Consider the following 287,991-nt stretch of genomic DNA (forward strand, 5'->3'; position numbering starts at 1 on the left):
CTGTGTTAATTTCTTAAATTGAAACAAAATCAGGAAAATAATTTGTTTAAATATCTTTGGATTTTAGTGATTTTGCAAGAGTTAATAGTTTCGTCTGTACATAAATTCTTAGATTTAGGAGGGTGTTCTATCGTTTACACCGATTAGTGCTCGAAAGGTCTTTGAATTTGTGCCTAGTCTTAGCCACAAAATATGAGAACATTGGTAGCTCACAAAAAATAGTAAATGCGCAAATATTAAAATGTTTTAGATGACAATATGTGAAAAGAACTTTGCGAAACGAATGGTAAGATCATGTTATTGCTATTGCCTTCATCACGATAAGAATTTGCTTCGTAAAATGCGTCTCTAAAGGTTCTAGCTCAATTTGTGTAAAACGTATCTCAAAGTAATCGCTTAGAAATTAAACACATTTCATGTTCAAAGTAAAGATTATCGAAATTAAAGGAGAAATACACAAGTGATGGCTCATTGTTTACCAGTCATTGATAAGAAATTGATTTGTCACATTTTTGGCTAAACTTTCTAGCTCTGTCTATCCAGAGAAACGTCTCAAACTAATCTTATAGAAATAAGGCGACACATAAAAAACCTTTCCAGATCAAGTGTATGAAAATACAAAGAAAAAGATAGAATGGACCGCTCAGTGTGTACCAGTCCTCTCATTTTGGGATCACGTTGTGAAGAAGAAAGCAAACAAGGTCAAATGGGAATTGGAGTTCCAAGTGAGTAAAATCGTTGATTGAATGTAAACCAGGGATTAATTAACTAAGGTTATTGGCAAATGTATTTAATTAAGTTAATTTAATTTGTTTTTGTTTCACTTGTACAAATTCAGTGTAAGAACGACAAATTATGCAAAGACATTATGTCGAAGAGGCATCCAAATTTACTTCAGAGTCACACATTCACGTAATTTCTATTACGTTATTTTACATGTGATAAATAGATCTTACAGTTATGCTCGATACACGACCAGGACCTCCATCGATAGTACACAATCAACAAAACAAACAAAACCTTTTGTTTTCTCCATAACCAATGAAAATAATGAATTTCATAAAGTGTAATAATTTCTCGACTACGTCAGGCTAAGACGTATTCCTTGCGATATTAATCATGTTCATTATCTCTGATTTCAAACACATACACGGTTTTGTGTTGTTTATGTTGAAATATTCCACTAAATGATACAGCGGAAAAGAGATAGTAACATAATGACACTTATAAAAGTTGAAATTTGTCCATCCAAAAGTAACCAAGAACTGAAAACTGCAACGGAATTGAAAACTTCTGCCACAACTTCATCTTATATTAAACACAATCTGATAATATAATTTTAACAGACAAATATTGAAAAGGAAGTTCTTCCAAAGCACAAAAATTATTATTAAATATCTTAATCCTATTGACATAATCTTTGACTTAGACAAATTGTATTTAGATAAATCTAGATTATGTGATACATAGTTTTGTTGTGCAATTTGGAACGGGAGTTTGAAGATATGAATCGTACGCCATATCACAGATGACGAAATAATTGAATATTTAATAAAGATTTGAGTTCAACTTGCTAAAAGTGTTTATTTATGACAGGAACTCGCCAAAGGCTTGACCAAGACACAGAACACAGCCCTGGCCAATCCTTCAAATGACCGATTCAAATCAATGTATCCATGTAAGAAACTTAATTCACAGTCAGCAGTATATTTGTATACTCTATATAATTCAAAGGTACTTTAAAATAGTGTTTTTTTTAAGAAAATTTTTCTTGTTAACAAACATTTCTTACAGATGTCATAGTTTACAAGACTTTTATAATTCTCCAAAAAAATATATTTGTCATCGTGGTAGTAAAATGATGCACAGACGATCAAAATATACAGAATATTTTGTGTGAGGAGAATTATCTGTGTGTTTATAACTTTATCTTTGTAATAATATTCTGCCAGCTTGTCCTCTTTTAACTTCAATTCTGTGCAAATATAAAGCAAACTGAAATCGTTTTAAAAAAGATAATATTTTCCAGATGGCTTCAACCGGATAGTGCTGAAAAGACATTCAAACCAGGACTCGGAGACGGATAACGATTTTGGCTATATAAACGCCAGTCATCTAGTGGTAAACGAAACGCTTTTAGGTCTTTTCTGCTACTACTACTACTACTACTACTACTAATGCTAATAATAATAATAATAATAATAATAATAATCACAATCAGCAGCAGTAGGAGAAGATGATAATTATTATGATAACAGTTATCATGATATTATGTCAAAGAACTTATTTCAGTGTGCAATTTTAATCACTGGCGCTATTTTCATGTGAAAGATAAGGCCTAATTAAAATATAATTGAAATCATTCATCAAGATTATCACTGGTTTAGAAATGAAAAGAAGCTTTCAGCAGTCAAGAGCTAACATTTTAATCAAAGGCAAATCCCTTTCAAGGTTTCTTGAAAATAGATTTTCTTTTCAAATTGTGTTAAAAGCACCTGTTAGGAAAGTTAATTTCGTCACTGCGTTGGATGCGGTAGACTTGTTGAACGTCATATTCTAGAAGGTTATCTAAGTAGGTCATTACTTTCTTCTGGGATGTAACATGTGGACACGTTAGAATGATGTAAATTCAGCACTTGTTTATACGTCGAAATGAAGGCAAGAAAAGGATTTTAAATTAAAAATGCCGCAAATATTAAATCCAGACATAAAAGATCACGACAATGGTTTATATTTGATAAATACGTTACTTTTCTCCCAGGGTTTTGAGGGCCGGAAGTACTACATTGCTGCACAAGGTATGTACACTCTCGAGTGAGATATGTGGAATCAATGTTAAACAATTGCAACCATTAATAGCGTATGGTAAGAGACACTAGAAATAATTAATGGAGAGTAGTTTGGAATATGCTCGTGTTGTGATGAATATTATTTAGAGATTTGTTATGGAAACGTCGTATTAGCACGACTGAAGCCACACTATTATATTGTTTCCGTTAAGGTTGAATAGATAACTCTTCCAATGAGATAGCTTAGCGTTTTAATTTTTGAATGAATTACTGGAATTAGAAACAAGGTTATGTTTTAGTCCTGCCAGTATATAGTCTGCTTCCAATGCATGTTTAATTAGTGTGTATGATTTACTAGACGGAGTGATATCCTTTAAAAGGGCCGAAATACGTAATAATTTATCATCGCATCACATCTGTCATTTACGTCAATTAAATATTATATTTGAATGGTAAACACGTATAATAAAGCCAGATGATGTCGCAAAGGACATCGTGACGTCATGTAATGCTAGCGGTGTATGCTGTGAATACGTGCATAATATCCCAAAACATATTAAAACGTTAGCATCTTATGGCATTTCAATTAGTTCCATTAATTACATAATATCAGATTTTCATATTAAACATAGACAATAACCCCTCATGATCTCAGAAACAACAATATGATGTAAAATAAGGTAAACAAAACATGCGTACCAGTGATTAAAATACTGTGCGGTGTTTTGAATGAAATTAGTAATATAGTCAAGTTAAGAACATAGGCGTGTATTTGTTTACTTTTTGAATGCTAGTTTTGGTCATTGGAATCTGTTCTCCATGTTAAGAAAACAACAACAGTACATTATCTCCATAAAATTATTGGATTTGACCAATTCTGCACACGTTACGAGAAATATAAAGTCCGCACACCATGTATAATATAAATAAATTAATCTCTGTTAATTTCATTCACAGGTCCAACAAACAAAACATTGAATGACTTCTGGTGGATGGTATGGCAAGAAAAAACCGAGTGCATAATCATGTTGACAAATCTTAGTGAAAGTGAAAAGGTTGGTCAAACTTTAGTCAAATTTGTAATTGATAGAAATTAGCATTTCTTTTAATTTCTTACATGTCTCTGGGGTTGGGTTGCCAATAACATTTAAACGGTAGAGAGCACGTTTTAGGAGTATGTGGGTGCAGGACTTACTGTATGATAATTATACATATTCGAATTTAGACACAGAAATTATGTCTAATTATGTATACATATTTTAATGTCGAAAGTGGCTTATTGTTCTGACCCATGTTCGTTCTTCAACTTTTAGGAGAACAAGTGATGCGGAAAACATTACGATGCTCATATTAACTGGAATCTGAGATGCTAAATCTGGAGCAATTTTTATCGTGTACATATAATTAAAAACAACGTGCGTTATTAAACAAGGAGAATAGCAATAAAAACACTAGCAGGACAACACTAGCAGGACAACTTCCTGGCACTAATGGAATAAAGTCAACAGGTCTTCCCAACTTATATGTAGCATAGCCAATATTGTTCTTGATGTTGGTACTTGTATAATCACAAATAAATACACCTAAATTTGGCCTAAAAACATTTTGATATCGAAGTCTCTGATGGAGATCAAATAGAGAAAAACCAACCGAAGTAAATTAACTTTATAAAACATGAGCAGATATTAGAAGTAGAACATAATTTAGGAATCGATTATCAGAATTTCATGACATCGATTATTTACCTATACCTCTAACAATACTGTGTAAAACTGTTAGATTCTTATGGTGTATCTGATTAGTTCGAGACATTAAAATCGCATAGAAAATTTGTTTCAGGTCTTACTCTGCAGAATATGATGAGGACCTTTTTATTCAAACATTTACCGGTGTTTAATGGTATTTGTGTTCAATATATATCCTTATTTATAAACTTAGAAGGTTCTGGAAGATATCTTGTGGCACACATTCTGGTCTTGTTACCGATTCTTGTTTTTATACAAGGTTGTGGCACACACAATTATTCATTCCTAACTTACGATCAGCCTGTAGATTCATTTACTGTTGTGTTCAGATACAATATTAGAAGGGTTATTTTATTTTAAAATTAATCAGAATTGAATTCCAGAGTGCTGATTAAATTTTGAAACTGTGACACCAGTTCAATTTTTCCTCACTTTATTCAAAGACATTCTGGATTTGTTTATTGTAATACATCAGTCCTGTTCGGTATATCAGTTCAGACTATTGTGCCTTAGCATATGGTTAAATGCATTCGAAAGTTTCTATAATTTTGGACCTGCAATTAAACTTTAAGGTATATTTGGGATATAATTTCAATTCACATACGCTAGTATTAACCGAATCGACTAATTAAGAAACTCCAGTGCGGACGTACCTACACGTATTAAAAGAATCACGATTTTAGGCATGGGGCGCAAAATATTTTGATTTATATTGGCATATTTTATGCTTAGCATTTATTTTTTGGAATTCAGCCAACACTCTTATTTGTCGTTTTCTTGCGCTAATATGAAATGGTATTTACATATTTAGTGTCTGATTTCTATGGTATAGCCAATTTACGAAAACGGAGCCAAAATTTAAAAACTACACATATGCCCTCAGAACGTGAAATGTAAGTTCTCATGGCTTACGTGTACAACGTTATCAGATCTAACTTATTTCGTATTTTGCAGAAGATAATGAACAATTGAGCACTAATCATTATATCAAACAATATTTATGGAAGTTATGTACAAACAATACAAGAGTGAACATCTCTTTTTTTTTAGGAAAAGTGTATCCAGTACTGGCCTGATGAGGATGAACATATGTACGGAAACGTGACTGTTAAAATTCTACGAAATGACTCTTTTCACGATTTTATCAAAAGAGACTTGCAAATAACTGTGGTAAATATTGTGCACGTGTCCTGATGAAGTAACATAATACAGCTTTGTTCAATACTATACAAAATAATCATATGTCTTGAGGGAAATGCATTAAACCAGACTTTTATAGGAATGGCTTTACGAGAGAAGCGCATCTATTCTCGTGAAGCATAAAGCCATGATATTTTCTGCGTTCCATTTTATTAAAGAAGACAAATCAAAAGCATTCGTTAGCATTTAACGGTAACTTGGAACTGTATTTACGTATTTCTCATAAAGAAGTAATATCAGTCATGTCTGACTTTGTCTTGCATGCATAATAATCACTCATTTTATGTCAGACATTTATACTTTTATACAGCCATTTAAAACTTTGAAATGATAGTCCATTCTGTGTCAAATTCTTAAAATTTCTCTGTTGACATGATGAAATGGCTATGTTACGATGACAAGACAGCATGAGATGTATCGTGTCTTTTCACCTCTTTGTTTTGCCTTTGGTTTGTTTGTAAGAAATAAAAATATGGTGCCGTATTTGCAAAATGTTACTACTAATGGGCCGGCCGCCAATTTATCGAAAATACCCACGGATTGTTCCATTTACACACGCCAAAAAGTAGAAACATTTTAAAACTGACAAGTCACAGTAGGAGTTAAAAAATTTGCTACACCATCCGTTAAATATGCTTGACAAATGGCTTTTGGCAAAGAGTATTCAGAGTGCGAAACTTGAATTGCAGCTACGAAGAATTGAAACTAGTTAATTCATAGTATCGTGAAAGGAAGAAGCTACTAAACCTTCAGATACAGAAAAGAAAATACGGATTCTTAGCATCCTCTACCAGAATGGATGAATATATCTGAATTCAAAGTTAAAGACATTTTTAAAAGTACAACTTCAATTTTACAGCGATGAAATTCAAGACAAGAAAACGAAATAAACGCTAAAGCAGCAAGATTAATTCAGTTTCTTTATTGTTAGGGTGAGAAATCAAGGAAGGTCACCCAGTTTCATTACAATGCCTGGCCAGATGAAGATGTGCCGAGCACGACCTGGTCACTTGTGAAATTTTGGAAAGCTGTCCGGAAACACAACACATATGGCAAGGGTCATATCGTTGTGCACTGCAGGTAAATATTATTGTAACAGTGCTTGAAATGATTGAATTAGAACTAAACCAAAGAGCATAAAGCTTGAGTTGTTGCTAGTTATTTGTATGTTTCAAAACACACTTTATTGGATATTTAGGAATACTGAGATTTTCTCTTAAAGCTATATTTCGTGTTACTCATAAATCTGACTATATTTTCAAACATTTATGAACATGATAAAATATCTTACACGTTTCTACTTCAATTTTAACATCGTAGAAATTTCAATATGCATACGTGGTGCCATTGGTGAGAAATGTCAAAATACTAATGTTTTACCCTACCTTTAATTGCACATATATTCTCGCTTCTGTTCCACCTCTTGCTAATAACTCAAATATTATGATAATCTCCATCGCTTCTCTGCTGAAAGAATGAAAAGAATACCGGGAAAAAGTGTTGCAAATAGCTAAATGAGTGAAACAGATTTCGTAGAAAGGAGATGTGGTTCTCAGAAAGCATAAAATATTTTATAGACAGATTTATCTAAAAACAATGTAATCCATATTAAGCGATGGTGTTGGAAGAACTGGGACGTTCATTGCGTTGGATATCATCTACGACGAAGCATGTGAAAAAGGAGAAGTGGCCATCATGAGAAGTGTCGTGAATTTGCGAGAACAGAGGGCAAACATGGTCCAATCTGCGGTAACACTTATATGTTATCCCATTCTTGTTTTTGCTATAGCAGTAAGCGATTTAATACCTGTAATATGATGAATGTTTCGTCCGCAAAATCTCATATATATGCACCTACATCATGAGCCGCATGACTCCAGAGTTTAAAGCAAACAAATTAACTTGTTGGCTGGAATACATGAATATGTTTAGCTATGAACAGGGTTACTTTAAATAGAAACATGTTAATTTGAAGAAGAAAAAAAAAGGTTTTCAAACTTTATTTTAGAAACTTTTGAACAATTAGAGACGGATTATTCTTCATACCATTTTTACATCATATGGAACAATTCTGACACACTGCAGATGCCAGATGTTTCATATTGCTATCTTCCGTTTGTCCTATTAGCAAATCAAACATCTGAACGAAATATGTAAATAGCTTGTCTAATTACTTAGTTACCTATATGCATTCTTGTGGTGTATTCAGACCTTATAAAGACATTTCACCTTGTAAATCACAAAATCCAGCTGGAAACATTAATATATCAAGTTAGCCATGAAAGTGCAATTTTTTTTCCAATCTATATTGATGGTAGGCACAAAGCTTATTTTAAATAAACTGTCAGAAAAGAAAATTTGAGACAATATTTCAGATAAGACAATTAATAATTTAGGTGTGCCATGAGTATCAGTTCCTGGACGATTACTCTTTGTGCTGTACACCTATGGTTTACCAGATCACACTGAGTCTTCCACCACCAATATTATCACATATGACACGACGTTATATAACTTTCAATCAACTGGCCATGCGTTTAAACTAAATGAATCATGATTTAGTAAAAGGAAATAACTAGTGTGAGAACGGTGGTATGACGATAAATGCCACCAACCCAAAAGCCATGATCATATGTAGCAGAGCAAAAGCAAAGCTGAGAATAATGAGTTCAATGCAATGCTAAAATGAATGGATATACAACAGTCTGAACATGATAAATTAGTTTATATTATGAGAAAGTATTGTTTCTGCTGGAAAATGCAAGTTTATATGGTCATTAAAAATGAACAGAGAATGATATTCTTTATTTCATATATGATGCTACGTCTGACTATAGTTGTTGTTCAATCTGAGATAATGATTATTCAGAAAATAGGAAAGATTACTGAAATTTTAAGATGTGCAGCTAGAGTTATTTTTGATTGTGAGTAAGTTACACCATAAACGAATCTTTTTAAAAATCTTTAAGCGGCTTCCATTTTAGCAGACTATTCAGTATCAAAAGGTTTCATTAGTCTGTCAATCCTTCTGTAGATTGACTCCTGATTATCTTAAATATAACTTTAAGTTGGTCGAAAAGATAAACCTGAATGAAATATCATCCATTTTAAGCAGCAATTTATATTTAACTAAACCAAATTCAGAGTTGAAGAAAGAGTTTTGCTCTTTGTTTTAGAAGCAGAAAATGGAAATCCATGCCACAAAAAGTCGGTTGTCTAATGTAAGCTTTTATATCGCTTCTTCGTTAACATAAAAAAGTAAAATCATTTGTATAATTTTGCGTAATTGAGTATTACAAGTCTTTAAGACATTCTTATCTCATGTACCCACCTGTAATGTTTTATAAAATTTCACTAATAATTATTGTATGTTTGTGCTCCTTTGTAAAGCCTTGATTATATTTTATTGTAGCTGTAGACCAATTGAGTTTCTACTTTTTTTAAAAATCATCATCATTATTATTATTATTATTATTATTATTATTATTATTATTATATGCCTCCTTAGAAGCAGTTTATGTTCCTGCATGATGTTGTCGCAGAAGCTCTCGGATTTGGAACAATGCCTGTACTTAAAAAGCAGTTTCCAGATGTACTCAGACATTTAATGGAGAAAGACGAAAATTCCGGACTGACCCGTTTGCAAAGACAATACAATGCAAGTAGTATTAAACGTTCCCTTTCAAGAATTGTCATGCCATGAACAGAGATCCTCGGAGGATCGCTCATGAAATGTGTTGAAAATTTCCAAGATTCTTCGTAAATGTTCATACAGGAATCTTATAAGATTGATATAGATACTTTACTTTATATGTGGTCTTCAAAGGTTGAGAGAATATATTTGAAGCGCGACCTTCAGTAAGCAGCTTCCAGTAAAGGAAACATATTAACTCTTCAGGCAAATTATGTCATTTGTGCAGTGTTGGACCAAACTAATGTATAAGCACATATATATATAAACTTTACTATGATTTTATATTTTTACTAGGTCGATTCATAGTGAATGTGCACAATATATTCATAAATGCGAATATAAATCAATTTGTCTGTGAGAAACTATAAACTGCAAGGGACGGTAAATGTTATAAATGCCTTGTGCATTTATGCAAAAGAGATTCCCGTCTCGTGGATGTATTTTAGCATTCTTTTACTTTGAATGTGCTATAAATATGAGACCGTAGTAAAGTCTAAATGAAACACAATATTAGCGGCGTGTAAAGCTGTAACAAGAAAATATCCGATGATTTTGTCTTTCGTTCAAATTTTCGAGGATTAAACTTGTAGATTAATGTTTGTTTTCTAAGGTCAATTACTGAAACCTATTATCGTATGTCATTCCTGAATTATGTTTGGATACATAAGAAAAAAATATTTGACATATACGTATGTAACTATAACTATTACCTGATGTTTATGGATAAAATCACATATTGATGTAGCTATACCGTTGTGCAAAAACATACAATGCCACATATACATGATTCGGTGAATATAGAAGAAGCTTTTCCTGAAAAACATCTATGAAATTACCAAAAGCGCATTGCATCAAATCTGGTTTGATGTTTGCTTATTGCACGATGGAATATATGATAAATGAAATGTGATAGAAGTACACTTTGAAGGTTATATTTTCTCTATATATAAATATAATTCGCGACATTTCATTTATATTTAAAAAGTGTTTCTTTCAAAAGAATTAAATCAAATGGTTCCAAACACTGTTTCATATAAATACAATAATGAAAATGTCTCTCATTATCATTAGATAATGGATGCAGAGATGTAACTGTCAGTATTTGTAGGAGATGTCATCAGCGGAATAGCTCCTTTAATTTGTTTCAGATTCTGGCGCAAGCAGGCCTAGGACGCGACGAAAGCAATGTGCCGGTCTACTCGAATGCTGAAAGTTTTCAGTCTGAGAACATATGGCTGCCGGTAAAAGATTTATTTTGTTGTAAAGATTTCTTCGTGAATCGGATTTGTTAAGATTTTATTGATGATGTACTTTCTGCAATGTTATCTAATTGCCTAGAGAGACTATTTGTCGTAGGATTAGGAGAGGTCTTGACCTTCTTTAGCTTATTCATTTTGTGACTTTCAGACTGAATATTCCCTTGTTCTTTACAGTAACAACTGTCACGGTATATAAAGACCCAGATGCCATACGTATTTTTGACACACAAACCTTTCCTTCCGATAATTTTTGAATTCAAATTATTACAATGTTATAAATAAATCATGCCATTTGCAGAGATTTAGTAAAGTTGAAAATGTATCTCTGAAGTCAGACATTTCCCCTATCATATCGATGGTTCAAGATGGATATTATACTGCATTATTATATGCTCATTTTTGTCTCCGTTAACTTTACATTTTCAGAATCATGCAGTACTTTATGATACTGAATATCTTCAAATTGCACGCACATAGTGTATGAAGAACTACTTTCGAATCAAATCATTACACTCGTGTAGAAGACGCTTTTTTAGTTCATTTAATTTTTTTGTTGAATGAACTTTCAACGAAGGAAAAGAATGAACGTGATATTCGCAATATCAACAACAAACATGAGAGACGCAGCAATTGAAAATAGCGGTCTGATCATATAAAAAGCTATTTAGGAGAATATTCATACCTTTCCGCAAATAGAATTGTTAAGACTATGGCGATTGCTATGTAGGGTCTAAGCCAATATAGCATAGAAAAGCTTATTGAGGCCAAGGGCATATCTATCAAAGACGTACCATTTTATGTCTATCAAAATACTAGATTCGAGAAAAAAAAATGCGACTGAAGGTTTTGGTAGGAAACTAAAAACCTGAAAGCCAATAATCCAAGACGACGAAAACGTTTTATTAATGCTGAATAAATGTAATGTCACACGACAGCTGCTTTTTAAGTTTCCCCTGTGAGGCTAGCGATAGCTGACACACTGTATGATACAGGTCATAGTTGGGGTCCCTCTGACAGTCAGTTGCAAGTGACAGGGCATCTGGTAACAAGAATGGTAATAAATATACTTACATTTAATTATCTTGAATTTCTTCAGATTGTGCTTACTTAGTTAGTTCTTCAAATCCGACCGACATGTCCTGCAAAACCTGACACACACAGAAGCTGTGCCGGAATTTAAAGTCGCCTCCATTTACAGCGGAAATCCATTCACCTTATTTCACTGAATTGGCCAAATAATCCAGTCCCTCATAATCAGAAAAGCTGAATTGAGTTGGATCAACATAGAAACAACATCCATGCCCATTCACTCACAATATGACTCTAAATTTAAATTTTAAGTAGACCAAAAGGACAATTATTTTTTAAACTGATGTATAGCGCGCGACTAAGTTTAAAGGTCGCTGGACGGAGCTATGTGAGAATAAATAATGTTATTGTGTATTGATAAATCTACGGTTGTGAATTTGTTTTGGAATAAAGTATAAATTCAGTTACATTGTTTCTTGTAATGTCTTATGTTATATAGCCTTAGGAAGTTAAACAAAATTAGCGTGCAATAAAAAGGTTGCTGCATTTGTATGGGAAAATATGAACTTGTGTTTTTCTGCAAAATACTTCACTCCATAAGGTCGTGCTGTATTTTCCAGAAAAACACGTTCGGGTTTTCCGACACAAATCAGTGACCTATAATTAATGAATATTTATCTTTAAAAAAATAATGTTTTCAGAATCTGTCTGGAAGAGATGCCTACATTGCAGTGAAATGTGTCGGAGACGAACGACTGCTAGCTACCATTCGACACAACAACATCAAATATTTGATCACTGTAGATAGCGTTAGTGTAAGTACAGATATAAATACACAATGCGTGCACGTAATACACAAAAAAAAATATCCAATTTTTTTCTTTTTTGAAAATAAGATATCAGTCAGTTATGTGACGATAGGCATACTAAAAATAATGAGATGATGGGTTAGAAGTTGTTTGAAGACATTTTCGTAATATTGTCTGCTTGTCAGAAAACCAGTTTAAAATCGAATCATTAAATTGCAGATAATGTCTGAATTCGTTTCAAAAGGGTGAAAATGCAACATTGTAAATTGTCCCTCAGTATTTTAGAGGAATTAGGTAAAATGAATGATATATGCATTGTTAATAGCAATTCTGCATTTCACTTACCTGACACGCGTTTTCAACTTCTGCTAATTTAACACTTCTTCGATGATTTCAAGACTTTCTTAATAAGCCATCTGATTCATAGGATGTATAAGACTTACCAATATGTTCTATTCGTGAGATTGTGTGAATATTCCAAGTCTTGGTACCATTGTCGATACCACTCTGCATTGTAGTGAGAGTTCATCAGAAATATTTAAACCGAACCTATGTCTATTATCATTAATTTATAATTTAGAAATACGGCATGATAACAATATGGATTTACGAAAAATATTATATCTGCATTCTATAATATAAAGGTTGTCATCTTTTTACAGTGAAACATGTACTACATGCATATTAACTTCGGATCGGGGTTATTTGTCAGGTAGTGGACAAACGCGATCAACGGCAAGACTATAAGTAAAGCTAGTTTGGTACGTAGGATGTGCGAACTATAAACACAACCGGTTCTAGTACCTCTTTCTTTATATATCTATATATTAAATATGATAGGTAGATAAAGCTGTTATTGAGTCACACTTTTGAGAAATGAAAAATACATAGTATGTGGCACATTAGGGTAAAACTGAATGTCGTAAAACGGTTGAATTAACTGTCCCGTCTACATGGTTAGAAAAGGCGTGTCTAAGATATGATGTTTCTATTCCTAGCCAAAAGATGTCTTGTTTTCCGCTGGTGTCAACCAGTCCATAACTGTTGCTGGCTTGAAAATAACATGTAAGGGAAAAGAGGACCTTGGAGTTTTTGAAAGAAAACAATTTTATATCCAAAGCGTCGAAAAGGTACGACATTTGCCATACCAATTAGAGAAACAATGACAAAATTCAAGTAACTTACATTGATAAAGACATTTGTGGGTGAACATATTGATTGACGTAATGTATTACTTTTAAAAGGAGAAGGTGAAGTCTGTAATAGCCTATGGCCTTAGCGTTACCGGATGATACAATTTTTATCGTAAAGATACATAAACTTATACGACAAGAAATGTAAAACTCTTGAAATGAAAGGGAAACGACAATATGCCACATCCTGCAAAGATGTATAACAAGATTAAATATCGCACAGGGATGATTACAATGATATCATATACTCAGGTGCAAATTTGTGTGTTCCTTATAATGGTGAATACGACGAAAGTATTACCGATAAAATAGTATATTATCAATGAGGTGGATATAAAAGAGTTCATTTAAATGCGAAGTAATGTTATGTCGATGTGATTTTTCTGCACATTGTTTTTGTCAACTGTGATCGAAACAAAGTATTTTAAATTTGGTTTTAAATCTGGAAAGTTATTCAGGGGGATAATCTTGAAACGTTTCATATGGTGCTTCATATCTTGCATATTATATGCGACGATTTTAAAATGAATATTCAACTATCGCACTTGAAAAAGAAAAGAAAAAAATAAAATATTCTTTTTCTATATCCAGAGAGAATCTCAAAATCTGACAGTGTTATCGCTGAAAACCTATGAAGAATCGCTTGCGGTAACTTCAGATTCAAACTCTATTTGGTCATTAATTAAGGACGCCGACCAGTGGCATCCAAGTCCTAGTGAATTAAATCCTGTCCTCCTCTACTCCAGGTCTGTATACAGAGTTTCAGCTAAGTAATATATACATTTACATAGATTTCGTCTCATTTGCATAAATCATCTCACATACATGCTAACAATAATATAATATACAATTCAAGCGTATGAGCGCATCTGTTCATCAAATACAAGGGCTCGTGGTTCTTTTTCTTTGTTTAATTGACCTCAAGGACTTGACTCCATACTATATCCTGTTTCCTCAGTAATGTTTAACTTATTACGTTTCAGCCTCCTGCTCACTTTAGCTGAGTATACATAGGGCGGAAAGTATGTCTTTAACTTGTGCATATAGTTGTAATATCATAGTTTTACAAAGGTGATCTTACCATGTTTCCATCACATAGCCTCTAACTTGTATGTTTACCATCATATAGTATTGACATATTCATTCCCCATAAGTTGAAAGCTAATGAAAAACGAGACCAATATTCATTATTACTTTTTATTAATTAAAGGATCAACGTGGTCCTGAGTTGAAGGCTGGCATACGTACAGATCCGACAATATAATTCAAACAAAGCTCCATACTGAATGAGCCCACCGCAAATAAATTCCAGTCACTATCGATCATTGTTCATTACATATCGTTTGTTTCTTAAAAATATTTTGGAATTTAAATTTTCTGTTTTGGATAGAATTTTAGTTATTTCAACTATTTTGAGTTTATCTTGTTTGACTCTCTAATCGTACCTTGACGTTTATGAAGATGTGTTATTATGTTTAAATTAATTTAGATTGAAATTACTTGTAAGGTATAAACCTTGATGAAAATCACACCGATTAATAATAATTACAGATACAGTCTTTAAGAAAACTTTGTGTTGCGTTTAATAAACTCTAATAAGTTCTACTGGTTATATCCCAGATGGGAATTGAACAGGTGCGGACTGATGTACATCTTACTGAATGAAAAAAACAGAATTCGTAGAGATGGAGAAATTCACATCCTGCGGACAAGTGGAGATATGTTAGCAAGAAGTCGGAATCTGCTACCAACTTTTGTAAGAATCTCTTTATATTTTGACTTTGCGATATTTCAAAACGATTAAACAATGTCGAATAGAAATATGCTAGTATGAAGAAATTTGTTATAACGATTCAACCGTTTACTTTTGTGATACTAATATAATAGCAGTGCAAATTCTAAGGTTAATGATAAAAAATGTTATATATCTTTTCTATGCAGATATTATTATTATTATTATTATTACTATTATTATTGTGGGTACAGGTATCAAAACTAATCCTGCTTGTACTACATGCACGCATATGACGACGGTGACAAGAATTATTACAATTAGTATTGTTATACTGAATTTATATCTACTGTATTTAATTATTGTATATACTCATTTTTTCAGGAGCAATATGTTTTTGCTCACAAATGCCTTGCTACCGACGCTTCCTAGAATCTATTTAAGAAAAGACAGCTGAAATCAGGAGAATGAGGGAAATTTGTGATCATCATACTTTACAGTGATTTCATCTGTATATAATATATATATATATATATATATATATATATATATATATATATATATATATATATATATATGTGTGTGTGTGTGTGTGTGTGTGTGTGTGTGTTTGGAAATGATGAACAAAGATTGTTAAAGTTTGTTTTAATAATTGGACTTTTAGAAGGTTTTGTCTATATGAATCTTCAATTACTTTATATCAAAGAGAGTGCGTAATACATATATCCATGTTTCAAATTCCTTGCGGATTTGTTCTGTTTTAGTTTGAACATCTTTGGAAAAACATTCATATCTGCTGTAACGGTAAAGTGCATATGTTTTGAATAAAAGCAGACCAATGTCGAATATCTGACCCCTGATCATTAATTGCAGACAGATATGTCTTGGCACAAAATCATTGGAAACGCCCATACGTATATACCGAATTTGTATTTTATTTCATTTATAATATTATCCTTTGAGTACTATTTACTTATTTCGCTGTATTTATAAAAGGAAATAATATTGTATTAGCTTAGATTATATTCAACAATATATCTGGAAATATGAAAATCAATCTGCAAAGTTCAGTTGTATTAATAACTGAATTCGTGTCTGGTCAAGTCTTAATTTCTTGTCAATATTAGTTGCACAATATATTCAACACTGAAAGTAGAAAACTAGTAAGGAAAGTGACCAATTGCTTTCGTTTGTATTTTCATTATTGTATCGAAAAATCACGTGTTTTTTAGGAATAAATAAGTATACACTCATACATTGTCAGTTTCTTTTGTTATATCTGGACATAAAAAGGCACGCTTTGATACATTGAATAAGACTTATTCGAAATATGTTAGAACCCTGCCCATTCATATTAATACGACTACATTACACTTGTTTTAATCTCTCTCTCTCTCTCTCTCTCTCTCTCTCTCTCTATATATATATATATATATATATGGAATCCGTTTTATATTTCTTCCAATAATACAGATAAAAGGTTTTAATCAAAGTCAGCAATCATTTTTTTAGTTTTGATATTTGACTCTTTAAATATCCCATTTAGATTCAGCTAGAGAAGAAGAGTTACAAACGAAAAAATAACTTCTGAAACATAACTAGAAAAAAGTGTTTTGAGCAAAAGTGGCATGCGCTATTATTTACAGAAATAAATTAAGTTGATTGAATTGATTTAATTAATGATGATATTTTGACAAAAGCAAACGTGAAATTATGTCTTAGAACCGAGTTACAGATATTTGTAAATATAATTGCACGACAACTTTGAAGGCATCATTAGTTTTAATATATTTTAAAATGCAGGACAAATTAAACTCGCGGTATTAACCGAAATATAATTTCCATTGATTGCTTCGCATACCATTTAGATTTAAAGTGCTTGAAAATCAAATACACACAAGCTGTGTCAACACATTAACATAAGGTTTAATAACACACTCATGCAGTGCAAATGATCAAAGTGTGAACCCCAAAAATCCACCCTTCGTCTGAAAGAAAATCCTTTCTCAGTTTCACTTCCACCTAGTCGACGGCTAGACAATGTAAAACACAAAAGAATTAGCAAATAGGATTAGTGTCTCTTGTTTGAAGAGGTCTGAGTGGCCCTGCAAAGAGTCGTCGGAGTTTGTTAAACAAACGCTGCAAACTTGAGTGGTGTCGCATCGCTGTTCTTTTTCACAAACTTTGTCGCACAGTGGGTCCTTAGAGTAGGACTTGTGTAAGACACTTCCCTCTCCAAATACATTCTTCTTTTTAATATTGCTGTGTCTGTTATCCTAGTAACGGGCCACAATACCATCACATACATGATGTAGTATTGAAAAGATGGTAGATGGCTTTACATTTGTTTACATGCTGCTTGAGTTGCTATGAGAACAGGTGGCAGCATAGTAGAATGCCATCTATAAATAATGTGGGATATGTTTGAAACGGATTGAAAAGTTTCACAAATCAAAATGCGCGTTACAAACTTTTGTCATTGGAGTGTCTCTTCCAACCAGAGTAGAGCGATCGCGTGACTTTCTGTCAATATACATGTATTAGTCACCAGCGTTCGTACGAGTTACCTTAGGGGAAAATTTTGAGTACCATACCTGAAACTGGAACAATGGAGACAATTTATGGGGCACGCCTGATGCGAATATATCGTATAATCGGTATAACAGTATTACGACTACAACAGTTATTGAAGCTGTAACCAGTAATTTTCTTAGAAAAGAGGTTATTTTCAATTTATCTTTCACTTATTTCCTCCTGTCTCCCCAATAATATTTGCATTCGACGTTAGTACTGACTTCATCTTCTCCGTTGTTACCACTGGTGTGTGCTTTCAGAAAGTGAAAGTGACGAAAGGAAAAAACTGGAGGATTGTTTTCAACAATAGAAAAAAGCAAAAGCGTTTTTTCAAAAACCAGCAAAAAGAGGAGAAACGAAACAAAAAAGAAGAAAAAGAAGAGAAGAAGAAAACTTTGACTTATTTTAGACAGGAAAGTGAGTAAACACAGAATGCTTTGTGTGTTACAAGACATGTTGGCTGAGTTAAAGTATCTGAGATAAATGTATTAAACTTCTTTAGCTGAACCCAACAGAAAGTGACCTTCAAGATTTCCAACCCTTCCATAATAACCATATTCACCATTAATTAATACTCCATCCAATAACAAAGTAGCAACTGAAAGAGGAGGAGGTGGAGGAAGACCTCGGCATGGAAAGGGACCAAAACTTTTGAATCTGATGATAGCAAGTCTATCTATTTGTAGTGATCAAAAAAAATAGAACGGCCATTTTAAACATTACCTACATCTCTTAGAAAAGAGCTAAAACTCGATGAATGCCAAATCAAATTGGACTTAAATCACGTTCCACATGATTTGATGGTGTGCGTGTGGGAGTGTGTTTAAATATCTTATCAATACGATTTTCTCTAAAGCAAGAGATATCTACGTTCTGTTTCTTTCGTATATTCTCTTTGCATACGAATCACGATGAAATGTCAAGACATATTACTAAAGTCCATTTTCTTTCACTGTGTGTTACTTTTATAAGTGTATTCACTTATATGGCTTATTCCACATCAATATCTTCTAGTTGACCTGCCATTTTGAAATTCGTTACTGTTTCTGTTATTGGAAAATCAAATAATGGAGTTATATGGTATAATACAATTTACTGAATGCAAAATTAGGAAGAAACTCACTTCTCTTGTGATTGTAAATTTATTCTATTGTAATAGTTTTGTCTTCACTCCATGAAACTATTTTTTGTTTGTTTTCCTCACTTTTACATTTCCTCAATTACGATATCAATTAAATTTCATCAGCGTACAGCACTCTTTACATCGTTAGTAGTATCTGTATGCTTTTCTATGAAGGTTTAATTACCGCTTTTGGAACATATGACAATACTCTTTTATTTAATAATAGATTTTTTATTATTTGGTTTGATATGTTTACCATATGAAGTTGGTGTTATTATTTCTTACTTAAATTAACGTGTCATGCACATTATTTAATGTTATGAAAATCATTTTCAATTATACGTACGTTTTGGACTGTTCTGACTTGATACAAAAATAAACTGACAGCATATTAAACCAATTTTCTCTAACAATATTTAGTCAATTTCTTTAAAAGTCCGATGATATCTTCCTGTATTGGTGTGAGACATATATCTAGTATACCACTTAGTGGAGACAATTGAAATTGTATTCTCATTAAACAATTATGTTGTAGAACTAGCGGGATCAACAGATTGTTTTAAATGAATAGTTTCATCGAACAAAAAATATTTAAATAACTTTATCCTTTAGATTTATTAGATGCGTTTTTTATTTTAAGTGAGCATTTTTTTGTCTTTCATTAATTTTATTGTTACAATATTTTCATGTGGTTCACGACTATTAAATGTATCAAAGTGCTTTTTTATTTGGTATCATTAATATACCCATCCATAACATAACATGATAATATACCATCTATAACATAACATGATAATATAATATCTATAACATAAAATGATAATATAACATCTATAACATAAAAAAATGATATTCATCAGTGTTTTAAAATGACGAGAATTACCGATACCTTTCAATGATCATAGCATTATATAGCTATCTTGACCATACTAGTTTATGTATGCATCTTTAACAAAATGTTGTAATTTTTATCAATTTTTGTGTATCTTCTATTTATACATTTATTATGTCATATTGTTTATTTAATTTGTCACTTTGAAACAACATATTTAATGACGTAAGCAATGATATTGAATTCAGTTTGAATTCAGTCTGATGAAGTATTAAAGCGAAACCGGTCACACATTCTACGTATTCGTGTTGTTTATTTTACAATTTATTTATTAATACATGTTTATTTTGTGGATGGGTTTACTGTCATAAATCTTCTACTACTATATATTCACATTTTAAAAACTAAACTTGTAACTGGCAACATTTGGATATTTTTGTGCTGATGTGACATATATAAATACATTCATGTAAACATACATACATACATACATACATACATACATACATACATACATACATACATACATGATTTTATTCTACTGGGCCCCTCGTGGCAGAGTCGTTGACTGTTCATTTTAAGAAATACATTAGGCTGACCTGATCCCCGACCTTAATTCAAAATTAGTAGCAGCCACATAAATAAGTTCTTTTTTATTTTAAAATGATTGGTTGTTGTCAAGGTCATGATGGGACTACGTAATTTACGATGTAAACAATTTTTGTTCATTTTATTTCTTAGAGTAAAATGATTGGTTTCCGTAAGGGTTATGTTAGGCGTACGTGATAGAAGCCAGATTACGTGACCCCCTTTTTCTATTTCGCAATTTAGGGATTTTCAAAACTGTGTTTTAGAACACGATATAACCTTAGTTTCAGAGAAATAATCTCAGTCAGGCTTTTACACTGGAAAGTGTTGTGTCGTTTGGAGTAATTTCAAATTATCTGGATTCAAAAGGATTAATTTTTTTCCTGGAAATATACGTGTGCTCATACCGAATTCTTGAACAAAGAATTTTCAATAATTCAAACACCGGATAAATTCTTGTGTTTCTTCAATGAACTGTAGACAACCACACTGTTTCGGATACAGCACACGTCATCGTCTTCCATCCTGGATTCTTCGTTGGGACTCGGACTTGAAATCACTAAAACATTTCAATATTAGGACTTCTAAAATTTATTCGTGGATTATTCTTGGATTAATTTTGGGTTTGATTCTTAAAACCGTAAGTTCATATTTTTATTTCATCATTTTTACAGCATTTTTCAAGGGAAATAAATTATTTGTTAAATTTTTCAAAGCTTGTTTTTTTCTTCTCACTCTTTCTTGTGCTGATGTTTATTCGAGCCTAAATACATAACATAAGAATTGGGTAGCTTGTCCGGAATTTTTAATTTTAGCTAAAATATTTCAGAATACTTTGTTTTTTAATTCCCCTAGTTTTTGAATGTTTTAGTGAAATCAGCAAGCTTAGTAAAAAATGTCAACAAAAGCAGAAATCTTTCTTTCAAATCCTACCCAAAAACAATTAGATATTTTCAAAAAACATGAATTGATTCAACTTGCCAAAAAATACGATCTTCTAAGTTAAAGGCATCCTTAACAAAACAGGAAATAAGAACTATTTTGGTTCAGTATTTGGTAGAAAGGAATATTTTGGATAAACGTGCTTTGCTTTCGATCAGTAAGTCTGTATCAGACTATGACACAAGAGTAAAGGAATTGGAATTAAAATACAAGATGGAAATGGAGTCGAGGAAGATGGAACTTCAGGAATAAGAAAAAGAGAAAGAAAGGCAAATGCAATTACAAGACAAAAACAGTTTCAAGAAAAACAAGTGCAGTTACAATATGAGAAAGAGGAGAGAGATAGAGAGATAGAGAGAGACAGAGAGAGAGAGAGACAGAGAGAGAGAGAGAGAGAGAGAGAGAGAGGAAAAAACACTTGCAAATGCAGTAAGATAAGGCAGAGAGAAAGAAAAACAAATGCAGTTAGAAAAGGAACAAACATAGTTATAGAAAGAGCAAATGCATTTACAGCTGGAGAAAGAGAAGCAAGAGAGGGAATATCAATGTAGAATGACAGAAATGGAACTGGCAAGTGAAAAGCACGTTCATACATTAAATCCAAATGCAAGTTTTGATCTTGCAAAGAATATTAGATTAGTGCCCCCTTTCAGGGAAAAAGAAGCAGACAAATACTTTACTCGTTTTGAAAAAGTTGCTGAAATTTGAAATGGTCAAGGGAGTATTGGACTAAATTATTACAATGTGTACTCACTGGTAAGGCTAGTGATATTTACAATTCACTGTCAGTTCACCAAAGTCGTGACTATGATACTGTTAAGCAATGCATCCCTAGGGTTTATGAGTTAGTCCCTGAAACTTGTAGGCAAAAATTCAGAAACTATGGAAAAGAAGCTGGAAAACTCGTCTCGAATTTGGTAGAGTAAAAGAGCAGTTATTTGACAGAGGGTACTTAGCCAAGAAAGTTGAACGAGATTATGAAAGTCTCAAACAACTTGTATTACTTGAAGATTTCAGAAACTGTGTCCATAGTGACATTAAGTCTTATTTTGACGAGCATCAGATTGAAGCCTTGGAAAATGCTGCTAGAGCTGCCAATGAGTATTCTTTAACTCATAAAGTTCTTTTGGTAAATAAGACTTCTACTCAAAAATCTTCTGGCAGAAAAGTATTTCGACCTAATACAAGTCCTTCTAAAACTCAAACTGGCACAACTTCTAATAATCAAGCTTCTGATAAGATTGATTCAAGATCATTGTCTCTTCCTACGTGTGCATATTGCAAGGAGAAAGGACACGTTATTTTTGATTGCTAAAAATTGAAAAAGAGGTATCAGAATCAAGATAGACCTATTCCAAATGTTCTTATTTCTTAGAGGTGAACGTCACGGTCATGTATTGAAAGCAATACATTTGTTGGGTCTAATAAACCCCAGTCTGATTTTATTATGGAGAATTACGAATCATTCATATCGAAGGGTTCTATACCCCTCGTGGGTGATTCGGCCAATCCTATCCCAAATAATATTTTAAGGGACACATGAGCTTCTCTCGTTTATTGTCAGATACTTTGTCTTTTTTCCGAAAAGTCTTCTTCTAATGAGAGTGTTCTTATTCAGGGAATGAAGTGCGGCTTTGTTAACGTTCCTCTCCATTGTTTAAATTTGTCATCAGACTTAGCCTCAGGACCCGTGACAGTCTACACAGTGTCTGTTTTACCCGTTGAGGGCATTCATTTATAACTAGGCAACGACGTGGCTGGAGACAAGGTTCTATTTGATCCACTTGTGACTGACAAGCCTTGCTTGGATCAGAAATTCGATCCAATTGAAAAAGAATTCCCTGATTTGTTTCCAGCTTGTGCAGTTACGAGAGCTATGGCAAAGAAACCTCTTAAGAATGATGTTGATAAGGAAAGTATTCCTTTAGCTTACATATCTATTGGTCAGGCTTTTGATGAGGTCACTTTCATTCCTTGATTTGATTAATCAGACGGTATTGATCACAGTGATCCTCTTTTAACTACTCATTCCCTTTATTATAATCATTGTGGTAAACGGCAATCACTTGTCGTCGAAGATGCGAAATCTCCTGATATCTCATGTTTGTTTTAATGGGCCAGTTAAACTAAAGCTACTGAATCTCTTGTCTGTTATTTCATTAAATATGGAATTCTTTTGAGAAAATTGAGACCTCCAGAGGTACCTGCTAGTGATGAGTAGTCAGTGAACTATCAAATTGTAGTTACAAAACCTTACAGACAGGAAATACTTAGTCTGGCCCATTAAACACCTTTGGCTGGTCATTTAGGGATTAATAAAACTTATCACAAGATCTTGACTCATTTCTATTGGCCAAAAAAATCAAAAATGATGTTAGTACATACTGTAGATCTTGTCATACCTGTCAAATGGTAGGAAAACCCAATCAGAAATACCTAAGGCTCATCTACAACCTATTCCTGCATTTGATGAACCATTTAGTAGAATTATGGTAGAATGTGTTGGTCCCTTACCTATGACCAAGTTAGGTAACCGATACCTGTTGACCATTACGTGTGCGTCCACAAGGTTTCCAAAGGCAATTCCCTTGATGAATATAAAATCTAACTAATAGTAAAAGCACTGATAAAGTATTTTACTCAGTTTGGCCTTCCGAAATCTGTCCAGTCTGACCAAGGCTCATGTCTGGAATTGTCCAGCAAGTTATGTATGAATTGGGCATCCAGCAATTCAAATCTTCTGCCTATCACCCGGGGAGCCAAGGGGCATTAGAAAGATTCCATCAGACTTTGAACAATATCATATTGTTTTGATATGGATAAAGATTGGGATGAAAGCATTCATTTACTATTGTTTGTTGTTAGGGAATCAGTTCAAGAACCTTTGAACTGATTTTTGGACACACTGTGCATGAACGATTAAAGTTATTGAAAGAGAAACTTCTTTCTAATGAAGATTCTGAAATTAATCCTCTTGATTATATTTCCAATTTTAAGTATAATTTGTCAAAGGCTTTGAGGTTGCAAGAGCAAATCTGCACTCTACTTAATCCAAAATGAAGTGAATATATGATAAAAACTCGAAGGAATGGAGCTTTCAGCCTGATGATAGAGTCCTAGCTCTCTTCCCCATACGAACAAATCCTCTTCAGGCCAGGTATTTAGGTCCCTACATAGTTGACAGGAAAATAAATAATTTAAATTACATCATATATATTTCTGGGTGGTATAAACAAAAGCAACTCTGTCACATACACATGTTAAATATTGTATATTGAAAGATATAGCCAGGTTAAATATGTAATTAATTTAGATGTACCTGTCCCACTCAGTGAAGATTTAAGTGATGGAATATCATCGGATTCTACTGATACTGAAGTGACCAATCTTCAGAATTCAGAAATTATGAAGGATCTGGACCAGAAACTTTCACATTTGCAACAGCAAGAAATAAAATGAATTTAAACATTTATTATTTGAATAAGAGTACTTATTTCCAGATGTCCCTACAAGAATGAACAAAATTTTCCATGACATTGAAATTGTAAATTCTAAACCTGTGAAACAACACCTGTGCAGGATGAACCCTCTCAAACAGGAATACTTGAAAAAAAGAAATTCAACATTTACTGGAGAAAAATTTTATAGAGCCCAGTAAAATTGCCTGGAGTTCACGATGAATACTTGTTCCAAAACCAGATAAACCTTTCTGTATATGTACTGATTATAGGAAGTTGAATAGTGTGACAAAAACAGATTCATTCCCATTACCAAGAATCTATTACTGTATTGAGAAGATCGGGAATTCCAATTATTTCACCAAATGTTACCTTCTGAAAGAATTTTGGCAAATTCCACTAACGGAAAGAGCAAAGGAAATTTCAGCATTCGTGACTCCAGATGGACTTTACCAATATAAAGTAATGCCTTTTGGGATGAAAGGGTCGCCAAGTACATTTCAACGTCTCATGAATATGATTACCTTTGGTCTAGACAACTGTGATGTTTACATCGATGATGTCACCATCTACAATGACACCTGGAAAGAACATTTAGCAACAATTCAGAAATACGTTGACAGACTCACTGATGAATGATTGACAATTAATTTATCTAAAAGTGAGTTCTGTCGTGCTAGTGTTTCTTTTTTTGTACATATTTTGGGACTTGGACAAGTTAAACCAATAGATGCTAAGGTCAAGGCTATCTCTGAATCTCCCGTGCCTGCTAATAAAAAGCAACTGATGCAATTTTTGGGTATGGCTGGATACTATCAGAAATTTTGTTCCAACTTCTCTATAACTGCTAAGCCCCTGTCAAATTTATTAAGTAAGAAAAACAAGTTCTTTTGGACTGAAAAATGTTATGAGGCTTTTGACAAGTTAAAAGCCATACTTAAAAGATCACCAGTTCTCACAGCTCCAAATTTCATCCAATCATTTAAACTGTCTGTTGATGCAAGTGATGTTGGGGTTGGAGCAGTTTTGATTCAAGAAGGTGAAAATGGTATTGATCATCCAGTGTGCTAATTTTCTAAGAAATTAATTAAGCATCAAAGAAATTAGTCAACAATCGAGAAGGAATGTTTGGCTTTGATATTGGCATTACAACATTTTGAAGTTTACCTTAGTTCAGCTCCTTGTTCGATTATTGTGTTTAGTGACTACAACCCCATTACATTCATTGGCAAGATGAAAATAAACATCAAAGACTAGTAAGGTAGAGTTTGTTGTTATGGGAATATAACAATGTATTATTTTATCTACACTGTGTGTAATTTATATGAATTTTTTTAACCTCCTGTCTAATTAGTCTTTGGTAAAAAGAAAACTATCATATAAATCTTTCTTTTCTTTATGGGGTGAAGTGTTATGTATATTTGATTTAATTATATCTAACTTAATTGTTTGTAAGTTTTAAAATCTTTTTATTTTTAAAAATGTCATTATATGTCAAAATAATGTAGTTCTATTTGCTAGGAACTCATACTTTTTCAGAAAATAGTTTGACCATGACTGTTCATTTTAAGAAACACATATGGCTGACCTGGTCTCCAAATTCAATTCAAAATTAGTAGCAGCCACATAAATGAGTTCTATTTATATTTTAAAATTATTGGTTGTTGTCAAGGTCATAATGGGACTACGTGAGTTAATATGCAAACAATTGTTTAGATTTTATTTCTTAGAGTAAAATGATTTGTTTTCATCAGGGTCATGTTAGGTGTATGTGGTATAAAATAATGACCATGTGAACCCCTTTTCGATTTTGCAACTTGGGAATCTTTGAAACTGCATTTTAGAATACGATATAACCTTTGTTTCAGAGAAATAATCTCAGCTGGGCTTTTACACTGGAAAGTGTTTTGTCGTTTGGAGTTATTTCAAATTATTTGGATTCAAAAGGTTTAATTCTTTTTTTCTGGAAATATATGTGTGCTCATACAGAATTCTTGAACAAAGAAATTTCATTAATTCAAACACCGGATTATTTCTTGTGTTTCTACAAGGAACTGTAGACAACGACACTGTACCAGATAAAGCATATGTCATCACCTTATATCCTGGATTCTTCATCGAGACTCGAACTTAAAATCATTAGGACATTTCATTATTAGGACTTCTAAAATCTTATTCGTGGATTATTCTTGGATTAATTTTGGATTTGATTCTTAAAAATGTAAGTTCTTATTTGTTTCATTTTTCCAGTATTTTTTAAAGGAAATAAATTATTTGTTAAATTTTTCAAAGCTTGTTGTTTTCACTCTTTCTTGTGTTGCTGTTTATTCAAGCCTAAACACATAACATAAGAGCATGTATGTATATATGTATGTCTGTATGTATGTATGTATGTTGTATGTATGTATGCATGTATGTATGTATTATTTATGATCAACACACACATCATGCATTGTTATGACATAATTAATAATAATAATAATAATAATAATAATAATAATGCACACATAAAAATTTATACATGTATTCAGATCAAACAGTAGCCTATTATGTGCTGATGTATAACAAATACAAGTGAATGCAGCAAATCTTGTCTATAATTTTTCCTGAAGCTTTGTACTTTAACATCAGGTATCTGTCATATGAAGGATTGAACTTTGACGTTTTATGTGTAAATATACATGCAAATTATTTCCTACCAATGTCCATTTATCTTCTCACTCTTGAATCAATGGTACAAAAAATACCATCACAGACTTTCCAATTTCAGTTGAAACGTATGAATAATGCAAACAATAAATGAAGTGATATGTATAAAAGATTTTATATGAGTAATTTTACAATATTAAATTTGTTACATTGAACATTACTGAGCTGTTATATAATACAATATTCAGTTTGTTAAATGCTATAATATTTAACTTGTTTCATGCTTGAATATTTAGTTTGTTGGTAATATTCAGTTTGTTACATGGCATAATATTGTTTGTTACATTGAATAATATTCAATTTATTACATGGTATAATATTCAGTTTTTACATGGCATAATATTCAGTTTATTACATAAACATATAAACACATAAACTAATATAACCACAGCAAGTAATGCAACAAAGAGTATGCTTAGAAATATAAAGTCATATAGAAATAATATATCATAAAAAAAACTAGATAAAGAATTCATACACAATGAATCATAAATATATTAGTATGTTATATTATCAATATGGGTCACATATTAGCTAAATGTCACATTGATGTGCTGGTCACACCAAAATTAATAATGAACAAAAGAATCAACTAAATAAAACATTTGAATATTATGATGCAACATTTTGCTCTATTCATGAGGTCCAAACACACAAGCTACGGGACTGACCATTCAATTTACAAGGGAGAGCCTGTGATTTTGGGCAGCCGTAAAATGGCTTAGAAAATATTTCTCACTCTGATTTATAGAAGACAAATACCCTATTACATCCATTACATTAGTTTTAGTTAAAGAAAATATTCAGGGTCAAAAGGACAATAAAATCCCAGCAATATCCCACCCAACCTACTCACCCTCTGGATAATTAAATAGCCAATTCCTACCTTGGCATATTTCTTTTTAATTCCTGTAATTTAGTATCTGGAATATTTTGATATGCCTCATCTGTATGTAAGCCTGTCCATCTGTTGGATATAACAGAGGGTTCAATCCTCAAACAGCTTGTCATGGGTATGAAAATCATGCCACTGGTCTTACCACAATGATCAGACATTAGTCTTACCAGAATGACCAGTCATTAGTCTACCAGAAAAATCAGTCATTAGTCTTACCAGAATGATCAGTCATTAGCCTTACCAGAATGATCAGTCATTATAAGTCTCACCATAATGATAAGTCATTAGTCTTACCAGAATGATCAGTCATCAGTCTTACCAGAATGACCAGTCATTAGCCTCACCAGAATGATCAGTCATTAGTCTTACTAGAATGATCAACCATTAGTCTTACCAGAACGATCAGTCATTATAATAAGTCTTTCCAGAATGATCAAACGCTAATCATGCCAGAATGATCAGTCATTAGTCTTACCAGAATGATCAGTCATTAGTCTCACTAGAATGATCAGTCATTAGTCTCACTAGAATTATCACTCATTAGTCTAACTAGAATGATCAGTCATTAGGCTTACCAGAATGATCAGTCATTAGTCTCATTAGAATGATCAGTCATTAGGCTTACCAGAATGATCAGGCATTAGTCTTACCAGAATGATCTTGTCATTAACTATATTTCCTCCTGTATATATTGATGTAGATTCATCAAATACAGCATGAAAATATCCTTTTAGTAAGAATATATTTTTGATTCTATCTTTCATTTGGTCATTGGAAATGGATCAAAAGCTAAATATTTATTTATTTATTTATTTATTCATTTATTTATATGTTTATGTATTCATGTTTATTTATTCATGTTTATTTATTTATTTTCAATTGTACTGGGAAGACACATAACATAAGGGGAGGAAAAGGAGGAGTTGGCAATAAAAGGAATTAGTTGCACAATTTCTGAAATGACACAAACTAACCAAATGCACTTAGCCTGATAAACAGTGTGGGGATTGTCTTACCTATGCTTTGGATTCAATATAATGTAGGATTCACTCTGTCTATTTCAAAAGATTATACTAATAATTCTGAGCAATAAATACTATCTGAATTATTATCTAACTCATTTACAATTTTAAAGAAATAAAACACAGTAACGAACCATGTCGTTTCTAAAATTTTCTAATTCCCTGGTTTAAAATAGAACTTGAATAATTATTTATCTTGTGCATGAACTTCAGAGTCTGTTAAAAAGAAATGTACATTTAAATTGTATTAATCTTTAACCGACAGTTTGAGTTATTTGAACAGATAGATGTAAATAAATTTAAAGATTTGAAATTTTTCAATAATTAACTTGCTTTATAAATGGTTAATTTGGAAGCTTGCAAATTCCCAGTTCTTAGGATAACATGCTGGTACCCGAGCACGTCTCAAAGAATCGACACCGGAGTATTACTTTATGTTTTGACATATCAGTCAATAGGACGCTTGCTTACAAAATGAAAATCTAAATGAAAGCATTTTCAAGTTTAGCGTACATGTGCCACTTCAAGACGTAGGAAACGTTTCAAGGCATTTTATATAAGTGTCTCGGGATTTTTAACGAAGATGGTAGAGGTAATACAGAAGATAAAGGAGAGAGAGAGAGAGAACATATCCATACTTATTTGTCGTGTTTACTTTTTATGAATCGTTACCAGTATATAATCCTGCAGAAAAAACAAATATGAAACGTAAACACATCTAACTTCAAGCTCCAGCGTAACATAACGATGCCCAGTTCTTCGATGTGGCATCTTTGATCCTACCTGGGAACTACCGCTGGTTTTGTCATAGCCAATACCCATGATAGACCCACAACCACGGGAACTTGTATCGTTGCCTATTTACGCATACATTGACATCTGATATAACAATATAAATACTAGTCTTACAGTGTAACTGTAAGATCACAGGAGTCTGACGTTTCATCAATAAAGTACGGCGAAATCTCTGACATGAAATCACCTTATCGGTAATATAAATGAACACAAGGAGTGCAACGGTGACCACAACCCTCCGCTCGATTAAACTTTTCTCATGAGTCTTTTATCGCTTCAGAATTCCAAGAAGACTTAAAAACTACACATATCACCATGTCGGCCAGTTGTGCGCGTTGGGTAATTCTGCGCAACGTTATGTCATTTCTGTAAACATTGGATCTCGTGTTATTTTGGGGCAAAGATCCATTTTGTATCAAGAAAGAATGCTCGTCCTTTTAATTAAGAAAAGTGATATTCATAAGGTGTACAAAAATATACCACATTTCGACTCAAAATGCATATGGAAATGTGATTTCTAAGTGTCAGCATGCAGACCAATTCCATAACTTTCTTGAACCTGTAACTCAGAAAATCTTATTTACTATGTATCTTTTAGAATCATACAAATAAATATATAAATGATGGAAATATATACCTTAAAAAACTCTGCATCTTAATCCAAGTTTCCAATTTTGAAAGAATTTGTCCCACATGTACAATATCGTCTGCTACCCAATGTGTCAACTTGCTGCTAGAAGGCATTCTCAAGAAATTCCCTGGCGTTTAGTCTGTTTCTAAATTCTTTCATAATTCTTCCCTAAAACGAAATCTCTTGCCATTTATTGCCATTGTTGCATTGAATTATGTAAAACTAGCTATAAACATGACCTAATTACTCGACTGAACTGTTGACAGAAAAGTCAAAAGTAATGTATTTCATTTCTTTAGCCCTATAGATAAAAATTACATCTTTCCAAAGCTGTGCACAGAATAAGCTGACACATCACGAGTAATGAAAACACAGGGGTGGTATCCCGTGTGTCCAAAATTAATATTATTTTGAACAGAACATTTTGGTGACAATTGCCTCTTTTCAAATGGTAAGCATTGCAGTATTTTATTTTCGTCAGTCAGTTGAATTCAGTAAGCATTTTGCTTCAGTATTGGAGACAGAAACCTTAGGTGTGCAGAAATGCCTGACATCTTTGTATACATTCAAAAGACAGTAAAGTACCAATGCATAACTCGAGAACGATTATCGCATGAATCCAATCCAGCAAATTAACCTTTATTTTCACCATTATGGTCACAGACCCTTTCTATTAGAATCCACCAGACGGAAGTAGCCCATTCTACCACAGGCTGAATAACATGATGGAAGTAATTTCACAAGATAAAATGTTTGGCTTGCTATTTATTTTAGATTGTATCATTTTATAACTTTATATAAATTTCCAGAACGAAAATATGTAAAGGTCGACTAGTAGAAATAATGGTTGATGACATCATCACACTTCAGATATTAAAGATGTATACTGGAAACAGTAGATTAAGAGAAGAGAAACATGTTTCACTGTTTAATACCTTGCTCGTGCCAATGATATAAAAATTTGTACCGAAATTGTAGTAGTCAATCTAATACCTGAATAATTTCTTTCAAAGGTCTGGGATGGTTACAATATTCAACCTTCAAAACTACCCACATCCTCTCTCTCTCAAATACACACATGTATGTATGCATGTATGTATGTGCAGAGTGAGAGCATTTTATTTACAACTTTTGAAAATAGTAGCAATATAATACTGTAAATAACATTTTCATGATGCATTCATTATTCTGAGCAAATTCAACTAATCTATTGATACTGCATTATTAAATTTCCCTTGTATTAAAAGATAACACAGATTATGTGCCATGTTCAGTACGATTATTAGACCCGAACGCATATTTACTGCATGGGTAGAAACTGGTAGAATTGGCTACTTATGCCTGGTGGATTCTAATAGAAAGGGTTTGTAACTGTAATGGTGAAAATAAAGTTTAATTTGTGATGGCCTTCCGAGAGTTATGCATTGGTACTTTACTGTGTTTTGAATGTATATGTGTAGTTTTTCAGTCATCTTGTGATTCTGAAGCTATAAAAGATGTGTGAGAAAAGTCTGATCAAGTGGAGGGTTGTGGTCACCGTTGTACTCCTTGTGTTCATTTACATTACTGATATGGTGATTTCATGTTGTCAGAGATTTTGCCATGCTTTAATTATAAAACATCAGACTCCTGTGGTAAGACACATCACCCGATATTTTTTGTCTGGGAGGTGATATATCTTATATTGTAGGGCTATGTAAATACCAATTCAGCTTTTTTTTTAAAGGTAAGCCAGCAATGATGTAGTCCTACAATGTAAGACATAGCACATGTTGTTTTTGTTTTAGTGCCATTACCCCCCAAAACAAAAATATCAGGTGATTTGTGTTACATTGTATTACTAGCAGTGATGCAGAACACATTAAACACAATGAAATCCCAGCTACATGTATTTAATTCTAGCATTTGGACAAATTAAACAGGTCACTTTTCAAAAATTATCCAAACCCGAAGATGCCACTGTAAGGTAACCATTTTCCCCAAAAGAATATAGAAAAATGATATTTTAAATTTAAATTAAGTTTTCCATTGACAACCATTTGTGTGGTGCCTGAATTATCTCCACATGATCTGTAACTGAGTGTTGAGTATTTGTTATCGATAAGAAGATGTATTAATCCACAGTTAAAGGCTTATAACATAAATATGATAAAGTAATCAAAGTCAGTAGTACCAAAACCTGATAAAGCAATCAAAGTCAGTAGTACCAAAACCTGATAAAGCAATCAAAGTCAGTAGTACCAAAACCTGATAAAGTAATCAAAGTCAGTAGTACCAAAACCTGAGGGAGAGTCCTTAAAGAAACTATGCTCATGACTGTCATTTGTTTACTTACCAACATTTCATTTATTTCATGTTCAATTTGATACACTGAATTCAGTGACCTAGTATTACACTTTCAAACTGCCCTGTTGATAAAATGGGCATTTTGCTGTAAAACTTGCTTCAGTTGTTCTGTTTGTTGACTTTACCTAAATGAATATGGAAAGTTTGAAGAACTGATCCAGTCAAAATGTTGTTCCATACTATATTGGTTTGAGGGTTATGGCAAAAATCCCATGTGAAACAGTCAGTGTAACTGGACAGATTAGACACTAGATTTATTGTGTTAGATTAACCATAATATTAACTGCAATGGTGTAAATTCAAAAAATATTAATTATAGATAAGTTTTTATTTAGGGATTGAGCAGCTGCCATAATTTTATTTCATATTTGCTGATCTCCAAATAAGTGTATAGACTTGTGTGATGCTTTATATTAGCTGGACTGATGTTGAGTTACAAGCATTGTGTGTAATTTGGACTGACTCATTCCTTTTGATTAGTATTGAATTGGAGATGTTACTTTCTGGACTTGTAACACATTTTCTATATATAAATCAATAACAAATCAGGGACTGTGTTAAAGATGTTCCTATGAGTATATATGTGTGTGCATATATACCTTTTCCTCAATAACTCAATAAATGGCACTCAAAAACTATAAGCAAGGACTCAAGTTACTGAGGATTACCAAATAAATAAAAAGGGATGCTATTGCTGTTGGCATAGAGAAAACCATGGTAACTGGGTTGTTTAATGACTGGATACTTGTTTTATAGTCATGTCGATTATAATTGTTAATAAAGCACTTTTTCTGGAAGTTTGTTAGCATCGTACCAACTGGGACCACTAGCTCTTACACACATACAATTTGCATGCCTTTTAACTTTTCTTTTATTCCACCCCCATTATTTAATTTGATGCAAAAGACAAAACTAAAGTGGAAATACAGAGCAGGTCTGCTTTTATATCAATGCAACAATACAATGGATACTTCTGCAAGTTAGTTATCAAAACATGGTTAGCACTTAATTAGGTTCTGACGGAAATGCTTGCTGACATAGCTGTTATGGTAGATTGATCCATTTCATCTTTGAATACACGATGATTACACTTAAACAGAACTAAAAGACGAATTTCACTTAATAAAACTTATTTAAATGTTTTTTTAAAATTCAAGTGCTGCCTCTAACAGTGACATTTTCATTGAACATTTTTATTTACTGTGTGCTAAGAATGCTGTTTGAAAAGAAAAATTTAAGAAAATATATGACTTATTAAAAGTTGAGAATTTCATAATGTTGAATCCATCTTTTCACATCAATGTTTGATAAAAAAAATTAATCGAGTCAGGTCATAATTGATTTTCTCTAACGCTAATAATCTCAAAACAGTCTAAATTTGATACAGTTATGCATACTTAAGCATGACATCAGTGACCTTTTAACTAGGGCCAATTCATATTGATTTTACATAAAAGTAGGTGCAATACTATTGGCAGAGCAGGTGTAAACAGTTGTCATGCAAATGTTGATCAATAGTGCATACAGTTTGACCAATATGCTCTTTGGTAGATAATGATGCCAGAGGTGAACAAAGGGTAATTAAGACTGGTGGTCCAGCCCAAATTAACATGTATCAATAGAACAAAAAGGTTGCAGTTTCCATGTATCAGAAATGGTGACATTTAATTTCCATGGGTCAAAAGCCTAGGGTATGCATCTGTTGAGAACCTTGTAGATTAAGAACTAAATAAGTTTAAACCAGCCTGTACTTTTTACTCTTATTGTGTATCAATTCTCATGATGATGAAGCGAGACAATGACTTTGGGTGTATGATAATTTGGCATAGACTGGCACAAATAACATTCATATCAGTTGTCACTTTATGTCTTTAGATTCCTCTTTCTGACTTGAAAACAAAAAAGAAAGATGTATTGGGGATGCTTGGTTGTGAAATTATGCTTGAAAATTCTTGATGTCACTATATACACATATCTCACAGTTGAAAAGTAGAATGGCACCATATACATACTATTGAAAAGTAGAATGGCACCATATGCATAGTATTGAAAAGTAGACAGGCATCATATGCATAGTATTGAAAAGTAGGATGGCACCATATGCATAGTATTGAAAAGTAGAATGGTGCCATATGCATAGTATTGAAAAGTAGAATGGCACCATATGCATAGTCAGAGATCTCAGAAACACTTAATTACGCATATTTGGATGCCAATTTGTGATCTGGGATGCAGAAAATCACTGAGGCTGGAGTCCTTCGTACGCATGTAATTCAAAGACTTCCCAGACCTGCTTCATCCACCTGCTTTGTGATAAAATGTGTTGATCAGTTAGCTGTGCTGATATTTACAATGACAGAATTCAGTGACTGTAAGACCCCTTGATGTACATATATGTTGCCATTGTAAGAATACATCAAAAAGAACTTGATGCAATAGCTGGGCGGCAAGTTCAAAGGCTTTGACTGGCGGCTGGGTGGGAAAATGTACTTATGTTTAAGTGATTGAATTCAGAGTCAGAAAGACAGAAATGTACATGCGGTCATTTATAAAAGTACATCAAATAAACAACTTTAGCTTTCGTTATTGTGTTCATTTCCGAATGTATCGGAATAAGTAGTGCACGTGACCTCAGAATCAAAACATGTTGAGACTTAGACAAAATGCCATTCGTAAATTTGGATAAGTATTTTGGGGTTAAATGGCAAACTTACGAAGATTGTAACGAGAGAAGAGTGCTAAAGCTGCTAGAATTGAAAGTTTGGATAGGACAGTAGCTGAGTGTAAGAAAGTGTCTGATGCCTAGCTTAGTGTTTAGAATAAGTCCTTCCTTGGATTGATAAAATTCGGTATCACTCTGATGGACAAACAAGAGCTATTTAAGAGGTACATTGACTGACCATACTTTTTGTTAAATGCCCCTTGCCTTAATGGCGGACTTCGCTAAGTCTGGGATGTACCAGTTTATTAGATTGTCAGTTTTTATAAATCATCAGGCAAATATTTTCAGAAAAATATACAAATCATTGAAAGCAAAGCCAAGGTATTATTTTTATTAAAGATTTAACTTTAAAATGCAAATTATGTAGGTCAGAAACGTATGGGACAATGCTATGTTGTGGAATTCGCGAGATGCTCTTTAAGGTCTAAGCTGTTTTCCGACTTGGCACGTATTTGCGAAAATATGGGGGGAAAACACTAAATCAGATACTATTTAACCATTGCCTAAAATTACTACAAGGACATAGACAATAAATAAACAATAAATTTACAATCCTGTCAATGGACTGTTGTAATGAAGCTATATTAAAGTGAGTAATTACATTGCGGAAACCTCTCCATCCAAAAATAGATGCACTCATGTCTCTGTTGATTCTGTAGGAAAGAAGGGACTGCAACTTTTGATGGTGCGATTTTTACCAAAATGGGAGTCCTGGACTCCTAGTTTTAAAATCCTAGCGAGACCTCTGATAGTACTGAAAAGTAGCATGGCACCATATGCATAGTATTGAAAAGTAGACTGGCACCATATACATAGTATTGAAAAGTAGACTGGCACCATATACATAGTATTGAAAAGTATAATGGCACCACATGAGTAGTATTGAGCCTGTGAAGATTAAGACAAGGTAGCAAATAAGATAGGGTGTTATCCTAGAGCAGGCACAATGCCTTATAAGGAGGGGAGAGTGCAGGGTACCAAATAGGGAGGGCATGGTGTAGTTTTCACATAGGGAGAGCAGAGTGCAGGATGCCATCTAGGGCAGACACAGCTTCCTTCTCCAAAAGCAGGCCCAGGACAACACTGATTTTATTTTGCAAGTTTATCCAAGAATTGTATATACAGTATACTATATTAATAGGGCTTACTTCATTTTCTTTTTTCAGGAAGTCCAGAAACATTCAGTTCACACACTTGTTTTTCGTTCTTTGAAAAGAACACATGATATGTTTCTGGCAGAACAAGGAAACATTCCAGCCAGAGATGATAAAAGGTAAAAAGTTTAAAATGTCACTTAGAAGATTTACAAAAAAATTCTTTCGTGTATCTTTTTTTGAGTCACAAGCTTTAAGCAATATTCATAAGTTCGTGATTTTCTTACCAATTTCTGTTCCAGCTGAGTAATTTATATGATTGTTATAACAGCTGCAATAATTTTATAAAAATCAAACTACATGGATACAGTAATATTCATTATTCCAATTAAGAGTCACAAATATCATCATTGTAATATTTAGTAGGTCTTTTCAGTTTTATAGGAAATGTAATCCATCAGTTCAATCTTGTGTATTTATTTAGTCAGCTATTTTCATTGCAAAGTTCAAGACTGTTATAGTTTCCCGTAGGCAGCATAGTGTATGTTTCATTTTTATGTCTTAGGATACTTGCCTATAATATTCGGTGTTTTCTTCAGCTTTCCAAGAAAAGGAGCCTTTTGTTCCTTGTGGATGAATTTAGGGGGTCCTTTTACTTCCATGGGTTTGTGTCTATTGGATGATCATTTTCATTCCAATTAGTTGTTTCTTATGGCACCAGTTATAAATAGTTATATTAAATTCTTTTTAAATACATTAAATGCATACTAATACATCACTCCCTCGATAATTCACACCGTGATACATCGCAAACCTGCTTATAATGTGGGGTCAGGCATGGATCCCATATTTATTTAAGCAGAAAATTAAAAAAAATATAATCCCTATTTCCGGAACTTGAAGAAAATTGTGATCAAAATTAGTAACTGAAATGTTGATATATTACTCATTTTATGGTCCAAAATGGTAGATAGGACCTGGAAATTTAATCATCATTTTGTAATTATCAACTTTTAATAAGTCATATAATTGGTTACATTTTCTTTCCAAACAACATTCTTAGTACACCGTAATTAAAGATATTAAAGAAAATTTCAATCAATGAAAATGTCAATTATGCCTAGTGTAGGTGGTACATTTTTATTTAATGGGAATTAAATAATTTTTATTAAGTGAAATTTGTGTTTTAGTTTTATCTTTTAGTTCCTGTTAAGTGTAATCATCATAAATGTAGTGTGTATTTAAATGTAAAATGTGTCAATCTACCGTAACAGCTATGTCCGCAAGTGTTTCTTTGAGAACCTATAACTGACTTGCGCAAGTATTTGTTGTATTGTTGCACTGAATTAAAAGCTGGCCTCCTTTTGTATTTTCATGTTAATTATGTCTTTTGAATGAAATAAAGGAGGTGGAATAAAAGAAAAGTTAAAAAACATGCAAATTGTACATACTATGGCCTCGGTCATATGTCGGGTGAACTCACTTCATTTGATCAGTCAAACACTTATAAATTTTATTGTGTGTGTCACATAACTCATTCTTAACTGTGGTCGAAGATAGCAAGGCTACCAAGCAAAACGAATACTTCATAAAATAGAGAGTTTGGCTTCACAGATACGGACTGTTGTGGGCAAACGAGTTTCAGAGAATTCCTGAACTAGCACTTAGAGATATCCTCAAGGATGATAAGAAGTTTTGCTATTACTTCCATTGAAGTCACAACATCAATATTGTACTAACTGAACAATTAAAAAAATTGAGTTTCGACATAGATGATTGTCTCGTGAAATAAATATCGTTAGTTTTTTAAAAAAGGAACTTTGCTTGGTGGTATATCAACAGTTAATCTAGTTCCGTGCTACTTTGGCAGTATCATATTAAATAAAAAGCAGTGATGTAATATGCAGTTGTTTTCGCGTACACATGATCATACTGAATAACAAACAACTCAAATAGAAAAGGTGCATTATTAACAGTTATTATCAATGAGATTGTAAAACGAGGATTCAGTCATTAAACAGCCCATTTCCCTAACCCAAAACCCCAGCCCTCACTGTTGTTTTCTCGATGTTGAATCTAAGAGGATTTTTTCCCATTTTTGGAGGTCTCTCTGTAATTTGCGCTCTTGCTGGCAGTGTGGTCTATGTTTGTGGACTCTGTCATGCACATGTTATCGAGGGTGAGGTTTAGTTCTATTTGATGCTAAATTATTGTGAAATGGTTTTGTTTTTATTGTAAATATGAAGATCTACAGAAAGAAAAGAAATTCTAAGTTCTTTGTTATTCTGGATCGAATTCTTTTATGTGGAGTTATTAGCAGTACAGTATTATAGCAGTATGGGGTTATTAGCATTAAAGTATCATTCATTATTATAGCAATATGGGGTTATTCACACTATAGTATTATAGCAATACAGGGTTATTAGCAGTACAGGTTTTTTAGCAGTATATTATTATCGATCCTTTTCACTCAAATGACTGAGCCATCATATTCTTCTTACCAGTATCAAATGATGAGATGTTGCCCTCATTTTTATCAGACCTTCTGTCATTATTGCCTTCATTGACTATAGGTATTAAAATGTATTGATATACTAGAGGAGAACTGAGGATCTCTATAATTTTTTATATGCAAGCAATGATTATTCATTCTCTTAGAAACTTGTTGAAGTGTTTGTCCAACAGATTGCATGTTACATGTTTTACAGGTTATCAAATAAACCACATCAGTTGATACCAATAATACCAATAATCACTCTCTACTCAATTTTTCTTTCATGCCAATAGATATTGTGCATGGAGACATGAGTAGATTCATTAAAGAAAGTTATTGGATTTGTAAGTTAGGTACTTTGTATCCAAGTTTCCTTAATACCAAGGCACTATATAAAATTGCATAAAATGTTAATTAAAAATTTGATATGTTATATTTCTGTTATGAAAATATAATTGTATGTATGACTGTTTGTCTCTTTAATTATTTTACCATATATATATATATATATATATATATATATATATATATATATATATATATATATTGCCTCTGCCAATATACAAGAAACGACAAAGGTCTTGACTGTCTTGTGAGCATGAAGACACAAAAAAGTATGAATAGATTTTTAACTAATCTAGTTTTTTTTATATATATTTGATAAGCAGCTTGAATGGTTCCACTTAAATAATATTATCAGAGGCAAGAGTAGTTATTTTGCAGCCATGATATTATCAGGTTTACGATCAGTGGCCATGGCAGAGAACTTTATACTGCAGTTATGGGTATCTGTAAACATATTAAAATAAATTCAGATATGTAAGAGAATTATTTGGTACCATAGATGGTATGCTGGAGTTTTGCAAGAATATCAGAGGGGGTTTCAGTTTTCATTAGTGAACAAATTAAATTTATGGTACAACTGATCTTCTCTTGGATTACTGGAAATTCTCCCTTACCAACTCATAGTCCTTATACATTAGTTTCTTCTTGTAACTTACTACCATCTCATACTTATACTTTCATATCATCTAATCACAGAAAAGAATTCTCTCCTTTTTTGTTTTGTATCTTTATGCCCTGTTACAGGGCAAATATTTGGCAGCTCAAGAACTCTTGAGTCTGATATTTTCTTCATGTTAAGTTTTACAATTGATGCTGCAGACTACTTAAGGCTACACAACCTTTGATTACATTCAGGATTTGTTTCTACAGGCTTTTTTTGTATTTTTATATATTAGACTCCATTTTTGAAAATTCTGGAAATCCATTTTCAAAACCACACAGGGGCCTCTGTTAAGCAAATATTTGGCATTTTTATTTCTCTTGTTGATACAAATTTATGAAGAAATGATATAGTAATTATATTGCTTAATTTGAACACTTTAACAGCATATAAGTACATTTACATCAATTTGTGTTAATTGCTCACCTACTGTAACACTATTCCGCTCTGGTGGCCTAGTGGTTAGAGCGTCCGCCTCAGATGCGGGAGGTTGTGGGTTCGATCCCTGGTCGAGTCATACCAAAAACTTACAAAAATGGTACTTACATCTGCCTCGCTTAGCGCTCAGCATTAAGAGGTTAGTGTTAGGACTGGTTGGCCTGGTGTCAGAATAATGTGACTGGGTGGGACATCATGCTACATGACTGCGGTATGATGCCCCAGTGCTAGACATCACTATAAATTGTCAATGCAGACATTGTAGCGATATGACTGAAAAATTGTTAAAGCTACGTTAAAAATCCAAATCACACACAGACACACACACTGTAACACTAATAATGGTAAATTTCTTGCCATATTATTGGGATTGTTATCAATGCAAAATAATGGTAACTGTAATGATCAGAATGTAACATATTTTCTACAAACCCTATGCCCTAAAATGCATTTCTGTGTAATATTTTCAGCCTGCTTTTAAGAAAACTTGTGAAAATTGATGATGAGTATGGTCTTGTGAAAAATCTTCCCAAACAGAATCGACCAAAAGACGAGCTGAGAGACAAACAGTCAGAAATCAACAAGATTCACGATCTACAGCATCCATGGCCAGCAGGTTTTGTGAATTAACTGTCTTCATTTGCATTAACAGCTGTCATTTTTATTGTGATATCTCAAATTATAATGATGGCATTTTCACAGAAAATTTTGACTACGAGAAATTACAAGAAAGTGTTCAGAACCATCATTTTCTTTGGAAAGGGTCAAATATATTTTTATTTGAAATTACACCAGTTCATCAAAATCAGAAATTTTTCTGAAATGGTTAGGATATACTTTTATGTTGAAGTTACACAAGAGTACCAAAATTATCAATTTCTCTAGAAAGGCTCAAAACATTTTTATATTGAAGAATAAGGAAACTTGATTTACAGATGGATTGATCAATGATTTTTATCTGATTGGTTTAGTTTGAGAAGGGTTTAGATTTTCTTGATTTTTCTCTGATTTTCACAAAGATTTTTTTAACTTGAAATTGAACTGTGTGGGTATGGGATAAATTTCCTTCATTAAGCGTCGATTTTCATCTGTGACTGACATATTTTTTATTCTTGAATAGCATTTCTTGTGGTTTTGATAAAGCGACATGTAGATTGCATTTTTTAAAATGCTTCTGATAGGTATGTGGTTCTTGCAATATTTTCTTGACAAGTTTATTTGTTGCTATGGAACCATAGTATTTACGATCTTTAGGAAGCATGAATTTCTTGACCTTTGGTACTGCAGAAATAATAGTGAATTCACAGTAATATTGAATTTTTTAGTTTGTTTTAAATAAATAGTGGATTTTTGATCTTAGATTAAATTCAGGTATCCATTTAACTATCCCATCATTGATAACATCCTTATGTTGTCATGATTACCATATCAGATGACCCCTACCCCCACCCACCAGTTAAACAAGACCAATTTCTTACTATTATTACCCATATACAACATGCTTAAGATGAAAAACTGCATAGAGAGAGGTCTTCAGGTCTCCTTCCATCATTCTCTCTGACAGCAACTTTTGGTAAATGCTTTTATTTTAAGACCAGTATTCCCTATTTGTAAATTTTACTTTAGATGTCATCAAAACACTGTGGACAACTTTGCCAGGGGACAAAGAGCATGCCAGAAAATGGGTGACTTAGACGATCAAAGGTTAAAGTTATAAAGAACAATTGCTTTATTAAGTTGTGGTCTCATTATTTATTATTCATCTGGCCATGTCTCCTGTTTTGGGGCAACAATTTTTCATGAAACATTGCGTATGATTTTACCATTGGACATGGAATTAGTATAGATAGGGATTTATTATTTAGAAGATCATGGATCTAGGTCACCAGGATGAATTTGTAATTGTTAGCAATGACCTTAACTCTTACAATTAATTCATTTTTTGGAAGTGGTTATATCTTCAGTTTCATTGGATGGATTATTATCAGATATTCATATTTATGAAACTAGATTGAACATCCATAGGAATGGAACAATCTTGTGGTCAGGGATCATGGTTGTTGGTTACTATATTACCAAAGCTACAGTGACTTTCTTTACAGATGAGAATTCTTCAGATCTCTTGTTAATTATCGTTTTGTTCTTCTTTCTTAGTCTTTTCTTCTTCATCATCTTCTTTGAAATTGCATGTATTTCATTATTATTATTATTATTATTATTATTAATATTATTATTTCCTTTTACAGGAGAAATGCTTGCTTTAACTATGGAGCCAAATCAGGCAGCCCCTGTATACGGTGACCAGTCCAGGTTAGAAGTATAAGCAAACTTTCTCACCAGTAGGCCATGTGACCAATTGTTATTGTGCTTTATATGTTTTAATCCTGATTAATCCTCACTTACATATTTGTTGCAGATCTTGTGTTTTATATGTATATTTATCTTTCTCCTAAATTTCCAACCAAACTGTTATGGGATCATTCTTGCATAAAAGCCTGACAGATATGTCCAAATGATGTTCATGGGTCATCTGTTAAGTTTGATCACAATTGCTAGAAGCAGGAAAACAAGTTTGAATGACACTTAGAAATTTTAAAGGGAGCATTATGGGCATCATAGAATTTATGACGTTTTACTCCATTATAGAATAGCAGGTAGTGGAAGTTATTTATAAATATTTATTTAGTTAACAGAAAACTAGTTGTTTATCTTTCGGTCATTATGTAATCCATGTGAATGTTTAGGAGATAATGAAGTTCAGTTTAACAAACAAATTTCACAGATCCCATGAGGTTTTGTATACACCTGTTCTGTTTGTACCTTTGTAAGAAAACCAAGCTTTTTGTCAAATTTTCTTTTGATATTGCAGACAGTATTTAAATCTTGGCATCTGTTTCTGTAGGTTGACAGATACACAGGCAGGTATGGGCGGACAGGAGAGACAAATACTTGACAGGTCTGATCCAAGCAAGGTAAACTACAAGTTCCATGACATTTCATTCCTTGACAGCAACATAATATGTAACTAATTTTTTTACTCACGTGAAGTGCACACACAATTGTGAACCATGTAGACCTTGATCTGCTGTCACATATAGTTTTGGCAATACATGGTCTGTGATGTTTGTGGAAAGTTGGATATAGAAAGAGACTGGTTCTTTACTATAAAACATCTCAATTTAACATAATGCCATCCCCAAGAGAGGTATAAGCATAACTTTGGCTAATGCTAGTGGGGAAAATGTGTAATCTGAGCATAAAAGTGTACCTATATATTACTAGTACTAATATTAGTACCCCTACTTCATTGAGGCTGTGACATCATAGCCAATATATTACATGCCACAGTAGACTGTATGAAAAATGTAAATATTTTTACTACAAACTAGATCTGGAGGTCAAAATACTTTGCAAAATGGACAGAATCCTTGTGGATTAAAACAAGAATACAAATACAAAACATGCTGTTAAATTATTTATATTCAGTACTCATTATTTATATTCAGTACTCATTTTAAATAGTCTTCATATTTCCGAATAAACGTGAATTTCACAGGTTTTTGCAGAGAGAGAGAGAGAGAGAGAGAGTCACAAAGAGAAAGATTGTATATGCATTTTGTATTTCTACATTTTTACATTTATGCTTTTTGTCATCCATCCTTCCACCCATTTGTGCAAACAAACCTTTATGCATAAATATGTAAAAGATACCTTAAATATATAAATGTATACATAGACACACACATATATACATACATATGCACAAACATATATATGTGCTTATACACATATACATACAGTGCAACCCTGCTGTTACGTGCCCCACTATAACACAAATTCGGATATAATGCAGTCGTGGCGTGGCTCCCAAAATTTCCTGTGTTCATTTGTACATGAAAACATTTTTTTTCAAAGTACATGAAATAGCATATAACAATTTACTATCATTATAGGGAAGAGATCGCGTATGAATTTGAATTTAATATAATCATGGCGAGGTTTCTGAATTTTTTTTTTAAGTATGAGAAATAGTGTAAAAGAGTTCACATGTGAATTTTAATATAAAACAATAGTGGCATAACTTGTGAAATTTAACAATATCACCAGGTTCTTGAATCATTATGCCAAAATAAACATTATCGGAAATGTTCCTTATTACTGATCCATTAGTAAAGCCAGTAAGTCATCTTTGTGATTGTCTTCAATTAATTCTGTATACAATTGTTGCTCAAACAATAGCCAACGTGTTTGTTCTTTAACTGCATACACAACCAAGCAGCAGACAATGCGGTGGTTTATAAAAGATTCTCATAGTTAAATAAACATAAAAAAACAAAAGCCACGAACATGTTTGCTGGGCTTGGTGGTGTTATTAGGCGCAATCAGTTGACCAGTAAATAATGTCCGCTTTATTAGCTGAAAATTGAAAGGGTATGAAATTGGGCATGCGTTCAGCTTTTAAAAAATTTTCATAAAAGTGACTGGTGACCATTGCAGGCCAACTGCTCTTAGTTCACGGGTTTTACATGTGTGTGGGGTTTGCTTAAGAACTTGTTATTAACTTCCTATTTCTTTATAAAAAATATTTTACTGTTAATGAAAAGTAGGATCACAAATGCAGTTCGTTCTCTGCACATTGCACAAACAAATTTATTATCATTTTGGGGAAGAGATTGTGTAAGAACTCGAAGGTAATATGATATATAATACGATCGTGGAATGGTTCCTGAAATTTTCATTACATGTATGTGTATTTTTCTCACACCAGGAAAATGCTTTTTTTAAAGGGGCCCCAAGTGGTCTAAAGCACTGTCCATTACGGATCACTGCCATCTCACCTCTGTCTGCGTGGGTTCGAGTCTCGGATTCAGCCAATGTGGGTATGCGAGAAAGCTTGCCAGTAGCTTCTCGTGGGACGGTGGTTTTTTCCGGGGTTTTCCCGAGTTCTTCCTCCACCATTAATACTGGCTGCCATGTATAGCGTATCGTGTGCTGAAAAATGGCGTTAAGCCCTACAACAACAACAACAACTTTTTTTAAAGTGCGAGAAATACGGTGTAAAATGTTTATAATCATTTTGGGGAAGAGTTCACGTATGAATTTTAATGTAATATGATCGTGGCGTAGCTTCTGAAATTTAACAATATCACCAGGTTCTTGAAGTGTTATGCCAAAATAAACGTTATCGGAAAAGTTACTTATTACTGATCCATGTTTAAAGCCAGTAAGTCGTCTTTGTGGTTGTCTTCAATTAATTCTGTATACAATCATTGCTTAAACAATAGCCAAAGTGTTTGTTCTTTAACTGCATACACAACCAAGCAACAGACAATGCGGTGGTTGATAAAAGATTCTCACAATTTAATGAGCATCAAAAGATGAAAGCCGCCTACATGTTTGCTGGGCTTGGCGGTGTTATTAGATGCAATAAGTAATAATGTGTCCGCTTTATTAGCTGGATATTGAAAGGGTATGAAACTGTACATGGGTAGGGTGTTTATTTATGAACTCTTGATTAATTTTCTGTTTTTTTTATAAAACCATTTTACTGTTATGGAAAAGTTCACAAACGCACTTTGTGCAATGACTAGTATAGTAGTTTTCACACGTATCTTTCGATATTTACAAAATCTGAAGTAATAGTTATTTGCATGCTGAAAGCATGTGTTGATTGTTAATTATTCTTGCTGTAGTCATTCAAATGAATAGGCGTACAAGCGTCAATTATTGGAAATTTGCAATGGACAAATTTACATAGCAATGCATGTAAGAAAATTTTAACAGTATGAAATTTGTACAGACACCATTCATAGACCCTGGAACGTAATGAACCGTAAATGTGCTTCGTCTTTCTTAACCTAATTTTGCTGTTAATTTTTCCCATTGAATTCAGACACATAATGATGTGTGACAAAATTATTGAATAGTTTAAATATGTATGCAATTTTCGCAATGGAATTACATATATTATGGATTTATTGCAAGCCCCGACGGTACAATATCAGACGGCAAGTAAACGGTGTTGATACTCTAATCATGCTGTATATTAGACGTTGAATTCAGACACAATGATCTGGGAAAAAATTATTGAATATTGTAAATCTTTGTGCAATTTTTCAATGGAATTACATGCATTATAGATGAACTGCATGCCATGACCACACAATAGTAAACGGTGTTGATACCCTATTCCTCATATACATTAGACATGAATTCACATATATGTGCCATATCTGAAAAACGTAAAATACTGTAAAACCCTGCATTAACGTGACCCCGATATTAACGCGATCCAATTTTGTGGACCCCAGTTATCACATTATAGTGGGGTTTCACTGTACACACACACACACACACACACACACACACATATATATATATATATATATATATATATATATATATATATATATACAGAATAGTCAATAGCGATAATTAGTATTCAGATTAAGAAGTTTTGCAAAGTTGCCATTTTGTATCAAATTTTTCTGGCACAGTTTGTATTTGCAGAAATTTTTTGCTAAAGAAAGTGCAATTTTAGTTCTTTCTTAAAATGAGCCATATTTGGTAATTGGTTATTAAATCTATTATAGTTACAGTTTCATCTGTAGTAGAAACAAGATAATCACATCATCAGATTTTCTTTGCTCTGTTATGCTGAGCAGAAATTCACTCGTTATCAGAGAGAAACTATAGAGATGACTGCACTAATTTGAATGTATTTGCCACTGTGAAAGTAAAACATTTTTGAGACACCACCTCTTCTGCTAACAAACAAATTATATTTCAAGGTGTGTGGTTCTGTCTAGGACAGTGCGCATTATTTTTTATTCATGCACTATGAATCTGTTTTAGCAATGATCTTTAAAAAATTAGATTTTTCTACTTAAGTAGAATCCATTATATTGATTGGAAATTTCTTTTAGTTTTCATAAATTTTGCTAAAAAATAATGTTTAATTAGTGTTAGTATTTAGCCCAAAAATTGGAACTTAATTGGAATAGTGACATAGAAATAGTCTTAGCTGGAAATCAGTTATATTCATGAATTGCTAACATTTTTGACTCCTCAGTGTAAAACTACAAGCATATTTTGTCTACAGGCACTTGTAACGATTGGACAGCAGCAAGCACTGGTACCAAAAAAGGCTCCCACAATGCCAAAGCCATCATGGCATCCTCCATGGAAATTGTTTAGGGTAAGTCTGTGGTGTTTTCCTTAGATAAATATTGAAGCAGGATGGAAGGTATATGCATAATACTATAAAGTTCCTCATTTTTTGGGACACACCTTTTATATTTTCTATGAAGAATATTTAAAATTAAGTTATAAGCAGTAATGGTCAGTGATTTTATTTGTAATCTTAATTTTCAGACACTAGAATGAGATCAAAGACAGTTTTCATTAAGAAGCAGAAAGTAAATTTAATTTAATATAGCACCTGATGTTTGAAAAACAAAAAAAAAATGATTGCTCTGCATATAAAAGACTGTCATTAGTTGCAATTTTCATATTAACAACAATAGTTTTACTTAAATATCTCATGGAGAAAATGTTTGAAAATCAGGATTTGTTTCCTCAGTTTTACATTATATATTGCTGTTCTTTGCAAGTTGACATCAATCAGTTGATCTGATAAAGGAAAAGTTCATATCATTTGTGGTGAGGAGTTATGTTTGAAAGAAGCACTATTCCAAAACTTTGTGACAGGTTTGTTAAGGAATATTTACTTTAGTACCCAAAATTTTGAGACATAGCAAAAGATAATTATTTTATGGCATATGTAAACATACGATAAAGAAGGTCTAGCAGAGTGAACTTTTTATCCTCCATTGTCAAACATGATGTTGAAAACCTAACACAGGGATTTACAGATTTGATTTATAAAAATGCTGGTTATGTATGTTATGTGGCAAGATCACATGGTATAAAACTTACAGAACACAAAGCATTAGGAACTAAACATGACCCATTGTTAGTAAAATAGGTCACATGTAGTTAATGTTTTATGTATTTTACCCAGACTACAGACATTAAAATAAAATGTATTGCTTCTCTCTCTGTATTTTGGACTTGATTGCAGGCAAGTGCCTTGCAAACTTGAGCTTGCCCCAGATAAATCTGAGCTTGTCCCAGAAGTCAGGCAAGTAGATTTGCAAATCCATGCCTAAAACCTATTGGTTGAACTCATTGTATAGAATTCTGGACTGATTAACTCATTAATCCCTAGTGCCACGTTATGTAGCGTCAAGGTCCTGTATGATACACTAAATTGGGTGGTATTATAGAAAGGTAGACATATGTAGCTCTACAATGATACCATATAATCTGGACGTTCTAGTTGCACTACAAAATATAGAGGGAAAAAACTAATTTTTGGACCCATTTTTTTGTGTGTGCCCGTGGTCAAAATCTGATTTTGTGTCCGGATTTTAGACTTTTTGGCCTCAGATCTAAGGCAGACCAGTCTGAACTGCACACAGACAGGTGATTCTTTGCAGAAAGTAGGATAAGGTGGGCATTTGGAAGTGGTCTCGATATAAAAATAATGGGTCCGTTAAGCAAAAAAAATTACTCCTACTTATGCATGAGCAAAATAACCAATGAAAAATGATGTTTCTAACACAACTAGGCATTAGGCTAATGGGAAACCTCTAGGACATCGATGTATTAGGATGTGTTCAGAAATAGCCCCCAAAATGTGTTTCCTACTAGCATTTTAGGCAAAAATGACAAAATCCTCCAGGGGTTAATGAGTTAATGGGTGCATTTTGATGATGTCACCAAATTTGAATGTTCCTTGCATATTTAATAACTTGTTCATCGACATTGCACATAAATTACAAATTTGGCCGTTCCTTGAAAATTTGTATTAAAAAAAATGTGAAAAATCCTTGTTAAATCGTTAACCCTTGGTGCCACGCTTACATGGCAGGAGGTAGTAGCCTACTGCCAAGCTCTCTAGCATCAAGGTCGTGCATGATACACTAAAGTGGGTGGTATTATAGAAAGTTATAGCTCTACAATAATTAGTTGCACTACAAAATACAGATCAAAAAACCTAAAATATTTGGACCTGTTTTTTTCTCACCCAAAATTCACCTATGGTTGGGATCCAATCTTTTGGTTGGATTTTAGACATTTTTGCCTCAGATCTAAGGCAGACCAGTCTGTACTGCACATAGACAGGTGAACCTTTGTAAAAAGTAGGATATGGTGGGCATTTGGAATAAAGAGTGGTCTTGATACAAAAATAATGGGTCTGTTAAGCAAAAATAAGAAAAGAACTCCAACTTTTACACTTCTGCTCATATGCAAGTGAAATAACCAATGAAAAATGATGTTTCTAACACAACTATGCATTAGGCTAATGGGAAACCTCTAGGAAGTCAGTGTATTAGGATGTGTTCGTAAATAGCCTCCAAAATGTGTTTCCTACTCACATTTCAGGTGAAAATGACAAAAACCATCAAGGGTTAATGAGTTAACTTCTTTCACAACTGCCTTCTGCAACCATTTAGAATTGATAGGTAATCAGTCATATTTCAAACTTTATATGGCTGTTACAGTTATCATGTATTAACGTGAATCAGACAACTTCTTCAGTGGCCTAATGGTTAGAGCGTCTACAAGGAGGTCACAGGTTCGAACCCTGGCCGAGTCATACCATAGATTTATAAAAATGGTACTAACATCTGCCTCGCTAGGTGCTCAGCATTGAGAAGTTATTGTTAGGACTGGTTGGCCTGGTGTGAGGATAATGTGACTGAGTGGGACATCATGCTACTTGTCTGCAGCATGATGCCCCAGTGCTAGACATCACTATAAACTGTTACACTGCAGACATCATAGTGATATGACTAAAAAATTGTTAAAGCTATGTTTAGAATCCAAATCACACACACATCTAAATCAAACAGTAATTAGCAACCAATCTTGACAGTAGATATGTTTGGCCTGACATTTAGTGGAAGATTGCATTCTTGATAGCAGGACATTGGAATGTAATATTCCAAGGAAATAGAACAAAATGTGATACTAGGGCCTTGGTCTTGAATATTTTAAGGAAATACTACTAAACTTGATAGTAGGGGTTTGGCTTTTAATATTCCAAGGAAATAGTACTAAACAATACCTAAGGTGACACTAGGGCCTTGACCTTCAGTATTCCAAGGAAATGGTACTAAAGGTGACACTAGGGCCTTGGCCTTCAGTATTCCAAGGAAATGGTACTAAAGGTGACACTAGGCCTTGGCCTTCAATATTCCAAGGAAATGGTACTAAAGGTGACACTAGGGCCTTGGCCTTCAGTATTCCAAGGAAATGGTACTAAAGGTGACACTAGGCCTTGGCCTTCAATATTCCAAGGAAATGGTACTACAGTTGACACTAGGGCCTTGGCCTTCAATATTCCAAGGAAATGGTACTAAAGGTGACACTAGGCCTTGGCCTTCAATATTCCAAGGAAATGGTACTAAAGGTGACACTAGGGCCTTGGCCTTCAGTATTCAAAGGAAATGGTACTACAGTTGACACTAGGGCCTTGGCCTTCAGTATTCAAAGGAAATGGTACTACAGTTGACACTAGGGCCTTGGCCTTCAGTATTCCAAGGAAATGGTACTAAAGGTGACACTAGGGCCTTGGCATTCAGTATTCCAAGGAAATGGTACTACAGTTGACACTAGGGCCTTGACCTTCAGTATTCCAAGGAAATGGTACTACAGTTGACACTAGGGCCTTGGCCTTCAATATTCCAAGGAAATGGTACTACAGTTGACACTAGGGCCTTGGCCTTCAGTATTCCAAGGAAATGGTACTACAGTTGACACTAGGGCCTTGGCCTTCAATATTCCAAGGAAATGGTACTACAGATGACACTAGGGCCTTGGCCTTCAATATTCCAAGGAAATGGTACTACAGTTGACACTAGGGCCTTGGCCTTCAGTATTCCAAGGAAATGGTACTAAAGGTGACACTAGGGCCTTGGCCTTCAATATTCTAAGGAAATGGTACTAAAGGTGACACTAGGGCCTTGGCCTTCAGTATTCCAAGGAAATGGTACTACAGTTGACACTAGGGCCTTAGCCTTCAATATTCAAAGGAAATGGTACTACAGTTGACACTAGGGCCTTGGCCTTCAGTATTCAAAGGAAATGGTACTACAGTTGACACTAGGGCCTTGGCCTTTAGTATTCCAAGGAAATGGTACTACAGTTGACACTAGGGCCTTGGCCTTCAATATTCCAAGGAAATGGTACTACAGTTGACACTAGGGCCTTGGCCTTCAGTATTCCAAGGAAATGGTACTAAAGGTGACACTAGGGCCTTGGCCTTCAATATTCCAAGGAAATGGTACTAAAGGTGACACTAGGGCCTTGGCCTTCAGTATTCCAAGGAAATGGTACTACAGTTGACACTAGGGCCTTGGCCTTCAATATTCAAAGGAAATGGTACTACAGTTGACACTAGGGCCTTGGCCTTCAGTATTCAAAGGAAATGGTACTAAAGGTGACACTAGGGCCTTGGCCTTTAGTATTCCAAGGAAATGGTACTACAGTTGACACTAGGGCCTTGGCCTTCAGTATTCCAAGGAAATGGTACTACAGTTGACACTAGGGCCTTGGCCTTCAGTATTCCAAGGAAATGGTACTAAAGGTGACACTAGGGCCTTGGCCTTCAGTATTCCAAGGAAATGGTACTACAGTTGACACTAGGGCCTTGGCCTTCAGTATTCCAAGGAAATGGTACTACAGTTGACACTAGGGCCTTGGCCTTCAGTATTCCAAGGAAATGGTACTACAGTTGACACTAGGGCCTTGGCCTTCAGTATTCCAAGGAAATGGTACTACAGTTGACACTAGGGCCTTGGCCTTCAGTATTCCAAGGAAATGGTACTACAGTTGACACTAGGGCCTTGGCCTTCAATATTCCAAGGAAATGGTGCTACAGTTGACACTAGGGCCTTGGCCTTCAATATTCCAAGGAAATGGTACTACAGTTGACACTAGGGCCTTGGCCTTCAAAATTCCAAGGAAATGGTACTACAGTTGACACTAGGGCCTTGGCCTTCAGTATTCCAAGGAAATGGTACTAAAGGTGACACTAGGGCCTTGGCCTTCAGTATTCCAAGGAAATGGTACTAAAGGTGACACTAGGGCCTTGGCCTTCAATATTCCAAGGAAATGGTACTAAAGGTGACACTAGGGCCTTGGCCTTCAGTATGAATATGAAAGAGTCCTGAAAGTTGATAAGCCAGTCTTGTGGATAGGTGGAAAAACCACACAGTTGTATTGTAATTGTCCCGTGGATGTTAACACACATCAGCTATGATCATTAGTATCTGATTAATGTCACAGTCTGATATTTGAAGTCATACAGTGAACACAAGTGGATATAGATAATTATTCTTCCAATATTTTGTCTAGGTAATCAGTGGACATCAGGGTTGGGTGAGGTGTATAGCTGTAGAGCCAGGAAATGAATGGTTCGCTACTGGAGCAGCTGATAGAATAATTAAGGTAATGATACTCTCTCTCTCTCTCTCTCTCTCTCTCATATCATAAGCTTGATTTGTTTGATCAGTAGCTCTCTGTATAATTAATTTCGATTTGTCTTTATCTGTCAAAGTTTGGCAGGTAAAAGTTTTGTACAGTTGTTACTTTGATAACATTGTACATTTGGAAAATTTCTTCTTTAAATGTTATCCAGTGATAATACCTTAGGAGAACTATTACTACTATTTTTAGCTAAATGGAGCTAAAAGAATCAGCAAGGCCAACCAGGCCTTCGCAATGCTGAAGCCCATCTGGAGGACAACAAACCTCAGCGCCCACACGAAGATCCGTGTCTTCAAGAGCAACGTGCTGAGTGTCCTTTTGTATGGGTCAGAGTGTTGGAAGACCACTGCTAACATAGAACGCAAGCTCGAAGTCTTCCAGACCAAATGCCTGTGACAGATCATGAGGATCTTCTGGCCAAACATGATCTTGAACGAGGAACTTCGGTACAGAGCGGGCGCAAGCACCATCGCTGAGACCATTGCAACTCGTCGATGGAGATGGCTCGGCCAAGTCTGCAGAATGCCCCCTGACTCACTACCAAGGGTGGCACTGAGATGGACTCCACAGGGGAAAAGGAACCATGGCAGACCCAAAGAGACCTGGCACCGTACCGTGGAGCGAGAACTCAAGACCAGAGGCCTCACCCTGCAGACCGCCCCTGTAACAGCAGCCGACAGACCAAAATGGTGCTCCCTTGCTGTCGCCTCAAGCACCAGATGGTGCAGAGAGGATTGATTGATTGATTGATTGGAGCTAAAAGTTGTCTGACAACCTATTTGGCAGTCAGACAGAGTGATCGCCCCTTTAGTATAAGACTTGGCAGCAGAGTTTAAGAACTTCTCAGTTATTACCACTTGTGCCAAGAAGCACATTCTCATCACAAGAGGCCTCACAAAAGCCAGAATATATATGGAAGTTATACCATTACAAGTTGGATGAATTTTATCACTTCTATGGAAAGTATACTCCATTTATATTTCCCATCTTTTGTCTTCCTAAGCTGACACAGTGCTGCCTTTGCAATTTGCTAAGGGCCAAAACATCAATATTATGGGCTCAACAAATAACAGTCTGGCTTCCAGACTGTCGAACCCAACTGTTACTGACATGTGCAGGGACCAGTGTAACCCACATACTACCTTGAGACACTCATTTGCCACAATGCCAAGAATAGTTACTCATGCTTCAACAGATGTCACTTCACAATTTTTATATGCTCTGCCACAAGAAGAACCTCTTTACTTAGAGACAGTTTCTAATTCTGCAAGTTTAATGAGCGGCAGACCTCGTCACTCTTCGCCAGCTAAGTCTCATGCATTACATGAGACCTTAGCCTCACCTCATGCAACCAGATGTTGTTTGTTCTCAAGTTATGTCACTGCTTCTAGACTATCAGATGTCATGGGAAGATTCAGCCTTCCAAAACCTCTACTGAGGACATTTTCCACCTTTGACCTCCAGGGTTCTGGCTTCCTCCTCCTACTCCATCAGCAATCTGGTTCAGAGCTCCAGAATCTCTTGTGATCTTATGACAAAATGGAAGAGTCCAACTTCATTTACTTCTGCAATCTGGGAGAGTTAACATACATTCTGCCTTGCTTTCATCATCAATTCATCAGTTGTTCTACACTGGCCATACACCAGTATTTCATTTGGAAACTTCTGCAGTTGGCAATGATATTGCTGCTTTGGGGGTGACAAAGCCATACTCCATAAGCATGGATTGGATGGCCTTTGATGATACTCAGCAGTTAGTTTGCGCTGGCTTCGATCTTGAACTTCAACACTATGGCTGTCTTCCAATATATGGAACATAGCTTCTCTGGTCCCACAATCAGACATGATTTTTCTCTGTTTTAAAGCGGAATTCCGCTTTTCTCCTGACTTGAATCTGATTGTTCTTGATATAGTCTGTTTTTTTATTATTATTATGTCCAATCTGGTTTTTAAAACAGTCTGTTCGGTTCCATTCCGCAACGACCCTTGTAACGTATTCGCTCCATATATTAGTTAGCCCATGACTCTAGTAAAGAGTATTCTGTATGGTCAAAAAGTTTAAATTCATCCAATGAATCTTCGTGTAAATGAAACTGGTGGCAATGGAAAGAAGAAGCGTGCTTACAAAAAATGACGTCCCGAGTTGTTGAGAGAGACCATGACACAAGAAGTTTAGATAAAGGTTTAAAAAATGTCTGAAAATGGGAATGGCTGGAGCGAAAAGTCAATGGACATTTAGTTGGTCAGTTTATAAGAAAACTGAAGCTTGAGGACTGGCATTTTGTGACCTCTGCAATAAAGATATAGATTACTGAAGTCGTGGTTGGAAGAGTCTGGAACAGTACATCTGTTACATGCCTCTGTCAAAATATGTGCACTGCATGTCGCCAACACAAGCTGGAGCTTGAAAGGAAAAAAGCTCTCTTTGAGAAGGAAAAGAAATGATTGCACATTGAGCCAACAAAGTCATTGGTGACAAAAAGGAAGGCTAAAGAAATCTTTGATAAAGTTGCAAAAAGAGCTCGATTGGCATATCAACAGGTTTTGTCCAGTGGACAAAAAGACAAGTGAATATATGGGATTATTTGTATATAGGTGATGTACTTGGGTGTTTATTTTACAGATTTGTTATGAGAAGAGTGAAGTGTACAGTAGTCCCCCTCTTATAAGACCACCCCTAATGCAGCAGGGAAGTGGCCTTATAATGAGGGTGGCCTTTCTAGAGGGGGATGACAAATGTGAATAGTAAATACATACTAAGAAAGTCACAAGTACATTTAATTCTAAAACATTTAATATTTTCATTAATAAATCACATGCATGTTGTGAAATAAATGTAAAACAAACTGTTTCATCATTTTCAAAAGAATGTTATGAATAAACATTGATATAGTTTTAAAACTGTCTTTATAATTATGTTACAGATCACATCATCTGTCACTTTGTTGGCAACAGTCTAAAAAACAAACCAGTCTCATCACAATTAAAAATATCCTTGCAGTCATATCCCCTGCATATGTCATTTAGTCTTTTGTTCCAATCTTCGACACTTCATTATTAACATCAGCTGATTCTCCACTAAGGACAGAACACTTAATATTGTGTTGCACTTGAAATCTGGTCAACCATCCGTTACTTGCGGTAAAGTCGTCATATCCCAATTCAACTGAAAAAATTGTTGCTTTTTCTTGTCATTCAAATCAGGATACAAACATCTCCTGGCTCAAACAATCTTCCTTTCGCCGTCCATTTCACCTTCCCACTTCTGCAGAACTGTTTCCTTATCTTTCACGATATTGTTTATCTGAGTGTTTCTGACATTAGTTTTCTGCAAGGATCCTCGAACCCTCCCCCGTCGGTCAGTTGAATCACTTTCACTTTCTCTTATAAACTTAGAATTTTTCTTTTCCTCAGTGACATGTTGATCTTTTTGCGGTAAGTTATTCATGTTGCCAACTACAATACTGATAAAACAATTTTTTATGCATCTAAACAAATTGCCGTGCTTTTAAAGGAAGTGATCTTGTCACGTGACTCATTAGTCGCAGTCTGGTACCCTATTGTTTTTATACATTTCTTTAGGCTAAGTGAGAGGAGCCAAAATGGCTTCGATATGTACCATTAACATCACGCAGATTTGACCTCGCGGCTGTTAGGATATGTAATTTTGACAATTATTGTCAGTAGTAATAGCCACTAATTATCAAAGTGAACAAGCTCAACATCTTACTAAGGGAAGTCATAAAGGCTATCAAACCATTTTACTGCTGACTTGTGTATGTACATCGATACTGCCACTTCTCAGCTGTTACTACTGTTCAATAATTGTAATCTTAACAATTATCAGAGTGACTAAACTGGACATCTTATGATAACACAGCAGTATGTCTAATTGGATTACATGTACTTACCCTTTTGTATGGATTAAAATTTGAGTCTTTCTTGGCTTTATGGAATAAATGTGGCTTCTCATGAGGCATAAATGATATTATATTAACCTTAGTGGTACATGTACATCAGTCAACACTTCTTTCAGTAACGAAAACCTGACATCGGGAAGCAGAAATTGGATTACTCAACACACGTTATGAATAAAATACTGGTTCTGGATACATATTAAAATAAAATGCAGCCGCTTGTGTGGGGTAAATTTTATATTATTGCACTAATATGCTGGCCGCTGGTCATGTTAGCCAGGTGGCCTTTCGTGAGGAGTACTTTTGAACACAAACTTGTCGGTGCCAACAGATTCTGGCCATTTGGAGCAAGTGGCCGTTGGTCACGGGGGGCCATTCGAGAGGGGGACTACTGTAATATGTTGGCAGCAAAAAATGACTAATTATTGACTTAATTGCGATGTGAACACTGACATGCACATGAAATAACTTAAGCACCAATAGTATTGGAGAACAAATTCATGTGACAATAAATGTTGTGAAATTATTCAAGTTGAAATTTTTTGAAAGTTTGTTAGTTTTTCAAATGATTATTTTGTTATATATTATGATCATAAGTTGCACCAGGAGCAGTTTTTCATGAGCTGCCCCTCGATACCCTGTTGGGGGAGGAACCCCAACCCCCCCCATCAGATTTTCAGCTTTTTTATGGAGGACCAAAATCATGTCTGCACAATGAATACCTCGGAGCATGCATGGGAATTGGTCTCAAGAATGGCCAGAGTATTGAACAGAGCCACTTAACACATTTTGCCAAAGCTGTATTGACAGTTACAATTTACAATTAACAGACCACATTCCTGAAGGACTACAATAAGGCCAAGTTAATTACACAGCCTTTGTTCTCTAACCTTCCTTGTAACAGCCAAATTGAAGAAGTCTGCAAAAACCAAGCCCCCAAGGATACCAAAATTTCCCTTCCCCCATGGTCACACTGTTGCTACAGGGATAGTATGTGAAAATCAACAAATGACCCAAGAGCCACACATAGGAAACAGGCCCCTGAAAACTGCCTTATCTAAGCTTCACCCAGCGATGCCCACAGTTCTCCCAAGCCAAAAGCCGGTAAAGCACCAAGAGGGTCCTATCATTCCATCCAGTGTTTCTCCAGGGTTTTACGCAAGTCTTTTCTTGGTATGAAAGGCAGCAACACTCTGCCATTGGTCATTGACCTAAGTGCCCTCAATCAATTCATTCATACCCCTTGGTTCTCAGTGGAAATACCACAGTACATTCTTGGAATGCCATCCAAGAGGAAGACTTTACCATCAGTGTGGACTTAAAGACACATACTGTTTTATCCCTATTCACAAGGCTTTGAGGACATTCCTTTGATTCACCTACAACATGGTATACCTTTTCATGGCACTCCCATTGGGACTTAACAACAGCCCCTTGGTCTTCACTTGTATAATGTATCGAGTAATGGCACATGTCTGGACCTTTGCTACAATGGCAGCATCAAGTTAGCTGGATGACATCCTGCAGAAACATACAAGTGAGTTATATCGAAACACATGATAACCCTTGTTACATTGTTTACCAGCCTGGGCTTCTTGTCAACATGGGAAAATGCAACCTAATATTATCTTAACAATTTATTCACCTATGTCTGGAGTTCAGTTCACAGGCATCATTGTTCATCTCCCTCATGATCGGGCATTGAAACTCCAAATCATGTTGGCTCCTTTACTTTTGAAGAAAATTCTATCCACATGGGAATTCATTCACCTACTAGGCTTTCTAGATGCAGCAGTGGACCTCATTGTTCTAGGTCACGTTTGATGTGCCTATGGCAAATGATTCTTCTGTCCCAATGGAGGTCAAAAGTTTGCCCACTGAACCAACATTTCCCCATCTGCACACATTTGAGGCACCTTCTACGGAATTTGGGCATCCAACTTGGCTCACAGCAGTTATAACTTTGGATGTTTAACCACTCGAGATTACAGTCAATACCATGGCAAGTATAGAAGGCTGGGGAGCTCACCTACTACATCCTCTCAGGATGCCATTGGTGCATGGTCTTCTCCGGGATGTCATCTGCATATCAGTCTTCAGGAGAAGAAGGCCATTGTGAAAGCCTTTCACTGGTGGCAGGAATGTTTAAATGGCAAGGGAGTTCTCATTCTGTCCGACACCTCTCCAGTTGTGACTTTTCTCAAATGACAAAGAGGAACCATGTCCCCAGACCTTTGTATTGTGATGTGGGAGTTCATAAGGTGATGTTGTAAACAACAAATCCACGTACACATTCGCCATATCCCGGGCTACAACAAATCCACGTACACATTCGCCATATCCCGGGCCACCTAAACATACTGGCTGATTCTTTGCATCTGAAACTCCTAGGAAAATTCAGATTTTCCCTCATCTACTCAAACAACCATGATGGCAGTTGTTTCATCCCTGCCAAGAGCTACTGAACCTGCATGTCTGGATCATATTAAAAAGTTAGTACAGAGTACAATAAAAGGCTACCACTCCACAATTGCTGACACATTTCATCATCATCGAAGAGAGGATATCAAACAAAAGAAAGACTTATCTGACCTGCTTACCAACTTTGAGCATACATGACCATGCACATTAACCCTATGCCCAAAGTGAAACCTTTGTTGGGTATTGACCTGGCAGGATAAGACACATTTTTAACCCATTTCAGAGGTATCTCTAGTGCACCTTTCCTACAAGACCTGCTTCTTCCTGGTGTTAGCTACTGCAAGCAGAATTAGCCCTAAATTACATGCATTTCTGACAAAACTGGTCAGTCTTATGACAGCATCCTCTATCATTGCCAAGAACCAATTTCCTTCCACAGTTAACCAGACTTTCACAATGAAACCTGTCTTATCTGGACACATTAGCTGAATGCCAAATACAAGAACCAGTTTGGGCTTTGAAGTGGTACCTTAATAGAACAGAGTTGTTGCATCAATGGAGATCATGCTTCTTTCTACCTCTCAAGACAGAACAGGAAGATATATCAACACAGACAATCTCATCTGGAATTGGGTGAGTTATTCACTCAGCATGTAGAGAAATAACCCCAGCTCAGATGGACTTATTACTCATTTTGGCTCATGAGGTTAGATCAGTTTCCACCAGCCTAGCATTCAGCTGGAACTGTTTTCTAACCGACATCATTCAGGCTGTGGAATAGAGATTAGAGTCCACATTCTCTAGCTCGAGATTTGTCATCCCAAAGGGCTCAGTTCAGTCAGGTAGGACCAATATGCGTAGTTCAACAGGTCACCCTTCCAGGTCAGTCGACATCTTCTTTTTCCTTATTTGAAGCCTTGTCCCGTCAGATGGAGTCCCCTCCAGTTGGGTTACCTAGAAATTGTTTCACATACCTTAGGGGACTGGAGATGGTATCTCTGGGGTAAGAGGCTGTACCTCCCTACACTCTTACCTGTTCACCTAAGGTATTATGATTGGGTAACATATTTAAAGAAGAAACCAATTTTTCCTAGTAAAATATGTTTCTTTGAGACTACTTACCCAATCATATTACACATACACCCTCCCTACAGTTACATCCATAGAGAGCATGCCTTCTGCTCCAGTAGTAATTGATAGGTTCTTAGAATTTGCCACCAAGTCTTAAGGGGAGATCACTCAGCCCAACCACCACATAGGTCAGCAGGCAACATTTATCTCCCTTCAGCTAAAAAGTAGTATTTGGGAGGGCTGGATTTGCGAGGTATTAGTAGTTCTCCTAGGTATTATGATTTCGAAAGTGTTCTTGAAGAACCATATTTTACTAGAAAAAATTGGTTTCATTAAATTTTAGCAATGTTTGAACTTCAGCATATTATATCTTCTATCACTTTTGATCTTTTTATGCTGTATTACCCAGAAATATAATGATTGCTGAATACATTTTTTGTGTGTTGAGATTAACAGAAAATATTATAAAAAATTCCAACTTACAAAAACTGTGTATTACTAACAAATTATGATAATTCATGTTCATGAACTGACTACTTTTTTCTGCATTTTCTTACGTAATCATGGTCGCTTCATTGAATCCTTTTTTATGAACATTAGCTATTATTTTGCTGTATAAAAACTATTTAAAAATTAAAGGAATGAAGAAAAGAATCTGGATTGAAAGTTATTTGTATGTAAATGCTCACTGTTTGTCCAATTGTAAATTGCACTTATCCAGATCTGCCGTTGCATAATGTGCTGGCAAATGTTAGTCTGTGCATTTTTTTAAGTAATTAATAACAAACAATATAGACCCTGATCTGTGAGCACCTTATGTGACAGGAGATAAGGGACTGTGTTGTTTGCAGTTAGATCAAACTTAAAAGCAAGTATATACAGTATTTAGTAGTTGAGTTTTATTTTACAGTGTATAATATTCTTTATCAAAACTATTGTCCTTGCTTAGAATTAGTCAAATTATAGTACTGCAGAAGAGTCCAACTTATTTCTTAGGAAGTATAAGCATTAGGCAAAATAAAATCAACTGCATTTAACAGATGGTCCAAAAATTATTTAAAATCTGATATTTGCAAATTCTCTACATTGGTTTCTCTCTTTCTCATTGGGTTTCACTTTGGGCTGTCATGGTGGAAAAGGCAAACAACTGAAAAATTAAACACTATAAAAGGTGAATTACTACATGCCTTTATATATATAGCTGATGAAAATTTCAGTCTGAGGAGTGCAAGAAATGATTCCCACCTTAATCTCTTATAGACAACCAAGAAAACAAAACTTGTGCCATAGATAATGCAGTTCGTCACAGTATGCCTAGATTTTTTATGTCATGTTGTATCATGTGGCAGATCTGGGATTTGGCATCAGGCACTCTGAAGCTGTCTTTGACAGGTCACATCAGTGCAGTGAGAGGTTTAGCCGTCAGCCCACGACAACCATATCTCTTCTCCTGTGGAGAGGACAAGCAGGTCAGATGCTGGGACCTGGAGTACAACAAGGTAATGTGGAATCAATCAATCAATCAATCAATCAATCAGTGAATCAATGAATGAATGAAGCATCCATAACTTGTTACAATTGCATAGGTCTTATTGATTAAATGCATGTATGCTTTGACTCTGTTTGTGGCCAGAGAAATATGCCAGCAACTTTGGACTTAATGCTTAAAATTATACTGTCTTGTCTACTTTGAACTCATTCAAAATTGTTTATGTCAGTTTTTCAATGTAATTTTCTTTTGCTTAAAATATGCAAATATTCTACCTATGTATAACAGACTAGGCATACTGTTTTATTCTTTGTAACTAGTATCTATAATATTTCAGGCCATAAGACATTACCATGGTCATCTCAGTGCATGCTACGCGCTTGATATCCATCCACTGATTGACGTTCTGGTTACATGTGGCAGGGATGCCACAGCCAGGGTATGTACTTTACTTTACATAGATTAAACTCTGTCTTATAGGCAGTTACATGACATAAATTAAATTCTGTCTTTTAGGCAGTTACCTGACAGATTAAACTGTCTTTTAGGCAGTTACATGACATAGGTTAACCTCCGACTTGTAGACAGTTACATGACATAGATTAAACTCTGTCTTTTAGGCAGTTACATGACATAGATTAAATTCTGTCTTTTAGGCAGTTACATGACATAGGTTAAACTGTTTTAGGCAGTTACATGACATAGATTAAACTCTGTCTTTTAGGCAGTTACATGACATAGGTTAAACTGTCTATTAGGCAGTTACATGACATAGATTAAATTCTGTCTTTTAGGCAGTTACATGACATAGGTTAAACTGTTTAGGCAGTTACATGACATAGATTAAACTCTGTCTTTTAGGCAGTTACATGACATAGGTTAAACTGTCTATTAGGCAGTTACATGACATAGATTAAACTCTGTCTTTTAGGCAGTTACATGACAGATTAAATTCTGACTTTTAGGCAGTTACATGACATAGGTTAAACTGTCTTTTAAGCAGCTACATGACATAGATTAAATTCTGTCTTTTAGACAGTCACATGACATAGATTAAACTTTGTCATTTAGGCAGTTACATGACATCGATTAAACTCTGTCTTTTAGGCAGTTACCTGACATAGATTAAGCTCTGTCTTTTAGGCGTTTACATGACATAGATTAAACTTTCTTTTGGGGGCGCTCACCAGTTATTATGTACTTTTGAGAGAATGATGTATGTAAGGTGGAGTTGTTCGCATTTAAAACATGCACAATGGAGAGAATGTTGGCATACCTCTATGCTACATTAATGTAATGTGGATGATATTTCTTTGGAAATTGTACATGATCTAAGCACACTGCTAACTAAAATGACTGCTGCCTTGTGTTAAAAAATCAGCCTGAATTAGTCTAAAGTACACTATCCATAGCAGCTATTAAAATAGGGAAAATGAATCTTGCCAGACTAGACAATACCAGCTTCTGAAAGTGCAATGTAAAAAAAAAAGTTATTGGCTCTTTTTTATATAATTTACCTCTGAAGTTCAGGAAGTGAAAATGACCAAGTAGAGCTAGTACTTTTTTGAAAGGTGCACATCTGAAGTAAGGCCAAGCTGTATACTGTATAACCCATATTACACCCATCAACCATACATCAAAATAAAGGGAATTAAAGGTTCTTTGAATTATACCTAGGATATACAAGGTCTTTTTTAAATAGCCAGTATAACTAATGAGGAAATCCAGGGAAATTCTTTTTCTTTAAAATTCTAACCCTATGCAAAATATGAAACTGTAGAGTGCCACCTTAAAGCAAATATAAAAATGTATGCAATTTTTTAAAATATATTTTCATATAATTATGTATGATGTTCTGAATAAAATTGTACATTCATATTGATATTAAGCATGAAAATAAGCTAATTATGTTCATTTTGCTCTTGCTGTCATAATTTGCCATGAGGCATTTTTGTTTGAGTAGTGACCTTAATTATGGGGAAATTAGAAGTCTTAGAACATATGAATAGAGTCAACTTTAATTTAAAACTGTTGCAATTAAGTAAAATAAATATATAGTGAAAATGTTTCTTTTCATTTATTTGCAATGAAATAAACAAATAAATGATGAGAAAGCGTATTTGCTTCTTCCATATTAAACAACAGGCAAATATTGTACCCTTTGACCTTTATGAACCTGATCTATTCCATCTCTTTTCAAACTCTAAAATTCATTGTTGATATCTCAGAAATAATTCTGGCAAGTTTCATGTTCCTGTCATTCAGCATAACTATGGTTGCTATGTTTACAAAATGTAATGTGCATTTTTAAAATAGCTCACTTTTTATCATGGGGGTGGGGGCTGGACTTGTTAGAGACTCTGACACTCATAAATACTGTTCTGTGGGGGGAAATGCAGGAGAATTATTCAAAAGGACTGTTTAGATGCTTGTGACTTAAATGTTTCAGCCATACAATCAAAATTAAATCATGCAATAATAATACCTATGTTCTCACCAGTTATTATGTACTTTTGAGGGAGTGACGTATGTAAGGTGAAGTTGTTCGCATTTAAAACATGTACAGTGGAGAGAATGTTGGCATACCTCTATGCTACATTAATGTAATGTGGATGATATTTCTTTGGATACCTTACTGAATAAACTCTGTCTTTTAGGCAGTTACCTTACAGATTAAACTCTGTCGTTTAGGCAGTTATATGACATAGATTAAATTCTGTCTTTAGGCAGTTACACGACATACATTTAACTCTGTTGTTGTTGTTGTTGTTGTAGGGTTTAACACCATTTTTCAGCACAAGATAGGCTATACATGGCGGCCAGTATAATTGGTGGAGGAAGAACCCTGAAAACCCCGGGAAGAACCACCGACCCATGAGAAGCTACTGGCAGGCTTTCTCACGTACCAACATTAGTCGAGGCTGAGACTCGAACTCATGCAGGCAGAGGTGAGATGGCAGTGATCTGTAACGGCGAGCGCTTTAGACCACTCGGCCACTCAGGGCCCCTCATTTAACTCTGTCTTTTAGGCAGTTATGCATATGATTGAAGACCAGTGTCTCTGCTTTATTTACTCAGAATTTGTTTCTACTGTGATGTGAATCTAGTTAAATTTGATGTTGATTCATTCTGAAAGCTGTTTAATTGATGTTAGTGACTAAATGCACCTTTTATTTTGGAGTAAGATATTTATTTGACAGTAGAGTAGACCATTCAGATGTTGACCAAATTCAATTCATTGCTTACACAGTCTATTCCCCTGTTCACCATGTTGAAAATTGTACAAAGAGCTGGCCATTTGACAGTACTTTGCTGTCTTCTGCTCTGACATTACCCAGACCGTGCATTGCTGTCTTCTGCTCTGACATTACCCAGACTGTGCATTGCTGTCTTCTGCTCTGACATTACCCAGACAGTGCATAGCATTGTTCTTCAGTGTTGCCTTTTATAGCTGAAACACAGTCAAGTTTTTCCCAGAAAAGCGAGAAGGCATAGTTCTGGTCAAGAGGGTGGGGGCCACCATGTCATTGCACTACAGGGAAAATATTACTGTAAAGAATATAAACTGATTCATAGGCTGTAACTGTTAATGTTATTAAAAATTAAGAACGATTGATGAATGTAAATGAAAAAGGTGCTGTTATGTCAAAGAAAGTGATAATGTTGGCATAAAAAGTTTTACATTTTGATTTTGTTGAATACTTTAAGGTTTTATAGTAATATAATAATGCAGTGATTATACTTTCTTGTTGACATTCTTGCATAATTATATTTCTTGTATTATTTACCCAGCATGCATGGTATGTTTATGGGTTGTGCAAATGAAGGAATCACAAAACTTCTACTGTTTGCATGAAGTATAGATTTATCTCCAGCATCTCCTCAGTTCCATAGATGTTCCTTTATATTATTTAGACTGCTGATCTGACTTGAACAGGAAAGTTTTTTTTATTTGTATATTGTGTTAATTAAGATGAATGTGTACTGTTGTGCATAATTAATTGGACTAGCTATGTGTGTGTCATATTGTCTTAATTTTGGTGTGTCATAAAAAAATGGTTTTCAAGTAAATTACTGTGTATGCTTTTACAGAAGTTCATGTTAACTTGTTTTTATATCTATTAAATAATGTGGAACATCTTCAGTATAATAAATTCCAAGCCTCAATCAAATTTTTTAATATTTGGAAAAAGATACAGTGGTTCTGAATCAGTGATGCAAGGTATCACTGTATAACATCATCCCAGAAATAACATGACTGATGGATTCCATTATACTGGGTGAATTTAGTTTTTGAAATTGAGACTTAAATTATATTATCAAATTTGAGTTTGGTGTTTACTGTTATCCATCCTGTTATGATTTAACATATAATATACCCTGTAACAATATGGTTGTAAGTAAATCATATACATTATTACATACATTGGTTTTAATGTGCCCTAGAATGAGATGATGGCACCTTCAAAATGATACTGTTTTGTGACTGAACTGAATGGTTTTTAAATCAGTAGCTACTATATATATATATATATATATATATATATATATATATATATATATATATATATATATATATATATATATATATTGCTTTTAGTCAGTTAGATCCTTACATGGATCCACGAGATCTCATAAATTTTCCTTGTAGTGCCAGGAGAAGGCTTTCCCAAAATATGCTTAAGTGATTTTATTGGCAGATGAGATAAGGTGATGTAATGCATCATATTGATGATGCAGTGTCCTCAAGTTTCAGTAAACAAAGCGTCTGTGGTTATTGACATCACTTCCTGCATCAAATTCTGTTTAGAAAGTGATGTTTAATTTGATAAGCTTCCAGAAGAATCTTGGTTAAAATGATTGCTGCATGTATTTATTTATAAATTTTGGGATGTCTTTATAGCTTTGCTTCTGTCAAGTTTGATCACAGTGAATTCTGACAGTAATGATGATCAGTGAAACAGTTTACAAGATTTCTTGGTGGAGACCTTACAGAGCCACACCAGAGTCTGATTAAACAAAATTAATATCAAAGTCGGATTAAACAAGACTAGTCTGATTGTTCAAGATTAAATGCAGAGACTGGTTGCACAAGATTAACACCAGTCTGGTTGTACAAGACTAAAACCAGAGACTGATTGTACAAGACTAGCACCAGTCATTTTTTGTACAAGACTAAAACTGAGTCTGATTGTTCAAGACTAAAACCAGAGACTGATTGTACAAGACTAACACCAGTCATATTGTACAAGACTAAAACCACATCTGACTGTACAAGACTAAAACCAGAGGCTGATTGTACAAAACTAAAACCAGAGGCTGATTGTACAATAATAAAACCAGAGACTGATTGTACAAGACTAACTCCAGAGTAAAATTGAACAAGACTAAAACCAAGCTTTATTAAAAAATTTCCAAATTTGTTTTATTTTTTAATGAGTTTCACAGTAATATTTACTGCAATAACAGGTATGGGACATGAGGACGAAATCCTGTGTACACACCTTGGCTGGACACACCAACACTGTTGCAGCAGTCAAATGCCAGGCAGCAGAACCACAGGTAAATTATTCTTTTATAGATATCATCTGAACATTGAAATTATTGTATGAGGTGAATCTGATGTTATGTGTCCAGATTTAGATCTCGGAAGAATGGAATAATTAGACTGGCTATTTATATGATTTGGATGGTTATATTCCAGCTTGAAAAAAGCATGATCAACAAAAGACCTTTATGTATGTGATTAAAATTGGACAAGAAATTTTTAAAGATCTTATATGATATTTATTACATAGTATGTTACATATGATGCAACACAGGAACTTGTGGGATATTATTAAGACTGTACAGCCTGTCGCCTTGATAAACCACAATTACTATCATTTTCTAATATATTTCCATTACTATAGTGGGAAGTGTCCTCATGGCAATGCTACCATGTTTCCTACATATCTCCACAGAAGTATCTCTTTGACACTGCTACCATGTGTTCCCATGTATATCCATGGGATACCATAGTGGGAAATGTCTCCACGACTGTGCTACCATTTTTTAATTCTCGTTAGTGAAATTCCTGCCAAAGTGCACATTTTGAAATAAAAAGTACAATTTGCAGAGTCCGTAGAGGACCTTGAAAAGCCTTGATTTTATTGAAACCTAAAGAAATTAACAAATAGTTTCATTTTGCAGATTTAAATATAAAAAGATAAGAAAGAAAGAAATGATCTCTCACAAAGTTTGTCTGGGAATGGAAATTTCTACAACTGGCCACTGCACAGTTGTATGTTTTGAACTTCCGGATGTAGCTGCAGTTTAAATTGGAATCATTTATAAGCTTTGAAATGGCTGGCTGTCGATTCCAACTTCAGTGGCTAGACAAGGAAAAATATAAATGGATTATGAGATCTTTTGCAGACAGCTTTGCAAAATGCAAATTATGCCAGATGGCTATTGATTTGCATGCAGTGAGAGAGAGTACTCTACAGTCACATGCAGCCACAGGTACTTGACGTGAGCTTGATGTTGAGGAAAAAAATATAATCTGAAAGGAAAAAAATCATACAGAGTGACAAAAATGCCTTAGATTACCACCATGACCCCCTCTGACATAGGACCCTCTCAATCATACTATATAAGAGTCCTATGTCAGAACAGGTCATGGAGGTATTTTTGTCACTCTGTATGATTTTTTTCCTTCAGATTATTGTTTATTTTACTCAACATCAGGCTCACGTCAAGCACCTGTTGTGCAACTGGGGGAAAAACTAGCTCTCGTAAATTACTTAATTGTGACTAATACAGCAAAACAAGAAGAAGCCTTTGGCATGAAATTGTTATTGATGAAAGAGGTATGTCTGTGAACATGGAGCTTCAAGTTTTAGAAAAGAAACTGTGTGTAGTCATAATTATGAAATTTGTTCTGGATCCTTTTTGATTGAGTGGAAATAGGACAGACAATAATTGCATTGAGCAAGATAAATCTAAAAATATAAAATACAGCTAAGCTGAGAGAAATATCAATATTGTCTAATATAAAATAGTTTAAAATATTGATAAGCTGTTTTTAAATAAGTGTTAATATAAAAAAACAAATATTTTTGTTACTTTTTTATATTTTATGGGTTTGGGTTGGGGTATAAATAATGAGGCCTCAGCACAAGACCCCACATTAATTTAGATTTTTTCCCATGAATTTAATATTCATAGGTGGGTTTACAGCAGGGATTTACTTTAAATAGTATATTATTATTTGGATCTCATTTTCTTAGTTAAAATTATTGAATGGGGTCCTGTAAAGTTCTTCCATGACAGGCTATCATTGAAAGGGGTTTTTCTATCATTAAAGAGTGTGAAGATGTAAATATAAAGGAAAGGAGAGTGAATATTGACAGTGTAAGAAATGCTGGTGGAATTCACCAAATTGATATAACACCAAAAATGCTTATAAATGCAGCCAGTGCTTACAGTAGGTACAGCATGTACTTGGATGAACAGAGGGAAAATCTTGAACAAGAGAGAAGAGGACAAAAAAGAAAGAACTGGATGAGGAAATAGCAGGGTTAGAGAAGTTAGAGAAGAAAGGCAGACACTGAAAAAGACATTGAGACAATGGCAGCTGCTGCTGATAACTATGCATTGAAAGCAGAGACCCATTGGAAAATTTAAATTATCATGACATCATATAGTTTGAGGAAAAGAGTTTAGACAAAATTGCTGAACTTGGAGTTCTTGAAACACAGTTTGATGACAAGCTACAAGAACTGAAAAATTCACTCTAAAATAATTTGGACTTTGTAAAAAGTGTAGTGTTATTAGAGTCAGATGAACATTGTTCAGTGACTGTACATTATTCTAATACCCAGATGTAATATGTTTAGCATTAATGGGAATGACATCAGTGACTGTACATTATTCTAATACCCAGATGTAATATGTTTAGCATTAATGGGAATGACATCAGTGACTGTACATTATTCTAATGCCCAGATGTAATATGTTTAGCATTAATGGGAATGACATCAGTGACTGTACATTATTCTAATACCCAGATGTAATATGTTTAGCATTAATTGGAATGACATCAGTGACTGTACATTATTCTAATACCCACATGCAATATGTTTAGCATTAATGGGAATGACATCAGTGACTGTACATTATTCTAATACCCAGATGTAATATGTTTAGCATTAATAGGAATGACATCAGTGACTGTACATTATTCTAATACCCAGATGTAATATGTTTAGCATTAATGGGAATGACATCAGTGACTGTACATTATTCTAATACCCAGATGTAATATGTTTAGCATTAATGGGAATGACATCAGTGACTGTACATTATTCTAATACCCAGATGTAGTATGTTTAGCATTAATTGGAATGACATCAGTGACTGTACATTATTCTAATACCCACATGCAATATGTTTAGCATTAATGGGAATGACATCAGTGACTGTACATTATTCTAATACCCAGATGTAATGTGTTTAGCATTAATGGGAATGACATCAGTGACTGTACATTATTCTAATACCCAGATGTAATATGTTTAGCATTAATGGGAATGACATCAGTGACTGTACATTATTCTAATACCCAGATGTAATATGTTTAGCATTAATGGGAACGACATCACTGATAATACTCTTAACTTCATCTTTTTTTTTTAAATTGCAAGATATGTTCCTCGTTTGAAGTAATAGTAAGTAGTAACTTGTGTTTACTTGCAATTTATGAAACCTTTAAAATTAATGTAATAATGCACCTTGAAAAACATAATTTTGAACCTTGAAAAAACCTGGAAAATTTGTAAAGAATTATGCTACTAACCCTGTATTTAGCCATGTGCATTGTTCAACAATAAATAAATACAGATGAACTATTGCTAAAAGAGAGCATCACAGATAATGTTGTTAGAAATTCTCTTCCATGTACTCACTATCTAGAGTTGACATCTTAAATATATGTAATTGGGGGGGGGGAGCTTTTATGGCCATTATAATGACAGCAGTGCACAGTATGTACATATCGGACAACACTGGTTTGCTGAAAAGAGAAGTACTTGCATCCAGTTTTGACAAGCCTTCCTTGATGGAAGTTTGGCATGGCAATAACTTTGGCATCACATTTATAGATCTGTCCGCATCCTTATATAAGTTCACTAGATAAGGTCAGTGGTAAAGTTGCTTTTACTATGTGGTCAAAGTACAGGTTGCAATAAACAATAAGTGCCCCTAGAAAGATGTCACAATAACCCTTCATTTTGCCACATTACCTTGATTGTTTTATATAACACAATGCAGAGTTATTGTGACACACCTTTATAGGGGCACTTAATGTATATTGCAGCACCTTTATTTAGAAGTCAATATTTGGTTAAGAACTTTCTTATGCAGGCATTTGTGCATAAGGAATTCAGTGTCAACAATGTGTTGGCAATATCAAGGGCATTACAAAAGCAAGATGTATTGTTAAAGGAGGCGATGACACTTTTTCTACTTGATGATTGAACCTTTCTTTCTGACATCTTGAATATGGTAAGCCTCCTAGGCTTGCCCATATTAGCCAGCATTGCCAGATTTAGCATGTTGGTTATAGCACAGAAGCACCATCCCATTGAATATAAGTTACTTGAGCAGACCTTACGGAAAGTCCTCTTAAGCTGCAAAGATGGAGACTCATTTAGGGACACACTAAGTGAAAACAGTATCATCGAAGCCATGCATCAAGCAGGGGCTGATGAGTTTCTCAGATAGGACAAGCCACACCTGTACATTGACCAACCTTTGTCCTGCCATTTGGTTCATATCTATAAGCTACTTAAATACTCAAAAAAACCCAGTATCCAGAACATCATAAGAACCCTGGCAGTGACATGGATATTGGCAAGATAGAGTATGGGCTGACTTCATAAAGGAACAAGCAGACAGTCAGAACAACAGTTATTCATGCCATGGATCCTTCATCTGGTGTGTAGATAATCAGAACTCATTGATCAACATCAGCAGTCACCTTTACTTTAGGTATAGTGCAATGCAAGCACCTATCGCAGTTCATATGATTACCTGTAGATTTTGAGAAGAAACACACAGAATTACAAATATAGCCAATGACAGATGCTCAAGAGGAATAAAAATGAATGTACCAGAAAATCCAGCTGCACCAGCTTGGGAAGCAAAACAGGTCACAAAGGCTAGACACCCAGGAAAAGTTTCTGCTGGTTAAAGGCTTGCAAAGATAATGAAATAATACCAGACTGAAGAAGAAAAAAATGCAAAGACTGCTAACATACATGTCATTTCTGCTGCTTAAGAGAAGCACAATGTCATGTTATGTTCTTTGTGTGGCCTGACGTTGGTATCTGCCCTTCTTTAAACCTCCTCCTGATCTGGAGACAAGCCAGTAGCATTAGTTCATGGACTATAGGTGCAAGATCAACCTTATAAAGAGACAAGCCAGTAGCATTAGTTCATGGACTATAGGTGCAAGATCAACCTTATAAAGAGACAAGCCAGTAGCATTAGTTCATGGACTATAGGTGCAAGATCAACCTTATAAAGCGACAAGCCAGTAGCATTAGTTCATGGACTATAGGTGCAAGATCAACCTTATAAAGAGACAAGCCAGTAGCAACCTGCAGAGATCACAGGCACTGGATTCATGACGTGCTAGTTAAACAAGGCATCATTCCTGCAGATATCATTAAGTCTGTGGGCTAAAGTTTATTTCATGGTTAGTTGGGCAGTCATGAACACTGTGCACTCACCAGCTCTAATGACCTATTTTCTACATATGAGTGACAGAAACAGATTCACAAATTTTGATCATTAGATTCACTTCAAAACCAGTAGCATTTTTATTGACATAAATTTTACTTGTTTCAAGGGAAATGAAAACAAAAGTGCATTTGACAATAATAAGTAATCAGTGCAAGTCACGATGTCGTTAGTTGAATGAAAAAGGAATAATTGTGTATCTCATGGTTCACTGCAAACATTTTATCTTATAAAATCTACCAGAATGTTTTGGTTTCCTTTACAAGGTCACTGGCTGGTGACCAATGATGACAATCAGTGTGATTATTAAGTTTCACACTTAACAGGCTCTCAGTAGTTTTCTGGTCCAGATTTTCCCCTTGAATCACTTTGGAAAGGATGGAGATCATCATTGCTGTACCAACATTAAAATGACAATATAGCTATGCTCTGCCAGCATGAAGTTCAAATGTCAGTTTTCCTGTGGCTGAGTATTTTAAACTGTTGACTGCACTCAAATCCTCCTCCGAGTTAAGTTCACCCTGAAGAAGATTTTTCTGAGTTGGAATTGAGCCTCATATTTCTTAGATGGTGGTTTTCTATTTAGCATTGGAAGAAAGTGCACATTTCATCATTTGAAATGAACAGAACAAAAATATATGACATGTCTCAAAATATTCTGCATTTGACCTTAAGCTCTCCAGCTTAAAACAGAAAGATGTACATGTCAACCTTCTCTAATTTTTCACTGCAAAATTACCCATGGTTTCTAGTAGACTGGTTTCCTTAATGTGTGGATAAAATGCAAGAAAATACCATTTTCTTTTTTCAAATTGTAAAACTAAATGTTTAAATTTTCCAAGGCAGTAGATTTCAACTTTAACACAGTATATGTGGTTGATGGCCTTTAAAAGGGTATTATTATCCTGCTACCAGTGGAAGCACATGTTGCTATGTTAAACTCCAAATATGTTGATGCAGAATGTGACTGCCATGACAAGGCTTTGGAACACTACCAGTCTGCACAGACTGAGTCTGAAATTCGTTAAGGATTATTCTGTCCTTTATAAGTCATAGAAAATCTTGTAGATCGGGATGGTTTTTGAATTAGAACATTAAAGACAGAATACCTTTGGTCTATCTTTACAGGAAGCAACAGAAAAAATATCCCATGTTATTCCATATAAAGCAAGAGAAATAGCTAAATTGGTTAAATAGGGTTGCATGAAAGTTCAGCAAAACGTTTCAGAAACTTAATGACTATTTTAGAAATAAGGATTTAACTAATGTTCTAATTTGCAACAGGATAAAGAGCATGAATAAGTCTCCATTAGCTGTTGCATGTTGGGGTTCCTCTGCCTGAGACCTTAACACAGGTTTACTGTATTTTTATGTAAGCCTACAGTCATTGTCCATTTGCTGTATATTTGGCTATTGGTTCTTTGTAATAAAAATATATTAAATCCTTTATGTCAGAAAGTGACCAACATGATAAAAATATATTCAAAATTTGTACAGTATTTCTTTCAGTTATCTTGTCCATTCTTCTTCTATCTCTCTTCATTTCATGGTCTTGTTTAACTCTTCTCGTGACACTAAATAAATTTTGTGAATTTTTTTCTTCTTGATGCATTAATTAGTATTAAAGATATAAGTGTTAATGTAAATGTAGTACATACCATACATCTCCAATGATGTGTCCTTGCTTGATAATAAGTAAATGTAGTACATACCGTACATCTCAAATGTGTACATGCTTGATAATAAGTAAATGTAGTACATACCGTACATCTCCAATGTGTCCATGCTTGATAATAAGTAAATGTAGTACATACCGTACATCTCCAATGATGTGTCCATGCTTGATAATAAGTAAATGTAGTACATACCATACATCTCCAATGATGTTTCCATGCTTGATAATAAGTAAATATAGTACATACCATACATCTCCAATGATGTGTCCATGCTTGATAATAAGTAAATATAGTACATACCATACATCTCCAATGATGTGTCCATGCTTGATAATAAGTAAATGTAGTACATACCGTAAATCTCCAATGATGTGTCCTCGTTTGATAATAAGTAAATGTAGTACATACCGTACATCTCCAATGATGTGTCCTCGTTTGATAATAAGTAAATATAGTACATACCATACATCTCCAATGATGTGTCCTCGTTTGATAATAAGTAAATGTAGTACATACCATACATCTCCAATGATGTGTCCATGCTTGATAATAAGTAAATATAGTACATACCATACATCTCCAATGATGTGTCCTCGTTTGATAATAAGTAAATGTAGTACATACCGTACATCTCCAATGATGTGTCCTCGTTTGATAATAAGTAAATGTAGTACATACCGTACATCTCCAATGATGTGTCCTCGTTTGATAATAAGTAAATGTAGTACATACCGTACATCTCCAATGATGTGTCCATGCTTGATAATAAGTAAATGTAGTACTTACCGTACATCTCCTATGATGTGTCCTTGCTTGATAATAATTAAATGTAGTACATACCATATATCTCCAATGATGTGTCCATGCTTGATAATAAGTAAATGTAGTACATACCATAAATCTCCAATGATGTGTCCTCGTTTGATAATAAGTAAATGTAGTACATACCGTACATCTCCAATGATGTGTCCTCGTTTGATAATAAGTAAATGTAGTACATACCGTACATCTCCAATGATGTGTCCATGCTTGATAATAAGTAAATGTAGTACTTACCGTACATCTCCTATGATGTGTCCTTGCTTGATAATAAGTAAATGTAGTACATACCATACATTTCCTATGATGTGTCCTCACTTGATAATAAGTAAATGTAGTACATACCATACATCTCCAATGATGTGTCCATGCTTGATAATAACCACTCATCCTACATCCTACTTTTGTCCAGTTTTACCAAATAAAAACCTGTCTTGTGATTCAACAGATGCCACAGTTTTCAACAGGTTTACATAGCTGTCTTGCTAGGTTATTATTAGGAGAAAATTGTTTATTTTGTATTTATCTTTGTCAATAATATTTAAAAGAAATAAATTACACACATAATATTGATGTTAAATGCCACTTCAGAGCCTACAGAATGTAGCAACAACATGATCATGTTGCACATCTGCAGTTTTGGGTTTCACACTGGGTGTAGAAATGCAAGAAAATGCATTGATTTTTCAGCATTTTAATTTTATTGTAAATTACAATATATTAAGGATTCTTTATTTGAGATATCATGGAGAAAAATGTAAACAAAACAGTAACTAGTGGTATAGTTGCATTTTATAGCTTCATTTCAACTTATGGAGTAAAATTTAGTTCAGAAGCTTTTTTTAACAAAACAAATGCAACAAAAAAAAACAATCACTTATGTGGTAATTTACCTACATGTTCAAACTTTGCAGGTTGTCACAGGCAGCCATGACTGTACAATACGACTGTGGGACCTGGCTGCTGGCAGATCTAGAGTAACGCTCACAAATCACAAGAAAAGTGTTCGGTCTCTTGCTTTGCATCCCACACAGTAAGTGGTGTGATTCCTTTCTATCCCTGTTATATTCCTTATTAGCTTACCTGGCCATAAGCTCAAGTGAGTGTACAGTATGGCCCTGTGTATGTTTTAAATCTTGTGCCCATTAACAATTGCTATATTAAACTTCTCAAAAACTACTTGACCAGTTTTGACCAAAGTTTGGCAGAGAAATTCACATTTTTTAGAAAGGATGCTTGATACACTTTCAAATATGGACACCATTACTAAAAATGGAGTTTTCTTAAAACTTGTCTTGTTGTTTCGCTGTTCTAGACATCACAGTCTTTACTGCTGAGGTACATCTAGTTACCTTGCATTTCTAGGGTTCCAAATCTTCCTTTGTATGGTGGAATAGTGGGTTTTTGTCCTCAGTTTCCCAGCCTTCTTTGCTATGGCAGCACCTTGTTATCCAGTTATTCTAGGGTTCCCAGTCTTTCCTGCTATGGCAGCATCTTATATCTTGTCATGCACTGGTTCCCAGTCTTTCTGCTAGGGAGTCAACATCTATAGTCCGTGTTAAACATTTTGATTAAACTAAGGCTTTGATGTAATATTACAATATGTCTAAAAATTTGTACCCCATTATGACAGGATTTCCTGCCTTTGGTGTGATATTACTATATTTCTAATGTTTGTACCCCAGTATGCCAGGATTTCCTGCCTTTGGTGTGATAATACTATATTTCTATTGTTTATACCCCAGTATGCCAGGATTTCTTGCCTTTGGTGTGATATTACTATATTTCTAATGTTTGTACCCCATTATGCCAGGATTTCTTGCCTTTGGTGTGATATTACTATATTTCTAATGTTTGTACCCCATTATGCCAGGATTTCTTGCCTTTGGTGTGATATTACTATATTTCTAATGTTTGTACCCCATTATGCCAGGATTTCTTGCCTTTGGTGTGATATTACTATATTTCTAATGTTTGTACCCCATTATGCCAGGATTTCTTGCCTTTGGTGTGATATTACTATATTTCTAATGTTTGTACCCCATTATGCCAGGATTTCTTGCCTTTGGTGTGATATTACTATATTTCTAATGTTTGTACCCCAGTATGCCAGGATTTCCTGCCTTTGGTGTGATATTACTATATTTCTAATGTTTGTACCCTATTATGCCAGGATTTCCTGCCTTTGGTGTGATATTACTATATTTCTAATGTTTGTACCCCAGTATGCCAGGATTTCCTGCCTTTGGTGTGATAATACTATATTTCTATTGTTTGTACCCCAGTATGCCAGGATTTCTTGCCTTTGGTGTGATATTACTATATTTCTAATGTTTGTACCCCAGTATGCCAGGATTTCCTGCCTTTGGTGTGATATTACTATATTTCTAATGTTTGTACCCCATTATGCCAGGATTTCCTGCCTTTGGTGTGATATTACTATATTTTTAATGTTTGTACCCCAGTATGCCAGGATTTCTTGCCTTTGATGCAGTATTACATTGTCTAAAGTTTCTACTCCCATATGCCAGGATTTCCTGCCTCTAGTGCAATAATATTGTATGCCTAAAATTTGTACACCAATATGTCAGGATGTCCTGCCTTTGGTGAAATATTACTGTATGCCTAAAGTTTGTACCCAGTATGCCAGTATTCCCTGCCTTTAGTATAATAATATTGTATACCTAAAGTTTGTACACCAATATGCCAGGTATTTTCTGCCTTTAGTGTAATATTGTATGCCCAAAATTTGTACACCAATGTGCCAGGATGTCCTACCTTTGGTGAAATATTACTGTATGCCTACAGTTTGTACCCAGTATGCCAGTATTTCCTGCCTTTAGTGTAATAATAATGAATACCTAAAGTTTGTACACCAATATGCCAGGTATTTTCTGCCTTTGATAATATTACATTGTCTTAAGTTTGTACCCCTGTACTGCAGGATTTCCTGCCTTTGATGTAATGTTGCTACATGTATACAGTTTGTACACTTGTATGCTAGAGTTTTCTGTCTTTTATATGACATTATTCTGTGCATAAAGTTTTTGCCCAAATCTGCTTAGGTTTCTTGTCTTTGGTATGATGTTACTATTACCTTAGTATGCTAGGGTTTCCAATCCTTGTTATGAGATTTATGCATGCCTAAAGTTGATACCCCGATATACTTGGGTTTCTTGTCATAGTACTATAAGCCTACAGGATTTGTAAAGTTTGCTAGGGTTTCGTGTCTTTAATATAATGTGACTAGATGCCTTTATACTTTAATATGTAGTTTTTCTGCCTTTGGTATGACATTACTGAATTCCTAAAGTTTATACCCTGGTGTGCTAGGGACACAGATTTTTCTTCTGCACTTAACTAAACATGCAGACTCGAATGTATATAAAGTGTTGTTACTAAGTTTGTTATTTTGGAGTTTCTTGTGAATGTCATAAATGATTTCAATGCAGTTAAAAAGTGAAAAGGATGGAACAAATAGTCTAGTAATGAATTTCTGCAAATTGATGTCTGCCATTAGAGTTTCAGACCCTTAGAGTACACAGTGTTTTATTGTTCACTATTTCAGGTACAGATTGTAAAGTTTCAGACCCTTAGAGTCCAGTGTTTTATTGATTACTCTTTCAGGTACACATTTGCATCAGGGTCACCAGACAACATCAAGCAATGGAAGTTTCCTGATGGTAACTTCATTCAGAATTTATCAGGACACAATGCCATCGTCAACAGTCTTGCTCTTAACACTGATAATGTGCTTGTTTCAGGAGGTGAGTAATTTTTGTTTCTCAGTACTTCTTCCAATAAATGATGATTGTTCAGAATGAATCTTCATTCTGTACCGCACATTCTAGAAACTCACGTGTTAGCATTACCTGCTCTTATGGTTGATAGAAATAAACAAACCAGGCAATGACAGTAGGATCTGATGTTACAACTCTATGATGTTAAAATAAGTAAGAGAAAAGAGCAAAATCCAGCAAGTTTTGTATTTCCCTAGAATACAAAGTGAACATTTAATAAGAACTTAAAGTATTGTGAAGTAAATCCCATGAATGTGTTGATGAACCTATTGCCTGGAATAGTGTTGATGTATGTTCTAACAGTCATGAAGTATCACAGCGACATAATCCAGAATGTCTCTAAATGAATTCACCATAGTCTCATATAGTGATTTAGCCCAAAAAGGATCAGTGAGCACTTTGTAATTCCAATAAATAATTTAAATAAATAAATCTTCTCAAACTGAACACAACTGAAAGACTGATTCCACTTAAGAGATTAAATAAGAAGGAGTAATTCTGACATAAGCAGCCTTAATATATAAACCTAATCTACAATAGGAGGACCAGGATGAGGGCCAAACATTCACATCAACAATACTATAAGTTTTCAACAAGATCAGGCTTTTTCCTTAAATTAATATAAAGAACATGTCAAGTACCAGGTACAGCGAGAATTCCTGAGGGAAAAACAATGTCCTGGACCCAATCCAAGTAAGGATGTTCATCTACAGATAATAATTTTCTCAAAATACAACCCCACAATCATGGACAGAAATTAGTTGTTTACAGAAATAACATTAGTCAGGTATGCCCATACACCTTCCCTCAATTATGGAAAAGGTCAATCACACAATACAAATTAAATATACATAACATTGAGACCAAACTACTCAAAGTTGAATTTAGCTCCTAATTATGTTTTCTGATTGGTCAGTACTTAGATATCAGCCAATTAGACATTGGTTTGGAATATAGACTGAGAATTGATTAATATTGAGACCAGAGAACCCAGAGAAAATTACAAGTCTTACATTCAAAAGTGCTGGGTCAAGGACTCAGGCTTAGCACCTCTGAGGTTCAAATGCAGCACTGTATCCCAGGACCTGAGGTTCTCATGGAGCAATTTACCCAAGAATTACAGAGGTTCAAATGGACATTGTGCTTTACCCAAAGATTTAATAGGTAAAATGCAGACAGTACATTACAGGCAGACTGCAAAGGTTCAGATGAATCACAGAGGTTTTAGAGGAACATGTTATACCAAGACCATATAGATTCAGCAGGAGCTCTTTAATGTGGATGGTTAAATGTATCTCTAAAGATACCATGGAATTTTCCTTTTGTCCACCAGTATTATTTGTAACCATGTCCTTATTGTTTATAACCAGCCACACATATACCTTTCCATCTGTATATCCATCATACCTTGGTATAGATTTGCATTAGCTCATTTTCACAGGCATCATTGGTCCTAAAGTCTGGTATGTAGCTGTGTCTTGGTAATTAGAACACCATCTTACCAAAACTTGGCCATTGTGACCTTATTTTCAGCTTCATTGACTTTTATCAAGTTTTGCATCAGTTTCTGATCCACATTTGACTTCATCATTTTACAAAGCAAGGGAGTCTTCAGTGTTAAACAACCATTTCAAGTTTTTAGTGCTCCTGTTGAAAGACAGAAGAGCTCATGCAGTGGTGTCCATTAGCAGTTGTTGGTGATCACTACTCCTTATAAACCAGACTTGTCCAACCCATTACCCATGGGACTCATGTGACCCATTCCTTCACATTGTGTGGCAGTGGGCAGTCTTTCTGAAAATATGCATTTTAATTAATACTTATTCCATTTTTCTGTATTGCTTTTTATGATGATGTTTTATGTATCTATCACAATATATAACTATTTCTATTTGCTTTAACAATATTATTAAAACAATGTAATAAGAATGTAATTATTGTCATTTAATAGTTGTGTTGGATTTCGTATCTGATTATGAAAGTCCAATAATTAATCTGTTTTTGCTCATGTGGCCTGTGACCTTGAGCATTTTATATGTTTTAGCCCAAAGCCAAAAGAAGCTGGATGCCCCATTTCTAACATCTTGTAAGAAACCTATGACACTTAGTATAGCGTTTCATCCTTGGGTCTATATTGTCCTAAATAAAGATGGTGCCCCTTGAACAGCCAATATAGCAACCTGATGGCCACCTCAAAAATCATTTTCATTGATATTCGTCATGCTCAGATTATGGAGCTTTCATAAAAGAACATTTTTTTACCATCTTGAAAGTTTTATTGCAGATTATCCTGAATTGATGTTTATATCAACATGGGGATTTTACTTAAAGATTTCTTTGACATCTAGCATGTCCTCAATGAAAGTGTGCTGTTGTGATATCCAGCGTCACTGCCACAGCAGCCATCTTGAAAATCTTGTACTGCCACTTCTCCTAAATGGATGGTCTTATCAGCATTGGGGTTTGACTAAAAGACTTATTATGATGTCCACTTGGTCCTAAATGAATGCAATCTGACATCCAGTTTGGTCAGCATGATAGCCATCTTGAAAATCTTATTCTTCCAGAAAGCCACATTGACATTGGCAGTTCACCAGTTTACTTCTTATGATGTCTAGTTGGTTGCAATTGATGGTAATACCAATCTTATATATGGCTGACTTGATAGCCATTTTGAACATCTTACTTATCACTCGTCTTCGTAAATGATGGTTGTATTGACGTGGAGTTTATATCAAAAGATTTTGAATGGTGTGACTCTTATTTAAAAACTTGATCTTGTTTCTTTTGTCTTGGAATATTTTAATCATCCAAGTTCATTTCAGCTGACAATGGCTCAATGTACTTCTGGGACTGGAGGACTGGCTACAACTTCCAGAGAATTCAAGCTTCTGTGCAACCAGGATCAATAGACTCCGAGGCAGGAATATTTGCAATGGCATTTGACCAAAGTAACTCTCGGCTAATAACAGCAGAGGCAGACAAAACAATAAAGATCTATAAAGAGGATGATACAGCGGTAAGTTTTAATAATTTTTAATTGTAAATACATCAAGCCAGATGTTAAGCTAATTTGCTTTCTTTACAACAACAAAAAGATTCATCACAAAACAAGCTTGAAAAAGTATCAGGATTCTGCTGATTTGATATTAAGCACTATAAATGGACATCTTCGTAAAGCTCAGATAATGCCAGGGCTACTAGTTTGAAAGTTGCAGACAGACCCTTCTTGTTTCATCCTTGCTTTCAAAAGGACTTGCCAGAAGTAACATAAGATAGATGTAGCAGTTATAGTGCTGTTATACTAATATTTTCACCCAAAAATGATTAATGCTAAGATATCAGAAACTTATTTTAAAGCGTGGCAGTCTCTAGGGTGAAATAGTTTATGAGGGAAGGGCATGTGTTTTTAGCATCATCTGTAAGTAGTTTCAATTAAGGTATACTACATGCTTAATTTACTCCAATGAAAATCAGCAACAGCAAAAGACTGATTCCAAATTGACCTATGCGATATTATATTTCAACATTAGAATTAGGCTTTCAGGAATATGCCAACACAGATGAAAATCTCAAATACATAAAAAAGACATGCATTCAAATCACAACTTTCCACAGTAATGCAGAATTCTCGCATCATTGTTTTATTTTACATTGTTAATTCAGAATATTAGGTTATTGACAGGATAAATAATAATTTAGATTATAATTTCACTTATTTTAAGTAAAAATTAAAATCTTTTTCTTCCACAGACTGAGGAAACTCATCCAATCAATTGGAGACCAGACATAATGAAGAAGAAGAGGTACTAGATGATATCGTGCTTGCATCCGTATCATTTAGAAGTGCTGTCATCGAAAACACGGAACACTATCATTATGAAATTGGATTGCTTGGAAAAACCATCTTGTGAAAGTGTGGAATAACTTTGGACTTTCACAGATCCTGATGATAAATATCACTGAAAGTGTCAACAACTTTTACCAGGGACACTTCATCATCAGTGGCAGATCAGGGTTAGGGGGCATTCAGTCAAGCTCCCATTTTCAAAAGTTTTACAGCTTTCAGAGAAAAACAGAGAAAGTTAACTGCCTATAAGCAGTATGAACTGCTCCTCAATTTCAAATTCTGTGACTCACTTTTGCACATCCACATATGTGGAATTGATCTTATTCAACTGTGAACAGTTATTGTTCATAGATGCAACTTTTGTGCACATTGAAAAGAAATGTGATCGATGAGATAGTTAATATTTAGATGTGTCATTCATACCAATTGATAACATCTACAGCAGATTTGTATGACACTTTTAATATGTTGTGAATAAAAATCAGTATTTAGTATTGTGTTTTTGTCTAATCTTGCAGGGATCTCTATCCTGTGAATAGTCGGGGTTTTGTGTTTAGTGTGTGTGTGTGTGTGTGTATATGTCTGAGAACCAATATCATGGATTTCATTGTCGCTACAAGTCATGAATTTTAATACCCAGTGAACAATCATCTTTGTGTTGAAATAATATTTTCCCTTCACCAATCCATAGGTTTATATACCAACAATAATACCCTCTTTTTAAGAACGCGTACAATTTTATATCACAGATTATACATGAATTCACAGTATACACTGTGTACCTTTTGAAGATTTGCTTTCAAAATGACATTATTTTTGACCACTGCTTTTATATAATTGTTTATCCAGCAATTACCGTGGTGTATTATTTCCAAAACCTACAATAAACATTATATTATGTTGAATAGAATTGGCCCATCTTTGATAAAGCAAAAACAAAATAATTCCTTTCCTGTACTATATATGACCTTCAAATAAAACAACAACAGGTCCATCATTTCCTCAGACTTGACCATTTGTTTATACTGCTCAAATGTAATACCAGAAACCTAAGTACATGGATTCATACAGTATGCATGCCAAGTATTCACAAAGTGTAATACTGATCATATTCCAATCATACCTAGTCAGAGATGTACACCATGCTAAAAGACTGTCATTGGTCAGCTATAAATAGGTCAGAGAAAGCCTACCATGTGACCCTGCGTTTGTAATTTTACTAATCACAAAGTGAAAGTCTGTCTTAATTTTCTTAATCATAAGGAAAAGTAGCAGATTTTTTTAATAAATCTCCTTATAAAAGGAAAGTATAAATTCTGCGGCCACATTATTTTAGCCTTGTGAGACTTGGCTTGCATCATTCGGATCTGATACAACGCTCGCTGCAAATTTGCCTTATTGAGACAGTAATGGTGGTGAACCAGAGAAGACGTTGGTATTTGGTTGAGAAAGCAAAGCCTAGAGAAATAATTGACAGCCTTATAGGTAAGTTCTGTTATTTTTTCAGTAAGCTAATCAAAAAGTGTTAACAGATAAGTAAAATTCCATTTATTCAATCATTACAAATGTTGTTGTCATAGACTCATTTCTGTCAGTCAAAAGCCATTATAACAACACATACTGTTACTTGTCTTCAGCCAATTAACTCAAGATGACCGACATGCACAAAATCAGCAAGAGGTAGATTTCATGTTAGTTAGCTGGTGTTAATTAATTGAAGGGAAAGAAACGAATGCTTGTGTGTAATGGAGTCTCCGTTGGAGATTTTAACTCCAACATGCAATCAATCTATGCCCAGTCTCAATAGATAATTCCAATGTTTTGGGAAGAAACGAATGCTTGTGTTTAATGGAGTCTCCATTGGAGATTTTAACTCCAACATGTAATCAAATCAATCTATGTCCAGTTCGAATAGATAATTCCAATGTTTTTGGAAAGAAATGAATGCTTGTGTTTAATGGAGTCTCTGCTGGAGATTTTAACTCCAACATGTAATCAATCCATGTCCAGTCCCAATAGATAATTCTAATGTTTTGGAAAGAAACGAATGCTTGTGTGTAATGGAGTCTCCACTGGAGATTTTAACTCCAACATGTAATCAAATCAATCTATGTCCAGTTCGAATAGATAATTCCAATGTTTTGGAAAGAAACGAATGCTTGTGTTTAATGGAGTCTCTGCTGGAGATTTTGACTCCAACATGTAATCAATCCATGTCCAGTCCCAATAGATAATTCTAATGTTTTGGAAAGAAACGAATGCTTGTGTGTAATGGAGTCTCCACTGGAGATTTTAACTCCAACATGTAATCAAATCAATCTATGTCCAGTTCGAATAGATAATTCCAATGTTTTGGAAAGAAACGAATGCTTGTGTTTAATGGAGTCTCTGCTGGAGATTTTAATTCCAACATGTAATCAATCCATGTCCAATCCCAATAGATAATTCCAATGTTTTGGAATACAGCTACATAAAATTTGGCTATTTATCAGCGGAAAAGTCTTATTGATGGTTCTTTAAAGTTGGAATGGAAGAAGTGCATTAATAATAGTAACATTGGCATTACTGTTGTATGTTTGTATGAAGCATCTTATTTGACAAAGAGAAAGTTAAAGAACAAAAAATGGGAAAATTATCTTGAAACCAATGAGTTGGTGATCATTATTCACCCGATCTTCCAGTTATTTCTGCATAGAAATGATACTATCCATACCTAATTAAAAAGAAGCTTTGGGTTATCTAAGTCTAAATGTGTTGGGTTTTTTTCCATTGATGCTTCTGATTCTTAATAGGTAACAGTTTTTATTTTCATTGGTGGTGGTGGTCATTACCATGCAAGTATTTATTAACAATGTGGTCAGTTGTGGCTTATATAAAAGTAGATGATTGTTACAACTTTCTGCTTTGTATCCAGCCATCTCATTTTCTCCACAAAATTTAAGCACAACGATACCATAGTAGCAGCTTGAATTAAACATCATTGACTTTATGTGTAGATTTTCTCTGTGCATGTCAAGTTGATTAACATTTGGACAGTACACCAATGTTTTGGTATGTTTATCATCTTCAAAATATACACAGCATATAACATAATTGCTGCTTTATACTACATACTACATGCCTGTCTTTTTTATTTACTTTAATAATTTTTATAATGAATGCACTATTGGTAAATTTTTAGTTCACATGTGTTATTTTCAAAGTGAATCTTGTGTTGGCTTTGGATTAAACTGGAGGGCTGTCCATTTTGTATGTACACATTGAGGGGGGTGGGTGGGTTTGAAGTTTGAATATGTGTGGGTTGCGATACTACCAAGTAGTACATACACACCTAGTGACAAACACTTTATTTAAGTTACAATAAAATCTATTTTCCATAGCCAACAACAAACAACTGATAGTACTTGCACACTTTCCAATTTGTTTGTACCCCCTTACCAATTTTAAAAATGAAAAGTGTCAAGAAAAGAAGTTAAAAATAAGTGCAGTACATCATTTTCAACTGGCCAGTGAGATGGCAGTCAACCATTCAGTGTACTGCACTTGCATATTAAGCAGGTCTGATCTTGGCCATACAAGTTGTGCGAAAAGGGAGAAGAGTGTCCTCCCTTGCATTTTTTTTTAATAGTACATATCTAACTGATAAGTTAATTGTAAGAAACTTGATTAGACCCTGTGCCCATTTCTGGTTTCCAGGATGGATAATGCATGGCAGTCAGAACTGTGTCATCTACATCCAGTATTTGCAACATACAGTTTTAATATTTTTAGAAATAATGGACAAATAAAAATGTAACTCCAAAATTTATGGAATTAGTGAGATTATCAAACACAGTGAATGATCAAATATGTTGCTTGAAAACAGGGACTTGCTTATACAAATATGGAGACCATGTTACCAAAGCAACTCCCATTTGATTCGAAATGCAAACAAATTGACAGTGTTTGAAGGGGGTTACTAAGCAAATGTATATGTATGCACTGGGAAGGGGTGAGAGAAAAGTAAACCCTGCAGCTTGAGGGGAGTGTTAAAAAATGACTGTTTTAAAATGTACAGATATGGACAACCCCTTGTCCTCACCTGGAATAATAACTCTTACTAGGCCTGCAGTGATGATGAGACAAAATAGTTTTAGTCATTTAATTTTTTTATATATATTAATGTTATGATTGGAATGACTGCATGAAATTTTAACTATTTTTTTTACAAAATTATTATAGTTTATTTTATTTTTGATAGTACAAAATTTTACTGTCAGAAACTGAATAGGAATTTTGCACCATTTTTAACCATAGAAATTTGATAATGGGTAATCCCTTGCAGTATTTATTTAATCGCTTGACATGTCCTTGCAGTGAGCTGTTATATCTATGGCACACACACACTCTTGAGCTGAAAAGTACTTTACCCACACCCATCAATGCCAACATGGATAAGGCACATTATTACAATACCCTGGTGCTAAATCAGTAAATGATCTATTATAGTTTCAGCAATGAAATATCAGAAATGGTTTTATCTTAGATTCCTAGAAATTTTTATTGGTCAGTAGAGTATGCTCCCCTTTGAAAGACATTTCTTTTTAAAGTTTAAAAATAAAGCTGCTCCTCCTATCATAATCTAGATGCCATTTTATTGCTTCTTTTAGACAGAAATCCTAGAAAGTGTCAGTATTGTTATATCAAGTAACATTGTGGTGGACCAATTTTTGACTTTACTGCAAACAAACTTGTATTCATGTTGACATATAAGATACAAAAGTTGAGAACTTAAGGTTACTAAGGAAGAAACTGCCATCAATGACAAAAGCCCTGATCATAAAAAAGGCCACCAAATATGAGTTCAGTACTTGATGCAGAATGGAGTAATCCAGAAAGTAGCCAACATGTACAAAGTCAATCAGTAGTTGTTTTATTTAGATGATGTTAATAAATTGTACAAAATATCATAAGTTTTTTTAAAAGGATTTCCAAGGTAAAAAAATTTACGATAAAAATTAGTATGTGTATGCATCTCAGCAAAAGTCTGTATAATGTTACTCAGATTGCAGTACCAATCCAATTGGTGTTCATGTTTATAATACAAAGGTATTGACAGAGCTTCCTTCAACGGCAGTAGTTTTAAAAGCCATGCAGCTTGTACCATTACAAGTTATGTCACATATAGATAAATTATAATGAAGAGTGCATTATTTGGCATGTATTTTAGTATCTCATTCACTTCTGCTGAAATGTGGGGTCAGATTTTGGTATCACAACATGAAACATAGTTATAACACTAGTAACCATTACAGAAACTGACAGATTATGTACAGGATTTAAGCATGTGTGCCTGACGGGTTATCAGTGCTTATCAGTTCTTTTCTTATTTTACAGGTATCTACCTCTGTGAGCCCAAGGCATTAGGATGTATGAAAGGGATTTTCTGAAATATTTGCCATTTTTAAACAGATCTTACTTTCAATTTAGAAATGATGAATCCCTTAACAATGTAAAGATGAAAACTGTTGAAAGAAAAAAGTTCACTGGTTCTATTGTTATTTCTGTTAACTCTGTTTTAGTGGTTTAAATTACCAGAGTACATGTTCAAAATTGAAAGTTTGCCATTTATGGATGCCATTTCTTGATGTTTATGGAATTTTAGATTGAACATTGGTCATTGTTGTACCTGTTAATGTCATACATACAATTAAGTCCCAACATGTCAGTTATCCTGAGCATTCAATTTTAAAAATCACATTTGCTGCCATGAGACTGCTGCTTCGATCGACGTACATGTCCATGTATTTGTGATCTGTAAGATGACAAATGTGGATTTAGATACAAAGGATAGGGTCAACACTGTTTCTGTTAGCTTCATTTCAGATGGAGTCACGAACAACATCTTTTGTTCAAAGTTTGTTGGTTAACTTTACTGGGTCTCAAATTACACGTGGTCATGCATATTCTTGGCAAATGAGAATTGTTTAAGTGAAGTTTGAATAATTCATTGTCTTTATCCTGTTAAAGATAGGAAAACAACATTTTAACAATGATGTAAGAAATCATTTTGGTAACATATTTTGAAAAATAAAGATGTTAAATTGAATTTTCTTTCAAAGTGTTATATGGACTACTTCCCAGCTATAAATAATAAGGCATACAGAACCATGCATAATTTAGTAGAATAGATCAGTATATGGTGAACTTGTGTATCACATTTTTCATCTACAAACAGGAATAGGGAGTGGTTGTAGAATAGCAATTAAGGTAGAGGAGTGACTTGTCTGTCCATGCTAACGGCATTTCAGATGTATTAAATGTTATGGAAAAAGACGAGTAAAGTGGAATGTAGACATTTTAGCAATCCTGTATGCATGTCATTGTTTTGCAGTAATACACCCAGTCATGTTAAATACTCTTTACATAGCCTTAACAACTTTTATAAGCACCAGTTTTCACATTAATGTGCCAGTTTTTGACTCTCAGCCAGAAATGCACATACTTAACAAAGCCTAATGTTGCAACCAAATTTCCATTTAACATGCCAACCAGAAATGTTAACTTGGTCTGACATCCAGATTTAGGTTTGTATTTTATATTGAAACACTTTGGCTACATGTAATCTGGCAATGGACCCAGTCCATGTACACTATGACTAATATAAACATGATGACTCAGCTGGAGCTGGTCCGCAAGAGATAGTCCTACAGAAATGCATATTAGATTTAAGACTATAATCTTGAATACAGTGTTTACCAAAGTAGCACAAGTGCAATTGATTAACTTTAATTACAGTTACATATGTATGAACATCAGGGTTTTTATCATTTTCTTGAACAGGGTCCACACTGCACAGGGTCCACACAGCACAGGATAATTTGATAACTTATTTTGTTGAGATATAAAAGCTGTAAAGACATTATTACAATCTTGGCCAAAAAAATATTTTCTTTGTTAGAAGGTTTACATTTAATTTTCACAGACAAATTCTAATATATATATATATATATATATATATATATATATATATATATATATATATATATATATATATATATATATATATATATATATATTCCAAAGGCTTTGCTGTAAGATTCCTTTGTTACCAGGTTTAATTGGGTTTGTGTGGTCAATCAAAGAAAATAATATTTTTATCACCTGACATGTCGAAGCCAGGTAAACAATGGCAGTTTAAATACCAAAGGCATGATAAACACCTGATTCATAATCATTACTTTCGAAATCTTGGGATGCTGATTCAGTGCAATTAAAGCATGAAAAGAAAAATCGTTTTGTATGAATAATAGATTACAGCTCAGATTGATACACCTAGCTTTCTTTATGAATTTTTGCATGTCATTCAAAAACATGAAAACAAGACTCAGGTTAATTTGAAAAAAATATGACTATCGACAGTTTTGATCCATCCAAATCAATAGAGGACAAAATTTCATGTCATTCAGTTAATGAACAGAGATGTTCCCACACAAAAGTGATTTTTATGATTCAGCAGTTGGTACATGTACATGTGTATGTCAACACTTTCAGCAGATAGTAAAACTCGATAGTTTACATGGTTTCTTTTCATGATGACATATTTTGAAAAATGTTTGAAAATTAAATTACAAATTTAAAAAAACACCTCTGAGTCATCATACCAGTATAAATCGTTTACTCCATGATGTATAACATTCACGACACAGACATGTACAAAAACATGTGAATATAAACAATAAATTTGAATATAATCTGGTAATCTTTTCTCTGTTGTAATGTTATACAACGATCCTCATTCTCATTGAATCATAAATAAGCTTTACTGTCTGCACCTGTGTTGTACGTTTATATATATATATATATATATATATATATATATATACACACACACACACACACACATACATACACACAGAACAGGGTTGAAGCCCGACTTGAATTTGAGAGAGAAATTACTTTTTTTGGACAGAACAGGGAGAAGTGAGTTAAACGGAGAGAAGTGGAAGCAATGCAATATATATATGATACATGTGTGTGTTTTCATTCTCTTATTTGAATTATGCCCTCTGTTTGTTAGTATGTGTATATTCATTTAACACTGGTTTTAAGCAATATTTTATTTTTCAAGTAGAAACTGAGTTGTATGTATATTACAAACAGGCATGCATATAAAAATTATTGTATTTATATGCAGTGTAATTTGGCCACATGACTTGACAGCACTGTAGAAGCTATACATTGTAATGAATTTTAACTGATAGGGCTAACTAGATTGTAGTATTGTAACTGCAGGTTAGTAAAAATGCTAAATCGACTACCCTTAGACAAGAATTATTTTTCCTTAATTTATGAAAGTACACTATAACATGCAGTTGAAAAAAAAATTGTTTGAAACAAACCCTGTAACATTTAGATGACAGCAAATACATACATACCTCCATACCATTTTGTTCGTCTAAATTTCTTTGTTGCAGATAAAACATTACCATTATTAAATACTCAGTAACACAATGAAGCATTAAAATTGGTATATGAATGAGCTAAACCCTTTCTGACTGCAAACATGAGTGTATCTGTTTTCAGAAAGGGGCTCTCTTATTGTAACCACTCACAACAGCTAATTGATAGGATTTCAAATTTATGATTTTATTACTGCACTCAAAATGAAATAAACTTTATATTCCATAGCATCTTTTTAGTAATTGCAATTGAATGACTTCAATGACAGAACAGAAAACACTTGCAGATGTCAACACGCTTCTCCCTCGCTGCTTCAATCTGATGCAGTTCACATAGAACTGGCACAAATAAATCCATTCCATAATCATGAATATTCATAGAATCAATAAAAATACCAAAATCTATTCATTGCAGATCAAATGGAAAAGTTGTTGCAATGCCCATTCATTTACAATATGACTCCAAATTTCAATTTTAACTAGACACATAATTTTCTTTTGAAAGTTATGTCGAGTGTGCGACTAAGTTCAAATTTATCTGGGCGGAGTTATGTGTGCATTAATAATGTTATTGTGTAATGATGAATCTGCGCTTGTGTATTTGGAATAATTTGTTTCTTGAAGTGTATTTTTTTCATATAATTAAGCCTTAGGTTGAATAAGAAAATGAGCACATAATAAAATGGTTACTGCATTTGTATGGAAAAATATGAACTCGTGTTATTGGATGGATATACATGTACTGCACTCCCAAGGTCGTGCACTATTTCCATCTGAAAAACTCGTTTATTTTCCCATACAAATGCAGTAACCTATAATTATAAGAGGGCATAGTTTCTTCTTCAAATCTTCAATCATGACGTTTTTTTAATTTTTTTTTTTTAAAGTTTTGATTATATTTTTTTCTAATATAAAGCTGAATATGGACATGACTCCCTTAGACTTGAAGTATTGGAAAGAAAATGACAATGTTTCTAATAATAGTGATATTAATGGTTAAAATTATTATGCCTGTTTGTATTAACATTTTGCAGCACATCAGCATATTAGTTATATGGTGCCCAGTGAAAATAAGTCCTGAAAATCAAGATATAAAAGCTGCACAAAAATCTTATGGAAAATAAATGTACCATTCTAAATAAACGCAAACATGAAGTATTACAAGGTGAAAGGTTAAAACAAGTCTAGTAAGTAGCAAATCAGGCTGCATAACTTAGTTGCTTGCATAAAATATAACATTAAAAGGACCAAATATATATTCTAAACAAACTATACACAGAGTATGACATTCAGTAATACCAAATAAAACCTGTGGAATAAGAAATGTAAAACAAAGACCTATTGGGTTTTTGTTGTTGTTTACGTTGGTTTCAAGAACAGTTTCAACAGATTTTTAGTTATATCATGCTGAGGAAATGGGAACTAAATATCTTTCCAATGGACACATAAAGCAGCTGACCTTGGCAAGTACTGAACCAACGACCCACTGGATTAAGAGTTGGACATTATACTAAATTAGCTACCATGACTCCACATAAAGACATATTTATTTTTAAGGTACAGAATTAAAATAAAAAACATTACAAATGCTGACACATTTGAGTTCTTTTTCCTTTACTGGATACTTTTTCACACAAAATATTTTCAAAGAACAAATAATAATAATAATAATAATAATGAGGACTTTGTATAGCACCTAATCTTTAGAAGCTCCAAGTGCTTTACAAGATTAGACAACACCTATAAGATAAAGAAAAACATAATGATATGATTACAAAAACAAACACCATGAAATTAGAAAACATTAAAAAAAGAAAAAAAAACATGCTGAGAATGTTTAAGATAGGAAACATTATTAGGTTGTTTAAGTTTGTTCTTGCAGTCGAAATAAGTGAGTTTTGAGAGCACTCTTGAATGGGATCACTGTGTCTTTGTGTCTAAGTTCAGTGGGCAATTCATGACATCTATATAATTATCAATAGTTCTGTCTTTGACATAACATCATAAATAATATGCATTACCATAATCTAGTATGTATAATGGAATCAGAAAAATACACAAGTCTTTAATTAATCACAATATAGAGACGTGTATCTATACAACATATTACCATTTGGTACAACTTTATATAATGCCTTAGTATTAAGGTCATAAGTTTGTACACTGTATCCTAATGGCCCTAATATTGATGCATTATATAAAATTGTACAAAATTTTAGTAAAATAATTTACATGTACATATATACTGAATATATATGGATAGCTGTGTTTATGTTTGTCTCTTTATTGTGATTTCCCTTTTTAATGTACAAAAATGTGCAATACAAAACAATTTTAAAAAAAACATTTAAAACACTAACAATTCACATTAGTACAAAGTAAAGGTACTAAAGGTTTTGACATAATACCTGGATCTAGGGTTTATCAGGAAAATTAAGTTTTATCAGAGGAGATCTCATACATGAATAGTAAACTTGCAATCTGATTAAAACATATCTACTCATCAATAAGTAGATCTGACAGGCACTGTTATGAGGTCATGTTTTACTGACCTTTTGAGACACCAATCAAATTAAAGCTTTCATTGCTGCTGAGAGAGAAAAACATCTTTTTTGGAACATATTGCTGTTAATAATAACTTTCTCTAAAATTAAATGCAATGCTTATCTGATAGATTGCAAAAAAAATAGTAGGGAACTCTCAAGGTTATTAGGATATGAACTATTATCTATGCCAGTCATATCAATTATGGCTGCCATGATGGCAAAATGGAGTTCATTACATATATTTACATACATATACTAATCATAAAACTAATTCAGGCTGGTACACATAATTTACAAACCTCTATATTAAAACAATGCATACATATTTCAGTAAAATATACTAATCATAAAGCTAATTCAGACTGGTATGCATAACTTACAAACCTCTATATTAAAACAATGCATACACATTTGTTGCTGTGGCCATATAATGAAAGCCAAGTGGAGTATATATTCCAGAGGTCACTATTTTCATTGTTAATGTCTTGAGTAAGCACAAAACCTTTGTGCAGAGCTACTGGGGTTGGTTTTGTGCATTATTTTAGCAACATGTCATGTAAGTAATATTTTGGGTTTGAGTGCATGGAACAGTTTCATTACTTGGAGTTTGGGTTATCAGTAAAATAGTAAACAGTAAAAACTGTAAGGGAATTATTTTGCCAATGATTTTATAACAGAGGAATGAAAAACCGGTATGATGTTGTAACTGCAATTCTTCATAAATATGAAAGTAGTCATAACAATAAAATATAATTACAGAAAGTAGTAAGCTGATAGTTTCACATGCTATTTTTTTTTACAATTTTTTACAAATATTTTATTAAAACATTGTAGAAGTTACTCACTTCAAGAACTCATATATACACTGAGACTTCTCTAAACCTGATACATTCTGCAGACTTGCCAAATATTTTGGTCCCGATAAAGCTGTTTTGATACACATCAAACCTCTGCAGACTGGCCTCTTCTATAAATAAGCCAAACATTTAATCCCCATCAGGTGTCTGGTTGAGGGAAATTTCTTTTTTAAGTTCTTAAAGTGTATGGACTTTATTATACAATATCTGGTGACTTGTTTTGTAAATGTAGTCATGGCTTTTTCATATATAATATAGTAATAATTAAGTACCAGATGCATACAGATTTTCTTGTATCTGCTACATCATATAGACTATCATAGCTACATCATATTCAAGTACTCTTGGAGATATGCAAGCTGATCTTCATTTCCTTGAACATCTCCTTGTCCTTGACCTCCAAACAGATGAGCAAGGTTGGCCATTGGATTTTGCCCTTGCCCTTGCCCTTGCCCTTGGTTCATGTTCTCCATGGGATTTCTATGTTGTCCCCCAAGTAACTGAAGTAAGTTGGCCATGGGATTTCCAGCTTGGCCCTGCATATTTTCCATAGGGTTTCCACTGAGCATCTGGGCAAGGTTGGCCATGGGATTTTGCTCTTGCCCTTGCCCCTGGTTCACATTTTCCATAGGATTTACACTTTGGCCACCCAGTAACTGAAAAAGGTTGGCCATGGGATTTCTGCCTTGGCCCTGCATATTTTCCATAGGGTTTCCATCCTGTCCTTGAAGTAACTGGTTAAGGTTGGCCATGGGATTTCCTCCTTGCCCTCCAAATAATTGGGCCAGGTCAGCCATTTGGTTTTGACCTTGGCCCAAGTTTTCCATTGGATTTCCACCTTGGTCTTGTATTAATTGGTTTAAATTTGCCACTGGATCTCCATCCTGACCTTGACCTTGAAAAAATTGGGCTGCACCTTCAAATTGTTGGGCAAAATTGGCAAATTGTTCTGCACCCCCTTGGCCACCAAACAAATTCATGAGGTTGGCTGCTTCCATGATGTTACCACCTTGCTGCTGCATCTACCAATAGGAAAATAAAAACTGAGATTCATACTTAAATATGCATGTCTTTTCTGTTCAAAGTGACGAGAAATTATATGCAACATTACAAGTTAATGTTACCATATTGTAGTATGGCAGACATGTCATATTTAAAAATATGAGATGTACGAATTAACTAATTAGTACTAACTTCGTATTTCAGATTGCAAAAAGCATAATGGAAACGATAAACTGGTTTATCTTCTTACAGTGGTCATAAATTCTCAAGATAATTTATATTTAAAGAACTAATTATTACATGGATGCAGACAGAAATGATTACATATATAGACAAATTTCGCATTCCCCAGTAACAATAATGAAGGTTACCCCATCTTCTCACTAAATGAATGTGAGGTTTAGGGTTTATGTCTTGTGTATATGTACTTAAGAAAATGGTGAACTACAATAGCCTAGTATAGAAAGCCTTTAAAATCAAACAAAAGTTAAAATAATAAAAATGGCATAGAATAAATACATTCTAATAGCTATTGTACATGCTGTTATGTATATTTAATTAAACTGTTTGTCTGTTAGTTTTAGATCTTTTTATTCCATTACACGTTATAGTAATGTAACATTGTTTGCTGGTCTTGGCCTTGTCCAAAAGTGAGTTCATTTCTGCTTGATCTGATTGATTTTTAAAAAAAACAAATTATTTCAATTATGTAAACAACTAATAATAGCTTCATTATTCTCTAAGTGTATGAGCTTATTATCAGGATTATTATTCAGGTAAACAAGAAGGTGTAAATATGTTGATCAGGGTCAGCGTTTTGGAGATTCGTAAGTGAATTTTGTGGGCTATTGTGTTATAAATAAACAAGGCTCATTAGATCATTCTAGAAGGTTATTTTCCATTAGGTAGTGGTTGTTTTTAGAAAATGGTGTGACCCGAGGTCAAGCAGAGAACTATATTATCTTGTGACTGTGAGGATTTTACCAGTTGTGCTTTAACATCTAGCACTTTAAGCTGTATTATTTTGTGGCCAATTTGGGCTGAATTTTATTTTCTTCAAATTATTGAATTTAAGCGATTATTTTCTCTGGAAATGCAAAAGGTCTCTGATAAAATTCTTGGATAAAGTCATTCACTGGAATTTATACTGAATTCGGAACCGGAAGTGAGTTTTATTGTCTGTGCTCTTTTCTATTTTTATTTTCAGAGCATAGACTCGTAACAATACTCACTTATAGGTTCTGCAAACAACACAAACCTTAATCTGAGATTGGATAATATGCCAGCAGCTCAGGGTCTATGTTGCTTGTTCTGCTGATTGCTCCAATGAAACTGCATAGACCCAGATCTGCCAGCACATTATATAATGGCAGATCATGGTTTCTGAAGTTTGCAGTTGATATTGTGCTGATGATTCCCACTCCCAGAGGTCAACAACTCAAACAAGTGTCACAAGTCATACCAAAGACTTACAAGAATGGTACTAACAGCTGCCTTTCTTGGCGTTCAGCATTAAGAGGTTAGTGTTAGGACTGGTCGGCCTGGTGTCAAGATAATGTAACTGGGTGGGACATCATGCTACATGTCTGTGGCGTGATGCCCCAGTGCTAGACATCACTATAAACTGCCACACTGCAGATGTCGTAGCAACATGACTGAACAATTGTTAAAGCTACACTAAAAATCCAAATCACACACACACACAAACAAGTGTCACATGCATCATCAAATGTGCAAGCCAGTTGGATTTCACAGACTTATGGTAATCTGTCTCTGATTACCTTTAAAAGTTGAAAATGAAACTAGATAATCACTATAAATATTTTCTCAATGAAGCTTTCCTCTGACAGTAATCAGGATATGGGAATACAGTTAAAAAACAATTTCAGGAACTTTGCTGGAGGTAACAGATTTTCTATCAATTCTTAAGGGAAAAATATACATTAATATGCATTAACTGGTGTGGAATACAGAAGGGATTAAGTGAAAAGGTATTTGAAAACAAAAGTGAATGCCTCAAGAAAAAATGAGGGCTATGGTGATTACCGTGGATACATGTGGATGCACTCCCCACTTGGTGAGTTGTGGTACAAATTGATCATATACATATCAATAAACATATATATATGTTAATTAAATGAAATTTCATTTGGAAGAAAACAACAAGCAACTAGCCCCAAGTGTGTTCAGGAAGGGGTGCTTGGTTTTGTCAATAATCACATGGGGGGGGTAAATGTTTAATACAGGGAACTATATGATCGTTTCAAGTTAATACATTTAAATATTTTAAAGGAACTGTAATTTGCACTGTAATGTTGTCAGACAGTGGCTTTACACCCTTAACCTCATTACTAGTGCAGGAGACAAGGCCAAAAATGCTGCAATTGGACATTTTGGAATGTTGTAGTAGAAATGTTATATATATATATATATATATATATATATATATATATATATATATATATATATATATATATATATATATGTATATAATGGTCCTTGCTTGAAAATGACATTGAAAAAGTCAATACATTTATAGTCATTATCACATTAATCTTATGAGGGAAAAAACATCATATATAGATATATATAGATATCAGCTCACAGCTGGATCATTTGGTGCAAAAAGATCTCCAATGTATCTGACAACTTCTAAAAATTTAGGATTGTCCTTATACTGTGGTATCACTGCCGGGTCCTCTTCAATGGCACTAAACATGTTTTGCACTTCTTCATCCTGTACAAAATAAAATAAAATTGGTATTCAGTACCTCAAATGCTGCAGTACCTACAATTGCATGAATATGGTAGCTATAATTTGTCTGGCCTATCTATATTTGGACTGGTCCTACATTCAACTTGAACTGAATATGCTAAAATGTGATCACGGAACATGAATAGCCCCCCACCCCCACCCTTTGCAATAAATGGAGTCCATGTCAAACTGTACTAAGCACAAAGCTAAAGAAAAGTTTGCCAGGACAGTTGTACTCACTAAATCTGTATGACCCTGTAAATATCATTGTGCAGGAAACTAGGTCACAAGTATCTACTTTTGTTGAATGGTGTTACACCAAGAGGCATCAAATCTGCAACTAAAAATGCATGACAAACTGAGCTAAATGAACTGACCAATTTGTGGACAGACTGAAGGAATAACAGTTGCACTCACAAAAGCAACATCAAACTTCATCCACATTTGTGAGGGAACATATGCCTATTTTTATTCCAAATTTCTGACCATGACTGACACTTTTTGTGTATGATTCAAAGAGAAAAAGTCTGTATCCACGTAGCATTACTAGTTTATTGTATACTTTAAATATATATTTGTTTATTGTTTATTAATCATGGCATGGAGTACATTAGTTTTGCAAAAAATTTCAGCCATTTTTATGTAAAAATAGCCAATTTTCTAATAATAATTCAGACCTGATTGGTCATAGTGACTAATTGTTAAAGTGGACAAAAGTTATATTGTTTCATGTTGGCAGCCTATACATATACCTTATTCTCAGACATAAAGACAGACAGACAGACAGAAAGAAATTGTATAAAAGAGGAATAACATGTAAATTATCCTCAAGAAACCTTTTTTGTTGCTGTGAAAGAATTTATTCTCATCATACTGAACTTTGAAAAAAGTGATTAATTTCCTTCAAACTGAACTTAAAGTTCTCCTCTGTTGATAGAATTTTCCCTATCTCTTGGAAGCTTGTTGTATGATGTGTAAATATTCTATGACATCACAAATGAAAACAGTTTTGTATGCATCCCATCAGTGTAAAAGTTACATAGATTTATAACAGATGTGCTGGGTTTGCCTTGTTGTTCAGTACAGACTTGCGATGTTTGCACAGATCAGATGTGTAGGCATCTTCTCTCACATAATTCCTATGATTCCTACAGCACTGGCGATGGTATTGTTTTTATAATGCAGTTTCAAGAAGTTTTCAAGGATTAACAAAAGTTTCAAGAAGTATTTTGTCTTCCAGAAATTTAACCTTCTTTTATCACTTTATTAAATACCAGTGTTGTTTGCTGTTGGATCCACCAATGTTACCCGATTTTATTTATTTTCTGTTTTTGGAATATGAACAAATAATGAAAATTATGAATGTAAAATTGATATATTTTATTAAGTTGTAATGTTTTGTATTCTCTGACATTTATTTCCAAGGGATTTTGGCAAAATTCATGGAGTGCTGAGACCAATTAAAGGAGTTTTCCAAGATGAATTTCGTTTTTAAATTCAACGAGTTTTCAAGGCAACCATTGAAATTCAGGAATCTGTAAAGGCTTTATAAACCATGTTGCAGCAGAGCTTTGGTTGGCTAAAAAGGTGTCAATTGCAGACCAGTCATTTTTGTTACACATGTATTTTTGTATACACCAGTTAGGTTTAAATACTGGAATGTATATTTATGAGTCCTTGTATTATCAATTTCCCATAATATACTTGCTTAAAAGTCAGGCCCATATGCTTATAACATAGATCTTCATAAGCTGTCACAGAATGTGCCAGCAAATCAGGGTCTGTTTTGTTTGTTCTACTGATAAGTCCTAACAAACTTCATAGACATAGATCTGCCAGTGCATTGTGTTGGCAGAGCTGGATCTATGTATTTTGCAGTTGAATTTGACCTATATATGAGTACATACTGTAAATTGCAGTTGATAGTTTTAACACATCAAATGAAGCACAATTCTCAACAGCACAATAAAATTCACGAGATCTACACCAAGGGAATATTGACAATCAAATTCACTGGATCCATATCAGGCAGAATACTGGATCAGTGTATGAGGAATATTGCCAATAAAATATATAGCATCTGCATAGGGAGAATACCTACAAGGCGAGAGGGAATACTGACAAAATTCATGGGATCTGCATTGGGGGGATATTGACAAGCATTGGAGGAATATTGACAATAAAATTCATGGAATCTGTATCAGTAGAATATTGGTAACTACTATTTGGACATGCAAGATTTACTTTTGTCAGATGTACATTCAGAAGATATCTAAGGGAGGCAACTATCCAGAGAACTAACTGGTCTAATCTGTGCTACAATTAAGTCTGAAATATACCTATGATCATTAGTGCATAAAGAGTCGCTCATTATTTTAAACTTCTAGACATCAGTGAGTAGTTTTCATAAAGCAAAATCCAACAATGCTCGCAAACTACAAGAATATTTCTACTTATAATAAGTTACCTTACCAAACTTGTTCAGCCTTCTGCAACTTAAATTTTAATACTGTATCTTTTTATTATTGTAAGTATTTCTCCTTTACCAAGGTATGCTTTTGGTTGCAATTTTAAAAAAAATGACAAAATGATAAAGCCATATTGGCAATACCCATCAAGGATTATCTATATATGATACACATTTTTCCAGTGTTTGTTTCCCCAGGATAGTTTCTTGGTTCTTGATACTTGGAATTTACCAATAAAATCCAGAGAAATGGATGCCCCTTCAGGGTTTCCAATATGGACACAAGACTGAGGATAAAAAATGACCTTAGTGTCAAAAATAGTGGTCATACTGAGTAAAACAAGAAACCTTGGTATCATAACTGAAGGGAAGGGTAGATTAAAAATTGGGTGGGTGGGTCTAGGATGCACGAATGAGAGTAAAGGGAAAACACTGCCCCTTGATATGCTGCCACACTGGACCGAATTAAAGTGTAAATACGAACATTTATTAACATATATGATAATTATTCATATCGTTATATAATAAGTTGACAAAATGCTTTTACAAGTCATAAAAATTATTGACCCTCAGATCCTGCTTGTCTCATTTAAAAGAAAAAATCTTCTTTATTATGCTGTTCCCACCTCTTAAAAACAATGCATCTCATTTGTCCCATCATTGCATGATTCTGTCACCAATTTCTGTTCTGCTAACTAACATATGAAGGACTTCATCCTTTTAAATAAAAATTTGTAATAAGAATTGATCTCTCAATTAAATTTTTATCAGTTCTCAAGAAATGTAATGGATCTATGTCTCCTATCTGACCTGGAACTTTGCCTCGCTATCGGATCATATTGGCATAAGGCACTGGATGAAACTGCTAGTTTAATTTACATTGTTTTCTGAACAGGTTCTTTGCAACTTACAGAATACATGTATATGCTAGTTTATTTTGTGTTGATTTCTCAGCAGGTTCTTAACTTGCAGGATATGTTCTCCATTTCAGAGGCTTAGATATGGGTATAATGTAGTTTAGAGATCTAGGAAACTGGCAGCACCCAAAGAGACCACCCACCTACATTGAATGGCAACAACTTAACCTTGCCCATTTAAAAACTTGGAATTCAACCTAGGACTGCAGAGGTGCAATTATTTAACAAAGGAAGTTACTGCTGTGTTGTCCAGGCCTAGCACTATTTTATCTAATTCAGTCAATCTATAGCCAAGGTTCTAAAATGTTAACCCTATCTGTATTTTGGTGGATCGAGCAGATATTTTAGTGCTTTGTACGAGCAAAATCTATTGGATTTAATGAGTTGCCTCCCTTAGTATGTCATGCCAACTACAGCATAACAGCGGTGTATTGCATATCGGCCAAACTTGGTGGAAGCAAACTGACTTCAAAAGAAGACCTTGTAAGTTTAACATCAAAAGTATGACTACATACCAGAGACAAGCCATTACAGGTGTATTTAAGTGATAGGTATTTGTGCAAACATATAACGGCAGTGGAAAATTGCCTTTTTATAAGCCCATTCAAGTTGTGTGCTCCCTTTGTCTCGATCATGTAAGAACAGTATTCAAATTTGAAAAATTTAATTTTGATTGAATGCGGTGGCTTGCCACCATATCCAATAAAAATTCACAGACCCAAATTACAGAAATATCTGCTTGAACCGCCACCCTGTAGAGATAGGGTTAACACATCGAAATCTTGGCTAGCAAAGATGTCAAACCTGCTTTAGCTCAAATTTATACCAATACTCACATCAAATTTTTCACTCAAGAATGGATCATTTATAAACTGTTCATAAGAAATAGCAGGTGGACCCTCACTGTCAATGATGTCCTGAAATGTTGAGTTACCAAGGCGACGTGGTATGGTCGGATCATCCTCATCATTAGCATTTGGGTTATTCTGACCACCGTTTGGTTGATGATGTGGACCTCCTGCAACATACAAACTTACAGTTCCATTAGTTGTTTTACACCACAGCTTCTGCAATAGGAAATTTTCATTATCAACCATTAATGATTATATTTTATGAACTGTTTCTTCAATTAAAGTATGCAAATTTCAGAATTCTGGCTATGCAGAGTATTAAAGTCTGCATTAACAAAATTAAATCCTCCCACTTCAGCCACTTCTGAAGTAAGACCTTCCTCCAAAAAGCTGTCATTTTTGGTTAATAACAATTATTGGCTTGAAGGATAATTCTAGCCTGTACCTATTTTATGTTCCTATATGAAGTACAGAGAAAAAGATAGTTATCTTGAACAATGAGCTACCCCACACACTGTCACTGGTAAAACTCTATATATGTCATATTCAAATGTCATGACAATTTTGTATAACCAATGGCTAGGCAAACTCAGTGGAATGAGATGGGTGTTATTAAGTCTAATATTGTTTATTTTTAGAATCAAAATAATGACATGAAAAAGGTATCAATTTTGGAAGATAAATACCTGTTGTCAGTGTTGCAAATTATTTTACATAATCCCCTCACATGAAATTATTTTATAGAACAAACACAGAGGATTTGTATTTATCTTCTGAAATATTAACCTCTATTCAACTCCTGGCTTAAGTTTTTTCATAGAATTAGACCGCCATCAAATCAAGACTACCTTTTTTCTGGCCAATTAGTATTCTTAATTAAGGCCTATACAGTAGTTTTGTCCAATACCTGACAGTTTGAGACCTTAGCCTTTCATTTGCTGATCTTTATTATATATAACATCTCAGAGTCACTCATCCTTGTATTTGTAGTGACAATTATTATATAACAATAAACTACTCTTAGGCTCAAACTGAAAACTCTGCAATGAAAATTCTATATGCTCAGTTTCTAAAAAAAAAATTTCAAATCTGAAAGCTAGATGCAAAACAGAAAAGAAAATTGCCAACATTTTAGTCAGCCTAATCTTATGCTGAATGAAATCAGGGATAACTTCATTTCTAAATCTGAGTCTGACATTTTTATTTATCTCCATTAGACTTTTTTGACAAAGAGACCCAGAACTGCAGACCAAGAACTGTTCAAGAACTAACATTTAGCTGACAGCTTCCCGTGATTTGACCAATAAGATAACAGCAAGTGACAAGTTATATTAAACATGCCAGGGTAAAATTTGCCAACTGGAATATTAAAGGATTTACCATGGGGGGGGGGGCGGGTAACGAGTGTTTGAGGTTTCTTGGATGCCTGAAGGGCCTCTAAGACCTGACATAAGTGATTATTGGTGGAGGGATATGTTAAGTAGGTATGACTGACGTGATGGAACTATTAGAATTTAATCTGAGAACTTTAATAATTAGTCATTTTAAGCATAAAATATCATCTAAGCTGCAAAATAAGAAATCTAATAAAAAAGTTGGTTAGGAGTGTGAGGAAGGTAGTAATTACCATGACTGGCCAAAAAGAATAAAAATAGATCATGAAGAAAACATGCCACCAAATAGATGATGATCAAATAGGAGACACAGTTGATAATAATGTCAAGAAAAAAATTAGAAATGTAACATATCATACAGTCTTACTTCATCAAAAACAAAGGCTGAATACATACACAAAATACACTTTGATGTAAATTTGGAATTCGAATGTTCCCTTATGGACCAATTCAAAATTTTAGATTAACAATCAGCTTCCCAACTAGGGCATGGAAGAGGCTTTCTTAACTTTTGAATTCGACATTCGCTTAATGAATAGTAATATAGTTTGCAAGGCAAGAGGGAACATAAATTTTTTATGCTAAACCAGAAATGCCAACATAAAAACAATGTAACTAAATTTAAGCATATTCTGAGAAATCTGCACAAAGTTATAAAATTTTGAAGGTTTTAATCCCATTCTTTGACTCCATAAAAATATTATGGTATATGTCACAAGATATCTGTATCAAAAGGATACAAGACAGGATAACATATTTTAAAGCTGTTGTTTCTAATATTTGGATTTTGGATTCACACTGTGTAATTTTCATAACAAATTTCAAAGCCTATGGAGAAAAAAGTTATTGACACAAGTCACTGAGAGAGAGAGAGAGAGGGAGATGGTGTTACTTAACAAATAATTGCGAAATAATTACAGGTAATAATTATAGCAAAAATCACACGAGGTAATTCTTTAATTGTTATAGTTTTTATACATCACACCACAGGAGTCTGACGTTTTATCAATAAAGTATGACGAAATCTCTGACAATATGAAATCACCTTATCGGTACTATAAATGACTGACAACATGAATCACCTTATCGGTACTATAAATGAACACTCCATTTATAGTACCGATAAGGTGATTTCATGTTGTCAGAGATTTCGTCGTACTTTGTTGATAAAACGTCAGACTCGAGTGATCACACGCTCTCCCGTGGCAGGAAGTTTATTTAACATCCTCCGCAGTTTTACATCACGTCTTTTCATAAAATATTTGTCATGTGACGTGAGTAGAGAAACATACGACCTAAATGGGATTAATACCTTGTACAGACATGCTGAATTGTCCGAATGATGGAACAAACCCGCTAGTAGTTTTCTTCTTTCATTTTTACCAGGACAACACAGTTTGCTAAACTGTGATACCAAAAATAGACTTTCAAGAAAATTTAGTATGGTTTACGAACTTTGTAATCATGACTGTATATTACTTGAACCAAACATATGTTTGATTTTGCTCTGGTATTAATGAGGTGGGTGGGAATAAACTCTCAAAACTTTCAAGCAGGGCCATGGATATGATTTGTGGGCCTTGTGAACAGTTTTCCAGTAAAGGTCCCTATGAATTACAAAAAAAACTTTCTTATCTTCGGCATTGTGCCTCCTGACCGTGGTGGGGGGGGGGGGGGGGGGGCTGGAATTTGTCCTAGTTGGCCTACCCTGTCCGCGGCCCTGCATTTAAGATTTCCTCCACTTTCGTTCACGGGGCAAACTCACACATACACACGCACGCACGCACGCACGCACACACACACACACACACACACACACACACACTTGATAGCATATTTTGATATTAGCCGTTAAAAGGATAATGAAACTACAAATGTACAAGTGATCCTCTCCCCACCCATTCCAGTCGGTATTGTTTGCCGACCCTCTAAAAAAGCAACAAACTACTAGCGAAAATTCACAGCACCCATAAAAATAATAAAATTAAAATTTTCGCCACAGTCCCCCTACAATTAAAAAGAATATACGTTGTACCAACCCGTCGCATGTAGGTTGCTACCTGCCTACCAGCATTTTTTCCATCCTTCCTTCGTACCACCTACGTTGCATTACGAGTCTAAAAACATTGACAACGAAGAATTGTGAATCGGATGGTCTTTTTATTTATACACTATCATTTCTTTGATTCAGGTTTCGTTAGACTCTTGCATTTTTTTTATGGCGTTATACATATAAGATTGTTATAATGATGTATATCAATAATGACGTTAAGACAATAACGTAATTTGTATTGCCGCCGTGCACCTGAACTTGTCCTTGAACTGGAAAGACTATTCGCACAGCCGCCTGTGTATAATTTACGTCAAGTTCTTCGTACGGCTGGTGCAAAGCTGTTTTATGAAATATACTTATTTTCACAACCGGTTACCTTTAATTCCATATTTGCAAGTTATTGTTGTTAAAACTTGTACAACCCTGTACTCCTTTACCTGCATCAATATATTAGTATACAAGCAAAAAAGGAAACAAACAAGAAAAAGGTATAACCCGCCAGCAAAAGCACATATTGTGCAGTAAATCTTTTATGAAGTCATTCAGCATAGTATCGTCCACGTATTCATAGGACCTGATACAAGTTTAAATTACATCCCTCTAAAGTTATTATCCGGATCAGGAAATGAGCTTTGCATGATTGACTCATATTCTTTATTTTTATTATATTTGCCTGGGGATGGGTGGGGAGGGAGAGGGTTGTGTAGGTATTTTAAACAGTTATCTGCTGATAAGTTTTGTTTTAGGGAGGGGCTGGTATTTTATTGATTGATTTTTTTTTTGTTTACCAAGGTATCAGAGTGCAAAGAACTTCCCAAGCACCACCACCCCGATGTCAAGTTTTCTAGATGGTTTAAAGAGATAGGTAGACAAACACAGAAATCATGAATGAAAAGCGAACACTGTGATTTTGATCAAATACGGTACAATTTTAAAAAAAAATGCTGTGCGTATATCAGAAATATAGTTATGTTTAATTTATTCATTAAATACAGAAATGGCTGTTAAAACAAAACTGATTTTATGAATAAAAATTGATTTCTTCTAAAGACCATTAATCTACTTTCTTCAAATGGCGATGTGAGATTGCAATTCCGGAATCATCTGTTGATTTGGTTGGTGTTTCATTGTAGACTAAAATTTACGTACATACCAGACTGGCTGTTATTTTTAGTAACATTAAATTTCCAGTCAGTAACTTTCATCTTCGACACAGACACCATGTTGGAAGAAAAAGAACATTTTTTGCGTTACGTCATTATTTAATGAAATTTTCCACAATGTCTGTACCAGGTATGGATATAATTATCTTCTGTTAATCAGCTTTCTTTTTCTTTCTTTTAAACTTGGCTTAAGAGTTGAAATTAGAAAGGTATATTTGAACTGAAGTTGGGCAGTGAATTTGATTACAGTTTGGAATCTTTCCTGTTGGTTTTAGCCTTATCATTCGATGTCAGTTGGAAGTAGAGGGATATGAAACACACATTCCCACCACCCCCTATAAAGTATTACTATAATATTTTGTGTTATCTGACAAAGAATTGTTTCAGGATGGACTTCAGAAGAAGGTCTCAACGTTACGCATACTTTTAAACTGTAATTAGCAGACTCACCGTTGATTAGGCCAATAAATGAGCTCTTCACTCGTGATCGTCCATCAGTATCAACACAGATTTGTGGGGTTGATTTATCTGACTAACTGTTGATATACTCTGTCAGCTCAGTTTTCAAAGTATTTCAGAACTGATTATTTACAATTTATTATTTTCTCCCAAAGAAATTACTGGATATAATTACGAATAAATGACAATTGTGTTGCAACTGTTTCCATGTGGCAACTATTCCACACTCTCTAAATAATTTACATCGTAAAAGTATCTGATATGTGGTAACTTTGTCCAGGTGAGCAGCAACAAAGGCAAAATGAGGAGGCCAGTGGGCTAACTGACGAGGAACGCATGCAGCGACGCATTGATGCTGGCATTGAGGAGATTATTGGTAACGATGATGGGAAGCCAACACTGGAAGATTTCCTCAATGATCCAGTCTTACAGGAGAAGTTTGCTGTAAGTGCAGTCTTCTGGGGATTGGTAAAGAAAACAAATCAAGATAAAAACTTAATTTTGACAATTCATCTATGTAGATAATATATATTGAGAATCTTATTTATTTTGTTTTGTAAAATTGGTTTCACAATTTTCGTTTTGAAAGTCTTCTGAGGTAAAATATAAAATTGCTGAAGTATTTTGACAACTTTCATAGAAAAATGACCATATTTATCCTGTGACAATTAAGGGTGATGCTACCAAATGAAGTGGGCAACTAAGTCACTGAAAAATGTCAACTTTGCATTCTTCTATAAAGAAAGTGAAAACAACTTCACCCTGTGATTTTGTTATATGTACACTGAGTGACAGTAATTTATAATTTTGAGATGTTCCCTCAAACATTCAGAGTAGTTACAAAGTTTTATTCTCTGGCAAAATGTATTTCAGCTGATGTAATTGGCTGACAAAGCAAACTTTTACAGGCATGTGTAGTAGCTGATCAGATTTTAAAACATGGCTTATTAATTGTTTTACACCTACAGCAGAGTACACAATTAAAATAACAAAATCCAAAGCACACAGTTCATTATATATATATATATATATATATATATATATATATATATATATATATATATATATATATATATATATATATATATATATATATATTGCATTGCTGGCTTTGTACCCACTTCTCCTTGTTTTGTTCTCTCTTCTCCCTATTCTGTCCAAAAGAAGAAGTATAGCTTTATAGCTTGCCATTATTTGAAGATTTTAAAGAAGTAATCATTAGAACAAACAACTTAGACCTTGATCTGCGAGTGCACCAGTTTTTTAGTACAGAATATATATGTAACAGCCTAGTAATCTGAGAAATTAACTATGGTGAGAAACTATCCTTCTTCAGGGACCATATTCCATATTTTGTTGTCAGAATGATTAGGCTCTCAAACATGCTCGGCTGTATAAGACCCAATTAGCATACAATTTCACTTGGTCATTTACCATAGAGTCATTATATATTCAGTCCTATTAAGCTTGTAACTATTTTACTGTATGGTAATGAGATGAACAGAAAGTGGGAAAAACTTAACAGACTGTACTGATAATTTGATGTGCCATCACTTAGAGAACAAATAAAGTATTATTGTTTTTTTTTCCTGATTTTTAGGATGAAGATGTGCAGCGAATTTTTCATGAAATAGAGGAAGATCCTGCTAGGATTGCTGATCACAAGGACAACATTAAAGTTAAAGAAGTACTGAAGCGCATCTGTGATATATTTGAACCCTATGTTAGCCAACAAAATCAGCAAAATGTAAGTGCATTTGTGATATATTTGAAACCTATGTCAGCCAACAAAATCAGCAAACTATTTAGAGCATCTGTGATATATTTGAACCCTATGTTAGCCAACAAAATCAGCAAAATGTAAGTGCATTTGTGATATATTTGAACCCTATGTCAGCCAACAAAATCAGCAAACTATTTAGTGCATCTGTGATATATTTGAACCCTATGTCAGCCAACAAAATCAGCAAAATGTAAATGCATTTGTGATATATTTGAACCCTATGTCAGCCAACAAAATCAGCAAACTATTTAGTGCATTTGTGATATATTTGAACCCCATGTCAGCCAACAAAATCAGCAAAATGTCAGCTCATCTGTGATATATCTGAATCCTATGTCAGCAAAATGTAAGCTAGTTTACAGAATGTTTAATGGTCTTATTTAGTTAATATAGGTTCTTTCAAAATTGCCACAATGGTCAATTTTGTTAAACAAAAACCTATTAGAGGTCACTACATGTACTTATAGTTCTCTTGGTAGAAGAGAACCTGTAATAAGCAACCACTTGTCTTAGATGGTCACTATTTGTTGATCTCTTAAACCTAGATTTTGTTGAAATGAACTTTAAGTACACAACCATCTATCTTAGAAGACTTCTTTTTCTCTCTTTCAGTAGGTGGTTGCATAATGTATGCTTGATTGTAATATGTTTACAATATTTTTGTTATGTCTTGCTCATTACAGAGGCATATACAATTTTGCCATAACATATGCACTAATAATGTTTTACAAAAATAATTTGTTTTCTTACAATCGCTACGTTTTTCTGGTGTAGAACATTTATGGAACTTATATTTTTTATTGAAATTTCAAAGTATCAGCAGTAATTACAAGACAAAATATTCAGATGAAATTTTCCTTTAAAATGTTTGCCACCTGTACAATATACATGGCAGTGAATACATGTATTAGGAAACTGTATAGTTATTTGTAAATTTTGCTGTGACAATTTATTGCAAATTATGAAATTTAAAAAAATGTGTGACACATTCATTGAAGATTCTTTGCATATATTTTTCTACTTCAGAGGACCACAATCAATCATCTTGAAAAAAATGTGTGTCTTATATTTATACATAAATTGTTGGAAAAACATTGTTATGTTTGGTGCTGTTTTTTTCAAGGAAATGAAATCAGTTATGCATCTGTTAACTACCTGTTCATTGCTCTCATACCATTTCTTTCCAGTTAAAAAAGAAATGAGTGCAAATGTTGCCTTTGATTTCAGAGCCAGGCTATGTCAGATTGACTGGTGCTATGTTGATACTTCATCTTGTTGATACACCATACTGTAAAATGTAGTTCTTAAAACCAGTCTTTCCCCTGACTGATTTTTAACTTATATTATCAACAAGGTTTTTGTCATGCCTCATGATGTAAAATTAGTCTCTTTACCAAAATCCATCCAGATAAATTAGTATGGCTTGGTTAAAATATCAGGAAACTTCGAGTTATGATCAAACCACAGCTACTATATTATTTACACTCAGTGAAGTAGGAGTTTCAGTAATGAGATTCACAATACCTACTCAGTAAACATACACTGTGCTCAGGGGATTGCTTTTTCATTGGGTATATGATACATTTATACATAGACCAGATTTTAGGTCAGGCACAAATCGTGATGTGTACACTGTGCTTTGTCACTCCTCATGATAGCTATGGGTTTGCTTTGGGCAGTTTCATGTGACACAGTGTTGTTGTTGTTGTTGTGGGGTTTAACGCCATTTTTCAGCATATGATAGGCTATGCATGGCGGCCAGTATTAATAGTGGAGGAAGAACCCAGGAAAACCCCGGAAAGAACCACCGACCCACAAGAAGCTACTGGCAAGCTTTCTCACATGCCCACATTGGCTGAATCTTAGACTCAAACCACCGCAGACAGAGGTGAGATGGCAGTGATCCATAACGAAGAGCGCTTTAGACCACTCGGCCACTCGGGGCCCCTTGTGACACAGTGACCTGGTAAACAGTTTGTTGACATCATAATATGAGTGTATGACATTGCTTTGGCAAACTCTGCACCTCCTTTAAAAGAGTATATAACAATACTTAGCACTGCAATGGGAATCACCCCCACTTCATTTATATGCTAAATAATCTACCTGATGTTTAAGTTTTCCTCTAACATCATCCATTTTTTCTTGATTCTGGCGTACCTAATGTCTTCTGTCTTAAATATGTTCCCTTTTTCTTGACTCTAGCATACCTTTGTTCAAAATAGTTTCTCCACCATTCATTTAAAAGGCCACAACATCATGTCATGCCGTCATCTCAGTTTTTAATTTTGTTGTTGCTGTGATGGTGTGCAACTTTAAGCAGCATAAAAACTAATTTTAAAGTTAGTGAATTATGTTTCAATATTTTCCTATTGACAGCAACAAATCCAACCTCTATACAATACATTTAGAGTTGCCAGTATTTTTTATCTAAAATATTTCAGGTTAGTCTTAGTTATTAAATGAGGAATACTGGTAATATTTTCATGTATTGATATGTTATACGATGAAGTTGAAATATGTGTTAAAATGTGAGGTTTGCTTACTATAGCTTGTATGTAGTTTCAGCGTGTGTATGCGAATTTTGCCATACAACAATTGAAAGGCTCACCTGTACTTGGTTTATAATGTACACCTTTTTAATTTACATAAGTGTCTATCATCTGAATTTACAATACCACTGAAGAGTTATAACTGAGTGGTAGATAATGGGGACTCCGAATATTACAGTATCAATAAAAGAGACATTGCAAAGTGGTAGATAGTGGGGACTCAAAATATTACAGTATGAGTAAAAGAGACTTTGCCAAGTGGTGGATAGTGGGGACTCAACATATTATAGTATCAGTAAAAGAGGTATTGTCAAGTTGCAAATAGTGGGGACTCTAAATATTACAGTATCAGTGAAAGAGGTATTGCCATGTGGTAGATAGTGAGGACTCAAAATATTACAGTATCTGATGTGAAAGATGCATTGTTAAGTGGCAGATGTTGGTGACTCAGAACAGAAGGTTGTTCAGCTGTAAATTGGGACCATTGGAGGTTAGCATCCAGAAGACTGGAGTCCTATTTATATAGGAGAATGCACTTCCAATGTCTTCATACTCAGGAAACCAGAATAAACTCAAGCCCAAAAAGGAACCAGATGACTTTGAAAAAACAGCCTTTAAATTTATTCCAGCTTGACGGTCATTCCACTTTTCAAGTATTTATATTTTTAATGAAAAATTGTCAATGTTTTTTCTTTTTTGCAATGAAAAGGATTATAATTGTTTTTGTATTGCAGCCTCAACAGGGAGGACCAGAAAATAACATGCAAAACATGTTTGGTGGGCAGGTAAATCCAGAGCTAATAGCACAGCAATTCATGGGAGGGGGTAACCAGTACCCTTTTGCTCAGCTCTACCAGGGAGGCGAACAGAATGGAAACCCTTTTGCTGATTTCAGCCAGCTAATGCAGGGTCAAGAGGAAAATCCTATGGCGAATCTTGCACAATTATTTGGAGGTCAGGGTGGAAATCCATTGGAATATTTGAACCAGCTATTTCAAGGTCAAGGTGGAAATCCAATGGAAAATTTTGGCCAGCAATTTCAAGGTCAGGGTGGAAATCCAATGGAAAATTTGGGCCAGCTATTTCAAGGGCAGGGTGGAAATCCAATGGAAAATTTGGGCCAACTATATCAAGGTCAAGAACAAAATCATATGGCTAACTTTGCCAATTTATTTGGAGGTCAAGGTCAGGGAGATGCTCAAATAAATGAAGAACAACTTGCATACCTCCAAGAGTACCTGAGAAATATGACATAAATTATGGAAAAGCTTTCTTGGGACTATAGGAGATAACTTACATGACTGGAAATTTCCTTGCTAGCTCTACTGTAGTCACATATCAGAAAAGATTTTTTGATAGGTGGTTGTCTCTTATCTTTTGTCTGACTTCTGTCTATTGTCATGCATTCACCCATTAATACAAGTTTCTTATAACTATTCTAATCTACTGTAATGTTTATTTATACAAAATTCTTTCCAAGATCTTGTTTGCAACAAGTGAAAAAAATGCCCTATGGGAATACCATTTTCCATGAGTCAGGTTCAAGGTCAAAGGTATTAACAAATTTACTTCAGGATTGTAAGAAAATACTTTTGCTACCAAATTATTTTTGTTCACTTTTCTCAAAACTGTCAGAGATGGCTTCAGTGCTCAGCTATAAAAAGACAGAAAAGATACTTAATCTTTGATTCCTTGAAATTCTATTTGCCATTTAAGCATCAGTCCCTATGAGGGAGTCTTGTCTTTATCAGTCTATGACACATGTGATAAGTATGTATACATGTAGCTTTTTTTGTAATTAAGGTACTATGGTCTACAACTCTGAAATAAACATACCAACATTTATTCTAGCCTTGATGGTTTGAAAGCATTGCACTTTTTATCATATCAGCTATACATGTGCATAATAATTTCATGTGTTGTGTGAATACATAGTTTTTCCATGTTTAGAATTGTCTTTTTGCATGTTCTTGATATATAATTTATGTACTATATAATTCCTGATCGTTTAAAATTGATGATTGTGGAGCAGTCAGAAAGGATTTAGAATCCTTGGGCGTAACAATTGGACTCCAACCCTTTCTCCTGATCCAGCACAGGTTTTTGGTAAGCAAGCCATTCATTATTTTCATATTATTAGGCCTATTGCTGATGTACATTTTTTTTAACATGTCAGAGCTCTATCAGCTCTATATTTTGATCCTTTACTAAAGATGGATGCCAGGATGCCAGGAATTGCAAAGTTCTTCATACTGGGAATTCATATTTTTGTTGTGGCTGTATAAACTTTCCTCAGTTTGTTGGCTGCTACACCACAATTTTAAATGTCAACCAAACACTGTTTCTTCTTTGGAAGTAACGGCTTGCTTTCCAACTCCTTGAATTTAGCACCAGTGATATGACATTTTTTATAAAACAAAAATAATTGATACCCACAAATATAAACAGATTCATGGTCAATCATAACATCCTTTTTCTCAGAAAATGTATATAACATGTACTAACTTATAAATATGCTGTGTACAATATTGTGTGTTGTGTATAATATTGAAATTATAACTTGTTCTTTTGACAAAAGCCTATATAATAATATGAACAGATGAAAACAAAAAATACTAAATTAATAGCATTACAAATTAAAGACACATCATTAATGCAACATTTAAAGTGTAAAATTAACTGTTTATCTGTATGTACACTACTCCCTCGATAACTCACACCCTGATAACTCACAAACCTGCTTATCACGCAGGGTCATGCGTGGATCCCATTTTTTTTAAAACCAGAAAATACCACAAAATATTGATCCCTATTTTTTGAGCTTGAACAAAATCGCGATCAAAACTGGTAACTGAAATGTTAATATATCGCTCATTTTGTGGTCGAGAATGGTAGATATGACCTGGAAACTTTAATTAACATTTTGAAATTATCAGATTTTAATAAGAAGTCATATAATTGGTTACATTTTGTTTGCCAAATGACGTTTTTAGTACACCATACTTTTTCTGAGGTCGCACGATAACTCGTGCCCTTGCTTATAATGCAGTTTCTGTTTGTGGACCCTGTTGTGCGCGAGTTTTTGAGGGACAGGTGGATATCAATGTAGATATGATATAATTCTTATCACAGTTGAAGGTCTCACTTTCAGAACATGTCAACTTTGAGTAAAATTTCAGTAAAGAGATCTGCATGCTAATTACTTATCACTGACAGTACAACATATGCACTATCCTGCAATTATTGAAGACCTGGATAATTTGAGACAGTACATTGTGATACTGGCTGTAAATTGTGCTTTGTACAGGATTACAGACAGACAAAAGCACGAGTTGAGTACATGTATGGTATGTACATGTATTTGTCAATTACTATTATGAAAGCCAAACAGTATGTTTAACATTAAGAAACTTACCTAGAATTTAACTAAGAAGCGTCATCCAAACCTAATAGATTTTTCATAAACATTTTCATTATTAATGAACAAGAAGGTAGTTAAGTTAATTAGTTTGGGCTATTTTATCTTGTAGTGGAAGATACCATGACAAGTTTTCCTGACAATCTCAGATAAAATGAGTGAAAATGCATATTAAGAATTACAAATGTAGAAATTCTGAAAAGCATCTATAGAATACAGCAAGACTAAAGTGGAAAATATGAACCAAATTGGACCACAGATGCAAGGTCATGGTGTGAAACTTTCCAACATCTCTAGCTGAAATTCTCTTTGATGAATATGTTGATTGATCTGTAAACAACATCTTCTTTATCTCCCTCTTTATCATCATTATAGTCGTCATCCTTTTCTATCGGTTTCATCATCTCTTGATCATCAGGCCTCTTCTTTTTCCACTTTTTGTGCACAGAGATTTTAAGAATTTTTGAGTAACTAATTAGCAAACAGAAAAGTGCTATATGTAATATTTACTTGTTGTACAAAGGTACAGTCTACTTCTTTTTCTCCAATGAAGTCTGTTGTTCATAAACAAATGTACAGTCTAGTGCTGTTTATCCAATGAAGTCCATTTTGCATACAGTTTAGTGCTGTTTATCCAATGAATTCCATTGCACATAAACAAATTTTACCATAACTTTTGTGTAGCCATGGTAATCTTGCCTGATTAGGTGAGAGATAGCTTGATGTGTAAATGATTCATTATCACAGCCTTAAGGTGTATTAAAACATCATTCCTGAGAAAAGATTCTTGAGACAATTAGGCTTAGGATAGTTATTGTTGGATAAATTAATAAATAATATATGTATTTATTGAAAGCATATCATATCCAAATGATGATGTCAGAGTCAGAACCTGAAGCTGTTGGTTTAACACGTAGTTTACATAGGAAAATAACTCAAAATGAAATTTCATACAATGTACACAATAATAGGTTCAACAGAGATCGAATAAAATCATGTAAACTGTAATTTTGGTATGAAATCTGTGTTTAACTTAAGCCATTCTAAACTGTAAAGAAATTGTCAAACTGCTATGAACTTATATTGGCTACAAACTGCAATTCAATAATCATGTAAAATTCTTTATAAGAAAGTTTCAAGACAACTCTGTGTACTTGTCTTAAAATGATTTGGTCAAAATTTAACAAGACTTGAAAACTGACAATTTTTACATTCTTTCATCCATTTCAGTTTCAACTTTGTCAATTAGCCTGGCACTTCTGCAGAGATAAGAACATTATAAAACTTGAAATAAGAACATGCTTCGAGATTTGTATATACAATTAACTCTTATGTAATGCATAATATAAACCCTGAAAATGTCTAGACTTAAGTCAATGGCTCTAGAGACCAGTCAGATTCGGAATGGGATTACAACTCCAAGTTTGAATGACCTGCTGTATGTGTTTTGAACATAATACATACAGCTTTAAATATTCAAATATTTTAGATCTCCCAAAAATTAGAACTTCAGCAATTGGCAAAAAGTCTGGTTGATATGCCGCTGCCATTTTGTGGACTGACCTTCCAAATCATTTTTAGAGTATCAAATTTCAGTTATTTTAAATCCTCAATTTTATCCTAGAATGGTAAAAAAATAAATTTAATATCTACCAGTTTTGACCACCACCCTTCCTCTAACTCTGCATCCATGATGGCGGCAGCTGTTATCTATGTGAACATTTGTCTTATTGTTTTGTCCTATGTACCATCAAGTGCCTTACTGTTAATTTCCTTTTTTTCTTCTGTTTTTAGGCCTTTTTTAATTTTAGTGTGTTTCTAATACTGATGTGCATTATTTTTATTTACTTAGCCGGATATTACATTTTTTTTTACTTTATTTTCATTGCTTAATTAACATCTAAACATGCTGCACATTGTAACTTATGCTTTGTTTTAGATGCATTGACACTAAATTTACCATTAAATATGGCCTCTTTTAAAATGCATTGCTTGCATTTTGTGGTATGTGCTTTGTAATCTGTCGTGTTTTGTGATTTATATTATGCTACTTATGTTTGTAGGTCTTGCCTGTCATGTTTATTTTTTAATATGTCTTTATTGTTTTATTATTTGTCAGTAAAAAGCTCATTAGTACTTATGTTTAATTTTTGTGTTGATTATTCTATAGTTATTCATTTCTTTCTTATTATCTTTTTACACCTCAAACTACTTCCTTTTTGTGGTAACATTAAAAGACAAATCTTTCAGTTCATTCTATAATAGGAATATAAATATCCATTTAGATCAGATAGGTAAATCATTTACACAAATTATTTGCAAGTAAGACACATTCATTTATAAACCACACTTATTTATATGACCTTTATCTATAAGTAACTATGATAAAATGGATAATTTAACAATCCATATATATGTAATTAAAAGTATAAAATGCTTTCACACACACACACACAAGGGATTTAATATTTCAGGGCAATTTTTCTAGATTATTTCATTCTATTTTACAGAAGAGAATATAATATGTTGCTATAATTCCTAATCAAAGATGAATCCATACAGTCTGCTGCTGAACAATCATATTCTCTCTCTCTCTCTCTCTCTCTCTCTCTCTCTCTCTCAACTAGATCCACTAGTATTTAGAATATTTGCATATAATTCTAGAACTGGTGAATCCAGATTTGGTCCTGAAAATTATTTAAACTAATATGTATACTTTCCGTTGTTGAACACTAAAAAGATTACTGAGAATTTGTGGTTTCGTTTATTAACAAAATAAATCCAATGTTTAGAAAGAACAAAAGAGACACTCTCCAGATCTTATTTGTCTGCAATTTTGTATTTGTAGGGCTTGTGTCATACATATTCTTTCTCAAATTGGACCAAAACTCTGCAATATAGGAAACCCGGGTTTTGGCAAACCATGTTTAAAGTAGGTCTGATAGTTTTAGATAAAAGTGAATGATAGCAGTACTGTACTCTCACAAGTGTAACTTTATGGATCAATATGAAACTTTTCATCTAATGATGAAGCTTGTGCAACAAAATTAAAAACACTTGATCAGCCATTTCTTAAAACTCAATGGGATATCTTTTGATATCAGATGGCTTCCATGTTCAGCTGCTCATGTAAATCATGGTAAGTGGAGCCTTAATTATTGAGCAAATAGATATAATGAAACATTCCAAAAAGATATGTTGACATTGTTGCATTTTATTGATGCTTTTCAAGTGATTCAATTAGAGACACATTCCAGTTTTAAGCACTTCTGTTTAATTATGATTATTATTATTATTATTGAAGGTGTACCAGTTTTCCTTTCATTGCAACACTTTGAATAGGTGGAAATAAAAAAATATAAACAAGAGAACCACTACTGAAAGTCAATTTCTTTTAGTAGATAAAAAAGTGGCAACGAGTCTTGTTTTGGGTGATGAACGTGCTCCAGCAGGCAGAACTGAGGGCCTAAGCGCCTTTAGAAAGAAAGTAGGAGGCTAGAAACGGCGATTAGGGTGAAGTTCGTGGGATGGCTGGATAGAAAGCGGAATAAAATCGATAAAAATTATTTAGTTCTTGCATAGAAATTACAAGTAGTGAATGGGGGCACTAGAGCGACAATGGGAATTAGCATTAAAAACACCCCTGGGCAAATATAGCGACAATGGAAATTTAACATGGAGAAAAATCGTGGGCAAATATAGCGACAAGGGAATTTAACATGGAGAAAAAAAATCGTGGGCCACTCTAGCGACAAGGGAAATTGAACATGGGGGAAATAAAGTGTGGGTCTATCTAGCGACAAGGGGGAATTGAACATGGGATTTTTTTTTTTTTTTTTAAAAAATAAAAATTTTTTTAAATTTAAAAAAGGGGTAGGCAATTGAAAGTCATTCTCTTTTCGAGAAATATGGGTGGCCCTGAAAAGGGCCTTTGGGTTTCTTCTTCTTCTTCTTCTTCTAACTCCGTAACTTCTTCCACCAAGTCCTCACTTTTTCCATTATTCCTTTCTTCTTCTTTTTCTCCTCTGGCATCCAGTCTGGATGGCCCAAGGCTCTAAACTTTTCCTGGACTTTGATCCAATTCTGATTTAGCCTTTCAAAATCAGCCTGTTTCTTTTTGTTTTCCTGATCTTTTCTTTCTTTATACCATCTCTCTTTAATCTTCTTTATCTCTACCTCCATCACTTTTCTCATCAACTCCTCTCCTTTCCTCAGTCTTTCCTGACCTCTCTCCACAAAAGAGCACTCTGTCCCGTGTGACATTTTTTCAAGAAAGCGCCTGACTTTGCTTGCATTGTCAAGTGCTTCCTTTAGGCTTCCCACTCTGACATAGGTGGGATTTATCATACCTCTCAATCTCTTTTCCTCCTCTTCTATCATTTCTGCTATCACTTCTTTTGCTACGTTTAGGCATTTAGCGTAGTCCAGATACTCTGCTATCTTCCATTCTTTTTCTAGTCTCTCCACTACATAGATACCATCCATTATCCAATTGTATATATGTACCAAATTGTTGAACAACTCACTTGCAACCACCATCTTCATTTTTATTATTCCGTAAAATGGTTCGAACATCAAACCTTGTGGGTTCTTATAGTGAAAGCGTGGATGTGATGGAAAACATCCCCTCTAAAACATAAAATTGATCTTACCTAGATCATGACCAAACATCGCGCAGACGTGAAGGAAAACATCCCCCCTACTTTTCTCATTTCATATAATAAAACCCAAACTATACTCTCCACATACGCTAAGAAACAATAAACAAACCCATAATCTACTATCCACACAAACTTACGTGAGCAGTTACAAACACAAACACAAACACACAAACACATACACTCGCACTATGAAAAAAGAGTCAGTGTTTATATTCACACTACTCTACCTACACACACATTGGCAAATGGATAGTTATTTCTTTTCTGGAGTATTGGGTAGCCCTGAAAAGGGCTGTTTTTTTTTTGAACTTCATGGACACCTGGTTAATGGTGGCACCTTCCAGGCCTGGCGCCACATACACATCTTGTTCCCCAGTTACTTTTTACTCTTTTTGGGGAGAGAGCAGAGGGAGGATAAATAGCTTCAGAATCCCAATTTTCGGTTTCTGGGATTCTGAAATTTCTTCTTCTTCTCTCCTTTTCCTCCTCTTCTTTGTTTCTTCTCTCCTCCTCCTCTTCTTTGTATCTTCTCTCCGCCTCTTCTTTGTATCTTCTCTCCTCCTCTTCTTTGTTTCTTCTTTCCTCCTCCTCTCTCATCCTTCCCTCTTCCACAATGGCTTCCGCGGCCAGTTCATTTAGTATGCGCCTGGCATATTCCAGATGCACATGAAGTTCCAACAGTTTCGCCAGTCTCGTGTTCATTCTGGTGTTGATCAATCAACAGGGGTAGCTGGACTGCCGACCGAGTTTCAATTTATAGTGAAAGCGCGGACGTGAAGGAAAACATCCCCCTAAAAACATAAAATTGATCTTACCTAGATCATGACCAAAACAACGCACGGACCTAAAAGAAACACTCACTCACTTTTTTTATACTACCCATTCCTATTCTAAAAAATATTTTTCATTAACCACTTCAATAGACTATCCACATACGCAAAGCAATCCAATCTAACCCCAAATCTACACCTCAAACACCAAAAAAGACATCATTTTAATCTACTATCCTCACCAACCTACGTGAGCACTTACAAACACACAATCTTATACACAAACACATACCCTCAAATTTTAGAAAAAAAAGAGTTAGTGTTTATATTCACACTACTCTACCTACACACATTGGCAAATGGATGGTTATTTCTTTTCTAGAGTATTGGGGTAGCCCTGAAAAGGGCTGTTTTTTTTGTTCCTTTTTTGTTTGCTATGGCAATCTTTTAGTTTCTAAGAATGCGATGTCCTCTGAGGATAGACTTTCTGGCAATAGGTCTGCTTCTTCGGAAAGAGAAGAAGAACTCTTTGGTGTCGATACGACAATCGACAAAGCCTCTGTCAGGTTCAGGTTGCTGCTGTTGTTGTTGTTGTTGTTGTTGTTGCTGTTGCTGCTGTCTCTGAAGTCTGTACTTCTCTGTCCATTCTTCTTTCTCCCTGTTCACTTCTTCTCTGAAGAGCTCTTCTATCAGGTCTTCAGTAACTTTTAACATTCTCACATTCTCTATCTCTTCTGGCTTTGGTATCAGACTGTGTCTGACCCTGTGCAAATTCACGTAGGCTTCGTTTAGCTTAGCTAGTTTGGAGCACATCTTCGTAGGAGGATGAGTCGACAATGGATGGTTAGACTGGAAAACTGACCCGGTTCTTAAAGTCAAAGCGCGGACGTGAAGGAAAACATCCCTCCACGGTTTTCGAGTCGCAACGTTCAATGAGTGTCATGAGAGGGATAGAGAGAAGTCAAAGAGCATCAATCAAACATTCTTATAGCCAAACAAAAAAAGACAAAGGCATTTTTTTTCAAAACACAACATTTTTATTCAAAAATCACTTAACAGTAAACAACAGCTCTAACATTTTTAACAATAATCCAACACTATAACATCAAACATTTTTTTAAACAAATGACAATTTTCTCAATTTACAGTCTACCTTAAACTGGGCTGACAACGTTGTGAATGAAATTGTGATTTCCACTGTTGGAAATCATTAGGCCATTGATGGACACTACGTTTCCTAGCTTGAGACAAAAGATAAGCATAATGGTCACAAAACCATCGATCTACTTTCACATCGTTTCTTGAAGAAGAACGAGGATCAAAATGAGTCACTAAATGTTCTAAGGAATAGCCCAGGCTGCGATGATGCAGAAAATACACATAGTACTGTCCACACACCAAGGAATATGTGCCTTGTAATTTCACATTATTGAATCGGGTGGTTTGAGCATTTCTTCTCATAAAGTCGATGATATCGTCTTCCAAAGGGGGCAATCAATACGAATCGAAATATTCCACACATCCTTCTTGAGGAAAGTAGACGGCTACCCAGTGGGTTCCTGGGAGATGACAGTCGTCCGTGTTGATCATGTAAGCTTGATGGTCTTGAGGTTTGCGATGAGGAAATTCATCTTTAGCACAGACGACAGGATTCCAAGAAGCTGTATACGAACTGTGGTTCAAAAGGTAATAAAGTTCCCAGGTATCCATTGTTTTGTGTGTTGTTTTTTTCTTCTTCTTCACAGGTAATAATAAGTCATCAATTCAATCCTGACTTTTTGCTTGAAAATGTCTGACAAATAACCGTTTCTTCGTTTCGTCTCCTCACTTTGATTCAGGAGAGCTTCGATACGATGGATCTCTTGAGTGGTTAATGGTGGACAAGAATGTTCACGCAAGTCTTTATACCACTGGTGCAACACGTCTTCGTCCGAGACGAGACTCCAAGCTTCGTCAAGATACTCGTCCAATTTTTCTTCTTGACTTAACATCAGGCATTTATCGTGTTGAATTTGACTGGGATGATCGTTTTGACATCCATAGCAATTTTTCTTGATCAATTCCGTCATTTTTTCGGCCAAGTGTTTGGCAAAACAGCAGACTAAATGGGCTTCTTGTTCTGGCCATCTCGACTTCATCATGATCACTTCTTCTTCCACAGTCTCCTCACATTTCATGTCCAAAGTTTCTCCACTAGGTAAAGAGGGATAACAGTCTTCCATGACTTCTAGTAATCTAGAATGACTTCTCTCAAACTGTTGATTTCTATGGTATAATCGAATTCTGCATACAGGATGACGTTCACCATTACATCAGGGTCTCGGTTTGCAAACTGAATTTCCACACGAATCTGGCCAGATTTTATAGGGTGGAAATGTCCCTCGTCGCTGCCTTGGTCTGGAGTAAAATCGAAAGCCCACAAAGCATAGCCTTTTGCATAATCGTCGTACGTAATGCCGTGACTGGTGTTGGTTGCTAACTGTCCGGTGGCTTCGTACAGGGACAAGTACGATCTCAAGTAATTCTTCTTCTGAAAGTCAGGCTCAAAGGGTCGGGTACACAAGGTCTTGCCATCGCGACTGACTTCGATCTTGGACACGCCAAAGTGTTGAAAGTAGAAAGGATTTTTAGCCAAAGCTCCGTTGAAGGCTTCATTTTCAACGATACCAACGATCAAACGTTTGGGTAGCTGTCCTTGAAACAGATGATCTTCGATCATGGATCGCTGTCCCTTGGGAATGGTGAAGGTTTTCACTTCCACGCGTCGGATCGGATACTTAGCGGTCGTTCTGCTCAACGTCTGACTGATGTCATTACCCACTTTAGGTAACACTTCCACGCGTCGTACGTAGAGCCTGGCTTCCTCGATGACAGTTTTGCAAGCGGTAGTACCTATCAAATGGAAAGCGGCACTGCTACGATTCAGTCTCAGGCGAACATTCACCCCGTTCAGCAAATATTTTTCTTGCAACCACATGTCCAAATGCAAACGATCCATTAGTTCTAAACTTGTGTTGGCTTCTATGATTCTGTTTCTTCGTTCTACAAATCCGTCATTGCTTGGTGTTTTGCTTGCATTAGTTTCGAAATTTTCAAACTGATCTGCTTCGCCAGCTTCCCATAGCACACAGGCATTGAGATGAGTGTTCTTGGCGTCTATTCCGTACGTCAAGAGATTTTCCAGGTAGGCACGATAAGGGTAAGTATCCATGCTGCTGCTGACCAGTTTGTTGTTCAAGTACAAGTCCACTCCGCTAAACAAGGAATGCATGAAATTGTTGACGGGAGCTATTACCTCATCGCCATCTACGGTCGAATTGTCCTCATCGACAACTTTGACTTTCAAGTACAAGTAACTGCTATTCAGATCGATGTAATCTTCGGGCTGTCCTTTGATTTCAAACTCGATGGGAGCTGAGGCTGTCAATGAGGAGACGGGGTGAAATTCCACCCACTGGGATTCTTGCATCGTCATCATGGTGGGGGGCATGGCAAACAGATCCAGTTCCGACTTGGAACAAGCGCAAGATTCTCGGTGCATCATTTTTTTCTGTGTTTCAATAATCGAAAACGTCTAAGTCTCGAACGGTTCTTCTTTTCTTGGCCTTTCTAGCTTGAAGTCTGGTGAAAGGGTGTTTTCTTCGTCGTCTCTTTCTGCCTTGTCCTTGCTGAATGCCTGACTCGGTAGCGTGCAGGGCATTTATAGGTGTGTCTCGTCGGCCCAAAATGTCTTTGCCCGTTTGCAGCAAGACATTTTTGCCTGCCCTCATGAATGCTTCTTTAGGATTTTGTTTGTCGATGGTGACATTTTGGAGAAATTCTTTGCCTTGCGTCAGTGCCGCATCTTTCAAGGCGTGCAATCCGCGTGTCACCATCGGTTTCAACACCGGGGCCACCGAACGAAAGGCCGATTTCAGCATATCTCCTAAACCGTGTCCTCGCTGTCGAGGAACCCCTCGGTACACTGGATACATGACTTACGAGTCGTGAGAGAACCGTTTTCGAAAATGGAGTTTCACCGTGACTTTTCCTTTGGTGAATGGAATATTTTGTCCCAAATCTCCTTTTATAGTAATGTTGACCGTGTCCAAATACGACTTGCTGACAGGCAAATAGTGACGATGGACAAATTCGCGGTGAACGTGGTAAGTGTTTCCACCTTCCTCGTCAGCGTTCGTGGCAGAATCCACTTTGAAAGGAATGACACGCAGGAACGGTACGGAGGTGTGTCCCACCACGTTGTACTCCACCACATCGGAATACACGAACATCAAATTCAGTCCTTGATTCAGTTCTACTGGGGTACGAAATAACTTGCTAAAAGACTCGTTGTCGTAAACGATGGGTAATTCGTTTATCTTCATCATGGCCATTCTCATGTTTATGTATCCGCCCAACATGTCAAACAATTCTGGACAAAATAAGAAAGACATGATTTTACTCCCCTCAGGAGATTTTATCAGGAAGCGACGAGCTGTTTTGTGGTATTCCAGGGTGACACTTTTTTTGGCATCCTCCAAAGCTTTCAGAAACACGCCATTAAACCTGGTGGCTATGGTGTTGACCAAATGTTGACCACTAAAATAATAGCCTGGGGGAATGAACAAGAGATAGGTAGTGTACTTTTGATTTTGTAAACGGGTTTTCTTGTCATATTTGACATTGGTATCCAACCACTGTTGCATTCGCTCGTCATAAACTTCCACATCAAATTTATTTTGATTGGGAAGGACATTGAGGACTTGGGTCGGGTGAATGATTTCCACTAAAGCCACTTCCCAATGGGCTTCGTGATCTAAGGGGATGGCCTGAGGTAGTTTGGCCGTGTAACAGCACAACGTGTTGTTGGGAAACACCTCCATGGAACTGTCACTGGGTAAGGTTAAGTAAAATTGGTTTTCGTGACTCATAATTCCAGAGTTCTGTGGCTCTCCGAGGGGTTACTGGACGTCAGAGGCGTGTCTCCGCCCAAAATGGGGTTCTGGTTGTGGTTGTTGTTGGAGTGGTGACTGACACTGGCACTGGACACAAGGTTTCCTTGGTTCCCGTTCGAAGAGAATTTCAGGGAGGGATTGGGAAGCAGGTAACCGATGCAACTGCTCAATAAAATGGTCCACAATTGTTTGTCTCCTTGTTGCAAACTCAAATTGGCAATGGCTGCCCCGATGACACAATACACCACGAAGATTTGGCAGAAAAAGACGATTTGCATTTTAGGCACATGTTCTCCACACCACACCCACAAGGGTTGTTTTTGTAAATCTTGCAGAGAAGAACTAGGTGAAGGAGTGGTCGACGTAGCTGCGTCTGTGTGAAAGGGCATGATGGTCACTTCTTTTTATAGTCGATGACTTGCGAAGCGTCGATCCAAGAATCAAAACTGGGTGGATATCCTTTCCAACGTACTTTGACTTCTTTGACACGTCGTTTGCCTACTTTACGGGTTCTGCGTTCGAGAATGCTTTCGATGTCGTACACGTCGTCTTCTTTTTTGGTCAAACGTTGTAACTCGGGCAAATAAAACGTTCCTTTGAGCACTTCTCCGTTCATGTCTTCCAATTTATAGACGGTAGGATGACGGCCATGCACTCGTCCAGTGACGCGAAACAATTCGGTCGTCCAGTTAGGTAAATAACCTTTGTCGAAAGTGCGTTTGGTTTTGCCAATGCGCACCCAATCTCCTACGGCCAACTCTCCACGTTTTTTGGGGACAGCCCTCGTCGGGGACGTACCAAACAGGCGCTCAAACACCAACACTTCGTTGTCGGGAGTCACGTCTTGCGGGGCACGTCCGATACTTCGATGGTAAGATTGGTTGTACGCTTGCACCAGGTGCGGTAAGATGTCGATGTACTTCAGAGTGTGGTGATGCGTAAAATATTTCCACATGCGTTCTTTCAAAGTGCGTTGAAAACGTTCCACGATGCTAGCTTTAGTTTCGGGATTCTCGGTGGTAAAAAATTGAATGTCACGTTTCTTTAATTCTTTTTGGAAAGCTTGGTTCAGAAATTTCGGTGCCTTTGTCCGTTTGCCATCGAAGAGGGTGACGACCGCTTTGTTTCAACACCCGTTGCAGGGCTCGCACTAACTCGCTGCTCGATTTGAAAGTCAAGGGCACGACCCAGGCAAATTTGGAAAAGACGTCGATGACACAAAACAAATATTTGTAGCCACGATTGTAGCTGGCCAAATGAGAGACATCGGCTAAATCGGCTTGCCATTGATGATCGATGCCTTCCACTCGGGTGCGACTTCTGGCAAACTTGCGTCGAATGGGTTTGTGTAAAGTGTATGTAGCTTGTTCTTGTAACCATCGTTGCACTTGAGCTAAACGGAGACTTTTCAGTCGCGTTTTGGCAGCACGATACAATTTTTGAACTCCTGCGTAACCTGCAGGATGCGAGGGATCGTAGTAAATGCTGGCTAAGACCTTTTCCATATTTTTTTCTATTTTGTGTTGGTTGGTTGGTGTGTTAATAAGGCACCCACTCTTGGAGGATGCTACTCTTTTTCTCTTGGGGTACTTTCTTGGATTGCAATGCTTTGCGTGTGCGACCGGCAATAGGTGTTGAAGAGGAGGATGTCTGAGCGGGGGATATTGGTTCTTGTTTCACTTCTGTCTTCACTTCTGTCTTCACTTTCTTTTTCTCTTGTGATGAAGAAGGGGTGGTCATCATCTTTTTAATCCATCCAATTCTGGAGGTAGGTGGTGATGTTAACTTGCGTACTTTTTCTGGTGGAGTTTGAAACCCTTCTTCTTCTTCTTCTTCTTCTTCTTCTTCTTCTTCTTCTTCTTCTTCTTTTCCTTTTTCTGTCTTGGTCACTGGTACTGGTGGTACTGGTACTGGTACTGGTGATGGTGCTGGACTTTTCATCAAGGTCTTAAAATCTTTCAGAGTGGGTAGAGCTGTTTCGTCTAAAGCTTTCTGGTGAAAGAGTTGCAGTCGTTGCAAAAGTTGACCGTACTTTTGCGATTTTTCTGTTTCGGACAAATCTTGGCGATCCATCAAGGACTGCAATTCGTGTTGTAACTGGGACATCTCGCTCAAATTGGGATTGGGAGGTAAATGCGGGGTACGTTGTTCTTGCCACCGATGGTATTCCATCCATAGTTTGTAAGGCACTAAAGCTAGTTTTTGTCCTTCCATGGGTTTGTCAGGGGTCGATTCTGAGATCTTGGGACTTCCGAAGGCCTTTTTATCTTGCTCCCACCAGTCCTCCCAACATGATTCCCAAGACTCCTTTCAGTATGGGGCCTAACAAGAAGGGTAAAATGCCTCCACGTTGGACCAACATCTTCTTCTTTTGACGAATGAGAATTTTCTTTTGAACCATTTGGCGAAGAACGTGACGATGTTTGCTTAAGCATTGTTTCTGGTGTTTGGACAAAGGGATCGTGCCTTTCAACACGTTCAAACAACATTCGCACACGGTATCGATGACCTCTTTGGAGGCTGATTGAATGAGTTTTTCTCGCATGCGTGGAGAGGCTTTGGACAGGACAGATAACATGTCCCCATGTTTGGCTAAACGTGGTGGTAGTCCTTTTCTTTTCTTTCCTTGGGGTTTTCTGGAGGGTGACATCTTTGAGTCTTCAGAAGCACCAAAAAAACACTGATACCCCGACTTGGTCACAGGTCTTTTTTATACTGGAACGCGTCGCCACTGATTGTCTTTACGTCGTATCAATTTGAGGACAGGCATGACACGTCGTGGAGGGGTACGCAACGGACTAAATCGAGCCAGTTCTTGCTTGGACAAATCCAGTAAACTTTGTAACATGCCCGATCTTTCATGGACTTTGATTTTGGGAGAAGGTACTTTGTGAGCAGCAGCCACTGCCACTAAATTGGAGGGTCCTGCCACTGGGGAAGTTCCTTTTGGGGTCATCAACGGAGAAGTTCTTGGTGTGATCAACGTCTCCAAGTACTCTTCAGTTCTTGGTGTCATTAATGGAGAAGTGGATGAACGTGAGGCTGCCGGTGACCGTGTCACCGCCGTGGCAGGTCGTGGTTTGCGAGTGTAAGGTTGCGTCCTGGCCGAAGTGCCTCTCTTGCGACTAGTTTTCTTTTGTGGACTTTTCTTTTTCTGGGGACTTTTTCTCTGTTTCTTTTTCTGGAGACTTCTTTTCTTTTTCCGGGGTGGTGTCTGGTAAGAGGAGGGTCCCGCCACTGGAGAAGTTCTCCTTGGGGACCTGGTCTTTTTCTTCTTCTTGGGGCTTCGTTTGACTTTTTTCTTGGGGAGAAGTTTGGGGGCATTAGGATCCCATCTTAAGAGAGAGCGAATGATGACCCTTCCTAGAGTACCGCTCCCTCCAGGTTTCAAAATGATTTGTTTTTTGGTTTGAGTGTCGATGCGGGGATCGGCCAGTTGGACCAAAGCGACTTTGTTTCGATCGAAAAAGCGTTTGGTTTGATGAGGAATCTGAATGATTCCTTGGAGTATTTGACGTGCCGTCACCGTGAACCATCGTAAGACTTCTTTGAGACTAGCTTCTAAGACACGAGCTCGTATTTGTGGATTTTTTTCTCGACTGATGCCATACAAGGCACGAATCAATTTGACGGGAAGATGCGACTGAAGGGACGTCATGTTCACACTGTGTGAGGCAGACGAAAAGGGTCTGAGGTTTTTATTGATTTTTTTATGTGGAGTGAAATTAAGTCGAGAACGGAGACGTGTACAGGACAGGCCCTCCGTCTTGGCACCAGTGGTGAAACAAGTGGGTACGAAATCGCAAATCCTCGGGAGTCGTAGGTTTCAAATCGACGAGTAAATAGGCGTGTGGAGTTTGAGTGACATCGTCGTACGCCTGAGTCAGCCAAGGCGTTCCTAACTGTTTGGCTAAGACTTGCACTTGCGATTTATCTCGAGGGCTTTTAAACAAGACCAAATAATGCGCATTGAGACTGATGGTGCGATGGGCTTGGGTTTGACGGGAGTCAGAGACGATGCCGTCGTCTTCTTTAGGAATGCCTTCCACAAACACGATGGAATCGCCTTGACTTTCTCGCAAGAGGCTGTACGCCGATTGCCACTCTTTGTAACACCACACGATCCGTTGAGGTGTCCGATCGATCAAATGATGCTTATGTTCGATCAAACGTTTGACGAATTCGGTTTTGCCTGAACCGCTAGGTCCAGCAATGAGCATGTTAAAGGGATGGCGAATATATAAAGCCTCCCAACTGGCACGATCTAAGTGTTCGTCGATGACTTTGACAGTAGAGGAAGAGGGAGCAGAGACAGGAGAGGTAGCCATAGTGTGAGGAATGTCACTTGTGACACGAAAACAAACAAGACAAGAGTTTATATGCTTTTTTCAGAACACGTTTATTGAATGTTTCAAACATGAATAAGAAAGACAAAAATACATAAAAGCCAAAGGCTTAAGTACAAGGATAAAAGGCACATGATAACCATTAACGTGGAATAAAAACAAGTGTCTGTACAACAATATGTTTTGGGCAATGTTCTAACCAGTTCTATAGTAGGGGGTAAGGTCACGAAAGTGTCCTCCCGAAAGGGTCTTTCAGGCCTGTCCACGACAGTCCCGTCCTGGGTGACGGGTTCTTCTGGCACCGTCACTAACACGGGTTGAAAAGTAACTTTTATCCTTGAACAACTCTCGTGCATACTGGGCCACTTCTTGGGTCCAAGCCTCAAAATCCCATTCTTTCCAGGCACGGACATCTGTCCAATGGGGATGTAAATCACAAGCTACACACATTGTCATACACGTCTTGGGTAGCTAAAAGTTGACGAATCTTTTTTTCCCGTAGAGGTCGAGAAGTATCCAGATGAAAACGCAAGGCTTTGAGCAAAAGGAGTTTTTCGTGACCATTTAAGGCCATTGAGGTGGTAAGTACTGATCGTAAAGAGTCCACAAAGAATCGGCTAGTAAACGAAATCCCAGAAAACAAGTCACTAAGACACACACCACTTGTCGACCCAAATTGAATGGATACAGTTCTTGTAATAATTGATGGTAATGATCCACGGTTTGAATATGGGCATTGAGTTCCTTCCACGTAATCTGTTGGATTACATGCGATAAAAGTCGTGGCATGGCAGCCTGTTTTTATTGTCTCTTTGTTTCGGAAACAATACACGTACTTTCTAGCCAGACATCTTCGTTCTCCAGTAGGGAATCTAAATGTTGCATACTGTAACCGAAACGTCAGACTTCGAATAGAAGTTTCCTCTTCCGCTAAGTAGATTCCACGTAAAATATGTCTGTAATCCTTTACCTTGTCTTCCTCAATGTGTTGTACTAGGTGAATCTCGAAGTAACCAAAATGATCAACACGTGGATCATCGGGGGCCTGGAAGTATTGAACAAGGTCTGACCACTGAAACAATTTCTGACGAATCAGTTCTCTTATACCATTCAGGTACCAGTGGTTAAAGATCTGGTGACGTAACGGATGCAATTGTTCTTTACGTTTCACTTGTATTTAGACCAGCTCTCGGTAAATGCGTTCTCTCAACTCCACAGGCAAAGCACGAATGTTCTCTTGTAAAGTATCCATGAACAGATTATGGTAAGTTACTTCAATGTCTCGGTCCCACTAAGGGTAAGTAATGACAATTCGGTGACCATCGAGCATGTTCTACGTAGGCCGAATCTTGCGGTTCCCAGTAATGAAGTGACACACCGCAACTGAAGCACTTGACTTTATCTCCTTCGCCGAAGTAGAAAAATCCGGCTCTGGCTAATTCTTCGGGGGTCGGTCCTCCCAGATACTTAGGCCATTTTCCTTTGAACGATTGAAGACGATTTTCAAAGTCTCAGTATTCCGACAAACGCACAGGAAACGAATATTCGTCTTTCACAGGTTCGTTTCGATGAGGGTTGGGTGACATGAACAGGAGTTTGCTCAGGGCTGGATGACATCCGTAGGAGGGTAGACGTGAAGGTAAACATTCCGCTTTAAAACGAAACCCAGTAAAATGTCCAAGAGGACGAGCGGCATCACTTTCGCATCCCTCAGGTTTGACACGCACAGCATCCCTTTCCATGATAGGGGTACTTACACTAAAGTTCCCATGATGCTTTACGGCATCGCTCAGGTCACAACGTACAGCATCGTACCCATGGCAAGGCTCACAATCGCATTCCACTTCCGACGCCCCACACTTGAATTGTACCTGTCTAAACTTGTTTTGTGTTTCTCTGAAAGTATTCATCTTGTTCGCTCGGTCTTGGTAGTCCAAATGAACTATCGGTCTTGACCATAGCCCCTTTTTATACTAGTCGCAATGCAGTCTCAAGCTTGTACATCGTTCCTTTTTTATGTTTTTATGTCTTGTTTTGGAAGGTACCGTCTCTAAGGTACCGTCATCATTGTACCGTAATGCCATGGGTGGAAAGGCCATAGAAAAGTAAGGGCAGTGCGGAGACCATCGAGTATGTTCCAGAATAGCTGAATCTTTATAGATACATAGATCCATTCGTAACTTCAGGTCACAAGCGAAACACTGTACTTCATATCCCAATCCTGACTCAGGTCCCAAGTAGACAAATCCTGTTCTAGCTAAAACATGCGAAGAAGGTAATCCTTCCCTATCCGTAGGCCATTTCTGAAACGTGTCCAATCGACGGGCACAATCACAATAGTCAGGTAAGAAGACTGGAAAATGGTAGGGTTTGAACTTGGAGTTCTCATCGGGTTTCTCACTCGATTCTTGCTGTGATGAAGTCATCCTTCTGGTGGGTGGCTATCCTCTTACAACCAATGTTTTTTACCAACGTGTCCATACGGCAAAGAAAAGTGGTTGGGTAGTCGCACTCGCTTCTGGTACACGATTTGATAGACTTTTTCCAAGGGTAGACTGACGATGTGGTGAGTGGGTAAACGTACAATCTTGTTCGGTTGATAGGTGGTCACTTTCTTTTAGTACCCCAAAGTTGACCACTCGACTGGTACGATAATTCAGAGTCAATCCTTTCACTTTACACTTCGTGTGCACTTCTCCTTGTATGTCCCGGTATTCGTAGCCATAATATTTGGGACCACCACTCACGAAACTTAGAATCTTGTCGTCGGGATGCTCGTCTGTCCAGGCTCCTAAACAGTCTCCTTCGATGTCAGGGTGCTGTTGACTCGGGTGATGGATGTAAATGCAACTGTCCGTGTCAAAGTACAGGACGCGTTCCCCTAACAGTTCTAAAGCTTCGTACAATTTTAAGCGAGCATGGGCTGTCACGTAAGCCGCAATGATGACATTTCCAAAAGGGTCGTCTTGTACAAAGTCCAGATCTTCTTCGTAATTCACCATGATCAAATTCTCTCGAACGACGTCCACGTGTTTCATGTATTTGGTTTTGTCGTGAATCATCTGGAAGTAGCGGGAAGGTTCTGTCAAATATTCCGTCTTGGGTAAACACGGTCGTTGTGCCATTTTACCCCACAAGCAATTTAACATCACTTTGGCAAACGATCGCCTGCCTTCGTTTATCTCGATGTGGTCTAAAGAGATGCCTTCTTGTTCATAGTATTTCTCTTTGAATTGTATTTGGTCTTCGGGAGTGTGACACCAGGAAGGATAGCCGCTGGCTTCTTGTTTCAGTTTCATAAAGGCATCCACGTAGTCGGCGAAAATGCCTTTCTGACTGGGATCACCCTTGTGGTATTGTTGTGTCTTGGGAAAGTGGCAAATTTTGTACACTTCTAACAGATGGTATCCCATGTCCAGAGCTTTGAACAATTCTACGCTGACCCAGGTTCCCGTCAAGGCACGTTCTTCCTGGGTGTGCTGACAAGGTTGGTCTTGGTTGCACGTTTCGGCACAAGTACGACACAAGGGAAACATCAGTTTGCCTTGACAATGGTGAGGTAAGACGGGATGGTATAGGTTCGTGGGAGGCAAAACTTTACACTTGAACAAGCCTTCGTATTGTCGAATGTTTTTCAGGTCGATGTGTTCCGTTAACAATTGCGGGTGCCCTACAGGAAAGCGACAATATTTGCACACGTAGGGATACAGCGAACACACGTCCAAGTATTTGATTTCTTCTCCTTTCTCTTCGTCGGCTTGGTACAGCAAACAGGTGGCATTGGTCCTTCCTCCGTACAAACTATCCCTCGGGTTCAGCGGGTCCATAAACTGGTAACTTTCCACGAGGCGTTTAAACTCGGAATCGGTTTTCATACGGTGATCGTACTCGTGTTCCCACATTTCCACCACTTGGTATCCTTCCAGTTCCAACTTTAGGCGTCGCTGACAAGTGTCCTGGTACAAGTCTTCCATGGTCCGTTGTAAAAACTGATTTTTAGTGCTACGATCAGGGTAACAGACGGGACATCCGTGAAATAAGCAACCGTTAAACTCGTACACGATCTTTGGGTTTTCTAAGTCCGAGCCATCTACCGAATACGTTCCGATGGTCTTTTCGCCCCCTCCGTTGCGGGCATGCTGAATCCATTTGTCTTCCTTGTCGCACAAGTAATGTAACCAGCGTAGGGCTTTGACCGAGTATTGACGTTTGACAAAGTGGGTCGTTTGAGGGCTAATGACAGACACGGTGTTTTCAGGCATGAATCTTTGCCGGTACACTAAGGAACACGCTTTGGCAATGGTGCAAGCTTCTTTCAAAGGATCGACCCCTCCGTGTTCCATGAACAGTTCTCGAAATTTTCCACAGCAACGCCGTAAAATGTCCACGTCGGAACGACAATACTTTAGCATTTCTTCCTGAAAGTCGAAAGGGTCCGAGGCGTGAGCCTGGTACCAAGCGTAAAAAGCTTCTCGTTGCTCGGTACGCATGTTGTCGGGGTCGTAATAGTGAGCCTCAGGTAAATGGGGTAGAACGGCGTGTTGATTGGCTTCCGTATTGAAAAAGTGTGGAAAGTACCCTTTAGCCATTTCTGTCATTCCAAACGTTTTAGGCATTCGACTCAAAGGCATGGCCAAATAGCTCATCGAATCTTTAAACTGCACTTGTCCCACTTGCATGAAAATGATTTTGGCTCCGTTCAAAGTCACTTTAGGACGTTCGGTGCCTTGTTCCGTATAGTATCTCAAAAGAAACGGTCCATCGTATCCGGAGAAATTGTGAGCCATCACCGTGGCATGACGATGACAATCTCCGTAACGTTCGATGTCCTCTTGGCTCCACGTCTTGTCGACGGGGTCTAAAACCCATTGGGCAAAATCGGCTAACGTGTTCGGTCCCCGAAAGATTTTTTCACGCCCTCCGGGAATCTTGCTGAAGTGAGGGCAATGACTGAAGATAGGTTCTTGAATGCACTTCTCGCACGCTCGATGAGCCACGCAGAAATTAGGAATGTGAATGCCGGTCTCTTGCATGCATTCGAAATCGAAAAAGATGAAATTGCCTTTCTTCTTGTGACCGTCCTCTTTCTCTGGTGGGGGTTGGTATTTTTGCACGTAGCATTGGTGTTCCAAGTCCACGATGTGATGACAAATGTGACATTTTTTTTTCCTGAACATACGTGTGCCTTGGTACTATTGGTACGTATGCCTTGTCCACACGTAGGGCACAATCTCAGGAGTTGACAAGCACATTTCTGCTGTGAACCTTGCGTCTTCAGATGTTGTTGGTAACAGGTAGGGCTGACAAACGTGCGCAGACAAGTTGAACAAGGCACTGGTCCTTCGCTCAGACAGGGTGAAGAGGCCAAACATCCTGAGCATTTCAATCCACAATGCTTGTGTTGCTCTCGATTATTATAAACATGGTCACATTTCTCACAGTAATGACTGTATCCCAGGAATCCGGTGATACTGGTAATGGTATCGAAATGTTCATCGTGATAATAGACATGAATGTATTTTCCGTCCTTAAAGTCTTGGCCTCGAAACAACAGAGACCAACGCACTTCTTGAGGGTGCACTTTCAAGGTGTAGAGTGGAGCAAGGGCATCTTGCAATTTTTGCATCTCAGGAATGCCACAGGGTGTGTCTTTGGACAGTCCGGCTTGTTGTAACAGGAGTTCTGCTTCGTTTCGCTGTTTGGCTCGATCGGATCGTTGAATAGTTTTCCAGGCTCTTTTCCATTCTGCCGTGTCGTTCTTGTTGGCATAGGTTCGTCCCACCACGATGGCTCGAGCTAAACACATCTGGTCTTGGGGATTGGGAATTTGGACAAGGCTACGCTTAATGCTGCGAAGCTGGTTCACCAATAACATCTTTTTGCGTCCGGTCCCTTGAGCAGGAGAGACGTGGGTCATGTCCAATGTGGCTTTTCCATCGGTGATGTCAAACTGGTCATTAGATTGTTGCACGTGTTGAATCTTGTCCATGACTTTGGAAGCGGTCAATTCTGCAGGGGTGCTAAACTCGATCCAAACAGGGGATTTCAAACCGTCGTGTTGTATGGAAAGTCTCAAGCGATCGTCTTCTTTGGGTTGACATTGTCGCTTGAGTGCGGTGAGCAAAGAATCCCACACCCCAGTGATGAACACTTCTGCTTTCTCTAACGGCACTTCAGCCTTGAAATCTTTAAACTTCACCGTGTATTTGTAAGCCGTGGTTCTAAATTTTCTAGAGGAGCGCTTTTCCGTCTCTCGAATGGAATAGTATTTTTCAGGGTTGACTAAGGGTGGTGAACTTGGTTTAGAGGGTTCGGATTCTGGTTCACTCATGTCCTCTTCAAAATCACTGGCATGAATTTGTGCCAAGATTTCAGCCCTGGTACGAGGCGATAGATCACTTTTCTGCCTCTTACTTTCTTCTTCTTTCTTCTCGAATGAATAGGATCGTTTCATCTTGAGTGAAAAACGTCAAATAACTCAAGTTTAAACACCATAGACTAATTTATAGTCATGGCAGACCAGCGTATATAAAAGGGTGTGTGTCTTGTCCTTTCACTACTCATTTCACTCTCAAGCCGAGCACAATGATGGAAGAGCCTAGCCAAATCGAACGTTTCGTCAGAGCTTTGCGAGGGGTCATTAGAAAATTCTCTTCAGACCAGCCCACGGACTACTCTCCTTCCTTTAGAGATAAAAGTCAAGATACTTGCTATATCTGTCAGAAGAAAGGGCATTGGTCTTCAAAGTGTCCAGACCGTCAAAAAAGAAAAAAAAACAGGGGCTAAAAAAGACAAAAGTCAAGATACCTGTTATTATTGTCAAGAAAAAGGACATTGGTCTCCAGATTGCCCAAAAAAGAAACAAGAGGAGTCAGAAGAAAAGAGGAATTCTTCAGAAGAAGAGAGGTATTCTTCGGAAGAAGAGGGGGATTTTTCAGAGGAAGAAAGCAGACAGGTGAAGAAAAAGAAACAGGATAAGAAAAGAAGAAGGGAAGAAAGTGAGGAGGAAGAAGAGGAAAAGAGTGTGACGGTGAAGAAATTGAAAAAAACAGAGAGACTAAACAAGGAGACAGAAGAAGTCAATGAACTTTTTAAAGTGTTGTGTTGTGAATTGGATTGTAACAATGGATAAAAGAATAAATTAATTATATAAGGTAAGTGTCTTTGAGTTTTGATTTTAAAATAAGAAGCTACACTCACGCACTCATACAAAGACACGTACTATAGAGGGTAAAATGGGTTGTTTTTTTTGAGTTATTGGCAATTGAAATTGTATTTCTTTTCGAGAAATGTGGGTGGCCTTGAAAAGGGCCTTTTTATTTTGGTGCAGGGGTGAGTTCAAGCAATCAACTTTAACTGCCTTAAGCCTTTGCCACGGCCAAGGCCTACTTCTGGACTGCGTAATGTTGATGATGATTGGGTTGAAATCACTAAGGGTGGTACGGTAGGCTTAGTCACAGGGTTAACGTGTTTAGCTCGGGAAGGTCGTATTCTCTTCGGTCTTAATAAAGAAGTCTGATACATTTGTTTCAGACTTCTTAACTCCGCTAAAATGTCCAACAGTACCGTGACCGTTTGATTTTCACCCTCTTGTTTCTTTACTGCTACTTCTTCTTGCTGTTGTTGCTGTTGTTTTTTTCTTACCTCTTCTTCTTGCTGCTGCTGTAGGAGAAAAGCTTGTTCCGCTTCCTTTTGTCGTTGTATAAATTTCTCCAATTCTTCTTTCTGTCTCTGTCTAAAATTCTCCACTTGCGGTAATGAAGAAGGTAACGAAGGTTCCGGAACAAATTCTTGCGAGGTAAGAAAATCCACAAAATCCCAATGTACCTCTTCTGAAAGTAAGTCCGGGTTCCCTTAGGCAGTCTCCCCTGCTGGTGCACCCCAATGGATCGTTTTCTGAGTTTCCGTCATGTTGAATCACTGTCGCATAGATTGACTGTACACAAGCGCTTGCGAATCTATATAGTCCACGTGACGTCACAAACTGCTCTCTTCGGATTGGATGCGGGCTGACTGAATTTTGTAACGCGTGTTCGGATTGGTGAATGAACTCAATCCGTTTCAATCCTTCCTCTACCTATAAATAAGCGCAGTTCACTGCATTGATTCACCTGTTCTCGTCGCTTCAAGATGTGGACCACAGTCGAATCATCCACCCTTGTGTCTTCCATGATGTTTAGGACGGACATGCTCATGTATGTCCGGTCCAAGTGGACCGTTGTCGACAAGTCAGACACCAGTCTGTGGATACGAAGAGTGTATGTAGAAAGACAAGGTTGCCTCAAGAGGACACTGATTTATGGCCCTCGAGTAAGACGCAGCTTGAGGACAAGAAGATGCCGCAGATGCCCTTTATGTTAATGGATACATTAACATAAACCCAAAGGCCCTTTTCAGGGCCACCCATATTTCTCGAAAAGAGAATGACTTTCAATTGCCTACCCCTTTTTTAAATTTAAAAAAAAATTTTATTTTTTATTTTTATAAAAAAAAAAAAAATCCCATGTTCAATTCCCCCTTGTCGCTAGATAGACCCACACTTTATTTCCCCCATGTTCAATTTCCCTTGTCGCTAGAGTGGCCCACGATTTTTTTTCTCCATGTTAAATTCCCTTGTCGCTATATTTGCCCACGATTTTTCTCCGTGTTAAATTTCCATTGTCGCTATATTTGCCCAGGGGTGTTTTTAATGCTAATTCCCATTGTCGCTCTAGTGCCCCCATTCACTGCTATCACATGCCAGAAAGAGACGTGAATTATGATAGATAGATCGATCAAATTTTCGGGAGATACCTAAAAATGTAATACCATTAGTGCCCTCATTTTCACTGTATGCAGGGGAACCTTCATTTCACGTACATACAAAAACATATTATCGTAGTCTATTTCAAACACATTTCTCTCAAAACGCAAAACAACGTAGTTTGCAAGCTCGTGAAATGATAAACGTCGCAGCCATGTTAAACGATGGATATTTCAAGCAACGGTTAACATATATGTTGGTGAACTTGGAACAGAAAGTATGATGAAAAACGTGTTAGCTTTGCGTAGATTTGATAAAGTATTGCATTTTCGGTTGACTACACATAAAGCAATATTTAATTCATCATCATAGCGAAACTCTGACACTGGAAGAAGAGAAAATCTACTTTGTTTGGACCTATAAAAAAAAAACCAACATAGCTTTCCTTTGTTTCGAATTTAGACGAATGTAAATCTTCATAAATGGATACTAGCCCCACGGACGTTTAAAAGTAAACAAACCTGACCAACATGTCGCACGTGCAGCCCTGAGAATACTTGATAACTCCGTGTATATGCATCATTTACAATTCTATTCAAATATCGTTTAATTTAAAAAACAAACGTACTGATTTTTTTCTTTCCTATTGCGCCCAGAGCAATCATGGACGTAACATTTACATTCGGCCCAAGTAATAACAAACTTTAACTTTGCTTATCTTCATTCTTAGCATTTAGATTTGCAGCAATTTACTTCATAATTTTATAATTAACACAAAGTTAATAACTTTTCATTACGTATTGAAACATCAGTGGTTTATCGTCAATTGTTATATGTCACAATGTAATTAACAAGGTACATATACAGCCCCTTCTAGAAAAATGAAGGCACCATCTATTCATTCTTCTTATGGAACTTAATGCTTATATTCATTTAACAAATTATGAAAATCACTCTTACAAATCCCAACACACACATGCTCGCGCACGCACAAATGCAAACACTCCCCATACCTGATAACGATTTTGACTTTATCTATATTGATTTTCATACCTGAATTTTGACAAAATTTATGTAAAATCCCTTTTTTGTTCTGCTCTAAAATCACTATTTCAGCGAACTTTGTCGACATGCCATATATCAAATATATTCTTTATGTTCTTATTTATAAAGATAGAGTAAGGGCATGTTACTCCTATATCTCCCACAAGATCATTAATGAATACGGAGAACAGAATGGAACTTGGTACACAACGTTGTCTCCAGCCAACTTGACAGGAAAAAGTAATCCGTGTAACCTCCTTTAGGAGTTTTAACAAATCATTTCAAATGAAGATATACTGATTTTTTTTGCATATATCCTAAATACTTTTTCGTTAATGATAAGACCAAAGTCTGGTGTGAATGAAAAGCTTTTATCTTTAAAAAAATCAACAAATAAACAACAAAATCAGCTTTCCTTTTTAGAAGAAAAAAGAAAGAAACATCTGTACAATTGATTATTGAATCAATATATATATATATATATATATATATATATATATATATATATATATATATATATATATGGTGAGCAATATCTATTGTAAAGGCCTACTTGCGACTCACGAGTAATATCATTATCATGTGCTTAGTATAATTGTTAATAATTTTCGTAATATGTTTACAAAATGCCCCGTTTAACGAAATATTGCTTTAATGTATGGGATCTTGAATGAAACCATTTTAATGTACTGGACAAATTTTGTGCTTAACATAACTACCAAGCCATCATGTTTTTTTTATTTCCCGGAAGCAATGCTTTTAAAATAATGCACGATTTTTTCTATAGTAATTGGTTCATTGAAAATTTAACTGTTATTGTAATTCATTTCAATTGTGATTTCTGCTTCATCGTTTTAAGTTACTTTGACATTTCCAGCAAGCAAATTTCTAAAATAATCTAGCCACCGAGACCCAACAATAAGAGAAATGTTTCTCGTTATATTATCGCATGCTCAAATATTTTTCCTAAACATGGCAGGATTATTTCATAACTAGGCAAGTCTTTCTCGTTGCTTTTGAAATTATATATCTTTCTTCTACCCCCTTTTAGAACATTTTGAAGAAGAAGAAAAAAATCGAAAAAAACAAATCGCAAGAGACACCAGGCAAATGCAACAAGAAACCAGCGATGTAAAGCAAGCAGGACCGTTCCCGAGCTCTCCTTCCCACTAATGACAGCCAACCATTCAACTGTAAGGGACCTTTATGGACCCACAGATTGAGTCCAAACTTTCAGGGTTCCTTGAATCCATAAATGCCTGGGGGAGGTGGCACCATTCCCTTCCCCAGGAACAACTAGCAGGCTGCGGCGCAGTCAGAAAAAAGTGGCACATGCACAATTGTGCGCACGCCACTATAATTAAACTCAACAACAACAAGAACAAATATCTTTCTTCTACCTAGTCATGGCGTTATGCATGTTTTTACAAGCTTATATATATTAAGATACATTGCATGATTGCGGACACATATAGTTTTCAACTTTATATTTTTGTTGTGTTTAATGTATTATAACTCGTCATCCCATCAAGGGTTTCCTTCCCTTTTTTACCAATGCTGTTGACGCAGTTTCCATACCCTAAACTACAGTACTTTGCAGAAGTTACAATATCAACCATTGCATCAGTACGGGTTTCTCAAGTACTTAAAAGTGTTTTAGACATAAGACTAATTATACCGTTATAAAGAATTGTTCGGTGTCCATTCACATTTGTATTACTTCTGAACTTGGTCCATTCTCTAAACACATAACTATCTTCATTACCACCTACACTATTATCAACTCCATCCTCATTTACAGTAAACATATTTACTAGTTGTGCGTCATTTCTGCATTTGTATATACGGAGGAAAATGTGTAATTATATTACCTGTACTCAAACTGAAACACAGAGAAACTAATCATGCAGTCCAATGCACTAGCAAGTTCATTTGCAAATGAAAGAAAAGTTATCAACTTTCCATCAAATAACCTGCCACTGAATAACGGTTTGGATACTTACAGCGAAGTTTTATCAACCAAAATTCAAGTTTACTATTCTTTCTATCTTTATTTTTCGGGAAATATCAAAATTGTTGCCTTCGTAGTGAAGTGATTACCGATTACGTAATTCAACATATTGTTAACTTTAGCTTTAAAACATCCTGCTATAACGTATAGACAATGTTGGTAGTTTGACACGGTATCTTCAATATTATTTTCAAAAATCATAACACCAACATTATCGTCATCATTGTACGCAGGGAGATTGTATGGGGGTAATTACGACAAAAGCACACTGATATTTTGTAATATGAAACATTGATGTGACTTTAATAAGATAATAACACATTCATCAAAGTTCTCACAATTTCTTGATACATACATACATACATACGTTGATTAATTTGGGATAGACATTCGATCTTCTCTTTTGTTCAGATTCGGCGTGATGTTTTTCGGTATTCGTACCATATTAACTCGATGATGAATATGTAAATTATTGCCAAACGTCTTCACTGTTTTAATTGAGGAAAACGCATCCAAAATGAAAATAAATAATTTGTGTAGTCTTGCGGATGTAGAAAGAATACAATATTTTCATTAAATAATTATTTGGTATTTTTCATAAACATTAACTCAACACTTTTAGTTTTTTGTTTGTGTGTGTATAATAACACCCAATGGTCTATTATTATCTATAAAAAAAATTGATTGTGTTTGCATGCCCACTCACATTTCCTTGGGATTGATAAATAGAGAGAGTACACTCTTTGCATTGACCAATCATACAATCATAGACATGAAAGTAATCAAATAACCTCGACTGCATTTTATCTAGGAAATATATTTAGTGTTCTTCAATTGGCACATCGGAATGCAAAAGACCCATTTTTATGTGTATATCAGAAATATTTCAGTTGGAGAAATAATCTCATCTCATATCTGTCTCTACGCCCAACAACAGTGTAAAAGAACAGTACCTTGAGTCACAGTTAGTCCGGGAGATGGTATCTATATACAGACTGAGACGGCAATACAAAATCTTTAAATCACACATTTTAGGCCTTGCAGATTGAAACACGTCATAACAAGTAGCAGTAATTAATATAGCTTTGGCATGAGCTGGATCTCCTCTCCGTATATATACTTATATTCCTTGGTATACAAATAAGTGAACACTTTAGTGTTCGTAATTTAATGTATTACTCTCGGCGTTTCCTCGGAGGATAAATTGGTGAAATACTTGGTTTCGCGGTAAGACGACAAATATTTTTAAATTAAAGTAATAATTTCGTACATTTGTTCAATGGATATAATGCGTTAATATGAACACCTGACAACAGTAACACCACCAATAATAATAATAATAATAATTGGCTACAAGTTGAAGAAGACAATATTGTTCTTCTGTCTGTTCATTTTATTCTTCTATTTGAGGTACGCGGTTTGATGAATGTATACTCTAAATTCACGCACATGCTAACAAAAGTACTTGAATTTTATAGAATGTATCGCAGTCGTACTCGTACTATATACAGGAAGAAAGCTATCGTGTGATGTGCAATAGTCATGTAATGCACTCAATGATTGTTTATCATTTACTATAAACTAATGTGGGCTGTACATTAACGATAAGAAAAAGGGTAAACATGTTTACCTGTCTCTAATCGTGACATAACTGGAATGTATTAGTACATGTAAGTAGCAAGAAAACGTGTGCAAACAAATACATTTTCTCAGCTTCAGGTCTGTTGAGTACTTGAAGACAGTGGATTGCTATATAAAATCCGGTAAAGACAGGAAAAAAATATTTATATATAAAGGTGGTAACATCTGGAATACATTGAGGCCATTGAGGGAAATAACCGCATGATGATTACATTGGATTACATATGCAACTTTATCTACAGCCGATGATAGCTCATTCAGTCTAGGGTATCGAGTGTGTTCCAAATTTAGTGAGTAACATGGGAAAATTTCTGCTAGTTGTATTCAAGATTTTTACCGTTCTTTGCATTACAGGCTTGATGTTCTTTGCTTACTTCGCTTATTTATATATTTACAGAAACAGATCCATTACCTACTCAAAGGTCTTTGTGTTAAATGTACAAGTTGCACACACAAAACAAATTAGCACTTCGTCAACGTTATGGCCGCATAAAACACCTTATTATAGTAAACTTGACAATTTTACTTCTTTGAAATTGTCAGGAACAACAAACGTAAATTATTCTAAACGTTCAGCAGTGAAAGCGCATAAAAACGTTTCCACACGTGGCAATCCACAATATGATTGGATACGAACTGAGGAAAATTTTAGAGATGAAAGAGAGAGTCGGGCGAAGAGCAAGGGAAAAACCAATTCAAAAAGATATTCTAAAGTTGAAATAATTGACATTAATGAACACGAAGGTCTTGTGGAGAACGCGGACATTGCCGATTTCAAGGATATTCCTATATGGCAGAAAAAAAGAAATAGAAAGACAAAATACTATCTGTCAGAGATTCTGATGGTAAGAATATACGAAACTGACAAAGCTAAGTGGACAATTAAAGAGTTAAAGCAATGGTTGCACTACGTGTTTTGGGCTGGAGTAGAACACGTGTATCTTTGTGATCACTATGTCCAAGAAAGTGAGAGACTAAAGACGCGTCTAGAGCGATACATACAACATGGTATGTTGACATATATAGATTGGCCATGGAATGCCAGTAGCAACAATAGAGACATCATGATCCACCAAGTCAACTGCTACAATAGCGTGTTGCGGACCTACGGAGGTAATTCCGTCTGGCAGATGACAATCGACATGGACGAATACCCGTATTATCTACACTCAGCTGAGGAAGGCTTTTTAAGGAAGTATCTTGACCTTTTCTCTCTTGACAAGAAGAAGAAAGACGTGTGTCAAATCCTGATGCCCAATTTCCTCATGCTTGGTCAAGGAGACAGAACCAGAAATATTACCCTGGAGAGAATCAACAGAATTACGAGAGAACCAGCAAATGATCTCACGAAGCCTCTGTACCGCACGGACTGTATTCGCAAGCTGGAAATACATAGTCATGTCGTGTTTAAAGGAAAAACGGAGATGGCAAATAGCTCGGAACTAAAGATGTTACATTTCTGGGGTGCTAGACTGCAAGATTGGGGCCCAGATACACCGCAAATTCTCGGGAGAACTTCGGTATTTAACGAGGCCAGAAATCAGTTTTCAAAGGTCTTGAGGCAGTCTCTGCTCTCATTCAAAGAGTATGATGCCTTCAGCAATTCCACAGGACCGTAAATACAACATTCAATCAAAAATTCATTTTCGTCCGTATTCTTTTTGTTCTCATTCTCTTAGAAGAAGTCTGTTTCACGTAGTATCAGAACTTCCTTGTGTGATTATGCGCTTGTGTGTGAGTGAGTGAATGCTCCAAAACCACTTAGGACACAAACCTAATACCTTGAGATCTAATTAGAATTTATATTGTAGCATGCAACCCGGTCTAGATAGTAAAATGGACTCCCTTATACTGATCTAACGTCTAGATTTTCTCAGATTTTTCTATCCTCCCTGTGTCTTGTCCTGACAGTGGCACATTGCAATCTTTTCCAAGATCACAAGGTCATTAACCTTACATCTAAAGGCTATAAAAACATCAGTCTAAACAATACGCACCAGCCAGCCTCTGTCCTTATCAGATCGTTTCTCCATTTTATGGCGCCATTAGACAAACACTCTGACCTAGTGTGATCTCTATCACTTAACAGGCTAGCTTTGGGAACTATTTACAAAGTCAGTAAAGACACCTTGCTACAGTTTTGTACAACTACGGGACAGTCTCATGCATGCAAATCCATACGTAGGGGAGGGGAAGGGATCCAGAAGAACAGAAGAATGATAATCCCAATGGTTATATAGTCATGTATCAGTGGAACCTTGAATAACATTGCCAACTTTAAAAAAAAAAAAAACAAAAAAAAAAAAAACAAAAAAAAAAAAAACAATCGTATCATGTGGATTCCAAGATCCATATGACCGTACCAATTTAGTCATTCTTAAGCTATATTATTCTTTGGTTCTTGCTCTCTTTAATAGTACCTGTGTTAAATACGGTTACATTTCTTTGCGTCATAAATAGTACTATATATATATTGTCACCCTTTGAAATGTACAGTGCTACGTTTGGGGAGCTGATTGTTTTGGTTTTCTATCAAAAATGTTTTGCCTTGGTGACAAGAAAGGAAGGAGCAACTATTCTATTAATTTATCCTTTTATAATAAAAGAGTCTACACTTCATACCACATTTCTCGAAGAATTTGGAAACTATATTTTTTATTATTTGTGATGTAGAGTTCCGGCAGATAATACATTTTTAAAATTTCATTTAGGTCTTGGACATTTAGCTTAGTCTTTCAACTTGCAGTGTACGTGTAATATTTAGTAGTAAAACTGACAGTTTTGTTCATCCGATTTTTAGTATGCGTTACCAAGAATGATTGTTTGCTGATATTTGTTCAATGGATATAAAGCGTTAATATAAACACCTGACAACAGTAACACCATCAATAATAATAATAATAATAATTGGCTACAAGTTGATGATGACAATAGTGTTCTTCTTTTGCTCTTTTTATTCTTCTATTTGAGATACGCGGTTTGGTGAATGTACACTCTAAATTCACACACATGCTAACAAAAGTACTTGAATTTTATATAATGTATCGCAGTCGTACTCGTACTATCTACATGAAGATAGATAACGTGTGATGTGCAATAGCCATGTAATGCACACAATGATTGTTTATCATTTACTATAAACTAATGTGGGCTGTACATTAACGACAAGAAATGGGGTAAACATGTATACCTGTCTCTAATCGTGACATAAGTGGAATGTATTAGTACATGTAAATAGCAAGAAAACGTGTGCAGACAAATACATTTTCTCAGCTTCAGGTCTGATGAGTACTTGAAGACAGTGGATTGCTATATAAAATCCGGTAAAGACAGGAAAAAAATATTTATATGTAAAGGTGGTAACATCTGGAATACATTGAGGCCATTGAGGGAAATAACCGCATGATGATTACATTGGATTACATATGCAACTTTATCTACAGCCGATGATAGCTCATTCAGTCTAGGGTATCGAGTGTGTTCCAAATTTAGTGAGTAACATGGGAAAGTATTTGCCACGTGTATTCAAGACTTTTACCGTTCTTTGCATTACAGGCTTGATGTTCTTTGCTTACTTCACTTATATATATATATATATATATATATATATATATATATATATATATATATATATATATATATACAGAAACAGATCCATCACCTACTCAAAGGTCTTTGTGTTAAATGTACAAGTTTCACACACAAAACAAATTAACACTTCGTCAACGTTATGGCCACATACATAACCTTATTATTGTACACTTGACAATTTTACTTCTTTGAAATTGTCAGGAACATCAAACGTAAATTATTCAAAACGTTCAGCAGTGAAAGCGCATAAAAACATTTCCACACGTGGCAATCCACAACATGATTGGATACGAATTGAGGAAAATGTTAGTGATGAAAGAGAGAGAGAGAGAGAGAGAGAGAGTCGGGCGAAGAGCAAGGGAAAAACCAATTCAAAAAGATATTCTCAAATTGAAATAATCAATATAGTTTACTTAGGAAAATAACTAAAAATGAAATTTCATACAATGTACACAATAATAGGTTCAACATAGAACGAATAAAATCATGCAAACTGTAATTTTGGTATGAAATCTGTCTAACATAAGGCATTCTAAACTGTAAAGAAATTGTCAAACTGCTATGAACTTATATTGGCTACCAACTGCAATTCAATAATTATGTAAAATTCTTTATAAGAAAGTTTCAAGACAACTCTGTGTACTTGTCTTAAAATGATTTGGTCAAAATTTAACAAAACTTGACTAACAATTTTACACTCGTTCATCCATTTCAGTTTTAAATTTGTCAATTAGCCTGTCACTTCTGCAGAGATAAGAACAATTTAAAGCTTCAAATAATACAAGAACATGCTCTGAGATTTGTATATATGATTAACACTTATGTAATGCAAAATGTAAACGCTGAAAATGTGTAGACTTAAGTCAATGGCTGTAGAGACCAGTCAGATTCGGAATGGGATTACAACTCCAGTTTTTGAATGACCTGCTGTACGTGTTTTAAACATAATACATACAGCTTTAAATATTCAAATTTTTTTGATCTCCCAAAAATTAGAACTTCAGCAGTTGCCAAAAAATGTGTTTGATATGCAGCTGCCATATTGTGTAGTGAGCTTCCAAGTCATTTTTTGAGTATCAAACTTCAATTTATTTTAAAACCTCAATTTTATCCTAGAATGGTAAAAAAATAAATGTAATATCTACCGGTAATGACCACCACCCTTCCTCTGCATCCATGATGGTGGCAGCTGTTATCTATGTGAACATTTGTCTTATTGTTTTGACCTATGTACCATCAAGTGCCTTACTGTTCATTTCCTTTTTTTCTTCTTTTTTCTTCTGTTTTTAGGCCTTTTTTAAATTTCAGTGTGTTACTAATACTGATGTGCATCATTTTAATTTCGTTAGCTGGACATTAAATTCCTTATGTCTTTACTTTTATTGCTTAGTTAACATCATAAGATGCACATTGTAACCCATACTTTGTTCTATATACATGTAATCTGTTGTGTTTTGTGATTATATATTATTCTACTTATGTTTGCAAGTCTTGCTTGTCATGTTTATTGTTTTATTCATTGTCAGTAAAAAAAAACTCTGAAGTACTTATGTTTAATTGCTGTTTCGATTATTCTATAGTTATTCTTTCTTTCTCATTATCCTTTTATACCTTAAACTCCTTACTTTCAGTTCATCCAAAATATGAATAGAAATATCCATTTAGATCAAGTAGGTAAATCATTTACACAAATTATTTGCCTGTAAGACACCATTAATTTGTAAGCCACACTTATTTATATGACCTTTATGTATAAGTAATTGTGATAAAATGGATTATTTAACAAGTCAATTTCTTTTAGTAGATTAAAAAAGTGGCATAAAGTCTTGTTTTGGGTGATGAACGTGTTCCCACAGGCAGAACTGAGGGCCTAAGCGCCGTTAGAAAGAAAGTAGGAGGCTATGAACGGCATTTATGGTGAAGTCCGTGGGATGGCCGGATAGAAGGAATCAGATCACAATTAATAGTTCCGGATCAGTATCCACGAGAGTAGTTCTAGTCTATTTTTAGAAAATTGATTCCTCTCTCATTTGGTGGTGATATAAGAGTTAGATTTATGCATTTTTGGTAGGGATTTAAAGGCAATTGTTTATCCTTGAGAATATGAGCTTATGGTGTGATTGTCCATGTATATTTCGGTGACAGTGCACAGTGAGTGATAAGACCTCGTTGGTGATCCGGAAATGAAATCTGTGTTCTGTTTACATGCTGCTCTGTTTACAGTTTAACGTCTCAATAAAGTGCAGGTAAACCTTTGACAAGAACTTCACCATGAAGTCATCTTTGAAGGTATTTTAGATTAAGATATGATTTGTATTGATTGTCACACAGTGGAAAGGTCAGTTCTGAGAAACAAATGTAGAGAATATGTAATAAAATTAATTGTGTTCCGTGTCCTAGAAGGCGGAATAAAATCGATAAAAATTATTTAGTTCTTGCATAGAATTCACATGCCAGAAAGAGAAGTGAATTATGATAGATAGATCAAATTTTCAAGAGATACCTAAAAATGTAGTACCATTAGCTTCTTCATTTTCATTGTAAGCAAGGAAACCTTTTGCTCACATATGTACAAAAAACATATTATCTTAATCTATTTAAAACACATTTCTCTCAAAACGCAAAACAACGAAGTTTTCAAGCTCGTGAAATGTTAAACCTCGCAGCCATATTAAACGATGTATATTTGAAGCGACGGTTAACATATATGTTGGTGAACTTGGAATAGAAAGTTTGATAAAAAAAACGTGTTAGCTTTACATATGTTTGATAAGTTATTGCATTTGCTGTTGCCTAGACATAAAGCAATCTTTAATTCATTATCATAGCAAAACTCTGACACTGGAATAAGAGAAAATCTACTTTGTTTGGACCTGAACAAAAACCAACATAGCTTGCCTTTGTTTCGAATTTAGACGAATGGAAATCTTCATTTATGGATACTAGCCTCGTGTACGTTTAAAAGGAAATAAACCTGACCAATATATCGCGAGTGCAGCCTTGAGAATACTTGATAACTCCGTGTATATGCATCGTTTACAGCTCTGTTCAAATATCGTTTGATTTAAAAAAAACAAACGTACTGATATTACTTTCCGATTGCGCTCAGAGCAATCGTGCACGCAATATTTACATTCGGGGCCAAGTCGTAAAAAACGAAGGTTAACTTTTCTTATCTTCATTCTTAACATTTAAAATTGCAAAACTTTACTTCATAATTGTATAATTACCACAAAGTTAATAATTTCTCATTTCGTATTGAACCATCAGTGGTTTATTGTCAATTGTTATATGTCACAATGTAATTAACAAGTACGTATACAGCACCTTCTTATGGAACTTAATGCTTATATTCATTTAACAAATTATGAAAATCACTCTTACAAATCCCAACACACACGTGCGCGCGCATTCACAAACCCAAACACTCCCCATACCTGATAACGATTTTTACCTTATCTATATTGATTTTCATACCTGAATTTCGACAAAATTCGTGTAAAATCCCTTTTTTTGTTCTGCTGTAATATCACTATTTCAGCGAAAGTTGTCGATATACCATATATCAAATATATTCTTTATGTTCTTATTTATAAAGATACAGTAAGGGCATGTAACTCCTATATCTCAAACAAGATCATTAATGAATAAGGAGAACAGAATGGAATTTGGTACACAACCTTGTCTCGAACCAACTTGACAGGAAAAAGTAATCCGTGAAACCTTTAGGAGTTTTAGCAAATCATTTCAATATGAGCATACATTGATAATATTTTGCATATATCCTAAATTCTTTTTGTTAATAATAAAACTAAAGTCTTGTATGAATATGGCATCAATATGTTTTTCTAAAAAAAATCAACAAATAAACAATAAAATCAACCTCCCTTTAAAAAAAATATATCATGTTCAACTGATTATTGAATCAATATATTTATATATATCTGGTGCGCAATATCTATTGTAAAAGCTTACTTGCGACTCACGAATAATATTATTATCGTGTGCTTAATTTAATGGTCAATAATTTTCGTAATATGTTCACAAAATGCCCCATTTAACTAAATATTGCTGTAATGTATGGGTTCTTGAACGAAACCTTTTTAATGTACTGGGCAAAATTTTGTGTTTAACTCCACTCTAACACAACCACCAAGTCGTCAGGTCTACTTGATTTCCCGGAAGCAATGCTTTTAAAATTATGTACAATTTCTTCTATAGTAATTGGTTCATTGAAAATTTGACAGTTATTGTAATTCATTTGAAATGTGCTTTCTGCTTCATCGTTTTAAGTTACTTTGACATTTCCAGCAAGCAAATTTCTAAAATAATCAAGCCACTGTGACCCAGCAATAAGAGACGTGTTTCTCTTTATGTTATCGCATGCTCAAATATTTTTCCTAAATATAGCAGCATTATTTCATAACTACGCAAGTGTTTCACGTTGCTTTTGAAATTATATATGTTTCTTCTACCTAGTCATGGTGTTATGCATGTGTTTACATGCTTATAGATATTCAGATCCATTGCATGATTACGGACACATAGTTCTCAACTTTATCATTTTTTTTACCGTGTTTAAAATAATATAACGTGGCCCAGAGTGGCCGAGTGGTCTAAAGCGCTCACCGTTTCGGATCAATGCCATCTCACCTCTGTCTGTGTGAGGTCGAGTCTCGTGATTCAGTAGTTTTTCCCGGGAATTTCCAGAGTTCTTCCTACACCAATTATACTGGACGCCATGTATAGCCTATCTTGTGCTGAAAAATGGCTTTAAACCCTACAACAACAACATACTATAACTCGTCATCCCATCAACGGTTTCCTTCCCTTTTCTACCAATGCTTTTGACGCAATTTCCATACCCTAAGCAACAGTACTTTACAGAAATTATGACAAATCACACATTGCTATTTTGTAATACGAAACATTGATGTGGCTTTAACAAGATAATAACACATTCGTCAAAGTTCTCACAATTTGTTGATACATACATACATACATACATACATACATACATACATATAAATTAATTTGGGACAGACTTTCGATCTTCTCTTTTGCTCAGATTCTGCGAGATGTTTTTCAGTATTCATACCATATTAAGTCGATCCAAAATGAAAATAAATGATTTGTGTAGTCCTGCTAATGTAGAAAGAATACAATATTTTCATTAAATAATTATTTGGTATTTTCATAAACATTAACTCAACACTTTTAGTCTTTTGTTTGTGTGTGTATAATAACACCCAATGGTCTATTATTATCTATAAAAATTTTGATCGTGTTTGCATGCCCACTTACATTTCCTTGGGATTGATAAATTGAGAGAGTACACTATTTGCATTGACTAATCATACAATTAAGACATCAAAGTAATCAAATAACCTCGACTGCTTTTTATCCAGGAAATATATTTAGTGTTCTTCAATTGGCACATCGAAATGCAAAAGACCCATTTTTATGTGTATATCAGAAATATTTCAGTTGGAGAAATAATCTCATCTCATATCTGTCTCTACGCCCAACAACAGGAGAAAAGAGCAATACCCCAAGTCACAGTTAGTCCGGGAGATGTTATCTATATACAGACTGAGACGGCAATACAAAATCTTTAAATCACACATTTTAGGCCTTGCAGATTGAAACACGTCATAACAACTAGCAGTAATTAATATAGCTTTGGCATGAGCTGAATTTCCTCTCCGTATATATACTTATATTCCTTGGTACACAAATAAGTGAACACTTTAGTGTTCGTAACTTAATGTATTACTCTCTGCGTTTCCTCGGAGGATAAATTGGTGAAATACTTGGTTTCACTGTAAGACAACAAATAGTTTTAAATTAAAGTAATAACTTCGTACATTTGTTCAATGGATATAATGCGTTAATATAAACACCCGACAACAGTAACACCATCAATAATAATAATAATAATATTGATAATAATAATTGGCTACAAGTTGATGATGACAATATTGTTCTTTTTGTTCGTATTATTCTTATATTTGAGGTACGCGGTTTGGTGAATGTACACTCTAAATTCACGCACATAGTAACAAAAGTACTTGAATTTTATTTAATGTATCGCAGTCGTACTCGTACTATACACAGGATGATAGCTAATGTGTGATGTGCAATATTCGTCTAATGCACACAATGATAGTTTATCATTTACTATAAACTAATGTGGCCTGTACATTAACGATAAGAAATGGGGTAAACATGTATACCTGTCTCTAATCGTGACATAACTGGAATGTATTAGTACATGTAAGCAGCAAGAAACTTTCTGCAGACAAATACATTTTCTCAGCTTCAGGTCTGATGAGTACTTGAAGACAGTGGATTGCTTTATAAAATCCGGTAAACACAGGAAAAATGATTTATGTATAAACGAGGTAACATTGGAATACATTGAGGCCATTGAGGGAAATAACCGCATGATGATTACATTGGATTACATATCAAACTTTATCTACAGGTGATGGTAGCTCCTTCAGTCTAGGGTATCGAGTGTGTTCCAAATTTAGTGAGTAATATGGGAAAGTATTTGCCACGTGTATTCAAGATTTTTACCGTTCTTTGCATTACAGGCTTGATGTTCTTTGCTTACTTCACTTATATATATATTTACAGAAACAGATCCATCTCCTACTCAAAGGTCTTTGTGTTAAATGTACAAGCTTCACACACAAATCAAATTAGCACTTCGTCAACGTTACGGACACATACATTACGTTATTACAGTACATTTGACAATTTTACTTCTTTGAAACTACCAGGAACATCAAACGTAAATTATTCTAAAAGTTCAGCAGGGAAAGCACATAAAAACGTTTCCACACGTGGCAATGCACAATATGATCGGATACGAATTGAGGAAAATTTTAGAGATGAAAGAGAGAGTCCGGTGGAGAGCAATAGAAAAACCAATGCAAACAAATATTTTCAAATTGAAATAATTAATATTAATGAACATGAAGGTCTCGTGGAGAACGCGGACATTGCCAATTTCAAGGATATTCCTATATGGCAGAAAAAAAGAAATAGAAAGAAAAAATACTACCTGTCAGAGATTCTGATGGTAAGAATATACGAAACTGACAAAGCTAAGTGGACAATTAAAGAGTTAAAGCAATGGTTGCACTACGTGTTTTGGGCTGGAGTGGAACACGTGTATCTTTGTGATCACTATGTCCAAGAAAGTGAGAGACTAAAGACGCATCTAGAGCGATACATACAACATGGTATGTTGACATACATAGATTGGCCATGGAATGCCAGTCGCAACAATAGAAACATCATGATCCACCAAGTCAACTGCTACAATATCGTGCTGCAGACCTACGGAGGTAATTCCATCTGGCAGATGACAATCGACATGGACGAATACCCGTATTATCTACACTCAGCTGAGGAAGGCTTTTTAAGGAAGTATCTTGACCTCTTCTCTCTTGACAAGAAGAAGAAAGACGTGTGTCAAATCCTGATGCCCAATTTCCTCATGCTTGGTCAAGGAGACAGAACCAGAAATATTACCCTGGAGAGAATCAACAGAATTACGAGAGAACCAGCAAATGATCTCACAAAGCCTCTGTACCGCACGGACTGTATTCGCAAGCTGGACATACATAGGCATGTCGTGTTTAAAGGAAAAACGGAGATGGCAAATAGCTCGGAACTAAAGATGTTACATTTCTGGGGTGCTAGACTGCAAGATTGGGGCCCAGATACACCGCAAATTCTCGGGAGAACTGCGGTATTTAACGATGCCAGAAATCAGTTTTCAAAGGTCTTGAGGCAGTCTCTTCTGTCATTCAAAGAGTATGATGCCTTCAGCAATTCCACAGGACCGTAAATGCAACATTTAATCATAAATACCTTTTCGTCCGTATTCTTTTTGTTCTCATTCTTCTAGAAGAAGTCTGTTTTACGTAGTATCAGACCTCCCTTGTGTGATTATGTGCTTGTGTGTGAGTGAATGAATGCTCGAAAACCGCTTAGGACACAAACCTAATACCTTGAGATCTAATTAGAATTTATATTGTAGCATGCAACCCGGTCTAGATAGTAAAATGGACTCTCCTATACTGATCTAACGCATAGATTTTCTGATATTCTTCTATCCTCCCTATAACGTTTCCTGACAGTGACATATTGCAATCTTTTCCAAGATCACAAGGTCATTAACCTTACATCTAAAGCAAATAAAAATAGAAGTCTAAATAATAATCACCAGCCAGCCTCTGTCCTTATCAGATCGTTTCCCCATGTGATGGCGCCATCAGAAAAACACACTGACCTAGCGTGATCACTATCATTTAACAGGCTAGCTTTGGGAACTATTTACAAAGTCAGTAAAGACACCTTGCTACAGTTTTGTACAACTACGGGACAGTCCCAGGCATTCAAAACCATACGTAGGGGAGGGGAAGGGATCCAGATGAACAGAAGAATGATAATCCCAATAGTTACATAATCATGTATTAGTGGAACCCTGAATAACATTGCTAACCTTAAGAATTTTTTTTTAAAAACCGTATCATGTGGGTTCCAAAATCCATATTACATTACCAATTTAGTCATTCTTAAGCTATATTATTCTTTGGTCTTTGCTCTCTTTAATAGTACCTGTATTAAACACGGTTTCATTTGTTAGCGTCATAAATAGTACTGTATTTATTTTTTCACCGCTTGAAATGTACAGCGCTACGTTTGGGGGGCTAATTGCTTTGGTTTTCTATCGAAAATGCTTTGCCTTGGTGACAATAATGGAAAGAGCAACTGTTCTAGTAATTTATCCTATTATAGTGAAAGAGTATACACTTCATACCACATTTCACGAAGAATTTGGAAACTATATTATTTTTATTTGTGATGTAGAGTTCCGACAGATAATACATTTTTAAAATTTCATTTGGGTCTTGGACATTTAGCTTAGTTTTTGAACTTGCAGTGTACGTGTAATATTTAGTAGTAAAACTCACACAGTTTTGTGCATCCGATTTTTGGTATGCGTTACCAAGAATGATTGTTTGCTGAGGTGAGAATTTAATATGTAATCCAGTGCCTTGCATTACGTATTCAGAATGGATTGCATAATCTTGTTAATTACATTTCCAGAACAAATCTTGAATGGTTTCATCGTCTTTACAAAAACTACATAGATTATATGGATTATGCTTATCTTGTTTAAACAACCTATTACATCTTTTTAAACACCCCAAATCTTTATTAACACGCCTTGCCACGAAACAAATCTTCGTTTTATTTCGATTGTATTAGATTACTATTATTATTAATATTATTATTATTAGTAGTAGTAGTTGTATTAGTAGTAGTAGTTGTAGTAGTAGTAGAAGTAGTAGTAGTTTACATATATTCACAACCTTTGTACTTTTTAATAATACCATATTGGTCTGTATACACATATGATGTATCTGATTTGGAACGAACTTCATATTATGTCTTAGATCTGATAATATTTTAAAACTATAACAAAGACCCATGACACAAATTGATTTGTCTTTTTAATATTACATTTTGTCTTTAAGTTTTCAAATGTGCTGAAGTCAACACCATCAAAGATGTCGCATATAAACTCCACTCCTTTTTTATACAAAGATGTAAAACAACACGCTGTCTTATCTTCAACTTGAATAGTTTCATTTTCCCCAAGTAGGTAAGTTTAACAGTTCTTCATCTTTGACTTTAATACCCATAATAAATACATCTTTCCAAAAAGGATTTGTTGTATCACTTCTTAATTTTTTTCACATACTGAAACTGAAAATCAGCAGTATGTTTAATTTCGCCCTAAAGTTTGGTATTTATTTGATTATAGCAATAAGTTTATTTGTTTATTTTTCTAATCCAGGAGCCATTGAGGGCTTGAGTGAAGCTTTTTGAATTGACCATATTTAGCTCACTATTCTCACTGTCTTGTACAATTATATCTCTGTTTATACTGTCATATTTACCTTGCCAAATAAATTTAGAAGAAAAATGATTTAAATATTGCAAAATTTTACAACATTATCTGGTGGGTTCGAACATTTCAACAAGAAATGATTAAGTTTGGACGGAGCAAGCACTTTTCATACTGTTTTTCTTTCAATAGCGGTCAAAATTCATTTAGATCATTGAGTAAATAGTGATTGTAGCCTGGAAATGTAGTTTTGATAATTAATATACATCAATTCATCTAGGTTCACCAAACGCTATATACCAAAAGACTAAACTGAGGTTCCCTTCCACCATCACCTGACCAAATTAATTTCTTGTGAGTGCGATAGTATACATGTTTATTAATTGGTTTACTTCCTGTCCGTATTAATTTGGTTTCATCATGATTTAATTTGAAGCCCGCTGATGCTGATATAAAACATTCTAATTGATTAAAAATGGATTTTAAAAAAATGGATTACAAAGAGTTATGTGAACTGTCAAGGATCAGTTTTGTATCATCTGCTATCTGTGTTACTTGATGCTCCTTTTTACTAACTATTATAGCTATAATATCTCTATCACCTCTTATCAGAACTTGTCAAAACCTGGCGAAACCTTCAAAACAATATATATATATATATATATATATATATATATATATATATATATATATATATATATATATATATATATATATATATATATATATATATATATATATACGTGTGTGTGTGTGTGTGTGTGTGTGTGGTTTCTTTTTTATAATCATTATTTTATTATATATAATAACAATAATAATAATAATAATAATAACATGGCTTTTGAAGTATTGGTATAAAGCTGTTTGATATTGGCATATCAAATTGTGATTTGCCCGTAGTATAAATATGCATATAATAATAATGATAATAATAATAATAATAATAATAATAATAATAATAATAATAATGATAATAATGACTTTGTACAGCGCCTAATCTTTAGAAGCTCTATGTGCTTTGCAACATTGTTGTTGGCATCCGTTAGTCTCGAGAGACGATGGAACTGCGCCCATGAGAGATGTCCTGGTTGGTGGTTGTGCAGGGTCTACTGTGGCTAAGTAGTCCAATGCGGGAGTGGCAGTCCCTGCTACACTTGCTGCACTGGAAGGTTGTGTCAGGTGTTGGTTGGAGTTGCTTTTTCCTCTGCGATCATCTTTCATCAGCCAGCAAGCGTTGCTTGTCCTCTCCGGATTTCAGACCAGTGATCAGAGCATGTCGCCAGCTTGATCTGTCTAGAGCGAGCTCTTCCCAGGTGTTGACATCGATATCAAGGCTTTCATGTCATGCTTACAGACATCCTTGAAGCGGAGATGTGGCCGTCCGATCAACCTTTTGCCAGAGGCGATTTCTGAATAAAGAATGGCTTTGGGGATCCGTCCGTCAACCATCCGACATACATGGCCCAGCCATCTGATCGGCGTTGGCGGAGGAGTGTGATCATACTGGGAATCTTGGCACGCTCGAGCACCTCATTGTTTGTTACTCGATCGCTCCAGGTGATCCCGAGTATGCGTCGGAGGCATCGCATGTGAAAGGCGCTCAGTCTTTCCTCTTGTGAGGCGTACAGAGTCCAGGTTTCACTGGCATGCATGAGAGTGCTTAGCACGCATGCACGGTACACGGTGATCTTAGTGTTCATGGTCAGCATGCTGTTGTTCCACACTCTCTGCGATAACCTGGAGAGAGTTGTTGATGCCTTTCCGATCCGCGTGTTGAGCTCAGCATCGAGCGAGAGGTTGTTGGTGATGGTAGAGCCGGTGTACGAGAACTGAATCACCACCTCAAGTTCGTAGTTGTTGATGATGATGCTTGGGGGTCCGCGTCCTGAACCATCACGTTTGTTTTCTTTAGGCTTATGGTTAACCCAAACTCATCGCATGCTTTAGCAACGCGGGCCATCAGGCGCTGAAGCACAGCTTCTGTATGGGTGGCTAGAGCAGCATCGTCTGCGAAGAGCATGTCCCTGATGGTTACTTCACGCACTTTGCTCTTTGCCTTCAGTTGTGCCAGGTTGAAGTCTGCCGTCTGATCGTGTCTGCAGGTAAATCCCTTGTGTGGACGTCCCAAAGGCGTGCTTTAACAGGACTGCGAAGAAGATGCCGAAGAGCGTGGGGGCAAGGACACAGCCCTGTTTAACTCCACTGCGGATGTCAAAGGGGTCGGATGTTGAGCCATCGTACTGCACTGTGCCTTTCACGTCATCGTCGAAGGACTGGATCATGCTTAGCAGCTTTGGAGGGCAACCAATTTTCGCCAGAATTGTGAAGAGTCCGTCTCTGCTGACCAGATCAAATGCATTGGTGAGGTCTATAAAGGCCAGGAAGAGGGGTCTGTGTTGTTCTCTGCATTTTTCCTGCAGTTGCCTAACAGACAAGATCATGTCAATTGTGGACCTCTCTGCGTGGAACCCACACTGCGACTCTGGGTAAACTCTGTCAGCAAGCATCTGCAGTCTGTTCAGGATTACGCGTACGAAAACTTTGCCCACGATGCTGAGAAGTGATATGCCCCTGTAGTTGTTGCAGTCGCTTCTGTCGCCCTTGTTCTTGTACAGGGTTATGATGTTAGCATCTCTCATGTCCTGAAGCACTGCACCCTCTTCCTAGCACTGTCAGAGGAGGTCGTGCAGGTGCGTGAGCAGCACGCTACATCCACACTTGATGAGTTCTACTGTGATGCCATCCTTCCCTGGGGTTTTACCTAGGGACAGTTTCTCTAAGGCCTTCTTTAGTTCGTCTACAGTAGGTTTCTCATCCAGTTCGGCCATGAGAGGGAGGTTTTCAATGGCGTTGAGGGCATCATTGGTCATGTGGTTCTCTTTGGAGTACAGTTCGGAGTAGTATTCCACCCAACGCTCCATCTGCTTGCCCTTGTGTGGTCAGTGGTGCTGTCAGTTTTTTCGTGGGACCCATTGCTTTCTTTATGCCATCGTACATGCCTCTGATGTTTCCAAAATCTGCTGCTGACTGGATACTCTGACAGAGCTGAAGCTATTCATTGGCATACTGCCGTGCTAATCTCTGCACTTTGCTTCTGGTAGACCTGTATGCCTGTAGTGTCTTCTGACAGGGGGGTCGCTTGTATTGCAGGTGAGCACTGCGACGCTCTTCTATGGCTGGCGTGAGTGTCGCAGAGTTAGCCTCAAACCAGTCATTGTTCTTTGATTGCTTCTTACCAAAGATCCGTGTGGCTGTGCTGTATACAGTCTCTCTGATGTAATCACATCTTTCTTTGGCACTGCAGTTAGGGGGTTCTGAGTCAAACGTCTTGGAAAGAGCATAGGTGAATTCCTCAGCCTTGTCTGGATATGATGTCTTGCTCACATCAATGCATGGTTGACCCTCTTGCCTAGAGCGGTGGATCTTCTTTGACTGAAGCTTCATTTTGCAACACACCAGCGAGTGGTCGGTGTCGCAGTCAGCACTGTGGAAGGTACGGGTAAGAAGCATACCCTTCATGGCTGACCGTCTTCTAATGATCAAGTCCAGCTGATGCCAGTGTTTAGACCGGGGCATGCCTCCAAGACACTTTGTGCTGTGGCTTTGTCTGAAAGAATAAATTGGTGATGCTGAGTTCGTAGTACGAGCACATCTCTAGAAGGCGCTGCCCATTCTCATTCATCTTCCCAACGCCAACCTTGCCAAGACAGGAGGGCCAAGAGTCATGCTCGGCACCCACCCTAGCATTGAAATCGCCCATTAAAATCAAGTTCTCCTCCTTGGGAATTTTGTTGATGAGCGAGTTTAAGTCATCATAAAACTCATCCTTGGTATCTGTGGACGATTTTAGTGTGGGAGCGTAAACGCTGATCAGGTTGACAGGCCCGTTTGAGGTGTGGAGGCGGAGGGATAGCAGTCTTCCATTTCCTTGTTGGCAGGGTTCTATCATCCCCAGCAGAGTGTTCCTGACAGCGAATCCAACACCAAACTCTCTGGCTTCATCTGCACTCTTTCCTTGCCAGAAGAATGTGTAGTTCTTTTCTCTGAGGGACCCATAATCTGGTAGTCGTGTCTCCTGTAGTGAGGCGATGTCAACCTGGAGCTTTGCAAGTTCGTCATTGATGACTGAAGTCTTACGAACATCGCTGATTGTCTGGAGATCATCTGAAAGCCCAGTCAGCATGGTCCGGACATTCCAGGTACCTAGCTTGAGGATTGAAGTCTTCTTTTTTATTTTTATTTTATTATTTCTTGGTGCAGTACATGCAGTCCGCTTGTCAGGTACTCGCATACCTTAAGCCTTACGTACCCAGCAAGGCAGGCGAACTGTGGCGGGACGGCACCTTATTGGCTGGGGGCTGCCCAGTTTGAGGCGGGTAACATTAGACAACACCTATAAGATAAAAAAACATATATAATGATATGATATGATTACAAAAACTAACACCAGGAAATTAGAAAACATAAAGAAAGGAACAACAAAACAATCTGAGAATATTTAAGGTAGAAAACATTATTAGGTCTTTAAGTTTGTTCTTGCAGTCGAAATAAGTGAGTTTATAGACCAATCTTGAATGGGATCACTGTTTCCTTGTGTCTAAGTTCAGTGGGCAGTTCATTCCAAGTTGTTGGGCCCTGGTATGCAAAAGAACGCTGTCCATATAACTTTGTTTTCATAGTGGGAATAATGAGTATATTATTATCAGAAGAGGAGTGTAAGTATCTTGCTGGTGTGTAAGCATGGGTGAGGTCGGATAGGTATGCTGGACTCGAGTCTGACAGTGAAACGTAGCACAGAGAACAAATTTTGTGTTTGATTATGGATCGAATGGATAGCCAGTGTAGGGTACAGAGCAGCGTGGAGGTGTGCTCTGATCGTGGTACTCTAAGTATGATCCGAGCAGCTGTGGTTTGAACTTTTTGAAGATTCTGTAGCAGGTTTTGAGATGAACCAGATATAATTGAGTTACAATAGTCCAGTTTTGAAATTACTAATGAACACACAAGAGTTTTAGTGGCATCAACTGAAAGATATTTGCGAATTGAGCTGATGCATCTCAGCTCAAGATATGCAGCTTTGCATATGTTCATGATATGTTGGTGCAATGTGAGAGTACTGTCCAGAGTAACACCTAGGTTTTGTACTGATTGTGTGAATTTAATGTTGGTGTTGCTGATATTTATTGTTTGAGGTAAAGGATGTGAATGAGAAAGTATTTGTGTTGTGATCAGAATGGCCTCAGTTTTGTCATCATTCATCTGCAGCTTGTTACATGTCGTTCATGATTTCACATCAGAAATGCACCTCTCTACACCTTGGATGGTAGCATCAACTTCAGTTGGGTGGCTAGATTTGTATATTTGGGTGTCATCAGCGTACAATTGGTGAGACACTGGATGATGATCTATGACACTTGAGAGCGACTCAGTGTACAGAATGAAGAGAACAGGTGCAAGAACAGACCCCTGTGGAACACAACAACATAGATCAACTGGGCTGAAGTGTATTCCATTTGCAGATACAATTTGTGTCCTGTTGACCAAGTAGGATTTGAACCACAGTAAGGCTGTATCATGAATGCCAAATACATGCTGGAGACGGTGAAATAATATATCATGGTCTATTGTGTCAAATGCTGCAGACAAATCAAGGAGGGTGAGGACTGTAATCTTTCCTCTATCCAACGCAGAAAGAATGTCATTAACTACTTTTAAAAGAGTAGTTTCAGTACTGTGGCAAGGGCAATATGCAGTTTGCACATTGCTAAAAAGATCGAATTCACCTGAGATCCAGGCTGGGACAGAACAACCTTTTCTAAGATTTTTTATATGAATGGGGTATTAGAAACTGGGCGGTAGTTCTTTAAATCGTTATGGTCTAGCGTTGGTTTCTTCAGCAGAGGCTTTACAATGGCAGTTTTGAAAAATGATGTGAATTCCCCGGATGAGAGAGAGGTATTAATAACATCAGTTAGTGAATGTTTGTACTTTGTGACGGAAGAAATTTGCAAACATGTCCGGAAGGTCGACTGGTGAGAAGGTATTTGGAAGTGGTGTACATTTGTTTCTTGACATTAGCTTGTTAGTAATCTCGAAAAGCTCTTTGCAGTTGGAACTTTCCATGATCTTAGTAGTGTAGTGGGCTGACTTTGCTGCATGGACTATATTTGTGACATTCTTCTTAGCGGCTTCATAGATTTGCTTATGAATAGTGAGTCTGGTGGAAAGCCAAAACTTCTTAGCTTTATGGCGGTCTCTTTTAGCAGTGCGATGCTGGTCCCTGACACTGCTATACCATGTATAACACTTTTTAATTGCTACTCTGACTTGGTAGCTGTGGCATGTTTGTCGAGCAATGAACGCAGGAAGTTATCGAGTTGTTCTGCTGTAGGAGGTAAGCAAATTGTTAGGTTTGCTTGGATGTAATGCATTAGTTTGGTTCTGTTTATCATACGGATGTTTCTCTTAGTAGCAGATAAAGGTGGAGGGTTAGGGACTGATACGTCAAGATGGCATAAAATGCAGAGGTGATCTGATGCCATGTGATACCAGGGAGGACCGTAGAATGTTATCATCAGGTCTATGAAGAATCCAGTCTAAAATGTTATCATGTTTATTTGCGGCTTGATTAACTGCCTGTTTGAGGTTGAAAACATTAATGGAATCTAGGAGTTTTGATGTGTTTGGGTTTCCAGGACAGCAAAGTGAAAGAATAATTAGGTTCCATACTCCAGGAATTCGGAAACTGCTCCTAAAAGAGAGATTCGATCAGCTTGTTTATTCTACTAGGAGGAGGGCGGTATAGGCAGAAGAAATGGACTGACCTTTTCTCCAGTGTGAGTGTGGTTTGGACTAGTTCAAACGATGTGTGGTCGAAATTAAATGTTGTGGTGTGGTTAAGACGTTTAATCATGGAGTTCTTTGTGATGAAAACAATTCCACCTCCGCGAGAGTTACGAGGGAAGGACTTGATGGTGTAACCAATGGGTGTTAGATCTGCACACGTGGCCTCATCGCCTGATGTTTTTAGCCATGTTTCTGTCAGGATAAAGACGCCAATATTCTGGTCGTTGATAAAATTAACTATTTATGTGCGCTTTTCCCTTTCCTGTGGTCCTACTGATTGGCCGTTGAATAATGCAGTACGCAGATGTATCTCTTGGATAGTTGACACAAAGGTTGACGAATTAATATGGAGATGAATTAGGTTATCTAAATTAACGGTCGAATTTTTCAATTGTTGAATCGGATAGGGCATAAGGAAGATAACTGGAATTCTTCTTCCTGTTGTACGCCGGCCGGCTTTGAAACAACGTTTCTTTTAATCATGGTTTCAATATGCATAAAACTGTAGTTTCAAGGGTAGACACTTCCCTCTGAACTATCTCTATCTGTAATGATTTTCCACCTATTAATTAGTCATAAAATAAGAAAATAATGAGAAAAAATAATTTCTGTTTAAGCAGGTTTGCACAATTTCATTAAAGTCTCCAACTGCTTTCCACTTCATCCCTCTCTCACTACATAAGAGACAAAATTACATGGAAATATTTGAAGTATGAGAGAAAAAAGTATATGAACTGGATGAAAACCTTGAACCAAGTAACCCAGACACTTTCTACTTCTATGTGTACACTCTCCTTGGAATCTTTTTCAGTGTTACAAATTATACATATAGCCCATGCAGACATACAGGCAGAATAATAACTTCTTTGGCATACACATGCAGTAATATATTTCATTCTTTTATTTTGGTTTTGTATTTTAACCGATCATAAGGTACTAATACCGATATTATTTAAATATAAACATTTCTGAAGTCAGTCCCCATCCACCCTAGACCCTTCTCAGTTAGTTCCTGGTTAGCCAGCATGTCCGTTTTACATCAGTGCATCCAGTTCTATCTCCCATTTTGACAAGCGACTGGTTAAACTCTGTGAAAAAGGAGTATAGCAGAGTGTTGCTCATGGCATGCAGCTGTGTCACTGGAATTATGATTAGCAAAACTGGCAGACAAACTGACCAACAGCAAGATAGAAAATGACTGACTGATTTATTGATTGATTTTGGTTTTTTGGCGCACCAGCACTGTAATGCCATTTATCACCATATAAAAGGTTAGAGAGAGAGACAGAGAGGATACAAATCAATTTAATTCTAATTTTATTGTTTTTAGCAGTGGCTTTTTATACATAATAATGGTCTAGATCAAATTTAATAAAAATTTTTTAAAAGTTTAGATTATTTCTTGTTGGTTTGTCATATTAGTTGAACTATTCCCTACTTATTTTGATATTTCATCCATGATCAAATGGTCATGCTTTCACTAGCCGTGCAATGTTGATAGTGCTCTAGTTCTTCACTCAAATCATCTTTCATATTTAAATCCTAAACATCTTTTATTTATTTCATCAATATGAATGAAGAAAGACTAAACAAGAAGCAAAATAACAATTTCCAACGGTATTATAAATAGCTACCATTGATGCAGATCAACAATGTTAGTGGACACACTGGGAACGGATGTGAAGAGTTCACTACCTCCATCAATACAGTTTCTTGAAGTCAGTCTTAAACTCTGTTTAAACAAACGTATGTGCATTTGTATGTGGTATAAATAAAATATACTATGTATCTTTGATATACCACCTGTATACATTTTTCATGAAAAGTAAACTTTTAGCCTCCTTTATATTTCATGAAAAAATTATACAACTCATAGTACACAAAAGAAAATGCAGCATACTATATATATATATATATATATATATATATATATATATATATATATATATATATATATATATATATATATGGGTTGTGGTGGGGGTGTAGTATGACACTACACATGCATGCATACATGAACATATGCATACACATTTACACCTACATGCATATCCACAAGTATACATACACACATACCCATTTGTCAACTGTCATTCATTTATTTGTTACAGTTTTATGCACTATCAATATTGGATTATGAAATATTTAAATTAATTTAAAATTATTTAATAAACTCTACCATTTTGTGTCAGATTTTTAAATAAACATGACTTTAGAGTTTTTGCACATCTCATTATTTTGCCCAATCTATTACGAGTTTCGTTGTTGAAATGACCGGCAATGTTCTTAGATGCCTAAACCTGATTCATTTCCTATATTATATATGTGGTCATGCAATATATGCATGTGCATCACTTACAAATGGTCTTCATTCACTCAAAATAGAAAAATACGTTACTGCATATCCATGATGTGTCAGCAGCATTTTTAATTTTATAGTTTAAGTTACAAAAATACAAAGGTAAATATGAAAAACTGTAAACAATATCCGTCATTTTGTTTGCATATCTTTTTATTTCAAAGTTCCTACGGTTTGAGATTTTATCATTTTTTCTTCAATTGATTCACATTAAAGCTCAAATCTGATACTTGCCTTAGCTTTTTGCTTAGTGAAAGTAGTATTCATCAACACATTGTAGGCACTAGTTACATCATCTCAAATTTTCAATTGTCTCTTCCATGATTAATTTTTTCATTTTCATAATCATTTTCGTGGTTTCCATATTATGGATTTTAAGAATGATACGGTTGGGCTTTGAGGGGTTTCTGGATATTCTGTGTGTAGTTATTATGTTAATATGGATAAGGGATTTTTCCTTCAGTGACATCTAAGAAGAACAGAAGAAGGTCTTCCCCATTTGTCTCTCAACTCCGATTATTTTTATGTTTGTTTTTTTTAAGTATTCTTTGCTTTTTTAACTGCATTTTGGACTTCATCAATATCTTTCAAAGTCTATGTAAGTTCGAGAAGGGCAGCATTTGTCTTATCTTATCTTATATTCCATCCCTTACGATTTTATTTTCCAGTTTGTATTTCTTCAAACTGTGTCATTTGTTTCTTATTTGAAGCTTTCCATCTGATGTTTTAGACTGCTCATACCTTTTATCAGTATTCTCCACCCTAATAGAAATCTCTTCTATTTTTGTCACTCTTATCAGAGAATTTTTTAAGATTTAGTTCTGACAAAATGTCACTGCTTTCTTCCTCGTCATTGGCCTCTGATTGAGACTTTCCAAAGCAGCTCAAAACCCATCCAACCTTTCCTCCCATCAACTGAATGATGTTCAACTAAAGCAATGTGTTCTTCTTGATCTTTGCTGGGCAGCAATTACAAAGGATATATTTTGAGTGGAGTAGTGTTGTGATTATGATGGCAGTTGGAGCGTCTTATTCAAAGTTTTGTAAAAGACTGTTGACGAAAGCACTAAAATATAGTAATAATTTATATCCATCATCTTCACTGAGACTTACAAGTGTACGTATGAGACATTACAAACAATTTCTACACGTATGCACTTAGATTTACAAGTGTAAGCATGAGACATTACGAACAGTTTCTACATGTATGCACTGAGACTTACTAGTTTAAGTATGAGACATTACGAACAATTTTTACATGTATGCACGAAGACTTACAAGTGTAAGTATGAGACATTACGAACAATGTCTACATGTATGAACTTAGATTTTAATGGACAGGAGAAAAACAAGGATGTTCACAAATATCGTTTAGTCAGACAAGAAAGCTAAATGGTCTCTTGACGAAATGGCTGTTTGGTCTCAGATGAGAAGACTTATGGATTTTGGGATTGACCATGCTATCTTCAGAAGAGAAAAAGGGGCTGTAGTTTATTTGATAAAAATTTCCAGGCCATAAATAGCTTAAAATACTCGATCTGATTTATAGAAAACCAGAAGCTGCAATATCCATTAGTTGAAAAGCATTAAACTGAAGGTAAAAATAAAAAATAAAAAAATAAAAACATATCCCAGCTCTAAAGATACCTGTCCCCAATTAAATGGTTGGTCCCTAAATTAATCTTACAAAGAAATATTAACTTCCATAATCAAGAGCATACTAACAGCTAATTGTCCACAGTGTTGAGTCACCTACCCATGGACATGTGTTGATCATATGACTTCACTCTTATACAAGAAAAATCAGGTAAACTATAAAATCAAGGTCCAATGTATGAAATCATGATTCAGTTTTTGAAGTAATATGATACTATTTTATTCACAGTAGTGCACACATTTGACACAGTAGAGTTATTTGTAATTGAAATTGATGGAAAACAAGAAAAATTAATCACTGGGTCGAGATCTACTGACTTGATTGTTTTGAAATACCAACTAAAGAGGACAACGAAAAATAAGAAGAAATGAACGAATGGATCATTAGTGACAGTGTTATGTATATCTATACTGTCTGTTTAACTTGTATCCATGACTGTTGATTGCAATGATCATGTGTAAATAGATTACATAATTAATTTTTATCAATGATTAAAGATTATATTTTGGGATAATGATGCTATAATATATCTTGTTTATAGCCTTGATAATGACCTGTGTACATTTTTGGGTAGTCTTCATTGGTATGATGTAGTATTGCAGCATATGTCACGTGGGAATGTATTGCAAAGTGTAATTTGGGGATGAATTGTGATGAGTGTCATAATAGAGTCGTGGAGATATAAATAATTATTACTATTCCTTTTTTAATGCTGTTCATATTTTATTTTCAGTCTGCAGAAATATTAAATGCTGTGATTAGATTTCATTTTAGAGGAATCATTTATTTAAATTATGTATTGGAATTACCAAGTACTTGTATGACTAATTAGACTGGACAATATTTTGGGATTATTGGCAATTTATTCAAAGATATTCTGGCCAATGCCATTGTGACACATCAAGAGTGTACTTCAGCACAGTCAAGGATATTGGTACAACAGCAAATTCAAGAAATGGATTACATTGGGAACACAATTCTTTTGGACTTGTGATAGAACTTTTAGGATTATTTTGGATTTTGTTCACATTATTGTAAGATTCTCTTAGGTGCTGTATGTTGTTTTTGGCATATAATCAGATCCAGCTGAAACTTATATAGATAAAACATGTCCCTCTCTCTTCATTAATTATGTATATGATTTTTAACAAGGACTGAGTTTAATTTTTTAAAAATCTACAATTAAATTGCCTATGGTTTTGTTCTCGTTTGCGGTACCTATATTCATGGATTATAGATATTTCAACCAATTTTATAAGAGAGAGAGAGAGAGAGAGAGAGAGAGCGAGAGCATACAATAGATGTAAACGATACAGCATTTTAGACACTCATTCAACCTACATAGCAGTTTCATTACTTCACTGACCAAGGATATCAGTTTTACAAATATTGGTAAAGACATTCACTGAACTGGCACTGGTTTCTTATTATTTAACAAATGGGTCTCCAGAATGGAGTGTGTCGAAAACTAAAATTACATTATGACAGATTAATACAAATGTATTTCTTCCAGGCTCCCCCTACCCATAATCTTATCATCAACATCATTAGCCTGGCATACCCAATTATAACTCAACATTATCTCTTTTTTTTAAAAATCCACAAAAGTTCATATAGAACACGTATATACAGAAGATAAATGAAGACAGCTATATACCATTCCAAATCCAGCAACTGATCACTGGTAAAAATGCAAAATATAGTCCACAAAAGTCTCCGTCCCCTCCAGTATTGTAATAACCAGCAATAGACAGAAGTGGAATGATAAATAATAAAGAGCTAGATGTCAGATGTAAGGAACAAGTTGAAAGTAGTATTTAAAAACAAAATTGCAAATGACAGAAAGAGATAATGCAAGAGGAACTTAAATCACTGAAGGTAAAATAAAATAAAATAAAACTTAAATATATAGTTAAAAGAAAAGAAACAATTACGCTCCCAAGCTGATGCTTACGATTTAGCGGTAGTCGGATATAGTCATTCAAATGTATCTCTACAAACACGTCACAGGCAAATTATTAGACAGCATTTTACAATATGGGTTTATTTTGGGCTCAGATCAATTGTGTCCTTAAAATTATGTCCATAAAATTATTTTTTCTCTTCTGTCCATTATAAGCAGTCAAATTTATAACACTGCAAGATAACCTTTCTTCAATAAATGCTTGTTTGATTACTACATTCCGCTGTTTCTGTTTTAATCTTCTGTTTTATTGTCAGCTGGAGACCGAAATCTAGAATTCAGCAGAAGATACTGTACATCTGTGTATGGAATCAATTCCTCAAATAGGAAACTTTGAATAATAATACTTACCAATACTGCATTTTAAATTTGTTCAACGCTGATTTCTGTACTTTCATAACATGCATGTTTGTGATTCACATTATTACTTCATACCCTCAAGAGGTTCATCAGAGTTAAAGACTGAATTTATACAGTGGTAGAATACAGCCTACAAAGTGAATTACAACAATACTATTTAAAGTTATCATGGTAAGAGCAAGACACACTACATTATTATTTCAATATTTCATTTCATTCTCTTTTAGACCCCTGTGAAGTGTCGAATTTTGAATTACAAAAATTTTAAAGTTGAATGCATTTAGCAAACAAAGTCTTATCACAGTTAAGCCAGAGAAGTCTTTGTGAAAGGTCACTTCAAACTTTCGTCGTTCATCTCCTCCTCCCCCAGTTCAGTGTAAACTTCCAAGGAACAATATTTCCGACCCAGTCAAATTGACCGGGGTATCTTAAAACGGTCCTTTGAAGTAAACATTTGAGCTACCGACCCTAACCGCTTGGTAAGAACCTATGTCCACTTATCATATTTTCAAAGGGAAATTTTCACACAGTCTTACACAGATTCTGAGCTGTCTAAATCTGATGAAGGAAATTATTTCTTTGGGAAAGATTAGAAACCCTTGCCTACGATTGGGTAGAATATATTAGGGCGTACACTTGAGAGCAATCTGACTATAAAGTGACGACCCTAGTGTAAATTCTTAGTCTAGAAAATTCTTAGAAGAGGAAACTTTGTCTCGACTCCGTGGAAGCCTAAAGATTAGTGCTTTCCTCGTGAAACAAGGAAAGGTACTGGTCGGTCGTCGTGTAAAACGAAAGGCATGTTTAGTGCTAGAACGCGGAAGTCCTGAAAGATAAGCAGCTTGTTGTTGTAGGGTTTAACGCCATTTTTCAGCACACGATAGGCTATACATGGCGGCCAGTATTAATGGTGGAGGAAGAACCCGGGAAGTCCCCAGAAAGAACCACCGACCCTCGAAAAGCTACTGGCAAGCTTTCTCACATACCCACATTGGCCAAATCCGAGACTCGAACCCACGCAGACAGTGGTGAGAAGGCAGTGATCCGTAACTCCGTAACGGAGAGCGCTTTATTCACGTAATATTCTCTTATTTGATTACTTGTTTTATGCGACTGTGTTTGCTATGACTAGGTTTCTATCTTTTATTCAATTCATGGAAATGTGTTGATGTTAGAGTTGTTATGCAACTTGCTTTATTCAATTTCATGAAAATATGTTGATGCTAGAGTTATTATGCAATATATTTTATTCGATTTCATTGGAAGTGAATGACATAATTGTTATGCAATTTACCTTTTTAATTATACAGTTAATAGGTCACTGGCAGAGTTGATTGCATGCGATGTTCATATGTGTAGATTTCATATGGTTATATGAGATAACTTCCTTTGTCGTTAGGGTGATACAGATCATCGTGAGTTAACGATAATTACCTAATTATATCTAATTTTGTAAGGCTTGGATAATCTTGTAGTTAAGGAATGCTAGGAGTTAAATTTCTTTTGAATTTCATGCACTAGTAATCGAACATGTAGCAGCATATGTAAACTAATATGGTAATACTTAGTAAGACTTGCCGCTGGAAAGTGAGGTCAATGTCCTACCGTACTAAACCAGAATTTACGTGGTGTGTGGATAGCCACAGGCTCTGAATAACGATTAAGTGAACTGTATGCATGTCTATACAGGTTATACGTTATTATGGGGTAAATTTGTCCTTTAAGGAACAGCTTTCGGAGAGAAGGACGAGAAAATCCGAAGACAGGAGTATGGGAAAAAGAGAGAAAGAAGGACGAGGTCAGAGGAAAAGGGCCAGAAGTTCATGAAGGGGCAGAACCTAGTGTTTGGAAGGATGAACTAGGAGACGTTGCTATACGGTCAAAGTGAATGAAGGTGATGCAATCAAACGTGGATACTGCGCTCGTTATGATGATGTAATACATCCAAATTGGACACACCTTTTAAATTCTACTTATATAATCTAACTTGAATTTAAATTACCGTTTTGTTCTGATTAAATTTGTTATTTTCTTGTCAAAGGTGGGCTTTTTTTGTTTTGTTTCTCCCCAGTATTCTCGCTCAGTTCTCAGTTGAAATTCCATTCTTCTTTTACTCCCGCCATGCTATAATATCGAGGTAGGTCATCCTCTGGATAATGCAGCCAAACCCAATTAACCACCCCTCTTTATAAGAGGGCGACATTACAACCCCGTTAGCAAAATAATAACGTAGGGAGCTTGTTGTTTTTATGGGTTGATTTCCATCATATGCCTCTACTATATTTAACTCCCTCATCCCAGTATTCAGAATGTCCCAAAACGCAATCAGATAAAAGGCAAAAATAATGTAAATGACCTGTGACGTTTTAATGTTAATTATTTCTTATTAAAAATGAGGAGAAAATGGGCATTATGTGATACATTGTACTTGAATAGTGCGTCACATGTGTCTCATCTTTTTAATTACGGAGGAGTGCAAGCAAGAATACGTTTTGAATTTGTATGTGTTTGATGATCTAAAAACGTCATATGTCCAACGATAAAACATTCTCAATGATCTGGTAGTTTTTAGTGTCTTTTGGAGATTCAGACATATTGCGAAATGTGCAGACTTTTACAAATATACGCCCATTTACTTAGGAACAAAATGAAATGTGTATTTTATAATGCTGACACAATACCATATGTATACATGTTACAGTGGAAATATAGTCATTGTGGTACATATCAAAATTATTTTATGCATTCACTGTAGTAGAAATGTCAGTTTGTCCACGTGTTGGAACCAAAACAATATTCTAGTAAAAGGTTATTCATGCATTACCTTTAAATTCTGTAAAACTATGAACTTGGTTCCCGCATGTGGACCACCTTTTCTTAAAAACAGCTCGAATTTAGCACAAATGGTTAAATGTGATATCAAGATCACGTGCTTATTATGTCATATCAAATAATTTATAAATATAAATTGCAATTTTTAGTTTTTCAGTGAAACATTCCTTGGCATGGTATTATGAGATACAGTTACTGACATAATGTTGAGTTTTGGGCCAAAAAAGGAGGCCTTAAAGTATCGACCCCATTTCATTTCACTGTACTTATGATAAAACTTTTAGGATTATTTTAATTTAACTCACAAAACTGTTAAGTTCCTCTTAAATTTGCATTTTATAACTTAGAGAATGAAATTATTTCTCAAGTTTTACAAAACTTGCTCATTTTGCTTCCTTCTATTACTTGCTTTAAGACCACAGAGTTATAAAAATAGAGCCCACGTTTACTGGACCATCCCCATTACATACTGATGCCGATGAATTTGATTTTACACCGACTGTGTCATTAAGAATTATAGGTTACTGCACTTGTATTGGAAAATATGAATGAGTTTTTCTGAGCTATACTACATGAGTTTAGTAGTAAAGTATTATTCAGTAAACAAACATGTACACATTTTCCCAAACAAATGTAGTAACCATTTTATTATATACTCATTTTGCATTCTACCTAAAACTGAATAACAAAAAGAAAAAACTACACGAAATGCAGTAACTAAATTTATGATGGATTCCAAAGTAAATACACAACCATATGTTCACCAATACACAGTAAAAACGTGCACATAGCACCATCCAGGGACCTTTGAACTTGGTTACATGGTCAGCATTAGTTTTCAAATTAACTGTTGTTTTGGTCTATTGGAAATCGAAATTTAAAGTTATGAAACAATGAAATCATTTTTCCAGTTGGTCTGGAATGGATGGCTTTTGATTTGTGTTGATCCAACTAAATTCTGCTTTGCTATTTGTGATGGACTGGATTTATTAGCTAGGTGAATCCATATGATTTAACTTACATGTGATTTTAGCAGTGGAGGGACTGGCCTTGATTCAACTGCAGCTGTTTCTGTTCTGTCATTGATTGTTTGGTATCATAATATGGGAAAAATATGAATTCTTTTAATTGAAATTGTCAAAAAGATGCTATGAAATATCACATTTCATTTTGCAGTAATGTGATTCATTTAGATTTTTAATGTAGCTTTAACAATTTTAGTCATATAGCTATGATGTCTACAATGTGGCAGTTTATAGCGATGCCTAGCTCTGCCAGAGACATGGAGCATTATCCTGACAGCAAGCCAACCAATCCTAATACTAACCTCTTAATGCTGAGTGCCAAGCGAGGCAGCTGCTAGCATCATTTTTATAAGTCTTTGGTATGACTTGGCCAGGGTTCAAGCCCGAAACCTTCTGCATCCAAGGCAGATACTCTAACCATTCAGGCCCTTGGATTAGTCAGTGCAGTAAGAAAAATGTAATTTCTGTTGGAAATCAAGCCAACAATACAATTCGTGGTATGCATCATGTTTCAGAACCCATGTAATTTGGATTTTAGAAAGTACACTTTTTTTTTTAAAAAAATTCAAGATGCAAAAAATGTAAGCATATTTATTGTTATTCTTCTTATTACTAATATTAAAGAATACATAAATTTATGTCCTGTCATTTGCATGTTCTTTGCTGGTGGGACCCCAGCTATTTACATGAGCAATATGGCTTATATCACCAGTAGAGGGACTTAAATCCAAAAATTGTATCAAAAAAGTTAAAGGGGGGAAATTGTACAAGGTAGCTGCAGTGCGACAGTCCATTTAACCAGTGGAAATAAAACTTCTTTGTCAACTTGGCTTGTTGGATCCGAGGCTCTTGGTTTTCAACCAAAAACTCGTTTAGTTGCATTTTTTTATAAATTTAATGTTTCAACGGACTTGTAAAATGGGACGTTTCTGAGGGAGACATGATAACCCTTGGCCTTATACACTTTCCTATGCTATTGTTATAGACCCTAGAGAGCACAGGTCATAGTCTGAACCATTTGATATGCAAATAGTTGTGAACATTTCTCTGAAATAACTGTTTAAATGATGAGAATGGTATTTTCATTACTGCATGTCTCATGTCTAATGTGGACTTGCAAATACCACGTTCATCCATTTGCTTGGTTGAAAGTTTCCTTTGCGACTCATGAGGTCATCCACATCATTAACTTTATCATCTCTACTTTCAAATAGATAAAGTAGTTTTAGTTCATCGACAAACAAATCTAATCCAAAAGCTAAAGTATCTGCAATGCGAGTGTACATTGTTTACAATCAAAGTATTTCCTAATACATATTATTTTTTGAACACCTCTGTCATGCAGGATGAAGCCATGCAGAATGGGAAAATAATGCACCATTCTGACAATTTAAACGGAGAAAAACAAAAATGAACATATAATAATGTATTTCTTTGTGGGAATTATCAATTTCATTGATTATATACCGTATGGATTGACAGATTATTTATGACATGGGGTTAAATATCAGATTGTTATCACTCTGCACAAGCTTTCTATTTCTGCATGCAAGACTTAAATTTATACCATGGTTTGAAGTATAGCCTCAGCAATTATTAGGTGAAAAAATGGCAAAATGTTTTTCGACTCTACCGCTGACCAATCAGATTAGCTGTGGTTTGATCTGGATTGATGCTTTATGGCACAGCAACACAAATAGGTCATTTAGTGCCACGGCAATTGGAGTAAAGTGCCTTGCACAGGGACACACCATGGTAGCTGACCCAGGCTGGTCCGATGGTAGGATTCAAACATAATGTGAGTGCAGAAGCTTAGATGGGGAGTCACTGGAACTTATACGCTACACATTGTTAGCAGGTAAGAACTAAACTTTGAAGACAAGGCCTTGAGATTGTAATTAGTGATAAATATTTGAAAAATCTGCAGATATAAGTCATGCCTAGCATAACTTTTCGCATTTGTTGGACAGTACATATGTACCTGGCAGGGGTACAATGCAGCATTGAGGTACATTTTGTCTTTTTTTTTATTTCTGTAACATACACAGCCACCCCCCTACTTATTAAATGGTCCAAGTCCTAGTACACCTAGTAGTCAAAACAGCCTTAGAGCAGCAATGTATGATATGGAAAAGTATGAACCGTGAGCTTTTAACACTATAAATCTCTTCCATAGCATGCAGCACAAATGCAAGAATCATAATATGGACTGGTATATAGGTAGAGAAATCAAATTTAAATTTCCACTTTTCATGTCTATACAAATTGAATTCACCTGAGACTAGATAAAAGTACTATAAATTTCTTCCACAGCATGTAGCACAAACACAAGAATCATAATGCAGACTGGTTTTTCAGTGACGAAGTCAAACTTGAAATTCATGTCTAGGTAACTGAAATTCACCATCCGAGACTGGATAAAAGTACTCATAACTATCTGTCAATGAATCCACTTTTAATTTACACAATACACAATACAAAATGACATAAAAATTCAACATTTATCAGACTTAAAGTCAAATTGCTCTTCCAGATATTGAAAATGGATGGTAAGCTTTTTAAAATGTGAACAGAATGGAGATTTCGTCTACCCCAATTAATGCCCATACCTGTAATAGAAAAATAAAGAAATATTTTAGAATAAAACAAACATTTATGAAAGTCGATTTTATAAAAACCAAAAACTTCTACTTCATTAAACATTAATACATTTTGTCCATATTTCTGTCTTGTCTGAAAAAAAGATGTCATATAATGACAGCTTTGTCATCATGATGGTGTAATAATAGAGGTATGTAAGATTTTTTTAAAAAAATATTTCTGCCAAATTTATCGGTACCATTTTATAAAATATTCATTAATAGTCTTTTGTCCTAAAATGGGGTTAATAAAAACCATTTGCAGACCTGTTTATCATTCTAAGAATTAAGCTGGTCTAACACCAACAGTTGTACTAGCATTTGGACTGTTATTTTTTTCTAATTTTACTTTACCATAGATGATTCTCTATCAGCTGAGCCCCCACCAACCCTTCTTTACCAACAACAGTTTACATAAACTGGCTGCTTAAGTTCTCAATCCTTGATGCATGCCTTCATTATAAGAAAATCCTCTCCTCTGTTACCCAGAATGATCATAAATCCCACTGATTTACTTGTAAACAACGTAAATTCATGGATTTGACCATACTCACAGTCCTAAAGAAGTCTGAATGTAGCACGCAATTAAGATTCTCAAGAGATTCAGTGATCAATAAGAGCCTTATAAATGCACAGAATGCTGACATGCTCTATCTTTGAACAGACTTCACCCAAACACTGATATCTTAAACTGCAGTTCAAATTTGTAAACTTTTCTGCTGAAGCTATGCTGAAATTGAAGCAGTAAACAGATCTGTATTTGTAATAAATATATGGAAGATAACTCAGGTCCCCTTCCAGATGCAAGTTCAGTGACAAAGCAAGTGGTTACTTTTTCCCTATAACCATAATTTTCTCAATTGTTAGTCAACAGTCGACAACTGAAACTTACCAAATATCAGTGTGTACCTGAAGCTTGCATCCAGATCTGCTGGGACTTCGACCTTGACAGCAGCATTGCCATCATAATGCCATTCACAAAACATTCATATCACTTTACAGACCTTATTATCTGGTGGTCTACCCCCATCTCCTCCATCTTACTACTTGTACAACATTACCTAAATCCCAAGTATCTGAATTACCAATTAATAATCGGCAAAACCACTTCAAATCTACAAAAGCAATTTTCAATCTCACACCAAATTATTAAAAACTACTGACTGATTTTTAACATGAAATCTCAGGTCACACGATATCATTACTATGACATTTTTAAGATCTACTGAATATATCTCAACACACTTTCAACAGAACTATACTGTATAGTCCTCTCAATCTCAGTGCTTCAACTAGACCTACATCGTTGAGTGATTTCACTTTGCGATCACAGTGCCAGCTTCTATGTCCTCACTGTTCTTTTATAGCAAATAACCATCCAACACATCTGCACATGAGATCCAAGTTAATTTATTCTGAGAACTTGTGATGTAATCATAATGATGTTTGGTGCATTATATAATATATGCTGGAAAATATAATACAAAAGCAGCTTTACTACATTTATCAAGGATGATAACTCACAAACACAGTTGTCAGGAATTCTGGAACAAAAATCTTGTTCATTACAAATACAGCAGATACATGCCTATACAGTCAGCACTAATCACAGTCCAGTGAGAATAACTGGCATGCTGAAGCCTCCACATCTAAAACTTTGAGGTTGGATGAAAACAATAAATCACAAACATGAGTTTTTCTCATAAATTATTGGCACCTTTCTCTACTCTTCATCTCTGCAGCCATTTTGTGTGGTTGCCTGTGCCAGTTTAGATTGATGTAGGGATTCTACAAGAAGCTGTGTTGTTTCTAATCAGCTACAGAACAGCTGACAAAATATTTTGTTTCTACAGCATCACAGTGAGGGTGGAGAGGATTAACGAAAAGTCCTCTACCATTTCCTTATACATCCTGACCAAGTTTCTGCAGTTTCTCACAGAGAACAGTTCTGCATACTGAGATTTATAATGGAGTTGCATTCAACAATCATCATGAAGTGGGAATGATTTCCTGTTCATCACTCCAGCACACAAACTAAAGGGGCGAGGCATGGGGGGAGAGGTAGGGCAAAGTGGGACACTGAGTTATCTACTTTGATGGACTTGTAAATTAATGTTATTTTTCTAAATTCTTCCAAAAAAATGTTTAGAAAATATTAGCTGAAAATACCATAACAGATAACCCTCATACGACTTCAAAGGAGAGACATTCCCATGTGCAGAATCAACACAGGACTTTGCTTATAAAAATTAGCTGCATAAAACAATCCAGGATGTTGGACTAGAAATTTTTGTTTGTTTGCAGAATCAACCCAAATATTTATATCATGTGCATTTGGTTTGGTTTGGCATTGTATGGTGTTTCAGCATACAAATTCAAAGCTGGGTCGCACTGGCAGTTTATGCACTGACCCCACAAATTGCTGACCATTTCAGGTGCTATGACCATTGCACAGTTTTGGAGACAGTTGGTAGGTTCGTCTACTATGGCATGTCCCCACACAAGGAATATTTACATATTTCTTTGGATAAGAAACATAAACCAAATTTAAATTTGAATATTGATAATAACAGTGCAGTAGCTGATATAGCATCTATAGAATAAGTGCACTACATAAACCAGTTAATGACAAAACGAGAGAGATCGAGAGATCAAATGTCAAATAATTTATGCCAAACCAAGTAAATGCAAGCAAACAATCTGTAATTGACGGTTCAATGTGTTTTACCTGTGTTGGAAAAAAAATCACAGAAAGGGAATACTGCTGGAATCATACAAATGTTTTCAATATTATTTGTTTCAATAAATTAAATTTAGTTTCACTGCAGACAGTTAACACACTTCTGCTGTTAATTGCAGTTATAAATTGGGGCTGTTAAATATGATGCTCCAAATCATATGGCTTTGTGTAATACAGATGATACCTTTCAAAACCCAAAGCTGACATCCATGTTTGATGAAATTTTTTGTCAATACACATAATTTAAGGCAGTGTTGCCCATGGTTACTAATCTGACTTCTACAGAACATCCCCTGAAACCAAATGGGTCTATCCTATGACTTCATTCTCCATTTGCACATGTAACCACTATGAACTAGTGGGGAGTTTCTATTAGGCACAACACCCTCACTCTCCCCATAATATTTAATTTCTCCTTCAATTTCTTACATACTAAAATCACAACCACTTTCTTTTGAAAAGGAAACTTGTCACCTATTTACTGTCTAATCAGCTGGTTTCTTGTTCTTTACAATGGTTTTAACACCGAAAAATCATATAAACCAGTTGATTAGTGCTTATGTTTTTACCTACCTGTGTCCATGAAGAAAAGTCATGTTCAAACTTTAATTCAAAAGCTTTATATCATTTTAAATTTCATTATCATTGTCTGCATGGTCGACTTTTCACAATTTTTTAAAATAATTCTGCAAAATTAAGAATGGCTGGCATCTATGTACATGACTGTCATTTATGGAGGCAAACATACAAAGAAAGGCTTACTTTTGAAACTCCCACTCCCTGTTGTCTAGTGGACACACCTGCCTGGTCTTCAGCCATCTAGAGATACAGTGGAAATGGAAGGCATGCTGCAAAAGTACCAGCTGTTAAATTGAATGTCTTGCAGAATTTTATCAGACAAATATTGATAAATGCTGACAAGTGACTACGTATGCATGTATGTATGTATGTATGTATGCATGTAGTGTTTTATGTCACCTCAGCACAAAAGTGGTAATGTGGTGCCAACAAAAAGTTAAGTTACAAAAATATGAACTGCACAAATATTAAGTATCTTAATCTCTTGTAAAATATTTAAAATTTGATACACGATAAAATATATAATAAAGAAATGTATATATGCTATAATTTTCTGTAATATGTAAATAAAAAAAGGTAAATCCTTAAAATATGATCAAAAATTTGTTGCATAAACCACATTTCTTTCAAAAGTTCAAGATGTTCAGGTATATTATGTCCTTGTACAATTTCTTTAGCAGTTCACATCAAAGGGTAGAAATCGGTACACTCAACAAGAATGTGTTCTACTGTCAGGGTATACGATCTGGATGTGGTTCACTTTACAGGACGTATCCACAAGTTGGGAATGTGTGTCCAATACATGATCAACACAGTACCAACTCATCTCTCCAATTTGTTCTATACAAAGTAACAATGAATATAATGTTTCTAAGTTTGTGGAATTTTCAATCCAATTATTTAGCCAAGTATGACAAACACGACAATTTATACAACTGTTTAAGTCAGTATATAAAATCTTCCACTGAAAACAGTGAGCCTTTTTTTAACAAGACAGCTTTGGCTACTTTACCAACCATTTCATTAAACGTTATTAGACAGCCAACAGTACAAAACATGTATCCCAGTTTGTATGAGAACATGATGTTTCTGTAATATCTGTGATATAAATGGACTGGCAGATTAATGATTCTGTAAGGCATTCAATGCATAAAAGGGAATCTCAAAAGATGATGTAATTTGTTTTTTGAGTTTTCAATGTAGTTTAAAGCTTTGAGTATTGCTGTGATTTCTGTAACGAATGAGATTTTATCCAGTAATCAGAGTCAATTTTGTTTCAGGTAAAGTGATGGTTCACTTGCCTCAACATAGAGATTTTCTGAAGGAGTCATTCCATATACACCCATACAAAATCCAAGTCCCTGATTGGGTACAAAAAGCTTTACAAGTTGATCTATACCAAGTTCAACTCTTACTAATGACTGGTATACAGACCAGTTTACCCTTTACTGGCTCCATCAGTAGTCCAAAAACAGTCTCAATAGTTTTCAACAGCTGTCAGCAGTATAGCTAGCTATAAAGCTAACAGTTTTACAATAACAAACACTTCATCCAAAAATGCATTTATTGTCTTTAATGAAAAAATACACAAGTATCTTTTTCTTTTACCAAGAAAAGAAACATCTTTTCCTAAAACCAGTATCATACTACCTGTTCTACTTAAATTCTTAAATAGTTTACCTTCCCTGTTGCAATTTTGTTGTTCAGAAACATTTTCTTTAAATCCCAGCTTAGTGAATCAGCTGTTTTTTAATGTCAAGCCTAAAGGTCATTCATCATTACTTCAGCAGGGATAATGTACATTTCCTCACTGACACTGTGCTTTACGTATGAGGACAGAGACTTATTTGTGGCTTTAATTTTGGCCCATTCCTTGTGGGATTTGCACTCAACATGTCTTTTATGATTGATTCTAACACCATATGCAACAACAAAAAATTCAATCTGCTCACACCACAGTGAACATATGGCCAAATATATGTATTAATCTTTAAAAACTTCTGGCAAGCACTCAACTTTTCGACTTCTAATTTTCTTTGCACACCATGCTGGTCAGCCATTAACAAAAAAAAAACAAATGCTTCCCTTAGATGAATGCAGATGTTTACGTTTTTCGGGAACCACTGAATTAGCACTTCTTTGACTTTGACAAAATAATGCTTTTTAATGAAAATAAAAATTAGAGATGGAATTATCTGCGTTGTTGCCCATTCTCCAGTTTTGTCTAAATGATATGTAGTCAGTATTTTTCGGGCTTCATCTGCACAAAATATGAAGGATCCAATCTGTATTTACCATGACTACCATTAAATCTAGTGATTTTGACAATTTTCTCCGAGACATCTATTATTTGACAGAAAAATTAGCATACGGCTGAAAAAATAGTCCAAAAAAGGAGGTCTTCTCAACAACAGGAATAAGAAAACTAGCTCAATACAGCTTTGGGTCATCATGAATATGATGTAATCCATAGAAGCACATATAAACAGTTTGTATTTTGAAAATATGAACCTATTTTCTTCTCACCATTTTTTAAAAACTGTTAAAGCTTATATGTAGTTGACATTAAAGAGTATGCATACTCTCTGATCTATAGCAGATAAAAAAGACATCAACATATATCAAAGAGCCAGTCTCTTGATTAATGCATTTCACTGTTGATAATTTTGATGCTGAACAGGGTAAATCACAACACGAGTAACTTTAAAGGTTACATATGTATTTAGAAATAATCCCACATACTTTTCACATTTTCAATTTTATAATATAGGTTGACAAAACATTCTGTTGGCTAGCATAGATGGGTTTTGGGAGAAAAATTTGGGAATCATTTTTTTTATATATTCCGTCACTGATGGTATAACCAGTACAATCCTGACTAGTGATAATCTTACACAAGTACATCACAAATGCTACAGCCATCACAGCAGTGCTAAACAAAATCCCGGGGCCCCTCTAATATCATATTAGGCCTGTTTTGTATTTTAAAAGAGGCTCTCATTGTGTTTGTTAAAAAACCAAAACAAATTTATCAGAGAAAACTAAGATTGTGCTGATGAAATGCAGAAATGTATTTTCAAGATGTTGACACACCTTCCATAACACGCCGCAATCTGATTACAAATAAGATCCCCACTATCCTATGTGAAGTTGAAATCTGAGCTTAATCAAATTTTAACATGGCATGTCATGCTAAAAACATAATTTTGTACTCCCAAACCACCTGACACAGTCATGTTTCAAGAAAACACAATTTTCAGTAATCTTCAAAAATAAAAGAAAAAAACACCACAGTGAAGCCTATATAACTGTAAACAGTCACGACTTAAGCTGATGTAAAACTATCCTTTGCTCAGTTAAAATAGTAACTTTTTGGCAAAGAGGTCAGGTATAAACCACCATTTCATATATTGCTTAACTTGCTGAAAATAGCTAGTGAGATGTGTTCAAAGACTGCAGTGGGTGAGCCCACTGCTAATTTGCATAGATACGATCAGGATGTGGAACAACCCAATAAAATGCAAGCATGATCATTTCACTAATGCCAACAAAAGTACACTACTCCCTCAATAACTCGCGAACCCGCTTATAACACGGTGTCAGGCGTGGATCCCATTTTTTAAACCTGAAAATACCCTAAAATATTATCTCTATTTGTTGAACTTGAAGAAAATCGTGATCAAAATTGGTAACGAAACTCTGATGTATCGCTTGTTTTATCGTTGAAAACGGTAGATAGTACCTGGAAATTTTAATCAACACTACGAAATATCAAATTTAAAAATAACTCATACAATTTTTTAATTTTCTTTCCAAACGACATTCCAAGTACACCGCAATTAACAATATATAAGGAAATTTTGATCAATGAAAATGTCATGCCGAGTGGAGGCAGTACTTTACTAAATAAATACAAATTAAATAATTTTTTATCAATTGAAATTTGGGTTCTAGTTCCATCTTTTAGTTCCTTTTAAGTGTAATCGTCATAAGTGCAATGTGTCCTCTTGTAATTATACGTAAAATGCGTCAATCTACCATAACAGCTATGTCCGCGAGCGTTTCTCTGAGAACCTAATTAAGTGCCAACCGTGTTTTGATAACTGACTTGCGTAAGTATTTGTTGTATTGTTGCACTGAATTAAAAGCTGTCCTCCTTTATATTATCACATTAATTATGCCTTTTGAATAAAAAAATGGAGGTGGAATAAAAGAAAAGTTAAAAGGCACAAAAATCAGACTAACTTAAAATCTAGCGGCTCGGTTGTATGTCAGGTGAACTCATTTCATTTGATCAATCAAACACTGTAAAAAATGTTATTGTGTATGTAACAGAAACTACCTTAAATTAACCAACTCTTTCATAACTGTGATCAAAGATAACAAGGCAGCAAAGCAAAAAGAATACTTCGTAAAATAAAGAGCTTGATTTCACAGATACGTACCATTGTGGGCAAGCGAATTTCAGAGAATTCTTGAACTGGCATTTAGATATATCCTCCGGGATGATAAGAAATTTCATTATTACTTCCAATGAAATCACGACATTAACACTGTACTAACTGAACAATACAAAATTGAGTTTTGCGATAGACGTGTCACGAAATAAATGTTGCATTTTTTGAAGAAAAAAAGGAATCTTGTTTGGTGGTGTATCAACAGTTAGTCTAGTTTCCAAATTGTGGACTACCGATTTGGCAAGATACTATTAAATACCAGTATGGGAACCAGACTCATCAAGAAAACAAAAAGCAGTGATGTATTACAGATTTTTCACGTACACATGATGGTTGTTCAAACCAGTTGGAATGATCTTTCATATGTTGAATATTTTGAGAGAAAAAAATGTTATTTAAACAGAATAATGAACAACTTAATTAGAAAAAGCACATTATTAAAAATTATTATTGACGTGATTGGTAAATGATGATTCAGTTATTAAACAGCCCAGTTCTCTAACGCAACCCCCCCATATGGTTTTCTCGATGTCAAAGCCATTTTTTAAAATTTTTTGAGGTCCCTTGGTAACTCGCGCCTTACTTATAGTGCAGTCTATGTTTGTGGACCCCGTTGTGTGCGAGTTATTGAGGGAGAGGTGTACTATAATTTTAATTAACAAACAGGGCAATCAAGAAGTTATCTTGCTGTTATAAATAGAATTTATATGCCCCCATCTTCTGTGTACCATCATATTGCTTTCAGACAAACAGAAACAACATTGGAGTGTACTCAATGTGATGCTGACATTAAACTATACTTTATACACAGTCATGGTTACTACAGAATTCTGAATGATACGTTCAAAGACTTTCCCAAACTTTCAAAGACCACAAACATAGATTTAAAGACCTAATGCTGGCTAACATTCTTTACATAAAAAGTTTTGTTTTATGAGAAAATGGTGAATGGTGTTCAACCTTAAACTCTATATAAACCAAGAAACATTATGAAGGATGAAATTTCTGAAAATGCGTTTTTGGTCAAAAGTGTTCAATAATAGCCCAATGTCTTAAAAATGCAGCAAAATTTACCCTTCCAAACATTACTGTAATCAGAATATTTCTGCGAAACACTTATCTTTATGGCATGAGTTACCATTATTTTGCCCAGAACTACTAAACAGCTTAAACTTTGGCATATTTTTTCCACTAAATGAATGTATGTAGTGGCCACCTATCAAGGTAAAGTGGCAAAAACAAAATTTCAGCCAGGGCAAAACCATTTTCATTTAGGACCAACTATACACCATAATGAATCTTCTGGTGAAAAGTCCATTTCAATATGACATTCTGTTCAGGTGTAGCTATAACCAGATTTACAAGATGGTTACTATGGCAACCATACCAAATGGCAGATCAGTATAATTTTCATTAAAGACCATAAAGACATCATAAGAAGTCCTTTGGTGAAAACGCAATGTTGATATGACCACTCATCCTAAAGGAGTAGCAATAACAAGATTTTCAAAATGGCCACTGTGGTAGTGATACTGGTAGCTATAGCAACACAATTTTCATTTAGGACCATCCATTGAGATATATGTGTGTGTAAAGTTTTATTACAATCCTCCAAGTACTTTAGATAAAGTAGTGATAACAAAACATTTACCAAGAGATTGAATGTTGACAGACAGCAAGCAATCTCAAAAGCTGTTCTTGTCTATGACCAGTCAAGTTAAAAACTGAAATCAAGTCCTCAGTGAATATTTCTGCATTAACATGTACTATTAATACTTACATTACACACCCCCCATGCCACAGTGCACTCCTCGCTGGTGGCAGATGCTTGATTAGCCTGACATTCTATACCTGAAAGAGCAACAATGTGAAAGGTTAAAGTCTGCCCAAATTTACCGATTAGTTATCAAGGTGACCCTTATCATGAACTCAAATTACTGAGTCTATATTACTCTGATAGCAATACCATGAAGGAAACAATAGTCAATTTCATGCTGACTTACCAGCAGATGTTAGAACCTATTGGAGCTGTGTTAACTTCAGCAACCCAGGCTAAGAGCCTTACTCTGTGGTCTAACCAAAATGGTAATTAAAGTGAGAAAAAAAATACATGTCATACCTACTAAATAAAACTGACTATACCCAGATATTGCCTGCAAAGACAGTTCATGTTGGAAAATATAATCCCTTTAGTCATATCTACTGGATTCCTGACACTTATGAATATAAAAAAATGATACTGAAATTAAACAGATTATATAAACGACGGAGTTCACAGGAAATGAAAAATGGCATTTTGATTATACACACAGTGGTGAGCAGTTCAAATAAGCAAAAGTCCCTTTTATCACATGGTGTTAATCAGTGGGCACAATGAAAAGCCTAAGATTTGGGCACAACTTTATCACTGCTTACAATCACAGAAATTAAATCATGCACATAAGTGACTATGTGTGCTACCTTGTCACAAAAAGAAGCATTTTGAAATGGAGAAAAGGGAAATTTTTTTGTAAAAGAGCCTGGCAGGATGTGAAAACAATGGTCTGACATAGGAATAATAAACCCTAAAATGACCTGTGGGAAACACTACTTACACCACTATGCATCTAACTTGTAACATACCTTGTACTAAATTTATTACTCACTCAAACAACTTACATAAATCCATTATATGATTTCTGCAAATGGCACAATTGTCTACCACAATGTCTGCAAAAAGAAAATAAAAATTATTAAAAGATTCAAGATTAATTAGAGTAGTGACCTAATATCAAAAGTGGAATTCCAGATTTGAGGTCAAGGTGGATTTCAAAGATAAATTTTTCTTTCTCTAGGGTCAAAATGGAAAATGGATACAAGATATAATTTTTTCCCACCTATTATTACAGTTTCAAAGCAAAAATATAAAACAGTAGTTAATAAATGACAACATCAATGTATAATGGCCAATGGCCCCTTGTATTTTCTAAATGGACAGGGTCCAATATTTTACATCACTTCCAATTCTCATTTACCACACCATTAAATTGGAGGCAATCAGCATAATGCAGTGTAAATAGTTTAGCTCAGCTCAACACATCAGTCCCTGTTACTCAGATGACTACATGAGTGTGTGTGTGTGTGTGTGTGTGTGTAATTTGGATTTTTAACATAGCTTATAACAATTTTTCAGTCATATCGCTAAGATGTCTGCAGTGTGGCAGTTTATAGTGATGTCTAGCACCTGGGCATCATGCCACAGACATGTGGCATGATGTCCCACCCAGTCACATTATCCTGACACCGGGCCGACTAGTCCTAACACTAACCTCTTAATGCTGAGCGCCAGGCAAGGCAGCTGTTAGTACCATTTTTGTAAGTCTTTGGTATGACTCGGCTGGGGATCGACCCCACAACCTCCTGCATCTGAGCTGGACGCTCTAACCACTAGGCCACTGGAGTGGTTCAAATGACTACATAATGCACAGCACATGAAAAGGGATTAACTAACTACCAGAAACATTACAAGTACATAAACGTGTGATATTTGCACTGATTTATATGATGCCATGCCATGTGGACATGTCATTCATGCCCAAGTGGGCATTTCTTATTTTTTGAGCCACTGATACAAAAGTGCAACCTACGTTAAACCCTATGGCTGGCTCAAAAAAAATGCGGAGTACAAGATAAGATTTTGATGAAATGGTTATTCATCCCAAGTTTGGAACAACTGGATTTTTTAAAAATATTTTGACATGTTATTTCTTTAATACTACACCACACAATTTTATATACTATACTTTTGTATCAACAAGACATTAATTCAATTGCATCTAATGGCCTAGTGATCAAGACTAACTTAGGATGGGTTCAGCTATAGGCCACTGTGGCCTACTTTTGCTCATATTGATTAACACTAACCAAGATGACTATACCTATCAAGTTTCATACAGTAAATACAATGGTGTCATTGCAACTGAGCTAAGTGCAAAAACTTAACATTATCACAAGGATTTAAAAGCAGAACACTATGATTACATTGTCTATGATGAGCAGTAACCATAACCATGAAGATGGGCCACTGTGACCCTCTTTTCACTGTACTGAGCAATACCTCCCTTGATGAATATACTCATTGGGTTTCATAATACATACAACAGTGTCACTGGAACAGAAATAAATGCAAAAACTTAGCATAATCACTAGGATGTGAAAACAGAGCACTGTCAAGAAAGAAAAAAATCATGAAGAGCAGTAACCAAAAAAGTACACATAGCACTGTCACTGCATCCAGCTAAAATGTAATATCTAAAACATAATCAGTGGGGTGTAAATGCATTTTGTCAGATTATATTTTGTTCTCTACATCTGTTGTAATATCAACATTACCAAAACCAATGGCACTTACTGAATGTGCTAGGCAAAGTCTCTTTCTAGAAAAAGACTATGACCACACACACTTCACTTAGGAAAAAAAAAGACAATCAATATTGCCTCCAGTTTATCTCTATTCAGACTTAAATGTGTGAAATTGTATCCACCATTTTCGCTCCATACAGGAACATTTTTTGTGGACTCAACGTTTTTGAATTTTCATTCATATGGGCGTACACTATATCCCCGAATACAAACTTTTTTCTGTATAAATTTATCAGTTATCCAGACAGCCACTGATCCAAACAAAATCGATGTCTTTCAGTGAATTTTGATAATGGACATTATAGTCTATCCGAGTTACAGGTACAATCATATCATCAGAATATTACATAAATGGTTTCCATCTAGGTAAGGCACTTAATCTCCTATATCAGTCTGTTACATCATGCAGTGTTCTTGCTGACTTTTCCAATCAAGGACACATTTTGTATCCCCCCCTTCCTTATTGTGCAAGAAAAGGACAAATTCATGAACTTTGGGAACAAAAGATGAGATTTGAAATTTATCCTAATTGGGGTAGGGTGGGGTATATAAATGATGTAATGGGTAATAAACACTTTTACTGACTATAGGTATTTGAACATCATTGAATCTACAGTGTAAGACAAAGTTTGACAGTTATCATTAGCAGTAGGTTCCATTATCTCCCCTTTTAAGAACAAAATACATGTGAGAAACCACAAATACATAATGAACACCGTACAAATTTGGCCCTTTACAACAGTATGTATATGTCACTCTCTACTGATTTGTACCAACAAAAATGAAAGTGAGACCAAACAACTTACCCCATGCCCATAATGCAACAGCATTCCACTGAAATACAGAAATATAAGAATGTAAAAATATGAGTTGAAACATGTCCAAGCTTTCTTCACTACATACACTACCTATTTTAATCAAAATTAGTGTGCACATTATGAGTTTATTGTATGATCTTTTTCAATGACACTGTTTTTTGAACAAGCTACCTATAAAAAACTGTCAATAGGTGCTATATTATGTAAACAAACAAAAAACACAAAAATTGTTTCTCTCATATATATATATATATATATATATATATATATATATATGGAAAGAGAGAGAAAAAAGGGAAGGGATATTTACTTGAAACAAGTGAATAACATATTTCAAGTGGGTACAAAAATTGGTATTTTCAAAAGTGGTTCAGCCACAAGTGAAAATAGTTAATTTTTCACCTACAAGGTGTACCCCTTATTTACCCTGAGCAAATCAATGTTCTGTTTGTTTTATGCTCAAATGTGTTGGCTATCAATATGTGTAGCATACTGAAGTTACAGACTGCTTACTGTATCCTGTGCAACAATGTCAGCAGTTAGCCTTTTATTTTCTGCTGTGTTTTGTTTATGTTCACACAGAAAATATTAATAGTTAACATATATTTCCTTCCCAAATCAAGGTAAAACAAACACAAATTAAAGAAAAAAGTATATGTATACAGCTGGGTTTGAATCTGGTTATCTGCAACCAAGGTGGCCATACTGAACATGGTTGAAAATTTCTTGGTCAGATATAATAACAACATTACATAAAAATCAACATTTTTAAAACAAATGCCATACATGAACTAATTTTACACACAGTTACATAATTATTTACATTTCTGAAACTTTATTTTATTCTTCTGATTTTTAATGTGTTGTAACACACACACATTATTATATTCAATACATGCACCTTTTGCACTTTTCAGAATGTAATCAAGGCTCTTAAAGTCTATGCAGCAGGTGTCAATATTTATTTTACACTGTAAAAAAGATGTTAGTGTTTCTGCATTCAGGGACTTCATGCAATATATATTTTTTCATCACAGAAAAAGATCTCTCAGTCTGCATTGTCGTGAGGCAAGGTAAGTAGTCGCTGAACAACTATTTTCAGATTTGGGAAGCAGATGCCACCAGTACTATTTCCCTGGATGATAATATCCAGCCAGTAGCTACAAAAGCTACTTTTCTGGTCATCGTCTGTTAATACAGGCACACACTTGACAGGCAGCATGCAATAGTCCTCCAAGGTATTTTTAAGCACTTCATGATCCAGGTGTGGAGCAACTCAAAAACGAAAGAGTCGTTACTAGTAAAACAAACAAAAATAAACATGTGCAAGGTATTTTGAAAAAGACATTTTTAAGGTGTAATATTAACTTCTTTGGATTTATCTTCGCTGGCTGCCCTTCATGTGCCACACAAACTCTTGACGGGCCACCTTGTGACATGCATGGTGTAGGTTGTCTATCCATGCCCTATGCTATTACATCAGGATCTGTCCAAAAATTGAAATCTAAAAATAACAAAATCGCCAAAGTAGCAGTTCAGAAATTTATACCTCATAAGCTGGTGATCAGTTCTACTAAAATTGCATATGTAGTGTTTGAAAAGTTATGAATTTGATATTTACTGTACCAATTTTGGTCAAAAAGTTTATATAAATATGTGTAACATATCTGTGATCCATGGAAATGATGTCACTAAGTATCTGTGCATCTTCCTGTTTGGATTACACATCTGACCCACTTAATTCAAAGCTTAATTTCAGGCAATGTACATCTGCTAAAATATCTTTAAAAAATGGATAAATCATTGTTCTTTCTAAAACTGTATGTGTTGTGTGTGCATTTGGCAGAATAAAAGGATAAAATAGAACTTAAATATTTTGTCGTGCCTTTGCTCACCTTAAAATGCACGCTAAAATTAAATTAATGCCACATACGCAAGATCTGGGTTTTTTACTTGACATAAAACCAATAATTCCATGCAAGACATTATCACTTTAACACTGAGTATGGTGCAAAAAAAGACCTATCTGATCTTCGTGTCTAATGTTAATTTTTCAAAGCAGATTAAAGTTATCCTCATGTTGCTGGCGCATAGCTAAAAATGATTCTGGATCATGCTTATTTTTCGAAACAAAATTACATCCAGACTCCCAAGATCAACAATTATTTAAAAAAAACACAAAAAAACCCAATAAATTTGTATCAGAAAAAAATGTGTAAGAAAGGGTTGGTTAGCTGTACACTGACAAAAACTAAAAAATAAAGTATAATTTACATGCACCCCTTACAAGATGACAGGTATGCCAGTGAGAAAATATAATTTGTATTTCATTCCAGTGAAAATACCGCAATTAATTCACCTGGAAAATCCAGTAATTCATGGCCTAGCATATTATATTATGACTTTCATTTGATGTTCCTCTATAATATCATTTTTTTTAACTCATGCATGTATACAAAGGTATCACAGGCAGAAGCAGACTCTAGTGAAGTGTATGTAATCAAGTGACATAATACACTAATACACAAACTACCTGACAAGGAGTCATCTGGTTCAAATCATGCCAAGAGCAGTACAAAAAAAATCTAAAAGCCTGATGCCCAGAAACTCTCAAATTTCAGATTGAGCCCTTCCTGTAAAATAAGTAACAGTCCACTGGGCATGTCACAAAAATCAAATTTAGCTGAGAAAGCTTTCATTCCAATGATGAAATGTGTGTCATGCTAAAAACACAATAAAAAAATAAGATTTCTATGATCCTACAAAAATAGAACAAAAAATAAACACTTCAGTACATGCCTGTAACAAAAAGCACATATAAACAGTAAGCAGTCATGACTGGAGCTGATGTAAAACTATCCTTCGGGCAGTTTAAAAAAAGGTAATTAAAAGGCAAAGAGATCAGATATAAACCACCATTACATGGTTTGCTGAACTGGCTCACAATAGCTAGTTTAGTGTGTATGAAAACTGCAGTGGGTCAGCCCATTACACTAATTTGCTTGGGAAAAAATGATCACAAAGTCTAACAACCCAAAATAGGTCAATCAAATTGATGCTAGATGCATGTAGATGTATACTATAGTCATGTGACATGGAATGCAAATAGCGAGATCCAGGTCAGATTTCAACAATGATGTGCTTTCGTCTCATCTGTCTGCAGACTAAAGACATGATGAATGCAATGCTTGTGATTTTTTTAAAAATAAATCTTATTTCCTGTTGATTTCATACAGATAATCTTGATGAAAAGTCTTTCAACTTTGGTAAGTCGGCTAGAAAGTGGCTACCCTATGTCCAAACATCAAAAATGGGGTGGCAATGGACAAAGGAAACTCGGACTAGTGATTTTTTACGATAATTTAAGAAGCAAAGCAGGCAAAAATAAATTTCAGAACAATTGGTTGACGGAATTTTACTTCGTGAAGCACATAAGCAATAAATGTGGAATATTTCATTCTTGGCACATACGGCAAACAACATGACACACGTCATTTTAGAGCCCCCGTGGTCACTAATACATCCTGTGAACTGGAGGTCATTAATAATGATATTAACGAGTATTTAATCAATTACTGTCGCCAGTTTTAAAATACTTCCTTTTTTTTTTTCGTTTTCCACCCCGAGTAGTCTTTACGCTTTGTCGCAGTAAACCCGTAGTAAACCTCAGTTGGTCATAATTACTACGTCCCCACTTTATTAAGTATTTTTCATCATAAATTATTAAGAAACGTGTATATAGGTTAAGAAACAGCTGAAACCTTTTTGACTTCAAATCGTTTTTTGCCACTTTTGTCACCAGAAACCCCAGACATTTCCCCAACCTCTCCCTCGTCTGTGTCCATTGCGGCTGCCATTTTGGTAATGTACTCGAAACATTGGGCTCCAACTTGGAATATGGCCATTTCTCGAGATATAGCCCACAACAACTTGGAATTCCAAATTGTTGAGCTCTTTCTTGAGAAATTGCATGGTCTTTTGGCTCCATCCTGGAATAGCGGTTTAAACCAAGAAGACTAAAAAAAGACAACCATGCACAAATAAAATTATCTTTTGCAGCCGACACATTTTCTTTTAAACAATTCTCTAAATTTGCTTAATAGCTTATGACTACAATAACAATGAAATATCCGAGATATCATTTACGCTTACATAAATTTACATAAAATAACAGATGTCGTTATGGCTCATTAATTTCTAGGTAATAACAATATTTTCTAGTATCAGCAACTGGCCGAAATAAACTAGTTGAAACATAATAAAGTTAAAAGGTTTAATTCCTGTTTTGTATTTGCCTTTGAAAAAGACTCATTAAAGAGTTGAAAGCACTCAGGCTAGCTAGATACTAGTTTTGCACTATTTGTTGTCAGTTTATTGCATATATATTTCATTAATATTTTATTATGTATAATGCACATCTAAAGAAAAATTTATACATACATACATGCATACATACATACATACATACATACATACATACATACATACATACATACATACATATATGTATATATATTCTATCTTGATATATTATTGACAAATGTTCAATATTTCATCAGAACTCAGTTTATATGTTAAAAATGTATGGTGTGCATATACTTATAATCAAGTATTTTATAAATAATTAATTAGAATATATTGAGAATTAATTTTAAAATGTCATTTCATTTTTATTTTTATGATATTAGTTTATACTTTCACTAGCTAAGTTATTCTGTAAATTAGAATAATAAAAAAATATTCTTAACTAATTGTAAACAGGGGACATAATTAAAAATATCTGATTAATGAATGTCGTAGTGTTTTGGAATTTAGACCTTTTGGATATACTGTATTAAGATGGTGAATCCAATAGGTTTCCTTTAGCAGACATTCCATCTCAGAATCAGCTATAACAATAGGTTGAAAAGAGAAATCTTGCAAAGTATGGGAACTCTTGTTAAAATGTGCAGCAGCATGAGATGATAATGATTAATCAATATATAAAAAAAATCTGATCTATGTTGGTTCATACATTTAGATTTTTGTTGACTGGTTTGTCCAATATATTGGATGCCACATTTTTTGCATGTGATCAAAAAATTAACATTTCTGATGTTGCACAATTAGTATTGCAATGCGTATTAAAAGTTTCTTTAGTATTATTACTATTGAAAGAAGTGTTATCATTAATAGAAGAACAATGCGAACATCTATGGTCTATTGCATTTTGTTCATGATCCCTTTATATATGATGTTTTTTCTAGTTCAGAATTAATTAGGATATTTAACACTTGCTTTACATGATAATTTTAATAAATCCCAATATTTATTGAATCTTACCTACATTAGGCAAACTTGGATTATATTCAATAACAAAAGGAATGATATCTTCATTTCTATTTTTGATTTTACATTGTAAAGATTCAAGTTGTGTAAGAGAAGATACGTTTTGGAAAGCAGTATTAATGATGTCAATAGGGTAATTTCTATTTAAAAATGCTGATCTAACTCTGTCAAAGATGGTTTAAAAACACTGTCATTCGAAATAATTCTTCTGTATCTTTTTGCTTGACTATATGGTATCATGTTTTTACATGATTTAGGATGGCATGAAGAATATTTGACATACTGATGAATATTCATGCTTTTAATATCAGCCATGGTAGTGATGTCATTATTTTCATTTTTCACGACCTCTACATCAAAAAATGATACTTTAATTTTAGACACATTGAATGTAAATTTTATTGTTGGATGTAATTTGTTTAAACAGTCTATAAAGAAATAAAGGTCTTCTAGTGAATAACTCTAAATCATAAAGATATCCTCTATAAATCTTAACCAAACAACTGGTTTTAAGAGGCATTTATTTAGAAAATCATTTTCTAATTTCCCCATAAATAAAACTGCATAGGAAGGTACCATAGGACTACCATTGCTGTTCCCAACTGTTGGAGATAGTTTATATTACCAAATTGAAAAAGTTATTTTTGAGCACAAATTTGATCAAATCACAGACGTGTTCTTTTAATAGTGTACATGTATATTCGTTTTCTTCAAGATAATATTTACATGCTTCAATACTATCATTGTGTGGTATATTCGTGTAGAGTGAAACCACATCAAGTGTAACTAGGAATGAATTTTCAGTTTTGGTAAAGATTTCAATTTGGTAATGAAATCAAAAGTGTCTTTGACATATAAAGGTAGTGATTTTGTCAGTGGTTGTAAAACGTGATCAATATATTGCAATATATTATTTGTAATTGAGTTACATGTAGAAATAATGGGTCTACCTGGATATCCTAAAGGTAGTGACTTATCAACCGTTTTATGTATTTTGGGTAAAATATAAAAATGAGGTGTGCATATTTTATTTGGAAGATATCTAGTTCATCTTATATGGAGCAACTGTGTATAGAGATTTCATTAATACATTTGGTTAATTTTTTCTTTAGTTTCTTCAGAAGGATTACAGGAAAGTTTTGTATAATATACCTCATAATTTATTTGTCTTTCTACTTCTTTAATATAATCCTTCTTATTCATTGTTACTATGGTGCTAGACTTATCAGCTTTTATAATAATAATACTTTCGTCTTGTGATAAGGTACATAAAGAATTGAGTTCTTCTTTAGATATGTTTGTAAAATGTTTTCTTTTGGGACTGCTATTTAAAACTTTTTGTTTAGTTGCTTCAGTATAAAAATCGAGACAAATATCTCATCCACTAGAAGGTGTAAATGATGATTCTTTTTTATTGAAAAAGGGCTTATTTTGTAGATGAAAACTTATTAATATTGTGAATATGTACATGTGAGAAAAATTCTTTTAATTTTAATGATCTTGTAAATTTGAAAAATGCCTGTGCTAAATTAATATTATCATGCACTTTGGTTCTCGGACAATATGATAACCCCTTACCTTGAAGAATGTAATCACTATTAGTTAGAATTCGCTTAGAAAGGTTTAACACAGTTTCTTTTCCTCTTTCAATTTCCTTTTTTCTTTTCTTTTCTTTCCTCCATCTGTTCTTGTTTTATATCCTAATAAATCTTCTATTCTTTCTTCTGTTTGTGTTGTCTGCAACAGATCCTTTAGGGTTTCTATTAGTCTTTGTATTGTTGCTATTACGGTTATGTTGGATTCCTATGTAGTTTTCTTCACCCCATTTTTTAATGCATCTGCATAGGTTACATTTTGTGTGCCTGGTGCTTTTAAGTTTTTTTCTTGATCAGTCATGGAATTTTTTTGAATGGGTCTATAAATTTTTCTTCTGAGTAATTTGGTTGAAATGTTATTCTTGATGTTGGAAATGCTTGTTCCATTTCCTTTTCATTTCTTGGTCATTGTTTATTCCATGTGTGATTCTTAGTTCCTGCACATTTTTTTTGACATTGATGAAGTTAATAATTTCCTTTCTGGTTCATTTGGTTGTTATTACATGTATATCTTTTTGATTTCTCTCTAGTAATTTTTGATGATGATGATTCTCATTGTTCTGGAAAATTGTTTTTCTCTCTTTCTGTAAATTCTGTAACTTTTTAAGTTGAATTGACAATAGTTCGTCTTTTTTAGATTCCATATTTTTAAAAGGTTTTTCATAAAAAATTCTAGTATTGCCTTTTATCAAAGATTTTAGTTAATCTCTATGTTCTTCTAGTTCTTTGTCTATCTTGATCGCTCTCCTCTGATGTTCTTCTTTTAGTCTATCACATATTTCCAACAATACTTTTTCCAATAGGGAGTCAATAGATGCTAGAAACTTCATTGATGCTATGTCATTTCCAATATGAATTTCTAGTTTTAAATGTAATCCCTTTGGGCATAAGATTGTCTCCCAGACAATTTTCAAGAAAGCATGCATGTGATCCATTTTTAATCTGTTTCTCCACTAATTTTTCCATTGTTGTTTTTAAATTCACTATTCTATATCTAATCCATGGATCATATGTTGATTCCATGATGTCGTCCAGGTTTTCTTGATAAATTATTAAATAAACAACACCAACATGTAGAATATGTGACCGGTTTCACTTTATTGCTTCATCAGGTCTGATGAAACAATAAAGCAAAACCGGTCACACATTCTACATGCTGGTGTTGTTTATTTAATTGTTGTTGTTGTTGTTGTTGTTGTTCTAGGGTTTAACGCCATTTTTCAGCACAAGATAGGCTATATATGGCAGCCAGTATAACTGGTGGAGGAAGAACCCTGGAAAACCCAGGAAGAACCACCGACCCACAAGAAGCTACTGGCAGGCTTTCCCACGTACCCACGCTAGCTGAGCCTTGGACTCGAACACATGCAGACAGAGGTGAGATGGCAGTGATCCGGAACGGTGAGCGCTTTAGACCACTCGGCCACTCGGGGTGTTTATTTAATAATTGTATATATATATATATATATATATATATATATATATATATATATATATATATATATATATATATATATATATATGAAAGATAGATAGGAAATGTAGGAAATGTCTTGAGGGGAGTTCTTGCATTAAATGAATATTTGTAAGATAATGAAGGTCTAAAGGGATGTTCACTATTGCCCAATAAACTTTTTTTTGACAGTTATGTTAGTTATCATAAGTTGTCGCATAATGCATGCACACCACATTTTGGAAATTTAATCATGTAAAGACCATTGTAAAGGTGTTAAGTGTTTTCAGTAGAGTAGTTGCAAAAAATGAATATTTGGGAGATATTAAAGGTCTAAAAATCTTGTTAGTATTGTCCCATAGAACCTTTTTGGGGTTATTTTAAGTTGTTGCATGATGCTTGTATGTAATATTTTGCATTAAACGAGTCCTCAAGAGATTGATTTAAAGATAGTTAAGGTCTTGAGGGGAGATGTAGCACAAAACGAATATTTGGAACATGTTAAAAATCTAAAGGGACTGTTACAGTATTTCACAGACTAAGGTGTTTATTCCAAGTTGGTGCATTATGCCTGAAGGCCTTTTGGAATTTATTCCTAAAAGTACAGTTTTCAAGGTAGAAGAGACCTAGAGGGGAGACGTTGCTTAAAATGAATAATAGAAAGATATCAAATGTCTAAAGTGAATTTTACTATTGCTCCATAGACTTGAATTTCACAATTATGAGGGTTATTCCAAGTTGTTGTATGATGCATACATGCTATTTATTTTAAATTAATTTTTTTAAATACCTTTGTAAAGGTAGGAAAAGTCCTCAAGGTGTTTTTTTGCAGAAAAGGAATATTTTTAAGATATCTATATCTGATGTTATTGTTGCCCAATAGAGCTATAATTTACTATGGGGGTTATTCCATATTAAAGATCTTTAGGTATTGCCCCAGAGAGTTATATAAGTTTTTTTTTATTATGGCCCCATAACCTTATATTTCACTATGAGGGTTAATATTACAAGTGTTTGCACTAGAGCGTCCGTCTCAGAAGTGGGAGGTCATGGGTTCGAACCCCAGTTGAGTCATACCAAAGACTTACATCAATTATACAAACAGCTACCTCGCTAGTTGCTCAGCATTAAGAGGTTAGTGTTAGGACTGGTCAGCCTGGTTTCAGGATAATGTGACTGGGTTGGACATCATGCCACATGTCTGCTGCATGATGCCCCAATGCTAGACATCTCTATAAACTGCCACACTGCAGACATTGTAGCAATATGACTGAAAAAAAAATGTTAAAACTCCTAATCACACACACACACACACACACACAGACAGACATTAAGTTTTTGCATGTACTTTTTGTTTTCATTTAGTCCTAGAGGGATCCATTTAATGTATGAAAGGTCTTGAAGAAAGTTGCTGCACAAAACGAATATTTGGAAGATATTAAAAGTCTGAAGGGACTGTGACTATCACCCAGCAGGGTTATATTTCACTGCTATGGGGGTTATTCCAAGCTGTTGTATGATGCTTGCATGCCATTTGGGGGGATTTAGTCTTAGAAAGACTGACTTAAATGTAGGAAAGGTCTTAAAGGGAGTCTAGGATCCTTAGCGGTAATAAAGTATGCATGTAGACATACAAAGAGTTTGAAAAAGAAATTAGTGGATTTTTTTTAGATATCTTCCTTACATGATTTTACAACAAATAAGTATAACAAATATCTTCATGGTAATAAAAGGAATGGCACCTATTGTTACAAAGAGTTACAGTTGAGAAAATAAAGCTTATGCTGGATTTAAGATATTCACATTTATGTGGTACAAATGATAAAACAACAACCATGGGATGATTTTAAGAATTTTATTTGCATTCTTATTTATTTATATAAATATCAAACAGGCAACAAATACAATATTAAGCACTAACTCTGTGTTCACATCTGTCCTGGATGATCAAACAGGCAACAAATGCAATATTAAGCACTAACTCTGTGTTCACATCTGTCCTGGATGATCAAACAGGCAACAAATACAATATTAAGCACTAACTCTGTGTTCACATCTGTCCTGGATGATCAAACAGGCAACAAATGCAATATTAAGCACTAACTCTGTGTTCACATCTGTCCTGGATGATCAAACAGGCAACAAATACAATATTAAGCACTAACTCTGTGTTCACATCTGTCCTGGATGATCAAACAGGCAACAAATACAATATTAAGCACTAACTCTGTGTTCACATCTGTCCTGGATGATCAAACAGGCAACAAATACAATATTAAGCACTAACTCTGTGTTCACATCTGTCCTGGATGATCAAACAGGCAACAAATACAATATTAAGCACTAACTCTGTGTTCACATCTGTCCTGGATGATGACCTTAACCTCAAGATCTGAGATATCTTCAACATCTGCTATGATGTGTATCAATACCTTGAAGCTGATGAAGAATTAAAAGCTGCTTTAATCAAACTAGAGAAAGTGTTCTAAGGTGTCCAATAATTTCATTCAGTATATATGCATGTCAAGATGTACTGTTATGACTCTATGGTCTTAAAGTCATTAACAGAAAATAATATAAACCAATGGTTATGTAAAAGTTAAAAAACAATTTATTTCCCTAGAATACAAAGTTAAATTTAAGAAGAATTTACACTATGTGAATTAAATCCCAATTAGTCCAAAAATTTATATCACAAGTCCAAAAGTATAGAGTATTCTGAATGAATTCCAGTGGTGTTGTGAATAAATTCTAATCTTGAAAGTGCTGATGTACCAACAACCTGGAATAGCCTTGAATAGTCTTCATCTGCTAACAGTCTTGATGTATCACAATGATATAATCCAAAGTGTCTGTATCATGAATTTATAATAATCCAAAAATAGTGATTTAGTTTGAAAATATTATTGAATGTTTTGTGATACCACTGAATAATTGTTAAAAAATTCTCTCAGATTAAAACTGAACACAACTGAAGTTAAAGATACCACACTTGATTTCTAATTTAAAATTGTGTTTTTAAACAGCAGCATAATTCATTCAGTATGTTCATACAGTATAATTCATTTATCAGATATATTTATAGGAAGTATCTAAACAAGTTTATTATTTATTTGTGCAAATGAAAATGAATTTAATTTAAAAAAATTGTTTCCAAATTTAACCAATATTAAAAGTTTCAATGTTTTTAATCATTGCTGTAATTATTAGGAAAGATAGAACAATTGTATTATCAGTCATTAATACAATTTATACAATATACTACTTATAACTGTACTTAGAAAACATTTTACAAGATTTGACTTCACCTATCATAAAATTCACTTGAAATTGTGATGAATTTAGTGAGGAGAAAAAAAGTAATGAAATTGTCTTTTAATTTTGATAACATCGCCGAGGAATAGTTGCAGAAACCTGACACATTGTTGGGTCTCCTATCTAGTATATAAATACATTATTGTCAAAATCCCTTGTCACAAATTTATTTGTTTTATTATTCATGTATTTTACAATGGAAAGAATTTCAAAAATATCCCTATTAATTTTGCAAAGGCACTAATGGAACTATGCAAAACCACTTCCTTACTTACTTATCTTCAATTTCCGACATGTGCAACAATTCTGCCATGAACGAAGAATTACAAAACCAGCCGCTCGGTCTATTTATTTCGTTTGAGACGGTCACACAATTTCTTGAGAAAGAGCGCAACGAGTTAGGATTCCGAATTGTTGCGTTATTCCAAGTTGAAGACCAAACATATTTACTTTTCCTCTTGTGCGTTGGCAAGAAAAAAGACCGGAACACAGAAATTAACCAAAAATTATTCTGACAGAACACACACACACACACACACACACACACACGAGTTAAAAAGAATGATTGTAAGATAATGTACAGTCTACAAAAAAATATAAGGATAAAAGCTTAATTGTTGGAAATAATTATCAATTAAGATTACCACACACATGAAAAATATTATCTAAATAATTCTGTAAATTGTTTAAAAATTAAAGTTTTGCAAGATTTTAAAAAAATGTTAAACAGGATGGGTAAAATGATCAACAAGGCGTACTGATGCAAAATCGTCAAGTAAATTAAAAGAGAGATACTGGTAATAAGTCTGCCTTTTGTTTGTTATATTTGTGTATGTTTTAATACGTTCTTGAGTTTCAATTAATTTATTTCAACTTGCAGACACCATATAAATTCAATAGAAAAATACAAGCATACTACCAAAATGGCTGTTGATGACGTCATGTGTGAAGCTTGACATTACCATAAGTAAACTATTTTATTTTACTCAAATAAACATTTGAGCTTAAATACAAAATATTCTAGTTTATTCATTTAATAACACTTGGCTTGTGCTTTTTTTTTCAAGCAAAAATATAACTAAACTTTGAAAAGACACAAATGCATACGTTTTTTTTAGACACACCCATACAACACTGTTAACTCTAGTTCCTGAAAGCTGTTTCGTTTTAAACATCCTTACCATATTTCACGTCAGATTAGTTCTTTTTCATAACTGAGATATCATTTTCTAATCTCTGAGTTTCATTATACCTAAAAGTAATTTTTTTATATTTACTAACAAAAACATTATCTGACAATTTGTGTCAGAACTTCTTTCGTCTTTCCTTTTATTATAACACTCTACATTTTCTACCCCAGAAATATCAAGAATTTTACCGTCATTACAAGTAGCAAAATTATACTATAGTTTTCTGATTCCATATCCGAGTGCCCTGGATCGTCGGTTAAGGTGGCGCTCTACAGTTTCATATTTTGCAATTTCCCCGTGTTTTTTTTTTCACTGGTTATATTGACTATTTTAAAAAGGCCTTGTATATCTTAGGTATTGTTCAAATAACCATTAATTCCCTTTATTTTGGTGTATGATTGATTGGTGTAATATTGGTTATGGAGCATACAGATTGGTCTTGTTTCAGATGTATACCTCTAAAAAAAAATGCAAGCTCCTCTTGGTCATTTTAACTTCATGGACTTCAGAGGTACATTGTTAAAAAATGAGCTGGTAAATTTGTTTAATTATTTTTTTCAAATATATTTGGTAATTCATTCAATGTACTTTCAGAAGCTGGTATTGTCTAGTCTGGTAAAATTGATTTTCCCTATTTTTAATAACTGGTAAAGATATGGTACTTTAGACAAATTTGGGCCTGATTTTTGAGCACAAGCGAGCAGTCTCTTTTGTTAGCTGTGTGCTCAGATCATATACAATTTCCACAAGTACAATATCCAAAGAAATTTCACTCACATTAGATGGACGGATGACATTCCTTATTGCCAGTACTCACAAACAAGACTTGAGCTATTTTGTCTCGGGGTTGAGCAGAGTTCATAGCAATGAAATGCCAATACTGGCAGTATACAACGCTCTTGCAGAGATGTTAGTTTAAGAAACCTTGCGTTATATGTAAAATATATCAAAGCTCCAACGATAATTTTGTAAATACAACAATAATATAAAAAAAAAACAGTTATTCAGTTTTTAAAGAGTGATAATATAGCGAAAAGGTTCATCTGAAACAAGATCACATGCGAAAATCGCGTACCGAAACATTACAGCCCATTTACGGAAGTCCATAATTTGTAACATTAGTGAGTTGTCTCTAAATTTATATGTATATAAGAAAAACATAATTATTATATTAATGCTATTTTGATTGATAGATAACGTTTCGTTGTCAGCATAAAAAAATTAAGATAATAAGTCACCGCCTTCGCGTCTCGTAATGATAAAATTTTTCTTATGCTGACCATTTGCATTTCGCTAGCCGTTGTTAAGATATGTTAACCTTATCTACAGGATTAAACTATCAGAATCTTTGATAGCGAAGATGGACCACTTGGCTTGATAAAGAAATCAAGATCACAATACTGTAATAATAATATGTTGTTGTGTATGTTTAATTTATACTGTGTGCTTGATTTTGTTGTGTATGTTTAATTTATACTGTGTGCTTGATTTGACTTTTTACCGTTATTGGAATCAGAGTTTTTGGCCTACCAGATTAGTATCTTGACTGAGGGTTCAGTATACCCGTCTTTGGTCATTTATTTATTAATTTTACAGACTTTTATTTTAATTTAAGTTCAATGACTGCCCTTGTTTACGAATTAGTGAAATATTTCTATTAGAAATAAACCACATAATGGGCATTCTATTGTGTTTAATGTCAAGCGAAATTTGTACATATAGGATGAGGGAAACAATTGTTTATTAATCTTTTAAGTTCAGTCTGTGACATCATTTACTGTTGTTTTCAGATTTATTTTGAGACAAATCGGTTATTTAAATTTTATTACTTGCAATTTCAAAGTGCTCATTGACTTTTTACACTAAAGCCCTACTTTGGAATTATTGTGAATTCACCCAAAGTATTCTGGATTGTATCATTGTGATACATCAAGGCTATTGGTACATCAGCTCATTAAAAAGATTTATGATCATTTGGGATTTAATACACGCAAGTGTAAGTTCTTTTTAAATTTTCAAGTTCTAACTTTAGAGAAAAAAACTTTTTTATTTTATTGTGTCGCTTCTTTCTGTTTGCTTAGTTTAAGACCATATTACTATATAATTGTAACAAAACACACACAGACGAGAGAGAGAGAGAGAATTACATGTATACACCAAATAAAATGAAAAGTGCTATCCTTATATTCTATAGGAGAATGTTTGATAATAGTAGGTAGAATTAATATTTGATACAAATAATACTATCATACAGGTTAGATAATTTTTAATTCGTACTCAGGTAAACGGCACCCATTGCCTTGCCTGGACACACTAGTTCATATTCCATTACATATATGCGCGTTTGTTTGTGTTGGTTCATCACCTGCTAAATACAAGGTATTTTTAGGGGTAATTTTCTTTAAGGTGGCGCTATACAGTTTCGCATTTTGCATAGGGTTAGGAATTTAAAGAAAAAGAATGTCCCCGGCTTTCCTCACTGGTTATACTGGCTATTTAAAAAAGACCTTGTATATCTTAGGTATATTGCAAAGAACCTTTAATTCCCTTTATTTTGGTGTATGATTGATGGGTGTACTATGGGTTATAGAGTATACAGCTTGGCCTTACTTCAAATGTGCACCTTTCAAAAAAGTGCTAGCTCTACTTGGTCATTTTCACTTCCTGAACTTCAGAGGTCAATTGTATAAAAAAGGGCTGATAACTTTTTTTACATTTTATATATTTGGTAATTCATTCATTGCACTTTCAGAAGCTGGTATTGTCTAGTCTGGCAAAATTCATTTTCCCTATTTTAATAGCTGCTATGTATAGTGTACTTTAGACTAATTCAGACTGATTTTTTAACACAAGGGAGCAGTCATTTTAGTTAGCAGTGTGCTTAAATCATGTAAAATTTCCAAAAGTACAATATCCAAAAGAAATATCATCCACATTACATTAATGTAGCATAGAGGTATGCAAACATTCTCTCCACTGTGCATGTTTTAAATGCGAACTACTTCACCTTACATACGTCACTCTCTCAAAAGTACATATTATCTGGTGAGCGCCACCATAAAGAAGATGTAGGTATTATTATTTTATGATTTAATTATGTTTATATGGCTGAAACATTTAAGTCGCAAGCATCAAAACAATCCTTATGAATAATTCTCCTGCCTTTTTCCCCACAGAACAGTATTTATGAGTGTCAGAGTCTCTAACAAGTCCAGCCTACACCCCCCATGATAAAAGTGAGCTATTTTAAGAATGCACATTACATTTTGTAAACATAGCAACCAATGTTATGCTGAATGACAGGAACATGAAACTAGCCAGAATTATTTCTGAGATATCAACAATGAATTTTACAATTAGAAAAGGGTGGTAACTCATCAGCTTCATAAAGGTCAAAGGTCAAAGTGTAAAATATTTGCCTATTGTTTAATATGGAAGAGGCAAATTCACTTTCTCTTCATTTATTTTTTTATTTCATTGCAAATAAATGAAAAGAAACATGTTCACCATATATTTCTGTCACTTATTGTAACAGCTTTAAATTTAAGTTGACTCTATTCCTATATTCTAAGTCTTCTAATTTCCCCATAATTAAGGTCACTACTCAGACAAACATACCTCATGGCAAATTATGTAAGCAAGAGAAAAATGATCATAATTAGCTTATTTTCATGCTTAAATGCAATATGAATGTACCATTTTATTCAGAACATCATACATAATTATATGAAAATTAAAAAAAATAATTGCAAACATTTTTTTATTTTCTTTAACGAAATACACAAACCAGGTGACTAAGGTAGACAACTACACCAGTGTTAGCTCTTCTCCGTGAAGGTGTCGTTGTTATATGACAACAAAAAGCTATTAAAAACACTAGCAATATATAGCAAGAAGCAAGATAGTATTAAAATCCAAGGAATTTAGTATCCACGCTAGTGGTCATGGCATTGTATTTTATTCGGCACAACATATGTAAAATTTTCACTGTCTCAATCTTGACGTCTGTCTCTGAGCTTACCATGCACTGCACTGTACTCAGAATGTGTACTTTGCTCCACAATCCCATGATCAGAAAGGTTATGTACACATCATGCAGCAGCTGAGCAGCATTTGGGAGAAACCCAGTGAGCTTCAATCATCTGCACATCGGATTGTGAATCAACAGGTATGGTTTTATGCTAAGCATTTTTTTTCTTCACTGTGACTGCATGGTCACGCGAGGCAGTGATGAAGGCACCAATGTTACTTACGTCTATGTCGTCGATGTCGTTTTTTTTATTTAATTAGTGACTAGTGGGTGGATAGAATCAACGGAACATAGTTAATCACCAGAACGGCCTTGGATTTCAACATTTATGCCATTTTTTTTTGTACACAATATTAAATTTTTGTATTATTAGTATTAGACATACAACTCAAAGTTGAAAACAGAAATGCAGTTAGAGAGGCATTAGTCTTTTTTTTCTTTTTGTCATCAAACATTAAAAACACTAATTTCAAGTTTCATTGTTATAGAATATTTCGATGTGATCATGTAGGCACATTTACTGATATTTAATTATTTATTGTTAAGTTGATACTAATGTAGGGTATCAAAGTCTGTTCATTCCTGCTTATTGAATTCTCTGTACCTTAGCTATCATCAAAATATATTTTATCCAGATGAAAATTATTGATATGGACTTTTGCAGTGGTGGCCAGGTACTAAAACTGGGTTAAGAAAAGAGCATTTCAGGTCTAATCATCACAATTATAGGGTGGTATTTTTTTCTTCTTAACACGTTCAGCTTTCGTTGTGACATCACAGTTAATCCAAGTATAGTACAAGTGACATGGCTCATGCATGCGCATTTACTTATTTTAAATCAGATATAAATTGTTTTTTAAAACTCTCACATTTCTTTTCTTTAACCAAAGTCTATTCAGTCCTGACTTTTGAATGATCTGCACTTTAACTGTCATTAAGAAACTTCCCAATGAAAATGATTGATCTCATTGATCTTTATTGGCCATATACTAAACATGGGTGAAAATAAGAGCATGTCGAGTGGAATCATCACAGTTGAGGGTAGTTTGAATTTGTTTATCAATAAGTGTAACTTTCATTGTGACATTACAGCATGCAACATTCAATCTGGGTTAAACTGGATCACACCTTTAGGTTCATTTCATCCAAAAATGTCTACATAATTATTGATTTTGCCATATGTACCTCTCCCGATAATGACCTTCCAAAGGAATATGGATGTATACAAATTCAGATGAAGGGAATACTTGCCACTTAAGGTATGTAGATTTAAAAAATTGAAACCCATTACTGAAATAATCGGTGTCAAATGCCTGCATGACCCATGTGACTTCTTCTATAGTACCGGATCACATCTTTTGGTTAACCTTGTCCAGAAATGTCCATGTACTTTAATGTTGAGTTTTGCTGTACATGTTTAATGGGATGTGTAAATAACTATCTTTCAAAAATTATGGATGTATTAGGATCCAAATAAAGTGAATAATAGCCATTTAAAGATATATTTAATTAATTTTTTTTAAAATTGAACCCATTACTGAAATAGTACTGAAAGCGTATATGACGTGCATGACTTTTACTATAGTACTGTACTGTAGTACTGTAGATGTGTGAAAATTACTTAAACACTCAGTTCATATCTCAGTTACCATTGTTTTGAAGTATATGGATTACAATACAGCGTAGTTATCTAATTTCGTATGGGTAAAAACAAAAACAACATTATAATGGAGAATTTTATATAAAAGTCAGTAATTCTTGCTTAGGTTAATTGTCAAACAATCACAGGGGGTAGGATTCTATATATTTAACAAGTGATACATTGTCAGGATTGTTGAGCAAGGGACAACTCATGAATGACAAGTAAGGTACAGGTAACCAATGAAGTATAGAGTACAGAACTAGTACTGTTTGTCATTCACATGATTCACTTTGTATGTACATTTATAGCTTTTGCTTATAGCTTAATCAGTCAGTCTTCACAAGGTGGAGGTACCTACAACTATTGGTCCAGCATGGGGTTAAATATAAGTAATTTACTAGTTTCTTTCAAGAACTTAAAAATAGAAAATGCATCATTTTGTTGGTGCACTCAGGGTTACTTTCCAGCAAATTAGATAATACTTTTTGATAAGCCTGACTGATAAGTTAGTACGTAGAATAAGAGATAGGCCCAATCTAGATTTAGCGGGACCACGGAACTCTGATATATGTTACCGTAAGAGCTTGCTTTGTGAGCAGTGTGCAGTATGCTTGCTATTTGGTAATTAAGATAAGTTTACAATACTTTATTGATAACTGAGATTAGAATACACATTTTTCGCTGCCTCACCAGATATCTATTTGTGCCACTAGCACTTGACACATGTACTTACTGTACATGGTTTGTACCAAATACTGTGTCTTTAATTATTTATTTACGCAGCTGATACAGGTATCTTCATGTTTGTAAAACATGCAGTTATACTGAAGTAATATGTTTCGATCTCAGCGCTTTTAGTGAAAAATTTTGATGAAAATGATACATTTATTTGATTGAATATCTTATTCATCACTTGATGGTATGTACCTATTTCATAAATCATCTTTTTATCTTTATGAAAGAGGAATGAAACTTGAACTTAAATGTTCTAGAGGCATTACAAAATTTAATAATGCTACATTTGCTTGAATACTTTGGAAAAGAAGGAACAACTCAGATCTGTGGATAATTTTTTTATAAAATTTGATTTCATGCTACATTTTTTTTTGCAAACTCAAATTGTTGCAAAAATATACCAAGATGTATAGAAGGGATTTGATGTTATTTTGATGGAAATAAATGGAATTTTTAATATTTTATTATGGAATAAGAATATGGACTAAAAATATAGTCCCTCTCTCACAACAGCAAATTCCACTTTTGGTAACCTCTTCACAGAGTAAGCACCCTGCTGTTTGCAAAGTAGTGATTGGGGGTTAAAGTCATTTGCCCACCATTTGGTACTCAGATATAGGTTTAGAAAATCCCAATGTAATTCTAGTTCTAGGTGACTGTTAACTTGGGGGCCCCGAATGGCAGAGTGGTCTAAAGCGCTCTCCATTACGGATCACTGCCATCTCACCTCTGTCTGCATTTGTTTGAGTCTCGGATTTGGCCAATGTAGGTATGTAAGAAAGCTTGCCAGTAGCTTCTTGAGGGGTGGTAGTTCTTTCCGGAGATTTTCCGGATTCTTCCTCCACCATTATTACTGGCTGCCATGTGTAGCCTATTGTGTGCTGAAAAATGGCATTAAACCCTACAACAACAACAACAACAACAACAATGACTGTTTAGGCTGGTTAGGAATTGGCATGATGTGGCACAATGGAAGGAATACCTAAATACCTAAAGATAGCCTGCATGGACAATGTCTTGACCCTGATAAAGAAACTATGAAAGAATAGAATGTTGTGCAAGCTAAACTATCAATCATTCTATTAAAAAGTCACTATGTTATAAGACTGTCATCGTCCTACCAACTGAAGGCAAAGTAAATCAATATTATTTTAGTAATTTGACTTACTGTCCTAGGATAATAAAAAAATGAGGTAAATATATTTGAGTGCAATACACTTTTTACTGTATAACTGTCAATATCAAAATAGTTTTTGTACAGCTAATAAATGGCATATAAATTGTGGACTTTGAGATGATATTGATGTTTCAGATATATTTCTAAAGAGAGATGGTCCTGCCAAAGTTTATCTTCATATTTTTTCTTGTAATATTAAGTTGGCAAATTTTACAAACAAAGAATGCATGATTTTCGTTATTAGCTTGTACAGGGATTTATTAATTTTCTAAAAGTCCGCTTGTCCTGGGCAAGCTGACTGGAAATTTGAAGCTTGCCCTTGGAAAATTGAGCTTGCCCCCAAAAATGTCTGGTAGAAAATGGTCTTGAAATAGCAAGTCCTTTAAGAGAGAGCAAGGGAGAGGAAAAAATTAACAACCAATAATAGAACTGCATTAATTTAATTTTAATCATGTTTTCCTATGTAACTTTATTCTTTATCTTTCCAATTAAAGTTCAAATGATCATGCAGATTTAATTATTTATCTAGGAGGAAAACAAGGTAAAATTGAATCAGTCACTGAAATAGTTACAAAATTGTCAATGATTTAACTCAATCATGTTCTTCTTGAGTGTGTTATATCCATTCGCTTATCTGTTCCGTTTCCAATTATCATCCAGTTATCATCTAGTCACCTTTAAAAAACCTGGCAGGAATCAAAATATTTGCTCAGCTGACTTTTGAGATTGAGAACATATTTTTATCCATTTAATTGTTTGCCAAGCAGTTTTTCAGCTTTACTTATTGGTCTTTTGTTAATTACCACCTAAACAAAAGATCATAAACACTGCAAGTGAGTGTTACATTTTCAGTTTATAGATTATGCTTTGAATAAAATCCTGCTTGTTAATCGTTAATGATGGGCATCTTTTATTTAAAAATACACCTGTCAATGAAATCTCACAGGTTATATTATTAACAATGAATACCATACTCACCTACATACTGCACCATGCATCATAACAATCTTTATATTCATCCAACTAAGAAACTGCCAAAGGCTAGGTTAGGGACCTGAATGTCTGCTAATCCTGGATATGTACAAATATTACAACTAAAATGTAATTGTTAAGTTAGAATATCAGTATTTATACCTTATTTGTCAAAACTTGCTTCATTAGTAACAGAACACTTACAAACCCCAACTAAATTTTTTGACTTGCCCACGATCAAGTTACTTGGAAATTTGCACATGCCTGAGCCAAATTTGAGCTTGTCCTAGGAGTCAGGCAAGTTGATTTGTAAATCCCTATCTAATAGCAAATTATTTCTTGAACAAGAGTTACAAAAATGCTCTGAAGCAATGTGTCTTTCATATCTGCCTGCTGCTGTATTAAATGTATAGCTAGTACTTATAGATATTGAAAAGTCCAGAAGAATGTAAAAAGATAATCCTATGCATAGATCTTTCTCTACATTCAGTAATCATTTGTATTCTTTGTAATATATATATTTCTCTACATTCAGTAATCACTTGTATTCTTCTTAATAGACATATATTTCTCTGCATTCAGTTATAACTTGTATTCTTCATAATATATATTTCTCTGCATTCAGTAATCACTTGTATTCTTTGTAATATATATCTATTTGTATGATTCATTTATAACTTGTATTCTTTATAATATATATTTCTCTGCATTCACTAATCACTTGTATTCATTATAATACACATATATTTCTCTGCATTCAGTAATCACTTGTATTCTTTATAATATATATATTTCTTTGCATTCAGTAATCACTTGTATTCATCATAATACATATCTATTTCTATACATTCAGTTATCACTTGTATTCTTTATAATATATATATTTCTCTGCATTCAGTAATCACTTGTATTCATTATAATACATATATATTTCTCTGCATTCAGTTATCACTTGTATTCTTTATAATATATATATTTCTCTGCATTTAGTTATCACTTGTATTCTTTATAATATATATATTTCTCTACATTTAGTTATCACTTGTATTCTTTATAATAGACATATATTTCTCTGCATTCAGTTATAACTTGTATTCTTTATAATATATATATTTCTCTACATTCAGTTATCACTTGTATTCTTTATAATATATCTATTTCTCTGCATTCAGTTATCACTTGTATTCTTTATAATATATCTATTTCTCTACATTCATTTATCACTTGTATTCTTTATAATATATCTGCTTCTCTGCATTCAGTTATAACTTGTATTCTTTATAATATATATATATTTCTCTGCATTCGGTATATGAATTTACACCAAATGAGACCAAACAAGAGAATAATAAAGAACCATAGTATTTTAGAAATTAACTTTACAGTTTTATTGAAACCTGGAATGGAAATACAAGGTGCAAATAATAATGTTGAATGGTGTTTTTATTTAGTTTTCTTTTATTAGTCCAAGCAGTAAAGAAATTATCGTCTTAGTCAGGCAATCATTAATCACCCTAATTAGTGGACTTAAAGACAATGAAACAAGTTTTTTTTGTTTAATGTTCTTTATCTTTGTGTATATTTTTTACACATTGATAAAAGCAGAGAAACATTGTTCACAGATCATAAACTACAGTTTGGTGCAAGTGTCACATTATGCACACTGCACTGTTGTTTTTCTTTGTCTGAAAGTAAGATGGTGGTGTATAATACAAAATGTAGTGAGTAATTATTATCAATTCTATTCATATCAACAATGTCACTTTGTAATTTGCTGTTTTTTAAATTATGGTCATAATACTTATGTAAGTATTAGCGATCGAGACAATCATTAATGGTAATCATTGTATTATATGTACTTGCTTATAAGGTGAATCCAACTGCAAACTGCACAGACCTAGATTTGACATTTCATAATTTGCTGGCAGATCTGGGTCTGTGCAGTTTGTTAGAATTAATCAACTAGAACAAACAACATAGACCCTGATCTGCAGGCACATTATGCTATAGCAGATCAGGATCTTTTGTTGTTTGCTGTTTGACTGACTTATAAGTGAGTATATATGGTAATTCCTAGGTGGCTATTCATTTTAATACAAATGACATAATGTGGTGATTGAAAATTTAGTAACATGTTGTCATCTGCAGATTTTTGCTCTGAAGTCACTGATGTTCACAAAAGTACAGTCTTTTTGTGGCTGTATTAATAGGATAAGAACAACAAGGACAAACAAAGAAATATGCCAGCATGTTTATTATAGATCATTTATACTTAACATAAGTCATCATGAAATACTAACTTGAATTTTCTTTCATATGTCACCTCGTTTTCTCCAATTTATCTTTTAAAATTAATTGAGCCTTTATTTATTAGGTTTGCTAGACATCCTACATTCTGTAGGACAGTCTTGCATATGGCCTTCAACAACCTTATTAAAAAGCATAAAATAAAACTCAGAAATTTGTCCTGCACAGGCATTTAATATCTTTAACAAAATCTTGCAACCCTAAAGGTATTATTAGTTGTGACTACTGACTTGTAATGGCTGTACCATCTATAATGTCCTTGGATTGGCAAGGCATTGCTAGTAGTGACTACTGGCTGAACCATCCGTAATGTTTATGGTTAATTAAGGCATTGTTAGTCATGACTACTGGTTGTACTCTCTTTGATGTCCTTGGATAGGCAAGGCATTGTGAGATGTGACTGTACTGGCAGTATCATAAGATTGACTTGGTTAGGTAAGACATTGCTAGTTACCTGATCAGTGCCCTAGTGGTCAGAGCGTCTGCCTTGATTGCGGGAGGTTGTGGGTTTAAACCCTGGCCGAGTCATGCCAAAGACTTAAAAAAAATTGGTACTAATAGCTGCCTTGCTGGGCACTCAGCATTAAGAGGTTAGTGTTAGGACTGGTTGGCCTGGTGTCTGGATAATGTGACTGGGTAGGGCATGATGCTTCAGTGCTAAACATCATTATAAACTGCCACACTGCAGACATTGTAACAGTATGACTGAAAAATTGTTAAAGCTACATAAAAAATCCAAATCACACACACACACACACACACACACACACACACACACACACATAGCTAATAATAACTGTACTGTCTGTAGCATCTGTGATGTCTTTGGGTAGGTAAGGCATTATTTGTCATAACTACTGGCTGGCTGTACCATCTGGCTTGGACTTGGGTAGATAAGGCATTGTAAGTCACAACTATACTGACAGTGGAATCTTTGATCAGCTTGGGCAGGTGCGGCATTGGTTGCCATGACTATTTGTGATGCATTTACTTTTCTGGAAACAATAGTCACTGAGTCATCTAATACATTGATATCACACATTTTATCATTCGTCTAATTTTGAGAATGGATCAGTTATTGAAAGAAGTCTTGATTAGGAAGCATCATGCAGCCTGTACAATCTGCAAAAACTAGTTGAGTCTGCCATTAATGATATGTCTGCAGTTAGCTTAAAATGGATGGAATATATTCTACATTACGTCGTATATGCTATGATTAATGACAATTGCCTCATGTCATGTCTAAATGAGACCTAATGTTTTCTGTGTATTCAAACTTTTCATGTTTGTTGTAGAAAAGTTTTATATGTTTGATGTGTATTCAAGCTTTGTTTGATTGTTGTTTGCTTAATGATATGTTTGATGTGTATTCAAGCTTGATATGTTGTGTACCTGAGCTTTTTGCTGTGTACTCTGACTTTATTGTTTATTGTGTACTTGAGCTTTTTGCTGTGTACTCAGACTTTACTGTTTACTGTGTACTTGAGCTTTTTTGCTGTGTACTCATGCTTTACTGTTTTTTGTATACTTAAGGTTCTTGGTAGTTTTGCTGTGTACTCAAGCTGATTATAAACCACTGATATTCTTTTATTTTGGTATACAGTATTGTAAAACTTTCTGCAATTGGTGATCCTCATTACTTATTCATTGTTGTTCTATAATAGTAATAAGTTCTATCAGAGCAGATACAAGTTTATTGATAGTATATGGAATGATATTTCAGGTGTAACATGGAATTAACATGTTACACTTATGGTGCAGTTGAGTGTAGTTGTGTGAAATAGGTTTGTGTAATGTTCTGACTCTGTAATACTAGACTGACCAAGCATAAGCTACACTCAGCTCATGATGCAGACATAAGTGGAGGTTACCAGGCCAAGATATGGATATTACCTTGTATATTTACCTTTATGCCTATATGACTCAGTGACTGATATCTCACTGAGTCAGAATCTGAATAAAACACACATCTTAGTGCATCTGGGATATGGCTCCACCTTTAACACCTGAGTGTCTCACAGTGTATTTGGCTTGAATCCACTTATGACACTTGGATATTCCCACAGTGTAGTGGTGCCTGAATCTACCTTTTACACTTGAATATTAGTGTTGAGGGGCCTAAATTCACCTCTTTGACATGGATATAACATATTGTTGGGGGCCCTGAATGGATTTATACAACCTGGATATTAACGTGTAGTGGGATCCAATTCCACCTGTAGCACATGGATTTTACACAGTGTAGTGGGACCCAAATCCACCTGTTGCACCTGGATATTTCACAGTCTAGCCACTCAAAGCATAGTGGAAGATCTGTGTGTTATATAAAGTTGCTGCATGCTATAACAATCACATTTGGTTTTCATTGAACAGTAATAATTTTAACAGTATTATTGCATAAATATTTTGGGATATAGTGTTTGTGAAGGCTTGCGTGTGATCCTTTTGTGATTATCAGAGAGTTTTCTTCAAACTGAGTCGAGCAAATATTTGAGAAAAACTGGAGATTTGCTTGGTACTTATAAAGTAGTTCCTTATTTATTATTCCTGTTGTTGATTTTAAAATCAGGGATTAAAAGTTATCCCTAAAAGCGGATGAGTTCCAGCAGTGTTACTGGTATGTGCACAAATTACATGAAAATTTGCCATAGTGAGATTTGTGCTGTTTTTTATTCTCTTAATATAAGTACATGTTTTATTCTAGGATGGATCTATACCAGATGTCCAACACAACTGACATGTCCACGATGGAAACAACAACTGGAAGTTCATGTTCCTCCACTCCATCCTACATGGGCTACATAGTTGCTGGCATTGCTGTCCTCTTCTATGGCAGCAACTTTGCTCCTGTCAAGAAATTTGAGACTGGAGATGGTATAAATGTTATGATTTTTCTAATTGGAAAGTGCTGTGAAGTAGGGCCTGGGTCTAAGACTTTGGAAAGAAGTTAGATCAGTTTGGTGACAATTTTTACACATGCAGTTCAGTAATAACAGACTTTTCATTGTCTTTTAAATCTGATGGAAATGAGTTTGGTTCGTAATGACAATAATTAAATCCCTTGTTTGACATCCTCTTTTTGCCACATTACCATTTCTGACCATTTCTGCATTTAGAGATACTGTATATATAAAAATATACCCTGCACTTAAGTAAAGTATTGGTGTAAATTTCATGAAGTTCAAGGTCATCATAATAAGCATCCATAAGCAATATTATAAATGCTATCACTATCATGCATGTACCTTTAAGAAGAGTTAGCTCCCTCTGCCTGTGTTATAAGCTCACCACTTTGGAGGTTTATTTTCCGTCTCAGTAAGGTCATAGTCAATGAAACACATGCAAAATCCACTTTGGTGGCGCTCTACAGTTTCATATTTTGCATAGGGTTAGAATTTTAAAGAAAAAGAATTTCCCTGGATTTCCTCACTGGTTTATACTGACTATTTAAAAAATCATTGTATTTCTTAGGTATAATTCAAAGAACCTTTAATTCCCTTTTTTTGATGTATGATGGATGGGTGTAATATAGGTTATAGAGTATGCAGCTTGGCCTTACTCCAGATGTGCACCTTTCAAAAAAGTGCCAGCTCTACTTGGTCATTTTCACTTCCTGAACTTCATAGTTAATTGTATAAAAGAGAGCCAATAACTTTTTTTCACATTTTATATATTTGGTAATTCATTCATTGTACTTTCAGAAGCTGGTATTGTCTAGTCTGGCAAAATTAATTTTCCCTATTTTAGTAGCTGCTATGGATAGTGTACTTTAGATTAATTCAGGCTGATTTTTAGGACAAGGGAGCAGCCATTTTAGTTAGCAGTGTGCTTAAATCATGTACAGTTTCCAAAAGTACAATATCCAAAGAAATATCATCCACATTACATTAATGTAGCATAGAGGTATGCCAACATTCTCTACATTGTGCATGTTTTAAATGCGAACAACTTCACCTTACATACGTCACTCTGTCAAAAGTACATAATAACTTATGAGCGCCCCCTTTTGAAACTTAATGTACGCTCAGAGTCAAGTGATAATGATACATACTTCATTCTTTATTGTAAGTTCCAAGAAAATCTTTGTTGCATATTTTAGCAGGTGCAACCCTTCCACAGCCATTCAGGGGTCAGTATGTGGGTGTTGTTGTTTTTGTTGGGTTTAATGCCATTTTTCAGCACAAGATAGGCTTTACTATACATGGTGGCCAGTATAAATAGTGGAGGAAGAACCCAGGTAAACCCTGGAAAGAACCACCAACCCACAAGAAGCTACTGGCAAGCTTTCCCAAATACCCACATTGGCTGAAACAGAGACTTGAACCCATGCAGACAGAGGTGAGATAGCAATGATCCATAACAGTGAGTGCTTTAGACCACACTGTCACTCAGGGGCCCCCCAATATGTGGGTAAGTGTTTATTTATCAGTTTTTCCAGTGGCCTTAGTTTTTTAAAAATACTTTTATTATTTTTTGCTTTATTTTTGTCAGACTCTTTGTTTTCCATGCTGTTTACAAAATATCCATATTATCCATCCATATGTTGATAGTCCAAGAATTTGCTAGTTGTCAAAAGGGTGGTTCTTTCCCCCCTGCCCACCCCCACCCATATGCCAGCTACAGAGTGCATTCACCTGCTTGGCTTCTTAATCTGGCACCACTTAGATACTGGAGTGTTGCATGTGGGGATTCAGACTGGGACATGGGCTTGCCTTCGACTGAAAACACTGGAGGTGCTATAACTTAAGGATAGGTCACTCATCAGTATTTGTTTGGTGGCCGATTTCAGTATTCTGAAGGAAGAATCTCTGTCCCCCAGATGCACTAAAGTGCTTCCTGGAGGTGGTTGCCAAAACATCTAGGCTTGCCTTCATTTATGTCCATGGAGCTGTTGGCGGAGCTGCTCCATCTCTCATGGATGTTATCCTTGACACTCCAAAGGACTTGCTGGTAAGAACCTTATTAAGATTGCTTCTTTGACAGAGGCATTCTCTCCATGGCATCCCATGACCTGAGGGACAAGCAACATTGATGCCTGACATCGGCTCCTGGCCCATTAAAACCAACCTGGAAGCATGTTCATTTTGATCACCCCATGGCACCTTCAGCAAAGGGAGAATGTTTGCAGGCCTTTCCTTCTTGCATTAGGGAGAAGGTGAGGGCAGCCCTGGAGATTCACTTTCTACTTTGCCTTGCATCCCTCTTGTCAGGATTCCCATAGTTGCTTGATTAGCCCATTTACATAGAGGTTTGTTTGATCATCACAGAAGCTCCATGGATTCTCTCTGTTCTAAGGGAGGGCTGATGGCTTTGTTTCTGGTAGCACCCTTCTCTTTCAGGGAACCTCATCATTTTTCACCAGCAAAAATATGTTCAAATTAGGAAAGAATTGCACAACCTTTTATATAAACAAAATACAAGAAATTTTGGCATTTCATTGATCTTTTTACCTTGAACAGTTTCCTTCAGGGGGAATTGTCAATCATGGAGACTTCTGCCTCAGTCTTGCTATAAGGTAAGGCAACTGAGAAGTGTCCATTGACCTGCAGGACAGAAGTTTTCACAATGAATTTTTCCTCCTCAGAGGAAATACCCCTGATTTTGCCTAGATCAGGGTTTTTTCCAGTTTTGAACCCTACCATTCTGTAAAGCCTCTACTCCTGTTTTGTTTTTTTTGCTGCTCACCTAATGGCTCTGGATAATCTCCACCCCCCAATGTTTCAGTGAATCTCTATTGCAAATGAACCTCTGTGTACTGCTTGCAGGATCTGTTCCCTTGCTGATCCAATGTGACCCATCTAGAACTTATTCCAAGCATAGTGAAATTTGAACTAATCCCTTCTCAGGATTTCATTTATGTGGGGATGAATTTCCTCACCAATTTAGGACAAGCTTATGTTCTACTGGACAGATTAGACAGAATTCTGGCTCTTTTGATTTCCCTGCATGCCACCTCATTCTCAGCTCTCCTTTTCCTATCCCTCCTGGAGACCTTGAACTCTGCAGCAGACCTGGTTCCCCTAGAAAGACTGTACTTGTGCCCTCTCCAGTTTCTCCTTCACTATGCCCAGATTTTCGTCACCATTTGAGTTTGAGGGTCAGTTGTTTCAAATTGTCAAGAATTCCCTTGCATACTCCTGAACCCCACTCTAATCTCTTCACTTGGATCTATAAAAGGGTAGTACTTTAGGACTCATGGTTCCAGGAAGAAGCAACTCTTCACATAAACAATTTGTATATGACATTGGTATTCTTAGCCATGTAGAAGTGCATTAACACAATAAGGTGTCATTGTGTGACAAATCAGTAAAGGCATACCTCAGGAAACAAGCAGGCACACAGGCCACTTTCCAGACAAGAAAAATCTTCTGGCAGAGATTTTATCTAGTAGAGACAATGCAGTCTTGATGGATTGGTCTCTGCACCAGTCCACAACAGAGTCCCTGTTTAGTTTGTTAGAGAGACCCTTATTGGAATCACTTGTCATGAGACTGAACACCAAGCTGTCATGTTGTCTCCCAGAACCAGACTAGAGGGCTTGGGCAGTGGACTTGTTCAGTCTAGAGTGGACCATTGTTTGTTTATGCCTTCAAAATTATTCTACTAGCGCTCCAAAAAGTTGCGACTTCCACTGCTCAACAGCTCATTCTGATGACCCCATCTGAAGCCCCAATAATTGTGGTTCAATGATTTACTCAAACTGATGGTAATTATCTCCACTTACTATTGAGATTAACAGTCTCAGTTGTATCAGCACTGGGGATGATCAAGATAGACTTCTTTACTCAGCTAGGGCTTTATGGTTCTATTGACTGCTTCTGAAGGGAGACGAAAGGGTAGAAAGCATCTTTTTCTACCAATAAAGGGCTCTACTGATATTTTGGCATCCACAATTTCCAGATTGATTGACCTAACCATTGGTGGAATGTATCAGTCCCTCAATGAGAGGGACCTTTCATTCATGAGAATTAAAGCCCATGAAGCTATTGCTGTGTCATAGGCTTATCCATTTCAATCATCATTTCAGGATGTTGTGAGTGGCAGTCACATACTACTCTTTGTACCTTCTATCTTTTTCACACTAGAGGAAAGGCCCAATAGTTTCAGCACAAAAGGTGGGTCAGTCAGACTTGTTAAAATGTTGAGTAGATTTTTTTATAGATCACTTTTAAGACTACCAGCCTTCCTCTGAAATCATACATTCAGCAAGGCAATAGTGATAGGTAATGTAGTACCGCAGGTGTGAAAATAAAGTATTTTTGAGCAGTAAAATTAACTTTAAAGATGTGATGCTTACCTGCTTACCTGTCAGTTTTGCAAGACTCCTTCCCACCTGGCTTTAATGTCCCACAAATAGGCTGGGTCCAAGAAAAAGAGGATGCTTAGATCTGTGTATGAGCCTACAGTATGGCAGTTAGAAAGGGTCTGTGATACTTTTGTTCTTGATATTAAACTTTTGATCTATGGGAGGAAGGAAAATGATGGTAATTCCGGCCCAGAAACGATAATCAAGGCAATAGTGGCAGGTAAATATTATATAGTTAAAAATAGCTTTACCCCCTCCCCAAAAACAAAGCAGACTAAATATTAAGGGTTTGGTTAGTAGTTTCAATTGCTTTCTATATTTTCTAAGCTCTATACTGTATTTTGTTACTATTCATGGTTGGGATAAATCAATATGAAGTCAAGACAATTCCTTCTGCAATACAGTTGCTAACCTCTTTGACTTTGGAGTCATTATCACAGTCATAGAAAATTAATGTGTCACTGTATGTAACTTGTACTCCAACACATGCTAATTTTTATGTTTATTCAAGCTTCTTATCTTGTGTATTTGAGCTTTTTCATATGTTTGCTGTGTACTGATGCTTTACTGTTTTTTATGTACTTGAGGTTCATGGTAGTTTTACTGTGTACTCAAGCTGATTATAAACCACTGATAGTTGTGCCACATGTAAATGCAGGTAACACGTTTATTCATTTGTTGTGATATACAGTATTGTATAACTTCTGCAATTGGTGATCCTCATTACTTATTCATTTTTTTAGAATAGTAATAAGTTGTATCAGAGCAGATACAAGTTTATTAATAGTGTATATTAGTTGCTTCTAAATGAAAATGGTGTTTGGTGTTGCTCAGACAACCAGTATGACCTCCACAGCTTCCACCTTGAAAATCTTCTGCCCAGTTATCAATTGGTTTTCTCAGAATGACTTCATATGATGTCTGGTTGGATATAAATAAAACTGGTCCCTATCTGATGTCAAGCTTGCCAGTAGCTTCTCATGGGTCGGTGGTTCTTCCCGGGGTTTTCCCTGGGTTCTTCCTCCGCCATTAATACTAGCCGCCATGCATAGCCTATTGTGTGCTGAAAAATGGCATTAAACCCCACAACAACAGCAACAACAACACCAACAACAACAACCCTATCTGATGTCAAATATGGCTACTATTGCAGCAATCTTTAAAATCTTATTCTTACTACTCCCTCTGAATGAAATGTAGTTTCCACAAGAAGGCTTCTTATGATTTCAAGTTGGTTCTGAGTGAAAACGGTTCCAATTAGACATCTAATATGGCTGCCAAAGAGGCTGTCTTGAAAATCTTGTTATCATTACTCCTACTCAATGGATGGACATATAAATCAGGTGATTTTTGCTTACAAAGTCAAGTTGGTCATAAATTAAATTGTTGCTGATCCAACATCCGCTATGGCTGATATGGCAGGCTTCTAAAACTTCTTGTTACATCTACTCATATTTAATGGAAGTCCATATCAGCACAGAATTTTCACTAGAAGGCTACTTATAAGGTCTACTTAGTCCTAAATGAAGATGGTTGCACTTGGACATCCAATATGGCTGCCACAATGGGTATATTCAAAAATCTTGTTGGTGCTACTCATCAGTGGATGGTCATCTCAGCATGGAGTTTTTGATCAAAGACTTCTTATGAAGCCTAGATTGTCCTAAATGAAATGGATTTGTTCTGACATTCAATATGACCACCATGGCAGTCATCTTGAAACTTTTGTTGTCACTTCTCCTCTTAAAGGAAAGTCGTATCAACATTTAGTTTTAACTAGAAAAGCTAATTATGATATCTCATTGATCCAGATCTAAATATTCACAGTATCTGGTGGTAATCATACTGAACTAGATATCCACAGCATCTGGTGGTAATCATACTGAACTAGATATCCACAGCATGTGGTTGTAATCATACTGAACTAGATATCCACAGCATCTGGTGGTAATCATACTGAACTAGATATCCACAGCATCTTGTCATAATCATACTTAACTAGATATCCACAGCATCTTGTTGTAATCATACTGAACTAGATATCCACAGCATCTTGTCATAATCATACTGAACTAGATATCCACAGCATCTTGTCGTAATCATAATGAACAAGATATCCACTGCATCTGGTGGTAATCATACTGAACTAGATATCCACAGCATCTGGTGGTAATCATACTGAACTAGATATCCACAGCATGTGGTTGTAATCATACTGAACTAGATATCCACAGCATCTGGTGGTAATCATACTGTACTAGATATCCACAGCATCTTGTCATAATCATACTTAACTAGATATCCACAGCATCTTGTTGTAATCATACTGAACTAGATATCCACAGCATCAGGTGGTAATCATACTGAACTAGATATCCACAGTATTTTGTTGTAATCATACAGAACTAGATATCCACAGCATCTTGTCATAATCATACTGAACTAGAAATCCACGGCATCTTGTTGTAATCATACTGAACTAGATATCCACATCATCAGGTGGTAATCATACTGAACTATAAATCCACAGCATCTTGTTGTAATCATACTGAACTAGATATCCACCTCATCAGGTGGTAATCATACTGAACTAGATATCCACAGCATCTGGTGGTAATCATACTGAACTAGATATCCACAGTATTTTGTTGTAATTATACAGAACTAGATATCCACAGCATCTTGTCATAATCATACTGAACTATAAATCCACAGCATCTTGTTGTAATCATACTGAACTAGATATCCACATCATCAGGTGGTAATCATACTGAACTAGATATCCACAGCATCTTGTTGTAATCATACTGAACTAGATATCCACATCATCTGGTGGTAATCATACTGAACTAGATATCCACAGCATCCGGTGATAATCATACTGAACTAGATATCCACATCATCTTGTTGTAATCATACTGAACTAGATATCCACAGCATCCGGTGGTAATCATACTGAACTAGATATCCACTGCATCTTGTCGTAATCACACTGAACTAGATATCCACAGCGTGTGGTGGTAATCATACAGAACTAGATATCTACATCATCTGGTGGTAATCATACTGAACTAGATATCCACAGCATCTGGTGGTAATCATACTGAACTAGAAATGCACATCATCTTGTTGTAATCATACTGAAGTAGATTGTTGGTAATTATACTGAGCTAGATATTTATTGCATTTGGTTTATATTGAATGCTTAAATGTATTTGATTCATGCCAACATACACTGCTAACTATCTCAGATTCTTTGTCAAATAGTAAAATGATCTCATGGGTTAAATGGTGAGACTCATATTTTGTACAAGAATTGAACCCAGTGCATAAATTGAAACTGGAGTGGAACCTTATCATTTATGGAAATAGTTGAAATTATTAATATTATTATTATTTGTCCACAGGTATGTTTTTCCAGTGGGTTCTTTGTGGTGCCATTTGGATATCAGGACTTGTAGTTCATCTGATCATGAAAGCACCAACCTTTTACCCAATTGTTATGGTGGGAGGTGTAATCTGGGCAACAGGTAATGCTGTATGTATTAGTAGGATAGAGAGAAATATATGATACATATTTCCATGTAGACAATTGTACCTGTATAGAGTATGGAACTATAAAACTAGAATAAAGAGCAGGAGGGGTTCAAATGATTATCATGTTCTTAATGAAGAACATACTTTTTTGGTAGGGTATGACATTGCAGTTGTCATTGTAATAATTTGTATATAATTTCAATTTTGACCTACTTGCATGGCAGGGGTGATGGGATCAGAAAGATCAAGGAATTCAAATGCTTTTTTTACTTTCTTTGTAGACATTTTGGTTACTTGCATTTAATTTCACTTGCCCTACACTAGGTTTTAGTTTCTGAGCATGTTGAGCTTTGGAATCGACATCCCCTGTTACAGGTTATAGTCTGGGAATCGACATCCCCTGTTACAGGTTATAGTCTGGGAATCGACATCCCCTGTTACAGGTTATAGTCTGAAGTGGGTAGGCTGCTTGTGTTGGTTCTTTACTTATTAATCCAATATAGAACCATTCCCATTCAAATTTGTGGTTTAACAAACATGATTAACAAAATAATTTGAATGAAGTTTCATACAGTTGTGCTTTTTTATAGTGTGTGTGATTAGGATTTTTAATGTAGCTTGCTTTTGTATATATACTAAGCATGATCCAACTGTCAGCAATGTCATACAATGTGGATCGAATGCAGTATGATTCATTCTGTGCTTTATGCTTAGTGAACAGTGCCAACAATGATTTAATACATTTTGCAGATCACAGTCAGTATGAATCATTCTTTGTACGATTTCAAATGTGTCAGTATGAATCTTTGTATGATTTCAAATGAGTCAATATAATTTTTGTACAATTTCAAATGAGTCAGTATGATTCTTTGTATAATTTCAAATGAGACAATGATTCTTTGTATAATTTCAAATGAGTCAATATGATTCTTTGTATAATTTCAAATGAGACAATGATTCTTTGTATGATTTCAAATGAGTCAATATGATTCTTTGTATAATTTCAAATGAGTCAATATGATTCTTTGTATGATTTCAAATGAGTCTATATGATTCTTTGTATGATTTCAAATGAGTCAGTATGATTCTTTGTATGATTTCAAATGAGTCAATATGATTCTGTGTATAATTTCAAATGAGTCAATATGATTCTTTGTATTATTCTAAGTGAAGAGCTTAAACACCATTCTGCTGACTTTTTTTTTATTATCGCAGATCCATCACTATGGTTCATTCTGTGCATGATTCTAAGTGAACAGAATAGACCTAACTTATTTTGTAACACTGGATTAGAGTAAGTGTGGTTCAGTTTGGTGTGAGATTCTAAGTGAACAGAGTAGACCATGATGGAATGGCTCATTTCGTAACACAGATCAGAGTAGGAGTGGTTCGTTCTGTGTATGATTGTAAGAGAGAAGTCTAGATATGATTTGCTGGTGCACTTTGTAATAGGAGATTTGGGTCAGTTTGATTCACTTTTTGTATGATTCTAAGAGAGCAGGATAGACCCTAATCTGACAGCATAATTTTAATGACTAATCAGAGTCAGTATAACAACTATTCAGAGTCAGTGTGGTTCATTCTTTGTATGATTCTATGTATGCTTGGTAGACCCTTAACTGCTGGTGCATTTTGTGACTGGAGATCTGGTTTTGCACAGCAATATTATCATATACTGTCACTGCAATGCATCATAATTGGTTTCACTGTGACAATGAAGCTGGTGAAAATCAGTAATATCATTTAGATCTGAGATATCCCCAACAACACATCAGTTCATTTCAGTCATTGTAATAAAGATCAGAATGTTTACCATTCAGCTGTTTTCAGTATTAGTACATTTCAGTCGATGCATGCTTACTAGTTACAGTTTCAGTACCTAAACACCTTCAATAAACCCAGTGACTTTTTTCCATTGATTGATTTTCCCCTTTGAGAAATTGTTTTACATGTGTGCTTGATTCTATAGCTAGTTTAAATAATTTCTTTGGTGGCAAAACCAGCTAGCATAAACAATGTTGCCAGAAAAGCAGAAATCATTTTATGCAGCAAAATAAGCTAGCATAAACACTGTTGCCAGAAAAGCATAAATCATTTTATGCAGCAAAACCAGCTAGCATAAACAATGTTGCCTGAAACGCGTAAATCGTTTTATGCAGCCAAATAAGCTAGCATAAACAATGTTGCCATGAAAGCATAAATGATTTTGCATAAACAAGTAATCCCTAAACCCTTTCTATATACCAAATGATATTTCTCCACTGGGGGATTTATATGAGTGTAGCCCTCATGTGTCCCTAGTACATTGCCAGACATTTACTAGATCATCACACCTGTAAATCAGCTCCCTGTTTTGGGTTGCTAGTGCCACAGTTCCATTTCTGTGTGCAGATACATCTGTGGATTTCCATTTTGACCATCAACATTTCACATTACGCCATGGTAATGGTTTATCTTTAATGCTAGCGAGTACAGTTTACTAATATTATTGAGAGTGTTTTGTACTGCGATGATAATTCCCAATTGAAATATATTCATAAAAGTAAATATAACAAAGGTATTTCAACAGCACTGCCAGGCACACAGGTTGCTATTGATTTGGCTCAAATAATAATTCTGATTGGTGTTCTTATAATAGTTGTCATGGTCATGATTTCTACCACTCCAAGGCCAAGAGTTGTTGCCATGCTGAGTCCACAGATCACATCCATGATAACATGCATATTTAAATTTAATGGGCACTATGGTTCTCTTTGAGATTTCATCTTGAGGTTGTTGTTCCACTTCCGTTATTTTTTGTCATGTCAGTAACTTTGAGGGTTTATCATAGTTCTTCCATTATTAATGTGATTGTTAAGTATAATTGCTTTTGTAACATGCTGGCCTTATTCAGGTACAACATACACATGCACTTCTAACCAATTACCTGTTTTTACTTTACAACTGTTATGCAATCATGGAAGATATCTTCTTGAGGAATAATGAAATCTTGATTGAGTGTGCATTCTGTGGGCCTTGTAAAATGATTTGTTAGATTGCACTGTTCTGTGGGCCTTGTACCATGATTTGTTAGATTGTACCATTCTGTGGGCCTTGTACCATGATTTGTTAGATTGCACCATTCTGTGGGCCTTGTACCGTGATTCGTTAGATTGTACCATTATGTGGGCCTTGTACCATGATTTGTTAGATTGCACCATTCTGTGGGCCTTGTACCGTGATTCGTTAGATTGTACCATTCTGTGGGCCTTGTACCATGATTTGTTAGATTGCACCATTCTGTGGGCCTTGTACCATGATTCGTTAGATTGCACCATTCTGTGGGCCTTGTACCATGATTTGTTAGACTGCACCATTGATTGGTGTCAAAAATGACGTTGAACAACATTGACTCAACTAAGAAGAGAAAAATCTTGACTGTTATTCAGCATGATAAACTTGTCTGGGTAACAGTTCTTGGCAGTAAACAAGTGCTGTTTTTATTGTCTGCCAAGAACTGGGACACATTTGTTCTCTTCTTAGTTGAGTCAATGTTGGTTCAACATGATAAATTGGGAATGTGATTGGGGTGGATTTGTTGGTGAGTTCCACTTCATCATTGCTGCGTCAATCCTTGAGTGTTTTTATGCATGGTGTTATAGTCAATGACTGGGCATTTTCATGCATTAATACTATAATGCTAAACTGACTTCAAGTTGGTATTTGTACATCAAGGTGTTCTCATCTTTTGATTTACTTTTGGCTCTTAACAAGATCATATTTCTGTCTATACAAGGGATTATTGATATCAATCTGATGCAGATATTCCTTGACAAGTGGAACTATCTCTCAATTTGCTTGATTTGTTTACTGTGTAAAACCGGCTTCGTGTATAATTTTAAAAGTTCTACTGAGTGCGGCCACCACCATCACCGATTAAAATAGAATAAAGGAACAGGAAAACAAGAGCAAAGAAATAATACCAAGAAGAGGAAACGATTAGCAAACCACCAAGCCGTGAACAAAGGAACTGAACAGAACAAAGGAACTATCAAACAAAGGAACGATAGGAACACGTAACAGAAAACAAAGGAGAGACTTCTAGCAGAGGAGCAGACTGGGTTAGGACAAAAACAAAAGATAAGTCATCATTCAATGCTATATGCAATTTAAGTAGAAGAATGCAAACTAGGTCCAAACAAATGGCTCTATTCAATCCAAACACGCAAACACACAAACCACCAAACAACCCTATCAATAAATCAGTAAAAATATTGGATGTATCACAACTCCAAACAGCACCAATAAAGCATGTAAAACAAGCAAGATTAACGCAAGTAGTACCAACCACAGCAAACTCGAATTCAACCAACATCACACTGGGACCCCAAATTCTGGTCTCAAACACAGATCAAACAAACCACAAACCAGCAGACATAATTAACACCCCCCCACCCCACCAACAGAAACTACTAGAAATACAAAACTACACTCCAGGGAACAGTATAAATACAATGCCAATACTATCGCCAATCCTCTTCAAGGAAGCGGAAAAACCAAACACAAATGAAGATATAGACACCACTATTCCAAACCTAACAAATGAATTTGACAGTAACCTACATACCTTAAACTCCCCACAATTAGACCACATAACCATAACCAGCACCCCAAAATTCACCAAAAATGAAATAACCAATTCTAGAAGCATGCAAACAAACCAACAACAGGAAATCAAGCAAACAACAATAAATCAAAACATTAGGAAAGAAACTAGACACTCAAGCCAAACTCCTGGACCATCTGGGATAATAACAGCAAGGGAACCACCAACCTATGGGAACAAATCCAATGAATTAGACACTACAAAACGACCCAGCAGCATCACTAATATGGCAACCCAAAGACCCCAAACAACCCAAAACACATACCTAGGTAATGGCAAGGGCCCACTAAAACCCCAAAACAACCCAAAAAACCCCACAAGTAAGGTTAACTCAAAACAGGAAATAAAACAACAACATAACCCCCAAAACAAAATGTACAGTTATCATTCCATCGAACACACCATATACATAAGCAGCCAGTGCAACAGAATTACTAGTCTAAGTACCAATAGTATTATGACAGCACTGGCCAAAATTCACACTGGACAATTCAAACTGATAAGACCAAGGCGAAACTACCTCATTGTCCAATGCAGCACAATTCAACAGGTGGAAAAATTCATCCAAATTGAAACTATAGGCCCAATAAAGATCAAAGTAGAGAGACACCATAGCACTCAGAGGAAACCACGAGTCACTTCGAACTCCAAACACAGTGAAACCACAACTAATCTGGCTGAACCCACTAAAACCACTATCTTTAAAAAAGTAATAGCACTAAACGGATACAACAAGGACATAAGCAATAAACTCCTACTTCATAAACTCACAGCAAATGGAACACAGACCACCAAAGTATATTGTCTTAAAAATCACATGGGACAAGGAACAAACAAAGCAGTTATAGAGGCTACCGAGCCAATACCCTCAATAATAAAACTAGGACAGTCAGGAGTGTACCATAAGCTGGAAAACTACATAAATAGGCCAAGATTTTGCACCAAATGCCTGCACTGGGGACACTATGCCCTCAGATGTAGATTCAAACCAAGATGTAAGTACTGCGGAGGTCAACACAAAGGAGAATGCCACACAATTAATCAAAAATGTGCTAACTGTAAAGAAAATCATTATCCTAGATCGGCAGAATGCAAATTTGCAATAAAAGAGAAACAAATAGTGGACTTAATGAACGAAAAACACCTCACCTACCATTCTGCCAAAAACATTATTTGTAAAAACAACTCCAACACACCAAAATCTACCTCTGAAACAATCAATGAGCACCAAAACTCTCCACGCAAAATCAGAAGGGAAAACATTGCACCACAAAACATACCCTCGAATCAGGAAACAAAAGAACCAAAAACTACAACCCACATTGTAACAAACCATGACCACCCTGATAACACTCCAGATACAAACAAAACTGTCACCCCAAACATCCCCAAATCTAACACACACACTAACACAGAATTAATACAGGAAGTAATGAACCTAACAACACGAACCATAATGCAAGATCTCAGTAGCATAATCAGAACCCTCAAAACCATTTTCACCTTACTAGCTGATTGGACCACAAGACTAACAGATAAAGACAACGTCAAAAATGAATAGTACAAAAAATAATAAAATCACCATCTGGCAATGGAACTGCAGAGGAATCTTTAAAAACCTATCAGAACTGCAGAACAAACTGAATAATACAGCCATAAAACCAGACGTAATCTGCCTACAGGAAACCCTCATAACACAAGAACACAAACGCCTGCCCAAACTACAAGGCTATACCCAGGGAATCTTTAAAAACAGACCCATGGGGCAGAAAGGGGGTGGACTAGCAATTTTTTTAATAGATACACTAATCTACTATGAAGTAATAGAAGTACCCCCTAACCTAAACATCAATAGCATCGAAATAATGTCAGTAATGATAAATATAGGAACCACAAACATTCAGATAATAAACACATACGACCCAGGTGGTACCTTCTGCCCTACCAACCTAATCTCACTAAAGGCAATCACTAATAACAACAACAACAATCTAATGATCTGTGGCGACTTCAACACACACAGTGAATTATGGGGAGGTAAAAAGAAAGATCAAAGAGGAAAAATGGTTGAAAAATGTATAACTGAGAACAATCTGGTCATCTTAAATAACGGGTCGAACACTAGATTAAACCCTGAGATGGCGCTCTCTCAGCCATAGACCTAACCATCACTACCCCAAAATTGGCTCAAATCACAAATTGGTGGGTGGATCAGGAAGATACGTTAGGAAGTGACCATTTTCCCATCACAATCAATATTCAAACAAAAACTCAACACATTCCTAACGAAACCCCACCTAAATGGAGGTACCAACAGGCAGACTGGGACCAATTCCAATTATGACTAGCTAGAGTAAATCCAGATAACTTAGAAAGCCCAAGTATTGACATGTATTATGATAACATAACAGACACAATTATAGAAGCAGCTAGCTGATGCATACCAAAGACAACTAATATCCAAAATAAAAACCCTGTACCATGGTGGACTAAACAGTGCACTATAGCACATAAAGACAAAAAAAGGGCCTTAAATAAATATAAACGCACCAAAAATTCTATCTACTTCCAGCAATATAAAGATAAAGAAAAAGCACTAAAACAAACTATAAAAACTGCTAAAATTAATCTATGGCAAACCTTTTGCTCTAAACTGAGTCTAAAATCAAACTCAAAACAAATATGGGACAAGATAAAAGCCATAAAAGGGAAAGCAACTACCTCAGCCCCAAAAATTAAAAATGCCATAACAAATAAAGATAAGGCAGACCTCCTAGCGAAGCATTTTTCGAACATGAGTAGCAACAATAATCACACCAAAAACTTTCAAGAACACAAAAAACTAATGGAGGGAACCCAACCTCAAATGTTTCAAGACCAAGGAACAAAAGAATCTCACCTAAATAGCGACATCACAATACATGAATGGAAGATAGCCCTACGATCCAAAAACGAAACATCCCCTGGTAAGGATCAGTTAGGTTACATTATCTACAAAAAACTACCTATCAATATAACAATAGCCATAATCAAACTCTTTAATAGGATATGGGATAAAGGCCAACTACCCACCAAATGGAAACAGGCCATAGTAATACCAATCCCCAAGCTAGGTAAAGATCCCAACAACATAAATTCGTACCGACCCATCTCCCTTACAAACAATATTTGCAAAATAATGGAGACAATAATCGCAAATAGGTTAAAACACCACCTAGAAACCAATAACCTACTCTCCATAAATCAATGTGGCTTTCGGAACAAACGGTCCACAACTGACCAACTTCTCAGATTGGAAACAGACATCAAACTCGCTTTTAACGCACATAGGAAAACTGATCGCAACCTCATAGCGGTGTTTTTAGACCTAGAAAAAGCATTCGACCTAGTATGGACCAATGGACTAATGGCCAAATTAAACCAATTTGGAATAACTGGACGCTTGTTCAACTGGATTGGCGATTTCCTCACAGGCCGGAAAATTACCACAAGAATAGGCAACACCCATTCGGAAAAATTTTCACTTGAAAATGGAACACCGCAAGGCAGTGTAATAAGTCCGTTACTATTTAACCTAATGGTAAACGACCTTGACCTCAATGTAGCCTCCAGAAAAATAAACTTGTCACAATTTGCAGATGATAGTGGCATATGGAGGAATGGAAATCCTGCCAATAACACAGTAGTTAAAGAAATCCAGCAGAGCCTAGACAACATAGGGAGATGGGCGGACAAATGGGGTTTCAAAATATCACATGAAAAAACTGTGGCAATCATATTCACCCCCAAACGAAATAACAACCTAGTCTATCCAAACTTCTATATACAAAATCAATTAATCAAATACGTAACAGTAGTAAAATTCCAAGGAATGTTCTTTGACAACCACCTCACATGGAAACAGCACATTGAACAACTCACCCAGAATTGTAACAAAGATCTCAATTTACTCAGGAACATCACAGGGACTGACTGGGGATCCAACCAGGAAACCCTCCTCACGATATATAAAAGCCTAATTAGATCAAAACTGGATTACGGTTGCCATTAGCATATAACTCGGCTAAACAGCCTGTACTACAAAAACTTGACACTATCCAGAGAAAAGCCTTGCTATTATGCACAGGAACACTCCCCTCAACATCATTAGAAGAACTACAAACACTAACAGGAGAACCACCCTTAAAATTACGTAGGCAAGAACTGCTCCTCCGATACTCCATTCGATTAGATACCCACCCAGACAACCATCCCACCAAAATAGCTATAAATAAGTGTAAAGTGTCTTCAAACCCAAAATCATACCTATCACACCAAGTGGCAAAGTAATCCTTGAACTAAGAGAAAAGATACCTCTACTAAAAAAACAGGTAACAAACAATACAGACCAGAACAAATCACCATGGTTACAAAAACCACCAAGGATTAACATTGTAGCTACCAATTTAGGCAATAAAGAAGGACAAGAAAACTTACTAAAACCTGTACTGGTAAACAAAATCAACCAAAAATACCCGGACTATATTAAAATATATACCGATGGATCAAAAACAAACAACCCACCAAGAACAGCAGCAGCAATAGTCATCCCTGAATTCAATATACAAACGGGATCCAGATTACCTGACTATTGCTCCAATTACACCACTGAATTCTGGGCCATACTTGAATCACTACAATGGATCAAAGACAACCAAATACCTAAAGCAGTCATTATAAGCGATTCCCTAAGCGTTATCAAATCGATCCAAAATCGCAATACATACTCTAGGGAACAATTCCTCGACAGAGCATGCCAATTAATCGACGATATCACCACAGCACATCAATTAGTCTAGCTCATGTGGATACCGTCGCACATTGGAATCTCTGGCAACGAAACAGCAGACAAAGTTGCAAAAACCAAACTTGGAGATCAAAACTCTATCAAGCTTAACTATAGCTCTACAGAAGCAATAAGCTTCGCACAAACATATATAGACCAAACATGGCAAGATTTTTGGAACTCCTCCACAAAAGGGAAAAATCACCATGAAACCCAAAAAAACGTAGATAGGAACATACAGCTACCTAAGGGTACCTATTTAGAACAGAAAACCATAAACAGGATAATAACTGGAAAAACTAAACTAGCAAGCAGTTTTGGAAGGTTTATAGGACCCAAACCAGCAACCATTAACTGCTTTAACTGCCACACCACCGAAGATCTACACCACGTATTCAATATATGCCCAAAATATCAACTCGCTCGGAAAATATTTATCAAAAACCAAAAAGAGATTGGATTACCACACACATACCCAGAGTTACTTATGGACTCTAATAAAAATAAACAATCAGCATATAAAAATATAAATCAATTCATAGACTCAGCAGGACTTAGGAACAAAATATAATTACTATCCCCACAAAACCAAAAGACCCAGTAACTAGCTAAATAAATGTAGAAGCCATCACATAAAAAACCATAACATATCATTCAATTTTACAAAAGTATTAATAAATAATTCACTTACAAAGCACCTATAAAAAACTAAGGAAACCGCAAAATCGGATGCCCTAGATGTCCTTAACGAACCGAGTAATCAGCTAGGATTCCTGTCCTAGATGTCCTTAACGAACCGTGTAATCGGCTAGGACTCCGGTCTCTTGCTAAATAAAGTATAAATAACATTCAATCTCTAAAAACATCAATTAATAAATAACTTAAAGAGGTAATATCTAAAAACTTATAAATAACATAACGTAGGAAACACACCCTAAACACCTCGACTAGTAATACCATAATAATCTTGAAAATCTCTCTTCATACATGATATCTACTAAGAACCTCTATAAACAGCATAGAACATACCCCCTCCTTTTAGAACATTTTGAAGAGGAAAAAAAAAAAAAAAAATCTCGAAAAAAACAAACAAAAAATCTCAAAAAAAAAAGAAGAAAAAAAAAGGCAAATGAAACAAGAAACCAGCGATGTAAAGCAAGCAGGACCGTTCCCGAGCTCTCCTTCCCACTAATGACAGCCAACCATTCAACTGTAGGGACCTTTATGGACCCACAGATTGAGGCCAAACTATCAGGGTTCCTTGAATCCATAAAAGCCTGGGGGAGGTGGCACCATCCCTTCCCCAGGAACAACTAGCAGGTTGCAGTGCAGTCAGAAAAAAGTGGCACATGCACAATTGTGCGAACGCTACTATAATTAAACTCAACAACAAAAAGTGGAACAAACTCACCATCAGTGTTAGCATCAGCCGTCAAACAGTCCATCACCATGCAGATTCAGCGACATTGTCTTCATGTTCAGAAGCAATCACTTATATGTAAGTTACAATGTAAAATTGACAAGTGGCATTGATAAATTCTCTAGTGCATAGAGTACTGCTTATCTACTCCTCACATGCTATGTTCTTAGCTTCTTCTCAAAACAAGGCAGCTATTACTGTCTGCATGGAATCTGAAACATCAGTGTGACTTTTGGAAAGAGAATTCTATTCGGGTTTATCTGGAGGCAGGAGTGTAGGTGGCATGTGACTGCATGTCTTTGTTGCTCTTGCACTAGCTGCCTGTTTGTTTTTTGTTCTTTTACAAATCTGGCATATTCATGTTGTTGTTCCCATGTGGGTGCAGTGGGGTGTAACTGCACATCTTTGTTGCTGTTTCTTGGCAACAGTTTCTTGGGATGGGGAAAATTATAACAATAAAGGTTCAGGTTCATATGATGGTCTGGGTTCAGGTGTGGGTTAAGGTTTGGTTGGACATGCTTGGTATCTGCAACCTCATTCATAGATCTTGCCTTTTGTAAAATTTGAATAAAATTTGTAAACAAGACCCAATAATCTCCCAATATACCCATGTGGTCCATACATTTAATGGTTTTTTTCATCATGAGCTGTTTTCACTCAGTGGGTAGAATAAAAGCAGCACATACAGAATTTTCAAAGGTCTGCTGGCAACTTTATTGAGTAAATGATTTATGTGGTGTTTTCATCATTGATTTACACACATGTGGTGTTTTCATCATTGACTTACATGTGGTGTTTTCATCATTGACTTACACACATGTGGTGTTTTCATCATTGACTTACACACATGTGGTGTTTTCATCATTGACTTACACATGTGGTGTTTTCATCATTGACTTACACACATGTGGTGTTTTCATCATTGACTTACACACATGTGGTGTTGGATGTGGAATATTCTCAAGTGCCAACCTGATGTCTTTGTCAAGTATAATGTTGCCTATTGTGATTGTACCAGCAAGAGTGTTCAGTTTTTACGATATCTACTTGCATGCTTGCAATTATCTCTGGGAAGCCTCAAATGGCTTGGACTCTTAAGACATCCATTATCATGTCTGACTGGTTTTTGCAAGTTTCTTTTGACCTGTTCCATAGTTTCATGAGTGGACTTTATCAGAGCTATAACATTTTTATTCAGGTCCAGGTGTTTGCAGGCCGTTTACAGCTGCATCACTTTCCATATGCCACTATGTTATCACTGCCAGGTTTTGATATTACATTTATCATATTCATTTAAATTGTTTTGTCTATGCCAGCTTAATATTTACTCCAGTGTTGTGCAGTACATCTGTCACTCAAGTCAGTTGTGGGGCAACTTTATGGGGTCTTGGTTGACCTTTGCAAATGTATTCAAAAGCTCATCCCTCAAGTGGCCAGTCGCACAACACATCCAATAAATAACATCATCTTACAGTTACATGTCCATTTCATTGAGTTACGTAGATGAATTATGTTTTCTTGTGCTCTTCTCAGAAAAATATTCTCACAGGTTGTCTTAGTGTTCATGTGTTACATCATCATATTGAGCAAGATTATTCATGCTTGGTCAAGGTCATACGTGGATTTTTTTAATTGATTGGTAAAAATTCAATGATGGACAATGCAAGCACTTGTGTAAAATCCTTGAGTACATCATAACTATGCTGGTAGTCAGCAGTTGGTGGAATCATGTACTGGTGATCCCACATGAACCATTTCATGATCAGATTCAACATCTGAATCAAGGCAGGCCAATGATCAATGCATTCACCATGCTTGGGTGGTCTTGGCCTTGCCTTTGCAGAGAAATTAACAATGGGGTGAAAAGCTTTTCTGTTTTGTGATGCATGTTAAATGTCAGTTGTTCTATAACATGATCATCCCTTCATATTGATTGTGTCACTTGTCTTCAGATGCATAATTACAGAACCCTGAGCTCAAGAACGTATGTTTGGGTGTAGAGGATAGAAGAGAACCTGCAGGGATAAAAATCAGTCATTAGTAATATCACTTCTGCATTAATGAAACTATATGGAACACCATGGAGCAAATACCATGGTGAAAAGTATAACCCAGGAGACATTTATTATAGGCCTGGAACACAGCTAAATATATGATTGGACAGTTGATGAAAAAATACCAGAGAAGAAAATGTAAACTGCATAAATTCTGCATGTTACTGACACAGTGTTGTGTACAAAACATCAAATGATGTCTGTTTTTATCAACATGCATTGTAAATTTCATCTGTGACTTGAATACAGTTGCAAAGCCTGGTGTCGGAGAAAATTTTTCAGATGGATTATCAAAGGAGGTGAGAAGGCTAAGATTGAAGGTAAAACAAGAAAATGTGGATAAGAAACTGGCTACGATATATTACAGTGCCAATGATTACTGGAGTCGTGAAACAGCTGTTAAAAGTTTAGCAATCAGAGCAAAAGTTACTGATGACTTTGTCAGAGCATGGTGTTCCAAACAACCATTGTGGTATATTTACCTACCCATACCAAGGAAGATTTCACATGGATTCTTTGATGTTTGGACACCCAACAATGCCAGGTATATATTTTGTTTTCACGTGACCAGGTATGTGGTTGTGGATGTGCCATGCACACACTTAAAAGTACACATTAACTGTAGTAGATGTTGCAAGCAGATGCAAGAAGCCAAGACACTGATGTCCAAAGATTCAGCAGGTGTCACAGATGTGATACACATGTTTACTGCTAACATGGCCATGGCTTTTGCAGATGGACCCAGGCAAAGAATTTCTCAGAGCAGTTGCTGCATTGTTGACAAAATATAGTGTGCACGTTCATCATTGACATGTTAATATACATTTTGACTAGGCTTTCATAAAATGATCTATCTGTATACTTGTGGAATATTTATTTGGACATCAGTATGTGCAGGAATTGTCAGTGAATCATAAAGTGAGGGCTTACATGTGGGTGGCATGGCTTCTGTCAGCCATATCATTGCTGAGCATTCAAAGCACATGTATGATTGGACTAAAACCTGCTGAGACATAGCTGTAGCTCACAAAGTCTTTTTACAACCACCCCTGTTAGGTCCACGCTCAAACAATTTGGACTGTGTATCTGTGTGCAGTGGGCGAGTTAGAGGGTGGACAGTGCCATGTTACTGACACAGTATGGTCCGTTGATGCATTTAAAATCTTTGACTGGATTAACATTTCATGGTAACCAATACAATATGATTTGGCATGATCAGCAAGTGGACCAAGTCCACCAAGTACAGCATTTATGCAGGAGGATATGGAACAACCCCCAAGATGTTTTTGGGGATCTGCATGTGCCCATATGTGTAATTAGTGTAGCTATCAGGTACAATCTGTCGCTTTGTTTCCTGCAGGGACAGACTCATGTTGGTGCAGTTATACACACCCATGCAATGTTCCTTTGACTGGATGAAATTGGGTGTGTGTGTGTGGTTTGTGCAGATTGTCCACTTGTTATGCTTGAGAGCTTTGCAACCACAACCTGGGAAGCTCCTTGATTGTCTTGCTGGTCACTGTGGTCAGACCATGATCTAGTACATTTTATGTTACAGTCCCACATATTGTTTGATGGGCTTGTCCATGTGTTCATCTTTGAATTTTCCCACAACTTTCTTGTTGGTATTACTAAACAGTGTGTGATCTGTCAGGTTCATGCTGGTATAAAATTCATTTATCACTGATGCTTCACCCATGTTCACATTCACATCATCAGTGGTAAAATGCATTAGCAACAAGTCTTTATTCATATACATAATCTTGATGTCACCATACCATGGTTTTATCTTAATATAGTAAAACTCACACCAGAGCAACTTTGACAGTCTACTACTAACTTGCCAGAATATATGGATTTAGAATCACACACATGCTTATATAAAATCCTTCACTGGGGAAAACAAGCGAAAGTCACAGGGTATATAGAAGGTATTTATGGACTGGAACCATATTTGCCAGCTTGTTCTCAAACCTCTATTATCATACTACTGTATATCACAATCTGTCCATGTAAGACACTGCAATCAGTGGAACCCTTGTGAAATTTATCTTGAAAGGGTCTCCCCTGTTCCTCTTAACCCATACTATCATTACTTTATCTAGGAATCACTGTATTGCAGAAGATAAATCTTTGAATATTGTAGGCAATGTGTGTGTAGTTCCGATCATCAAGACTGTTGGACTGAGTCTGGGGATGTGTATATGGTCAGCAACTACTCTGCTGAGTGGATGGGCAACAGGAAGGTAAGAGACTATGAATAGATGCTGAAATCAGGAATCCATGGTGATGGCATTCACTACAGAAGCAAGATGGTGTGAAAATGACACAGTATTGGCATTATTTGTGACAGGACATTAATAAAGTTGATTTATGATGGAATATATCTTTGAGACTGGTAGTATGTATTTGGTTTAATATCACATCATCACATTCCATGCTGTATAGTGCTGATTGAAGTCTTTTTGTTAAAAATATAAAGGGAAGAATATTATATTTGGAGTGTTCTTTTTAATGCATTGGTGATTAGAGGGATTTTACTGCAGAAAAACATGGCTAATACATTTTTGTTTTAACCTTGTAATACCTTCATTCAGTAGATGCACTGCTTTGTTCTGCTTAAGAGATTAAAGTGAACATTATATGTCTGATGATTTTGTATGCATATTTGTTTAAGTTTGTTGGAACAAAATAGTGTGTGTGTCTGTGTGATTTGGATTTTCAACGTGGCTTTATCACAACAGTGTCTGTAGTTTGGCAGTTCATGGTGATATCTGGCACTTGGCATCATGCTGCAGACATTGAGCATCATGTCCCACCCAGACACATTATTCGGACTCTAGGCTGATCAGTCCTGACAATAACCTCTTAATGCTGAGTACCAAGTCTTTGGTATGACTTGGCAGAGGTTCAAATCTGCTACTTCCTGCATTTGAGATGGATGCTCTAACCACTTAGGCCACTGGAGCATTCAAACAAAACAGTATAAAAAAATGATTGGGGGAAAAATATTTTTTAGTTGAAAAGCCAGAAAAATCAGTATATATCAGTGGGGGCTTAGGCTTCCTGCTCCCATGGTCTTTTTTCAAGGCTTCTAAAACAATTATCATTGAAAAAGAAGCCCATTGGTTTTGTGGTTAAAAGGCTGTAGTTAGGGTAATTGTGACTGAAAACCCCCAACCTATTTTGACATAACTTTAGTTTGAGACTATGTACATTGACTGAAGTATGTGAATGGCTTATACTTTGGAAGCCTTTTGACTTTTGGGCTTAAATGGTTCAAGGTCAGTATCACTGTGATTGAAAAAAGAACATGATTTTTGTACAATGGCTTTTGTTCTAGACATACCTTGCTTATAATTTATGGGGGGGGGTAATTTGTAGTTAAAATTTGAATGTGTTCCCTTGGAGTTGATTGTATAGTTTGAAATTTTGAATTTAATCCCAGAGAGTTGATATATTTAATTTGAATATGACATGAACCCCATGCCAGGCAGAGGAAAACTGACTTATAAGAAAATGATTATTTCTAACAAGAATTTAAGACAATTTAAATATTAACTTTAGCTAAAAATATTGTTTCTAGACATATTGAATGCTAAATTATATTATTCAACTTTTAATTACATCTATACAACCAAACACCAAAATATTGTTATCTAAGGCAAGTAATAGTAAACACAAGGCCTCCAACTGAGATTGGTGGGGCAGGAAAAGAACAGCACACAAAATAGTGAAGTAGATTCTTTTATTGTCTTGTATAATTTGGTTTGTGGTTTGGATTTTTTTAAAGTAGCTTTAAATAAAATTCTGTCTTATCCCTACACTGTCTGCATTGTGGCAGTTTATAGTGATATCTAGCACTGGGACATCATGCCGCAGACCTGTAGCATGATGATCCACCCAGTCACATTATCCTGACACCATGCCAACCAATCCTAATACTAACCTCTTAATGCTGAGTGCCTAGAAAAATATCACATATAACTTACATTAAAACTCATGAGATAAACTGTGTATGATTGGTCATTTATGCCTGCTTATATTGTACAGTGAAAATTGAGGTTGTTTCTAAGATATAAATTGTCTCCAAAACAAAGATGGCAGACATCATAACATTGAACACAGTGCAGAATGAAGGTCATCTGTCAGCAATCCAGAAAGTTCTTTGGACAAAACATTGTAATGACCATGGTCTAAAAAATATCCACACTAATGATCACATGTGTAATTTACGATGTTCACGATACTCAGCATTAAGAGGTTAGTGTTAGGATTGGTTGGCATGGTGTCAGGATAATGTGACTGGGTGGATCATCATGCTACAGGTCTGCCGCATGATGCCCCAGTGCTAGATATAAATTGTCTCCAAAACAAAGATGGCAGACATCATAACATTGAACACAGTGCAGAATGAAGGTCATCTGTCAGCAATCCAGAAAGTTCTTTGGACAAAACCTTGTAATGACCATGGTCTAAAAAATATCCACACTAATGATCACATGTGTAATTTACGATGTTCACATGGTGTAAACAAATGAGATGAAAATAAACTTAAACAATGGATTACATACAAAACATACAAAAATGAGACAAGCAAATAGTACACAATCCCTAGTTACCTAAACTAATTGTAAGTTCAGTCAGATATCTAATGTGTTGGATCTTTAAAATATTTCTTAATACCACAAGATTTCCAGATTCTTGGAAATTAGCAAATGTGGTCCCATTATATAAAAATGGATATAGAACAAATTTTTCAAACTGTCGCCCAATATCATTCCTTTTGCATTTTGTCCAAGGTTTATGAACAATGTGTTTACAGATATTTGCATGATTATATTGTTCAACATAACTTGACTGCACCTAATCAATCTGGCTTTACACCCAGTGACCCTCAAACAAATCAGCTACAAGATGTTTATAATAAGATTTGTTTAGCTGTAGACCATGGAAAGGAAGTTAGAACTGTTTTCTTTGATATAAGTAAAGCATTTTGATGATGATTGGTGTTCAAGGTAGTTTATTGTTGTGGTTGGAACATTACTTGTCAGAAAGGAAACAAAGAGTTGTCCTATATTCCTGACTCTTGGATTTTCAATTTGTTAATACAGGAGTCTCGCAAGGATTGATACTTGGACTGTTTTATTTTTGGTATATATGAATAATATCATATACTGTTTGCTGATGATACATCATTATATAATCATTGAATTTTCAAATGAGGCTGATTGAATTTTAAATCATGTACAGAAAATAGGCACATGTGTGTCAGGCATGCCATTATTTTTTTTGAAAATTTAAGCACATTTATTTCTTAATCAACTCACCAAATTATGGTTTTCCACGATAAGTCCTGCTGTTTGTTTGCATCAAATGTCTTAATCTGTTATTGCCTTTACATTCTTTCTTTCTAACTTGTCTTTAATCACTAACCTTTATGCAGTTTGAAATGCAAAGTGAAATCTAGTTGATAAGCATAAATTTTGCAAGTATTGTTTGCAAATATTCTTTGTTGTATTGTGATATATATATATATATATATATATATATATATATATATATATATATATATATATATAGCAGAATTTAGGGAAAATGACCCTTATTAATTAAGACAAATACACATATTCTTTTATAATGCAGATTTGCAAGTAACAATATGTTTTTAAATAAATTTATAATTATATTTACAGATATGGTTTTTTTGGTGTGACTCAGGAACCAGTAGATAATTCCACTTTGAATTACATTGGTGTGGCCCTAGCTGTCTGCAGGTGAGGTGTTCAGTAGAAAACCAACAGGGAGCTGAACTTATGGCTGGTGAAAGCGCAGCATTGCTCCAGTGTACATTTGTTGACAACAGTACTTAAGCAAAAATGCATGCCAGTCAAAATTTGTAGTTTTCATATATAAGTAATTAAGTTTACTTATATAAACTTGTGTGTGTGTGTGTGTGTGTGTGTGTGTGTGTGTGTATATATTATGCACACACAGAGACACACACACACATACACACATACAAACACAAGCACACACATACACACAAACAGTCTTACCCACTTATATTGACATCACTTATGTTGCCAAGCTGCATCTGTGAACAAAAATACAACGTCCCAGGCCCATGGTCTATTGTTACTACCAAATTTGTTTCCCTTATGTCGATGTTGAGATAAAATATAAACCGGAAAATAGCTACTTTGGGATACTAAAAACTAATTCCACAATTTTAAGACTGAAGTTATTTCCAAATTGGTCTATTCAGACTAGCTCATGTGCTGGTCTTGACCACTTTATAGATAGACTGAAAAATGGCTGTTTTGGGAAAACCAAATTCCTAAATTTTGAACAGTCTTTTTCTTGATCAGTCAGTCATAACAGAAGGTGAGGTCAAATGTTCAATCTTTATGGCTGGACTTGATAATAACTATTGTATAGTAACCTTCTTTCTGCATTTTACACAATAATTTTTTCCCATTCAATAAGCACTAGCATTGAAGGTCAACTTATTTATTGGTATGTCGAGCAAGTTGCCACAGTGTCACATTTTTGTTTATGACACAATAAAATAATGATTTTATTATTTTCTATTTTAATGATTTTATGAATTTTGTGTTGCCTCCGTAAACATGATACACAGTATCAACAGCTGTAAAAATAGTTAGGATTCTGTGCTCATATTATGACTTTAGGATTGTGTAAGTCAGATACAGTGTACTGGCTGACCAATGCTTTGATTTTCTAGATTTATACTGACTGAGTTTGCTTGGTGATCTTACATATTGATTTCATAGCACTGTACAGATACAGTATTCTGGCTGATCTCACAAATGTCATATGGATATCATAGCATTATACAGATACAGTATTCTGGCTGATCTCTCATATGGATATCATAGCATTATACAGATACAGTTTTCTGGCTGATCTTACATATGGATTTCATAGCATTATACAGATACAGTATTCTGGCTGATCTCACATGGATTTCATAGAATTATACAGATACAGTATTCTGGCTGATCTTATATATGGATTTCATAGCATTATACAGATACAGTATTCTGGCTGATCTTACATATGGATTTCGTAGCATTATACAGATACAGTATTCTGGCTGATCTTACATATGGATTTGCCAGCATTATACAGATACAGTATTCTGGCTGATCTTACATATGGATTTCGTAGCATTATACAGATACAGTATTCTGGCTGATCTTACATATGGATTTCGTAGCATTATACAGATACAGTATTCTGGCTGATCTTACATATGGATTTCGTAGCATTATACAGATACAGTATTCTGGCTGATCTTACATATGGATTTCGTAGCATTATTTATATACAGTATTCTGGCTGATCTTACATATGGATTTTCAGGCATTATACAGATTTCTCTGGTCACAACTAAAGATATGTACCTAGTACTGATCATCCAAAACTAACTGTCATTGTGTTTCTGTATGCTTGATGTTGTTACACTCTCTTTAGAAAACCTGCATCTGCTGCTGAATATTTTCTTAAAATATCTTTAGTGATGGAAGTTGATGGATGAGGAAAAAAATACTATGAACATATTAGGTGCTTGCACCTTTTTTTCGTTGTTGCTGCTGTTTGAATGGACTTCCTTGTCTATTTTTAGATTGTCTTCCTTAACTGTATATTTATCCAAGAATTTGTGACAAAATCTCCCTGATGGGGTTACATCAAAAAGCACTAGGAAAGTTGAGACATGTTCGGCTGGGCTGTTGATATATATATATATATATATATATATATATATATATATATATATATATATATATATATATATATATATATAAAGAGAGAGAGAGAGTGAGGGAGAGAGAGCGTGCCTTGGAAATGTAAAAACTGGTTTGTGACAACTATTCTGCTGGACCAGGTATGCATATGTATATTGAAATAAATCTTAAGAGACTTGAATGTCACTATTATGTGTTCAATTAGTAAAAATAAATCTTAGAGATCTCTTTATTTCTATTTACAGTGCTTTCATTTTCTCTTTTGTGAGAAATGATATCAGCGGTAACAATACAGACATTACTGTCAGCATCACAGAAAACTCTCCACTGATTCATGTAAGTTTCCATTCCTTTCTTTCTTTTTTAATTTTTTTTTAGTGATTTTCATCAGGATATTAGATTTTCCATGTGTTTGCCTCTAATCATAGAGCTATGTATTTTCAAGCCAGTAAGGGTTATTATTTTGAGTACAGTCAAACCTGTCTTGAGAGACCACTCCTGCTAACTAAGAGTGGTCTTCAGAGACAGATGGTCTCTCATGACAGGTTTGTACAGGAGAGTTGAAAATCAACCTTATACCACTGCTCTCGTGGCCTAGTAGTTAGACCATCTGCCTCAGATGCGGGAGGTCATGGGTTATATCCCTGGCCAAGTCATACCAAAGACTTATTAAAATGATACTAACAGCTGCCTCACTTGGCGGTAGGCATTAAGAGGTTAGTGTTAGGACTGGTCAGCCTGGTGTCAGGAAAATGTGACTGGGTGGGACATCATGCGGCATGATGTCCCAGTGCTAGACATCACTATAAACTGCCACACTGCAGACATCATAGTGATTTGACTGAAAAATTGTTAAAGCTACATTAAAAATACAAATCACACACACACAACCTTATACCACTCTGGTGGCCTAAGTGGCTAGAGCATCTGCCTTGGATGCAGGAGATCAGGGGTTTGAACCCCTGCAAAGTTATACTGAAGACTTTTGAAAATGATACTATCAGCTGCCTCACTTGGCACTCAGCATTAAGAGGTTGGTGTTAGGACTGGTTGACCTGGCATCAGGATAATGTCACTGTGAAATGTCACACTTCAGATTTTATAGTGATATGAAAAATTGTTACAGCTATGCTAAAAATCCAAATCAAACACACACACATACACATACACACACACACACACACACAACCTTAAAATTCTTTTTTAAGAAAAAACAAATGCTCATTATTGTACTTCTGTTTGATTATATATTTGCAGTCCTTGGTAAAATATTACATCCATTGATCTGAAAATTGATGTAACCTAAATTTAAACAGAAACACATTGATTCCAGGCATTTGTTTTAATTTAAACTTTACATATGGTCTATTGGCATATAAATTATAAACTAAAAAAGTTAACTATTACAACACTTACTTGGCTAATTGTTTACCTACAAAAGTCAAAGCCTAAGTCAGCCATGACATACATAATAAATAGAAAAGGTTGTTACAGAAGCATTAACTTAAAGGTGAAATGAGATTTCTGACCATGGCACTTCTAGTTTTGTGTGCTGGGTTTAATAATATTGATTAAGCAAAAAAAGAATACAAACCTTTATAATAACTATTGAATTACTTATCCAGAAAATACTGATAACTTATTCTGAAAGAAAGACAATAAACCTTGTTCACACAGGTCATTAGATATTATAATTCCACAGATAAATCATTTATTGTTGTACCCAGTATGCTGCACTGATAGCAAGATGTGAAGATACCTTGTAATAAAATTATCAGTGTAGGTTTTGACAACAGACATTGCGACCCCTTTGAACTGACTATACATCCATGACTGCTCCCTTAATAGATGGAATGGTTAATCATAGTAGGGATTTACTTGACTGTGATACTAAGATAGCAGCTCTTATGATCTGAAGCATACAACTCTAAGTTATACATTTAAGGAAACTGGTTACTAGTTTCTACTTTTGTGCATCTTTTTTCAAGACAGTCTATGCCTGGAGACTCTACTCAGCAATCATGGCTACAATGGATGAAACAAAGGTCTAAAGTTTTCACAGTTTTTGTTGTTGTAATATTCTTCTTCATAGGAATGTTGCAACACTTGGTTAAGAAATTATACCACTGGTTGTATTTTGCTGGAGGTGGCTTATGCTAGTGCATTTATGTAGTAAAATTAATCCATGCATGATGATTTTGTTCATAAATGACATGAGGTTGCCAATAGGAGATATTTCTCAAATCACGTTTTATTGTATTATAGTATTCAAGTATTCAGTACCCTCAAATTTGTTTCTTCCCCACAACTGATTTCAAAAATGAAAAGCATCAAGGATAAAAAAAATGCACAAAGCTTAGTCCTTTTGTTGATTGATTTATAAATTTTATCCTGATTGCTACCAAGAGGTCACCAGCACTGTCAAATTATTGATTTATAAATTTTAATCTGGTTGTCACCAAGAGGTCCCCAGCACTGTCAAATTATTGGCATTTCAACACAAATGGAAGCTCCCAATCTAAACAAGCCATCTGACTGCTCGCTGTCCATAAGGCTTATAATCAACTTATATTTGTTACTTATAAAGGGTTTGCAAGCCGACTGTAATTGGCTGTTTGCTTTATTCATGGGTCTCTTGTAAGTGAATTATTTAGATTGTGGAATGATTTAGAGTGCATAGGCATTTCATTTATAAATTTAATATTCTTGTAAGTGATCTGTGAGTGATTCCCTTACTACACTTGCACATGATATGTGAGTCATTAAATTACTGTATTTGTATATGATCACAGTGAATTCCTAGTAAATGTTTCTTAATGAATTTTGTTTTTAGAAAGCACTTTTCATCCACTGACTAGACAGGAAATTGTGACCTCAGATACAAGTTATCAGTTTGATAAAAGGCATACATTTAAATGGGCATCAGCAAGTTTAAATGACATTTAGTCAAATAATTTTAGCACTTTAGTCTGCCACTTTAAATCATCATGTTTCAATTAGTCAAATGATTCCAACACATAAGCCTGCCATTTTGAATCATCATATTTCAATTAGTCAAATGATTCTGACACATAAGCCTGCCATTTTGAATCATCCTATTTCAGTTAGTCAAATGATTCCAACACATAAGCTTTCCACTTTAAATCATCATATTTCAGTTAGTCAAATGATTCCAACACATAAGCCTGCCATTTTGAATCATCATATTTCAATTAGTCAAATGATTCCGACACATAAACCTGCCACTTTAAATCATCATGTTTCAATTAGTCAAATGATTCCAACACATAAGCCTGCCATTTTGAATCATCCTATTTCAGTTAGTCAGATGATTCCGACACATAAGCCTGCCACTTTAAATCATCATATTTCAATTAGTCAGATGATTCCAACACATAAGCCTGCCACTTTAAATCATCATATTTCAGTAGTCCAATGATTCCAACACATAAGCCTGCCACTTTAAATCATCATATCTCAATTAGTCAAATGATTCCAATACATAAGCTCGCCACTTTAAATCATCATATTTCAATTAGTCAGATGATTCCAACACATAAGCCTGCCATTTTGAATCATCATATTTCAATTAGTCAAATGATTCCGACGCATAAGCCTGCCATTTTAAATCATCCTATTTCAATTAGACAGATTATTCCAACACATAAGCCTGCCATTTTGAATCATCATATTTCAATTAGTCAAATGATTCCAACACATAAGCCTGCCATTTTGAATCATCCTATTTCAATTAGACAGATTATTCCAACACATAAGCCTGCCATTTTGAATCATCATATTTCAATTAGTCAAATGATTCCAACATATAAGCCTGCCATTTTGAATCATCATATTTCAATTAGTCAGATGATTCCATCACTTAATGTTTAGGAGAAAATGAAAATGTACATGAGCTTACAGTTCATCAAGACTCAACTTATAAAGGTTTTTCTAGACATAAAAGATTTGTATATCTTGTAGGTGAAATATAGAGGAAGCATAGATTAATATTTGTTTTTTCACTTACATTGTGTTTATACTTACCTAGAGGGGCCCCGAGTGGCCGAGTGGTCTAAAGCGCTCTTCGTTACGGATCACTGCCATCTCACCTCTGTCTGCGGCGGTTCGAGTCTAAGATTCAGCCAATGTGGGCATGTGAGAAAGCTTGCCAGTAGCTTCTCGTGGGTCGGTGGTTCTTTCCGGGGTTTTCCGGGTTCTTCCTCCACCATTAATACTGGCCGCCATGTATAGCCTATCGTGCTGAAAAATGGCGTTAAACCCCACAACAACAACAACAATACTTACCTAGACATTTTACTTGGTTATTACATTTTGAATCATCATATTTCAATTAGTCAAATGATTCCGACGCATAAGCCTGCCATTTTAAATCATCCTATTTCAATTAGACAGATTATTCCAACACATAAGCCTGCCATTTTGAATCATCATATTTCAATTAGTCAAATGATTCCAACACATAAGCCTGCCATTTTGAATCATCCTATTTCAATTAGACAGATTATTCCAACACATAAGCCTGCCATTTTGAATCATCATATTTCAATTAGTCAAATGATTCCAACATATAAGCCTGCCATTTTGAATCATATTTCAATTAGTCAAATGATTCCAACACTTAATGTTTAGGAGAAAATAAAAATGTACATGAGCTTACAGTTCATCAAGACTCAACTTATAAAGGTTTTTCTAGACATAAAAGATTTGTATATCTTGTAGGTGAAATATAGAGGAAGCATAGATTAATATTTGTTTTTTCACTTACATTGTGTTTATACTTACCTAGACATTTTACTTGGTTATTACATTTGCATAGTATATTAAGTAACTTATAAATGACCTATAAGTCCCTTACAAGTCAAGCATATATCCTGTATAAATCAGGGTAAATTGAGTTCAGTGGATACTGGAATTTTTAGTCTTACTGCCAAAATGTCACAATTTTTTGCCTGGGCCACTAGAATTGTTGGTCTGTGCTGCTGCAAGTAGAATTAAGTAACCATGTGGTCAGCTTATTTATATCACAACTTATTCTGTATGTAACTAAACAATAATGATGAAATGTTTCACAAAGGGAAATAAATTATTACTGACACATAACAAAGCAAAAGGAGAAGTGAAAGAGTTAAGTTTCAAATTTAAGCTCTCTCTTCAGGCAATTATATAAAAACTAGATTTAATAAATATGGAGTAGTTTTAGTTTTCAGTGAGTACTCACACATATTATAAAAATGTACATGAGAAGTTGAGAGCCAGAAAATGTCAAAATTTTATATTTTTCATCCGGTCAAATAGTGTTATATTCTACTGAGGTCACCAGCATTTTCACGATAGCACATTTTCAGTCATATATTGTCATCCCAAAGCAAATATACTAACATATAATTTTATCAGCATGTGATTACTTCGCACACAAAAAATGTTGTATATTACATTTGAGAAAAGAATTCCAAGACTCCCTGGAATTTTCTCCAGATTTTGTACTGTGTGGTCGATTTGAATCTAACCACAGTTTCTAGAGAAATACTATAACTCAAGATTTCAGATTGGCCAGAATTGTTTGAAGGTTGTTACAGTGCTTAAATTGAGACCAACATTAAGTCTCAACATTATGTGCTTTTCTAAATAGGTTACAATGGCATGTATTGTATGAAACTTGGTGGGAGTTTGGCTCTCTTATATTACTTCTTTCATTGGTAAGTTTGCACCATTTTTCTTGTGAAATGAAATTGCATTCTTATATAAATACCTGCAGGTGTCTTCATTTTGCTGTGACAGTTTATCAATCACGCTATAGTCTTGAAAATTCCAATTACCCTGGTACAATTTGTACCTGGTGCATATGAGAGAATGAGTGGTTTTCTTGAACCCTGTTTTAAAATAAGTTAAGTATTTGTGTTGAGATTTTGAGAACATTAGATTTATAGGACTCACGGTACTAATTCCACTCCAATGGTAAACATATGGAAACACTATCATATTCAAAATTCAATAACTTAAAATTTATGGGTGCTGAAAATGACACCTATAATTTTTCGTGCACATCTAACCTTGGTGCAAGCTTATGTGTGGAGAACACCATATGACCCGCGGCAATTTGTTTACATACATGTGCATGAAACACGTGTTATTGATTCTGCACCAAATGAATCAGGTGCTACTTTCAGTATTGAGTACTCCTGAGTCAAGCCTGTAAAAATGCTAAAATTGCATCAGTAGAAATTTGTCAATATTTTTTTTACATTACACATAGGATAAGCTCTCAAAAGATATTTTTCCTAAAATTTTAATTTTCATTATTAACCAATTATGGACCACCAAACCTGTAAATACTCTATTATTTCTTCACCCATTTCTAGACTGGTTCACAGTTCTTCCGTATAATTAGTACCGTGTGTCCTATAGGTATAAAGAGTGATACTGTCTTCTGAGCAGATTTTAAGAACAATGATTACAAGAAGATAAAAGACAAATTAATCATAGGTTTTATGAATTCATTATAGTACCTTTACTTTTATACTGTTGACAATAATGTTGTTCTTGTTTTTAATTGTTTTATGTCTTTTATACTCTATCATAGATGTAAGGAGTTGGTTATTTTATTAATATTTTAGTGTGAATTTATATTAAACATGAGATTTCAGAATGTTTCATAGATACAAGCTATGTAATCATTTTGATTATTTTTTTAATTTCAAAACTTATTGGACCTATGAGACCGCTCTGGTGGCCTAAGTGGTTACAGCGTCCCTGGACATATTAAGAGGTTAATGTTAGGATAGGTCAACCTGGTGTCAGAATTATGTGACTGGGTGGGACATGATGCCATATGTCTGCAGCATGATTACTGAGTACTACACATCACTATCAACTGCCACATTGCAGACATAGCAATCAGATTGTGAAAGCTATGTTCAAAATCCAAATCACACACACACACACACATTGGACCTATGATGAGTAGATTGTCATAGTAAGGAATGTGACTTATGAAAACTTGCACTGCACTTTTTTAATGACAAGTTATTCTTTTATTTGCTCTTGGTCTGAGGGCCCAATTATTATTCAAATCTGGCTAATTTGTTCTTATAGGATTACAGTAACCAAAGTGAGAGTGGTTCCTCGTCTATCTATACCAGTGATTCCCGCCCTGAAACTGTTGTCTTCAGCAGAAGAAGGGTAATTGATAACTGTAATCATAACCATTGTTCATCCAGTGCAATTGATATCAGCATAAATGCTGTAATATCAAAAACTCCTCAAATGAGGTATAACAGTTGTATTATATTGAATGAATGAAGAAAAATATTAGATCACAAATTCTTGGAAGGACGATTCTGAGAAATAATACTGTTGCCATGATGTCTATTATATCTGGCACATGTGATGGCACAAGTCAAGATATTTGTCATTACAAATGAAACCAGACACTACAGATTTATCTGTAAAAATATAACCATCATTTATCTTAGAATTTGATGAACGATGGAAAAGGTTTTAATTTTCAGTTCACAGTGTGTAACAGAAATCAGTAATTTATCATTGCTATTGCATGTTAGTAAAACAAAATGTAGGCAAATGCTGGAACAAAGATTGTAAAAAATACATGACTTTGACTTTAACAGTGTACAAATTACATCATTTTGACTTTAACAGTGTACAAATAACATTGTTTTGACTTTAACAGTGGCAAAATTTACACCATTTTAACTTTATCAGTGTACAGATTACATCATATTGACTTAACAGTGTACAGATTACATATTGACTTAGCAGTGTACAAATTACATCATATTGACTTAACAGTGTACAAATTACATCATATTGACTTAACAGTGTACAAAGTACATCATATTGACTTAACAGTGTACAAATTACATCATATTGACTTAACAGTGTACAGATTACATCATTTTGACTCTTTGCTATGATGCTATTCTGTCCTAACTGACAGAATTTGTGTATTGACTTTTGATTTGTTGACATAAACCTTTTAGGACAATTGAGAAAAAAAAACCACTTGAAAAATGGAGATGACAATGGTTTTCATGCAATTATGACAATTACGTAATTTTTAGAAGTTTATATACTTATTTTTACCACAGTCAGTTTGGTCAAAAATAAGGACATTGCATGTTTTACAAATAAGAGTTTAGTGGAGTGTGCAGCTGAAAGCAAAGGTCACATAATATACTGAATCACATCTAGGTCAAACAAATTTACTTGTCTAAGAGAGGGATTTAAATTTAGAAAATTTCTATGATTATTTTATTTTAATTGAAACAACAGACTAATTGAGTTTCATGAATTGAAGGAACTGCATGTACAGTCAAGAAAATTAAAGCATTTATCTTAAGGATTGCTAAATGTATTCCATACTAAAGGTAGATTTCAGTAACATATATTTCATGCTTTGCTGACTTTTCTGTCCTCAGGGCTGTTCAATTAAAACATACATGGGACCCAGGAAGGCACTTTTAAAGTGGGGTACTCACCCATAGATGCAATTTAGAATTTTCTTGTCATTTTAATATGAACTTGGTGAAATCAAAGTACCCTGGCATATATTTTAAAAAAGCTGCCTTCCCTGGGTACCATGTATGTTTAAATGGAACAGCCCTTGAGCATTTTTAATAAGCACTGGAATATTGTGATACTCACAATCAGTTTATCCATCTGTCTTTTAACACAGCTTCTTCTAATTTGCTGATTGGAACTCACAATACATTAATGTAATGTTGCTTCTGTGGTGACAATCTTCTCAAAGAGTCATTATTGACTCATGCCTGGTGTCTCTTGAATTGGGTCAAAGGTTAAATGCACATGAATTTTAATTACAATGACATTTTCAAGTAAGTCTTGCCAAATATATGCATAATTTTGCATTGTGAACTCTTGGTCACTGACTGGAAAATTGAGTCGATACCTGGGGTGGAGATGGAGATGAGGGTTGGGCAGCTGTGTAATATGGAAAACTATATATTATAAAGCATTGGATTTGCCATGGTAAGCCATTGTAGTTGTTTTACTAAGTTTTTGTTTTGAGCTACATTTCTCTGACACTACTGTATCTACAGTAATGCATTTATTTTTGAGGATTTTACTGATTGCTTTTAGGTTCAGTACCCACCCACGACATCCCTGGTTGGCTGCTTCAGTGATTCTTTGAGAATGGCACTCAGCCTTCCTTTCCTTGGCATGATATAGCCATTAATGTTTTTCAAGTTCTATTTTTAAAAAACAAGAAAACAAAATCCCAACTCACTACTTTTAAATGTGACTTTTCTCTAGCGTTATATTAGACTGTGTTATTCAATGCTAATACTAAGTTTCTGTTTTTAGTTACATTTTTCCACTGAATACTTTCCCCATTACTGTTAAGATGTTAATCCTGCTACCTCTTAAATCCAGCCCTTCCAGATAGATCAACAAGTTGCTCTTTCTTGTATATACATCATATGGACAAAGGGAAGAAACTCTTTCAGATCACCTCTTCTCACCACTAGATGGCTGCTTCAGTATTGAACAGTATTGGGTCAAAACTTTCACTGTGTATAAATAATAAAGCACTGCATAGCCTATCCAAATCTGTGAGGATCATGTTTAATTCTACTGATATAAAAACAGAGTGTGTACAATATTGTTAGTTGAGATTACTGCCAGACATTGGTAGCTTTATTGATTAATTTTCATCAGTAATTGTGTATATTTTTAAGTATTTATCGATTGTTTTTTTGTACCTTGTGGTCACATGCAGTATCATCGATACTCACTGTTCAAATGTTTTATTTTAGAATACTAACTGAATTACTCCCTTGTTTTAATAATTTTTAAATATTATTGATATAGTTGTAGTTTGTCATTTCCTGTTAATTTTTTGTTTTCATTGTCATTTCAGGTGTACAGTGGCAAATAAAAGTTGTTTAGGGTTAGTGAGGACACTTAGTATGCATGCCTTGCCTGTACTAAGTGATTATCAGTGTTTGCAAAATGTAGTCAGAGGTAACATGGTGCACTGTTTACTGGAAATTGTAACTGCCAGAGAGAGATATATGAAGAACAAGTCTGGATAGTGACACCTTAAGTCTCCTCCCTAAAATGTCCTCAGTGATTAGCATTGTGTGTTATTCCATGATGACCTTTCCCCCTTCTAAGATTCACAGAACCACTTCTTCAGGAACCATTGTATCTGACCTCCTTGCAGTGGAAGACTGGTGAGCATATGAAGACTGGTGAGCATAGGAGACAATGTTTGAGCCTTATATGTGAGACTTGTACAGGAGAGGACAATGCAGTTGCAGGCATTGGAGCAGATTCTTTACCTACGCTCATCACGTCTCTCAAATACAGAATTGGAGTTGATGGAAGATTATCCTTACACATTTTGGCAGCCTGCAACTGGGTGCAAGTGCTCCATTTTTATGAGCATTGCTTCAGTGCCTCTAAGTCTAGAACAATGGGTATCATAACAATTTCACAGGTATATATTACCAGCTTATCTTTGACATCTGTCGCTGCTCAGATTCCTGAATAACCTGTCCAGCCATCTGTCTGGTTATTTATATTGACTAGCAACCAGAGATTGGTGTATACAGCATCTCTTGGTGACCCATAACACTGGTCTATCGGTTATGCAACCCAGCCAGCCACAAAGCTGACCGTTCAGCCATCCTTACAGGCAATACAAACCATATTGGTTACCTGGCCACCAGTCCAGCCCACAGGTCCGATGTTAATGGTGTATCTGGGGATCACACCTCTCCAGTATAGACTTGGAGTTGATGGAAGCATTTCCTCCCGCATTTTGACAGCCCATTTCGCATAAGACCCCATAAATATCTCAGCATGCCCTTAGTGCCTATAAGACCTAGTGCATGGGGTATAATGTTGACTTCACAGGCATGTATTAGCAGCCATCTTTGCATTCTGTTACTGTCTTCCATCTCAATCATACTGAGGCATATCCATATCCCTACTGATCAGGCTTATGCATGTTACTTCCGTTTGCTTTCTAAGAACATTATACCAATTATGTGTTCTCGTGGGTCGGTGGTTCTTCCCGGGGTTTTCCAGGGTTCTTCCTCCACCAATTATACTGGCCACCATGTATAGCCTATCTTGTGCTGAAAAATGGTGTTAAACCATACAACAACAACAACAACAACCAATTATGTGCACTCTCATAATCAATTTCACATAAGATCTAAATAATACAAGTTTACAAAATTTAACTTTGGCCCCTATGGTGTTTACAAGTACATACAAGCAGATGCAAGGCCACTTTGATAGCTAATAATCAAACTGAACCATGGTCAGGATAACGTAATGTTACATACCAAATTTGATCAAAATCTGAACAGAAATGAAGTCTTGCAAATGTTAACAAGCAAGCATTAAAAGACAGGGATGACAGATGCAAGGCTATATACCATAAGCCCACATGGCTTTTTGTATTTGTCCATGTCAGCTAATAATAATAATAATAATAATACTAATAATAATAATACTAATAATAATAATAATAATGATAATAATAATAATATTAACAATAATAATAATGAAAACTTTATTTAACAAGGGTACATAATTACAAACTTGAACTAATTTACCTTAAAGCCCTATAAGAGTTATATACAAAGTGCAATCAATCACTATTCGTGTGACACGTACATGCTTACATACATGTATATATACACATTCATATACACATAGTGATGATCACAGTAGCTGGGATAGACAACAACATTGACCTGTCAGACTTGCTTGCCAATTTAGACCTCTATCAGCCATGGTCACTAATCCCATTTTCCAACTGGAACATTTCATGGCACAAATCAGACTAGATCAATACCCTGGCCAGAACCTTGGTGATGCTGTATTATTAAAAATGTTTTTGATATCCCTAGCTTTGGCATGCAGGGTGAGCAAGTTGCATGCAATTTCATTGGATCCAAGATATCTGCAGTTCAGACTGGCTTGTTCTGTGGTCATAGTAATACAAACAGGATTCACAGCCAACAACAGTTGTTTTCTGTCTGCAGTCATTCAGAAGATGGTCTTTCCATTGCTGATATATAGAGAGAGGCAGCAATCTGAGGCCAGGTTTACAGTTGCCAGCACTATTTAAAATGTATGGAAAATGGTGACTGGAGCTCTCAACCCATAAAAGACTTGGCTCATTCAGGTGTCAGCCCATAACAAAGTCAGCACATTACATATTTGGTCTATACAAATTTAATTTAGAAATCATGACATTCACGGTTGGCCCATTCAGAATCTGGCCAATAACAATGATAGCCCAGAAAAGTTAGGCTGATTATATTCAATATTTAACAAACAGGTGCTTTGGTAAGATCATCACATGGTAGGAGATTTAGAAATAATAAACATGTCAATAAATATCCATTTCCTTTCAACTTTGGCAGATGCAGATCCAGGAATTTTGAAACATGGACGAAAGTTATTGTTTGCTTTGAAAATGTTAAAAATAATTTTTGGCTAAAAAAATTCTCCAAGTTATTCGGTAAGTTGTATCAGGTTTAAAGGAGAATTTATATAATGTATTCTCATGATTTCAGCATATTGCTCCATGACCTTTATTATTTATTGCACTAATGAATCCTTAATTAAAGTGTATGCCAATGTGGTCATGTAGGCACATTTGCTCAGATTAAATGAAATATTAACTCTTGTTCTAAAATTTTCTACTAATCACCATTTAAAGGTATGTGCAATCAATTGTACAAAACTACACTCATTACTGAAATAGTCTATATTGCCAGTATGACTTGTACATTACTGTAAATAGTCTATATTGCCAGTATGACTTGTACATTACTGAAATAGTCTATATTGCCAGTATGACTTGTACATTACTGGATACTTAGTCACACACAGATGCTCTGATTATGAAGAAACACGAAATTTTTTTAAAAAAATGGCCATTGACAAAGGACATTACATCCACATTACTATTATATATAAATCAAGGACCAATATTCTGAATACATATTGGGCTGAACATGTAAATGGACTGATTTGAGTAGTCCGAGTTCATTATGGGCTGAGAATGTTAGTGGGTCAGCTCTGCTATGGGCTGAGCATGTTTTTAGTCATGGAAAATAGTCATGGGGCCCAACAGTATCTGTTACGTTTGTCAGAGGTTGGTAAATATGACATAATCCATCAAGCCTTAGCAGTTTTGCTAAAAGTGGTTGATATGCTCAGCAAATTTTTAAGTTTCTCAATGCCAGATGTTTTGTGAAACTTTCAGCTCATTAGATCCACGTCATTTCTGAAAGCCTTGCATTCTAATGCAGTGTTTTGGTTTGAAAAATCATTGAAGTCATTGGCTGGAATTCACAGTCAACTTTAACCAGTTCCTATCTCAGGGATGTAGCATCAATGACAGTGTAATTGAATCTGGTGGGTCCAGTGGCTGCAACTGAGACAGCCATCAGAACTAATTATTGACAGTAGCACATCCTGGGTGTGGATTTTCTTTCAAAAAATTCACCCTGACCTTTTATTTGTGAGAAAATGTGCTGCCTTCACATCAGAAGAGTAATTTATCCTTCATAATGAGACTCCAGCCATATTTCCATTGAATGGTACTTTTGCGTTTCATCCTTCTATCACCTGTGCTTCTATTTTTCATGTGATTATGTAATGTACAAGTCCAAAGAGGATGAACAGTATGAAGAAAAAAATATGGATGTATCCATTAGTTATTTCAAGAAAAGTTAATTTTTGGCACTTATCGGATCACACTGTTATAAAGCCTCATACATCTTCCAGACCAGCCTGTGTTGGTTGCTTTTGGCATGTCCTTGGAAATGTACTCAACTCCCATTTCCTTGGCATGATGTAGGTAATATTGAGTTAAAAGTACCATTAAGACTAGCAAAAATGAATTATAAAAACCCACTTGCATATCACAACAAATGTGAGCAACCATATTAAAATGTTTTACTCACGCTTAAACTGTATAGGTTCCATTAGTTAGGTGGAAAGGGGAGGTAATTTGGAAGAGTTTCTTTCCTTTGTGTATCTGTAAGAGATGGGACATTTTTTGTCTTTCTGGGAGATCTACATTTAAGAGAAGTTGGATTTTATATTTTAATGTTATTGCGATTGGATAAGTAATCTCAAAGAAATATAATTTTCACAGTAAATATTTTCTTTTTTGTTATTGTTGCATGTTGAGTCCAGAAACTTGGTGCAGGCATTCATCCTGAAACAGTAGATTGCAGTGTCTATTTTACACACTAAAATGACTAACTTAAGTTTGTCATTTCTCTGACATTATTGTCTTTACAGTTATGACACTTGATAAATCAATATTTTCATGAATTAATTTTTCCTCCATGAAAAATAAGTCACAGTGACCTCCTTGGTGGTGACATATTACATTTTCGATCAATTAGCCACAAAGTAGGTGAGACACTGCACTCTATGGAATTTTTATAAAGTGATGCAAATTCAATTTGTTGTAAGTGAGGTTTGTATATAAAGAGATCAATATAATGTGTCAAATTTATGTGTCATTTTTCAGGGAAGTAGCAGCATAAACAGAGATCTTGCCACTAGAAGAGCAGACTCATTCTTTGATAACCTTAGCACATCAGCAAAAAGAATTTTGTGAGTAAACCATTGTTGCTTAAGCTGGTTCTTCATTTAAATAGAAACAGATTTTCCTTTCTCAACTCTTGGTCCCCTTCTTGTTTACTCTAAAAGATGCAGTTGCAATGGACATTTTATGGTTATAGGTTAAAAGGTATAGATATTAAAGCTTGGACACAATAAGTAATGCTCAGAATCCAGAAAGATGTCACAGTGACCCATTTTTAATGTGCAAAATGTATACGACATGCATCTTTAGGGCAATAAGCTGAACCTTTTTAGCTCAGAGTTTATAACAATTGCAATCAGTTCTTAGAAACCTTGGTCAAGAGGCATATGTAAGTATGATGTAAATATGTTTAGTGGTAAATCATAACTGTCATACTTCAGAGTATCAGACTGTGATGTAACCAAATTTTTGTGAGATTTGAGTTTTAGCTTACCTGTCCAAAAGGTCAAAAATAGCTTTTTTTGTACAGTCCTGTGTTCATCTATCAACATTTGCTTGTGACCACTTTGGGGCCATGTTTTGACCTGATTTAATGAAACTTGGTATATAAGCTCAATTTCAGTGATAAGTGAGATCCACACATTTTAGTCCTCTTGTATATGAGAGGCTGAGCTTGTTAAACTCAGAAGACCATATTTCTGATTTGAATTTGAATAAACTAGGAACATCTTTTTATATGTTTAAAATCTTGGTTGAGTTCTGTAATGCACAATATCCATGCATATTTTTGAGATGATTTTGCTTAGTTTAATTATGTACAAGATCCATGCATATTGTTTCAATGTTTACCACTCTGGAGGCATTATTTTTTATCCAGTTTTAATCAAACATGTAATATATGTTTATATCATCAATATCATGGACAGGTGCAATATTGAGTGAGACTCATGCATATTAATGAGGTAATCTTGAATCTGATTGGCTGGGCATATTACATTCCAGGAATCCATATTTTTGATTCAGTTTTGATCAGTCTTTGAATGCAGGCTCATCAGAAAGATTTCAGATGTGTTAAAAAATAAGAGAGATCCAGAGACCCACACATGTCAATGAAGTGATCATGTATTTGATTGGTTGGAATTGTTACCATTCTTGAAGCCATATTTCTGATCATTTTATGATCAAAACTTAGCTGTTCATGTCAGCAAGATCTAGACTGTTTTAATAATAAGCAAGATCTGCACATATTAATGAGGTAATCTTGCTACTTCTCTAGAGACTGTATTTCTGACTTGAATTTGAGCATGGTAAAGAAGTTTATATAATTAAGGTCTTGAAAGACTACAGTAATGAGCGACATACGTTGATATTAATGAAGTGATCTTAAATCTGATTGGCTGAGCTTGTCAACACTCTAACAACTTTATTTCAGATTCAGTTTTGATCAGATCCCGTTTTGATCAAACTTGGTAGAAAGATTTGACTAGTATTATCAAAAGATGTTAGCTGAGCTTTATTATGGAAGAGAGAAATTTAAATCAATGAGGGGATCTTGCATTTGATTAGATGAGTTTTGTTAACACTCTAGAGATTGGTATTGTAATATGTAATATTGTCAATTCTTATTTTGGACTGTGTATTGAAAGCACAGTGCTCAAAGACATAGACCCAGGGCTGGTGACTTAAATAAACTCACAAGCCCTGACTGAAATTCCACAAGCCTGGACTCCAATTTCCACATGCCCAAAATTTCCCCTATTTTAATATTGTCACACAATGCTGCAGTAGCTACAATTCGAATATAAATTCAATAGGGTTCAAAGGGGTTTGAAAGCAATGCATATGTCATTAGTGATTTTCATCACTACAGTTACTGGGGACTGGATGGTCCTGGTGTTCAAACTACTGTGTTGGATTCTCTGAGTGAATCCTGGTCAGAACTGAGTCAACGTATGTTGATGTGTTGTTTGCAGCATATGTAAAGAATTAATAAACATCCTCCCCCCTATATTTTTTTTGCTGGTATGCTTCACAAAGTTAAACTCCATCAACCAAGAGTTCTGAAATTTATAAGCTTCATAATTGAATTACACTGAACACTATTCCGACAGCTGAATTGAACATACTTTGCATTCTATATATGCAGTAAAATCCGACTTAAAGAAACATTGCTGCTCTTCACAGACTTGTCAAAAATATAATATGTATATCTTAAACATTATCATTCAAGGCAATGAGCTTGTCCACTGCAGTGTTCAAACACAACTCACTAGCTATTGTGAGCCAGTTAAGTAATATATGTAATGGTGGTTTATACCTGACCTCTATGCCTTTAATTGCTGCTGTTTAGACTGCCCAAGGGATAGTTTTACGTCAGCGACAATCATGACTATTTACCATTTATACATGCTACATCTCACAGGCATATAGTGAACTTGGTGTTTTTTTTTTTATTCTTGAAGATTACAGAAAATTGTGTTTTCTTGAAACACAACAGTGTTGGGGGCGTTTGGGAGCACAAAATCATATTTTTAGCATGACACACAATGCTTAAATTTAATCAAAATCAGATCTCAATTTCATGTAGGACAGTGGTGATCTGATTTAGATTGCACTGTGTTATGGCAGGTATGTCAACATCTTGAAAATACATTTACATATTTCATCAGTGTGATCAAAGTTTATTCAGGCAAATTATAATTTTTTTCAACATGCCTGATGGGTACTTCACTTATAGCATAAGATGGGTGAGATCTAAAATTGAGGGGCCCCAGGCATCGTGCTATTGGATATTTTGAGAACAGAAGCATCAATAATCTTTTAGATAAATGGATGAAGCTTGGTATTCTTACATATCATAATTTAAAACTTGTGTCAGGGCCCAGAGTGGCCGAGTGGTCTAAAGCGCTCTCATCTCACCTCTGCTTGGGTTCAAGTCTCAGATTCAGCCAATGTGGGTATGTGAGAAAGCTTGCCAGTAGCTTCTCGTGGGTCGGTGGTTCTTTCCGGGGTTTTCCCGGGTTCTTCCTCCACCATTAATACTGGCCGCCATATATGGCCTATCGTGTGCTGAAAAGTGGCATTAAACCCCACAACAACAACAGCAAAACTTGTGTACCTGATTGTGGGTCCTTCAAGGTCAAGGCATATATCAATATTGATAAATTTCCGGTACAGTACAAATCATGGTAGTTATGTTTCTTAAAATACATGACCTGATCAGAATAAGTTTGAAGTCCTTCAACTGTCTCACATATCTAGCCCTTCAGAGTGAAGAAAAATGTGAACCATTTCTTTTAGGTTGTTATAAGCAATAAAAGTACTAAATAGTGTCTGCTTACTGAGATGGAAGTCAGAAAACAATGGTCTTCTCTATGATACAGGTACTGGGACCGTATATCCTGTCAGTCATGCCTAGTCAGCATGCATATTTAAGAAACCCTGCAGATACCATCCATTTTTGAACAGTTTATAATTTTATTGATATAGGGACTTTTTTTCTCGGTGTATATTTTTAATCTAAATTATCTATTATACTGGAAGAGATACTAGGCAACATGTGGTCCTCTCACCTCCAAATGCTGTTTTCTCATGGACCCATAGTACAACTGGTAAAAAGAGATCTGAGGGCAATTCAGACTGGCACTAGACTGCTCTGTCAACCATCCTTGCTTTACCATGTTTCATTAATATGAGTTATGGTGATTTCCTTTTTTGATTACATGGTACTAATCACAGTCTTTGGACAATGCTCAAAGCCAATACTTGAAGATTACCATTTCCCCACATTGACATGGTCTCAACCTTGGTTGCTGTTCCAGATTACCTACATCTCCCATTTGAACCCCTGACACTGAAGATACATTTAATGACTAGATGTATTTTGGTTTTGATCAGGTTTTGGGGAAATGTGGAATAAATATATATTATGTACCAATGAATGAAACCAAAAGACATAATTAACTCATCAAGAAACAATACATTTATTTTGAGACGAAATCATCAGTGTTATAGCTTGATAAACAAAGGTTGCGACCATCTGCACCCGGGTAAACAGATGGTGGCTTGGTGAAACACTAACAAAAGAAATATATCTAAAAAGTCCAGAAATGATTCTCACTTACTAGTGTTAAAGACAAAGAGCTCATTCACCCACCTCACCCCACACCACCCTGGCATTACAGATTAACTGGAAAGACAAACAATGCGCTCAATCTTACACTGATTCCCTTTCAAAAGATTTCTCACTGGGACATTAGGACTACCGGCCTTGTGTGAGTTTTCACAAAGATAAAGAAAAAATACAAACCTCTAAATTGACTGTTTATATCCATCATTACTCTGATGAAAAAAATGGTTAATCTTACTGGCTATTCACACGACTTCAGCACTACAATGGCAGTTAGTACTTTAGTCTGGTTTACTGCAGTTTACAAATTACACCATAGCTGGGCTTGTAAATTTCACAAAACTGGTAGCTAGCCAATTTAAAAAAAATACTATTAGAACAATCTTTACTATTTATGCGGTCATTGTTACAAAGGATTAAATAATGGTTAGTGGTGTTTATCTCGCTGTATGGTTGTTCAACTGTAGTGTTATTTAATGTGCACTTTGTTTGCATGCTACATGTATCCTGAGCTTTCATGTTTACATTGGATTAAGTCAAGGTCAATGGTGTCGATCTGTTGTTTTTTTTTGCGATGCGGTCGTTAATAGCAGTGTCAAAAAGCATATTTTACCAAGTCATCATGGTCGCTGGTCACGTTCAGCAGGTGGTTGCTCAAAACAGCATTTATATAATAAAATTGATCCGTGTATTATGATTTTGGTCGGAAATGACAGGTGTTCACTCATAGCAGAGGTCGCTCATAACAATTTTTATTGCATTTAGTTGGAGACATTTAATTGATAAGCTTTTGAGTTCCAACATGCATCATGTACTAGTCCAGGTCTCTCCCATTCAGTCTGAATCTCAGTCCATGGATGCTCTTAAAATCCCATGTTTCTCTTTTGCTTTGGATTCCTTGTAAACCAGGACATATCTGATCTCATTTCATCCAAGCATTTCATTTATTTGGGCATAGTGTTCCAAATATCTCTGAACTGAGTTTACTTCCCTTATGAATATGCCTTGAAGATTATTTCCATGGTATTGTCCAGCTGCTCAGAGAATTGAATTCAGCCTAGGAATTTCATTGCCACTTGGGTCTCTACAGGTTGAATGCAAAGCTTTTAGACTGCTTATTTGTGACATCCATGCAGATGATCTTTCTATCTCATTGGCAGCTCAAACTACCGGTCAGACCTAATAATACAAAATTTCAGATAACATGTGCTCTGTCGCAGCAAATGGGAGGACCTCTTTTTGCTGACAGTGCATTCCACTTCAGAATCTGCTGCCAGTTGTCATGGAGGCCAGCACAATTGGCTGGAGTGCCAATTTTCTACCCTCCTTCCTAGAAATAATCAGGGATCATGCCCCTCAGCACTGTTGCATACACATCAGCTTCCTGGAAATGAAAGCCACAATGAATGCTTTTCAGACATAACAGAAGACATGGTTAGAAAGGCATTCTGAATTCTTTTGGCAACTTTGCTGTCATCAGTTATATCTAAATACCCTGACCTCGGCTTCATCAGATAGGATTTTCTTGGATTGTGTCAACATCAACAACTCCACATTAAAATTGGCCATATTGTAGGCAGACTGTTTGTTCTAACAAGTTCATTGTACAGAAGGAATCAGTCAATTCACTTTGTTCACCTCTTGTACTTAAGTTGAATTTGTACCGACTGGTGTCAACCCGTTATGGACCTCTTTGCACTGAGGTGATGCACCACTCTCAACCTTTGCCGTCAATCTTAAAGCCTTAGGAATATGTTGTTTAATCTTTTTTTGTTAAGTCTCTGTTTTTCTATGCTTTACTTTAATGTTTTTTGAGATAGAGCATTTAACTTTGGTCCCTTCCATGTCTTCCCATTGCCGTCTCAAATGTCATCAGTTTCATAATCATGTACTTTTATGACCTCATTATGATACATGAGGGACAATTTATAATAGTTGCTTATTAACATGAAATTCTGCGAAATCAAGTGTTGAGTATTTTGCTTTCTCTGTCCCAGTCTCACTTTCAGATTTCTGTAGAACCTAAAACCATATGTAGGATTATATGATGTCTGTCCCAGTATCACTTACATATGATTTGTGCCCATCCAAAGACCAGGTGTAAATGAAATGCTCTGGCTGTGCAGGTATCACTTCCATATTGTTTGTATCCAATCTAAAGCCAAGTTTAGAATATATGCTGTGGCCATGCCATCGTCACATACAGGTGTTTTGTGCTCATTCAGATGTTTGGTCACATCCAGATGTTTTGTGCTCATCCAAAAACCAAGTATATAAATTAATGCTCTGGCTGTCCTGGTTTAACTTTTTGATGAGTTGTGCCCTTTCTAAAACCAATTATACTGACAGTCCCAGTATCACTTCAAGAGTATCTGTCTAATCGAAGACCCTGTGTAGAGGATATGTACTTGCAGTCCTAGTATCACTTCAAGAGTATCTGTGTCTAATTGAAGACCCTGTGTAGAGGATATGTACTTGCAGTCCCAGTATCACTTCAAGAGTATCTGTGTCTAATTGAAGACCCTGTGTAGAGGATATTTACTGGCAGTCCCATGATCACTTCAAGAGTATCTGTGTCTAATTGAAGACCCTGTGCAGAGGATATGCACTGGCAGTCCCAGTATCACTTCAAGAGTATCTGTGTCTAATTGAAGATCCTGTGTAGAGGATATGCACTGGCAGTCCCAGTATCACTTCAAGAGTATCTGTGTCTAATTGAAGACCCTGTGTAGAGGATATTTACTGGCAGTCCCATGATCACTTCAAGAGTATCTGTGTCTAATTGAAGACCCTGTGTAGAGGATATGCACTGGCAGTCCCAGTATCACTTCAAGAGTATCTGTGTCTAATTGAAGACCCTGTGTAGAGGATATGCACTGGCAGTCCCAGTATCACTTCAAGAGTATCTGTGTCTAATTGAAGACCCTGTGTAGAGGATATGCACTGGCAGTCCCAGTATCACTTCAAGAGTATCTGTGTCTAATTGAAGACCCTGTGTAGAGGATATGTACTGGCAGTCCCAGTATCACTTAAGAGTATCTGTGTCTAATTGAAGACCCTGTGTAGAGGATATTTACTGGCAGTCCCAGGATCACTTCAAGAGTATCTGTGTCTAATTGAAGACCCTGTGTAGAGGATATGCTGCAGCTGACTCAGTATCATTTCCAATTTGTTCCCAACCTAAAATCTGTTTAACTTTACAAAGACTTTGTGACTTAAATGAGAGCAAAAGCAATCCTCAGACCACAGCAAATATGTCCCTGAGTGTAATCAATACTAATTTTAGTCTGTTCAGATTTTCCAAAAACTAAACAAGCCAAACTGGATAATCTGGGTAGGTGATTAAACAGTCTGAATTGGATAATGAGGATAAATTGTGGTGGTGATCATGCAGTCTGAACTGGATGATGTGGGTTGATTGTGATGATCATGTAGTCTGAACTGGATAATGTGGGTAGCTTGTGTTTTGGCAATAAGACAATCTGAACTGGATGATGTTGGTAGATTTTGGTGGTGGTAAGACAACTGTTGTATATGGTTGTTAGTTATTAAGAATATATTTATGGTGAGACACCATTGTTTGCAATGTTCTTGTTTCTGCTGCAAGCTTATTTGAAATATAAAACACTGCATGTGTCTTCTCTCTTTATTATCTTGCAGTGGTATATCCTTGTCATTAGCCTCAGGGTTGCTCTATGGCCAGATGTTCACACCCACCATCTATGTACAGGACAACGTATCTGGAGCAAGTTTAGAAGGTAAATTTGCATTTAACCACTACCCATACACCCAGCCACACCCACCCTCCTGCCCTTTCCCAAAATCTGTTTCCATCCATGCAGTCATGAAAGTGAAATCAATGTGATAAGGCCATTTACTATTGTATCACTAATTTTTGTGGATTTTGACATTGCCCTTATCCACAATTTTAAAGACACCCCAAAAACTAGCCACAAATGACTTACCCTGTTTCTTAAAGTCTTTCATCCCTAGAGATCAACCAAGCTGTTTAATAAATCAACATCATTTATGGAATCTGGTGATAAAATAATAGCTTTAACTTGTTTTTGTTTTATTTTAACCCATAGAAAAGGAATTATATTTTATATTTTTGGAATGCACACAAATCTATACAGTATCTATTAGCTGTAATTTCAACTTACCATCTTAAATCAAAATGAAAATTAGATTTAATACTTATTCAGATTGATTCTTTATTCAAGTAAAACTGTTTTAGAACATTTAGATCCTGGTGAAAGCATGTCTCATTTTATCCATGCATGCTTAATCCCAGTGAACAAAAGGCTGTAAATGATAGAACCATTGCTTGAAGCACAATTACTGATGAACACTACATATATACATTAATTACTGCAGAGTACTGAAACTCACAATTCACTGTTTTTTGGACAAAACCACTAAATCAACATAGTCAGTCAGACAAATCTTTTGCAGGGAAATAATCCTGAAATTGTTGAATGAATCCAATATTCACATAGTCACGGATAATAAGATCCAGTCTTTTACATATTTTCATGTGGGCTGCAGTTATCCATTTAGAATGAGCATGATTGATTGGTGATGTTTTAAGTAAGGTCTAATGATAGAAGATGTTGTTTTACCTTAGGCAGATTAAAAGAAAGAAATGATACCATTGCTTTTCAATTTAGTTAGCATCTTTGCACTTTGGTATGCTTTGAACATATCAAATGTTGACGCAGCCTAAGGGCATTGAACAAAGGACAGCTGGTGATGTGTTGAATTCACACGTGGAATGATGACATTATCCAGAACCAGTGGGGAGCAATAATTTGAATTTTACCACTCTTAAACTAGTGTATAAATAACATGGTAGTGAGAAGGAAGTTGATGATGCAGTTTTATGGACAGTGTTTTAGAAAAGTAATCATACACATGTACTTTAACAGATCATCAGTTTAGCATTGTTGACTTGTCTTGCTTCCTTTGTTGAGCACATCAAATGTTGACACTGCTTGCTAACTGCATTAAGCAAAGGGCAGCTGGTCACTTTTGTTCACATGTGCATTGGTGACATTACTATAACCAGCGGTGATCTACAAATTGAATTTGACCACTCTCAGATCAGTGCCTTCATATCATGGTTGTCAGAAGGCAATTGGTGGTGCAATTTTATGGACACTATTTTAGGAAAGAGATCATACACTTGTGCTTTGATAAGCTTTATGTTCTCAGCTGTGTCATCTCCTGTTGATGTTGTATGTAAGTGATTGATCTTGACCGGTGTTTGATTTGTTTGTGCTTATACCAGTGGTAGTGTTATTTTAATCATTGAAGTGACTGCTTTTTATTGTCAGCATAGTTTTGTTCTGTTGTATTCTTTATTTGCAGTATATGTAGTGGTTAATCCTCAAATTTAAATACCAATAAATATGCGACTTTGACAGGAAAGCCACAAGTTTAAGTACCCACAGAAATGGTTCTTTTTATACGAAACTATGAAACTTGAGACCCATAAAAATAAATGGTACTACAGTATGTGAAAAAAATTGTTGAGTTCAAACTCATTAATAATAATATTCTTAAGTTATGGGAATTGTTGAACATGTACACCATTTTTTGTCCTATACAATGTAGTTGTTTGTTTGGTGTTGTACGGCGCATCAACACAAGTAGGTTATTTAGTTCGAGGGCAAATAAAGTAAAGTGCCTTGCCCAAGGCACACCACCATAGCTGATGCAGGCAGGTCCAATTTCATGATTCAGACCTGCACCCTGTGAGACCCATCATGCTAACCACTGAGCCACTGCGAACCCTCCAGTGTAATTGTGAAATATTAATTAAAAGCAATCTAATTATTATTGCAGTTTTATTCTTTGAATTTGTTCTTAAATTAATAGATTTAAATCAAAGACCAGTCTTGTGTGACCCCTCAGTCCTGGATGGGATCTCTTAAACAATTATCACATAACAGAGGTACTAAGAGACTGCTAACCAATTTCACCAGCTAGGTGTGAACCATTCCATTCCAGAATTGAGCAGACAAATTTAACCCATTTTTTTAAAGCCCATCTTGGCAGAACATGACATAGCAATCACTTTAGCATCCATGTACAAATCTGTCTATATGCCTATCTATCTGTACACCCTCTACATTACCTTCAATCATAAACCTTTTTATTTTTATTTTGTTAGCTCTATTAGTCATAGACCAGAAGAGCTTGTGTGATGGCTGTTGTCTGGCACCCTCTGTTGTCCATTAGCACAATTTTTTTTTTATTGCTACAACTCCTAATGTATTATAAAGATTACCAGAAAACTTGACAAACACATTCATTCTAAGATCTAGTTTGTGCTTAATGAAAAAAGTACATGTTAGACATCCAGTATTGTCACCATGGCAGTCATCTTGAAAATCTTGTAATTGCTACTCCTTCTCATCATGGACTTACTTTATTAAAGCTTTTGCTAAAAGATTCCCATGATGCATTTGTTTGTCCTGTATCAAAAATATAATGATCTGGCATCTATTATGGCATTTGTTGCGGCCATCTTGAAAATCCACTTCCAACTACTTCTACTCAGTAGATAGACTATAGCGATATGGAGTTTTCACTCAAGACTTCTTTAATATCTTGTTACTCCTAAATAAAAATGGTGCTTATCAGGCCTCCACTATGGTGCTGATGGTGGTTGTCTTGAAAATCATGGGGATGGTCATATTGACATGTAGTTTTAGACAGCACTCTGACATTGATTTTAATTAGGTCAATTGTCTTGACTTCGTTTTTGTTGTTGTGCTGGCTTATAAGATGGTAACACAAATAAGTATGAGTAGATTTGCATATTGAATCTAATATGTGACATCTACGATGCCTCCTCAGTAGGTTGTTTAAATAAAAACGTAAAATTACTTGTAGATGTAACCAAAACTAGATTGTGGTTATATCTTAATTTTGTCTAAGACAAGCTTATTGATTATTTTATCCATGATATCAGGCTCAAGGTCAAAGATCATGCAAAAGAATTTAATTCTGTACTTAGAGGTATCTTGTAACCTAATTTAGTGTGTTGGAACTTCTCTAGAGTATCATAGACTGTTTCCAGAACTCAGCAGTCAAAATGAAGAAATGTTTTTATCTTGGATTCATGAAAATTCTTTTCAGCCAGTAGTTATAGGGTCACTCCTTCTGCAGCATTGTAAATTGCTGTTGTAAGAAGTATATCCTTTCCTGGGGATGATCACATGGATATGAGTCAAGGGGGCATTTAAGAGGGGGTTCAACTGTATAATGAAATGGATCTGCAGTTTATCTGTTTATCATGGTTATGAATTATGTGTGGGCATTGTAGAGTTTAGGTCTCACACATGATGCCATATTTCATTATTTTTTCACATTTATTTTTCAGGCCTTGATTATGTCTTTTCAACTTATTGTGGAATCTACCTGGCTAGTACTTTCTATTTTCTTGTTTACTGCATCGTCATGAAAAATAAGCCAAAAGTTTATCCTCGGGTCATATTACCTGGTACAGTGTCAGGACTGATGTGGGGTATAGCTACAGCATCCTGGTTTGTGGCCAACAAAACCCTGTCAGAACCTGTAGCATTCCCGATCATATCAACAGTGCCAGCAGTTGTAGCATCCCTCATGGGATTGCTTGTTTTCAGGGAAATACAGGTAAATACAGGGGAATTTATGTACGTGGTGAATCACTAGAATAGAGATAACCCTGCCCACGTATTGTTGTAGCATTCTATTGAAACTATTTTTCAGAATTTTACTACTTTTTTATAGATATACCTTGGTGATTGCTGTCATGCAGTTTGGATGGAAAACAATGTAGTCGTGTCAAAGACAATGTTGAATTCTGGTTACAATTTTTTTTATAGGATTTTGGAAATAGCTTTCTATTGTTGTCAAAATCTGAATGTCCAGCATTAGTAGTTCATTTAATTTTGTTGGATTCAGCTTTCATGATTTTGTGAAAAATGACAGTTTCATTGGTACTTTGATTCACAGACTGGGAAGGGGTCTTATTATTTATACAGAAGATTGTTATTTCTTTGCTCTTTAGTAACCACAGAAAAATATCACTGCACCAAATAGTTCATCATTGGTACATAGCTAACTATAAACTACATTGCTTTTAATATAAATTCTTGGTACATAGTTAACTGTATACTACATTGTTTTTAGTATGAGTTCTTGGTACATAGTTAACTATATACTACATTGCTTTTAATGAGTTCTAGGTACATAGTTAACTGTATACTACATTGCTTTTAATATGAGTTCTTGGTACATAGTTAACTGTAGACTACATTGCTTTTAATATGAGTTCTAGGTACATAGTTAACTGTATACTACATTGCTTTTAATATGAGTTCTTGGTACATAGTTAACTGTAGACTACATTGCTTTTAATATGAGTTCTAGGTACATAGTTAACTGTATACTACATTGCTTTTAATATGAGTTCTTGGTACATACTTAACTGTATACTACATTGCTTTTAATATGAGTTCTTGGTACATAGTTAACTGTATACTACATTGCTTTTAATATGAGTTCTAGGTACATAGTTAACTGTATACTACATTGCTTTTAATATGAGTTCTTGGTACATAGTTAACTGTATACTACATTGCTTTTAATATGAGTTCTAGGTACATAGTTAACTGTATACTACATTGCTTTTAATATGAGGTCTGGGTACATAGTTAACTGTATACTACATTGCTTTTAATATGTGTTCAGGGTACATAATTAACTGTATACTACATTGCTTTTAATATGAGTTCTGGGTACATAGTTGTTAACTGTATACTACATTGCTTTTAATATGAGTTCTTGGAACATAGTTAACTGTATACTATATTGTTTTTGTTGTTGTTGTTGTTGTTGTAGGGTTTAACGCCATTTTTCAGCACACGATAGGCTATACATGGCGGCCAGTATTAATGGTGGAGGAAGAACCCGGGAAAACCCCGGAAAGAACCACCGACCCACGAGAAGCTACTGGCAAGCTTTCTCACATACCCACATTAGCCAAATCCGAGACTCGAACCCATGCAGACAGAGGTGAGATGGCAGTGATCTGTAACGGAGAGCGCTTTAGACCACTCGGCCACTCGGGGCCCCCTATATTGTTTTTGATATGAGTTCTTGGTACATAGTTAACTGTAGACTACATTGCTTTTAATATGAGTTCTTGGTACATAGTTAACTGTATACTACATTGCTTTTGATATGATTGCTTGGTACATAGTTAACTGTAGACTACATTGCTTTTAATATGAGTTCTTGGTACATAGTTAACTGTAGACTACATTGCTTTTAATATGATTGCTTGGTACATAGTTAACTGTAGACTACATTGCTTTTAATATGAGTTCTAGGTACATAGTTAACTGTATACTACATTGCTTTAATATGAGTTCTTGGTACATAGTTAACTGTATACTACATTGCTTTTAATATGGGTTCTTGGTACATAGTTAACTGTATACTCTATTGCTTTTAATATGTGTTCAGGGTACATAGTTAACTGTATACTATATTGCTTTTAATATGTGTTCAGGGTACATAGTTTACTGTATACTATATTGCTTTTAATATGAGTTCTTGGTACATAGTTAACTGTATACTATATTGCTTTTAATATGAGTTCTTGGTACATAGTTAACTGTATACTATATTAGTTTTAATATGAATTCTGGGTACATACTTAACTGTATACTACATTGCTTTTAATATGATTGCTTGGTACATAGTTAACTGTATACTACATTGCGTTGAATATGAGTTCTAGGTACATAGTTAACTGTATACTACATTGCTTTTAATATGAGTTCTTGGTACATAGTTAACTGTATGCTACATTGCTTTTAATATGAGTTCTTGGTTCATAGTTAACTGTATACTATATTGCTTTTAATATGTGTTCAGGGTACATAGTTAACTGTATACTATATTGCTTTTAATATGAGTTCTGGGTACATACTTAACTGTATACTATATTGCTTTTAATATGTGTTCTTGGTACATAGTTAACTGTATACTATATTGCTTTTAATATGAGTTCAGGGTACATAGTTATCTGTATACTATATTGCTTTTAATATGAGTTCTGGGTACATAGTTGTTAACTGTATACTACACAGCTTTTAATATGAGTTCTTGGTACATAGTTAACTGTATACTACATTGCTTTTAATATGAGTTCTGGGTACATAGTTAACTGTATACTATATTGCTTTTAATATGAGTTCTGGGTACATAGTTAATTGTATACTGTATTGCTTTTAATATGAGTTCAGGGTACATAGTTAACTGTATACTATATTGCTGTTAATATGAGTTCTGGGTACATAGTTGTTAACTGTATACTACACTGCTTTTAATATGAGTTCTTGGTACATAGTTAACTGTGTACTGCATTGCTTTTAATATGAGTTCTGGGTGCATAGTTAACTGTATACTATATTGCTTTTAATATGAGTTCTGGGTACATAGTTAACTGTATACTATATTGCTTTTAATATGAGTTCTGGGTACATAGTTAACTGTATACTGTATTGCTTTTAATATGAGTTCAGGGTACATAGTTAACTGTATACTATATTGCTGTTAATATGAGTTCTGGGTACATAGTTGTTAACTGTATACTACACTGCTTTTAATATGAGTTCTTGGTACATAGTTAACTGTATACTGCATTGCTTTTAATATGAGTTCTGGGTACATAGTTAACTGTATACTATATTGCTTTTAATATGAGTTCTGGGTACATAGTTAACTGTATACTGTATTGCTTTTAATATGAGTTCAGGGTACATAGTTAACTGTATACTATATTGCTGTTAATATGAGTTCTGGGTACATAGTTGTTAACTGTATACTACACTGCTTTTAATATGAGTTCTTGGTACATAGTTAACTGTATACTGCATTGCTTTTAATATGAGTTCTGGGTACATAGTTAACTGTATACTATATTGCTTTTAATATGAGTTCTGGGTACATAGTTAACTGTATACTGTATTGCTTTTAATATGAGTTCAGGGTACATAGTTAACTGTATACTATATTGCTGTTAATATGAGTTCTGGGTACATAGTTGTTAACTGTATACTACACTGCTTTTAATATGAGTTCTTGGTACATAGTTAACTGTATACTACATTGCTTTTAATATGAGTTCTTGGTACATAGTTAACTGTATACTATATTAGTTTTAATATGAGTTCTGGGTACATACTTAACTGTATACTACATAGCTTTTAATATGAGTTCTTGGTACATAGTTAACTGTATACTATATTGCTTTTAATATGAGTTCTGGGTACATACTTAACTGTATACTATATTGCTTTTAATATGTGTTCTTGGTACATAGTTAACTCTATGCTATATTAGTTTTAATATGAGTTCTGGGTGCATACTTAACTGTATACTATATTGCTTTTAATATGAGTTCTTGGTGCATAGTTAATTGTATACTATATTAGTTTTAATATGAGTTCTGGGTCAGAAACTGGAGTTTCTGTATCTTAAGACTTTGACTTCAAAGAGCTCTGGTTTAGGAACATTTAGGTCTAATAACAGTCATAAAAATGGAAATTCCCAATCTATAAACAGTTAATTTACACAAAATTCTGCATCCTGAAGAAGATGTGCTTGAAACTTTAACCTGATTATAATATGGAGCTATTTTTGTAACTTCAGTCTATTGTAATAGACTGCAATCATTGAAAAAGTGGAGTACAATCATCCATAAAATGACATTTAATTTGGTCATGCTTTGAAAGACTAAAAGGGAAATAAAGTTGAATTGGTATAAAGTTCTTTTGAGTCATCCCAAGTGTGAAGGTTATATGAAGTTTTGATGATGCAGTAGTCTAAATGATGACACAAACCTGACATCATGCATTAATTCTTAATAGATTTATTTGACTACTTTTGATTATAATTTTATTAATATGAATAGTCAAAACATAAACATAGAATAGTATCCTGATACAAAAATCATGTATTGAGTAGTCATTTCAGTAGGTACATTGTATTCAGTGAAACTAAACTTTTTACTTTTCCTTCAGCAAGGACCTTTAGGCTTTGGAAAACTCAATTTTTGTTTGATGAATACAGAAATTTACATTCAACAAATATTTTACTTAGTAAATTTTGCATGTGTTCTTTTTCATTGCAGGGCAGAAGAAACTTACTCATTTTACTGTTGGGGTTTTCTTCCACCATAACAGGGGCAGTGTTGACAGGTTTATCTAAGACATCCAAAAGCTGTTAATGGTGGTTAAATACACATATTTTTGAAATTGTGCTAATGATGGTTAAATACTCAGATTTGACCTTGTATTAATGATGGTTAAATACACAGATTTGACCTTGTATTAATGATGGTTAAATACAGGTTTGAACTTGTATCAATGATGGTTAAACATACAGATTTGAACTTGTATCAATGATGGTTAAACATACAGGTTTGAACTTGTGTTAATGATAGTAAAATAGGCAGGTTTTTGGCTTTTGTAAGTCTTGCAGTATGTAATCAATGTGATCCTTAATCATGCATTAGTACACGAGTCCATGAGATACATTTCATTGATACGTCATGTGATTTATGATCATTCATGATACTGTACTGTTGTGACATAATATTTTTTATGGTGCCATGCTAATGAAATGTCATTTTTGCTCTTCCAAAAAAGGATAAATTTAAATATTTTGTAATCATATAAAAAACTCACAGACCATTAAGTAAATATAATTTTTTTTAAACTAGTAAGTTTATTATATTGACCTCCACTCCACATTGGTTTTCATTGCTTCAGATCTATTTACTTAGATGGGTGGTGGTGGTTTAGGAATCCTTCAAGACTCACATTTATTACAAATAACATCTTGACATTTTCTACTGAGATTTTTGAAGATTAATTTTAAGAAATTCTGTGATAACAGGATTGGGGACTTTAAGGCTAGGTGAAAGATAAGATCTGACTAAGCCCAGTTTTCACCTTCTGGAAATGGGTCTATCAAATCTCTAGGATAATTTGGTATTACATCTGTTTCTTGAGAATATAAAGTTGCATCAAACTAGTTTATAGTGTTTGTTATATTTTAAGAACACCTAATCATGGCAGTTTTTGGTTCAGTTGAAGTAGTTTAATTTATTTACTTTATAAAAGCCTGATGATAAAATATTACAACCTTTATGTAAAAATGGTTGTCAAAAGGTCTCGTTCAGATGCTTAATTGAGGATGCCTGTGTCCTCAAATTACTTTGTTGTGTTAGCTCTTACTACTGTATTGTCCTTTAATTACAGTTCCCCAATTTCTCACTTTTGGTCGCATGAGAGATTACAATCCCAGGGTTTAAAACTATAAATATTTACTGCCTGATAACCTTTTTTGATAAGTGTTTTACATCAGCAGAAGACCGATTTATTCTTCTTTAAAAAAAATTCATTTATTATCAAGAAATCTTTATAGTATAAACCCCTATATTTCTATTACTAACTATAAATGCCAATACAACCATTTTCATTTACTACCAACTAGACATCACAAGAAGTCTTTTAGTGAAAATATCATGCCAATACAACCGTTTTCATTTACTACCAACTAGACATCACAAGAAGTCTTTTAGTGAAAACATCATGCCTAAACACAGATACAACCATTTTCATTTACTACCAACTTGACATCACAAGAAGTCGTTTAGTTATATCATACCAATACAACCATTTTCATTTACCAGCTAGATATCACAAGAAGTCTTTTAGTAATATCATGCCAATACAACCATTTTCGTTTACCAGCTAGATATCCAAGAAGTCTTTTAGTAATATCATGCCAATACACTCATTTTCATTTACTACCTACAAGTCACCACAAGAAGTCTTTTAGTAATATCATGCCAATACAACCATTTTCATTTACCAACTAGATATCACAAGAAGTCTTTTAGTAATATCATGCCAATAGTCATTTTCATTTACTACCAACTAGACATCACAAGTCTTTTAGTGATATCATGCCAATAGTCATTTTCATTTACTACCAACTAGACCTCACAAGAAGTCTTTTAGTGATATCATGCCAATAGTCATTTTCATTTACTACCAACTAGACATCACAAGAAGTCTTTTAGTGATATCATGCCAATACAGTCATTTTCATTTACTACCAACTAGATATCAGAAGAAGTCTTTTAGTGAAAACATCATGCCTAAACACAGATACAATCATTTTCATTTACTACCAACTAGACATCACAAGAAGTCTTTTAGTGAAAATATCATGCCTAGACACAGATACAACCATTTTCATTTACTACCAACTAGACATCACAAGAAGTCTTTTAGTGAAAATATCATGCCTAGACACATACAACCATTTTCATTTACTACCAACTAGATATCACAAGAAGTATTTTAGTGAAAACATCATGCCTAGACACAGATACATCCATTTTCATATACTATTTTAAACTCATAAAAACCAAAATATGCTAAAAAGGCCTGACTAGATTTGTATTTTTGTTAAACACACAGTCCCCAATGTAGCTCTTCCCACCTTACATAAGGGACTGTGAAGTCATGGGATACTTAGATCAGCTGCTTCCAGCTGCTTGTGCCCTTAAGGTTAAGTTCGTCCATGCTGTGGAAAATGATTGTACACATCTAAATATTTATTAATGCACTATTAAATAATACCATCAACAATTTTGCTACTGACGTTTTAGTTGTCTCCTGTCATAGTAGTTTTGTCTTGCACTGCTATTACTGAATGGCAGAAATGTTTCTTGGTCTCCAAAACAAACTGCCCCTTTGCAGTTGATTTCAGGGTGATCACAAATTTATCTGGAGTTAAAATAACAGTATTTTAGATTGGCTACAAATTCTATCTATATGGCATTACTACCAGCAATAACATGTTGCCTAGCGAAATAACAGCAGTGTAAATCATCATTTCTCTTTCTGCTATAACATTAAAATGCTAATTACTGCTCTCTAAATTTTAGTGTATTGGGATTTACTTTTAAATAGTTTATTCATGATAACTAGAAATCTCAGAGTACTCCTTTCCTTTCTTGCATGTAGCAGACTGCTGATGTACAAGGTAACTAGGAATGATATGAGTGCAGACAAGCAGAGAATAAAAGTGTTGAAGGTGCTGACAAGCATGAAAAATAGCTGTGCTGTCAAGAAAAATAGGTGTGCAGATAAGCATGAAAAATAGGTGTGCAGATAAGCATGAAAAATAGGTGTGCTGATAAACAAGAAAAATAGGTGTGCTGATATGCAAGAGAAAAGGTGTGCTGTTATGCAAGAAAAAAGGTGTGCCTAATACATAAGAAAAATAAGTTTGCTGATATGTAAGAAAAACACCTGTGCTGATAAGTGGAAACAATATTCTTGCTGATAAGTAAGAAAAAGAAGTGTGCTGATATGCAAGAAAAAAGACCTGTGCTGATAATTGGGAACAATAGGTTTGCTGATAAGCATGAAAAATAAGTGTGCTGATATGCAAGAAAAATACATGTGCTGATAAGTGGGAACAATAGGTTTGCTGATAAGAAAGAAAAATAGGTGTGCTGATATGCAAGTAAAATAAGTGCTGATATGCAGAAACAATAATTGTGTTAAGCGGGAACAATAGGTGTGCTGATAAACAAGGAAGAATATGAAAGATGATAATAGCTACTTTAAGTAATTTTGTGGGAACTTTTTGAATTATAAAAAAACTGAAACACTGAAAGCTGACATCACATGTTGATTATATGATGATATGCTGAGGTTTAAATGGTATATTCTTTTGATCCTTACCTGTCTTTTTATTTAGACTATTAATTTAGCATCTAATGTTGAAATACTCTGAACAATGTTCAGCTTTTAGCATTAGGGCACTGAACAATAAGTTAAAAATGTGAGCCAATGAGCTTACCTCTAATGAGATGCTATACATGACGGCAAAAAAATAAAAATAAAGACTTTTTACTATCTTGATTTTCAATGATAATAGTTTTGGTTTCACAGACACTATTAAAAGTGACATGTAGATTTAAATAAACTTATGATAATATATTCAGATAATCAGTAAGAAAAACCTGTAATAATATAATAAAAAGATTATGTGTCAGTATCACAAAATAAGGAGAGTAAATGAGAGAACTTATAAAAACTAAAATGTAAAGCTTATTTTATGTCTTCCCTTAATTTTTGGAAAACAAGTCAATGTACAACTCTGAAAGACTATTCTTTCCAAAATAAAAATTCAGACTTGACATGTTGATGCAGCGATGTCTAAGTGTTTATCATAGTACATGTACTCATCTGACATTGTATAGATGGGACTGCTACAGATTTTCTGATGCTGTTATGGATGGGACTGCTACAGATTTTCTTTCTGGCATTGTATGGATGGGACTGCTACAGACTGACTTTTTGACACTGTATGGATGGGACTGCTAAAGATGTTCTTAATAGCATTGCTATGGATGGGACTCCTTCAGATTTTCTTTCTGACACTGCAGTGGATGGGACTGCTACAGATTGACTTTCTGCCATTGCTTTGGATGGGACTGCTACAGAGTTTCTTTCTGACATTGCTATCGATAGGACTACTACAGATTGACTTTCTGCCATTGCTTTGGATGGGACTGCTACAGAGTTTCTTTCTGCTATTGCTTTGGATGGGACTGCTACAGAGTTTCTTTCTGCCATTGCTTTGGATGGGACTGCTACAGAGTTTCTTTCTGGCATTGCTTTGGATGGGACTGCTACAGAGTTTCTTTCTGCCATTGCTTTGGATGGGACTGCTACAGAGTTTCTTTCTGACATTGCTACGGATGGGACTGCTACAGATTGACTTTCTGCCACTGCTTTGGATGGGACTGCTACAGTGTTTCTTTTGGACATTGTTTGGATGGGACTGCTACAGAGTTTCTTTCTGACATTGCTATCGATAGGACTACTACAGATTGACTTTCTGCCAATGCTTTGGATGGGACTGCTACAGAGTTTCTTTCTGCTATTGCTTTGGATGGGACTGCTACAGAGTTTCTTTCTGCCATTGCTTTGGATGGGACTGCTACAGAGTTTCTTTCTGACATTGATTTGGATGGGACTGCTACAGAGTTTCTTTCTGACATTGCTATGGATGGGACTGCTACAGATTGACTTTCTGCCATTGCTTTGGATGGGACTGTAGAGTTTCTTTTGGACATTGTTTGGATGGGACTTCTACGTAGTTTCTTTCTGACATTGCTTTGGATGGGACTGCTACAGAGTTTCTTTCTGACATTGGTATGGATGATACTGCTACAGATTGACTTTCTGCCATTGCTTTGGATGGGACTGTACAGAGTTTCGTTTGGACATTGTTTGTATGGGACTGCTACAGTTTCTTTCTGACATTGCTATGGATGGGTCTACTACAAATATTGCAAGGTTCATTTGACAGATTCCATGTCTGAATCAAGTCTTAGACAGTATCCAGATAATGTGATGAGTTTGTGGAGGCAGTCTTCACATAGTAGATCAGAGCAGTCTCTTTCAATTGACAGGAGTGAAGTCTTTTGGAAAGCATCAGTACCACCAACATGTCAAATAATTACACGAAAGGGTCGCAGATCTTGCCATTTTCCCTTTCCTTTCATTAACTGTTGCTCCCCAGCTTGTATCCACACTAACATTGTCCCTCAAATCCAACATTTTTTTTAGCTGTACTGATGGAGTTACCCAATATTACCCCTCATGTTTATGGCTTATGACTCTTTATTTTAAATTCCAGTAATGGCATTTTTATTCATAATCATGACATTAATTTGGAGACATCTCATTGCTCAGAATAAGTAACAGGCAATCCAGTATCTAGTTTGGATGAACATGGATTAACTACTACTGCTGACCCGCCTTTCATTTGCATTTTCTATTTGCAATTATTGCTGCAAGTTCAGTTATGGTAAAATCTCTATTACTATGCATTATCTGGCAGATATTAATATAATCCTATGGACCTTTCATCATTTGACTCCTTCTGTTCAGATATAAATTTGGTAAGGGTCCTCTTCTTGTCTTTGTTCACAGTTTGTAACTGAGCATGTTTGGCATGCATTTTCGCATCTGATGCAGCAAATTTCTGAGCAAGTTCAATACTTATTTTTTTGTGATTGTATGTACATTTGTGTTAATAAGGGACAGCTGTTGAGAATGCCAAAGGAAGTGACAATTCGTATTTGGGAATGAGCTATGAGGATTATCTTGAGAGTGTGAGGAACTTATTAATTGGTGTGAACTTGAATCACCACCATCATCATCATCAGTTAGGGCACTAGTGACAATTGCCACTTGAGTACTGTTTGTGATTTGCCATCATCATCATCATCAATTAGGGCACTAGTGACAATTGACACTTGAGTACTGTTTGAGATTTGCCATCATCATCATCATCATCAATGAGGGCACTAGTGACAATTGACACTTGAATACTGTTTGTGATTTGCCATCATCATCATCATCATCATCATCATCATCATCATCAAATAGGGCACTAGCAACAATTGACACTTAAGTACTGTTTGTAATTTGCCATCATCATTAAATAAGGCACTAGTGACAATTGACACTTGAGTACTGTTTGTGATTTGCCATCATCATCATCAATGAGGGCACTAGTGACAGTTAACACTTGAGTACTGTTTGTGATATGCCATCAGCAGCATTTACATTTGTCAAAGCATTCTCAGTTGAGCTGTTTGTCTTCTGATTACTGACATATTGTCAAAACAATCTGAAATATTTATCCAACCATATTCAGTACAAGTCAATCTTTTGCACTAATATAAAGTTCCAATATATACTGTAGCTCTGACAAATCTGCTATAATTAGAAATGTTGGATAGGTGAAACTTTTGCGTCATGTAAAAACATTTTTTTCTTCTTCTCTGTACATATCTAATAACAATTAAGAGAAACCAGAGAGTCAAAACACTTCTCTGTCAGTGGTAGTTGCAAATTTCACACTACATTGCTTGTACATTGTCTCCTATTCATTAATACTTTAATGAAGCTGGCAAGCAACTTTTGGCTGTTCAGAAAAATTCATGAGTCTATCTAATTTATCATCTGTCCACGTAATTAAAGCCCACACTCTCACCTTTGATGTGTGCAATACATTCCTACTGAAATGAACTATTGAACTAAAGCCTCCCACACTTACCATGTATAAAATGCTGCAACAGAGGAAACATCCATCCACCCATGCATACAAAAATATAATCATACAAGATATAATCATACATACCTCTACCCTTATATACAAACTTACGTACACCATTCATCCATAGATTATATTCATCTTGCATACATTTATACATACATTCATCCATACATCATTACATGCATACATACATCCATACATCATTACATGCATACATACATACATACATCACCATACCATACCATACCATACATACATACATCACCATACCATACCATACCATACCATACCATACCATACATACATACATACATCACCATACCATACCATACCATACATACATACATACATCACCATACCATACCATACCATACCATACCAAACATACATACATACATCACCATACCATACCATACATACATACATCACCATACCATACATACATACATCACCATACCATACCATACCATACATACATACATACATCACCATACCATACCATACCATACCATACATACATACATCACCATACCATACCATATCATACCATACCATACCATACCATACCATACCATACCATACATACATCACCATACCATACCATACCATACATACATACATACATCACCATACCATACCATACCATACATACATACATCACCATACCATACCATACCATACATACATACATCACCATACCATACCATACCATATCATACCATACATACATCACCATACCATACCATATCATACCATACATACATCACCATACCATACCATATCATACCATACATACATCACCATACCATACCATACATACATACATCACCATACCATACCATACCATATCATACCATACATGCATCACCATACCATACCATACATACATACATCACCATACCATACCATACCATACCATACCATACATACATGCATACATACATACTCACCAGTAGTCCACCCCACCTACCTTCACTGTGCCTAACAAGTGCCAGTTTAAATTAATTCTTGAACTAGATACCCCAAGACCTAGCCCAGTTTATTACACACCAACCCAAACAATGTTTTTGTTTTAATTTTTAATGAAATGTTCTAAGTTGTGAGATTGTGTTTAAATACTATTCTTTGAAAACAAAACTTCATACGAAAAATATTAAAATGCAAGGTCAATAACATCAAACTGAAGCCTCTAACTGACCAAGATTTTCTCTAATTGGGTTAGCTCATTTTGTTACTTTATCTTTGTCACTTGTGTTTTGTTTACCTTTCAGACATTTATTTGTGGTTGCACCCTCTCTGCTACTATCTCTCAAACAAAATGTTTATCAAGACCTATATGATATGATCAAGGATCATGCAGATTTACTGTTATAAATCCATGTGGGGTAGATTGCGCTTTTGAAAAGAAGTGTTTGAACTTAATCATATCCATATCTTCTGAACACCAAGTCTGATGAATACTTTGCAGAGTATGTGTATCAACTCCATTAAACACAACTAATATATTGCAGTTATGTATGATCACTTTAGGTATTTGTGTATAGTATATCGATGAGTCACATAAATCATGTCTGTGTTTTTATGCCTGCCTCGAAAAAATATCCAAGCAGGATTTAATTGTTTGTCCAGCATCACATCATTGTATACTACGAGATTATTGATAAATCCATCGAGGTCATCTACAGATGGGGCTTCATCAATATCATTGATAAAATCAATATCATAGCAGTCCTCATCCAACAATTTTGCATTTTCATTAAAATCTTAAGCACATCGTAGCATCTCGGATCATCTACAGATGGTGCCACTAAATATAACTTATCCCATTTAAGCCATCTCATTATCAGATTAAGCAAGAATTGCATCTTACCAGACCCAGATGGATCAATGATAATTGCTCTGATAGAAATTGGTAGCGTTGGATGATATTTTCATTTCACTGAGAAATCAATGATATCCATGTTGTAGAAATATAATTAATAAATATGGATTGATATTGTGTTTGATGCACAGCATCCACCCCACCAGTGGATTAACAACAATAATAACAAAAGATAAAAGCAATCACTTACAGGCAAGCGTGTAAAATGTGGTACAAAAAAATAAATATACAAATTTATTTTGTCTTGTATGAAGACAGGTGGCAATATCAATGCTTCATTAGGAAAATTACCAGGAGCCCCATGGGCTATGTGTCCAGGACAAAAACATCTTCCTGGATATAATTACAGTGGTCCTGAAACCCGACTTGATGAGCAAGATCAATCAGGACCTGGAGAGTATCCAATAAATGCGATTGATCAAGCATGTCGTGTTCATTATGTAGCATATAAAAATAAGGATTTACAACAACGACATATTGTAGATGTGAAGTTGATTCACTCGTTAAATTCCATAAAAAATAAATCTGAGAAAAACTTGCTAGCTTCCTTGTAAGATCCAAGATGAAAAGTAAACTAGTATTAGGGGCCGGTAATTAATCAACTGATTATTATTATTATAATGGAATCAATTTATTATAGCTCATGGGGATATTGGAAGGGTAGGGCAGTGATTAGTAAACTTGCTGATGCAGCAAATGTCATACATTCTGTTGCTGCTAATTGGTTAGCACGACAGGCAGTATGGCAAATTTACTACTACCACCTAAACAAATTCAATATGCACATTTTGATGTCAGCACTTCCAATGAAGTTTATCAAGCAGATATTTTGTTTTACCACAAACTGTTAAAATTTGTAGACATCAATCACAGTCCTACTAAATACAGCTAAGCCTGACAAAGCCACTTAAATCCTGACAAAGCCACACAAAGTCATGCAGAGTCAAATTTAAAAAGTGTATATTGTTAATTATATTGATGAATAAATTAACCAAACTGAAAGACTAGTTTTCAACATAATTATGTCAAAATAATTACCAAAAACTGGGTGACAGTTCAAATTCAAACAATGATTAAGTATTGATAAAGTCTTGACACAATCATATTTGAAATGTTTATTATTGTTTATAAATTGTTCTTTTGACTGATTATGAACAGAAAATGGAATTTTCCAATATGTTTTAATGAGTTATCAATTTTTTCTGTACTTTTGTATATATATTAAGCACAACAGAACAAAGGTACACAATGCCAGAAAAAGTCATTAGAATGGTGCATTTATGTTGCAATATCAGATTGATGAATAAATCAACCAAACCAAAAGACGAGGGTTATACATGTCCCCCATTAATAGACCGCGAATAAGGAGATTAATTAATTTGGATAATAACAATTTCAGACAAAATTATATTTGAAATGTTTTGTATTTTTATGAGTTACTTGGATAAACTATGGAAATAAAATGCCGTATCTTTGAGAACGTACTAATGAATTGACAAACATATTTTGGCAAACTCAACAAGTGTGTTGATCTTTGACAAAGCATAACAAAGGCACACAAATCCTGAAAAAATCTTAACTAAAATGTTTATTTTTGAAATATATATATATTTCAAGAATTATCGACAGAAATGGCTATTTTTCACACAGGGACACAATGTCATAAAATGGCAGACAAAATTCATCACAGAAGTTATTGATATCATTCCTAACTTGAAAAGTAAAACCCCAAAATGTAACACCTGTATGTCTTTGAATAATAATCAATTAAAAGCATGCAACATGCCAAATGATGCCTAACAAAATACTAGGGGACACGTAAATATTGGTATATCAATTAAAAAAGTGACCCCGTGTTAGCTTCTTCAGATATCTTTTACATCTCTCTAAATTATATTTCTTGTTTATATTTAACAAACATCATATTTAAGTTTAAATTCCAAAATACCTAATGCTTTTGCTCGAAAAAGTCCAACAAAAAAAAACCCACAAAAAAAGAAAGGACTGACCTTGTGCTGTATGTGGACTTAGTTGTGCTGTTGGTTCCTTTATTTGTAATGAAGTGCAAGTGTTTGATGCAAGCAAAGTGCGATGGTTTGACATCTGATGATTTACAAACTATTTGTAGATAATACCCTTATGAGTGTCATGTGTGCATTCATACAGCCAACAGTGGAGTGTACAACTATGAAAGCTTGATGAACAGTCCAAATATCATTATTATAATTATTATTATGTTGATTATCAGAAAGTCCATATGGACATGACAGAAACTCACTTATCATAAATTAGTAAATGAAAATAATAGTAAAATGCTTATTATACCAAAACCCATATATGGAA

At 35.2% G+C, this 287,991-nt stretch overlaps 8 protein-coding genes and 1 long non-coding RNA gene across 17 annotated transcripts; 7 read left to right on the plus strand and 2 right to left on the minus strand.

Annotated features, from left to right (window-relative positions):
- The first annotated feature begins 2,677 nt into the window (after positions 1 to 2,677).
- On the plus strand, positions 2,678 to 9,437 carry LOC149797497 (receptor-type tyrosine-protein phosphatase alpha-like). The gene is made up of 6 exons (XM_089960766.1): positions 2,678 to 2,798; positions 3,747 to 3,844; positions 5,585 to 5,704; positions 6,666 to 6,814; positions 7,348 to 7,483; positions 9,243 to 9,437. Exons 1-6 carry the CDS (start codon positions 2,684 to 2,686, stop codon positions 9,435 to 9,437), a joined length of 813 nt encoding a protein of 270 aa, XP_089816892.1. The 5' UTR covers positions 2,678 to 2,683.
- A 1,139-nt stretch (positions 9,438 to 10,576) lies between these two features.
- Positions 10,577 to 13,655, plus strand: LOC149797498 (uncharacterized). Its single transcript, XR_016421528.1, has 3 exons — positions 10,577 to 10,669; positions 12,418 to 12,531; positions 13,524 to 13,655. It is a non-coding gene; the product is annotated as an uncharacterized LOC149797498 (long non-coding RNA).
- A 240-nt stretch (positions 13,656 to 13,895) lies between these two features.
- LOC149797499 (uncharacterized) lies at positions 13,896 to 15,937 on the plus strand. The gene is made up of 4 exons (XM_089960767.1): positions 13,896 to 13,970; positions 14,310 to 14,464; positions 15,339 to 15,474; positions 15,835 to 15,937. Exons 1-4 carry the CDS (start codon positions 13,896 to 13,898, stop codon positions 15,880 to 15,882), a joined length of 414 nt encoding a protein of 137 aa, XP_089816893.1. The 3' UTR covers positions 15,883 to 15,937.
- A 14,121-nt stretch (positions 15,938 to 30,058) lies between these two features.
- LOC149797500 (pleiotropic regulator 1-like) lies at positions 30,059 to 84,002 on the plus strand. Its single transcript, XM_089962313.1, has 14 exons — positions 30,059 to 30,188; positions 37,257 to 37,363; positions 41,593 to 41,738; positions 43,369 to 43,432; positions 44,025 to 44,094; positions 48,225 to 48,320; positions 53,549 to 53,641; positions 62,439 to 62,588; positions 62,916 to 63,017; positions 68,048 to 68,140; positions 76,773 to 76,891; positions 79,486 to 79,625; positions 82,484 to 82,677; positions 83,412 to 84,002. The coding sequence occupies exons 1-14, from the start codon at positions 30,180 to 30,182 to the stop codon at positions 83,469 to 83,471; spliced, it is 1,443 nt and encodes a 480-aa protein (XP_089818439.1). The 5' UTR covers positions 30,059 to 30,179; the 3' UTR covers positions 83,472 to 84,002.
- Positions 84,003 to 91,148: 7,146 nt separating this feature from the next.
- LOC149797501 (uncharacterized) lies at positions 91,149 to 106,171 on the minus strand. The gene is made up of 4 exons (XM_089962314.1): positions 106,051 to 106,171; positions 103,330 to 103,511; positions 98,960 to 99,091; positions 91,149 to 96,374 (listed from the first exon to the last, which is right to left on the minus strand). Exons 1-4 carry the CDS (start codon positions 106,061 to 106,063, stop codon positions 95,676 to 95,678), a joined length of 1,026 nt encoding a protein of 341 aa, XP_089818440.1. The 5' UTR covers positions 106,064 to 106,171; the 3' UTR covers positions 91,149 to 95,675.
- Positions 106,172 to 107,978: 1,807 nt separating this feature from the next.
- LOC149797502 (uncharacterized) lies at positions 107,979 to 118,306 on the plus strand. The gene is made up of 4 exons (XM_089962315.1): positions 107,979 to 108,084; positions 108,694 to 108,857; positions 110,014 to 110,160; positions 113,483 to 118,306. Exons 1-4 carry the CDS (start codon positions 108,057 to 108,059, stop codon positions 114,002 to 114,004), a joined length of 861 nt encoding a protein of 286 aa, XP_089818441.1. The 5' UTR covers positions 107,979 to 108,056; the 3' UTR covers positions 114,005 to 118,306.
- A 26,064-nt stretch (positions 118,307 to 144,370) lies between these two features.
- On the plus strand, positions 144,371 to 173,080 carry LOC149797503 (uncharacterized). Of its 7 annotated transcripts, XR_016421837.1 has the most exons (3): positions 147,658 to 147,807; positions 157,468 to 157,595; positions 172,752 to 173,079. XR_016421837.1 is itself a non-coding variant. In XM_089962316.1 (2 exons), the coding sequence occupies exons 1-2, from the start codon at positions 171,934 to 171,936 to the stop codon at positions 172,912 to 172,914; spliced, it is 333 nt and encodes a 110-aa protein (XP_089818442.1). In that variant the 5' UTR covers positions 171,803 to 171,933; the 3' UTR covers positions 172,915 to 173,080. The 7 variants fall into 7 exon arrangements, 1 of the variants encoding a protein (XP_089818442.1); XR_016421838.1 differs by lacking the exons at positions 147,658 to 147,807; positions 157,468 to 157,595 and adding an exon at positions 144,371 to 147,639 and having other exon boundaries at positions 172,752 to 173,080; XR_016421835.1 differs by lacking the exon at positions 157,468 to 157,595 and having other exon boundaries at positions 172,752 to 173,080.
- Positions 173,081 to 177,323: 4,243 nt separating this feature from the next.
- LOC149797504 (E3 ubiquitin-protein ligase RBX1) lies at positions 177,324 to 194,393 on the minus strand. Its single transcript, XM_089962318.1, has 6 exons — positions 194,279 to 194,393; positions 190,506 to 190,533; positions 187,957 to 188,007; positions 187,079 to 187,149; positions 181,025 to 181,110; positions 177,324 to 177,492 (listed from the first exon to the last, which is right to left on the minus strand). The coding sequence occupies exons 1-6, from the start codon at positions 194,372 to 194,374 to the stop codon at positions 177,480 to 177,482; spliced, it is 345 nt and encodes a 114-aa protein (XP_089818444.1). The 5' UTR covers positions 194,375 to 194,393; the 3' UTR covers positions 177,324 to 177,479.
- A 12,878-nt stretch (positions 194,394 to 207,271) lies between these two features.
- Positions 207,272 to 277,641, plus strand: LOC149797505 (transmembrane protein 144-like). Of its 3 annotated transcripts, none has more exons than XM_089962320.1 (11): positions 207,272 to 207,566; positions 216,966 to 217,135; positions 224,975 to 225,097; positions 240,195 to 240,294; positions 243,745 to 243,825; positions 246,066 to 246,156; positions 252,934 to 253,020; positions 260,396 to 260,481; positions 268,203 to 268,300; positions 271,933 to 272,204; positions 276,736 to 277,641. In XM_089962320.1, exons 2-11 carry the CDS (start codon positions 216,967 to 216,969, stop codon positions 276,829 to 276,831), a joined length of 1,203 nt encoding a protein of 400 aa, XP_089818446.1. In that variant the 5' UTR covers positions 207,272 to 207,566; position 216,966; the 3' UTR covers positions 276,832 to 277,641. The 3 variants fall into 3 exon arrangements, with proteins under 3 accessions (XP_089818446.1, XP_089818445.1, XP_089818447.1); XM_089962319.1 differs by lacking the exon at positions 207,272 to 207,566 and adding an exon at positions 209,663 to 209,691; XM_089962321.1 differs by lacking the exons at positions 207,272 to 207,566; positions 252,934 to 253,020 and adding an exon at positions 209,663 to 209,691.
- The last annotated feature ends 10,350 nt before the right edge of the window (positions 277,642 to 287,991 follow it).

This window comes from Sinohyriopsis cumingii, chromosome 6 (assembly GCF_028554795.1).
Source record: "Sinohyriopsis cumingii isolate HCF-2022 chromosome 6, ASM2855479v2, whole genome shotgun sequence".
Taxonomy (NCBI): domain Eukaryota; kingdom Metazoa; phylum Mollusca; class Bivalvia; order Unionida; family Unionidae; genus Sinohyriopsis; species Sinohyriopsis cumingii.

Excerpts from the sequence above, each read along its gene's own strand:
- LOC149797497 (XM_089960766.1), top strand. The coding sequence starts at position 2,684 with ATGCCGCAAATATTAAATCCAGACATAAAAGATCACGACAATGGTTTA. Across the intron at positions 2,799-3,746 it reads GTACTACATTGCTGCACAAG|GTCCAACAAACAAAACATTG; the intron begins GTATGTACACTC and ends TTTCATTCACAG. Across the intron at positions 3,845-5,584 it reads ATCTTAGTGAAAGTGAAAAG|GAAAAGTGTATCCAGTACTG; the intron begins GTTGGTCAAACT and ends CTTTTTTTTTAG.
- LOC149797499 (XM_089960767.1), top strand. The coding sequence starts at position 13,896 with ATGCCACATCCTGCAAAGATGTATAACAAGATTAAATATCGCACAGGG. Across the intron at positions 13,971-14,309 it reads CAATGATATCATATACTCAG|AGAGAATCTCAAAATCTGAC; the intron begins GTGCAAATTTGT and ends TTCTATATCCAG. Across the intron at positions 14,465-15,338 it reads CCTGTCCTCCTCTACTCCAG|ATGGGAATTGAACAGGTGCG; the intron begins GTCTGTATACAG and ends GTTATATCCCAG.
- LOC149797500 (XM_089962313.1), top strand. Across the intron at positions 43,433-44,024 it reads GTATACGGTGACCAGTCCAG|GTTGACAGATACACAGGCAG; the intron begins GTTAGAAGTATA and ends CTGTTTCTGTAG. Across the intron at positions 79,626-82,483 it reads TAATGTGCTTGTTTCAGGAG|CTGACAATGGCTCAATGTAC; the intron begins GTGAGTAATTTT and ends AGTTCATTTCAG.
- LOC149797501 (XM_089962314.1), bottom strand. Across the intron at positions 99,092-103,329 it reads TCTTGAGTGAAAAATTTGAT|GATGAAGAAGTGCAAAACAT; the intron begins GTGAGTATTGGT and ends TATTTTGTACAG. Across the intron at positions 96,375-98,959 it reads TTGCACCAAATGATCCAGCT|ATGCAGCAGCAAGGTGGTAA; the intron begins GTGAGCTGATAT and ends TCCTATTGGTAG.
- LOC149797502 (XM_089962315.1), top strand. The coding sequence starts at position 108,057 with ATGAAATTTTCCACAATGTCTGTACCAG. Across the intron at positions 108,085-108,693 it reads TTCCACAATGTCTGTACCAG|GTGAGCAGCAACAAAGGCAA; the intron begins GTATGGATATAA and ends AACTTTGTCCAG. Across the intron at positions 110,161-113,482 it reads GCCAACAAAATCAGCAAAAT|CCTCAACAGGGAGGACCAGA; the intron begins GTAAGTGCATTT and ends TTTGTATTGCAG.
- LOC149797503 (XM_089962316.1), top strand. The coding sequence starts at position 171,934 with ATGGTGGAGGAAGAACCCGGGAAGTCCCCAGAAAGAACCACCGACCCT. Across the intron at positions 172,104-172,751 it reads ACGGAGAGCGCTTTATTCAC|GAACAGCTTTCGGAGAGAAG; the intron begins GTAATATTCTCT and ends TTGTCCTTTAAG.
- LOC149797504 (XM_089962318.1), bottom strand. The coding sequence starts at position 194,374 with ATGGCAGCCGCAATGGACACAGACGAGGGAGAGGTTGGGGAAATGTCT. Across the intron at positions 188,008-190,505 it reads TGTTGCATTATGGGCATGGG|ACATTGTGGTAGACAATTGT; the intron begins GTAAGTTGTTTG and ends TTCTTTTTGCAG. Across the intron at positions 187,150-187,956 it reads AAATCATATAATGGATTTAT|GTATAGAATGTCAGGCTAAT; the intron begins GTAAGTTGTTTG and ends TTGCTCTTTCAG.
- LOC149797505 (XM_089962319.1), top strand. Across the intron at positions 268,301-271,932 it reads ATCTGGAGCAAGTTTAGAAG|GCCTTGATTATGTCTTTTCA; the intron begins GTAAATTTGCAT and ends TTTATTTTTCAG. Across the intron at positions 272,205-276,735 it reads TTGTTTTCAGGGAAATACAG|GGCAGAAGAAACTTACTCAT; the intron begins GTAAATACAGGG and ends TTTTCATTGCAG.